Source organism: Gorilla gorilla, chromosome 3 (genome assembly GCF_029281585.2).
Source record: "Gorilla gorilla gorilla isolate KB3781 chromosome 3, NHGRI_mGorGor1-v2.1_pri, whole genome shotgun sequence".
In the NCBI taxonomy this organism is placed as follows: domain Eukaryota; kingdom Metazoa; phylum Chordata; class Mammalia; order Primates; family Hominidae; genus Gorilla; species Gorilla gorilla.
Window position 1 is genome coordinate 93,269,105 of NC_073227.2, and position 288,358 is coordinate 93,557,462.

Below are 288,358 nucleotides of genomic sequence, written 5' to 3' on the forward strand. Positions count from 1 at the left end.
ATGATTCACTTTGAGAGCCTTCATCCTCCAAATTCAAATCCTTAAAAACAACAAACAAGCAAACAAACAAAAAAAATATGTAACTCCCATAACATCTCTAGTTCTCTAAGTGAATGGGACAGAGGCAGTGTTTGAGCAGAATTATTCCAAGGGTCTGTATTTGCTGAGATACTTGTGCCCCATATACCTCACAGGGGTACAGTACAATTGGGGATTGTCAAGAGAAAGTTTAAGATTTACCTCTTTGAGGTGCCCACTGCTTTAAAGTCTCTTCTCTTATTCTTCCAAAGACTTACCAAATATAATGAGATTGCCTGGATACACCATTATGTCCAAGGAATTTATATTTTCAGATATTCTCTCTATATCAACTGCTGGGGTAGCTGGGGTCCCGGAGACACAGCTTCCTTTAGACTTGGTGTTTTTCTTCCACCTAAAGTAGGGTTGACTAATTTTTTTTTCTAAGCTAGATCTTTTCTTTTCTTTGTTTGTTTTAATATTTTTATTGAAATAAAACTGCTATTGGCTGGTCTACAGGGTTTTTCTTCCATTTTACCCCCAAGTATATTCAGATATTACATGCTTACTTCCCTGAGTCTGAGGCAGGTGTCTTCAAATAGGTCTAAAATGGCATCAGCCTCCTGAGTAGCTAGGATTACAGGCATGTGCCACCATACCCAGCTAATTTTGTATTTTTAGTAGAGACGGGGTTTCTCCATGTTGGTCAGGCTGGTCTTGAACTCCCGACCTCAGGTGATCCACCTGCCTTGGCCTCCCAAAGTGCTGGGATTACAGGCATGAGCCACCACACCCGTCAGAGAGGTCAGATTACAAGTCAGCTACCATTAGCCATGTCTCTGCCTGCATCTACAACAATGATCCACTGGAGGGAAGTATTCTGTCTTGCTTTCTTTGGGGAAGAAATTGTAGACTCAGGGTGATATTTAGTCAATCAAAACTTTCTTTCCTCCTTCAGTATACTGAAGAGAACGTGTTTGTCTTTTTTTTTCTCTCTCTCTCCACTGTAGGCAATAACCACCCAGAGCTCTGTTAGCATAAATTTTATGCAAATTTTATTCAACAATGCTAACTTAGGGAAGAAGAACAAAATTTGTATAGTGGCTTAACAGGGTCAATTGAAGTTTACGTAGTTCGGAGAATTAGTCAAGGATTTTCTCCTACCAATAATTTGTGCAGATTAGCAGCCAGGATTTGGGAAATTTTGATTTTTTTCAACAGGAATGGAGAATAGCTGGGGTCTGAGGTCATGTATACAAGGGAGTAGAGAGGAATAGTTGCAAAAACCCAGTGGAAGATTCTCAGTCCTTCACAATCTCATGTTATTTTTAATATAATAAATATTTTAATATGCAAAATATATAAGATGTATATATATATTATTTACATATCTTTTTATATGTCATATTTATATATTATATATAAAAGACAAGCAAGCATATTTTACAGACAAAAAGAAGGCTATTTCAGAATGATTTTAGAAGCATTACATATTCTCTTTCCTTTAGCATTATGTACCCTTAGAAGGAACATAGAGATTCTTGCAATATATTGTTGAAGAACAAGAGATACTGTTCACAATCTACTAATTCATCTGATTCCATGAGAAGGAAGCATCGTTTTGTGGTAATATCTCCCATAAGAACAGGATGAATCCTCTGGAAAAATACCCACTTAAAATGTAAAATTAAAAACAAATTTAAATTTAAATTAAAAAAATTAAATTTAAAAAAGCCACCACCACCAATGCCACCACTACCATCATCACCAACACACCATTAGCACCACTAAGCACTGGCTCAGCAGGTAGAGCATTTTACATTTTTCTTTTTTTTTTTTTTTTTTTGAGACGGAGTTTCACTTTTTTTATCCAGGCTGGAGTGCAATGGCACGGTCTTGGCTCACAGCAACCTCCGCCTCCCAAGTTCAAGCGATTCTCCTGCCTCAGCCTCCTGAGTAGCTGGGATTACAGGCATGTGACACTATGCCCAGCTAATTTTGTATTTTTAGTAGAGACAGGGTTTCTCCATGTTGGTCAGGCTGGTCTTGAACTCCTGACCTCAGGCGATTTGCCCACCCTGGCCTCCCAAAGCACTGGGCTTACAGGCGTGAACCACCACACCCAGCCACATTTAAAATTTTCAATGTGAAAAACTGATCTATTTTTAACAAACTGTCTCATGCCATATTTCATATATATCTTAAGTTTGCTGGATTCCAAACTCTAAATGTTATGACATTAATACTTAGTTAATATGGTCAAGTGAGTAATTTTCCATAATAAAATGGTTTTTCTAGAATACTTCCTAGAAAGCAGAGAGCTTTGTATTGCAATGTTGTTTCTTTTTTTTTAACAGGGTATATTAAGCTGCCAGCTGATCCCAGTTGGACAAGCTGCCTTGTCTTTCTCTCCTTCCTTGCTTTAGGTGTTTTCCATCATTTCTGTGCTGAATTCCAGTGTTCTTTCTTAGATGGTCTACATGCTATTTTAGCACGTCTTTGTCTCATCAAACTTCTTTAATGTTATTATTTTGAATTCCTTTTCAGGCATTTTATATATTGTACTTTCTTTTTTTTTTTTTTTTTTTAGAGACAGAGTCTCTCACTCTGTCACCCAGGCTGGAGTGCAGTGGTTTGGTATTGGCTCACTGCAACCTCTGCCTCCTGGGTTCAAGCGATTCTCCTGCCTCAGCCTCCCGAGTAGCTGGGACTACAGGCACATGCCACCATGCCCAGGTAATTTTTTTTTTTTTGTATTTTTAGTAGAGATGGGGTTTCACCATGTTGGCCAGGATGGTCTCGATCTCCTGATTTCATGATCCGCCCGCCTCAGCCTCCCAAAGTGCTAGGATTACAGGAGTGAGCCATCACGCCCAGCCTGTAGATATATTTTTCATTGCAATCTGTTGCTGGAGAGTTTTTGTGTTCCTCTGGAGGCATCATATTTTTAATTTTGCTTGTGTCTTTATATTGATATCTGCACATCTGGTATAATAATCACTTCTTCCAATTTTATGAATTGGTTTTTGTAGGGAAATACTTTTTTTTCTGTAGATGTATCTATAGCATTGATTGGATGGGGTACTTTGGCTTTGATTCTAGATGGATGCCATAGTGTCGTCTCTGTATTATTTCTTCGGCTCTAATTAGTGGCAGTGGTGTTTGTGAGTTCCTCAGTGGCTTAGGCTATGGTATTCAGTGGAGGCTGTGGTGAAGCTTTGCTAGGGACAGGGACACCAGGAGGGCCTGGTCTTTGGGCCACATTGGTGGAAGTGGTGGGCTGAATGGGCCAATCCTTGGGTCCCTGGGTAGTGTATGCAAGCACCAGTAATATCAGGTCACAGCAGGTTGATCCTTGACCCTTCAGGTGCCTTGAACGGGTGCTAGCAGTGGCAGGACTATGCTCTATGAGTGGGTGGGTTCTTGGGCCCATTGGGAAGTGTTGTCCATGTACAAGTGAATAAATTCTTGTTGATCTTTCAGTCTAGTTGGGTTAGCAGGTATATCTGCAGGTGAGTTCAATCAATCTCATGTAACAGGATTATGTAAGAAAAACATCCTGGGTGAACTTGGCAAGGCCTCCTCCTCAGTTGTCAGGGATATGGACAGGAGTTTTCTCTTCCCAGAAAATATCCCCAAGTCATCTTGAAGCCATGGTAGCACCTCCTCAGGTTGCTCCTGAGGGAAACATTTAACACATTTTAAATCTCATTCGATGATGGAGAACAAATAAATTTCATCTTATATCTTGCTTTTCCACCACTTGATTTGATTACAAGACCTGTTTTGATTACAAAAAATACCAACTACCAGCTGGGCGTGGTGGCTCATGCCTGTAATCCCAGCACTTTGGGAGGCTGAGGAGGGTGGATTACCTGAAGTCAGGAGTTTGAGACCAGCCTGACCAACATGGTGAAACCCCATCTCTACTAAAAATACAAAAATTAGCTGGGTGTAGTGGTGGGCACCTGTAATCCCGCCTACTTCGGAGGACGAAACAGGAGAATCACTTGAACCCAGGAGGTGGAGGTTGCAGTGAGCCGATATCATGCCATTGCATTCCAGCCTGGACGACAAGAAAAAAACAATACAAACTACCAAATTCAAACTAGGTTAAGCAAAAAGGGAATAGATTTATTCACATAACCACAAAGTCTATGGGTAAGGTTGGTTTTAGGCATGGGCGAGCCTAGGAGACTACACAATATTCTTTGGACTAGGACAATTGTTTTCTTTGTGTTTTGTTTCTTTTTTTGAGACAGAGTTTTGCTCTTGTTGCCCAGGCGGCTGGAGTGCAATGGCACGACCTCGGCTCACTGCAATCTCCACCTCCCAGGTTCAAGTGATTCTCCTGCCTCAGCCTCCCAAGTAGCTGGGATTACATGCATGCGCCACCACACCTGGCTAATTTTGTATTTTTAGTAGAGATGAGGTTTCTCCATGTTGGTCAGGCTGGTCTTGAACTCCCAACCTCAGGTCGCCCACCTCAGCCTCCCAAAGCACTGTGATTACAGGCGTGAGCCACCACACCTGGCCTGGACTGTTTTTCTTTATTGTTCAACTTTGCTTTCTTTTGGATTGGTCTAATTCTTAAGTTCCAAGTACAAATAAGGCTACTAATAGATGTAGGCTCAGAATATCCCTTCAGTTAGTGCTTGCTTTACTTATAGCAAATGTTCCAGGGAAGAACATAATTGGCTTGTGTGATAGATGGAATAATGACTCCCCAAAGATGTCACATCCCATCCCAGAACCTGCGAGTCTGTTACCTTACATGACAAAAGAAACTTTGAAGACGTTAATTAAGTTAAGGTTCTTGAGATGAGATGCTCCTCATTGAGATAACCTCCCCTCTTGACATTATCCTGGGTTATCCAGGTGGGCCCCAAGTAATCATAGATGAAAGGCAGGAGGTCAGAGAAGAGAAGAGGTACTATACTGTTGGACTTGAGGATGGAAGAAGGGAGCCATGAGCCAAGGAATGCAGGTGGCCTAGAAGCTGTAAAAGGCAAAGAAACACATTCTCTCCTTGAGTCTGCAGAATGAACGTAGCTCCAAGGACCCATTTTAGACTGATCTCTAGTACTGTAAAATAATACACTTGTTGCTTTGTTTTAAGTCATTAAGTTTGTGGTAATTTGTTACCAAAGCAAGAGGAAAGTAATTCAACCTTTGATGATTGCCCCTCCCTGAGCCAACTGCTCTGATTATGGTGGTGAGTGAGAGGTAGTCCATTGGTATGGGTTATATACACCAATCCCTGAATCCGGGTTGGGCTAAGTCCAGTGAAACCAAATGAATGATGTGTTGGGGTGGAATGGATCTTCAACGATACGTGACTTCTCCACCCTACTCCTTATAGCTGCCTAGCAGCCCTTTATACACATGAAATGTAAGACGTAATGTGACTATTACTCAACAGCAGACAGCCCAAATTATCCTTTAGGTCCTGCATTCATTTTGAATCCAGAGCCTTCTTTTTTTTTTTTTTTTTGACAAGATCCATAATTTTTCATTCCATGAATCTACAATAAAGCTCCAAGATTATATATGTATGTAAAATTTTCAGATTATATCCTGCTCAGTTGTGTGTGCATGAAGATTAAAATCAAAAAGGTTGAAAAAGAAAGCAGATTGGTTTCTGTGGTGGGCTTTTTGGGAGAGGTTTTTCTTAGTTTATTTTGAAATATGTTTGATTTCCATTAATACTGTTATAGTGGTACTTGTTCAGTAAATGGTATTGAAAACTATGAAAAGTTCTCTGTTCTCTCTAATCTTTTTTGTTTTTCATATTTCCCCAGTTTTATTGTGGTATAATCTACTACATCTAGGATCTTTGAGTGATTTATATTCTTTTGAGTCAGGTCCATGAAATTCTACATGGCAAGAAATCTACATAAGAATCCAACAATAAATAGTGGAAGGAAGCAAAAAATTACAACAAAAGTTTGCATTCAGAAGAGGGAAGAAGGGGACAAGTCAATAGCACACACACATCCTGGGGGGTCCCTGACCTGGAAGTAAATTAGGTTTTATTATGTTGTGCTCATGGCCACATGTGAAATAGACACTGAGGAGGCTTCCACTTCTGGGGCTGTACCAAATTCCTCTTGGTACTGGTTCTCCTGCCGAGGAGGTACCTCAGGAATTAAGCTGTCCTGAGCCTTGGTAATCCAGGCATGGGATTCCCGTGGCAATGTATTTACCTTGAAAACTTAGCATCTGCTTCTTGATTCACTTTTTCACAATTCTATGCTCTGGCAAGCAAAGACAGAAAGTTGGCAGAGGTATGGTCTGTGGGTCCCGACTCCATTTCTGTCTCTTTAGCAACAGGCCTTAATACAGGTCTATTTCTTATAAACAATGGGCTCGGGTTGTTCTTCAGTGCAAATCTGCTCCTCATTGCTGTGCTGCATCGCAGTGGGAGGCTCTTTAGAATAGGGGTAATTATGATCATTACTTGTATAGGGAAGGCAAAGTTTTACCTCTCCTTTCTTAGGATCTTTGGCTGGGCCTGAGAGTTACATTGACATAAGATAGATGGGCAGAAGAAAATCATTTGGATTTTTACATGTACACAGCAACTCCCAAAGAGGTGGCAAAATCTAGGCCAGCCTAGGAAACATAGTAAAACCCTATCTCTACAGTGCTTACATATTAGGTTGAACAAAGAGAGGTAATTATGGAAAAGTAATTGCCAGACCAGGGCAATAAACTGAATATCACGATTAAGTCATATAAATGTTTTGGTTTCTCAATTTATATAAAAGTTATGTTTACACTATGTTGGAGTCTATTAAATGTGCAATTGCAGTATGTCTTAAAACTATGAACATACTTTAATTTAAAAATACTTTATTGTGGCTGGCAGTGGCTCATGCCTGTAAACCCAACACTTTGGGAGGTTGAGGTGGGCAGATCATGAGGTCAGGATATCGAGATCATCCTGTCCAACATGGTGAAAGCCCGTCTCTACTAAAAATACAAAAAATAGCTAGGGGTGGTGGTGCGTGCCTGTAGTCCCAGCTACTCGGGAGGCTGAGGCAGGAGAATCGCTTGAACCCAGGAGGCAGAGGTTGCAGTGAGCCGAGATCACGGCACTGCATTCCAGCCTGGCGACAGAGTGAGACTCTGTCTCAAAGCAAAAAACAAACAAACAAACAAACAACCCCAATTTATTGCTCAAAAATGCTAACAATCATCTGACTCTTTAGTGAGTTGTAATCTTTTTGCTGGTAGAGGGTCTTGCCCTGATGTTGATGGCTGCTGATTCCTCAGGGTGGCGGTTGCTGAAGGTTGGGGTGGCTGTGGCAATTTCTGCATCATTTTTGCAGTGACTTTCTCTACTTAAGTTTGAATCCCTTGAAGCCACCCATGAGGATTAGAATCAATTTCTTCCAAACTTCTGTTAATGTTTATATTTTGACTTCTTCCCATGAATCACAAATATTCTTTTTGGCATCAAGAATGGCGAATTCTTTTCAGAAGGGGTTAAATGTAGTTTTCCCTGATCCATCAGAGGAATGACTATCTATGGCAGCTTTAGCCTTACAAAATGTATCTCTTAAATATGACTTAAAGTTGAAATTACTCCTTGATATATGGGCTACAGAATGGATACTGTGTTAGCAGACATGAAAACATTAATGTCCTTGTACATCTCCATCAGAGCTCTTGGGTGACCAGGTACACTGTCAAAAGAGCAATAATATTTGAAAGGAATCTTTTTTTTTTGAGCACGAGGTCTCAACCATGGGCTTTAAATAGTAAACTCTGCTGTAAAGAGATGTGCTGTCATACCAGCTTCGTTGTTTCATTTACAGAGCACAGGCAGAATGGATTTAGCATCATTTTTAAGGGCTTAGGATTTTTCAGAATGGTACATCAGCGTTGGCTTCAACTGAAAGTCACCAGCTGCATTAGTCTGTAGTATGAGTCAGCCTGTCATTGGACGCTTTGAAGCCAGGCATTGACTTCTCCTCTCTAGCTATCAAAATCCTAGATGGCACGTTCTTCCACTAGAAGGCTGTTTTATCTACACTGAAAATCTTTTGTTCAGTGTAGTCACTTTCATCTGTCATCTTAGCTAGATACTCTGGATAACTTGCTGCAGTTTCTACATTAGCACTTGCTGCTGCACTTGCACTATTATGTTATGGAGACTTCTTTCCTTAAACCTCATGTACCTACCTCAGCTGGCTTCCAAGTTTTCTTCTGCAGCTTTCTCACCTCTCTCAGCCTTCACAGAATTGAAGAGAGTTGGGCCTTGCTCTAGATTAAGCTTTAGTTTAAGGGAATGTTGTGGCTGGTTTAAACTTCTATCCAGAGCATTAAAACTTTCTCCATGTCAGCAATCCAGCTGTTTTGCTTTCCTGTCATTTGTGCATTCACTGGAGTAGCACTTTTAATGTCCTTCAAGAACCTTTCCTTTGCATTCACAATGTGGCTGTTTGGCACAAGAGGTCTAGCTTTCAGTTCATCTTGGGTTTTGACATGCCTTCCGATTTAAAATGACATATGTCAGTCTTCCTTTCACTTAAACACTTAAGAGTCCACTGTAAGGTTATTAATTGGCCTAATTTAAATATTGTTATGTCTCAGTGAATAGTGAGGCCCAAGGAGAGGGAAAGGGATGGGGGAATGGCCGGTACTGGGGCAGTGAGAACACACACAACGTTTACGGATTAAGTTCACTAGTCTTATAGGGGTATGTTTCATGACACCACAAAACAATGATCATAGTAATATCAAAGATCACTGATAGAGCTAGACATGGTAGCCCACACCTGTATTCCCAGCACTTTAGGATGCTGAGGTGGCAGGATCACTTGAGGCCACAACTTGGAGACCAGTCCGGGTAATATAGGGAGACCCCATCGCTACAAAAAATATATATACATATATAGTTTATTTTAAAAAATTAAAAAATAAACACTAAGATCTCTGATCACAGATCACCATAACAGATATAATAATGAAAAAGTGTGAAATATTGCAAGAGTTGCCAAAACATGACACAGAGACACAAAGTGAGCACATGACACTGGAAAAATGGGGCTGATGGACTTGCTTGAAGCAGGGTTGGCACAATCCCTTAATGTGTAAAAAGCACAATATCTGTGAAACACACGAAAGCAAAGTGCAATATAAGGTATGCCTGTATATAAAATATACATACATAGATACTATACATATAAATGTGCATATATATATATATTAATGTCTTCAAATAGAAACACACGAAGAACAAAGCTATATATTCATTAACATGGAACTCACAGCCAACAGCATTATAACTCACTCCTATAATATGTAAATAATGAGGATTGACTGCATTTTAAGTAAAATAACACATTATCACATAGATATAGAGTATAAGTTCCAATAATTCATCTGTAAGTCTTTCTCTGTTGGGGAGGGGATTAGAAATAAAGATGAGGAAGAAGATATTTCATTTTAAGATTGTATTTTGTTGCGAGTTTAATTTTAAATGGGAACTTGTTTTTGTTTGGACCACAAAATAGAACATTTAACATCTGTACTCAAAAACAATATTTATAAGCACAACTGAAGCTTCTATAATAAACTTTACAAGAGGAGAATTTCTTACTTTTAGCAGCCCACGAAATAAGTTTTAAATAGCATAGAAGAAGCTGCAAATTCTCTCTATAGGTACAGATTTTATATTTTTAGTATGTCCACCCTCAGAGGCATCCATCATTCACTGAAAATCCAGGAAACTTGAGGTTTGTGGCAATAAAAGTGACTCTATCTTGGATGCTAATCTGCCATGTTGACTTCTAATTAACCCCAGTCCTAAAGACACCTCCTGAGTCCTATCTTATTTACTGTCCTTAGTGTAAGAACATGCCGGCCATTAGATCCAAACAACCTTGATGTTATCACAGAAATTATAGGCTATGACCACATAGCAGTCTTGCCTCTTCTGGAGGTTTGCCTTTAATTGTCTCTATACAGCATGTACACCCTTTCCTTATGGTATAAAAGCCCTGGGTCTGGGGAGTATTGATGCAGAGGCCTACCTGTCTTGCTGCTGCCCAAGACCATGTTTCCATCTCTAAGTTCCCCAATAAATCATCCTTTACTGCAAACTGGTTTTGTCTGCCTTGTTCTTTGGTTCCTTGGGTCCTTCTGCATTTGGGGGCTGCTTTGTGCACGTGGCCCTTTCACAGAAGCTTATAATTAGAAAAAAATTCTTCAAATTATTAATTGTGCAACAGTTGGAACATGCAGATATACAAAAACACAAATGCTATCAAATGAATATAGTAAGGTATATTTCATATTCCATTTTTATGTTGTCCTGCAGAGCTACAATTTTCCCAAAAGACAAAAATCAAAGCCAAATTAAAATACAATACTGCCTTCCCAATTCCCAGTTAAGACAAAACAAATGTATTAAGAATTGCTTCATCAGAGGTACAAAGAGAGAGAAGCATGCCTGTGAAATCTCAAAATGGAAAAGATAGAAATTGGTCATTTTCCAAAGTGGCCTCTTTCTAATGAAATTCTAGCAGAGATCTTCAAGGATAGAAATTTGGGCCAGGTGTTGGGGCCAGAACAGGAGTTCAAAACCAGCCTGGACAATGTAGCAAGACTCCATCTCTACAAAAAATTTTAGAAATTAGCTGGGAATGGTGGCATGCACCTGTAGTCTCAGGTACTCAGGAGGCTGAGACAGGAGGATTGCTTTAGCCCAGGAATTCAAAGTTGCAGTGAGCTAAAACTGCACCATAGCACTCCAGGCTGGGTGACCAAGTGAAAATCTGTGTTCCAAAAACAAACAAACAAACAAACAAACAAAAAAGGATAGAAATTTCTCTTTTGTTGCCTTAGAATAATTCAATAAGAATGGTTGCGGTTGCTTTCTTGAAGCACTGATTTTTATTTCAGGTCTTTCCATTGATGCGTTTGTTCTAAAACACAAAAAAAGTCCTTATTTTATAAAATAAAACCAGCAGTATAGGACTAGGCAATTGAAAGTAAGGCTACCTTGCAACACTTAACTAAACACCAGTCAATAAAGAAGGTAGTCAGTGCTAGAACACAAGGAAACATGGTCCCTCTGTTACTCTTTGGGTAAAGTTTTGTCTCCCTCATCCCTCATGTTCAAGTTACAGCCCTCCAAAAAGTTAGTGTTGTGAGAAGTAGGCAAGGCCTCTTAGGAAAGTGTTTCCTTAGTTTTAATATAGTTGATTAACAAAACTTGAAAATTTTGTAGCTGTTCCTTGCCTGCTATTTGTTTTTCCTTTTCTTGTGCTATCAGCCAGATCTTGCGGTTTTTTGTTTTTTTTTTTAAGACAGGGTCTCACTCCTGTTGTCCAGGCTGGAATGCAATGGAGTTGGAGTTACCTTGGTTCACTGCAATCTCTGCCTCCCAGGTTCAATTGATTTTCCTACATCAGCTTCCTGAGTAGCTGGAATTACAGGCATGTGCCACCACACCTGGCTTATTTTTGTATTTTTAGTAGAGATGGTGTTTCACCATTTTGGCCAGGCTGGTCTTGAACTCCTGACCTCAAGTGATCCACCCACCTCAGCCTCCCAAAGTGCTGGGATTACAGGCAGTGAGCCACTGCACCCTGCCAACCTTGTGGTTCCTATGGATGTACATCAACCAGGATCAAAATGCTTTTATATGTAGTGTTTTTTGTTTTTTTTTTTTTTTTTCTCTGAGACATTGTCTCACTCTTTTGCCCAGGCTGGAGTGCAGTGGCATGATTTTGGCTCAATGCAACCTCTGCCACCCGGGTTCAAGCAATTCCCCTACCTTAGCCTCCCAAGTAGCTGGGATTATATGCACGTGCCACCACGCCTGGCTGATTTTTGTATTTTTAGTAGAGACGAGGTTTCACCATGTTGGCCAGGATGGTCTCCATCTCTTGACCTCGTGATCCGCCCGCCTCGGCCTCCCAAAGTGCTGGGATTACAGGTGTAAACCACTGCACCCGGCCTTATATATAGTTCTTCATTGGGATTGTGGAGGGACTTAGTTGAAACAGATATGAAGGCTAGGCTTTCTGAGCATGGGGATAGAGAACTGTGGAGAAAGAGGATCCTCTTTTGGTGGAACTAATCCTTTTCCTTAGGGGCAATCTCTAAAGCCAGATTAAAAAATTAGTTTATCAAAATTTTGGCTTTGGGTTGATCCTAATTTCCACAATCTTAAAAGAAAATTTTGAAAAAGATGTAAAATATCTCCAACAGATTTCTTCAATATCTTTCTCTTGGTGGTAATAAGCAGTGCAAACTAATATACCTAATAAACATAATTTACTAAAAGTTTAAAAATGCATTATTAACAACAGCAATATAATTACTACATAAAGTTCAAAATTTCTAAGAATTCCTTTTGCTTTTGGATTGTATTCCACTAATGGTTTTCAGTCAAGGCAATTTGTTCACGAGTCACCCAATAGCTCCCTCTCTGTGGCTGTTAGTCCTTACCTGATGAACAGTTTAGTTCAGTTTCAGTTTGCTTTATTCGTTGGCATCCTAGCAGCTGTCAGTTCGAAGCTCTTAGAATATTATGGCTTTCAGGTGTGGAGAGAGGAGGGTCTACTCTATTTTGAGATGATAAAAAGCACTCAAATAGGCCCAGTGCAGTGGCTAACGCCTGTAATCCCAGCACTTTGGGGGGGTCAACGTGGGCAGATCACTTGAGGTCAGGAGTTTGAGACCAGCCTGGCCAAATGGCGGAACCCCGTCTCTACTAAAAATACAAAAATTAGCTGGGCATGGTGGTGCATGCCTGTGGTCTCAGCTACTCAGGAGGCTGAGGCAGGAGAATCGCTTGAACCTGGGAGGCAGAGGGTGCAGTGAGCCAAGACTGCGCCACTCAAAAACAAACCAACAAACAAAAAACCAAATGGCTGTCTTCAAAATTATGTACAATTTTATTTTGAAACTCTGTGATCCATCTAGAATGTTGAATACATAATTATAAACAGGATTCACATGCATGCTCTCTTGCTGATTAATTTTTCACCTATGATTTAATTTCTATTAAGATTAAAATATACTGTCATATACTCAGTAATTGTTCTTAAAATTTGCTAAATCCTTTAGCAAAGCTTTTCAAAGAGCAAGCTTTTTAAATTTATCTTGCTTTTTCTAAGCTATGAACTTTTAAATTTTATAAGGTTCTCAGATCAACTTAATCTTGTTTCGTTATACTAAGTGTTTTCTGTTGCTTTTAACAGAATATCTGAAACTGGATAATTTATAAAGGAAATGAATTTATTTCTTATAGTTATGGAGGCTGAGAAGCCCAAGATCAAGGGGGTACAACTAGTGAGAGCCTTCTTGCTAGTGGGGACTCTGAAGAGCCCTGAGGCAGTGCCTGGTACCACATGGTGAGGGGGATGTGCATGCTTAAGTGCTAGCTCAGGTCTCTCTTCCTCTCCTTGTAAAGACACCAGCTCTGCTCCCATTATAACCCATTAATCCATAAGCCAATTGATCCATTTATGAGAAGAGAGCCCTCATGATCCAATCACCATGTAATGGCCCCATGCCTCTCAACACTGCCACACTGGAGATCAAGTTCCAACATGAGTTTTGAAGAAGACATTCAAACTGTACCATCAAGGTTTACCCATCTAAAGGATTCTCCCACTTAGCATTAGCTGCATCACACTAGTAGTTTTTAATTATTATTATATATTTTTAGAGAGTCTCATTCTGTCACCCAGGCTGGAGTGCAGTGGCGTGATCTCGGCTCACTGCAACCTCCACCTCCTGGGTTCAACGATTCGCTTTTTACTTTCTTAAGAGTTATCAAGGAGATATCGAATCTTCATATTCCCTGTCACTAGCAGAAGAATACACATAAATTCAGGGTCTTCAGGGCTTTGCTTAAACTGTACATAGATCAAATTCTTACTTATATAGTTGTATTTTTATTTTTATATAAATTTATATTCCTATTTTAGTTGTATACACAGTACAGAACCACAGCGTTCCAGAAACTTTTGGGTAAATAAAATTATCTGACTTTAATGCTCTGGCTTTAGGAAATTCCAACTTCCCAAAACCAAATGATTTCATAAAATACAATCACAGTGTATGAAAAAAGAAAACAGATAACTAGAAAATATCCATTATTACAAGTTTAAGCAACACTAATAAGGTTCAAATGGAAAATCTATAAATTCATATAATTTCCGATTATCTGGGTTCTGCTTGAACCAGCTCGTAAGGCACAGTGTTTATAATGATAATGCATTGTTTTACACCATATTTACATGAAGCTTTATTTAGCTTTAATACAGAAATCTAAATTCTTGCATGGTTTCAGATGTTATGCCTGAAATTCCAAAGTCTGCATTCTGTAGTAGCTGCAGTTAACACCCAGAGGAAAAAACAAACTACATTCTTTAATTTTTTTTCTAGGGTCTGCATTCCTACTGCTTCTGGGACTTAAATCTGACATATAGGCAATTTTAAAGGTGACTCCTAAAAAAAAAAAAAAGGTGATTCCTGGGATTCTTAGAAGAATAAAATATGAAGGTATAAGTGTGATTTAAGAATAGGTGCAAAATATAAGCAGATTATGCGTCCAATAAAAAAAAATAGGAGCAAAACACAGAAGGTACCAAGGTTTTTTTGGGCACTCATTTTTTCACACAAACTACAATTTTCCCAATGTCATCTAGGAGGACCTCTGTACCTCCTCTGAGACGTGAACTGTGAGAAAACATTTTAAATGGTCCATTTTCAAGGCATGATAAATCTAAGCACTGGCAGCCAGCCTTGGTATGTAACAAACCGCACTGCTCATGCACCTAGAAGGTCACAATAAAAGAACAGAATATAGAGGAGGAGTCAGCCCATAAAAGGGAAGAAAGTTTCGTTATTGGGAAATCAAAACTTAAGGGGGGAAGGGAATGGGGTATATAACCTTACAAGGCGGATAATGAAACTTACGCGATGTCTGGGAAGACTGTAATCCCATAGTACTTAACCAATCAGAAACTGGGGGAGGGACTTGCGTGCTAGGAGATAAATTACCTGCTGTAACTGCCCCAGGTGTGCCTGCCCACCAGACACCCAATCTTGCAAGACTGCCATTAAAAGTCTTGCTTCCACTGTTCTTCAGGTCTCCAAGTCTTTTCTTTCGGTTTGGACGGGTAAATGTGTGGTTCTTAGATGAAGATATGGTCTTTAGCTCTTAAGTGCTGTTAAAGGTACCTGAAAAGTCTTCTCCCCAAGTTTGGCTTTTCCCTCGAGGTTCTTAATGAGGCTTTGCAACTTCTCCTGGGTTATCTGTGAGGGTGGCAATTAAGAATTTTGGTTTTCCTTTGTAAGCCTCATCTTCCCACTTAGGACATCTGACTAGGATGGGATTTGTTCAGTTTTCTCTTCTAACGGTCCCAGGGAAAAGTAATTTGGGATCATTTCAGATACGCCAATTCTATCTATTAATATACTTTTGAACTCAGGTATCCTAATGGTATAAATACTATAAATTGATCCAGGAGTGAGTCTCCCTTCCTGACTCTTGAAATGAGAAGCATTCATTAAGACAGTGAATCTGGCCTAGAGACAAAAATGAGACCCACAGGAAAAACAGATCTCCTGTAAGGACGAGAAGGGTGGGTAACACCCCTGTGGGGAAGGGTAACACAAACATTACAGTCCTCATCTAAGGAGACAAAAACCTTCCTGAACTCTGCAGGGCCCAGCGCAGAGCCTCAGCAACTGAGGGGATATAGGCAAGCCAGACAGCAAGACATCAAGGGGTCTTAAGAGCATGCATATTCCCTGTTCTGTAGCCCTGACTTCATTCAGGCTCTGGAACTGCTCCCGGCTATGACAAACTGTTAGAAATAAGACCACAGACTTGCAATTTTCTGAAATACAATACAGATTTTTTGCTCTTTACTAAAAAATATCTGCCTGAAGAAAAAAATCAAGAGTATTTACCATCCTGAAGTCAGGTAAGTTCAGGTAACTGATTCACTTCAGTTCATAATACACCAGTTTTCTTTATACATGGGTTTATCCCAAGATCCCAGCAACCCCCACTTGTGAGAAATTATTTTGGGATCTTGGAGGAAGGGCCTTGTATTCTCAAACTTCCTGTATATATTTGAAAAGAAATTTCAAGTTTGAAAGTTTGACAATGGGAGAGCAACAGGAAACTAAGCACAATATACATTTGTAAAAAGATACAAATATACATTTTGAAATCAAGGGGACTCACAGTAAACAAGGTAAATTATGCACATGAAAGAAGATTCATTTATTTGAAAAGGAAGTATCTGGAGATAGGAAAAACCAAAGATGTTTTTTCCTACTTTCTTTTTTGTACAGACAAGGTCTCACTATGTTGCCCAGGCTGATCTGGAACTCCTGGCCACAAGGATCTGCCCCATCCTGAAACTTTCTAGGGGCCCCCAGCCACCAGTCATCACACGAGCATACAAAAGACACTTAACTCTGCAGATTCCGCTGGATGTCAGGGATTGGGGATAAAGACCAAATACATATTTCACAAAATCATAGCACGTTATTTTTTGCGTCTCAGCAAAAGTAACAAACACAATGGGAAAAGGAGACTGATTTCCCTCATGCCATTATGAGAAAAATATCTGAGTGAGTACACAGTAACACACATGGCAAAGGCAAAGTTATTCCAGAGGTAATATGTAACTGGCAAAATTTTCCTCAAATTCTTTCCTCTTTACTATGACCTAAGCTGCACACACATTTCTGCCTCTGCATCCTTGATTGTACATGCTGCAAATATAGTCAATTTGCATTATTTGTGGTACTTATGTTCCATAAAGTCCACAAACACTGAAGTAGTGAATACCAAACCACTGCTCCTAGAAAACATACAGGATTAGGTTTTTGCAAGCTTTGTTTTTGTCAACAGATCAATGCAACATATTGTTGATTCAGTAACACTGAACTCTCTGCCAACAGCATTATAACTTGTGCATGAATGAAGCTTATCTAACACACTTATTTTCTCCTTAAGGCACATCACAGCCTTCCTGAGCTTAGGAACATCAGAAAGCACTCCAGCAGGGCATTTGGAGGCCATTTTAAACAGTAAAATCACCAACAAAAAGAACAGAAATTAGGAAGAGATGGGACTAAGTAGACTCAAAAAGGATACATGTTTACGGTATGAGAGCTGAAACTAAAAGGCAGAGTACCATTTGTTTGACTTCTGTTGGGAGGTGACTCACATTTTTGCCTACAAATGGCTCAAAAGCACTTGTGCAAATACTGGTTCTGGGGTTATGGATAGATTTGAGCAAGGAGGCAAATTTACAAATATAAAATCCACAAATAATGAGGATGTTTCAATTCCTTCAATGTGGTTGGAAAGCACAATTGCCCCAATAGGACAGTCAGAAACCAGGACTAGGAACTTGTATGAAAAAAGAACCTAGTCTTAATTGCCACCATCTATGTCTAAAATAAATTCTCAGGGAAGGAGAATTCTTACCTCTGTATGCTGTACATTTTTTCTATTAAAAAATGTCATAACTTCATTAAGCAGGTGAACTAAAATTTAAGAGACATCAATCAAAGAAATGACTAATGAATTTCACTTTAGTTTTTATTTTATTGTAAAACATTGAGATGGAATGATACGGTTTCCCAGAATCAGGTCCATATTTTAACTAAATGAAAATTATGATTTATAGCCTTCTCAAATACCTGCCATACTTGATATCTCAACCAGAGCTAATTTTACCTCTTTACAAATTAAATAAGCAAGTAACTGGATCCACAATTTATAATACCTGTCAATTTTTCCTGTATTAAACCTCTATCATAGTTTAAGCCTATTAGGGTACTTAATCCTTACAAATAAACAGGTTTAAAATCACCTCAATAGGCAACTGCCCTTCTGGTTTTCTTCTTTGACTAAACAAACTGAATGCTTAAGATTTTCCACTTTGGGTGCTAGCAGTACACAGTGTTACACTCTGTATTCCAAACTTCTTAAATTATAGAAAAAGGAATGTACACTTTTTGTATTCTTTCTGAGCAGGGCCAGGAGGCAACCTCATCTACCATGTTAGGGACTTGTATGCATGGACTACTTTACTGCATATATTTCAAGTTGCCCCCCACCTTTTCTTTTTCAACCACGCATTAACTCAAGATCAATGTATGTTCCATTAGAATAAGATTTATTAACTAGGAATTGCCAGAAAATCTTCCTGGTAACAAGGAAGTCCCCGTATTGTGAGTCTTAAGATTTTTCTGAAGAGAAAACCATACATATATAGCCTTTTTTCAGATGCTCAAAGAGGTCTCAAATCCTCTCCACCTCCAAAGTAATAAGAAACATCTCAGCCGGGCACAGTGGCTCACACCTGTAATCCCAGCACTTTGGGAGGCCAAGGTGGGCAGATCACTTGAGGCCAGGAGTTCAAGACCAGCCTAGCCAACATGGTGAAACCCCATCTCTACTAAAAATACAAAACTTAGCCGGGCATGGTGGTGCACCCCTGTAGTCCCAGCTACTCAGGAGGCTGAGGTAGGAGAATTGCTTGAACACGGGAGGCAGAGGTTGCAGTGAGCCGAGATCGTGCCACTGCACTCCAGCCTAGGTGACAGAGAGAGACTCTGTCTCATTAAAAAAATTAAAAAAAAAAAATGCTGGGTGAGGTGGCTCATGCCTGTAATCCCAGCACTATGGGAGGCCAAGGCGGGTGGATTAATTGAGGTCAGCAGTTCCAGACCAGCCTGCCCAACATGGTGAAACCCCATCTCTACTAAAAATACAAAAATTAGCTGGGCGTGGTGGTGTGCACCTGCAATCCCAGATACTTGGAGGCTGAGGCAGGAAAATCGCTGGAATCCGGGAGATGGAGGTTGCAGTGAGCTGAGATTGCGCCACTGCACTCCAGCCTGGGTGACACAGTGAGACTCCATCTCAAAAAAAAAAAAAAAACATGCATCATCTCACTGATCTTCTTATTTTACAAAACAGTAATATGCAGTATTGTTTAGTTTAATTTGCCATCATTCAGTAGCTAACCCTATTCTCCAAAGTTCTGGTAGCTCTAACAAATTGTAACTTTATAAACAGAGACAGGCACTTTGGTTCTATTCTAATACTTTCACAAACATACTGCATTTATAACATTTAAAAGATTTTAATTACTGTCAAATATATCTGGATTACATCTTTTTTTTTTCTTTGACAGAGTTTCACTCTTGTTGTCCAGGCTGGAGAGCAATGGGGTGATCTCAGCTCACTGAAACCTCTGTATTCCAGGTTCAAGCGATTCTCCTGCCTCAGCCTCCCAAGCAGCTGGGATTACAGGCACCTGCCACTAAGCCCAGCTAATTTTTTTGTTATTTTTAGTACAGACAGGGTTTCACCATGTTGGCCAGGCTGGTCTCGAACTCCAGACCTCAGGTGATCCACCCACCTCGACCTCCCAAAGTGCTGGGATTACAGGCATGAGCCACTGTGCCTGGTCTGGATTACATCTTAACCTACAATATTTCATGAAGTTAATGATTTTAAATAAAAGGAAATCAAGTAACATCTGAATTTCTAAGCCTAAATACATTAAGATGATAGTGACTCCTGCAACTGTTTCAAAATTATTGGAAAATATGTCATTTTCTTGAAATGAACTTGGTATTAAAGGCAGCAAATATGTCTTTATAAGGAGTTTCTGAATCTGACTTGGTCGATGGTATTCGGCAAAGTTGGCGAAATCCAGGAGAACGCAGCAGCAAATTCTGGGAAAGGCCCACGAAGCTGGAGCATAACCAGTAGAGAACAATTGACTATAAAGAGAAGACATAAATGTTAGCATCTGTAATTCTACAAGGACATCACAGTCCAGACAATAAAAAAGAAAATGACAATCTTTGTAAATAAAAGTATGCCAAGACTAAGCAAGACTTGCAGCAGCTACTAGATTCCTGCGATAGATTTAATAGACAGGGAAAAAAGGTTACAGACAGACCAAAAAGCAAAAATAAAGGAAAAAGAGAAGTAGTTAGGGTAGAAAGTAAAAAGAGAGAAGCTCCTAGGCAGAGGCTTAAGAGAGATCTTATCTCCCTTCTTCAACAATGGAACATAACTTTTTCCCCACCAAAAGTCCTGTCCAGCTGCTTACATACTGAAGGTAGAATGCTGGAAGTTTGGCATTTATGATGGCAAACTTAGCCTCCCTACACCTAATTTTCCCCATATAGTCATCTATCTTCCAAATGTTTCCCAACAGCCAGTTTCTCAGTGTAGTAAGGAATGCATTTTCTTTGCCTTCTTCTGAGACAAACAGCCTCAGCATTATCTCCAAATTTCTTTTGTATTGCCATCTTGAGCAGCGGTCCCCAACATTTTTGACACTAGGGGCCAATTTTTCCACGGACAGGAGGAAGATTTTGGGATGAAACTGTTCCATTCCTCGTATCATGAGGAATGAGATCCTCATAAGGAGTGTACACCCTAGATCCCTCACCTGTGCAGTTCACAATAGGGTTCGTGCTCCTATGAGAATCTAATGCTGCTAATCTGACAGGAGGTGGAGCTCAGGTGGTAAGGCTCACTTGCCCACCACTCACCTCCTGCTGTCAGCCGGCTCCTAATCGGTTATGGACCGGTACTGGTCTGTGGCCCCGGGTGACCATTTATTTAGGTCAATATGAAGTTCTACAACCTCTAGAAATACTCCTATACTTACACCTGTTCCAAACTTTTCTTTAGCATCAGAAGGTAATCAGGCCCCAGAAACAAAATCATGCAGTTGTTAAGTCTAGGTCCTGGAGGCAAACTGCCTGAATTTGAATCCTATTTGCCATCTATTTGACTTTGAGTAAGTTATTTTCCTTCTGTTCCAGTTTCCTCATCTATAAAGTGGGGACAGTAACTGCATCTACCTCAGAGGATTGCTGTGAGGAATAAATGAGATAATTCATGTAGAGTGGTATGCAAGTATGTGGTCCACATTCAGCACTTACATTTGTTATTTGTTCCAAAGTCAGTCTTTAGGGGCAGAAAGCAGCAAATCCTCAAAGGTAGATTAGCACAGTAGTTAAGAGGAGGAGCCAAACTGCTTAGATGTGTGTTAAGACTCTATCACTTATAGCTAAGTGACCTTGGATGAGTTACTTAACTTCTCTGTGCCTCAGTTTCCTCATCACCAAAGTGAAGATTATAATAGTACCTTTATCGTTGCGCTGTTGGGACAATTACATGGGGTAAAATATGTAAACCATTTAAAACAGTGCTTAGCACAAAGTCAGTGTTAAATAAATATTGGCTATCATCATCATCTGATTTATCCACCAAAAGAAAAAGAACCTGCGGCCAACTACAGCAGACTCTAAGTTGCCAGCTAAGTATCAATCTCCCCTCTTCCTTAGTAACAAAATCCTAATTTTTATTTGAGTAGGCTGTCATCTAAAAAAAAAAAGACTATATTTCTTTGCCTCTTCTGCAGTGAGGGGTGGCCATAAAACTAAGATGTTAACACAACTGTTTGGTGGAACATCTGGCAAGTCTCCTTAAAAGGGGCTGACTGCACTTGAGGCACCCTTTTCTATTCCTGCATGATAACAAGCTCTAACAGCCATGACTGTAGTGTAGCCTTGAAATCACAGGCTGTGGATAACAAAGCAGAAAGAGAGCAGCAGTCTGGGTCTCTCAACTTCATGGACTTGTCTCATCATCCCTAAGCTGCTTAATCAGATTTCCTATAATTGACAGGATAAATTTTGGGTATTTAAGGCATTGTGTTTCAGATCTCTTGTTACTCATTTTGAACTCAATCCCTCATTAAAACTTAACTGCTCGTATTTTATTTTATCTGAGATGTTCTTCAGCGTATAGCTGGTATGATTGCTCTGTGGAAATGTAGTGAATCTGTGCTGTTCTACTTTTACAGGGTATTTTACAACACTACTACTTTATGTAAAAAGTTCTCTAATAGGCACTCATTTCATTAATTCTCACAGGCATTATGATATCTATTTTAGAGATGAACAAACTTATTCTGCATAGGATTAATGACAGTATTATGTTCAGTAACAGCCTAAAAAATAGACTTTGATAGCAAAAACATACTGTTTTAGATTCCTATAAAAAATATTGTGGGCCAGGCGTGGTGGCTCACACCTGTAATCCCAGCACTTTGGGAGGCCGAGGCGGGTGGATCACCTGGGTCAGGAGTTCGAGACCAGCCTGGCCAACATGACGAAACCCCACCTCTACTAAAAATACAAAAATTAGCCAAGTGTGGTGGCGTGTGCCTGTAATCCCAGGTACTAGGGAGGCTGAGGGAGGAGAACCACTTGAACCCAGGAGAAGGAGGTTGCAGTGAGCTGAGATTGCGCCACTGCACTCCAGCCTGGGTGACAGAGCAAGACTCCATCTCAAAAAAAAAAAAAAAAAAATACTGTGAAGTAGTTTTATATATGCTACACCCTAACTACTAATAACAACTGAATTCGACTTTATGTGTTGGCTCTGAGTAAACATGGAAATATACCTAACACAGCTTTTGCCTCCTTAGAAACTTCTAAAGTATTTGTGGGAAACATGCAAAAGACTGAAACTAACTGCAAACATAACCATTTCTTTTTTTATTTCTATAAAGATTAATTAGGTATATACAGGGACAAGTTTACCTATTTCATAGAGTTGTTATGAGATTAAATAATACCATACACAAACCCAAATGGTCTTAGCATTTTGTTTTGTTTCTTTTTAAGTGCTAAATTCTTTGCTCCAGTCTACATAGGCAAAACTAATTCAATATACCGAGTAGTCAAATGGAAGAAATACCATATTCATGGTATTATGCAAAACACGTTGCAAAATTTAAAAAAAGGCAAGAAATAGAGACAGATTAGTTACCACAGAAACACTGATTTGGTAAGGGATCAAGTAGTCAGAGGAAGTTCAACAGAAGAAGCAGGATCCCAGCCAGACACGGTGGCTCACGCCTGTAATCCCAGCACTTTCGGAGGCCAAGGCGGGAGGATCACGAGGTCAGGAGATCGAGACCATCCTGGTTAATATGGTGAAACCCCGTCTCTACCAAAAATACAAAAAATTAGCCAGGCGTGGTGGCGGGCGCCTGTAGTCCCAGCTACTCAGGAGGCTGAGGCAGGAGAATGGTGCGAACCTGGGAGGCGGAGCTTGCAGTGAGCCGAGATCGCGCCACTGCACTCCAGCCTGGGCAACAGAGCGAGACTCCGTCTCAAAAAAAAAAAAAAAAAAAAAAGAAGAGGCAGGATCCTAGCCAGTCTAAGCTAAAGTCAGAGAGGATTTAGCACATGCTACACACAATATTGGTGCTTACTCACTGAGGGTACTGTTGCAGCAATTGGTATCATCAACACCGACATTGCACGGACAAAGTATGTAATATACGTCTGAAAACGAGACATTCCAATTTTTTGTAGAGCACAAATCTGAAGGGGTAGAACATATACATGCATAATGATTATTAAAACGCATATTAAATCAGACAAGCTTTAAAATATAAACTGATTTTTCACTGGCCTCCATCTACACTTTAATAAAAGTTATATATATACACACAAAACACTGATTAATTTATATGGCTGATCATCTTTTTATTTTTTGAGACCTGTCTTGCTATCAAACTGAGACCAGTTTAAGGGCTGGTCTCAAACTCCTGGGCTCAAGTGATCCTCCCGCCTCCTCCTCCCAAGTAGCTGGGATAATAGGCATGCACCAACCACTGCACTCAGCTTGATCATCCATCTTTTAAAAATCTTAATAACTGGCCTAGGTGGAAGGATCACTCTAGTCCAGAAGTTTGAGGCTACAGTGAGCTATAATCATGCCACTGCACTCCAGCCTGGGCAATAGAGCAAGATCCTGTCTCTTAAAAACAACAACAACAACAAAACACTAATTATGTCAAATTCTTAAATGGAGGTTTTTTGACACTTTGTACCAAAAAACAAGGGCAATGATTTATATGGTAGCTATTGTCACAGGATTCTTCAAGCTCCACTTAACAATGATTTATATGGTAGCTACTGTCACAGGATTCTTCAAGCTCCACTTAAGAATTCTGCGTAAGGCTGGGGGCCTGTAATCCCAGAACTGGGAGGCCCAGGCAGGCCGATTGTTTGAGCTCAGGAGTTTGAGACCAGCCTAGGCAATTAGGCAACATAGCGAAACCATCTCTACAGAAAATACAAAAATTAGCTGGGCGTGGTGGCATGTCTGCAGTCCCAGCTATTCAGGAGGGAGGCTGAGGTGGGAGGATCGCTTAAGCCTGGAAGGCACAGGTTGCAGTGAGCTGAGATCACGCCACTGCACTCCAGCCTGGGTGACAGAGTAAGACCGTCTCCAAAAAAAAGAAAAGGAGGAAAAAAAAAAAAAGGCTTCTCCATAATTATAACTCTAGAGCCAAACTACGTAGTTTTACATTTTTATGCCTCACTTTCTCTGCATTAAAAAAGGATAATATTTAGCTCACAGGGTTATTCCAAGAAGTAAATGAGTTGATTTATGTAAATTGCTTATAACAATGCCTATGGCCAGGCACAGTGGCTCACAGCACTTTGGGAGGCTGAGGCGGGCGGATCATTTGAGGTCAGGAGTTCCAGACCAGCCTGGCCAACATGGTAAAACCCAGTCTCTACTAAAAATACAAAAAATTAGCTGGGTGTGTTGGCGGGTGCCTGTAATCCCAGCTACTCGAGAGGCTGAGGCAAGAGAATCACCTGAACCTGGGAGGTGGAGGTTGCAGTGAGTGGAGATCACACCACTGCACTCCAGCCTAGGAAACAGAGTGAGACTCTGTCTCAAGAAAAAACAAACAAAGAAACAAAAAACACAATGCCTTGCACATAGTGTATGTTGAGTAAGAATAAGCTTTTAATAAGCTTTTATTTTTCTTTTAGAGGTGAGGTCTTTCTCTCTGTCGCCCAGGCTAGAGTACAGTGGTGGGATCACAACTCACTGCAGCCTCCATCTCTTGGGCTCAAACAATCCTCCTGACTCAGCTTCCAAGTAGCTGGAACTAGAGGCGCACGCCACCATGCCCCGCTATGAAAACACCTTTATTAGTCTTTAGATGACATAGAGGAAAAGACTAGGGGATTGACATTGATTCACTGTAACCTTGTGCTTATCACTTCCTTCTTTCTACCAAATATTCACTGAACACCAACCACAGGGGACTGTGCTAGTGCTCTTAGGGAAACATATTTGGACTACAGGTAGAGTCTTTCCTCAAGAAACTTTCACTTAAGACCTTATATTCTATCATCTCCATTTTCCTCATCTGAAAGAATAAGGGGTATATTAGATTTCACAAACAGGGATCAGAAGTCATGAGGTCTGGGAGATCTCTACTGAGGTAAATCATTTTTAAGATTTCTTCCAGTTCAGTCTGTTCTACTCAGAGTCTGAGAACAATTTATGAAATTATATGCACGCTTTCCCTAAACTGCTGAGTAAAGCAGCCTGTGATAAGGGTTAAGACATGACTGAGAGGGCTGGGCACAGTGGCTCATGCCTGTAATCCCAGCACTTTGGAAGGCCAAGGCGGGTGGATCACCTGAGGTCAGGAGTTCGAGACCAGCCTGGCAAATATGGTGAAACCCTGCCTCTACTAAAAATACAAAAATTAGCCGGGTGTGGTGGTGTGCGCCTATAATCCCAGCTACTCAGGAGGCAGAGGTTGCAGTGAGCCAAGACTGCGCCATTACACTCCGGCCTGGGCAACAAGAGCGAAACTCCATCTCAAAAAAAAAAAGAAAAAAAAAGACATGACTGAGAGGTCACATTTTCTATGTGTATGTTTTTCCCATTTCATCTTATAAAGACATTCAGTGACTTTTCTAAGGTCATAAAGCAAGAAAATAGCAGTCAGGGCCTGACTTGTGTTCTCCGCCTACAAATTCACATATTAAACACACACACGGAACATCACTCTATTTTAAGAATACAACCAGATTGACTGGGCATCTTTATTACTGTTTTTGCCAAAAGCAAGTCACAAAATTCTATGTATCAGAATCATATAATTTTGAAGCTGAAAGAGACTTGGAAGTATACTAGTGCTTTTACTTTAATTTCGAGAGTTCTGAGGCCCAGAGAGGTTAAGGGACAGGCCAAAGCCAATGCCTGACGTGGAACCAGGAACCAAGGGATCTCACTTCTAACTCAGAGCTATCTTCACCAACTCAAACAAAAACAGATTTGAAGTCAGAACAGCAGCAACAAAAATCCCAAAAAATGGCAAACAAATTTCATTTAAAACTACTGACCTCCACTATTAACAAATTGATGACGCCAACAGAGATAGGCAGAATCCAAGTGGAGTCCGGTGCAGTGAGGTCAGGAAACCACAGAATTCCACCAGTAGCTAACTGTTCCTGAACAGAAAAACCTGCTAAAATAGTTTTATAAATAAAACAATAGAAGTCCTAAAAATAGCAGAGAAAAATATATAAGACATAAATAAGTAGTCTGACAATTCCAATAAGGTGTCCCTCACAGGAAAGATCTGCACTGGATTTATTCCAGTTTTTCACTCACAATATATATATTTTTTCTCAATACAAAATGTTCACAACACAACCAATCTGTTTACACTTAAGACTTTAAATTCTATACCTTTATAAGGAAGATAGTAAACACATCCTAATTATGAAAAGTCTGCTTTGTTTTTTTTTTTTTTAGTACAAAGACAATGTTAGAGAACTTCTTTGGGAGAAGACATACAATAATTACCTTCTGAATGTGCTGCCCCCGTGCTTAAATTCCGGAGAGCAAAAGACATGAAGATCCACATTGGAAGCTGAATCCAAACCAACACAGTGGCTTTGAAAGGGTGGCAGTTATCTCGCACATATAGCTCTGAAATTAGCCTCCTCATATTCTTTAGATAAGTGAGCCTAGATTGAGGTTAGGGGGAAAAAGGGGGAAAGAGAAAATGTCATCTAAGAATCATGCTTTATTTCCACAGCACAAATAGCGCCTGCTGTAGTTATTAGCTAAAGGATTTGTATAAGGGTTTCAGCTGTCACAGGCATGTTAAGGAGTTGTCTAAACAACAGGCAAATAAAGCCTTTTATCAAAACTTCTACAGTATGGTACACAAGTTACATAACAATCTGAAATTGTCAGACTACAGGCTTTGTCTCTGGTGGTCTTTGGCTGATTAGGCTTTAAAAGTAAATTTCACTACTGACATGGTATAACTACAATTAATATTGGAAATATGGAAGCTAAAAGCAAACTTTAATCAAATCTCTCCACTCCCGCCAAACTTAACCACTTCATCCCTGAATATACCTTTTGGAGCTATGTGGTTTTATACTGTGTATGCTCTTGGCCTGTCAAAATAGTCTCCATTTTTCAATCAACTATCTCACAAAGATATTTTTAATCTGTTTCTCTGTTAACCATATTAGTTACTACTGTTTTTTTCCTGAAATTTTACTTTTTAGAATACAGTCTTCCTTCAGGTCCAAGAGAATAGGAGTTAAAAAACAAAAACTAAAGTATTCTTAGTTTAGGGGACAGTGTTCTATTTTATTCATCTTTAAATCTCCTGTATCATACATTTTGTACAGCGGAGGCATTCAATAGTTTTTCTGAATTTAGTCAAATTATAGTGTATAATAAGACAGTACACAAAGACATTCTAGGTCCTCCATAATTTCACATTTGCCTATTCTTCCAATTTTATCTCGTTACTCCTCTAGACACCTGCATATTCTGGTCTGAATGACTTTAGTTCATCCAACAAATCAGACTTCCGCATAGGCATGCCTTCGGAAGTACTGTATTATATCATCTGTGTGGAAAGCCCACTTTCCTGGCTGTCCATCTGACACACTGTCTTTCACCCTTCAAGACTCAATACTATTGAAAATGCAGGAAGCTGGCCAACACTGTGGCTTGCACTTGTAATTCCAGCTACTTGGGAGGCCAAAGTGGGAGGATTGCTTGAGGCCAGGAGTTTGAGATCAGCCTGAGCAACACAGGGAGATTCTGTCTTGTTCAAAAAAAAAAGAAAAGAAAAGAAAAGAAAAGAAAATGCCAGAAGCCCTCAGATGTTTCCTCCTACAAAGAAACATCTGTAAGGCTGTATCTGCACAACCATCCTGCCAGTACTGCTTAAGCAAGGTGCCACAAGTCTTATCTAGGCTGCGTTGATAACTCAGGCAAGCAGCTATTAATCTGGTTCTTTTGGCCTATGGCTGAAGCTTTCGACTTCTTTGATCAGTAAAATTTCAAACCTATAGGTCAACTTTTAATTTTTACCAAATAAAGACATTAAGCTATCACCACGATTTTTTAAAATGTCAGATCTTTTTAACACTAAATATAGGACACAATCTCATATTAAAGATAGTTGGGAAATGTACAACTATATAAAAATATATGGTTAATAATATACACATAACACTGATACCACAAAGCCCTTTTTCCATTGCTGTAAAAAGGAGAATAATTTTTCACAGTCTAATAAGGATTAGAGTTTGGGAAACTGATTGAGGAGTTGATTGAAGCAAGAGGACTTGTTAAGTTCCCAGTGAATGAATGCAGACATCCTTGGGCGCAATCAAGCACCCTTAGATTGGGACTTTCCAAGAACCCAGGCAGACAACTGCATAGAATAACCACAAAGGATAGACAGCATCTTAGCTATCAAAGTGTTTCTACTGTGGCACTTGTTTTCTACCTCCTCTTTCCTGTAGGCTATTACCTGCTGTATCTTTTCCAAAAGGTCAAGATTGTAAATAACCTGTGTCATTTGTTGACCAATATCACAAAAGAATGGCAAAGTACCTTCATCCTGTGAACCCTGCCCTGACTTTCCTTGATGATCTAGCTCCTTGTACATCATCTTTATATAATAGTTAGTTCACTGACATCATTATTTGATTACAGGTCTGTCTTTTTCAATAGGCTGGAATCCCTAAAGAATAGGAACATACTCTTCTTAACTTTATCTATTTATTTCTTTGCTTTCAGTCCAGCATATGAAACTATCATGCCATATTAATAACTTATGAAAATATAAAAGAGTAGGCTGGGCACGGTGGCTCACGCCTGTAATCCCAGCACTTTGGGAGGCCGAGGAGGGTGGATCACCTGAGGTCAGGATTCCAGACCAACCTAACCAACATGGAGAAACCCCATCTCTACTAAAAATACAAAATTAGCCAGGCATGGTGGTGCATACCTGTTAATCCCAGCTACCTGGGAGGCTGAGGGAGAAGAATCGCTTGAACCTGGGAGGCAGAGGTTGTGATGAGCCGAGATCACACCATTGCACTCCAGACTGGGCACCAAGAGCAAAACTCCGTCTCAAAAAAAAAAAAAAAAAAAAAAAATATATATATATATATATATATATATATATATATATATATATAAAGTGAAAGAAATACTTTACTGCCAAAACTACAGAATACTCAAACTTATAATTAACATCACAATTTATGTGTGTGTGTGTGTGTGTGTGTGTGTGTGTGTGTGCGCGTATGGTCTTATGTGGATATAATTAGCTTACCTGGCATCTCTTTTGGACCACCCCAACTGATTTGCACGAACTGCAACTTCTTGGTTAAGATGCCTGGCAATAGTTTTTATTTCTGGCTGCAAATTTTCCACCTAGCTAAAAAATAGGTTTTGTTATGAGCACATAAAGGATCTTTATTCATAATGACTCATAATCTTTCACATTATTCCCTCGAGTCATTTAAAAATGTAGTTTACTGATCATATCAAGAAATCTTAATTCTAAGCACAGATGTTAATTTGCTTAAAATGTCCTCAGTCACAACCAAATTCACAATGCATACTTATCCATGTGATCCTGTGCAAGTAACTTAACCTCTAAAATCATGTTCCCTCACATATAAAATATATAACAGCACCTACTTCACAGGGTTACAAATATTAGATAAGAACTGCACCCTGGGCTTTACTGTTCCATCTCTAGATTTCCTAGTAACGTAAGCGGAGAAAACAGCAGTTTGTTAAGAACCTTTAATACACTGTGATAGCCACAAATCAAAAGTAAAAATAGCATTTATTCCTGCCCTGTGCTCATTCTTCCTGTAAAATGGCTCACTGCCTTAATGTTGCTGCTGATTCCGTTCCTGTTTTGTTTCCGGGTTTTTTTTCCCCATGCTCACAACCTGAAAACAAGAAAGCCACTATTTTTGAAATATCCCATTTGAATAATCAAGCACTTTAACCCGTATTATCTGACTTGCTCTGATAACGCTGTGAAGTAGGCAAAGGAAGGTACTGCTAGCCTGATTCCTCAGAAAAAAGGATTCAGCATTAAGAGGTCAAGTAACTGCGACCAACCAGACACAGTCTTAGTCGGGTCTGGAGAGGGAACAAGTTCGCAAACTGTTAGTCTAGTAGTTTCTTCCTAATAAGAAAAACCAGCTGGAATACTTTGGGACGAAAGACACTGCAGACATACTGGCTATTAAAACTTTTAAGACATAAATTTTGTAGGTTTCGCCAACACAATTTCTTCTGCGACTGATTTCTTTGTCTCCGTTCCCCGAGACCAAGTATAGTAACCACTTGTGCTTGGAGCACAAATCCAGTAAGACAAAAGAAATGACAGGTACACGTGTCACAGAGTATCTTATTTAACATACCTAATGCTAGTTCAATTTTTTTTAACGCTAAAATGGTCACAATGAAATGGTCACGATGATTAAACACTAAGCACTGCAGAAGGCAACATCGTGGGATCGAAAACCCTGAGTAAATGTCGGCCTTCCTCCGCCGCAGGGGTTGCAGCGCAGGGTACGCGCACGGCTCGGCGCCCCTCACCTTGGCCAGGATGTAGTGCTGGTAGGCTGCCAAAGGCAGCGTGACAGCACCCCGTAAGGCCACGGTGGAGAGCAGAATGCTGCCCCACCAGGGCAGGCCCGTGGCGGCGTGCACGCCGAGCAGTACTTCCTCCGCAACCCGCACCGGCGAAGACGCGGCCAGGGCCTCGTACCAGCCGTTCGCATGTACTGCAGAGACTGGTGCCACTGCCCACACTGGGAGAGTGGGGCGCTTGGCGCCGCTCGTAGGAACCGGCGCAAGCGGCGGGTCCCTAGCCCAAAGCTGCAGGGCAGGGAGCGGCCGCAGCCACCGACCGCCGAGCCGGAACAGCATTTCTGCACCACCGCGGAGCCCAGATCCCGGGCCCCACAATCCAGCGGACATACGCCGGCCAGCCAAGACTGATACGCGCACGCGCCAGCAATAGCGGGCATAAAGCGCATGCGCGCCTTCCTGCAGCCGCGATTGACCTTCCTAGTCAAGCCGGTGGCGTCTTGCGTCGCAGTGGATGTGACGCAAGAGATAGGAAAGTCCCGCCTTTCCCACGAGGCACTGGACAGGCCTACTGCGCACACGCGAAAGTTTCCTGCTGCTGGGGTGTAGTTAGTCCGAGGCCGGACCGAAACTGCAGAGACATGGGTGGAGCCTGCTGCCCTCCGCCAGGCTGGGTGTTCTTTAGGGAGCTCTCGCCTTGTAAAGTTCATCTTCATCGTGTAACTTACCATTCTTTTTCACTAAAGCTAATAGTCATTTGTAGTGGAATTATCCTTGCTCGGTTTTTTGTGACCAGAAGCTGATCCCCAGCCTCTTTACGTGCACCTGATTGCTTCCGTTAGCGATTACGATAGATTATCATACTCAAGAGTCACACGTTGCTAAAGTACCTGCTTGTAGAGAGGCACATGTTTCTTGCTGACCCTGAGTGTTAAGCACGAGGGATAGTTCAGTCTTTTGTAGATTTAATTGGCCCATCTGTTCCAGTTAGTATTTTGACCACCATCTGCAAACTGAATTTCTTCGGTGTTTTGTCTTCCATGATAAATAGCAGCAAAAATCTTATAGTAAAAGTGTCATCTCTTTATTTAAGGGAAACTATCACTGGCAGTTCACTGGCAGTACGGTAAATTCCTTACTTGAGTTTACTTGTATCCTATATAAGCTTTAAAGAGCCTGAACAGCAGCACTGGCTGTCTTCTGGTTTAAAGGAATACGTTGAATCTACATGGACTATATAGTTTTTAACTTTTGTGTTCCTGGAAACAACAAAATGGAATGTTGTGGAGGAGTTTCCTCACCGAAGGGTCACCCCTAGACTACAGACTAAAATATGTTGTGAGGAGTAAACCTTGATTTTTATTTATTTATTTATTTACTTACTTAGGAAAAGAAGCCTCCAACAATGTTGGGTAATGTCAAACGCCAGCTATCGTTTGCCCTTCACTGTGCACCTAACCAAGGGTACCCTACGATAACTTTCTCAGGATTCTGGAATTCATCTGCTTTCCAAACTGACTGATAAATCTATACATGAATTTTTAAATGTGTTTAAACACACAGCACAACACATGCTATATATAAACTTTTTCTAAAAGAAAAACCTACCAATCTAGTTCTTTATCCATTTATTAAGCTAACAAAAAAGCCATCAGTTGCTACTGACTACTGTTCAGCTGTTCATAATCTGAACAGAATTTTAAAGTTATTTTTGCTAGACACAGTGGATCACGCATGTAATCCCAGCACTTTGGGAGGCCAAGATGGGAGGATACCTTAAGGGCAGAAGTTAGAGATCAGCCTTGGCAACATGGCAAGACCTCATCTCTACAACAAATACAAAAATCATCCAGATGTGGTGGCTTGCATCTGTGGTCTCAGCTACCAGGAGGCTAAGGTGGGAGAATTGCTTGAGCCCCCCGGAGTCCAAGGCTGCAGCGAGCAATGATCGAGCCAGTGCACTCCAGCCTGGGTAGCAACAAGATTCCCATCTCTTAAAAAAAAAAAAAAGCAAGAAAAGAAAAAAAAAAAGCTGTAAGCTGTTCTTCAATTCCTAAGATTTAATTTTGTGGAGTTCTATCAGGGGTCACAAATGAGATTTCAGTGTTGGAACATATTTTTTGCTATACATTGTGTTCATATATTACATTCTTATTTTAAAAAGTATTTCCTTAAGTTTGAATATTGATCTAAATAAAATTTATGAATATTTAGTTTCTGCTAATTTCATATATGTGTATAAACACATTTCTTAATCTATATAACAGGGATGACTAGAACTTGCTATCTACTTGGTAGAGGATGTTGGGGGAAGTAGTTGTCAATTTTAAAGCCCAATGCACAAGAAAGTGTTACTACTAATGTATAGGTACTGTTTATACAACATTGTGATTATTTTGTATCTTTTGTTTCAGAGTACAGTACAAAATGATCTACAACTATTGAGTGGACCAACTGAAATCATTTGTCAATCCTCTTTGCAAATGAACTTGTGCAATGTATTAAAACATTTTTAAAAGTTCAACATTTATAATTAGCTTATTCCAGTCTTTGATATTAGTCTTATGTCAGTTAATTTCTCAACTTTAAATTCCTTAAGAAGAGACTACGTATTACATTTTCTTTCTGCAGTCTCTGTAATTCTTAACCATCATGGTGCCAAACACAGGAATGGAGCTTGCTATGGACTGAATGTTTTTGTCCTCCCCAGATTCTTTTTTGAAACCCCAAGGTGATGGTATTTGGAGGTAGGGCCTTTGGGAGGTAATTCGTCTTAAGGGTAGAGCTCTTGAATTGGGTAAGTGCCCTCATAGGAAGAAACAAGGCTGGGCATGGTGGTTTACACCTGTAAATCCCTGTGCTTTGGGAAGCTGAGTGGGGAGGATCACATGAACCTAGGAGTTTGAGGTTGTAGTGAGCTACGATCATGCCACTGCACTCCAGCCTGGGTGACAGAGATCCTGTCTCTTAGAAAAAAAAAAAGGAAAAGACAAAAGCAAGATGACTTTTTTCTGCCCTACACGAAGAAACTGAAAAGGAAACAGCCATCTGCAAACCAGAGAAAAGGCCCTCAACAGAAACCATAAAGGCTGGCATGTTGACGTTAGACATTGTAGCTCTCAGAACTGTGAGAAACACATTCTGTTAATCTCCTCAGTCAACAGTATTTTTGTTGTAGTAGCCTGAATTAAGTGCTGAAAATTTGAATATGGGGTATAATTATCATGTAATCATTTAGTCTTCTCTTTTCCCAAATATGCCTTCTGAAATGTTTGTCAAACTAAATGACTGTAGCTTACTAGGGTATATATAAAACAACAACAAAACACCTTTAAGAAATAAACTATTTCCATGAGCAATTGTTAGTGATCCCTTAGAATCAGATTAAGATTTCAGTTTTTCTTTCTTACTTAAGGCATTACTTCTCAAAACCAAAGCTACCTAATTTAGAATTGGCTTTTTTCTCTTTATTGAAAGACATCCCCTTGCCATCTTTCTTATCATTGGTTTTCAAGCATTGAAAATGCAGTTGGCTTTTGTTTTTCAGAAGTGTGAATTCATTTAAAAGCAGAAGTATAATATGCAACCTCCTACACCACAGATATTAGGTTTGTACTTTGTTATGTTATAAAGGTATTCTGTCAAAGCCACAGTAGCACATTTTCTTTTACACTTATCCAAAATTCAAGTGATATTTTTGCAATCAAGGTGTGCAACACATTAAGACTTATTAAAGCACTGATAATGCTCCCATCTTAAATTCCAGTCACCTGAGTTAATCAAATGCTGTGACTTAAGCAAGCATTTATCAATAGTATATGTATTTCCAAAGACATTAAGGAACTTTCGGAATTTAGTGTCAAGGACAGCAAACATTAAAAGTGTAAGATATCTGCATAGATTCATTTACGTAAGTAAAATATACTGAGAATGGAATACTGAATTTCTGCTTATAGTGATTAAAAGCAGTGACTTGGTTGTTCTTTGCTATTTTAATCATTTTGAAATAATCCTGATTTTAAAATCTGTTATTAAAACAATGTTTTGGTACACTTTAAATGTTCTGTAATGCCAGATCTGTGGGAATAAGTGTTGTGTAAAACATCAACATGAAAATAGATTTAATAAACTAGAGGATCTGAAGAGATTTTATAACTTTGAGTTTTGCTGTTTAGTCTAACACTGTACTGTTTTAAAAATAAGTAATATAGGGTACAAAATTTTTACAAAAATGTGTATTTAGGTTATTTGAGTCAAAACACGGATGGACTATTATTTTTGTGAAGAACAAGACAGGATTAGTTAATAAGCTATTTACCTTTTCCAAAGGAGAAAAATGACTATACGTATAGTCATTTACAAAAAACTTAATTTTCATGTATCAATAAAAATGACTTGACTTTTCAGTAATGGGAAATAGGAGGGGAAATTTCTTTTTTATAAACACTGAAGTCAGTGTAAATATGTTGATTATGTTGAAATGTATGTTGAAAAGGCATGAAATGTGGAATTTTGTTGGGAATGGATGGTATAAACTGATTATACAATAATTGAGATATTAACTACTTGGGGATTTAAGGTGTGAACTAACCCAAGTGTAATGGCCAAGAGTTAAATCATTTCTTAAAACAATGATGTAGTCTGCATATACACATACCACATATTTTCAAAATTAAAAAATAAAAGACCTTCATGGTCTCAAAAAGTTATGTTTTTTTTATTGTTCAAATAAAAGTGCACTGCATTACATCTGAAATATAAAAAATGTATTTTAAAAATGCTCCTAGTACAGACTTCTAAAACCATGGTATTGTACTAAACAAGCCTGATCCCCAAGACTAAATACGGAGCATTTCAATCTATATCCCCTGGCCCCACAGGTTTGAAGTCAAGAAAATATAGGAGTTTTCCCCCTCCTTTTTAAATAAAATACCTCACCTAAGAAATTCAGTATTGTGAAACAACACAACTCATGTGTTGTAATAAATATTGGATAGCATCTGTTCTCCAGCAGGATTACCTTAAATAGAAAATAACCCTAGTTAACACAGGAAAGAATTAAGAAAAAAAATTTTATGTATAGAATAGTGGCAAGTCATATATAAAATACTTCGTTAAATAACATTATTACATCCCTTTTTTAGTAAAGTGCTATAATTTTATTTCATAGCTATATTTATTTGTAGGCTGTCTTTTAGCTCTCCCTTTAAATTTGGGCATATTAAACATAGGTGGAAAAACAAATTTATATATTTTAAGACCACTTCTTAAAGATATGAGTGTACTGTTTACAAATTTCTGGATATGTTTGAGAAGTCATCTTTTTACTCTTTACTTAGGCTTTACTCTTTACTCAGACTGAAGAAATCATTTGATTTACTTGACAACCAAGGAACCATGTTAATATCATCAACTCTGGGTGATTTATATGAATTTTAGTTAGTTTTTATGTTTTACCAGTGTGAAATTTTATGTCTAATTAAAAAAAAAAAGAAGACAAATTGATATATACATTACTCGATTTTTATGCTTACTTTCTTTTACATTTCAACCATATAATTACTTTTTCCATGAGACAGGGTAGGACACATAATCTTCTTGGATACATTACTGTTTATTGTTTCAAGTGGATGGAATATATAAATCCCACTGAGTAGTTTAGTGTGGCCCTGTATCTTTTATAAACAGGTTAAATGGAGACTTTATACTGTAATCTGTGTATTTATCTGTCTACCATAAATTGTCTTTGTGACAAATGCAAAATTTCTTTTATTACTTGGCTCAAATTAACTGTTGATCCTTTTCACTGATAATATACAAGGGTAAAAAAGCAGGAAGCCTTTAAAATTGAAAAAAGAAATAAGATATTTTCCACTAAATTACTGAAAATTGAAATTTTTATGTTGACTGTTGATGACTGAAAAGCCAATGTTAAGAATCAATATCATCCAATATAAAATAGTACATTGAATTATTTAATAAACAGAATATTAAGAGCTTGTATATGCTGACTGGGAACAGTGGTGGCTTTTTAAATTCTCAGAAAGTTTAAACATTTTATAATTAGAAGAAACCACTGGTGATGATGAAGATGGTCCATCTCTCTGTAGCAGCCATTACAGTGAAAATCTTGACAGAACCTTTTCACTATCAGAAAGATAATTTTACTGGTATTAGTGGTAAAGGTAAGGAGAGAAAAAGGAGTGAGGAGATAAGTGTGTATTAGTTTTAAAAGTGAGAAAAGGTAATAAAACAACATGGAAAAGCCAGAAATTTCTTCTTCTATATGTGCCTTGCTACAAATAAACCAAAAAGAAAGCAAGATGGGTATTTTAAAAGCCAATGTGGGGAAACATCCAATGATAATGCCCATTATTTTACTTTATACTTAAATTACACCAGTAGAAAAGTTATGCTTATTAATAGTTTAATGTATGAAGGAAACATCCAGATTTCTGAATATGAAGGTACATATCTCACATTAATTTAAGTCTACATAAAGTAGAGCCTCTATACTGACATATTGAAATTTACTTTCTGCTTAGCCTTTTCTGTTATGTAAACAATTGTACATTTATTTGCCATTCTAAAACTTCAGGATCAAGTTTACATAATTTTGCTAAATTTCCGTGTTTGCTCAGAAGCAGTTTACAGTACTAAAACCAACCAGCCAAAGAACAGCTTCAACAGAAAGTTATGTCCAAAGGGGAAGAGGGAAAGAAAAAAAGAAAAATGATAAGAAAAATGCTAACTAAGGTAAAACGGATGATGATGGGGAATGGGCAGTCACAAATGTTCACAGAAAATAGGTCAGTTAGTAAGATCTTCTGCAAAAAGCCTACACACTTCAGTCAAGCACATCAGTAGAATGATTTGGGAGCATAATTTTTTTTTTTTCGGCCACTTGTGATTTCCTCCAAATGAAAAGGAATCTGCAGGCTAACAAGCTGATCCTCATCAGCCAAGCTGGTTCATATGCACACTGTTCATGTGAGGTGCCCAGGGTCCAGTCCACACCTATGAATATAGAGCATGCATTTTACAAAATATATATCTAGCATATATTTTATTAAAATAAAACTTTTAAAAAACTAAGGAGGTACTCTTCAATTTGCAATATACTAGGAATTAATGGAAAAAAATGATAAAACCTTTTTTCTATTATTTTCCTACCTCTTATCCCTCAAACAGAATCTGATTTACAACCTTTAAAAAAAAAATCATTACCTGAGCATTTATAGATTCACGGTTGTGGAAGAAAAATAAATCAAAGATATTAAACATACACTAAGCTAAAATATACAACCATTTATGTGAATTCTCAGTTATTTATAGTACCTTTAATAAATAACCTTTAGATGGTCTTTTCACACCACTAGTAAACTTTAATGTATAAAATCATATGACAGTCACTTTGCAACTTAAAATCTTTCATTTATTATCTGCTACCCAGTAGAATATACAATACCTTTCATAATTTTAGCCCCAAACCTGCCTTTGGTACCACTGCCCACAGCCTTCTGCTATACTGCAGCTATATTAAATTTCCTCAACTGCCCATATTCACCAAACTCTCTTGCTATCATGAGTTACCTGAATCCTATTTGTCTTTGCATTTCTTAAACACAAAATAAATGTTTATTCACTGAATGATCAGCCTTACCGTTTGAGGGCCATTATTTTCCGTGGAGCTGGAAACCATCTTTATCAGTGAGTTCCAAGAAGGGTCTGCAGCATGAGGGCCATTAAATATGGGTCCTCCAGCACCATCAGGGATAGGTGCTACTGGAGGAATCATTGCATTCCCATACACAGAAAAAGGCATACCCTTAAAAAAGGAAAACACACACATTAACATCCAAGTCGTCCATTTTTCCCAATATAATCAATAGCCTTAAAATTGATATTTGAAAGTTCACCTCATCCTGGGAATGTGTAACTTATCTAAGAAATCTAAAAATTATTACCCATTATATAACTTATTTTAACATTAGATTATACATATGCCTACTATATTCAAAACATTTTCTCAGAAAATCCTCCCTTAAATAACTAGTACAAAATCAGGACTTTACCCCAACTTTAGGAAAGTCCATGTAGCCTGCAGGAACATGCTGATGGAATGTACCAGAAGGAGTTACAATTCCTGTACTATCTCGCTCCATTGCTTGATGTTGTGAAAATACTCCTGGGTCAGACATCGGTCTGTGGATCATAGGATTTCCCATCCCAGGGTTACACCAGTCTACTTTGTCTGAGGGCAAACAAAGAGGCAAAACAAAAATAGGTAATATTTAAAATCAAAATCAAATATTTTGTTTTTCTAATATTTTCCACATGGAACCGTAAATTATTTCAATATAATGACTTACTTTTATATATTTACAGCAGTATTTCCATGGTTTGTAAGTAGTGACATAATAGCTTAATGAAATAATCTAGAAACTTGGTGTTATAAAACAAAAGAAAAAAACCTAAGTACAACCTAAAGGGACTGAAACGAAATATTAGTATGTCCTTAATATGATGAAAGGAAGAAAAGAACATGCTTGCATTAGATATTTTTAGAAAGCAGTAATAAATACATGTAATGAGAAAGGTCACATGGGGACAGAGCTCATAAAGAAGTGATTAAATATTCACATAACAAAAAAAATAGGAATACAGATCTTTTGGAAATGACTACGAGGCTGGGCGCGGTGGCTCATGCCTGTAATGCCAGCACTTTGGGAGGCTGAGGTGGGTGAGTCACTTGAAGTCAGGAGTTTGATACCAGCCTGATCAACATGGTGAAACCCTGTCTCTACTAAAAATACAGGCGGGGCACAGTGGCTCACGCCTGTAATCCCAGCACTTTGGGAGACCGAGGCGGGCGGATCACAAGGTCAGGAGATCGTGATCATCTTGGCTAACACGGTGAAACCCCGTCTCTACTAAAAATACAAAAATTAGCCGGGCGTGGTGGCGGGCGCCTGTAGTCCCAGCTACTCGGGAGGGTGAGGCAGGAGAATGGCATGAACCCGGGAGGCGGAGCTTGCAGTGAGCAGAGATTGTGCCGCTGCAGTCGAGCCTGGGCTACAGAGCGAGACTCCGTCTCAAAAAAAAAAAATTAGCCGGGCATGGTGGCGCATGCCTGTAATCCCAGCTACTTGGGAGGCTGAGGCAGGAGAATCGCTTGAACCAGGGAGGTGGAGGTTGCAGTGAGCCAAGATCACCCCATTGCACTCCAGCCTGAGCAACAAGTGAAACTCCATCTCAGAAAAAGAAAAAAAAAAAGGAAATGACTATTAAAGTTAAATACTGTTTACATTATAGTTAAATGCATTAAGTTAACTTCTAGAGAGCAGGACAGAATATCCTACCTTGATTGCCACCAATCCCTTCAAAGGACCAGATGCCACTATGCCCTACTGATGTAGACAAATTGCTCCCAATAACAGATGGAGCTGACGTTCCAGTTTGCCTGATACGTGCAGAACGTTCAGTCCCAATAGGGACTGGAACTTTCCTGTCCTGAGACACATTGCTGGGCTTTTCTGACCCTAACGGTACTGATGATGGGGCAGGAGATGGTGCACGAACTCCCGAGGATACTGACTGTGCAGAAGAATCTAGAGAAGAGATATTTTGAAATAAAATACAGGTCATCTATAGAACATGTAATTTTATAAAACCAAATCTTAAAACCAGGAGATGTTTTAAATATATATTCTCAGAAAAACAAAATGTAAAAATAATACTTAAAAATTATGCATATTAAAATTTGGCTAAAGTTCCATGACTTCAAGGTAGAATATGATGTCAATGCTGCAAAATGTTCAACTACAAAGGTAATAAACGATTAAATTAAATAATATTCAAATGAATTAACCCTTGACATTAAGTAAAATGTAGCAAGCAATAAGACATTTAAATTAAAAAACAAACCAACAACAACAGAATGGAGATGGGTAAGAATCACTGCCTGTGATTCTTACAGTTTGGCAATCTCCAAACTGTATTCCTTGGGAATACTTGCTCTTTGTGTTATGATGAAAAAGAGATTCAGCTATCTAATAAATTTGGAAAACCTAGCCTAAGAAAAAGAAATACGTTTCTTTGCTATTCATTATTTATTTATTTATTTATTTTTGGAGACAGAGTCTTGCTCCATTGTCCAGGCTAGAGTGCAGAGGCTTGATCATAACTCACTGCAGCCTCAAACTCTTGGGCTCAAGCGATCCTCCCACCCCAACCTCCTGAACAGCTGGGACTACTGGGATGAGCCACCAGGTCCAGTTTAAAAAAAAAAGTTTCTTCAAATTAGAACTGAACTTTATAGAACATTATATATGCTGATAAAATACCAATAAGAGGATCATTGCCTAAGTCTGTTTTATTTTATCTTGTGAGTACTTCACAGAACACGCTTTTGGTAATGAGAATCTTTTTTACTTATGCAAACAAGGTGGATTTCTTAATTTGAGACTATTCATTAGTGATTCAATCTCTATACATTATTGAGAAAAAACAAAAATAACCAAAATTATATTTTATGTGAAAAGCTTAAATATTGGCCGGGCGCGGTGGCACACACCTGTAATCACAGCACTTTGGGAGGCCAAGGCGGGCGGATCATGGGATCAGGAGTTCGAGGGGCCAATATGGTAATACCCTGTCTCTACTAAAAATACAAAAATTAGCCAGGCGTGGTGGCACGCGCCTGTAGTCCCAGCTACTCAGGAGGCTGAGGCAGACGAATCACTTGAACCCGGGAGGCGGAGGATGCAGTGAGCCGAGATCGTGTCACTGCACTCCAGCCTGGGTGACAGAGCAAGATGACTCCGTCCCCCCTCCCCCCCAAAAAAAGCTTAAATATTAAAGCACATTTAAATTAAAATGGTATAAATAATAAAGGAGTCTGAAGCTTAAAAATCAAAACTGTTACCTGCAGATTCAACAGAACTGCAGTTGAATTCCAAATAAGCCTATTATATAAGATAAAAGAGAAAGACCTATAGCATTCCTGTTGACAATAAAAGCACTCCAGAAAAAAAGCTATAACCTAAAATTCAAAAATGAACGAAAAGAAAATGATATGAAGGAACAGCATAATTCAGAATTAGTAAAACGGAAACAATATGACAAAACTCAGGAAAGTGTTAGAAGTAAAAGAATATTTTAGCTAAAGACCAAATAAAACCAAATTCTGCAATTATACATGCAGTAGAAAACAGACAAAAACTACAAGGAATACACAGACATGTAAATGTAAACACAAAGATAAATAACAAAAGCTTGTTTTTTAAAAACCTACATATTGAAAGGCCACACCTAAACCTCTAGGAAAAATTAACCCAGAACAACTAACATCAAGACATAGTCAGGGCAGGCAGGCAGGAAGGAAAGAAGAATAAACAAATGAATCCTGCTTTCCCCTAGGTTCATCCCTGGGAGCCTACCTTAACCTCTGTGTTCACTCTGGTTTCCCTTTTATTTCCTGTATCCTTCTAGAACCAAAGTAGAGCAAAATAACAACCTTCCACATTGTTTTGTTTTTTATGAGACGGTCTCACTATGATGCCCACACTGAAGTACAGTGACTATTCACAGGCACAATCACAGTGCACTGCAGCCTCAAACTCCTGGCCTCAAGCCATCCTCCCACCTCAGCCTCCTACACATTCTATTTTAATAAACAGAATTACTAGGCTTGCCTGCTGAGCTGCGCCGTTTAAGAAGTTTACTCTCTGCACAGATTCTGCCACCCCTCTAGTCATAGTTTTTATCAGACGACCCTGTTTTCTGCTCCCTCTCTGTACAACTACTGGATTAAGGATAGGCACCCATCCAAGAATGATCCATTTTAGGCTAGTCAATAATCTGACTGAAATGGCCTGACTTGAACATATGAGCTGAGCCAATCACATTCCTCATCAAAGAATGGGGAATTAAAGGGTTAACTGGTTTAATTAATTATGAAGTTGAACCACTGATGTGCATATACAAGATAAGATTATGAAGAAGTTTAGGTGTAAAGAGAGCAGAATGCAAGAAACTGACAAGAAACAGACCATGAGTGAGAGACCACAAATCCTCTAAGAGAGAGAGAGAGAGAGAATAGCTATCCCTAAGTCCTGGACGGTTTGGAAAATGGTTCTGCATAGCCTTATATAAACATCATTTTCCATGAGAGTCCCTGGATGGGCCTATATTCCTTTTCATGAAAAGAACCTAACTAAAATAATTTTCACATCTCTAATTATTATAATTACTTCAATTAGAAAAAAAGCAAAATTTAATTCAGAGCCATGTTATTTAAAAACATCAGCTTATATATTAGAGAAACACGTTTCAGAGGATGGGGCAGATCTAGGTTTTGTGGGGCCTTAAACTTACAAAATTTTGGGAACCTTTTTTAGAAGAATGAAAAATTACAAATAAAAAAATCATGTACAGCACTTGGAAGTACCCCATAAAATGAAGTGGCCTAAGGATTTAAGTTTCACTGATACCACGGTAACCTCACCACAGTTTAGAAATGATAAGAGTCCTGAGTTAAAATTGAAAGAGCAATGTGATTTACAAATTCAAAAAGTGGGGCCACTGGGTGTGGTGGCTCACACCTGCAATCCCAACACTTTGGGAGGCCCAGGTGGGCAGATCACTTGAGGCCAGGAGTTTGAGATCAGGCTAGGCAATGTGGTAAAACCCCATCTCCACAAAAAAAATTTAACAAATTAGCCAAGCGTGGTGGTGCACACCTGTAGTCCCAGCTACTTGAGATGCTGAGGCAGGAAGATTGCTTGAGCCCAGAAGGTGGAGGTTACAGTGAGCCAAGATTGTGCCACTGCATTCCAGCCTGGGCAACAGAGAGATACATTATCTTTTTACTTAAAAAAAAAAAAAAAAAAGGTGGGCCAAGCGTGGTGGCTCACATCTGTAATCTCAGCATCTCTGCATTTTGGGAGGCCAAAGTGGGAGGATCTCTGGAGATCAGGAGTTCAAGACCAGTCTGGGCAACATGGTAAGACCTCATCTTACAAAAAATAAATACATAAAAATAAAATAAAAACATTAGCTGGGTGCTACGGCAAGTGCCTGTAGTCCCAGCTACTTGGGAGGCTGAGGCAAGAGGACTGCTTGAGCCTAGGAGTTTGATTGAGGCTGCAGTAAGCTATGGTCACACACTGCTGCATTCCAGCCTGGGTGACAGAGACAGAACTCGTGAGAAGAAAAGGAGAGGAGAGAGGAGAAAACAAAAAGTGCTTCTAAAGTAAAATTACATGAAAAGAAAGGAGAAGAACAAAAAGTGCTCCTACAGTAAAATTACACTGCACATTTCTCACAGTTTAGTTCAGTGTTTATTAAACATACCCTGAATTTAATCAGGAAGAAATAGTAGGAAATAAAAATAAAAGGCATTCTAGCAAACAACTGGCTTGTAGTCTTCATAAAATGAATCTTTCTTTGAAAGTTAAAGAAAGACTCAGAGAACAGTTCTAGATTATTTGAGACTAAAGAGATATGGGAATTAAGTGTAACTTGCAGTCCTAATTAGAATCTTGGATGAGAGAAAATAATAAAGTTATTGAGATAACTGATGAAATGTAAATATGCACCATATATTAGATAATAATATAAAATGTAAAGTTTGCTGAATTTAAACACTGCATCATAGTTGTTGAAGGGAACATTCTTATATTTAGGAAACTAAGTTATTTAGGGGCAAAAGGGCTTGATGTCTACAACTAACTCTAAAATAGTTCAGGAATAAAATAATTTTACACACACACAGAGGAATATATGATGAGGAAAGGAAGTAATGCAGTTTAATTGGTGAATCTGGGAAACATATACAAGGGATCCTTGTGGTATTCTTGAAAGTTTAAAATTATTAATTACAAAATCTGAGAGACATAATCAAATGCAATATGTGAGCCTTGAGTGGTGGTTCCTGGTTCAAGAAAGAAACATCTATAAAAAATGTTTTGGAATAATTGAAGATATCTGAATATGGACTGATTAATTCTTACTGAATTCATGTTAACCTATTAGGTATTTGATAATGGTATCATGGTTGCATAAGAAAATATCCTTATTCTTAAGTGATGCATGTTTTTAGGTCTGAAGTGTCATATCTGCACCTTATTTACAAATGGTTCAGCAAAACAGTAGAGAGAGAAAATAAATATAACAAAATAATTAGGAAATTTAGGTGAAGGAAATATGGATATTCCTTGAACTATTCTTTAACTTTTCTATGGGTCTGAAATTTTTTGTAACAAAATAGTTACTGGAATGTGGCAACAATAAAAGCAATTGTAATGCCCTCAATGATACTCTGTATTTACAATATAGCACTATATTCAAAAGCATGTATTAAAAAACCTAACCTGGGTGGTGTGGTGGTACACGCCTGTAATTCCAGCACTTTGGGAGCTGTGCAAGGATAATTAATATTCTATATGACTGCCACTATTTGACAAACACAAGAAAAACTATGAATATATAAATTCACTGGAGGCTACAATTTACCTCATGCTTTAACTGGCAATGTACTTTGACATGTATCTCTAAAATAATTATAACTTTTTACTCTTTCATTAAGTTAATTAGGTTAACTGTTATTTATTCCAGTATTGCTAGTTAGAAGAAATTTGATAGTTAAAAAAAAAACAAAAAAAAACCCGAAGTCTTACTATAACTTCCTTAAGGGATAAGCAATTTCACATCTTTACCTGGAAAACAAACATATCCAACCTTACTACAGAATTCTCTTAATTTGAGTTGAATTCTCTATTGCTGACTGATCTTCATTAGTTTGAAAATCTAGGCCTGGTGGCTCACACCTGTAATCCCAGCAGTTTGGGAAGCCGAGGTGGGCGGATCATGAGATCAGGAGTTTGAGACTAGCCTGGCCAACGTAGTGAAACTCCGTCTCTACTAAAAATACAAAAATTAACCAGGTGTGGTAGCACATGCCTGTAGTCCCATTTATTCAGGAGGCTGAGGCGGGAGAATCGCTTGAGCCATTGCACTCCAGCCTGGGTGACAGAGTGAGACTCCATTTCAAATAAAAAAAAAGAAAGAAAGAAAATCTAATCACTGCTTCAAAAGTCTGCCTGTAGTTAAAAAACACATGTGATAATGTGAAATCTGTTGTGTTGTTAATGCAGATGAGATTTTTTTTTTTTTTTTTGAGGTGGAGTCTTGCTCTGTTGCCCAGGCTGGAGTGCAGTGGTGTGATCTCGGCTCACTGCAACCTCCGCCTCCTGGGTTCAAGCAATTCTCCTGCCTCAGCCTCCCAAGTAGCTGGGATCACAGATGCACACCACAATGCCTGGCTAATTTTTGTATTTTTAGTAGAGGCAGGGTTTTGCCATGTTGGCCAAGCTGGTCTTGAACTCCTGACCTCAGGTGATCCACCCGCCTTGGCCTACCAAAGTGCTAGGATTACAGGTGTATGCCACTGTGCCCAGCCTAGATGAGATTTAAAGGTGGACTAAAAGGATGTAATTTTCACTCAAGGGTAGAAATCTTTCTCCTTGGTACCTGTATTCTCAAAACTAAAAGTAAACATAAATTAATAACAGGTACAAGGATTAATTTTTTTCCCCCAAAAAATGATCCCTCAGGACAGGCGTGGTGGCTCACACCTGTAATCCCAGCTCTTTGGAAGGCAGGAGGACTGCTTCAGCCCAGGAGTTTGACGAAACCAGCCAGGACAACACAGTGAGAGCCTGTCTCTAATAAAAATAAAAAATAATAAAAATCCCTCTTAGAAAAACTTCAATATTTTAGGTTTGATAGAACCTAGGTTGATTCTAATCATTTAAATACCTAGAAATTTTTTTGAAATTCCAGACTTCTAAGAGTACAAATTACATTTTTATGGTATTAAAATTATGATGAGGTTTGAAACCTGCTGTTTTTAAGAAAACATATGCAGATTCTTATGGAATTACGGTGTATAAAACTCACCATTTGATGCTGATGAACACGGAGTCAACAAACTAAGCGGGGAAAAATGTTGTCTGTTAAAGTTAGCAGCTGCGGGTGCTCCTCCAAGGGGTGCCCCAGGTCCATACATCTGACCTCCTGAAATGTTTGAAGCAAAGTTTCCCAAATGTGTTGAAGAAGGTGTTACAGAACCATATGGCGAGTCCATATTGACAATACCTATAATGTAGAAGGTCATCATAATTTATAATAGTTACTCCTGCAAGAAATAGAGACACCTTAAAATTCTAAAAGGCCCTAAATATATTCAAAACTATTTTAGGTAATTAAAAAAATCCCGGCTGGGAGTGGTGGCCCACATCTGTAATCCCAGCACTTTGGGAGGCCAAGGTGGGAGGACTGCTTATGGCCAGGCATTCAAGACTGGTTTGGGCAACACATCGAGACCCCACCTCAAAAAAAAAAAAAAAAAGTTCCTGGCTGGGTGTGGTGGTTCATGCCTATAATCCCAGGCATGAATCTCACTTTGCGGGGCCAAAGTGAGAGGACTGCTTGAACCCAGAGTTCAAGACCAGGATGGGCAACATCGTGAGACTGCCTCTACAAAAAATTAAAAAAAAAAAAAAAAATTAGCCAAGTTTGGTGGTGCGTGTTTGTAGTTCCAGTTACTTGGGAGGCTGAGGTGGGAGGATTGCTTGAGCCCAGGAGGTTAAGGCTGCAATGAGCTGTGATGGCACCACTGCATGCCAGCCTGAGTGACAGAGTGAGACCCTGTCTCACACACACAAAAAACTAAACTATGGAGATAATTATAAAAGAAACAATTATCACATTATACTCTTAAATTCAAATTATAACTTACTGGGAACAAATTTAATTCTTGATTTTAGTACTTTCAGCACTAGTGGGCATTAATATTTTAGTTAAAAAGGATCATTAGTTTTCCTTTACATGGGCTTTCTGTCAAAGTGGACTTTTGTTGCCTTTATTGATCATAAAATTAATGCAAACTTATTTAAGAAATCCAAAACCAAAAACCATATATAAAACAGAAAGTGAAACTTCCAGATGTTCCTATTTCAAAAACGAATGTATGTGTATTTGTGAGAGAGAAAAAGAAGAGGAAGAATAAACGTTTACCTTTAGGGATTTTTAGATAACATTTTTTTTTAAATGTTTATTTTCAGGGATAAAGATAAAACATTTACTCTTCCTCTTCTTTTTCTCTCTTACAGGTACACATTTGTTTTCGAAATATGTTCATTAAAAAAGTATTACAAATGTTTACACACTAAACTATTACACAAGTAACCTACCTGATTTTAGTCTAACGGGTTAAAACTACAGAAAAAAAAGAAAGAAAATAATTGTCAACGATTTTTTTTTTTAATTTAGGAGACAGCTTTCTCTGTTGCTCAGGGTGGAATGCAGTGGTGTGATCATAGCTCACGGTAGCCACAAACTCTTGGGCTCAAGCAACCCTCTTGCCTCAGCCTCCTGAGTATCTGGGGCTACAGGTGTGCACCATTATACCTAGCTATATTTTTGTTTTACCTTTTATTAGCTTTTATAGAATACATGTCAATATTGGATTTTATGCTTGAACCTGGGAGGCGGAGGTTGCAGTGAGCCTAGATTGTGCCACTGCACTCCAGCCTGGGTGTCAGAGTGAGACTCCATCTCAAACAAACAAACAAACAAACAAACAAAAAAAAACATATATATATATATCTGTAGGATTTTAAATAGGTTTAAGGACCAAAGAGTTGTATAAAACTACAGGGCAAAAAAGGGCTGTAGATACAATTCTACAATGAAGAGATCTGATAATTACATACTAACCACATGGCCATGCTTTCCACAGCCAATACTGGAACAATTTATCATTTTTTCTTTTTTTTTAAGGAGACAGGAGATTGCTCTGTTGCCCATAGCTCACCCCAGCCTCCATCTACTGGGCTCAAGTGATCCTCCTGCCTCAGCCTCCCAAGTAGGTGGGATTACAGGTACATGCCACCACACCCAGCTTTTTTATTTATTTTTGTAGAGGCAAGGTCTCACAATGTTGCCCAGGCAGGTCTTAAACTTCTGGCCTCAAATGAGCCTCTTGTCTCAGTCTCCCAAAGTGTTGGGATTACAAGTGTGTGCCACCACATCCAGCCAATCTGTCATTGATAAAATGCAGTGTGAGGTTCAAAACATCACCTATATGATGCTCCTTCCTGAAATATTTGATCTGAATCTAATCATGGATTGACATAATCACTGAATTAAACTTGCCCACAGAGTCAATGTCAAGAATTACAGAGGAAGGCAGTAGAATACTTTAGACGGAGGGAGACCAAAGACACATAACAACCAAAAGTAATGTGTGAATCTTGATTGAGTCTTGGATCAAATGGCAAGGAAAAGAGACACACATAGGCAGAAAGAATATATTTGGGAAAATTGCATTTTATGTTGGGTGTTATTATCAAATTCATCCTCATTTTATTGGGTGCAGTAATAGTGGCATAGCTGTGAAGGCAAACATTGTGAAGATACATATCAAAGTATTTAGGGGTAAAGTACCATGTTTGAAAGTTATCTTCTCATGATTTGACAAAAGATGGGGAAGAAAAGAAAATAGAGATAGGATAGAAAGGGGGAAAAGGAGGAAAGAAGGATGAAGAAGGGGAGAGACAGGTAAGACAAGACGAGAGGGGGAAGAAAAGGAAGCAGCAAAAGAGAGGAAAAAAAAGGAGGGAAGAAGGAAAAGGGGAGAGAGGAAGGGAGGGGAGTGAGGGAGAGAGTTTGAAAAGATGTTAACAAGCAGAGAATATATTAATAAATGTGGAAATACCAAGTATTTACTATGCTGCTTATTCTGTCCTTACATCTTTATGTGACGTAAAAAACTTTTCAAAATACAAACTATAAAAACAGATCTGAGTCTAAAATACAAATGATCAAATTATTTACATAAGAAAAGTTAAACAAAGGAAGAAAAATATGGAACACAAAATGAATTAGGAAGAAGTAGAGAGAAGTGAAAATTAGGATCTGAGAGAGGTTTAGGAGAAAATAAAAGGACATACTTCCTATGTAATAAAAGGAGTATCTTTAACTCAAAATGACCTGAATTAGGTAATTGACTTGTAAGTTAAACTTCAATGCTAATTTTGGCTCTAATCAACCATACACTCCCTAAAAACCTCACCTTTCTTACAGAGGTCTTTCTTCTATACCTTTTCAAAAAACAGGAATTTATTTTTTTGTTCTCTAAATCTTAATTTTAGCCTTTCTGAATCCCACACCTAGATTATCACATTTTTGGAAAGGTAAAGTATTAAATTCCAACTACTATAAAAATCAAACTTGAAGCATTTCCTATGCACGGGCACATAATGATCTAAAATCTAATTATATTGATTCTATTGTTTTAATGTAAAATAGATTATTTTTCATAGTACACATAAATATTTCAGTTGACTTTTAGCAAAGAATATTTACTGACCACCTTCATTAAATTTTATTTACATGTTACAGAAATAGGTAAAAATAACATTGAGTTCCCATTAAACTTGGAAATTTTTGTCCCGGAATGTCATATTTCCAATAACACAGATAACGAGTTGGCAACCAAGAGCCAAATACAAAATATTTTAGGCTTTGCAGGTCACATGGTCTCTGTCCCAGCTACTCAATTCTGTCATTGTAGCATAAAAGTAGCCTTATACAATATGCAAATGAATGGGCATTGCTGTGTTTCAGTAAAGCTTTCTCTACAAACACTGAAATTACAATTTCATATTTTGTGTTGCATGTTTATTCTTTTTAATTTTTTTTTTTTTTTTTTTTTTTTTTTTTTGAGACAGGGTCTCCACCCAGGCTGGAGTGCAGAGGTGTGATCTCAGCTCACTGTAATGTCTGCCTCTAGGGCTCAAGTCATCCTTCCACCTCAGCCCCCCAAGTAGCTGGGACTACAGGTATGCACCACCATGCCCAGCTAATTTTTATATTTTTGTAGAGATGGGGTCTCCCCTTAAGCCCAGGCTGGTCTGGAACTCCTGGGCTTAAGCAATCGACCCACCTCAGCCTCCCAAAGTGCTGGGATTACGGGCACAAGCCACCGTGCCAAGCCTATTCTTAAAAAAAAAAAAAAAATTTTTAAAACATTTAAGAAATGTAAAAACAGGCAGCAGGCCAAATTTGGCCCATAGACCATAGTGTGTCCATCTCTTACGTGGACTATCTTTAATTACTTGAAATGCTTATATTAAAACCCAACAGCTTTAAATGGAAACTGGCATCCTGGATTAGATCCTACAATAGAAAAAGGATATTACTCGAAAAACTTGTGAAATCTGCCTAAAATCTGTAGTCTAGTTAGTAGTACTACACCAATATTAATTTTTTTAGTTTTGAAATGTATCATGGTTATGTAAGATGGTCACATGAAGGGAAGCTGAGGAATTATAGAATTCTTCTATAAATCTAAAAATATTTTAAAGTAAAAAGTTTTTTTAAAAAAAGCAATAGCTTACAATCAGGAGATCTTTGTATCTTCTACATATATCAGTGTTGTCCCAGTAGAATTTTGGATAATAGAAATGTTCTAGATCTTTGCTGTCCAATATGGTAGCTACCAGCCACAAGTGTTTTTTAAGCGCTTAAATATGGGTAGCCTAAGAAGCTAATTTTTTTATTTTTAAAATTTTCATTAAATTTAAAAAGTACACATGGTTATTGGCTACCATATCAGACTGTGTAGCTCTATTTTTAAAATTATTTTAGAAATAAAAAAGATAATGTGAAATAAAACCCAATTTTTAAAATCTGTTATTTTGTATTTGTAATAAATGTAAACTTTTGGTGACAGTACCTTATTAAATTAAAACATGAAAGACTTCTGAGAGAGAAAAACACGCCTAGGCCAGGAGCTGTGGCTCACGCCTGTAATCCTAGCACTTTGGGAGGCCAAGGTGGGTGAATCACCTGAGGTTGAGAGTTCGAGACCAGCTTGGTCAACATGGTGAAACCCCGTCTCTACTAAAAATACAAAAATTAGCCAGGCGTGGTGGTGCACGTCTGTAATCCCAGCTACTCGGGAAGCTGAGGCAGGAGAATCACTTGAACCTGGGAGGCAGAGGTTGCGGTGAGCTGAGATCATGCCACTGCACTCCAGCCTGGGTGACAGAGCGAGACTCTGTCTCAAAAAGCAAACAAACAAAAAACCCCGCCTGATCAGAAGACTTATTTATGGAAAATTAAATAAAAATCTATGGTAGCTTTTAAAAAGATTTTTAAAAATAACACCATACTAAACACAAACAACAGCATCTGAGTTAACTAAATCCAACAATCTTTGTCTATATCGTCCAGTCAGAGAGTAAAAATATTAGAAAATGACCAAGAATTTTCACATCACTTGTGCAAATGAACAGCTGCAGAATGTCAGAAAATATAAACTCACCTGAGGGACTTGGAGCAGGTCTCTGTAATGGTGGTCTAAAACCTGGAGCTTTGGAAGTATCAGACTGATGTAAAGGATCTGAATTTGGCAAATATGAGGATTTTCCTGATAGCATAGATTCTGGTGTTGACTGAGATGAAACAACAGATCCTCCCCAGAAGGCATGAGCAGAAGTAGGGCTGTTTTCAAACAATGTGCTAAAGGGCCCAAATGGTAAGGGGGCACTGAAATTGGGAGCAATAGGCTTATTTGCTGGATGTACTGAATTCTGACAAGCACTTTGTGTACTTAAGGTCGAAGGTAGCTGGACAGAAGAGGGAACACTGTGAGGTCTTTTAATGTGATTGACACTGAGGACTGCAACAGATGAATTTTGCACTGAAGCTGAATTCTTGTGAGGGGCAGTTGTGCCATGAGGGGGTGGTCTAATAGCAGGGGTTTCCATTTTAGGAGTAGGCTGGGGGCATCCCATTGGTGTCTGAGGCATAGGGTAAGTCACTGGGGCAGTAGAAGGCACCGCCACTGGAGCAGAACTTGTTGCTAAAGGAGGAACAGTCATTCTAACTTCCGGGGGAGGAACCTGAGACTGCTGAAGAGGTGGTCTTGGTTCCTGAGAAACAGATCCCGGAGGTTGTTGCTGATTAGAATGAGCTGATGAACTCCCAGAAGAACTGCTGCTGTTTGGAGGTCTAGTGTTTGTTGTTTCTACTACTGGTGGACTACCTGCTTCCTGTTCGGAGGAAGATGCCACTTTATTTGGAGATGCTGATCCACAATCCAAAGGGCTGTTTCTAGAAACCCCTCCTGGCTGGGCTGGTGGTGATGGGGAAGATGGGGATGATACTGGATAGTGTTCTTTGGCAGTAGGCATAGGATATGTGGCATTTGTGGGTGCAGTGTTGTTGTTGCTTGCCGTGGTTGTGACTGTTGTTGTGGTGGCATTGGATGTCTTCACAACTGTGACAAAAAGCTGCCTTCGGACAGAAGGTGAACTTGGACTGCCATTTGTAGATGTACCAGGCACCGTTGAAGCTGATGAACTGGTTGTAGTTGTTGGGCTTGAAGTTAAAGAACCTGCTGAATTCACCTGAGAACCACTGCTATTCTGATTGCTATGGCGAGGCACCATGTGAGGCTTAGGCGAGTTAGTAGCTCTGGCAGGGCTCAAAGGCCTGACAGGAAAAGGACCCCAAGTGGATTGAGCTGGTGGAAAAGTACCTCCAAAGTGGGTCATGGGCAACCTTGGTGGACGGATCTGCTGGAAAGTCTGAGCAGCAAGCAAAGCATGTGCAAACTGTGGAGGAGGATATGCTAATGGAAGAGAAACTGGAAAACCAGGCCTCACATTATTCACTGGGTTCTTAATGGTTTTGTGAGTGGATGCAGAAGAAATTGCAGGCACAGTGAGTGCTGTGGCAGTTTGAGATGTTGATGACAGAGCTACAGTTGTCATTTTAATTCCCATTAAGGAAGTGTTAGCAGCAGTGGTGGTAGGTGCTGATGACCCTATTTTGGAATTTGCTGAGGAGCTTTTCAAACGATTCTTTGGAATAAGTTCATCAATTTCTTTGTCTGGATCCTTGATCAAAGCATTAATCAATTGAGTTGCTTGTCTTGTTGATTCAGTGCCACCCCTATAAATTGAGAAAAAAAAATTAGGTAGAATTTTCCCTACTTTTGAGTATGTGTTTTTAATATGTATGTATGTACACAAACACACACACAGTTTTGTGTGTATATACATACACACATACAAACAAAGGACAGATAACAAAAGCTGGGCAGCAATTTTCTTACCATTCCTGAGGTATTCTACAAACAAAGCAATAAACTGTCCTGAATTACTACTTTTATTTTTCAGAGGAATAGTAAATGACTTATTTTTCAAAAATACATTTCACTATTGTTTCCTTAGACTAAGAAACCATTTTCCTACTGTAAAATACACTACAGTTAGAAAAACCACTGCACATAAAAGCCTATGTAATCCACAATGTTACTGAAACATTTAATCCTAAAAATACTGAAACAGTTAATCAACACTAAAAATAATAGAAGTAAACAAGGAAAATAATACAACTGAGTAAGAAAACAGTATTTTATTTTAAATCTTGGTATCTGGGATGACTCCGTCTACTAAAAATTCATTAGTAGTTTGTCTATTAATAGGATAATTATTGTAACTCCTCTGGGAAGATGTCTTAAAATGATGCAGGAATCCTGATAGTGCCAACAATAGCCATATAAAACCTTAGTGCTGGATCTTCAGGAAAATATTTGATATTTATGGAAACCCAAGGGAGCAATTACCAATAAAGGGTATCTGGTTCCCTCTTTTCTAGATAAGATAGGCTGTGACTACCCAAATACCCAGGGGAAAACCAGTCAGAAGGAGAGGACGATGAATAAAATAGAGATGGCTACTTGCTTTCTTATTTTTGAGGTATGATGTAACTATTAGCCCTCCTATATAATGCAAAGGGGCATCTGCCTCATACAAACTTATATCTGCCATGTAAAAAATATAAAACTCTTTTTCAATGGAACATGAATTTACTTTAAAGTAATTAAATATAGCTTCCTACATTCTTATGATTTCTTAGAACATCACTTTCATTTTAAGAATATTCAGGCATAGACATATTCGACGAGTTATTCAAGATAAGTTATATCTTCACTTCAGATTCAAATCTGAACTCAAATTCGTTTTTTTTTTGAGGGAGTTTCGCTCTTGTTGCCCAGGCTGGGGTCCAATGGCTCGATCTCGGCTCACCGCAACCTCTGCCTCCCAGGTTCAAGCAATTCTCCTGCCTCAGCCTCCCGAGTAGCTGAGATTACAGGCATGCACCACTATGCCCGGCTAATTTTGTATTTTTAGTAGAGACGGGGTTTCCCCATGTTGAGGCTGGTCTCGAACTCCTGACCTCAGGTGATCCGCCCACCTCAGCCTCCCAAAGTGCTGGGACTACAGGCGTGAGCCACCGCGCCCGGCCCAGGAACTCAAATTCTAAAGACACAATCTCAGAATAACAAATCTCAAAGGTTATTTGAGAAAGACAAAAACCCACTGCTTAAAATGTTAGAAATGCGCTCCCTAAAAGTCTCAGAACAAATTTTTAAGAATGTCATATAAACAGTTTATGTACAGAAATTATTTATTTAAACCTTTGCTACACATGCATACAAATTCCTATAAAAGTCTCTAAAACACTTCACAAAAGTGTATTAACTAGGAAAAAAGAAAACTATAAAATTTATTGTCTCAAACACTAATAAAATTCCCATTTTAAAAAGTATACTGTGTAACACAAAGTTCCACTGAAAACTCATATGGCTATATTTCATTAAGCTATAGTGCAATAAAATAAAGGAAGAAAATGTAAGAGACAAAGTTTTGCCTTATAGTGATTATCCGGTCTCCAGTCTTGTCTTTCTGTTTATCGATATCTATGTGTGCACCAGTAAACTCCCGAATAGCATTGATATTACAGCCTCCTCTTCCAATCACTCTGGATATCACAGTTGATGGAACAGATACTTTCTTTGACCTGTTTAAAAGTTGTATATATAAATTAAGATTAGTCATTAACAATAGTTTTTGTAATTTTTAAAAGAGGAAAGAGTATTACTAAAATGTTTTTCTATAAATACAGAATATTGTTGAATAAGCCTCTTCTATTTACTCTTACTCTAGATGAACAGAGAAAAGGCAATCAGGAGCAACAGACAGATAAGCTTTATTATAGCTTCTCATCTCACTATCAAAGATTGTTTGCTTTGTTGATTATCATTCTTCACTTGTATCGGTAAAGCACATACTATGTAGACACGTGCTGTGCTAATGCAAATACTAATGGTAAATAAGACAGACATGGGTTTCTGCCCACATATATTGACTATCTACACGCCAATTATGAAAACACCACCACGTCATGAGTGTTGCAATAGTATGTGTGTACACACACACACACACGTATTATATATACATATATGTATATATATAGACATATATATGTATATACGTATAATATATACATGTATATGTGTGTATATATATATATTATGTGTGTGTGTGTGTATATATGCTGGTTGGGCATCTAATCTAGCCTCAAGAGTCAAGAAAGACTTCTTGTGGGCCCCTTTTGGTGCTTTACTCATATGCTTCTTTTTATTCTCTAATATATATAACTCAAAGAGTGATGTTAAAAATTCATGACCGGGAGTGGTGGCTCATGCCTGTAATCCCAGCACTTTGGGAGGCCGAGGCAGGCAGATCACTTTATGTCAGGAGTTTGAGACCAGCCTGGCCAACATAGTGAAATCCTGTCTCTACTGAAAAAAATACAAAAATTAGCCAGGCATGGTGGTGTGCACCTGTAATCCCAGCTACTCAGGAGGCTGAGGCAGGAGAATCACTTGAATCCGGGAGATGGAGGTTGCTGTGGACTGAGATTGCACCACTGCACTCCAGCCTGGGTGAGAGAGTGAGACTCCTTCTCAGGAAAAAAGAAAAAATATTCATTACTTCCCTGTATTCTTATAGCAGCATTAAAATGACCATCCACAAATATGAAAACTTTCTAAAAATCTTTAATAATGTCCAGAAAAAGAAAATCCTACTAGAATTTAAAAAGCAAAATCTGAGGCCGGGCACGGTGGCTCACGCCTGTAATCCCAGCACTTTGGGAAGCCAAGGTGGGTGGTTCACCTGAGGTCAGGAGTTCAAGACCAGCCTGGCCAACATGGTGAAATCTCATCTCTACTAAAAATACAAAAAAATTACCCGGGCATGGTGGCATGCACCTGTAATCCCAGCTACTCGGGAGGCGGAGGCAGGAGAATCACTTCAACCTGGGAGGCAGAGGTTGCAGCAAGCAAAGGTTGCAGCAAGCAAAGGTTGCAGCAAGCCGAGATCACGCCATTGCATTCTAGCCTGGGCAACAAGAGTAAAACTCCATCTCAAAAAAAAAAAAAAAAAAGAAAAAAGCAATATCCATCTAATACTTGCAAAATTACATTTTAATTTTAAACATTCAGATATAGATTATAGACTTCCTTTATTATTATTATTTTTTTTTGACAGAGTCTCTTTCTGTACCCAGGCTGGAATGCAGTGGTGTGATCATAGCTCACTGCAGCCTCAAACTCCTGGGCATAAGCAATCCTCCCACCTTTCCCAAGTAGCTGAGATTACAAGCACAAACCACATGCCCAGCTAATTTTTTAATTTTGTTTTTAGCAGAGATGGGGTCTTGCTATGTTCCCCAGGCTGGTCTTGAACTCATGGTCTCAAGTGATCCTCTTGTCTTGGCCTCCCAAAATGCTGGGATTACAGGCATGAGCCACAGGTGTCAGGCCTGAATTCCTGATAAGCTGATTAAACAATATTTCTAAAAGAAATACAGTATAAAGTTATCAATAAAGAGAAGCAGTCAAGTATAGTTCAATAAACAAGCAAATTATTTATTGAGAATGGTTAAGTATTAAAAATTGTCATATTTTCTAAAAGGAAGGGCATGATCCCTGTTCTCTATATACACAACTAAGTTACCTGACAACTCTTTTTTCCCTAAAGGGCATGATAATCAGCCAGTGATCATCATTTCCAAACTGTATAACACAGTATTAAAGGCATATACAAAAACCAAATTATCTTATTATTGTATAGAGAATATTCTGATGATGTGATTTCAATTAATCCAATAGAGTGTGTATGTGAAGGAGTGAAAGAAATAATGTGTGTATAGTGTGTGAAAATAAAGACAGAAATAAACATAGGTATGACGGGGACAAGATTTGGTCTAAAATACGGAGGAAATAAGCCAAAAACCTGTATACTGCACTTAGGGATTAACAGTAGTTACTAAGTTTGGTTCACTATAGCTTTTGTTTCAGATAACCAAAAGTTTAAATTTTTATGAAATTTCTGGAAAGTTCTTTAAAATAAGTTATCAAAGAGTGACAATGGATCACATTCTTTCTGGATTTCAGGTGTCTTACCTCCTTTTAAGTTTCTGAGATATTGTATTTTTACTCTTGGATACATATTATTTTTAAAATCCCACGCAAAACATTTTTATCCTGAAACCCTTAAAATAAAGTTATCTTATGATTTAAAGACAACAGTTACTATGATTAGATCAACAGTTTAACATCAATACCTACTAATTCATCAAATGTTTACAAGTAGCTTTTATAATACTTCTTTGTATTATATAAGGCTTTGAGATAACGAAGCTGAGAAAGACACAATCTAAAATAGTTCTCAAAGCAAACTCCAATACTTTTGAGGGGCCAAATTAACATGTAATTTTTTTCATCTAAAATATGGCACAGGCTCTCTCTGTTGGTCAAATTTAGCCTTGAACCATCAGTTTGTTTGCAACCTTTAGAAGAGTAGGAGGAATTTAATTATAAGGTAAATAACACTTGACTGTGATATATAGCACATAAAAAGAATGACAAAAACAATTACTCACCTTCTTACAACTTCTTTCCATCCTTCTTCCCTCTTTTGCCCACGCTTAGGACTTGCTACTGTTAACTTCCCATTTGGAGAGGAAAGGGGAGATGGACCAGATTTTGTACAAGTAGACAGAGAATTACTGGTCCCTTCACTGATAGTTTCTGACAATCTTTAACAAAGAGAGGGAAAGTACATTAAATATGGAACAGATGTAGAATTTTTAAATGATAAAGGTAGTCCACTACCCAATTTTTTAAAATTTATTTTTAAATAACAAATGACGACCTTATTTTTCACTTCTCCTCATATTTAGCATATAATATAGAGAGCCTTTTTTTTTTTTCTTTTTGAGACAGGTCTTGCTCTGTTACCCAGGCTGGAGTGCAACAGTGCAATCACAGCTCACTGCAGCCTTGAGCTCTCGGGTTCAGGTGATCCTTCTGCCTCAGCCTCCCGAGTAGCTGGGACCACAGGTGCATGCCATCACATCGGCTAATTAAAAAAAAAAATTATCTGTAGAGACAGGGTCTCCCTATGTTGTCCAGGCTGGTGTTGAACTCCTGGGCCCAAACAATCCTCCCACTTTGGCCTCCCAAAGAGCTATTATTATAAGCATGAGCCATTGCGCCCAGCCTAAAGAGCCAACTTTAAGAAGATACTATCTAGGGTACACATTTAGCAGAGTTGAATCACAGTAATAATCCCTTGGAAACCACAATCCATATTTTTCATGTGCTAAGTTTAACAACCAAAAAAAAAAAAAAGAAATTACATAGTAAAAATAATTTGATGTCTCATTATACAAAATCTAACAAAAGCTTATTCAATTCAATTGAAACAGTACCTTCTTTAGCACAAAGAAAAATCCTATTTTGCAAGTTGCGAATTTACTTTCTTTACCAACAAATTCAGTAATAAGCTATTTCATGATGACACCATAAACACTGAAAATAAAAATTGGAACTAACTTTATTGAAGCCTTGCCAGAAACAGATTTTCTCTCTTCCTTTGGAAATGTAACAAGAACTGATGGCTGCTTTTTGCTGCTCACAGTGGTAGTGACCACAGCTGGTGAATGATTGTCACTCTTACGACTGCTGTTGCTGTTACTACTTTCATCGCTGCAGCTGGAAATCCTCATGTTATCACTGTCCCCACTCTCACTGGTACTGCTGCTCTTGGACTCTCCATTCACCTTCTCTGGCTGACTGTATGAAATTGGTAGTGGATCATCAAATATAATTTGAACGTTCTCTGGAGTAATTTTATTTTTCCTGTTTTTCCTCTTTGAACTGGTTGTAGTTATGGTATTATTTCTTTTACCATGAGAACCTGCCAAAGTTGTCCAGGTTGCAGATATACCTATGGTAGTAGTGGTTGTGGCACTTGGAGGTTCTGTCAAGACTTCAGGCTCATCTGTAAAAGTAGCAATACTGAATTAGCAAGTTCTAAGTGTTCCCAGAATGTATTTAGCTGTAAGCATTTGAAGAAAAGAAAAACCCAGGAGAGATACTCTACTACTATTAGCCATGTAAGTTATTCTCACATTCATCGGTAATGAGCTGGATAGGACTGATATACTCTGTGTACCCACATTCTGTTCAAAGAATAGCAGGTAGCTATAAAAAATATTTTGGGGGGCATTTCTGGTGCTGGCGTGGCTCCAAGAAGGCCATTCCAGCCACCAATCTTCCACCTGCTCCTTAGAGAAGGGAAGATGAGCGAGTCGAGCTTGAAGTCCAGCCAGCCCTTGGCCTCCAAGCAGGAAATGGACAGCACTGAGAAGCGGGGCCGGGGCAGGCCCCGCAAGCAGCCTCCGGCGAGTTCCGGGACAGCACTGGTAGGGAGTCAGAAGCCCAGTGAAGTGCCAACATCTAAGAGACCTTGGGGCCAACCAAAGGGAAGCAAAAACAAGGGAGCTGCCAAGACCCGGAAAACCACCACAACTCCAGGAAGGAAACCAAGGGGCAGACCCAAAAAACTGGAGAAGGAGGAAGAGGAGGGCATCTGGCAGGAGTCCTCAGAGGAGGAGCAGTGACCGTGTGTGCTGCCTGTGCCTCACTGAAGGAGCAGCTTCCTTCTGGGACTGGACAGCTTTTGCTCAGCTCCCACCGCCCCCGCCCCTTTCCCAGGCTCACCATCACCACTGCCTCCGGCTGCCACCCCCATCCTTCCACCTGCACCCTCACCACCACACTACACAGCACACCAGCCACTGCAGGGCCCCCATGGGCTGAGTGGGAAGCAGTTTTCCCCTGGCCTCAGTTCCCAGCTCCCCCCAACCACCCACACATACACACATACCCTCCTGGACAATGCTAACATCCCACTTAGCCACACCCTGCACATGCTGCATCCCCACTCCCTTAGTAGTAGCAACGCTGCTCTCTGGTGATGGGGGCACCCTCTCTGCTCCTCCACTGTTCCCTCTGGCTTCCCATAGTGTGGTCTGGGAGGATTCCCCTGGCCTTAAAAGGGGCCCAAGCCCCATCTCATCCTGGCATGCCCTACTCCACTGCCCTGGCAGCAGGTGTGGCCAATGGAGGGGGTGCTGGCGCCAGGATTCCCCCAGCCAAACTGTGTTTGTCACTACATGGGGTTCACACTTTTCATCCTTTCCCACCTCCCCTAGTCCCTGCACTAGGTTGGACAGTCCCCTTTGGCTACAGGAAGGCAGGAGGGGTGTGAGCCTCTTACTTCCTCTTCACTGTGGCCCCAGCCCCGTTGCCCTCCGCCTGGGATCTGAGTACACATTGCGGTGACGGAGATGCAGTCATTTATTGTCCAGGTGAGGCCCACAAGCCCTGTGGCCACCTGAGATGGGCTGGGGCCGCTCCCCCATACTTACTTTGCTTCTGCCACTCGGCCATTTCCCCCTCCTCAGAAGGGGCACCAATAACAAGGAGCTCACCCTGCCTGCTCCCAACCCTCCTGCTCCTCCCTGCCCCCCAAGGTTCTGGTTCCAGTTCCATTTTTCCTCTGTTCACAAACTACCTCTGGACAGTGGTGGTGTTTTTTGTTCAGTGTTCCATTCTTCGACATCCGTCATTGCTGCCACTACCAGCACCAAATGTTCATCCTCATTGCCTCCTGTTCTGCCCACAATCCCCTCCCCTAAGATACTCTTTGTGGGGAAGAGGGGCTGGCACATGGCAGGCTGGGTGACCGACCACCCCAGTCCCAAGGAAGGTGGGGCCCTGCCCCTAGGATGCTGCAGCAGAGTGAGCAAGGGGGCCTGAATCGACCATAAAGGGTGTAGGGACCACCCCCTCCCCCTGTTCTGTTGGGGAGGGGTAGCCATGATTTGTTCCAGCCTGGGGCTCTCCCTCTGGTTTCCTATTTGCAGTTACTTGAATAAAAATATATATATATATATATCCTTTTCTCAGAGAAAAAAAAATTGGGGGAACAGTTTGGAAAATATAAGTATGTACTGTATATTACGTATTATTATATAATTATTAAATTTCTTAATGTTGTTGCAGTTATGTAAAATAATGTCCTCTTTCTGGGAAATACATAATCAAGTATCTGGGGGTGATTTCACATGATATGTATAGCTTACATCAAACTACTCAAAAAAAGAGAAGACACATCCCATGTGTGCCAAAATGTTTTAAAAATGTAGGTGACATAGAGGTATTCACCATATTAATCCTTAAAATTTTCTGCAGTTTGAAAATTTTCAAAATAAAATGCTGGAGAAGGGAAATTAAAAACAAAACAAAACAAAACACACACACACATACACACATTGCATGCACATATTTTTGGTGGTTTCATGGCAATGGTTCCTTCCCACAATACAGTCAGTCCTCTTTATCCATAGATTTAACCAACACTAGATTGAAAGTATTCAAAAAACAAAACAAAAAACAAATACAAATTTAAAAAATACAGTATAACAACTATTTACATAGCATTTGCGTTATATTAGGTATTAGAGGTAATGTAGAGATGATTTAAAGTATATGGGAGAATGAGCATAATTTTTATGCAAATATTACACCATGTTATATAAAGACTTGAGTATCTGAATTTTGGTATCCGTGAGGGTCCTGGAAACCATCCCCTGTGGATATGAAGGGACAGGATTACTATACTTCCATCCCAAATAACCTTTTGATTATAACCTAGTTAAAAATAATTCCTTCATTTGAAGAAATCGATGATCTGGATTGTAGATGATATTATGAAATTACCATTTATAATACCTAAAATGGTATTATGATGATGTAAGCAAATGTCATTCTTGGGATGTGGGCTTAATTATTTATAGGTGGCCGGTGCAGTGGCTCATGCCTGTAATCCCAGTACTTTGGGTGGCTGAGGCAGGGGGGATCACTTGAGATCAGGAGTTAGAGGCTAGCCTGGCCAACATGGCAAAACCCCATCTCTACTAAAAATACAAAAATTAGGTGGACATGGTGGCACGTCCCTGTAGTCCCAGCTACTTGGGAGGCTAAGGTGGGAGAATAGCTTGAACCCGGGAAACGGAGGTTGCAGTGAACCGAGAGCATAATACTGCACTCCAGTCTGGGCAACAGAGCAAGACTCGGTCTCAAAAAAAAAAAAAAAAAAAGGATTTATAGGCGCAATGTCAGGATGTCTGCAATTCTGCAATTTACTTTTAGATGGCTCAGAAAAAAATATGTACAAGTACTTAAAGAGAAAAATAAAGCAAATATGGTAAAATTTTAACAATTTTGTCAATCTAGGTGGAATGTATTCAGGTATTCATTTTATCATCTGTCAACTTGTCTGTAGTTTTGAAACTTTTCATAATAAAGTTAGGGAGGAATTCAGTCAACAAAAAAAAAGCATATATCTTTTCTTTTCTCTTTTTTTTGATACAAGGTCTTGCTCTGTCACCCAGGCTGGAGTGCAGTGGTGCCAGATCATGGCTCACGACAGTCTCAACCTCCCAGGCTGAAGTGATCCTCCCATCTTACCTCCCCATCCCCCCCATCCCCAGTAGCTAGCTGGGACTACAGGAGTATGCTACTGTGTCCAGATAATTAAAAAAATTTTTTTTTCCTTTTTTTGTATAGAAAGTCTCATTTTGTTGCCCAGGCTGGTCTTGAACTCTTAGACTCAAGTGACTTGCTCACGTTGACCTGCCACAAAATGCTGGGATTACGGGCGTGAGCCACTGTGCCTGGCCTATGTTAAGGGGTTAATAACTTAAAAGCATATTTTCAAGAGTGACTGATAATCAAGTAAATATAATTTTAACTAGAATATAAAACAAATGGGATGGTTGTTAAGAGAAAATACCTTCAACTTTAAGCTTTTCTTTTTCTTGAGCAGCTTGGAGTTCAAAGTTCTCTTTATTTTTGGCTTCAATTTCTTCTAGTTTCCTTCTTTGTTCTTCCTTTTTCTTCCTTCTCTTCTCTTTTCTTTTTTCTCTTTTCGCAGCCAAAGCCAGCCTCCGACTTTCTTCCCTTAACTGTTAAAGATCAATAAAGCAGAAATATAACGTTGAAATTTACCCTGGAGAAGAAGTTGTCACATAATCATTTAATCATAAGGAAACCATGATATCATAAAATTCAAAGTCATCTAGTTCAATTCATTGTTTTATCAAGATCATATTCAAACCACTCTAAAGAGACAATATTTTTACAATGTCAAGATCAAATTAACAATATAAGACTAATTTTAAAATGGGTAAATAATAAACAGATACATAGCTTTTAATCATTAAGGACATGTAAGTTGAACTGACAAAATACCATTTTTTGATCATTAATTTGGCGAAATTTAAAAAGGCATCAGATATCAGCACAAGTTTGAGAAACTGAATTCTCTCCTGTACTGCTGTGGGCATGAATATTTACATTTTAGAAAAAGTAATTTGAAAGCTTCCTAACAAAAATTACTAACTGCTTATCCCAACAACTTATTCTATAAAATGTCTATCTCTAGTGAAAAAACAAGGGTTCACCAATTTTCTTTGCAAATTGATTATAATGGCAATACATGGAAACAAGGTAAATCTATCAATGGGAAGGAATAAATTAACAGTATATATTCACCGTAAGTATTATAAATATGTACTTGGGAAAATGCTCCCAGTTTACATTTGTTAGGAGAAAAAAAGGCACACTGAAGACTAATAATCACTTTTACGAGAGGAGAGAACCCTCTTTGTGCATTGATTTGTATAAATACAGAAAAAAAACATAAAAGTTATAAATAAAAGGGTAACAGAGACTACCTCTGGAGGGTGGAACAGGAGGAGGGATAGCAGAAAGATGGTGACTTTCAATTTTACTTTATGTAACTATACAGTGTTTCTATTTGTTAAAATGAGTACATTATTACTTTCATAGTCAAAAAACTAACTGTAGGTTTAAAAGTCCAAAAATATATCTTAATAAACTATTTTAACTGTTAAATTTTCCTTCTTGGCTCATAAAGGTATGAAAATCATCTTCAAACTCTGTCTGCATGTCATCTAAAAGATGTTTTTTAAAAACTATTCTCCACCCATAATCTAGCATTCTGAATTATTTTATGTGTATTTTAAATATGTGTCAAAACAATGTCAGTTAAGGCATGGAGCCTACAACATGTAAAACCAGTCCTCACAAATTCATAAGCCAAACAATATTTAGTTTTCATTCAAAAAAGTCTGACTTCATCTTTTAAGCGCTGTGCTTTTGCTAGATACTCTCTGTACTGCCTTTCAAATTAACCCTCTCCAGTTTTTTTTTTTTTTTTAAGCCAAATTTAGCAGCTGGGGGTTGTATACCAACTTTAGTGACACTAACGTTAATAAGTTCTGATAACCCACGACAGTCAAACCAGCTCTCTGCTAGGTTCTTGAAAAGTTTGGCCCACCACCAGGTTTTTACACCCTGCGGTAATGCAACATACTTACCTTAGGCTAGGTGAGAGATAAGTCTTGTTCCTGAAAAGGGCAACAGTGAAGGAAAACCTGTAGGTAGAATACCCATACTTCCTCCAGCAGATCGATTTTAGGAAAGAATGCATCTAAAAGCTAAAGATACAGAAACTGCCTGCATCGTAACCCTGGAAATTTCTGCTGGACTCCCAGAAAGCTCCAGTCTGAAGATCAGTAGAGGAGGAGCTTTTACCCCTGCTGAAGTATTAGGAACAAAACAGTAACTGGTGACCTTTATTCCCTGGATCACCACAAGGGAGGAGTAATATCTGATTGGTGAGTTTGAAAGAAGAAACTGAGCATGTGTGACTCAGCTCATTTGAGCCTTGCTTATGTGTTTTCTCCACGTGGACCCCAGTGAAGGAGGGAGAAGTGTGGTTGTTCTGTCTAGCTTTGACTTTGTGGAACAGGTAAGTAAGTATAAGAGGGAGAGGAGGAGTGAAAGCAAAGGTGAAACGTGCACCAGAAAAACGTATTATCAAAGCAGCTATGGCTACAAGTGTGTATTAAGTCTCTCTACTTCAGGATTAGGAATAACAAAATCAATATTTTATCTGTATCATATCTGTATAGACAGAAAAATCCTGGGAAAGGAATGGTTTGGGGGAGAATCAAAACAGCAAATGAAGTTTTAGAATTTTGGCTCATCCATGATGGGTTGTTCATTTTGCTGGAATTTTGTACTTACCTGGTAGCAGGAGCTAATTATGACTGCTATTTAAGCGGGAGGTGGGGGGGATTTGGGGGTGCAAAATTTTTTTTAAAAGAATAAGAGTTTTAATTCAGAAAGCATCATTTCATTTAAGCCCATATGTCCTAGATGTTGATGGGGGTGGTAGGTTTGGGTAGGTCATAGGGTGTGGCTGGGTCTTAGATATGTAAATTTCTCAGGGCTGGCAGAGTCAGTCGGGGGTAGCCCTTTGGCAAGAGTAACATGAGTTTGGATTATCGAACTTCAGAGTTTAACCCTAAGAGGTAAGATTTACTCGTTTCTAAATTTTGAAGTTTTAAAGCCGGAGTTTTGATAATCTGATATATTTTACTAACCCTCTGAATTCACTGAGAGTAGGTAGGGCACTAATTCAGAGGTCCTAGGGAAACCTTCTGGGGGGAGATACCAAGTTATGGCTACAAAATGACCCAACTTCACATGGCACAGAGCTCTAAAAGTAAGCAGAATTAGCAAGTGTGGATCAACAGATACAGGATTTAAGAGGCATCATAAGTTTGCAGGCGGTAGCTGAAAACTAACAAATGAGGTAACCAGAGGAAAAAGGTATAACTGTGTGTGTGTGTACACATACACACATATACCTACTATTTTACTATATATAACAAAATATATAGATATTATACATATATAAAGAGAGTTTATGTATATGTGTGTGTGACAGAGAGAATATCTAAGGGGTAAAGGAAGAACAAATGAGGCTTCTGAAAGGCATAATCAGAGGAAGACAAACAGGAGAAAGCAACTCCAACGGGAGAAGGAAGGCCAGATCAACACTGGTAAACCTCACAAAAGTGGTGGGCATCAATAAGAACTGAAAAGAGGTAAATGGATTTGGCGTGCTTTGTGAACTGAAAAGAAACAAAAAATAAAATTTAAAAAAAAGAAGGATTTGTCAGTTAAGATGCCATTGGTTACCTCCACCACAGTTAGTTTATTGGAGAAGCAGGTCACATGGTTCAGAGCTAAGATTTAATTTAAAATAGTTTATAAGACATAGAGATTATTATAAGCATTAAAAGAAAGGCAAAATACTAAATTTGAGAAAAAGTTCCATTAGGATAGAGCTACCCTGATTGTACCTCTACCTTGACTGAAGCTGTAGGTAGTGGGTAGGAGTTAGTAAAACAGTAGAAATTGAAGATAAAGGCATAGGGAGAGGTGCTAATAACTGATAGAAAATCCCAGACAGCATATGGAAAGAGTAACTAAACCATGAAGATTCAAATACGTCCAGAGGCATAAGAAAATACAACTAAAAATTCAGTCTCACTTTCTATATTTTCTCTCACTTTCTCTCATAAGCCTAAATCTCATTTTACTTCTTGGAGAACTGCTGTCATGTTTGTTAGTGTATGTGGGGGAGGTTAGAGGCTCTGAGAAAAAGGGTCAAGTTAGGCAGGAGAATGGCGTGAACCTGGGAGACGGAGCTTGCAGTGAGCCGAGATCGCGCCACTGCACTCCAGCCTGGGCGACAGAGCAAGACTCCGTCTCAAAAATAAAAAATAAATAAAAATAACTTCACTGTGGAATGGGAAAGGGCACTAACCCAACTGATGATTTCTAATTGAAGGCTCAGGAAACAAAGTGACACTTGGGACTTAGACTTTATAAGATGAGAATTTAAGGACTTGGGGAAAGCCAGTCCAGACTAAACAAATACTGCAGATTTAGATATATGAAAGTGAATGGGATATGTGAGGAGTAGCGAACCATAGTGAAAGATGAGCCTGGAGAAATAAGAGAGAAGACCTGAATGTTTAGAATTTCCCATGCAATCAACGAAGAGGCACTGAGGCTTTCTGAGGAGAAAGTAAGGCATCCCACCTGTGTATTAAAAAAATACGTGGGCTGGGCACAGTGGCTCACGCCTGTAATCCCAGCACTTTGGGAGGCCAAGGTGGGCAGATCACGATGTCAAGAGATCGAGACCATTCTGGCCAACATGGTGAAACCCCATCTCTACTAAAAATACAAAAATGAGCTGGGTGTGGTGGTGCGCACCTGTACTCCCAGCTACTCGGAAGGCTGAGGCAGGAGAATCGCTTGAACCCAGGAGGCGGAGGTTGCAGTGAGCCGAGATTGCGCCACGGCCCTCCAGCCTGGCAATGGAGTGAGACTCCATCTTTAAAAGAAAAAAAAAAAAAGTGAAACTGTAAAAGTTACACCGGAGCAGAAAAGGAATACTGAAGACAAAAGATAAGAGAGAGACACAGATACATATACAGGGAGACTTTTAAGAAGCCAAATGCAAAATTTTGGGTGAGAAGTGATCACTCAGAGAGGAAGTGGATGGAACAGAAGGCAGACACAGAGACTGCCAAAGCTAAATAAAAGGTGATGGTAGTGATGATGATAATAATCATGATGACAATGCTGATACAGCTAATATATAGAGGGTCTAATATGTGCCAGATACTGGTCTAAGTTAACTCACCAAGTTAATTCATTTACTGGATGTAAAGAATGGGAGGCAAAAATAATTGAGAACCTAAAAGTAGCATCAAGATTTCATTTCTCAATAAAGAGTAGTAATACCAACAGCAGAAAGAGATCAAGAAGTTTCAAAGGAAGGTAGGGGAAAGATCCAACAAAAATTTTCTGGTAACTTGCTATGTGCTACGCACGGTTCTAGTTTCATCAGTAAACCGGATAAAACATCCCTGTCTTCAAGTTTACATTTAGCTGGTTAGGGGAGGGTGGATACAGATAAATAGAATGCATACATTATAGTTTGTTAAAAGGTGATAAGTGCAATGTAAAAAAGGGGAAAAGAGCAGCGAGATGAAAAATGTGTGTATGGAGACAAATGGGGGGTTTTGATTTTTAAATAGGGTAATCAGTGTACCCCTCATGAGATGAAGTTAAGTGAACACCTGAAGGACATAAAATATTTCAGCCAAAGAGAAGAGCCAGTACAAAAGCTCTAAGTTAGAACTGGACCCAGTATATTCAAGTAAGCTAGCGTGGCTAAGAACAGTAGCAAATGAGTTTCAGGGAACAGTTTCAGGAGGCTTGATCACCTAAGGCCTTGCAGAACATTTTAAAGACTGTCTTTTACTGAGAGGGAAATGGAAAGTCATTGTCGGGCTCTGAACAGAAGTGTGATATGATTTGATTTATATAATTGAAGAGGATCAGGGTGCTACATAAACTACAAGCAATGATGGAATCAGGGAGACCAGTTAAATGACTAATGCAGGTATGAGATTAAATTAATTGTTTGAACCATGGTGAGAAGTGATTAAGATTATGTATCTATATTTTGAGAGAAGGTCTCACACTGTTGCCTAAGCTGGAGTACAGTAGCACAATCACAGCTCACCGCAGTGACCTCCCCAGGCTCAGGTGATCCTCCCACCTCCGCCTCCTGAGTAGCTAATTTTCAGGCAAAGGTAATGAGATTTTTCAACGCGATGGAGTATAGAGAGAAATTAAGGATGACTTCAAGGTTTCTGGCCTGAGCAATAAGAGTTGTGGGTTTGGGGTGGGCAAGGATCAGGAGTTCATATTTGGACACATCAAGTGTGAGATGTCTAATTAGGTATTCAAATGGACATGTTGAATAGCTAGCAGAATACACGAGACTGAAGTTTAGCAAAGAAGTCTGGGCTAGAGATACACATTTGGAATCAACTGGTGTACATTTAAAGTTAGGGGGCAGGATAAGACCACCAGTGGATAAAGAAGACCATGTAACAAGTCAAAAGGCTTTTCGCTAAAAGGTAGGGGAGAAGAGGAGGAACCAGCAAGAGGACACAGGAACATCCAGACAGGTAGGAGGAAAAAAAAAGCCTGTAGTGGCATGAAAGCCAAGTGAAGAGAGTATATCAAATGTTATTAGTTCAGTAAGATAAAGATGGAGAGGAGAAGTAACCATTGGATTTAGCTACATGAAAGTCACTGGAAACCACAAAAGCATAATTTTAGTGAGTTGTGGGAGTTGAGAGCCAGCCTGTCAGGAACAGATTCAGGATAATGGAAGAAAAAATGGAGGTGACTGAAAGCGGCGGTTCAGGGATCTTTACCTCAAAGGAAAGCAGAGAAATGGGTCTGTAGCTAAAAGGTTGAGGCAAGAGGGTTGAAGTCAAAAGGTTTTCTGTGTTTAAGATTGGAGAAATAAGTGTGTATGCTGATGAGAATGATTCAAGAGAGGGAAAAAAATAGGAGAAAGAAAAGGAATTGCTACGGACAGTGCTGTTGAGAAGGAGAAACCATATAGGATCTGGTACACAATGAAGGGACTGGTTACCAAAAGTTTATCTAGGCTGGGCACGGTGGCTCACGCCTGTTATTCCCAGCACTTTGGGAGGCCAAGGCGGGCAGATTGCCTGAGGTCAGGAGTTCGAGACCAGCCTGGCTAACATGGTGAAACCCTGTCTCTACCAAAAATACAAAAATTAGTAGGGCATGGTGGCCCATACCTGTAATCCCAGCTACTTGGGAGGGTGAAGCAGAAGGATCACTTCAGCCTGTGAGGTGGAGGTTACAGTGAGCTGAGATCACGCCACTGCTCTGCAGCATGGGTGACAGAGTGAGGCGCTGTCTCAAAAAAAAAAAAAAAAAAAACTTTAGTCACTGGTAGGAAGTATATGGGTGTAGATGTTGGTGGGTGGATAGACAGGGTAGGCAAAGTCTTTGGAAGTTTTCTTCTGATGCTTCCATTTTCTCATTAAAGGTAAAGAAGAGTAGGTGCAGGTATTGGTGGGCAGATAGATGGTGTAGGTAAAGTCTTTGCAAGTTTTCTTCTGATGGTTCAATTTTCTCAGGATGCAAGGTCACCTACTGAAGGTGAAAGAGAGGTGGTGCTGGAGTTCCTAGGATAAGGGAGAAAGTAAGAAACAGTGGTCTAGATGAATGGAAGACTAAATTAAACTAAGGAAATGCAGCATTTTAACTACTGGTCAGCATTAAAGGGCTAGGGAAATCTAGTAAAGCTACTGGTCAGCATAAAAGGGTTCGTTGTCAAACATTTCAAGTAAAATTAGTCATAAAGATTGTTTTTTCTCGACATGTTTAGTTACTGAGGTTCATGTGAGAATAAGAAGAAAGGAGTAAGGAACAATGAAAGGGTAGTATGACATAAATGGTTCTTACCATTTATTGGTCGGTGGTGTTGGCAGGATTATTAAAAGTAGAATTCTAGAGGGAGTAAAGTTGAAAAGATAGAAAGCAATAATCAGAGAATGAAATGTGTGAAACCAAGAATGGGATAGGTTGTGTCTGAAAAATATACTATTACCTAGCTCCCTAAAAGTTTACCAAAAAAAAAAAAAAAAGGTAGAGGAAAAAAACTAAAATGAAGTGAAGGGGGTGAAATAATTATACCAAAAATGTAAGTTTAAAATATCTGCTAGGGATTCTAACAGCCAAGAACGTAACTTAGTTGTTAATGTTCTGAGAGCAAGCAATTAACTGTTAAGAAGATTCCATAACTTGACCAGATGGAACTACTCCAGAGCAGGGACTCTTCCACTTAGTAAATGCTCAATAAATAAATGTTAACTTAATAAGTATTAAAAAAATCTGGTGGCCTTAATATAATGGCCACTGATCTCTTTTTCTTTTGTAGAGACTGGGTCTCACTACATTGGCCAGGCCGGATTTGAATTCCTGGGCTCAGCCTCCCGAGTAGCTGGGACTACTTTTCCCAAATTTTCCAAATTAGAAAGACTGACCAAAGAAGCACTTTTATACAAGGAATAACTTACATATGGAGAATCTCAACTTGGACCAGTCAAGACCAACTCCAGCGATGAAGCCAGAATGTAATATATCTCAAAAGGCTAAAGAAGTACATTTTCCCAGATGTAAATTATAATTAAAAAATAGTGAGCCAAACTCTAATATCCCAATCTGATAATCTTTCAAATAAAAATATGGGCTGTAGTTCAGGAAAAAAGTGGCTTCTCTATAATTTAAAATTTTACGTATGTTCCACGTTCACTCAAAACTATACATAAAAGTATATAATGCATGTGCAGGAATCAATTTAGATAGAATTGATTAATGATTAAGAATTCTTCATTAGCTTTTGGTTTTAATATTATGGAAAAATATACAATGGTATTTAAAAGAAGCTTCTCTTGACTTCTCTTAAAACTAAGGCTCTTGAAAGTATAAACATTAAGGTTAAATAACGCTGGCAAGAATACAAGGAAATGACATTGGTGTATTGCTAATGGTACTAGGAAAGTATTCTGCAAGTATCTACTAAATTAAAAATACAGTAGTGCCCCCTTATCCATGATGAATAAGTACATTCCAAGATCCCTGGTAGATGCCTGAAACCTTGGATAGTACTGGACCCTGTATATACATGTTTTTTCACAGAAACCCATGATAAAATTTAATTTATAAATTAGGCACAATGAAAGATAAGCAACAATAACAATAAAATAGAACAATTATAACAATATGCCAGTAACACTACTCTTGCACTTTGGGGCCATTATTAAGTAAAATTAGGGTTTCTTGAACACAAGCACTGTGATACCTCAACAGTCAATCTGATAACTGAGGGCTACTAAGTGGATACACCAGACAAAAGGAGGATTCATGTCCCAGGTGGGACAGAAAAGGACGGCGCAAAATTTCATCACACTACTCAGAACGGCATGCAACATGAAACTTATGAATTGTTTATTTCTGGAATTTTCCATTTAATATTTTCAGACCATAGGGAAAGCAAACCACAAATAAAGGGACTACTATATGTTGACCCACATGAAGGAACTTATTTCATAAAAATAAAAGGAGCAAAATATTTAAAAAATATGTATAAGGGTGTTTATTACAATATTATTTGTCGTGACAAAAACCTGGAAACAAACTTATTATGGACTATTCTGCAGTTATTTAAAATCACTATCAAATGACAATATCCATCAGTTACTAAGAGAGGGGAAAGCAAGGATTAGAGTAATATGTTTGCATGATTCTGTTTTTTAAAAAAAGTACACCATCACAATCAGTGTGAACATTTATTCATTCAACAAATATTTATTGAGTGCCTACTATATGCCAGACACTATTTTATGTTCTAGTGGTAGAGAGAGACAAACAAGATAATTAAGTATTTTGAATGAATACAATATTTAGAAGGTTGAAAAGTGAAAAATAAAGCAGAGAAGAGCAGAAAAGTGCTTGTGAAGAGGAAACTAAAACATGAGGACATCTAAGGGACATTCATGGAAGATGCTGCTGACAGCACAAACAAAAAGAGGATGGTCAGTATGGATAGAGCAAGGTGACTAAGAGAAAGAGTAATAAAAAACAAGGCCAGAGAGGTGTAAGAAGTGGTGTGGGTAGCAGATCATTACAGGATCTTAAAAGGCCTTATAGGTAATTGCAGAGGTAAAGATTTTAAAACAACCATTATCACATTTCTAACTTCAGTTATCTTAAAATGATGGCAGCTGTTCTTGTCTTTGTCTGTTTCACAGTTTAAACTGAGCACACTGTTATAATAAAAAACCAAAAATTTAAAGAATCAAATATATATTCTATCACACAACCTGGCTCAATTATAATGCCTTGTATTTAGCAGGCATTAAATGTTAGGCAGTGAATATAAAAACAGGTCAAGTAATAGTTATAGTGGTCATTATATCTCTTAATGCACTCATATTCTTTTAACATTTTTAAATGGCCAAAACAGCTACTTTTAATTTGCTCAGAATATAAACCACAAATTTTTAAAAATGAAGAGCTTCCAAAATAAAATACATTTTTTCAGAAAATAGTATTTTCAAATTTAAATTAGAATAAAGTACTTCAAATGATTCATATTAATGTAGGATAAAATGTAGAGCTTAATAAAGAAAGCAAGTATAGTAAAAAAGAATGTAGCTAACAAGTCAAAAAACGCATATGCATAATTATCACTGCATCTCCTTTATAAATTTAAATAGTAGATGTTAAATTTTATAGCATTTTGACCTTTTTAAAAAAATTTTATTTATTTTTTGAGACGGAGTCTCACTCTGTTGCCCAGGCTGGAGTGCAGTGGCGTGATCTTGGCTCACTGCAACCTCCGCCTCCCAGGTTCAAGTGATTCTCCTGCCTCAGCCTCCAGAGTAGATGGGATTACAGGCATGTACCACCACGTCCAGCTAATTTTCGTATTTTTGGTAGAGACGGTGTTTTGCCATGTTGGCCAGGCTGGTCTCAAGCTCCTGACCTCAGGTGATGTGCCCGCCTTGGCCTCCCAAAGTGCTGGGAATACAGGCGTGAGCTACTGCACCCAGCCACTGACCTTTTTATAAAAGATGAGATATGGCAGTTCCATAATATTCAATGCCAAACCAATTATTTTCCTATGATTACTATTCAATTAAGTTCTAGAGTACAGAATTATAGGGGAAAATGTGGCAGAAAAGGGAAGTGAAGAAGCTATAAGACTGTCCAAACTATATGCTGTTTTGGTGTATTTTACTCCCCATGGGAATAGATGGGAATGATGTTGTAGTCTGCCTGAAAGAGAAAAGTACAAGAGAAGTCACCCATTTAAAAAGTGTACTCATTTGACATTCCAAGATTTGTATTTCACTAGTTGGTTATGCCTTGGTAGTGCATTTGGTACTTGTGATAAACCTGTTGGCAATAAATTACAAGGTCTAAAACAATAAATTATAAGATCAAAAAACAACAGATGTGGTTGAGGATCAAGAGATCATTAGCTGAGATAAGACTAAAATCCAGAACTAGAAGCTAAGTTTTCTGACTTCCAGATCAATGTAATTCCTATAACAAAATTTTGTTAGTTACAAAGAAGCTTTCAATGATGTTCAATGCACTCATAATTCTCTCCACGATTTGAGCCAAATGTAGAAAGAAATCATGTACATAATTTAAAGCAAACAAAACAAAACAAAAAAACGGATTACAAATCAAAAGAAGAGAAAACAAGATGGAAAAAAGTGGGTAGTTTTCATGTGTAAAGATTATTATTACCTTTTCCAAGTCTAACTCCTCTAACAAAATGCTGGCGTTTTTGTTTGCTTCAGCAGCCTGTCTATCTTTGGCTTGTACTATTGACTCCATACAAAGATGACACTTCTTCAGCATCTCCTATAATGAAAAATTAAGATTTTTCCAGGCTCACAGAACAATTCTCACTTAGAGAAATTCCTAAAAACATGAAGATCTTTAGTAAGGTACTCAAACCTAAGCAATAAAGATCCATGAAAGGGGGGAAAAAAGGTGTGCAAATAAAAACATAATTGACATGGTATATTTAGGAATATATACAAATAAAGAATCAAAGAGTAGCTTTTGCTATTCTTCAAAATAATATCCATTTAGCAGGCACTTTAGAAACTAAAGTTATTTATCCTCTAATTTAAATATAAGAAATTGTACAGCAAACAGAACTACAATAATTTATGTTGGCTGGTTAACAGGCTAAAGGAAACAGTCAATGTCAACAAAGAAAACAGATGTGAAAATTTTTCAAGAAATGTCCTCAAATATTTAAGCTTTGTTGCTCCAATTTTGTGTACAATAATCATTTACAAAGGAATCAGATACATGTACTTACATAATTTTCTCAGTGATTTCATTCTCAAGTCACACTTTAGGACAGCAAAACACTACTTCCTTACTTTTATAAAATTTTTATTTATTTAATTTTAGAGATAGGGACTTGCCATGTTGCCCAGGCTTAAATGCAGTAGCTATTAACAGGCATAATCATAGTACACTGTATCCTTTAACTCCTGGGCTCAAGCAATCCTCTCACCTCAGCCTCCCAAGTACATGAGACTAATGTTCACCTGAGACTACAGCTGTGTGCCACTGAACCAGTCTTATTCTTAGTATTATTAAAAATAATTTATTTTTAGTCTCCCCCTCTGCCCCTAAAAACCTGTGATATATAGGAATGTTAATTGTCATGGACAAGTCTAGAGCTAGGAAAGACAGTGACCTAGCTAGTTTAAATTAAAACTTATAGGGAAAAGCTGTTCACTATCATGTAATAGCAACTGTGTAAATGTCATAAGAAGACATTTCTAAGATTTGTTGTCCTCTTTGGTTTTCAGAGGCATGTGTTAGGATCTTATTCAAGTGTTAGTGTAAACTCCAAATCAAAATGTATGTCTCCAGGAGAAGGTCTCAATTCGGATCTCTAATAGGATTCAATTTTATCTTCCATAAAATTTCCTGCAAAATTTGCATTTCCTGCAAAATTCCTAGCCAATTTATTCTAAAACTTAGTTAAAACTAAAAGTTAGTTACCCTAACTTTTACATCACGCTCAAGACTTCTTGCTCATGATTAAAAGTAGTATGTTCATTTTACTAGGAAATAAAAATCTATTGGACTCATTACTTTCTCAATATAGGTATCAGTCTGGATAAACACACATATACAGAGGACAGCCCTAATGAATAATAACATGTTGCTTTGAATTACTTAGTGTTCACATAAAAATTAAATTAGCTCAAGAATTTTTTTATTGTTATTTTATTTTTTGAGACAAGAGTCTTGCTTTGATGCCCAGGCTGGAGTACAATGGCACACTCTTGGCTCACCGCAACCTCCACCTTCCGGGTTCAAGCGATTTTCGTGCCTCAGCCTTCCAAGTAGCTGGGATTATAGGTACATGCCAACATGCCAGGCTAATTTTTGTATTTTTGTAGAGATGGGGTCTCCCCATGTTGCCCAAGCTGGTCTTGAACTCCTGGGCTCATGCAATCCACCTGCCTCGGCCTCCCAAACTGCTGGGATTACAAGGGTGAGCCACTGCACCTGGCCTCAAGTATTATTTTTAAAGATAAGGTAATCCTATAGCAGAGGATGTTTTATTGATTCATTAAGTAAGTAAATAATCTGCAAGAATCTCTTAAATCGCATACTTCATTCCCAAATACTAGATAAATGAAAATGGCTACATATTACACTTTATTACTCAAACTAGGAATTCTTCTTAGAATGGAAGATATATTAACCGAATAGAGTCCCTTGCTCATATAGTGAACAACATATTACCTTATCAGTGATGGTTGCTATGTATCTCATACATTCAGAATCTGATGGAAACTGATTGACTTCTTTGACTAAGTAGCGCACCACCTTCACATGACCCTAAAAAATAGATATCAATGTCAGATTGAAAACAGACTCTAACAGTTCAGTAAATCTATGCCTGAACTAACTTTAACAGTTAAGATTAGGGCCACAAAGTAAAGACTAAATTGCATATTTACACTATAAATGAAAAAGAGACAGGCTTTGGTTCCAGTGAGTTAAATCCACATTGATCATTCTCATCCTACCCTCCAAAAAAAGTACATAATAATATGAGCTAAAATTCTAAACAACTCTGAATAAAAAAAAACAATAATCCCAAAATCAATACAAAGAGTAGGGGATATGTCTGAAGGGTGGTGGTGGGGGAATTCTTATTTTTTTCTTTGCTAACTCCCTAAATATGAGAGTCTAGTTTCAATTCTAAGGATTAAAAGAGCAAAAATAATAATTTTGTTTTTTCATTCCTTCAGATAAAAAACAAATGTATAATACTGTCTTAGGTAGTGTGAAAGAATATATACTTTCATGAAGAATAAGCTATGATTATTCACTGCAACACAAGTCAGTATCTAAGTTCAAAATCTTTAGACTTGCCCTTTCCTACTTCTTAAAAGCCATTCCCACTTTGTCTAGCCCATACTGTTGCTTTCTGACACAACATCTGAAGTTAGCCAGTCGGGATAAACAGCTGTTAATCTTTAGTATATTTTTTCTATTGCCTCTATCTCTTCCTTTTAGACTGCATGTTTCTAAACTTTTCTCTAAATGAATAGCTCAAATGCCACTTGCATCATTCCCTAAGGATCTCTCTAATACTTCTACAGTGTTTAAACTATTTACATGGGACAACTCAGTTACCTAACTTTGGGTATGGATCTTACCTTTCCATATTGCACCCTATATAACATAGTATATGTTATATATACATATACAGACAATATGTATATACATATATAGACAATGTATATAGACATATATACACAACATATACTATGTTGCACCCTATATAATATAGTACTCTAGCCCACAGTTGCACATGTTAGGTACTCAAGAAATAATGGAACGAATACATAAGAGTATAAAAGATAAGCACTGCTCATCTGAAGTCAATAAGTCTATCTGGAAAGATATATGCATGTTAGATACTAGAGTAATAACTAATAAAAATAATAACTCTAATAATTAGAGTAATAACATATAAAAATATGTATTTCTCCAAATGAATGATAAAGACTGTCAAACTTGTATGACCTCTAGAGATTAGAGATCTCGATGTGAACTCAAACAGGATGAAGAGTTTGGTAGGAGAGACTTCAACTATAACTAAAGAATGAGTAACTTTGGAAAAATGAAGAAAGACATGGGCATTCTATGAGATGAGAATAAAGGTGATGTGAGAGATAGGAACAAGGAAAAGACCAAGCAAGAAGATAATTCTCCACATTAAGGATTCCAATGGGAGACAAGATCTACAAGCACTAAATTGTGGTGGCTGTCAATACCAAACTAAGATTGGATTTCAAATGATTTCAGAAACTGGGGAGACACAGAAAGGTTCTTGAAGAGGTTCTCTAATATAGTAGAGTGGTTAGAAAGATTAACTTGATAATGATATGCTAGCTTGCTTGGAGAAGAGGCAGCTAGCCAGTGAGAAGGAATAAGTTGGATTGCTGAGAAACAAAAATATAGAGAGTCAAAAATACAGAGTCACTGGTAGTCCAGATTATCTAGGGAAGAGGTAGAATAAAGAACAGCAGTCAGAGACAATAATAAGAGAAAAAGGAAGAGATAGCTTATTGCGATTTATTTATTAAAAATTTTCAACATTTTGGCATCTACAGGGAATTTTATCTACATATCTCCAAATGACAAAACTCAAAATTATAATCCCTGTAACAGTAATCTGATATTCCCAATAACAAACTAAAGCTGGAGTTAAGAGATCAATGGATTATCAAACAAACCATTAAATCAAATTACTTACACACAGCTCTGTGCTATGTACAGAAAGAGAAAGTTTGTTTCACTTTCACGGAATTTGTATTTTTACCTTTAAATGTAATATACTTGAAACTTAGTAGTTTAAAATGCTGGTAGTGGCATTTTCATTATTTAATTCATTTTTTTTTCCTAGTAAAGTCAATAATTGAAATGAAAACAAATTTTTTTTGAGACGGGGTCGTACTCTGTCACCCGGGCTGGAGTGTGGTGGTGCAATCTCAGCTCACTGCAACCTTTGCCTCTCAGGCTCAAGCCATCCTCCTATCTCAGCCTCCTGAGTAGCTGGGACTATTAGCACATGTCACCACGCTCGGCTAATTTTTATAATTTTTGTAGAGGCAGGGCTTCGCTACATCTGCCTGCCTTGGCCTCCCAAAGTGCTGAGATTACATGCATGAGCCACCATGCGTGGCACAAACCCCGCCCCCCCCCCCCCAAAATAACCAGTTTAAGTGATATTTTTCTCTGTAGTGGTAATACAAGAAAACACTCACTAAGAGTAACTAACTGGAGGTACTTACTTAAGTATCTTAACTGGATTTACACTTTGTGAAGATTAAGACTGCAACTAGATTTTGAAAACATTACTTAGAACAGCGTTTTAAAAGTTTACTTAGCTCTGATGTCCAATAAGGTTAAAATTAATGGCTTTTCTGCAAAACCTGTATATATCTACATTTAATGTTGCCATAAGAGTAATTATTTGCATATTATTGCTTTCATCACAGCTGCAAAAGCACAAAATGAGTATTTAGTGATCACTAAGCCATGTACTTCCTAGTGTAAGTAAAAAAACATCCAGGTAAATGAGGATGAAAGACTTATACCTTTCTAAATGCTGCCATAAGAGGAGTTATCTTGCGGTTATCTGCTGCATCCACATCTGCACCTGCTTGCACCAGTAACTGAACCACATCGAGGTGTCCACCATTTGCTGCTAGCCACAATGGAGTGTTCCCCTTCTTGTTACGTACATCAATATGAGCTCCCCTAAAAACCAATGACACAGATAGCATTGTGGTTTTTTTTTTTTTTTTTTTTTGATACAGGGTCTTGCTCTGTCACACAGGCTGGAGTGCAGTGGTGAGATCATGGCTCACTGCAGCCTCCACCTCCAGGGGTCATATGATTCTCCTACCTCAGCCTCCAGAGTAGCTGGGACTACAGGCCCATGCCACCACGCTCAGCTAATTTTTAAATTTCTTGTGGAGATGGAGTCTTCCTATGTTACCCAGGCTGGTCTCGAACTCCTGGGCTCAAGTAATCCTCCTGCCTCAACCTCTCAAAGTGCTGGAATTATAGGCATTGTCACCACACCTAGCCTAGCATTGTCTTAAATAGAATGAAATGACACAGTAACAAAAATCAACTATCAACATGTGAAAATATTCTGTAAAGATAAAAATTGTTTTCAATATTCAAAGATGTAAATATGTCTTGCTCTCAGAATTATACTACACAAACAATATCCTATGAGGCAACTGTAACCGTTTCAGATTATTTGTATTCATATACAATTTGACCATCCCTAATCTGAAATCCAGTATCTGAAGTCTGAAATGCTCCAATGAGCATTTCCTTTGAGTGTCATAACAGGGCTCAAAAAGTTCCATACTTTGGAGCTTTTCCAATTAGGGATACTCAATCTGTTTTTGTAGTTATGTTAAAGATAACATGCAGGTTTAGCATTCATTCAGTGGGCATAATGTAGATGGGAAGACCCATGGTTAGTAAGAGTTAACAGCAGTTACTGCCAAATACTACTGCTTAGAATACCATGCAAAGGTCTTTGAGAGTGCACGAAAACAAGTTAAACAGACAAGCATCTTTGGAAAACTAGCAGGCAACTTCTACATGACTGAAAGTAGAAAGTACCTTGGATCCTGTCTGTTTATCTTAAATAGTCCCATAACCACACCTAAAAGCCTTAATTACTGTGAAGAACAAGAAAATGGACAATGAAGCCTTAGATCACTGCCAGACTTTTAAGACTTGTGTGTGGGGGATGTAAGTATGTCTGATAACAGATGTATGTTCAAATAGCTTGTTATTATAGACGTTAAAAGTAATATAGACAAGAATGAAAGAAAGACATTTTTAGGTTACACAGAAACAAATCAGACAATGTAGCATAGCTCTGGAGGGTTGGAAAACAATGGGTAGGTTTGGGGAAAAAAGCACTTGTTTATAAAAGAAGAAATAATCACATTTGATTTTTTAAATAGTTTAATTGCCCAGAGAGAATGATAATCACTAGTAACACTTGTGTTCATATATGAAGGGTATGGTAACAACATACCTGCCAATAAGAAGCTCACAGAATTTGTAATGCCCTTTATCTGCTGCTATGGTTAAAGCTGTATCTCTTGAGGAGGGAACTGGAGGGGCATTAACATCAGCACCTTTATCCAAAAGAACTCGGCCCACCTCCGCATATCCACCAGAGGCAGCTTCCATTAGTGGTGTGAGACCAGTCTAAGTTTAGTGTAAAATTAAAAGTAATGACACGTAAGAGACTGGAAAGATCTAAAATTGTAAAGAATAACAACTTGAAGAAGGAATATGATACAGCTGTTACCAAGATTCACAACTAAATTTAATCACTGACCCTTATTAGCTCCTTTGAGTTAGAGTCTGATCTATTAAAAGAAAATAATTCTACCTAATCTCAACGGTATTGCAAAAAAAAAAAAAAGAAAAAAAAAAAGAAAAAAAAATCTGTTTAAGATGTTAAGCACTTGGCATATAACTGGTAACTGGTACTCAATAAATGTTCCATTCCCTTCCTTTTCAAAATAGTCTCTCTTTTTCAGCTGATAACCCTACTGTCATTGTTGCCTATAAAAATTTATCACTCAGGTATTTTCAAGAGTTAATGTTTGACTGAGTTATACAGAATGATTTCTAATTAAATATATACATAGGAGATAAATGTTACTAGAAAGCACTAAAATTATAATCAACATGTTGCTACTATACATCTTAAATATCAAAGCAATAAATTCATGTGTAAATCTCAGACTTTTTCTTACCTTAGCTCTGTGTTCAACATTTGCTTTTCTATCAAGCAGAAGACTAACCACTTCAGTTCTTCCTTGGAAGCAGGCTAAAGTAAGGGCAGTGTTCCGATTGGTTTCTATCTGAGCATTTATGTCAGAGCCCATGTCTAACAGGAGCTTAACAGCAGCTGTATGCCCATTCATAGCTGCTAACATCAGAGGAGAGATGCCCAATTTGCTACCAGTTCTAGGGGTGCAGGTATGGGGAAAACAAATGGAAAATATATATTTTAAATGACATAGAAAAATTGGAGATGATATATAATTCTAATCTAAGATTATTTTGAAGGATTGTTTAAAATATCCATTTTTCTCAACCTTAGTAAGTCTCTGATACTACCAAGACTCCATCAGAAATGTTTTATTAGAATATTTTTTGTATTTCATTCAACATAATGACTTGGGCTGGAAGGTGATTAATAAGTTATTAGGATAAACTTTCAATCTTAAAGCATGTATTAGCTTGCTTAATAAAAGCTTCTAAGATGTTTACATTTAGTATCATAAGAAACAGTACTCAATATTTTTCAAGCTCTATATCAAGTTTTAATTACTTAAATAAAGTTCATCTCAAAAATCTCTAACACTTTGAATGCCAAATTTGTAATAAAGGGATTTACTAAATTTGGCACTAAAAAATAGGTGTTCTACAAATATCTATAACAGTCTTACTAAATAAGGGGCTTACAGAAAGGGAATACAACTTGCCTAGAGTTAATCTCAGCTCCTGCATTTAGTAATATTTTGATGATGTTCACATAGCCACCAGAAGCAGCCAGACTTAGAGGTGTGTAATCAGAAACATTCCTGTGCTCTTTATTTGCCCCTCGAGCTAACAATAGCTCCACCACCTGAAAATAAAATAGAAAAAAATATGTTTTCTTATGGAGAGACAAATTACCAAAGTGTGTATTTTTAAATTTCTTTTTCTGGTATACTGTACAATAAAAGAAGGCGAAAGTTCTTCCTCCATGCTCTGCATAAAATCAGCCTCTAATGATAGCAGGAGGTCTTAGAAGCCAACAAAGAGATACCTTCTCAAGTAAAACCCATGTAGAAATCCACTAAAATAGTATAATGTGTTCATGAAAGGTCTGGACTGAAAATTTTGTGACATGCTTTGGAAATTAATATTTGTTATTCCACCATAAAGCGGTAAAATAGAGTAATATGGGACAAGATTTTTTCGTATTATACATGTGAATGTATTTAACATATTTTTAAACCTTTTAATGAGTGAGTATTTTAAAAGCATGGTATAAAAGGTCCTATATTTTCACAAGATTATGAAAATTTTCTAAGATAACATTAAAAAACCTTATATACATTCACTACCTAGATTTTAGGTCCCACCTACTGGCAGACTTTCTGGGTGTATGGTTTTGTAAGAAATTGCCAGGCTATTCTTAAAGTGGTTGTACTATGTACACTCCCTTCAATAATGCATGAGTTCTAGTAGCATGAGTCTTGGCAACATCTGTTATTGCCAGTCGTCAATTTTAGCCATTCTAGTGGATGTGTAGTTGTATCCCACTGGATCTTAATTGCATTTCCTAAAACCTAAAAATATTTAGCATTTATTTAAGTACTGATGGGCCATTCACAGATCATTGTCCACTATGCCATTTAATGCCTAAACAATCCTTTGACGCAATATTCATTCTCATTTTATAAATAAGATATACAGAAGTCAAGACTGGCTCAAGATCATAGCTCTTACCCCTGCTCTTACTATTAATAATATAGAGAAGTCAAGACTGGCTCAAGATCATAGCTCTTACCCCTGCTCTTACTATTAATAATATATCCTAAAATACTAACTGGCAAATAATAAATGTTAATGAATAGTGGTTTATCTTGCATCTCAGCAAAGCTATGTCCAATTTTAGATATCACAATCTTTCCATCACTTTTTGCTTTCAGAGCGAGTGACAAGGTTATAAAAACAAGAAAAAATGTGGCGTTAGGCTATTTTATAAACAGTATAGTAGAAAACTCTAATCAAATTTCTCAAGTTTTCTCAATGCCATTATATTTCTCAATTCTTTCAGAGAACTCTTCTGCTCCCAAAACATCCAATATACAACAAAAATGTATGATTTTATAGTAAAATGACTTTCCAACATTTTATTAATCACTTCAAAATACTTACCTCTTCTATTGACACCAAATTAAAGTAACAAAGTGTTTATAGGCAAAATTGTTACCCTAACATACTTCAACAATTGTTATAACCTAATCTGTTATATTTTAACAAAAATACATAATTCATAAAAATTACAGTGCCCTATTGGCTTTAATATTACTTTTAAATAAAGAAAATCAACTAATATCTTCTTGACTCAATATTGAAAATATCTGTTCTTATATAAAGCAAGTATTTTTTCAAGCTAAATAATGATTGAAAGGCAATATGATTGAAAGGCAAAATTTTGCTTTCCGGGATTTATGGGGATTTTTACTTTTTCTGGAATAGTAGAAATAATTTATCAAATTAAGTGGTTCATTTTTCACTATCTTAATATTTTGCTTATAATACTTTTAACCTATCTATTGCCCCTACTATGAATTATAGAAGAAAAAAGTGACACAAGTAGAAGAAACAAAACAGTAGGGACAGGACAGGCTCCTTGTCTCTTGTGTGGAGTATTCTAGTAATAAGTGTATCTAACTATCCATTCATATAATATCTATTCCAAATATAAGGGAACAAAAATTACGGAAAAAAATGCCTATATTATCACTGTTAATAGATTTCAGTTCGTTTTAATTTACAAAATGAAGGATGACCAAGCCCTACCCTTACTGCACTTACGTAATTTTATTAGATTTCCCATTCTTTTGTATAGGAATTATTATATCTATTAAAATTGTTTATTTATTAGTTTATTTTAAAAATCTAGTGGGTTTAACTAACTAGAGTTCAATATAACCTTATGTGCTATGACTGGGGGGAAGTGGGGGAAAAAGCTAGTTTAAGATGCTCAAATGGGAGGTAACAGTTCCCCAGTTCGCTCGTCAGAATACCTTCACATATAATATTTCAAGAAGGATACTGACATAAAGGGTGAAATAGTCATGATGATGAAGGGATTGGAAAAGGTATTCTTAGGCTAACAACCGAAACAAGACTTGTTTCACACAAAGAATAGGTGACTTCAGGAAAAAAAAAATCTGAAGTTAGAAAAGGTTAAACCTCTTTCTATTTGTTTAAAGAACAAAACTAAGAACTGTGGGGAAACAAAAAAGGCATACTTCAGGCCTGATAAATAGGAAAACCTTATAAAAGAATAAGAGAAAAAAGATTTTAAAGCTAAGACACTGATCTGAATGACCTAAGGTGCTTTCCAAATCTAAGATTCAATAATTCCTTGATAGAGAAGGGAATCTATGGAGACAACACATCTGGTTTATATCCCCTGTACAAAGGACTGAATTTGGAAAAAAAAAAAAAAAAAAGGGTTATCTAGCTGATTATAAAATGCCACAAGATACATAAGTGAGTGTAAAGCTATATTTTCTTGAGCCTAGCTAATCTCTATCAGTTGTTCTAGTTTCCTTAAAAAAACAAAAGGTCATATAATCTTACCATCTTATCTGAGAACCTTTCCTCCAGAGTTGAGAAAAGGTGGGGAAAAATCAAAGCAAGACAAGAGTTCTCAGAACACATAAAAATTGAATATTCTTAATTCCCTACTAATCTTACAGACAGCAACAGAGACTGTGATTAAGTACCTTCTATGCCATGTAATATAGGGCAGGCAAACATGAGTGAATATAGGCCCTGTACATTAGGAACTTACTGATTTGACTTGGAATAGTCTTTCTCCTACCGTAAACGCATGGCATTCCTACTTTTAGATGAGCAGGATTCTAAACAATGTGTGATTTTTCTGGCAAGTTAGCTTATGCTAACAATGATACTCATCTTTTTGTTAGTAGATAATAGTTTCAGTTATTGTGAGAAATCTAAACGTCAAAGCATTGTTCTGATAGAAAAAAAATATAAGTGAAAGTACACATTTGCTAAACAGAGAAAGGAAAACAATTACACTAAGGGGAAACATTACCTCCTGTCTTCCCCCAGAACAAGCCAAGGAGAGTGGTGTGTCCTTGGTTCTTTCAGACTGAGCTTCAATGTCTGCACCATTGTCCAGCAATATTTCCACAACACCAACATGACCAGCTGTGGCAGCCAAGATGAGTGGAGTAAAACCTGGAGAAAAATAACGATCTTCTCACTACATGCTAAGGCAAAAGAACAAAATATCTGACCTTCAAAATAGGACTAAAAAATAATGTTCCTAAATAAATTTTTTGATCAGTATTCCAAAAAATAAAACAAAAGTAGGCCCTACCTTTCTTGTCTCGGTGCTCTATACTAGCTCCTCTCTCTAGCAGTGTTTGTACCAGTTCCTCGTGGCCACCAGCACAGGCAAGTGTTAGCGCCGTGTCATGATTACTCTCAGTCTATAAGAAATTATTTTTTGGTTAGTTTATTAAATAACTTAAGATGTTAATATCAAATACATAATATGCAAACATATCAAATACACACAAATACATATGTACCACTCTACAATATCAAGCATTTGAAAAGCAAGGTTTACGGACGGGCGTGGTGGCTCACGCCTGTAATCCCAGCACTTTGAGAGGCCGAGGCGGGCAGATCATGAGGTCAAGAGATTGAGACCATCCTGGCCAACATGGTGAAACCCCATCTTGACTGAAAATATAAAAATTAGCCGGGTGTGGCGGTGCGTGCCTGTAGTCCCAGCTTCTTCGGAGGCTGAGGCAGAAGAATCGCTTGAACCTGGGAGGCAGAGGTTACAGTGAACCAAGATCACGCCACTGCACTCCAGCCTGGGTGACAAAGCGAGACTCCGTCTCAAAAAAGAAAAAAAAAGAAAAGAAAAGAAAAGCAAGGTTTACTTGTTTCCATATTAGCAGCCAACTTGTGAGTTTTTTAAAAAGGCTACAAGCATCAAGAAAAATAAAGTATGACTCTCAATCACGTGATTGAAAGAAATACTGTAGATTAACTTTTGCTTTCGGCCATTAATGGAGAAACAGATCAGATTTATTTTCCTATCGCAAATAACTAAAAAAGAAAAAAAAAACCTCTTTGAAATGATGGTGTTTAGACAGGCAGTGCAGAAGAGTGATCTCTGAAGACAGAAATGATTAGCCCAACTTACTGCCTGGAGAGTTTCCAGGCTATAGTGCAAGGAGCAAGTATCCAAACAGCCTGGCAGTCTCCCCAACTTGAGAAGACAGAATTTGGAGAGATCAAGGTGGCTAGAATTCATGGAGCAGATTATTGAAGAGGAGAGTACTGCAGAAAGGGTACTCTGGAGATGTGCAGAGGATTCCCCTAAAATCTTCAGCTGAGTTTTGATCAGTCCATGTGCATGAGGAAATTATCCCAGGCCAGGAAAGGACCACCAGAGAGAGTCAGGCTGAATAATACCCAGGGCTCACACGGGGCCAGGAATAGTTTGGTTCCCACCAGCCAGAGTAGAAAGACCTCAAAACACACAGGATGTCAAGTAGAATCCTCAGTAGTAGGGCCAAATTAGCAGTTGTGGACCCACCTAACAAACTGAGAAGTAGGCCTTGAAATTAAAAAAAAAAAATTGTTTCCAAGTAACTTAGCTGTATTTGAGAACAAAGCCCCAAAATACTTAAAGGAACCAAATATCCAAAATATACTGTGTATTTTGAAAAACAAAGACTATTATAATGAGACATGACACTATCTACATATGGTTTGCTTCTGCCTTCTGCTAATGATAATGACCAACATATTAGATTTACCAGTGTTATAACTCTGTTATAGTTTCAATGCTAACCTAGCGAACTATCTAATTTCTCATACTTTTATTATTTATTTTATTTTTTATTTTTGAGATGGAGTCTCGCTGTCACCCAGGCTGGAGTGCAGTGGCGCGATCTTGGCTGTCCGCAATCTCTGCCTCCTGGGTTCATGCAACTCTCCCTGCCTCAGCTTCCTGAGTAGCTGGGTTTACAGGCGTCTGCCACCACGCCCAGCTAGATACCTTTTAGTACTCTACAAGCAACATGTGACTATTAGCATTTGAAATATGGTTAGTGTAACAGAGGAACTGAATTTTAAATTGTATTTAATTTAAATCTAATAACTGATATTCAATTTGGTTATTGGAAAACTTAGGATGTCTCAAACAATTTGAGTAAATGAATCTACTTTTCGACTGCACATTTAATTAAATCTAGATACAAATTGAGTATTTCCAATGAAATCCAAATTCAGATATACTTTAAGTAGGGTGACAAATCTGGGACTGAGGGGGTTTCTGGGATGAGGGGCTTCTGGTGCTAAAACAGGAAAGTCCCAGGAAAACCAAAATGATTTGATCACTCCAGCTGTAAGTCTAACATGCCCACCAAGTTTTGAAGACTTTTAGTATGAAATAAAAATGTAAATTATCTCAGCAATTGTGGTGTATTGATTACATGACATGTTAAAACAATATTTGGATATATTAAATTAAATTAAATATATTTTAAAATTCATCCCATTTGTTTCTTTTCACATTTTTTAATGCGACTACTAGAGAATTTAAAATTACAATCTCATCTTATTTTTCAACTGAACAGTGTTGCTCTAAGCATTTCCCTCACTTTCACATATGTATCTCTATTATAGTACTTATCACCAATCTGCCTTATATGTTTATCACCCACAGAGACTATAAATTCCTGGGAGGTAAGGAACATGTCTTATAAATGTTTGTATTTTCTACCTGTAAGTGATAAATTACTTAGGAAATAATAAATGATAGTTAAGTAAAATGAATGGCAATAGCTGCAAAAGGTCATAGATTCAAAAACTGTTACTAATAAACATAATAAGCAAGGGACTATATATGTAGCATTGATTACATTTACACATTGTATTTGTAGAATGTACATAATAATTATAAAAAGGAAAAGCATATTCTCCCAGAATGTAAATAACTCTAAAGACCAAATTCCATTATAAGAAATGAAAAACAAAAGACAAAAGGCAAAATCAGTAAGAGTTAAGAAAAAAGAAAAAGCCTACTAGTCAGTGATGAAGAGGGAGACGGCAAAAGCTGCTCTGCAGAAGAGGCTGGCAGAGAGCAGAGCTACTGACTGCAGAGATCAGGGATGGCCACAAGGGAGAGATGCACCAACTACAACAATGGAGAAGGACATGAAACTTAAATGAGTGACAGCTCTGACTGTGTTATAGTATTTGATCTTCATTTCAGGTTTATAGGAAGAAATTATATCTGATTTCAGAGAAAAGGAGATAAAGGCTCTGATAAATAACTTTCCGATGGCCACATAAGCTAACAACCGGTAGATATGTGCTTTAAAAAACCCAAGAAGATCTTGATAACAAAATCCTGCTCTCCCCACTATATCACAGAGGGGCCCTAAGGCAAAGCAGATTGTGCTGAATATAATGTTAAGTGTATGTGTCTTATGTCCACTCTATGTTGGTGCATATGCAATCAGCAGAAGAATCAATTTTATGATGAAGTTTATAAGGTTTCTAAAATTCTTCCAGGGTTTAAAGAGTAATTTAGGAAAGCTCAAATAGAAAATGAAGAGATGTACATAAAATTTGCAAAAGATAAGCACGGAAAATTTTAGTGGATCAGTAAAATGTTTTTTCCAATATTATAAAACATAAATTCAACTGACATTTATTAAGCACCTTTTATATTCAAAGCACTCTACTGAGTGCTCTAGGGTTGACAAAGATAATACAGGACTCAAAGAAGCTTACTGATTACTACACAGGGCATATACAGGTTCAAACTAGGAGACAAGCATAATAATATATTATGAGATTTCAAGAAACAAACATTTAAAGCTAAGAAAACAGCTTTAAATTCCTTGTGGAAATGAAGTTAAAAGTGGGCAACTCCATTGTATTTCTGCATTAAGAGAAACTAAACCAACTAACATGACAGAAATATCACTCTGTTTCTCAATACACCAATAAACAAATGAACTGAAATAGAAATTTGGGTTAATATTAATAATGACAAAGTAAAGAAAAAAACAGGTGTTTCAAATACTGCTAATCATGGAAATAATTATAATACAGCTGACTATTTTGTAGAAGGCAAAGTACCAATTAAAGGAAGAATCCTTAGATTCAAATTATATTGCACAAAGTTACATTAGTCAAGAAGTTATATTCCTTGTCACAGATCTAAGAGAAAGTCCCGAACCTGAAAAAGGAGATAGATGTCCAGAGCTTTAAGAGCTCATTCAGGTTTATATTCTAAAGAAAATTTCAGTTAGCCCATGATGCCATAATATATACACCATTCTATACCATTAATAGAGGTTGTTATGATGAATTCTGGCTTATAAAAAATGATAAAAAATATATTTGATGCAAAAATATTCTGTAAGTTATCAACATGACTATCAATTTTATAATGGTGGTACAGAATGAAAAACAAGAAATAGCAACACAGATGGCAATACTGAAGGAAAGACAACTTTTAATGAGCTGAAATTCAGGTGAAAAAGCACTGAACTGTGTGAAGTGTCTTTAAAAAAGGAAATACGCTGGGTACAATGCCTCACGCCTGTAATCCCAACACTTTGGGAGGCTGAGGCAGGAGGATCACTTGAGGCCAGAAGTTTGAGAACAGCTGGGCAACACGGCAAGACCCCATCTCTACAAAAAATTAGCCAGAAGTGGTGTGCAATGCCTGTACTCATAGCTACTCATGAGTTTGGGGCAGGAGGATCATTTGAGCCCAGGAGTTCATGGCTGCAGCAAGCTGTGATGGTGCCACTGCACTCCAACCTGGCTGATAGAGTGAGACCCTGTCTCAACAACAACAACAACAACAACAACAAAGTACATCTATTAATTACTTTTTTTTTTTTTTTTTTTTGAGAGAGAGAGTCTTGCTCTGTCGCCAAGGCTAGAGTGCAGTGGGTCACTCAGCTCACTGCAAGCTCCGTCTCCCAGGTTCGCGCCATTCTCCTGCCTCAGCCTCCCGAGTAGTTGGGACTACAGGCACCTGACACCACGCCTGGCTAATTTTTTTTTATATTTTTAGTAGAGACAAGGTTTCACGGTGTTAGCCAGGATGGTCTCGAACTGCTGACCTCATGATCCTCCCACCTTGGCCTCCCAAACTGCTGGGATTACAGGTGTGAGCCACTGCACCCTACCTATTAATTACTCTTAACATAATTAAATTACCTTGAAAACTACTAGGACTTAAAGAGCTGAACTTTTTTTACACTTCCACAACCTTCAAAATCCTTAATATCTCATTCTCTAACCCACTCAGGTTATATGTAAGCTTAAAAAGTGGGATAGCACTTCAAGGTATTCAATAAATGAGAATAATCAGTAAAATAAATAACCTATTAAAAGCAGTTCATATGAACAAGTAGAATGCACGTATTTTAAAGGAGAATGCTTTAATGGTAGCATATTATATATATATCACCGTTAATTAATTTTTGTTGGCCTCTTTAATTTCTCATGTTAAATCACTGTGATTAAACTGTTCTTTATATTGCAAAACCAATAAGAATAGAGAAAAATATTCATATAATACTTATACCATTAAAGGTAAAATATAATTTTACATACTTAACAATTTCAGTCTTGACACGTCACAAGTGAAATTTGATGTCTACCCTTCTTTAAAATAATGAATATATGTTAATTATTAAAAAGTGAAAGAAAGCAAAATTCTATAAAGATCTATTTTTTTTTTTTTCAGTTTTGAGATGTACTAGAATAAGGTACTCCAAGTTCAAGAAAAGACTTCAGCGGCCTCAGAATAAAAACAACAAGCAGTTTAGGAATATAGGGAGTACATGTGCCAAAAAAGAGGCTGGAACGAGTTTTTATAGCCCAAGAACAAAACAACTGGTTCTTTCTCATTGGTAGTGGCTCCTAGAATCGATCATATTTTACACTATAAAATACAAAAAATATTTAATTAACTTGTGGTATTCAGTTCTAACCTTCAAGTCAGAATTATTGTTCCACATAAAGCCTGTGGTTTTAAAAAATCTCTACATAATTCCTAATTTCTGTATGTACAGAACCCACAAATAAGTTTGGTTATACCAAACTTAAGCAAAATAAACTCAACTTAAACTCAAGCAAAATAAACACAAAGGTCAGAGCAATGCTATCAAAAGGTGTAATAAAAATAGTCCCAAATAATTCCTTCAAACTATTATTTATTGGTTTCCTAAAACAGATTTTGATAGCAGCAAAGTATGTGGTATTCATCTTAAAAGTTTTGAAAATACCTAGACAAATTTGATTCAGTAAAACTGGAGAGTTGGAAAGTCTGTGGCACACCCTTGGCAAGTGAGTTCTAGCTGTGTAGCAGAGAGTTGAAGCCCCTTATGAAGAATGCAAACTCTTCAGCATTTGTCAAGGATCAGAAATAAAACATATGATTCCTGCTAATCCTTGTTAAAAACATTAGCTCCTGTCTAAAATGTTCAACTAAAGCAGTTAAAGGTCTGACCATTTTCCAGAATCATTAGCATTTTAAAAGCAGTTATACTTTGAGGCTTTAAAAGATTAACATTTCCTTTGTTCTTCCTTATATTTTGATGTTAAGTATGCAAAGATGAAAGACAAATGATCTCTTACCGTCTAGGCTGTGGACACGTTTCTGTGATCCCACTTACCAGGCTAATACAACATAATTCAAATTCAAGGTTAACACACTTAAGTTAAAAATAAAAAAACAATGTAACATAGTGCAGTGGTTAATAAAAGAAAAGAGTCTAGAGCCAGAGTGTCTGAGTTCAAAAGTAGGCTCCACCACTAATTAGCTGTTGGGCAAGGTAGTTAATATCTTTATGTCTTATATTCCTCAAATGGAAAATGTAATAATAATAGTACCCACTTCATGGGACTGTTACAAAGATTAAGTTAAAGAAGTTAATATCTGCAAGGCATTAAGCCTGTATGTTAGGGTTTGTTACATAAACAGATGAAAGATCTAAGTATTAAAGAATGTTTAGTCTTTCAGAATAGCAATCTTGGTATTAATTTCTTCATTATATTATTTGTCACAGCACAGTATTATCACACATAATCAAAGTACCCACTATGTAAGAGCCCACAAAATTTTTATTTTCTTATCAAAACAAAAACTTTGAGCTTTTGTTTGATTGAGTATAAAAGGATCTTCATTTTTAATCACATAAATTACCTGCTTGATATAAAAACTAGTTGTTTTTTTTTTTTTTTTTTGAGACAGAGTTTCACTCTGTCGCCCAGGCTGGAGTGCAGTGGTATGATCTTGGCTCACTGCAACCTCTGCCTTCTGGGTTCAAGTGCTTCTCCTGCCTCAGCCTCCCAAATAGGTGGGATTACAGGTGTGTGTCACCATGCCTGGCTAATTTTTGTATTTTTAGTAGAGACAGGTTTTCATCATGTTGGCCAGGCTGGTCTTGAACTCCTAACCTCAGGTGATCCATCCACCTTGGCCTCCCAGAGCGCTGGCATTACAGGCGTGAGCCACCACACCTGGTCAAAAACTAGTAAATTTTAAAAACAAACATCAAAAATTAAAGGAGAAAAATGGTGAACAATTATTTTTGAACAGTATTTTTTTCCAAGGTAGGAACTTTTTAATCTCTAACTAAACACATATGGTAAAACTCCACAGAGAGTAGTTTAACTCAGGTCTGGCTAACCCAACAAATGACAAATCTTGATGTGAGATCAGATAAAAGGAGTAAATTTTTAAGGAGTCATAGTCAAGTTTTTCTATAAAAGCATGTCTACTATGTTTAAAATGTAAGTTTAAAAATAATTTTAATTAAAAAATTACATGTAACTTCTCAGAACTAATTTATAACATAGTGATAGTTGGTGAGTGGTACAGCCCAGAAAAATCATTTCACCATCACTACAGTAATTTCATATTCAGTAAAATCAATGACTGGACAAACTTTTCTGTGCCTGTTTAAAAACATTTTTATAAAGAAGTCTTTTTACATTTTGGTAAAGTACTTATTTTTGCTAATGGATCAATTCTTGGGCCCACAAAAATCAGAAAACTACCTCTTGCTAAACATAATAGCCTCAGCTGTGTGCGGTGGCACACGCCTGTAATCCCAACACTTTGGGTGGCTAATGCAGGCAGATCACCTGAGGTCAAGGAGTTTGAAACCAGCCTGGCCAACATGGTGAAACCCCATCTCTACTAAAAATACAAAAAAATTGGCCAGGCGTGATGGTGGGCGCCTGTAATCCCAGCTACTCAGGAGGCTGAGGCAGGAGAATTGCTTGAACCTGGGAGGCGGAGGCTACAGTTAGCCAAGATTGCCACTGCACTCCAGCCTGGGTGACAGAGCGAGACTCCGTCTCAAAATAAAAAAAAATAAAAAGGCTCAAAGCAAAAAAGACTGGGGAAAAATAATGCAAATTCAATGCCAAGTTCAAACCAATTCTACAACGCTATCAATATTAAATGTAAACAACTATGGCTCATCAAATGAATGTCTCGTATTTTTTTTTTTTTTTGAGACAGAGTTTCGCTCTTGTTGCCCAGGCTGGAGTGCAGTGGCATGATCTCGGCTCACTGCAACCTCCATCTCCTGGATTCAAGCGATTCTCCTGCCTCAGCCTCCCGAGTAGCTGGGATTACAGGCATGCGCCACAATGCCCAGCTAATTTTTTTTGTATTTTTAGTAGAGATGGGGTTTCACCATGTTGGCCAGGCTGGTCTCAAACTCCTGACCTCAGGTGATCCGCCCGCCTCAGCCTCCCAAAGTGCTGGGATTACAGGCGTGAGCCACCACGCCCGGCCGTCTCATTTTTTTTTTTTTAAATGCTATGTAGATGGTAGTTAAGAGTGTCTTTGGGGGGTGGTGGCACACCTGTAATTCCAGCTACTCAGGAGGCTGAGACAGGAGTTTGAGACCAGCTTGGGCAGCATGGCAAGAACCCGTTACAAAAGAAAAAAAGAATGGTGTCTTTGAAGTCATGCTGAATGATTCCCAGCCCTGCCGCTTCTTAGCCTAAATGAAGTGACTAAACAAAATGCTTAACCTCTCTCTTAGCTACAGTGTCTTCTTCAGGGAGATGGGTATTAAGAGTAGCTACATCATGTATGTGGTCTGAGGATTAGATGAGACAATTCCTTAAAACAGTCCCTGGCAATTTTAAGTACTCAACAACAACAAAAGTCAGTACATAAAAAACAACAGACATTTGGCCAACAAGTAAGAACAGAAATAAAATTCCTTTTTCATAGTGTTACTGAGGATCATTTTAATAAAAAGGCAACTTTATTTTTAATAGGTTAAGAGTACATGCCCTTAATGGTCCATCCAACACAAACACACATACACTCACTCCTCTCTCTCTCTTTTTCCCCACGTTACCCCTGCTAAAATTCAGGCTTTATTATAAAGAAATAATCATATATAAAATTAAAAGTTTTATAATGTACACACCCCAGGTACCACCAAAATACAAAAACTAAGTAAACTGCAAACATTTCTTAGTCCTGATGGCCATGTACTCTTGACCTTATTCAGCAGTCTTCTAAACTAGACCTCTTAACTTTTCTTCAGGATAAAACACGCACTATTCTCTCCAATCTCACCTTGCCCTGAGATTTCATGGTCAACTACTTTTTAATAAAAAATTATACTTAATAGCTCTCAAACTTTCTAAAGCTTAACTTAAACAGTGTCTTCCCCCCACTCCATGTTATTTCTTCAAAAAGTGCCTGGAATCCCGTACAGCTAAATTTTACAAATACAGACACAGACTCACCACATATTTCAATCAGTAAGATGAGAATTTTCAAAGATGATATATTATATCAATCATGTGTATGACATACAAAAATATAATTTTATGTTAGAACCTTTTTTCTTTTACATGCAATCCATTATATATTTCAAACCATATCTTCTATTAATTTATTATTAGAAGAAGATATGCACTAATCTTAAATAAATTATTTTTCTTTTATATCCTCTTGTAAACTAAAGTTAAAAAAAAGGTTACCTGATGACCTTGGAAACCAGACCATCACATAATTATGATTAATAATCTATATTTAGCATTTTATTTTTTAAATGTGAACTTTAATTAATTTAAAACTGGCTCAAGACTTTGCCTAGAGACAAAGCAGTCTTTCATGGTTTAAATCTCTGAAAGTTAATGTTTTTAATTATGGCATAATTCCAATGAAAAAACCATCTCTCTTAAGTTTGGGACTTACCTGTGCATCAATATCAATGGCAGGGTAGATAGGAAGCATGGCTGAAGGAGAGATGATAGGACTTGGAGTTGGAGTCTGAGGTTGGGAAATGGATGCAGCAATACTGTGGGTAGGAGTGTTTGACATTGCAGATGCTCTTCCACTGACTGCTGTTGAACAAAATAACTGCACTTAATAAGGATGAAACATTGTTAAGTAATACTAAGACATATTCACTCAAAAATATTTAAAGACTTCTTAAAACAATATGTCTACAGGAAGACTACTATAGCACTAATAACTAATTTTCCTGCTTATTATTCACTGATGACAGTGTAAAATTGTAATGTATACTGAGTAACTCATTTTCTAAATAATAGTCCAACTGAAAAACAAATTCCCCTGTTATAAGCAGTCGTAAAACCTTAATTCAAAATAACCCTGAAAACAAAAATGTTTATGTATTAAATATAAATGCAAATGGAAACTTGTCCATTATATCTTAATTAGAAAAGGGATCAAAGGTAAAATAGCCAAGATCAGAAGGGGGAATATGTGGTTTTTACTTGCCAATTTCACACCTTATATTCTAGAACTAGTAAAATTAATATCACTGTTGGGGAGGGAGAAATCTCACTATGCAATCATTTAAAACACCGCCATACTGTTTTACTAACTGCAGACTGGGATATAGTAATATTCTGCATTGTAGCCCTCTGGATGACAGGATATTCAAATATAAAAATTTATCCTCACACAGAAGTGTAGTTGCTCATGTGAAAAATTATTCTGAGGGAGCTAAAATGCTCACCAGTGAATCCAGCAATCACACTGACTTAAGGACAAAATTAAAAGATTAGGGTAGAAATAAATGTATGCATACAAACATTCTTCAAATATGGATTACTATTATTCTAAGTATGATGTTGCTGTGATATTATTTTCACCAAAATATGCAACTTAAGAAAAGGCTATTCTGATCAGTACTTGAAGTGGGAGGACTCCAAATATGCTGGCATAGGATATACTGTAGATTCAGCTGAGGGTACTTTATTCTCTCATTGCCTTATTTCTGGAGTTGATAGGTGAACATCATCTCCCCCAACCCCATTAAAAATGTTATAGTATTAAAGTATGGGCATTTATCTTTGACTGGTCAACGGTACTGTGGATGTGTATTACCAAAGTAGTTATCAACTACATCAGACAGAAAACAATCATGATTCACAACTGGATCTGAAACCAGGCAAAAGAGATTATGATCCTGTCAAGAATAAAACTGAAATTGATCTTATTATAACAATTATAAACATAATTATGAATTAAGAAATCTATTTTACATGAAATCCTTAGTTCAGGCACAAACATACACTATACATTATAGCAACACACATTCTATAATTATACATTTTTAAGTCCACTTAAAAGCCAAAGGAAAAACAAAGGAGAAAACCAAACAAAACAAAACAAAACACTGTTTGAATCCTTAGGGATCCAGACCAATAGAAAAGGGCATATACTAATATATTAAATTGATAATCTAGTGATCTGGATATTGTTACTCCATATTGATAGTTTTGTATGTTACGAAAAGATCAAGATAATTTAAATGTACATATTGTTGATATAAATTTCAAAATCATATAAAATCTAGAGCTCTTAAAATTGATTCCATATCTCCTTTGATTGGATTTTCACAATAAAAATGCTAAATACAAAAAGTAGCTTAAACAGGATGAACACCAGTCTGTCCGAATCACTAAATTTTATTTCATAATACTAAACAGGTTAAAAAAAATCTAAGTTTTATTGTTAAATGACTAAATTATAATTTACATTTCAACTGGAATATTTTCTTTTAAAGAATCTACCAAAATTACAGAGTTTTTTTTTTTTTCTTTTAAGTCAAATTGGTTGTTCTTATCACCTCATCTAAAAGGAGACAGGAAAAATCAATTATCTCATCATTTCCTTCGGGGTACCTATAAAATTGGTTTACTAAAATTAAGTAACTGTCAATCACACATCCATTCTCTACAACTAAAAGAAACAAATGTAAAATATGTAGGTACCTGAAGGAACCCTGGTAAAAATCTTTACATGTGGGGCTTCATTTTAGTGTTAGATTTAGAGAGGGAGAACCACACATCAGAAAAGTTTTAATGTCAGCATAGAAAAAAGGGAACTTGAGATGATAGCAAAGGCAAGGTGTTGAGACAGGTTAAACAGGGAGCTGATTCTGGTTTGGCAAGTGTGAAGAACAGGAAAGACAGACGATTTTGGTCAGCAAATTTTATGGTAGAAGTCTAATAAATGAAGGCTAAGAAATAAAGAGCAGGGGCTGTGCTAGAGGGAGGAAAAGAAGACGATGAGACTAATGAGGCTGTAATATACTTTAAACCCCTAAGAAAGAAGTGGAAATCATCATTAAGCAACTGAAAGGATACATCCTACCACAGAAATTTAAGATTGAGGCTGCAAAAGTCAGTGCATGAGTATATGTGCATGTGTGTGAATGTGCACATGCCTGTTGTCAGGGATGAGTTGCAGGTAAGTAGCCAAATGTTTTCAATCCTACTCTTCCTCCTTCTGGCTATGTTTCTCTCCCCATAGAAATGAGCATAATAAAAAAGTAAAATATTTTTGTATTATGACAAGCATCTGTCATATTTCCTAAAAAGTTATATGCACTTAAAAATTTTTTATACAGAACACTGAGAATACACAGAATTGTTGTTTCATGTATGAATCAAAAGAAAAGATACTTTACAAACTTCTGATAATTCTGATCAGCATACAAAACTGTACAACTAGCAAATCATTGTTGACAACTATGCATGCCCAAGCACATCAGGTAAACTCTGATATTATATAAAAAAATTTTTTTTAAACAACCATTACTATGTAATGCCTATTCTTCATTAAAGTGGATACGTAATATTTAACTCTATACATTCTTTAGTAGTTTCACATGATAGAGCACTATTACGATCTGAATTCATATGGACATAGTATCAAATTTAGGGTTAATGGTTACTGTGCTCCAACTTTCACAGGATATTTAATAATTTTAAAAGTTTACTCTCAATTATTATAATCAGCTAGTCGTGATTAGTAGTGACTTTCAACTCTATAGAAAAATTTTGCACTCATCAATAAGAGTCGTACATTTCTTACTAGTAATTATTACTAGCATTTTTCCAATGTGGTTATTTAACCCTTAAGACTAGCAGAAATTTTCATTCCACATGTTATAACTACTGAGGTGCTATTAAAGGCGGACTAGCAAACTTCACAGATATTTTTAAGTATAAAATCTATCTCAGCTGGATTCTTAGTGTCTGAATGTTACCTAAATATCTAAACACTATACAGTTTAGTTTTCTATTATCCATTTAAAAGATGAAACTTAAAAAAAAAAAGCTCATCATATTTAATGCTACTGAAACAGTTTTTAAATTAGAAAAAGTCAATCATCCTCTAAGTACAGATGAATGAATAAAAAAGGGGAAGAGCTCAGATGGAAGTCACCAAAATTCCACTGTTTATTCCTTTCATTTTTCTGTTTTCCTTCCTTTTCAAATTTTCTTTTTTTAATGAAGCAAATTATCCTTCTCAGTACAGCATTCTTATGGTTCACAACCCTATAAAACCTCATCCCATTACTTTGTTACAAAACACAAAAAATAAGTACCAAAAACTAGAAGCATTAAAACAATCTTCTAAAGTATATCTTCTTGTCAATGAAACTAGTTATAGTGGAATAAAATTTATCTGGCTACACATCTAAAAATATATCATTTATGATACTTTCAGGGGGGCCACACCTTCTCATGATACAGTTAGAAAGAGACTACACATTAACATTCACAGGGGACAAAATCACTTACATACAGTATAATTAAACCCTATTTGGTTTTGAACTTTATTAATTTTGTAAAAGTGTTTTTTTTTTTAAATATCCATCAGGTTTGAAGTCTGATCCATTAGGATATAAAGTATTTCTGTTCATAAATAAGCTTCCTGATGTGTCCTACTAGTTTTGCACTTCAACTTCTATCAATTTCCCAGTTTATTGGTGTGAATACAGAAGCAAAATGCCAAAATTCAATCTCAGTATTCTGAACTTAAAGGAAAAAAATGAAAACAAAAACAAAAATCAAACATCAACCCCACTACTGAAAAACCTAGATTCTCAAGCTACCAAGCTAAGCCAGAAAGCTTCAGTCATTTGTACTGAATGAGCTAATCTTTAATTTGACCTGTATCCATCTGAGAACTTCTGAGATTGAACTAATACTTCTAAAGCTAGACATGAGTCAGTCCAAAAATAGTTCTCAAGTTGGGTAACGGCAAAAAATTTGGGTACATTCTTACTCGCCTTAAGCAAATCATATTTGATACCTGCTCATAACAATATAAACCCACCTGCCATGATGTCATCCAGCGTGTCATTGAGGGTCTGAGCAGGGCTGGCTACCATTAACCCTTGTTGTGTTTCTGTCAGAATTCCTTGCCCCAGCCCTGCCAACTGTGCTTGGCCCAGTACTGGCTGTCCAACTATCACTCCTTGCAGTTCTGTAAGATTTGCGATGGACCCTGGAGGCAAGGGACCTGCCGCCAGAGGCAAAGCTTGAGGCATCGCCAGAGGCTGGATTGGTGCAAAACCCATCTGAGCAGCAGTCTGCTGGGGTTCATCTTTAAGTAAAACAGGATCCACTTGCTGTAACCGTGCATAGTCTCCCTCAGAAAGCTGCTCTCCAACTCCAACAGGAGTTAGTAATCCCAGGTGTTGGCAAGACTGTTGCTGCTGTTGCTGAAGTTGAATTCTTTGAGCTTTAACCTCTAGATACTGCTTTTTTAGCTGCTGCTGAGTTTTCAGTTGTAACTCTCGTTCTACTTTCTGTAGTTCCTCCAAAATCTTTTGTTTCTTCTGAATTTGTTCCTCCCTTGTTTTGTTGAGCTCCTCGATCTTCTCCTTGGTAAGTTGGTCAGCATGAGCCAGTTCCAAGGACTGCAGCTGTGCATTCTTTTCTATGGCTTCTTTTATCCTCTGTTCCAGTTCTGTTAACTTTCCCTGAGCCTCTTCTACAATGCTCTCTGGAGACTGATTGGTGATGTAACCCTGTACATCCTGGCTGTTTGCTGGCAAATGGCTGCTGGACTTTTGTTTAGAAGCAGCTGTGTGAAAAAGAAACCCCCTCAGAAGTGCACATGAATGGCATCCTCATTACAGAGTTACTGTTGGGAGGTTTAGTGCCAACAGTTATGCACTAAATAATCATATCCATAAAAGGTGAAAATGCACTGTTAAAAAATTAAAAACAAATCCACCTTCTTTTTCACAAATATAAAATGTATGTATTTTATGTGCAAAATCTTTGTAAATTAATTTCAGAATCTTAAAAATATCACATGGCTTAAATTAGACAATAGAGGAATGCAGGTTTGTGATATCTAAGTGTGCAATTAAAGTAACATCTAAGGCTATGTGTAGATATTTTATATGGTCATAAAGATGTTAAAACTCATCATAAGAACAGAACAATAATGCTAAATTATTAGGGTGAAGAGAAAACAGACCTCTAAGTCAGGTTTTTTCACATTTCATAGTCTGTGCCTTTTAAACACACAACACATACACACAAAAAGTACCCAAACCACTAAGAAGTAACAAGAAATTAAAATCTGAGTAAAATATATGTCTTTGTTGGGGCCTACCATCTTCAAGACTAATAGAGGCAAGATATAAATTCACATATTCACACAGCTATCTGGCCAGTAGAGAATTGGGATTCAGTTTCCCTGGAAGAAAAGATGCTGGACTATGCCATCCACTGTATCTTCTGACAGCCAGGTGAATAGACAGATCTGGCTATAGGTATAGCAATCAATTGTTTGCTATACCAACTGAAAAAGGTGCCAAGGCTCTAGGTTGATAGTAGTGACTGAAAAGAGCTGGTGAAAATACTTAGCATTCTTGTTCATAAAAGAGTATACGTAGCCAAAAACCAAAAAATAAAAACTGCACTGTTTCTTCAGGTAAAACTTTTAAAAAGAAAAACTGATTCAAACCGGTAGGTATAAAATGTTTGGGGACATTACTTAAGAACACACATGGTGTAACATACACAAGTCAAATATGGACCTCAGAATTCTAGAGAAATAAACAAGCATATCTCAAGTAACTGAATTATTGGTTGAGAAAAGGTATCCCAGATCAGATATAAAATCTATATTAAGCCAGTCATTCTAAAATAAATTTCTAATATTTGATACATCTTGTTAATTTATGCCTTTATAACTGCAGAGATTTAAGTAAGTAATTTATAAAAATATTGCTCAACTATACCCAGCTTAACATTTTACATGAATAAAAATTACTATTAAAGGAAATCATGGATAATCAGAACTGCATCAAAGATGAGCATCTGAATTTCTCATGCTAAAACTTCTAATTGTAGCACAAATTAGTGCTATTAACTATTTTTTTCTCCCAATAACATGCTTTTATCATGGGTTAAAAAAATTTAATAATGCCAACTTAGTAAACTTCTTTGTTTGTAGAAATAGCTATTTTTTGGTAATCTTATTTTTACCTGGACACCAAGTAAGAAACAGTCTTTAGAAGTATAACTGACCTTTATTCCTGATGGGAAGAGTGGTGGCAACATTGGCAGGTGGTTTGTCAGGCTCCTGAGGTGGAACAACCATGGGCAGTGCTTGAACTGGTACACGAGGAGCCTAAGACAAAGGACACTAAGTGACTATTAGTGTCCTACACAATCCATTAAGTAATATGCTCTAAATAAAGAATAAATTAGAGATTTTTTGAAAATATTTTTAATATGTCATCTTAGACAATGACATATTTACTTAAAATATGTTGGCACCAAATTGTTTACCATGACATTTTTTAGTAGGCTTTGAATTCAAGTTGTGACCTTTAAAAGCTAAAGCATAATCATTTCATCTAGGATCTGAATATTGTACCAGATGTTCATTAACTGTATCAAGTACATATTTACAAACAGAACTACATATTAGAACAAAAAAAAAACCCTAATTTAAACAGAAACTATAAGCGAAAGAATTAGGATAAAGAAGACATACCATAAAATGCTTTAATTTTTAAAATCTTACCCTATTTAAATCGTGGGATGGGGGAGTTAACTGAGTGACATCTGGTGGAGGGGCTGAAAGCAAGTTATTAGGATAATCCAAGAGATAGCAAACAACACTTGTATGGCCACCTTTTGCTGCTTCTATCAACATAGTTGAGCCATCCTAAAAGAGTGAATATGGAAGGGGAAAAAAAGTGAAGAAAAATAAGTTAGTTTACAGAATCACTTAGGAAGATAAAGCCAACAGGTCCCAGACGCATTAAAATCATAGGTTTGGTAAAGACCACTTCAAGTGAAAAAGGAGAAAATTTACACTTAGAATGCCATTATGAATGGAACTTGTACATGATATGTTGTAACAATGACCAAGAGAGAAATACTAATTCACAATTCTGCACAAACATTTGAGTTACATACTTTCAAACGGTGAGTAGGATCTGCCCCATGAGCCAAAAGTAGTTCCACCACTGCCAGATGACCCCCTGCACAAGCCAGGGACAGTACAGTATGGTCATTATTAGCTGTGGTTCTATTCACATTCGCTCCTAAAACAGAAAAGGCATGGAAAATCATATTAGTAGAATGGTTTTTCTTAAAATTATGGTAAATTTAAAAATCATGAAGAGTAGAGAAAATAGTATTATGAGGCTCCACATACCCATTACCGAGCTTTAATGATTATAAACACAAGGCCAATCTCATTTCACAAATATCCTACATTAATTCTCCTCTCCCATCTTGGATTATTCTAAAGTAAATAAATCCCAGACAAACACGATATAATTTGAAAAGGTTTCAGTATGCACCAGTAAAAGATACCAAAGTACCCATTACTCCTAATAACTGTATTAAAAGTAAAACATGAAGTTTTATTTGTATTTTAAGTTCTTCAGTAGAAAATATGACTGAATAAAAATAAACTATACTGCCCTCTATGGGCTTTATGTAGAGAATAAACGCTAAATAGAAAGAATAGTACCATTTTTTTTCCCATTAGTAAATTCCTGACAAGGAAAATAGATAATTCACCCCTATTCCCAAATAGGAATGTGTCCCTAATTTATTCGTTTGTTGTTTTCGTAGAAATGGGGTCTTGCCATGCATGTTACCTAGGCTAGTCTCAAACTCCTAGGCTCAAGTGATCCTCCCGCCTTGGCCTCCCAAAATGCTGAAATTACAGGCATGAGCCATTGCACCTGACCTCTATCCCTAATTTAGATTACTGTGCTAGGTAATGTGGGAAATGGAAATAAAACAGCAGAAAGAAAGTGAAATCAAACTCATTAAAATTAACCAATGAGAGGGGACAGCGATTATGTACATAATGCTATATATTCATAACAGTATTCTAAAGCTTATCACCAGTGCATGTGAAAATGCTGAAAGTAATTTCACCAGTAAGTTATTTCAAATTTTCTTTACCTATAAACAATTATAAACTTGAGATTTCGTTACTATTATCATAATGTGAAGAAAATGGTATATTATTGCCTTTTAAAATTGTATATGGCCTACATCTTTTTTTTGTTTTGAGACAGGTTCTCACTCTGTCACCCTGGCTGGAGTGCAGTGGCACAATCATAGCTCACTATAATCTTGAACTCCTGAGCCCGAGTGCTTCTCCTACCTCAGCCTCCTAACTAGCTGGCACTACAGGTGCAAGCCACCATGCCCAGCTAATTTTTTAATTTTTTGTAGAGACAGAATCTCACTGTGTTGTCCAAGCTAGTCTTGAACTACAAGACTGAAAGGACCCTCCTGACTCGAGGTCCCAAAGAGCTGAGATTACAAGGGTGAGCCACCACATCTGGCTTCCTCTTTCTTTTATCAATGCAGAATCAAAAGTAAAATCTGTAATCTCTTATACTTAAGAATATGATGAACTCTGAATTGAAAACTGTCTCAACTAGAACTTTCCTAGTAAGCACATAAGAAACAATTTAAAGAAAGTAATAATATACTCCCTTTTATTTTATTTGGCCATTAAGGTCTTTGGTATTCAAACTAAAATTTCTGATCATGAATGAAAATCCTCATGCAATTTGCTATATTTGTCACATTTCTATTGTGAACATTTTTTGTACTATATTTATAACCAGCTCCCTGTATTTTATAAAAAAGGAAACACAGAAGCAGGGAAATAGTAGAAATGTTACTTGCCACAAACTTTTTTAGTGGCAGAAACATCATAAAATTCCAGGTTTCAAGAAAATGCTATAGTACATGAACACAGCAGAGTTTGTTACCTAAATCCTCAGTTTTTACACAGAGAAATTTCCCTTTCCTTTACATGTTTCACAACAAGTGTGCTACTTGGTATGACAATTATTTCTAGTTTGAAGCTGGTCTGTGCATGGCAGGATGTTTATCAACTATCCACTCAATCATTAAATGTCAGTAGCATCCCTCCTCATATGATACCCTCTTGCCTTCAAAAGACCTTTACCCTTAAATCTCTAAATGAAGGCAGGGGTAGATACCTTTCAAAAAAAAGACAACTGTTTTATACAAACCTACCTTTACTAATTAAGAACTGAACAGTACAAACATGACCAGCTCTTGCAGCTTTCATTAAAGGAGTTCTTCCACCTTCAGATTCATGTTCCTGTTTAAAAAAAAAAAAAAAGACTTGACATTTAATTGCCAGTGAACAAGTATTCTTTTTCATGGAAATCAAAAGGAAAATAATTGGACTGATTTCTGAATCTAAATATTTAAATATAATGCTTTGAAGCAAATTAAGAAATATACTTTTAAATTTAAAAATCTCAAATCATAAACATGTTCTATGGAAATAATTTTAGTATATGTGCTGCCAAAGTGAGCACTGGAAATAATTTTAAATTTGAAGTTATAGTCACGTGATCATGATGCCCTCATCTAAACACATCTGAGTAATTTGTCCTTCTCTCTACACAATGAATTGCGGTACCTGAATATGCATGTATGGTACTCTAGCATGGCCTTCTCCGAACAATCAGTATAATGAGCATTATCCTCATCCACTCCAAGTTATTTTCCTCTTATGAGTGTATCCCATCTCTATGAATTTCAGTAAGTACATCATTACCATCTCTTTACAGACTTCCTATTATCTCTAGTTTCCCTTATACAAAAATGATAACAAACTTTTCTAAAACCATCAACTCTAAGATGTTACAAGAGCTTTTTGGGTCCCAAAAGGATGGAGACTCTACTGCATACTTATGATTACTAAGTAATCAAGAACACTACTGGTGAAATTTTCAATCTTAAAAAAATAAAGATTTGAGAAAAAGTATCTTTTGTATGGCATTTTTTATTTCTTTTTTTAAAAAGCCTTCACGATGAACAATTTCTGATTTTTCTCTTAAGCCATATCCTAGGTTTTTCTAATTGCCATCAACTAACCAAGTACTAAAGATTTCACTGCTGTATGTTTCAGAGCCATTGTGGCAAACACTAGGAATACAGTTCTTACACTGAAGAAGCTCTAAGTCTAACAAGCTCGAAGCACTTATTATATACGTTCTATTCTAGTTAGTTGTGTGCTTATGTCTCCCTTGTTAGACTTAGTGCTAACACTAAGTGGCCCCAGCAATAATCTAATTCAACATTCTCTTCTCATAAATGACAAAAGAAAGATTAAATTATAAGTTATTAAGTTTATAAAATTAATTACTGAAGGGGGGGCTTGTTGCTGCCTGCACATGAATTTGTCATAAACTGTGAAGGAAAGAGCACAGTTGCTTATTAATCTTAGAATCTCGGGGCCATAAACATATGGGTGCTTACATTTTAACTAAAATTGGCCTTTGGATGTCTTATTCCTTTTACCCTGCAGGCTAGACTGGAAGACCACCTATTCTACCCACACACAGTTGCTTCATGCTTTCTTACCCCTCAGGCTTCACTCATAACATTTTTTCCAATTGAAATATCTCTTTAGCCACAACACTGCCATATCTATCTTTCTAAACTTTAGCCATCCCCAAAATAATACATCAGATGACTGCTTTACCTTCTGATCTTCTTTACTCTGCATTTTCACTACAACATCTCTTATAATAACCTCAGTATTTGTCACCTATTATTTTTTCTGAAATTATAAAGTACTTGAGGGAAAAGTTTATTATTTATGTTTTAAACTCTTTTATTATTTAATAATGTTCTGAATATTGTAGGCATAATTTATTTCCTAAGCAATACTGAAATTCCTCTAAGCCACATTTGCCTTTTTATATCAAATCAGAAAAGCTTCTAAAAATAGTTAATACCTAAGGGAAAACCAGTCTGCATTAATATTTGTAACACAAAAATTTCCTTTTTCTATGGAAAATGAGGGATAATGCAGTGAATAACCCTATTAAGGATGGACACTAAACAGTGTGGAAAAAAATGTGACTAAGTGAGAGAAAGAATGGCAAAAAAATAAAAATTAAAAAACCCAGTAAAACTGAAGGTAAAGAAATACCTTTTGTCTAGACTCTCCATAATTTAAAATTAATTTCTTATTGTTAAATATTAAGATTTAAAAAGTAACATAGCTTACCAGATCTGCGCCTGCCTGAAGTAAGACATCTGCTACATCAGTATGACCATTTTCACAGGCATATGTTAGTGCTGTATCCCCTGTTGCTGTTGTTGCATGAACGTTAGCTCCTGTAGTAGTGTCAACAAATAATACATAGACTTAATAAAGGAGCCATAAGACATATATGACGAAAATAAAAACTTCTAGATAAGTCATACCTCCTCAAGTTAAACAAATTCAAACTTTACTCATTTCTAGAAACAGAGAATATTGTAGGCATTAAAAAAATTACAAACAAAACTGGTTGAAATTAAAGCTGCAGATACTTCAAACAGCAGTAAGGTAAACTGTTCAGAATACATACAAAGGTATATCACACTTTTTTTAAACTCACACATTCAGTGTATCATAGCATCGTAAAAATATTTGCATTATGACATTTTTACTTAAATCATGTAAAAAACTTCTCCCAAATGCAAAAATGCCTACCTGCAGCTAATAAGTATTTAACTAACTCCAAATGACCCTCTTGAGCAGCTTCCATTAAAGGGGTAGAACACCCTAGTTCTATATCGGCTCCTGCCTTAATTAGAAAGTCTGCCACTTCCAGAAAGCCTCCACAGCAAGCCAGAGTCAAGGCAGTTTCTTGAGTTTCTTCTGTCTGTGCATTGATATTTGCTCCTAAAATAAAGATTCTAATTATTTAAAGAAAGTCATTAATTTATTCCAAAGATATGAAAAACATGATTGTTTCTTAATAAACTGAATCTTTAAAATGAACATTTATATTACTATAATAAATAAGAAAGTGCCTCTCTCCTAACTCCTAAGGCAGTTAAAAATAAAAGTAAATAAAACTATTAAAATCACATCCAGATTTGATGTACCACAGCTGGAGTAATATTTACTCAGCCAGAAGGTACAAGTCAGGTGATAAAAGAACTCAAAAAAATAAGCTACATCCTCTCATTATAGTGATTCAAAAATGATAAAGATACTGGTGATAATGATGATGATGATGATAATAAAAATCTTAACATTCAATAAGCTCTATTTCCCAGGCAATATCAAAGCATTTTACAACTTATTTAGGTATTATTATTATTATTATTATTAGTTCCATTTTACAGCTAAGGAAACTGAGGTTATTTAACTTATACAAGGTCACAACATTATTGTCATCAATACTACCACCATCACTATAGCTAGCACTTAACAGGCACTACATGACAAGCACTGTTCTATTAGCTTTATACACACGTATTAACTGTCACAACAACCCTACACGAGAAAACTGAGGCACAGAAGGTTAGAAACTTGCCTAAAGTTACAAAATTGGCAAGCAGTGGAGTTATGATTCAACCTAAGAAGTCTGCTCCAAAACCTATGCTTTAAAAATCATAGTCAACATTACTTCTAAATAAAAACGAAAGTTTTTTTAAAAGTGTCATTCCTCTTAAATTTGCCCAGACAAAAACTTTACTACTGAAAGAAAAATAAAATCACACTACAGAGATGGGAGATTACTTCTAAACTGAAGATATCTTAACATATTGAAGTAATTGTTTCACTTTTCCCAAAAAAGAAGTTTATGTGCTGAGCCCCTTGGCAGCTTCTAATATGTGTGCATTCTTGCACTCTCATCAAGTTAGTCTTTACTGCGTGGTTTCCCATACTGTTTTTTAAAACATCAGATCTATTAAATATTTATTAGTAGGTATTCTGCCCCCAAAGGAATACATTCTCTTGATTTATTACCTTTAGAAATGTTGGCTCTTATATTCCCCTATTTAACTCACAAGCCTTGCCAACACCAGTTCTGTTTTTCGTTCACATATAGCACATGATGTCTCTGAAAGCTCTATATGAAAGAAGTTTCTTTGATTTTGTTTTAACACAGTATGGGAGCCATTTTCACAATAAATACTTTATCACTGGTTTGTGTAATAGCTCATTGCAACTCTACTAGAAAGGTGAAATACTAAAATCCAATTTTATAAAATTATACTCTTAGGTTTTACACATTTATACTTTAGTGTCTTGATAGATATGGTTACCTTGACCAAGAAGTAATGCCACCATTTCTTCATGTCCTTCTCGAGCTGCTTCCATCAATGGTGTATAACCTTCATCATTGACCTCTTCCAGGCTAGCTCCTCTTTCAATAAGTAAAGCCGCAAGTTCCACATGCCCACCACATGCAGCCAAAGTTAATGGTGACTCAAATGAATCAGCAGGCATGTTCACTTGGGCACCGCTGTCAAGAAGTAACCTAGCTACTTCAACATGGCCATCCTAATGATAATACAATTTAAAAAATTAAATCAGCACCATTAAAAAAATCTTGAAAAATGTGGACTTCTCAATTACTATACAATGAAGTTTATCTATCTCCACTCAAAAAGGAATAGAGCTACATTTAACAGTTGAGTAAATCAGTATTTATTATGCACTGCCTATATTCTGTTAACATAGAAGAGGGAAATAGAGATTGAAAATATAAAATAAGTAGAAACATGATACCTTCAATCAAGAAGCTTATTAACCATTAGAAAAAAAAAACAGTAAGTATGTGAAATAAGAGACTATAGTGAGACCAGATAACATCAACACTACATGGTACAAACTTAAATGCTAAAAGGATAAAGTTTAGAGAGGAAAAGAAGAATTTTCATAAGAATCTTTAAGGATAAGCAAACTTTTGATTAGTTAGAAAAAAATGGAACCCTTTTTGGAGAAGTCGGGGAAGGATACATGCTGTGTTAGGGGAACACAATGCGTACATGGTACTTTCTATATTGTTCATCGCCCAAGTACCAGTGAAATTAAGAAAAGGGCCAGGTGTGGTGGCTCACGCCTGTAATCTCAGGACTTTGGGTGGCTGAGGAGAGAGGATTGCTTGAGCCCAGGAGTTTGAGCCAGGCCTGGGCAAAATGGTGAGATCCCATTTCTACAAAAAATACAAAAATTAGCCAGGCGTGGTGGTGTGCACTTCGTCCCAGCTACTCGAGAGGCTGAGGAGGGAGGATCATTTGAGCTCAGGAAGTTGAGGCTGTAGTGAGCCATGATCATGCCACTGCACTCCAGCCTGGGAACAGAGTGAGACCCTGTCTCAAAAATGAATAAAAAAAGAAAAGAAAATTCTATAGTCTGTCTTCTGGTCAATTTTTCCCACTGCTTTCCTAATTACTGGCAACTTCAAGGCCCTCTTTTCCCTTCTTTTTGTCCTTCAATAATTTTTCTCCATCTATATGTTATCTCCTAGACATAGTCTTTCAAACATGCCATGCCTATTTTTGCCTCTATGCTTGTCACATTACACAATTTTAATGTCTTACTACTTTTTTTTCTTTTTCAATTTGTAGAGAAGACTCTAATGTCTTATTAGTTTGATTACTTTGCTATTTCTTCAGTGCCGAATCTTCTTCCTCGATAGTGAACTCCCACATTTCCTTTAAATCCTAGTTTAAAAACTCAGTATTATAGCAAGTCTTTCAAATGTCTGGCCCCTACTAGTATCTTTCACTTATAATATTTATTTCCAGTGCATGTTGGCTAGACCTACAGATTATTCCATTTTAATTTCTTAATCTACACACAGGCCATTTCCTCAGTAGGGGGTGGCAAGAATGTTTAAATTTCCTTATCATGGGGAACTTTTAAAACTGTTACTGTTAATACTATTAATGTGTTTTATGCCCATTATCTCATTTAATCCTCACAACTCCGGAGAAAGATATTTTCCTCATTTTACAGATGAAGAACTCAAAAGCTTAGAAAAACTTTTATTTGTTAAAAAAAAATAATTTGCTAAAGCAAACACTAAGATGGCAATAAGGAAAACAACAGATAACTCAAGTCTTAAATGGCTACCTCATATTTTAAAAAATAGTAAATAAAATTTAACATCCTTTCAATAATTACTCTCTGAAGGGAAGATGAGACAAGAAACTTCAGATTCTTTGGGGGCCCTTTCTACCGCTGGCATGTTCTCCTCATAAATTTTTCTATGATATTTTGGCCCATTTCTGTGTCATAAATAAACAAAGATACAAAGGTTTAAGAGTACTGTTATGAGCCATTCCCGAATACAAACTCTAAAATTCAGCTCTTCAAAAGACAATCTAGGGCTCAGAAAAGACCTCGAGAGAGGGGAAATTACGTAACATAAATTAGGCTCTACTTTTAAATTTTTGTTTAGTCAATTTATTGGTTTGAGGTATGTTATGCTTATTAATAATGTACATACTCTGAATTATATTTCCTTTTTTCTTTTTTTAACATTTTTTTAAATAGAGAGGGGGTCTTGGTATGTTGGCCAGGCTGGTCTTGAACTGCTGGCATCCATTTTAATTTGTTAATCCAATCCTCCCACCTTGGTCTCCCAAAATGCTGAGATTACAGTCATAAGCCACCATGCCTGGCCGTATTTTCCTATTTCATATCCTCAACCAATCTTTACAAGAGTGACTTTGGTATAGTTATATGAGACTAAGAAAATGCAGGTAGCATTGTAAAGCTTCAGAAAGTAACTTTAATAGAAGTTAATGTTGTACAACTGATTCAATAAGGTTCTTTCTGACAAACAGAATCATAGCACCCATTGGAAAGGCATTCATTGTATACTACTCTGTCTCTCCCTGGTTAATATATAAACATATTTGACATATTTCACCAATCTTACCATGCAAGCCTCCATCAGAGCAGTGTGCATTTCATCTGTTTTATGCTCTTGATCCGCGCCTGCTTCCAAAAGAAATCGCACCATCTCTAAGTGTCCTAAACCAAAAGTGTACAAGATTACTTGAAAATATTTTATTATTCCAAAATATTTTTTAAAATTATAACATTTTGAAAAGTTATATTTAACTTACAGCATTAAATTTATAAGCATAATAAAGTCAACTAGAAGCCACCCTCAACTGTAGAACACAAATTATACAAGTGATCTTGCTGTTCTACCCCTTACCCTACTGCCCTATAAACTGCTGCTTCTAGAGTCCCTGCTAGAGGTGAACAAAGATGCCATTAAAATCCAACACCCAAAATGTTCCCTCTACAACCTTTTAAGAGCCCAGGCATGTTATATAGTTATGTTATATATGCTACGGAATAAATCAGTGTTCATGAACTAGTAGCCTGAGATAATGATCAGTCAAGTTATTTCTGTGAGAAAATGTATTTAAAGTTCCAATACCTAACTCAGAAACATTTTAGGAAAAACCTGCTTATAAACTGGGAACTGTATGTATAAAAATATTCTTCAAACCACACCATTTAATTTATATTTATATATTTAATTATAATATAAACATGTACACACATTGATGCAGTTTCAAACAAACCATATGCTTCAGTTCATTTAAAGATACAAGTGGTTAAAAAGCAGATGATAAATTATAATTTAAAAAAGACTTCAGATCCTATGCAAAAAACAATAGAAAAATTATTTAATTTTTTCCAGCTTTATTTGGAATGAGCTACAATCAATTCTTATTCAACTGGGAGGCGGGAGAAGGACAGATAGTGGAGTCACAGGTAAACAATTAAACAAAATTTACTTCGGTAAGTAAGTGTAGTATCTGCCGCGTCTTATATTTGTCAACTACCTACCATCCCTTTTCCTCTCTGTCATTCTCCCCTCCCCAAAATCCACATTAGTGCTCAGTCTCAGCCTGACTTCTCTCTCTTCCCTAACTCCTCCTTGTCAGTCTATATCCTACGAAACCTCACCAGAAAGAGAGGAAGGGAAGGGGCTCCATGGATATCTGGAAGTAGCAGAGATGTTCTCCACCAGCTCAGTTTGCTATCCAGCTTCTAATTAAAGCCTGCAAGCCCCAACCTCAGATCCCCGTTTTGGATAGCAGGGTGGGGCTACAAGCAAAGGCGAGAGGGCAGAGTAGTTACATGCAGCCCCATCTCAAAGCTCTCTGGCCAGCAGGGACTCAGTAGTGAAATGCAGCCAGTACTGGGTTCAAAAGTATTTGTGAGAACGGGAGAGAGCCACCCAATCAACCCACCCCAAGGCTTACCTCCTCTCCTCCCAGTGAAGATCAGCCTCTGCCTAATTATAAACAGGATTGGGGAAGGGAACTAAGGGACCTCAGCTGTGCTCCCTATCTGAAAATCTATTAACATCAGATAATCAAAAGCACTTTATAAATAAACCATATTTTTCAAATTTAAGTTAAATTTTAGTCTGTTAATCCAAATATATAAGGATTATTTTCATGTTTATAAATGAAATTATTCCAAAAGGCATCACACAACCTTGGCTACTCTTATATAGAACAAAACAACACCAGGGCCAGAACTAGGGTGAGGAAATCAAAGTGCAGGGTGCAAAATTTAAGGAGCCACTCACATGTAAGCTTGTGCAAGTGAAAGGTTAGTCACTGAGAATGAGTGCCTCCTTAAATTTTTTACTAGGTTTTGCAAAAGCTTTTTCTTGATGCCTAGGGGTCAAGAATTTATGACGTAAATAATATGGGACAACTATATAGACAGATGACATAAAACACAGAAATGAGTGGCTAAACACAAAATTGTATGACTTTTTTTTAATAAAAAACTTCCTTAATAAAAAATTTTCTTAATTTACTTTCTTAAAAAGTAAAACACCTTACTTTACAGCCATTTATCTGTCATACATGTGGAGTCTAAAAAATGTTCAGCTCTGTGGCTGTGTTTTAACAATCTAGAATATAGAACATTAATTATCTACAGACCAAACATCTTTCCAGGCAATTGTCCGGTCTGCCAAAGGAGGGCATTTTCTGTACTATCAATATTTTCAGGTTCATTGACATCATTTAAAATACCATGTACCCCTTCATACCAAGCAAAATCTTCCCAACATGCAAAGCTATTATACAGTTCATATTAAAAGAATTGTTTCTGATAAAACAATTAGATCAATTAATACTCATTTTTCAGTGACAATATTTATAGTTAAATCTATATTTTAAAAATTTAAATAGTAAACAAACTGCAACACTGCAAACACTTATTTAACCTTTAATTACATACTATATACTATCGTTTTATTTTTTAACTTAGAAACAAGATTACATAAAATAATTATAATTTCACATATTTAAAAACTTTGTTTTAAGAAAGGTTTATACTGTACCTTTGTAACAAGCTAAGGTAAGGGCACTCTCTTTAAATTCATTAGAATGCGTATTAATGCCAGCCCCATTTTCTAGCAGCAATCTGGCTACTTCCACGTGTCCAGCACTTCCAGCTTCCATAAGAGGGGTATGACCATTTTCATTATGGTCCTCAATACTAGCACCAGATTCCAAGAGCACCTTTACAACATCTACATAGCCTCCAGCACAAGCATATGTAAGTGCTGTATTGCCTATTTTAATTAGGAAAAATAAAAAGACATTAACATAAAACACCAAAATAAATTAAAGTGCTAATTTACATTAAGAAAATGGAAACAGAAGACAACCATAATAAATATTAAATTACATATACATATATGTAAATATATATCTATATATAAAATTCCTTTCCTACTGCATTTTATCTTTCTGAAATCAACTCCCTATTCTCCTTTTCCATTTAAAATCAAAGTCAAATACATGTGGAAAATCATATACACTTATCCAGACTGGGGAGTTGTAAAAGAACTGGGCAACTCTGCCCCAGAGCTAAGTTTTACCTTAAGATGAGAAAAAAGTTGTTTTAATGTTTATCAGAGAAATGCTTCACAAGCTTTTTTTTTGATTTTAATGTTTCTAACCTAAAATTACTCATCATATACATACTTTATACTCTACCTTTTAATCATATATGTTTTCATTACAACTTCAAATACTAGTTAACTGATCAAATTCAAATTTCTAAATGTGAATTTGAATTCAATAATTTCTAAAACATTCTTTTCTGCTGATAAAAATTTCCCATGTTACAAGAAAAATCAACCTTCTGGGTAAAATAAGAATTTCTAAAAATCCCTTCAAATCAGAACATGACCTTAAAAAACATTTAATAAATTTGAAAAATCTGCATGAAGGAAATGCACAAAATATTTCCATGAAATTTTAGAATTTTTACACAAATCTATCTAGGCCCAAATTTGAAAAAAATACATATTTTAGACTAAAGTTATGCTCTTCTTCAGGACACAATGTTTTCACAATATTTTTTCTGTGGGCCACAATTTAGTAACAGTAGGAAACAATGAACTATCCTTTTGTTCCACAATCGTTTGGTCTCCCTATCTTCCCATTCCTCTCCTAAAAAACTGGAAACACAGATTTGAGCACTACGGCCCACACGTCTCAATTTCCAAGACAGTGGTCCGTCTAACTGGGTCAGTGCTTTACTTTTATCTTAAAGAACCTTAAAAGGCCAATTGCCCTCATAAACAAAACAGGAAGAATATCATTCGAAATATATTCTATATACTTCAAAACTCATACACAGATGTGTGAGAATATGTAGCACTTCTAAGAAATAAGAGAACTGAAAAATTGGCACTAAACATCACTTTCATGCAAAATCATTATTAGCAAATGATGTTACTATGTAGTAAAACTGAAAAAAAAATGCATGACCTGTTGAAGACTGTGCATTAACATCTGCTTTATGAGCTAGCAGCAACTTCACAATTTTGACATGTCCTCCATTAGCAGCAGCCATTAAAGGTGTAATGTCACCTTTGATTCCCCTATCTTCCACATTTGCATGCATTGCCAACAAAACCTTATGAGAGAAAAATAGTTTAAAAAGATATTAGGAAATTATCGTCAAAAAATTTTGAACACATGTATTTATATAACGTCTACCTAGTCATAGTAAAAGAGCTATAAGCACACAAAATTTATCTAACAAAACTATTTATTTGTTGAAATAATCCTAATGGTTGGAAGGATTTATTTTATTATTTCCTTAGTAAGCAAGCCAGTTTTTAAAAAAACAACAAATAAGCTTTATTTTGATAATACGAACCTGTGCAAGCTCATAGTATCCAGCAGAACAAGCTAAACAAAGGAGGCTCTCCCCTTCCTCTGTGTGTTCATTTACACTTCGCCCTTCAATGAGTAACTTTCGCACAGCATTTACATCTCCTTCTGAACAGGCTTCTGCCAAACTGCGGCTATTACGGAAAGAATATCACAATACCAGAATATAAGAATATTAAAAAACTGCACAGCATAAATATTGTTTTTGATTGTTTTGTTTTTTGTTGTTTAGAAACGGAGTCTTGCTCTGTCACCCAGGAGGGGGTACAGTGATGCAATCAGCTCACTGCAGCCTTAAACTCCTGGCCTCAAGCAATCCTCCTGCTTCAGACTCTCAAAGCACTAGGATTACAGATGTGAACAACCACACCCAGCCAGAGTATTGGATTTTTATGTCAAATCTTGACAGTTAATATGGTTTGGCTCTGTGTCCCCACCCAAATCTCATGTTTAATTGTAATCACCGGTGTTGGGGGAGGGACCTGGTGGGAGATGATTAGATCATGGGGGCGGATTTCCCCCTTGCTGTTCTCATGATAATGAGTGAGTTCTCATGATATCTGTTTGTTTAAAAGTGTGTAGCACTACCCACTTTGCTCTCTCTCTCTCTCTCCTGCTGCGCCATGGTAAGACATGCTTGCTTCCCCTCTCTCTCCTGCTGTGCCATGGTAAGACATGCTTGCTTCCCCTTTGCCTTCCACCATGATTGTAAGTTTTCTGAGACCTCCTCGCTATGCTTCCTGTACAGCCTGTGGAACTGTGAGTCAATTAAACCTCTTTTCTTCATAAATTATCCAGTCTCAGGTAGTTCTTTATAGCAGAGTGAGAACAGACTAATGCTAACATTAGTGCTCAACAAGGATGATTATTTCAATATGACTCATAACAAAAAGGCAAAAATGATTGAATTCATTGAGTTTTTTACAATCTACATATTAATGGCACTGAATTAAAATTATCAATATTCCAAAATGTTTTCAGTTATGCAACTGAAGGATAAAGTCTAATTTACTGGTAAGTGGAGAAAGAACATAAAATTTTAAAACATAAAAGTTTATAGAAATCACATACAAATAACAGGTCATAATTCTACTTCTTTGGTCAGTAGAAAATTTTTTATAAAATTTAATTAAAAAGTATAAAATGCGCAAAACTTCTACTAATTATAAAGATCTATGTGAGTCCTTCCACCAAGTAGAGGGAAATCAGACGGAAAAGATGGGAGAATGTAATATTAATAAATGAATAACTGATGAGCCTTTTTTGGTTTTGGTTTTGAAAGTATTTACTTATACAATCAAATTTGGGGGGAAGTTTCAAATCCAGGCAAAGAAAAAGCTGAACTCAAGCAAAATGAGAGTGGAAAAAGTGGAGTAACAAAAAATTAAACTGAGAGAAAAGTGTATGCCCCATAAACTTCCCAAAACAATTCCAATTGTAGACATTTCTAAAGATTCTCACTTTCGTATAAAATAATCCTAAAACTAAATCCAGGGCTATTAATATTCTTTTTATTTCAAATATAACTCAATTATTTTATTATCCTCTTAAAATATGGCCCTTTCATTTCAGATACTAAAGGCACCTACAGATAATCACTTTTCTATAGCCCTGTTATTACCATCACCCAGATTTAAGACCAACATCTTTGCCTCAGATATGGCAAAGCCTCCTAACCAGTCTCCTTGCCTTCACACTACTTGCTCTCCTTCAGGCTCTTTTCAACAAGGCAACGAGAGAGATCTTTTTTAAAGAAAAGTAGAACATGTCGGCCGGGCACAGTGGCTCACGCCTGTAATCCCAGCACTTTGGGAGGCCGAGGCGGGCGGATCACGAGGTCAGGAGATCGAGACCATCCTAGCTAACACGGTGAAACCCTGTCTCTACTAAAAATACAAAAAAAATTAGCCGGGCATGGCAGCGTGGCCTATAGTCCCAGCTACTCGGGAGGCTGAGGCAGGAGAATCACTTGAACCCAGGAGGTGGAGGTTGCAGTGAGCCGGGATCACACCACTGCACTCCAGCCTGGGTGACAGAGTGAGACTCCATCTCGAAAGAAAGAAAGGAAGGAAAGAAGGAAAGAAAGAAAGAAGGAGAAAGAAAGAAAGGAAGAAAAAGAAAGAAAGGGAGAAAAAGAAAGAAAAAGAAAGAAAGAAAGAAAGAGAGAGAGAGAGAAAGAGAGAGAGAGAAAGAAAGAAAGAAAAGTAGAACATGTCATTCCTCTACTCAGAACCCTCCACTGGCCTATAATCTCACTCACAGTAAAAGCTGAAATCCTTACAAGATCTGCCTAGTGGCAGGATACCATATTCCTCTTCCCTTTTACTTCTCTGGCTTTATCTCCTACCCTCTCACCCTTATTCCTTCCACTTTGGCCACATTGGTCTTCTTGCTGTTCATCAAATATGCTAAATAAGCTCCAACCTCCAAATATTTGCATTTGCTGTTCCTGTGCCAAGACAGCTCCTCTCTCAGACATGGCTCACTCCCTTCCCTATTTCAGGTCTTTCCTAGAAAGCCATCATTTTAAGTGAGGACTTCTCTGACCATGCTATTAAAAAATGTAATATGACCTCTGCTATGGTTTGCATATTTGTCCTCTCCAAAACTCATGTGAAATTTAACCCCAAATGTGGCAATACTGATAGGTAAGGCCTTTAAGAGGTGACTGAGTCATGGGGGCTTTGTCTTCATGAATCGGTTAATCCATTCATGAATTAATGGATTAATGGGTAAATGAATTATTACTTATCATGGAGTGAGACTGGGTAGGCTTTATAAAAGGAAGAGAAACCTGAACTAGCACACTTAGCCTACTTGCCATGTGATGGCCTGTGCTGCCTCAGGACTCTGCACAGAGTCCCTGCCAGCAAGAAGGCTCTCACCAGATGCAGCCCCTTGACCATGGACTTCTCAGCTTCCATAATTGTAAGAAATAAATTCCTTTTCTTGCCCAGTTTCAGGAATCCTGTTACACGCAACAGAAAATGAACCAAGATGACCTCCAACCCAAACACTGTCTTAGCACTTCCCTTTCAATTTTTCCCATAGTTATTATATTATTATGTGCCATACTATATATTTTATTTACATGTTAATTGTATTGTCCCCTTACCAAAAGTGAAAGTCTCAACCAGTACTAAATAAATTTGTCTTTTAAACATCTCTTCTGATTTCCCATTTCACAGGACACTGACAGTCCCTAGACTCAATGCTATCATTTTTAAGCATGTTTAGAACAAATCCTTCCCATAAGACATTTCCTGTATAAGAGCATACCTTTTCTCTCTTTCAAAGTAGTCTCTCTCTGTCTCTTTCACTTCTTTATGCATATACCCTAATCTACATTATCATTTGAATTTTTCATTCAATTTCCATGTGTGTATACCAGCTTTAAAACAACCTTACAGGATCTACTCTAGCAACAGCTGAACTTAAGAACTTGTGGGCGAAGGGCATATTAAGCCTGGCACATGGCACTGTCCTTAACTAATATAAAAATGTGGCACATAGTACTCACTGCACTTAAGTCCACCATCTTTCTCAAACTTTGTTGAATAAATATAATTCTCACAAATATGTTCTATTTTTTTTTGCTGTTAAATTCCAGTATTTTCAATGCAAAATCACCTGTGATTTTTTATTTTTCTATTCTATTTCCTGCTTGAACTGGTTTTAGTATACCCTTCAAGGTGTTTTAATTCTTTCTCTTGCCAATCTTAGTAGGCACCATATTAAAAAATATTTGGAGATTACCAATGATATTTTAGGCTAGTAAAACTGAACATTTACTATGGAATAGAAAACGAGGTTAACTAAAGAAGGGAGTCAACCTATGAGAAGAATGGTAAAGCAAGTTAATACAAACACAAAAATCTAGATGAATGAACACTAATAAAGAGCCAAGAGAAACAGCAAATTTATGACCTTGTTAATACTATCTAACCTCTCTTTTATGCTCTTAAAAATGTTGTATGAAAACACCATTAGACAACAAAGAATTCTTAAATGCTATAATTTACTCTCTAAACCCAAATAGAATATTCAGATGTTCTCAATTGTTTTAAGGCAATTGCTAAAATAAATAAAATGGCTTCATTTTATTAGAGGAGGCAAAAAGAAGCCACCAAGGGCTGAAAATGGTAACATGTATTAATGATTCTTTTCTAGTTGCTTCCTTGAAGTATCTATCCATTTTTTCTTATCACTTTTTTTTTTTTTTTTTTTTGAGATGGAGTTTCGCTCTTGTTGCCCAGGCTAAAGTGCAATGGCGCAATCTCGGCTCACTGCAACCTCTGCCTCCCAGGTTCAAGCGATTCTCCCGCCTCAGCCTCCGGAGTAGCGGGGATTGCAGGCATGTGCCACCACACCCGGCTAATTTTTGTGTTCTTAGTAGAGACAGGGTTTCTCCATGTTGCTCAGGCTGGTCTCGAACTCCTGACCTCAGGTGATCCGCCCGCCTCAGCCTCCAAAGTGCTGAGATTACAGGCGTGAGCCACCGTGCCTGGCTTCTTTTCAATATACATCCATAATTGTGCTTATATATGAGATGGTGTCATTTTTATTGGATAACATCATCAGAACAGCTTAAAATGCCATGTCACAAAACATTTACCGAGTCCTTACTAACTGTAAAGTGCTATCTATATACAAGGAATTATAGGATATAAAACAATAAAGTCCCTGGACTCACATTCAAGTTATAGGAACTAGATCTATAACTTCTTTTAAGACTTCAGAAAGCAAATAAATAAATAAAAAGCCTTACTCTTTAAAATGGTCAGAACTATGCAAATGAACTGTAAAATGGCCTAATTGTAAAACATTTACTTCTTTGTCACCAATACATTCTTAAAAAAAATCTAAACAAGCAAAAAGTCTTTTATAACATATTGACTAGGCCATCAGCCTTGCAGTCGGAAAGACACTGGTGCTCTGCCACTTATTATCTACTTGATCTTGATTAAGTTACTCACCTCTCTTTAACTTTTCATCTGTAAAATGGGAGTAAAAACAAAATCTATACCTTATAAAGTTTTTGTGAATCTAAATAAGATATCACATGTTAAGTGGTTAGCACAGTGCCAGCCAGGCACAAAATAAATGCTCAGTAAATGTTAGCTATTTGTTATTATTTTTAAGAAAATGATTTCATACTGATGGCAGCAAAAATGTACTTACTTGTCCGACTGCCCTGCATTTGCTGTGCTTTCAGCTCTCATACGGGTAAGTGCAGCAGCAGCTTCATCCAACGCACAACTAACAGACGATGTCAACCTCCGAAGTACTTCAGGATCTGCAAAGGCTTTACCATCAGCCGTGGACAATTTTCCTATTCCTATTATATTATTTTCACACCAATATGGACACACCCAAAAGAAGAAACAAAGCAAAATTCAAGTTACTTAAAGCTATACTGTGTATGTTAACAAATAACCTCCAAATGGTAGAGTAGACATATATATTGGCTGCCCAGCATCTTTTGAGAAATCACTCTTCTCCAGTTTTCTAATAATCTTATTCATTCCATGTGGTTCATAGGTACTTGATCCTGTGACCCTCTGGTGCCAGAAACGGGTCTTTGGCCTATGATGGGACAATTAGACTCTGTCATATCTCTGAAAGAACGTATATTCAAAGGTTGCTAAATTGGTAAGATGTGAGTCATAAGCTATTTAGCCACTTTTGTCACCACATACAGAAAAAGACTGCCCAAAATAAAGTCAACATACAGGAGAACAGAGACACAGAAAGAGAAGGGGACAGAGTCCTGATAAAATTATTTTTGACTCATTGACGCCAGTAGTGCCAGAAGCTAGCACCATCTCTATGATTTGGGAAATGTCTACATTTTATTTTTTTTAATTTATATATATTTTTTTCGAGACAGGGTCTTATTCTGTCACCCAAGCTGGAGTACAGTGGCATGATCATAGCTCACTGCAGTCTTGAACTCTTGGGCTCAAGTGATCCGCCCAACTCAGCCTCCCAGTAGCTGGAATTATAGGCTCACACCACCACACTAGGCTGATTTTTTTTTTTTTTTTTTTTTTTTTTTTTAGACAGGGTCTTGCTCTGTTACCCAGGCTGGGTGCATGCCACGATTACAGTTTACTGCAGCCTCAGCGTCCTGGGTTCAAAATCTTCCTGCCTCAGGCTCCCAAGTAGCTGGGACTACAGGTGTGCACTACCATGCTTGGCTAATTATTTTACTTTTTGGAGGAATCGGGGTCCCACTACATTGCCCAGGCTGGTCTCGAACTCCTGGGCATAAGGAATCCTCCGGCCTCAGCAAGCCAAAGTACTGGAATTATAGGTGTGAGCCACTGCAGCAGGACACCCAGCTAATTTTTAAACTTTCTTGTAGAGGTAGGGTCTCATTTATGTTATGTAGGGTAGTTTAGATCTCCTAGTCTCAAGTGATCCTCCCACTTCAGCCTCCCAAAGTGCTCCCAATTACAGGTGTAAACTACTTCATCGGGCCAATGTCTATTTTTGCTTAAGAATGTTTACTGGGCTATCACCTGTGAACAAAATATGGCCTAAAAAGGCATTCTAGACTATATATAAAAGATAAGCTATAAATGAGTTATGTCTACAACTTATCACATATACTTAAAATCATGTGAAAGTACTAATCTGAAAACCATTCAGAACTGCAAAATTAAAAAAAAAATTCAAAAGCAGAGATGGTTAGTAACCATCTATATGAAACCTAACTGTTGCTCTTTCAGATATCCCTATAAAGCATGCAGCATTCTTACCCCTAACCTTTATTATTTTAATTCAGTGGTGCTTAATCCAAGCTGCCCATCAGCATCACTTGTGGTGCTTCTTTTTTTGTTTTGTTTTGTTTTGTTTTTTTTTAAGATAGGATCTCACCCGGTTGCCCAAGCTGAAGTACAGTGGCATGATCATGGTTCACTGCAGCCTCGACCTCCCGGGCTCAAGTGATCCCCCACTTTGGCCTCTTAAGCACCTGTGACCACAGGCGCACGTCACCATGCCTGGCTAATTGCTTTTTTTTTTTTGGTAGAGACAGGGTCTCACTATGTTGCCCAAGCTGGTCTTGAACTCCTAGTTTAAGTGATCCACATGCCTCGGCCTCCCAAAGGGCTAGGTTTACACGTGTGATCCAGCCCCCTGTAGTGGTTTTCAAATATATAGATGCTGAGCTTTTCTACATCTGGGGATCCAATTCAGTAAGTAGAAAGCAGGGCCTGGCACCTACATATTTTAAAGGCTCTAAGGCAATTCTGATAAACAGCTAGGATTAAAAACCTTTACCTCTAATGTTATGATGGATATTACAGAACCCTGCTATCCAACATGTGGTCCACTGAATAGAAGCACTGCTATCGCTTGGGAGCTTGTCAGAAATGCAGAATCTCAGGCCCTACGATGTACTGATCCAAAACCTGCATTTTAAAAAAGATCCCCATATGATTCCAATGCACATTAAAGAAAGGCTATTATCGGTTTTACAACAAACTAGTTAACTAAGAAACAAAAAGGACCACTCACTTGGTAATAAACATATCTGCACAGATAAGTATGTAACAGTGAAAGGTGTTCAATAATATCACATAAGTTTCATGTTTAAAGTTTTGAAAGTGTATACTTTTACAGTGCACTTTATAATAAAATAGGCAGCCTAGATTAAGCACCGAGTTAGAATAAAAAGGTTAGGGGTAAGCATGCTTTAGAGCGATATCTGCAAAAGCAACAATTAGGTTTCATACAGGTGGTTATTAACCATCTCTGCCTTTAAAATATTTTTTTCTGTTGCCGTCCTGAATGATTTTTAGATTAGTACTTTTAGATATATTTTTATGCTTTTATTTAATAAAAAAACTAACATAGCAAATGTTATATCTCACAAAACCAAAAATAAATCTGCCAAGAAGCTTTATGATTATAGCCATAAAAAAATGTTCATAGTAGTCAAATTTCATATCTGCTACAGTTAAGATGTATAAAGAATAAAAACTGTCTTGGTCTGATAAGACTGATACCTACTGCATAATTTATGTCACTAATATTAAAAGTCATACTATATTCTGAATCTACTACAATATTTAATAGATTATCTTTTGGTTAAATATATGAAGGCACTATTGAGATCAACATCACAGAAGAATTTCCACATGAAAAAAATTAGCTCCAATTTTTCAGCCATCTGAGATCACTATATAACAAATATTTGTCAGTGATAGCAACAGCAACTAGGCAAGAGGACAGATCTGGCTCAGTAAAAACTAACCACTGTTTTAAAAAGAAAAAAAAAAATCTCACTTTAAATCTTTATGAACTTCTTGTATCTTCATAAGTAAAGATAACTATTTTAATAAATGTAACTAGGAAGAAACCAAAGACATAGATGGTAACCTTTCAAATTAATTAACAGTAATCAAAAATTAATTTATTCTAGCTACCCTGAATTATGGTGATTCTTTTTTTTCTGGTCTTATCCAGCTATTGAATGTTAAAGTGAAGATCGAAAAACAGAAAAGAGCTGGGTGTGGTGGCTTACGCCTGTAATCCTACTACTTGGCGGGTGGATTTCCTGAGCTCAGGAGTTGGAGATCAGCCTGGGCAACATGGCGAAACCCCGTCTCTACTAAAAATACACAAAATTAGCTGGACATGGTGGCATGCGCCTATAGTCCCAGCTACTTGGGAGGCTGAGGCAGGAGAATCGCTTGAACCCGGGAGGTGAAGGTTGCAGTGAGCCAAGATTGTGCCACTGCACTCCAGCCTGGGCGACAAAATGAGACTCTCTCCAAAGGAAAAAAAAAAAAAAAAGAACAAAATGACCAGATTATTATTTCCAAATTCTCTCATTTAATCAATTGAACAACAAAACCATAGAAATTCAGATAGAGGGCACATTAAAATATTATTTATATTATTATTTTATAATAAAATTATTAATATTACTAACACTATTAAACTTATTAAATATTATCTGATTTTAAGATAATTGAATGCGTAATTATGTTCCTCTCAGAACTTACTCAGAGGGCTAAAATGCAAGAGAAATTCCATCTACGGTAAAACTAGGAAAAATCTGTATATAAGCTAAATATATAAGCTAAAATGTATAAAGACAAAGTAAACCAGAGATCTAACTAACTTATAGAACAGAATAAACTGAAACACCACTATCAAAAGAGAAACAGACCATTAGCCCAACAGGAGTCAGGTATGAGATGTACCAGATACAGGGGTGAGGCTTTGGTTAGAAAAAAGGGAGACAAGCTGAACACTTGTGAGGAGTAATCAGACACAAGTTTTCATTGCCAAACTAAACAGCCAGGTGATTATTCTCTAAAGAAACCAAACTAGAAAGGCCCTGGACTAGGAGACATCAGGTATACAGGAGGATGACATGAAGTACTACATAAAAGCATTAAGTGAAAGTTTACATGGTAAGTAGTGAAATCCTCAGCCCCATTCCCACTGTCAGCTCCCACTGTCGGAATTACGGTAGCTGGGTTAATTATTCAGAAGACAAACACTGGCAGGTGTGTGTCTAATAAAATGATCCCAAGGTTACCCGTCCCTGATGTACACATCCTACAACCTTGGGACTGTGAATTTGACAGATTTTACTCCCAAAATTAAGTTACGTTATATAGCATTGTTGACCTAAAGACAGCGAGGTTATCCTGGTGGGCCTGACCCAATCAAATGAGCTTGTGAAAGGCAGAGATTTCTTTGGCTGGTTGGAGATAAGGAAGTCAGAGATTAAAAGCACAAGAAGGATTCTACTTAACACTGCTGACTTAAAGACGGAGGGTGCCACATGTCAAAGAATGTGGGCAACCTTATGGAGATGACAGCCCATAAAAAAATCAGGATCTTGGTTCTACAATTGCAACGAACTAAATTCTGCTACCAATAACAACAAATTTGGAAGTAAATGTTCACCCACAGCCTACAGATAAGGAACATAGGATAGCTGATATCAGCCTTGAGACCATAAGCAAGAGAATCCAGCCACACTGTCCCCAGATGTCTGGCTCACAGAAATTTAAGAGATAATAAGTGGGCGTTGTTTCACACCACTATATTTATAGTAAATTGTTATGCTGCAACAGAAAACTAATCCATGCTGTATAGTGAAATGAACCAACAAAACATGCATCCAGACTTTCCAATTTAGCTTTTTATGGCATTGCTATAGACTAAAAAACAGAACCCAAGGATCACCAGACATCTGAAGAAAATCTTAAATATGAAAAGCCAACCAAAGTATTGAAAATGAGACTGAAATTTTATAATGCCAAAATTATAAAGCTTTGGGGAAAGAGAATAGGGACAAGTGGTACAGAGACAGGGTAAGTCATAAATAAGTTTGGCAACACCAGAAGTTTAGTAACTTTAAAGGTCTGAGAGTGGTTTTTTAAACTGGAACTCTATACCTAGCTAAGCTATCAAGTATGAGGATAGTAAGAAAGGCATTTTCAGACAGTCTAAAAAATTTTACCTGTCAAGCATCCTTTCTCAAGAAACATATTGGATACCTAAACCTTGTTCAATCTCAACATCACAAAAAGAGAAGCAAACAGACAGTGCCTATGTGATACATAAGGAAATACACAGCATTATGAATGACTATTCTTGCCAAAATCAGAATAAATCTGAATCTGATCAAGTATCTGGATCTAAAATAGGAAATACAACACACAGAAGCACAACTGGCAAAATCCATAAAGTGAGAGAAATGACTATTTCTTCAACAAATAAATAGAAAAAAAAAGAGGAACTGTTATGATTAAACTTAAAACAATTTTTTTTAATTTTTAATTTCATGGGTACATAGTATGTGTATATATTTAAGAAAAATAATTAACATTAAAACTATGTAAACCTTGTTTGGATCCTGATTTAAACCAACTGTAAAAAGACAGAAAATAATTGAAGAAATCTCAACATTGACAGGATACTGGCAATATTAAGGAATTACTTTTTTTTTCCTTTAAATCTGAAATAGTATTATGGCTATATTTCTTTTTAAACACTCTTAATTTACAGATACATACTAAAATATTTATATATATGAAATGGTATGGTGCTTAGATTTGCTTTAAATTAACATAGGTGGCAATGTCAGCAAGGTGCTAATAGGCAGATATGAAAAAAGACTGCCTGTACAGTGAAGGCTGCTGAAGCTGGATGGATAAACATACACAGGTTTCATTACGCTATTCTCTTAGATTTGTATGTGAAAATTTCCATTTAAAAAGGGAAGGAAATAAAGGAGTGAGGGAGAGGAAAAGTGAAAGAGAGGTGGAGAAAGAAAGGAAGGGAAGTAGGGGAAGGCTAGCTTGTTAGCTACCATAAAGAAAATATAAAAAATAGAAATAATTACACAACTTAGAAAAATGAAGCAACTATTTGCATCGTATGAAAAGGTACCTTATCTCCAAAAATCAGCTTTTATGTAAAATCTACTTCCGTGTAACATCTTTGAATCTTGTTGTGCCTCTTGGAGCCACAGAAAACAAATCTATATGACAGTCTCTTAAGCATTTGAAGAACACTTTATTCAACCTGAGTCTTCTCGTCTTCAGGAGAAACATTCCCTGCTCCTCTGAGGTATATTTTTAAATAATTTCATAATCTGCATTTCTCTCTCATAAACTTCTAGAGCAATGTCAAATGGCCGGAAAATGCTAAATTAGGTCTCTACTCTTCTGTACAAAGAGTTTTCTTTACTCCAAGACAGGACCGTGCACATGCCCTGATTATGTTTCCAAGTCTATTTGGTTAAGATCCTTTTAATAATCCATTCTAGAATTTTACCTTGGATGGAAATCAAGTTTAACCATGAATCCTTCAAATATTTAAATACCGGTTGGGCACAGTGGCTCAAGTCTGTAATCCCAGCACTTTGGGAGGCTGAGGCGGGTGGATCACGAGGTCAGGAGATCGACACCATCCTGGCTAACGCAGCGAAACCCCGTCTGCACTAAAAGTACAAAAAATTAGCCAGGCATGGTGGCAGACGCCTGTAGTCCCAGCTACAGCAGGAGGCTGAAGCAGGAGAATGCCATGAACCTGGGAGGCGGAGCTTGCAGTGAGCCAAGATCGCACCACTGCACTCCAGCCTGGGGGACAGAGTGAGACTCCGTCTCAAAAAAAAAAAAAAAAAATTTACTGTATTACAAGATGTTTACTGAAAGCATTATTGAACAGTATTAGGTCAGTTTTATGCTATAATAAAGTAGCAGTTTACATGCATTGCATGTATAATAGGTAGTGCACTGGGGTTCTTAAACCATGAACAATTAGTGTTCATAGTGTATTTATGTCTACTTTACAAAACCTAAGAAAACATCATGTCTTTAAAATGATTATAGAGATTTCATTATCACTGCCTTATATTTAAGATATGATATATAGTGCTAAATATTTGATTGTGTGTATATATATATATACACTCCTCAATTAAAACATTGTTCCTATGGGGATAATATAATGATCCACTTCACAAAAATACCACGATGATTCACATGAGGTTTCAGCCTACAGTCTCTAACAAACAAGTGGGGAAAATTATATATTGTCAATTCTCATTATTCAGTTATTCACAGTAGTTATGTTAAGTCGCTAGAAACACGGAATTAGCAAATACTACACTCAACCACTGCTCCTGGGAGAAATACAGCATCAGCCAGCCCCTGGCCACAGCATTGTCATTAATGCACATAACCCTGTTTTATGTGTGTTTCTGTTTAAATGTACCTTTTTTGTGTGTGTCCTTCCAACTTTTATTTTAGGTACAGCGGGTATACATGCAAGTTGGTTATGTGGGTAAATTGCATGTTGTGGGGGTTCAGGGTACAGATTATTTCATCACCGAGGTAATGAGCATAGTATCTGATAAGTAACTTTTCAATCCTCACCTTCCTCCCATTCTCAAGTAGGCCCTGGTGCCTATTGTTCCCTTCTTAGTGTCCATGTGTACTCAATGTTCAGCTCCCACTTATAAGTAATAACGTGGCATTTGTTTTTTTGTTCCTGCGTTAATTCACTTAGGATAATGGGCTCCAGCTGCATCCATGTTGCTGCAAAGGACATGATTTTATTCTTTTTTATGGCTGCATGGTATTCCATAATGTAAAATATAACTTATTTAATATATGTTGTTGATTCATTAACATTGAACTCATAGCCAATAGCAGTAAAACTCATGCCTGAACCTAAAACATGTTTTTCCCAAAAGGCACATCACAGCATTCTCATACTTAGGAACACTAGACAGCACTATGCTTGGGCGCCATTTTAAACAGTGAGTGGGAAGGACTGTACATCATGGTTTGAGTGCCAGCTAAGACACAGTACAACAGAATATCAGACAGATTTCTAAGGTTTTTGACCTCAGTCCCCGGCTCCCAGATGGCATCTCTAGACCAACTCAGGGCCTAGGGGAACTAGCCACCCTGAAGGGAAAAAAAAAAGTCTGGCTGGCTTCGCCACTGAGATAGATGGAGTAAGATGGCTGAATAGGGGGCTCTAGTGATCTCCCCACCCCTCCCCAAGTTTGGCAACTATCTACACAAAGTGAGCAACTTCATAAGAACCCAAAATCAGGTGAGCACACACAGTGCCTGGTTTTGACTTCGCATTGCTGAAATAGGCATTAAAGAGGGTAGAAAAGACAGTTTTGAATTGCCAATGACACCCCTCCCTAATCCCCTAGCAGCTCCCCACATGGTGCAAAGAACTGTGCAACTGTAAGACGGAGAGCATAGCAACTGTGAGCCTTTGCATTGAACTCAGTGCTGCCCGGTCACAGCGGAGAGCAGAAACAGGCTGAACTCAGCTGATGCCTGCTCGTGGAGGGAGCTTTTGGACCAGCCCTAGCCACAAGGAAATTGTCCATCCCAGCAGTCCAAATTTGACTTCCAGCAAGCCCTGTCAACACGGGCTGCAGTGTTCTGGGGCCCTAAGTGAAGCTGAGGGGCGGTCTAAGTCACAGGACCGCAATTCCTAGGCAAGTCCTAGTGCCAAGATGGACTTGGAGTCACTGGACTGGGGATGGGGAGCGGGCAACTTCCTGAGCCACCACTTGGGTGGCTAAGGGAGTGCTTGAGTCACCCCTCTCCCAACCTCAGGCAGCACAGCTTAAGGCTCCAAAAGAGACCCCTTCCTTCTGCTTGAGAGAAAAGAGCAGAGACAACTTGGTCTTGCATCTTGGATACAAGCTTAGCCACAGTAGGATAGGGCACCAGTCAGATTCGTGAGACCCCCCCATTCTAGACCCTAGCTCCTGGACAATCTTTCTACACACACCCTGTGCCAGAAGGGAACCTGCTCCCTTGAAGAAAAGAACCCACTCCTGGAAGGATCCATCACCTACTGACTAAAGAGCCCTTGGGCCCTGAAGAACCAGCAGTGACACCCAAGTAGTATGCCACCTGCCTCGGTTGAGACTCTGAGATGTGCTGGCTTCATGTGAGAACCAGCACATTCCCAGCTATGGTGGTAACAGTGACAGCACAGTTGGGGTTGGGGGGTGCTGTTAAGTAGAAAGTGGACTCTCGGGGTCTCCTATTCCAAGGCTTGGCACTTAGATGACATTTCTGGAGCTGTCCTGGGAGAGAGGGGGCCCACTGTTCTGAAGGGTGAGTCTCAGGCCTGGCAGCTTTCATCACAAGCTGACTGAAGAGCCCTTGGGCTTTAACTGCACATTGGCGGTAGCCTGGCAGTACTCCCTGTGGGCCTCTGGTGGTGACGGCCACGGGCTGAGACTCCCTACCAGTGGAAAGAGGAAGAGTGGGAAGGACTGTATATCGTGGTTTGAGTGCCAGCAAAGATACAGTACAATAGACCCTCATTAGATAGATTTCTAAGGTTTTTGACCTCAGTTCCTGGCTCCCAGATGGCATCTATGAATCAGCTCAGGGCCTAGGGGAACCTGCCATCCTGAAGGGGAAAAAAACAAGTCTGGCTGGCTTTGCCACCTGCTGACTATAGAGCCCTAGGGCCTTCAGCAAACATAGGTGGTAGCCAGGTAGCAGTCACAACGGGCATTGAGTGAGACCCAGTGCTCTGCTGGCTTCAAGTCTCACCTAGTACAGTCCCAGTGGTGGTGACCACAGGGGTACTTGTGTCACCCCAACCCCAGCTCCACGTGGCTCAGAGGAGAGAGAGAGAGAGAGAGAGAGAGAGAGAGAGAGAGAGAGAGAGAGAGAGAGACTGAGACTCCATTTGTTTGGGAGAAAGAAAAGAGAAGAAGAGTCTCTACTTGGTAATCCAGATAATTCTTCTAGATCTTAAATAAAACCACCAAGGTGGTACCTCTATGAATCCGTAAAAAATCATAGCGATACTGGGATTGGGGTGCACCCCAATGCAGACATGGCTTAGATCACAATACCCAAGTCCCTTCGAATACTTAGAAAGCCTTCCAAAGAAGGACAGGTACAAACAAGCGCAGACTGTGAAGACTATAATAAATACCTAATTCTTCAATGCCCAGACACCAACAAACATCTGCAAGGATCACGACCATCAGAAAACACGACCTCACCAAATGAACTATATAAGGTACCAGGGACCAATTCTGGAGAAACACAGATATGTGACCTTTCAGAAAGAAAAATCAAAACAGTATTGAGGACACTCAAAGAAATTAAAGATAACACAGAGAAGGAATTCAGAATTCTATCAGATAAATTTAACAAAGAGATTGAAATAACTGAAAAGAATCAAGCAGCAATATTGGAGCTGAAAAACGCAACAGACACAGTGAAGAATGCATCAGAGTCTCTTAATAGCAGAATTAATCAAGCAGAAGAAAGAATTAGTGAGCTTGCAGACAGGCTATTTGAAAATACACAGTCGAAGGAGACAAAGAAAAGAATAAAAAAGAATGAAGCATGCCTACAAGATCCAGAAAACAGCCTCAAAATGGCAAAGCTAAAAGTTATTGGCCTTAAAGAGGACGTAAAGAAAGTGATAGGGGTAGAAAGTTTATAAGGTAAAGGTATAGTAACAGAGAACTTCCCAAACCTAGAGAAAGATACTAATATTTAAGTACAAGAAGGTTACAGAACACCAAGCAGATTTAACCCAAAGAAGACTACCCCAAGGCACTTAATAATCAAACTTCCAAAGGTCAAGGAGGTAAGGATCCTAAAAGCAGCAAGAGAAAAAGACACAAATAAAATACAATGGGGCTCCAATACATCTAGCAGCAGACTTTTCAGTGGAAACCTTACAGCCCAGGAGAGAGTGGCATGACATAAAGTACTGAAGGCAAAAAAATTTTATCCTATAATAGTACATCTGGCAAATATATCCCTTAAACATGAAGGAGAAAGAGGGACTTTCCCAGACAAAAGCTGAGAGATTTCATCATCGCCACTTCTGTCCTACAAGAAACACTAAAGAGATTTCTTCAATCAGAAAGAAAAGAATGTTAATGAGCAAAAAGAAATCACCTGAAGGTACCAAACTGACTGATAATATTAACTACAGAGAATATTATAACACTGTATCTGTGGTGTGTTAACTCTTACCTTAAGTAGAAGCACTAAAAGATTAACCAATCAAAAATAATAACTACAACAACTTTTCAAGACATATGCAGCACAGTAAGATATAAATAGAAATGACAAAAAGTTAAAAAGCAGGGGACAAACTTAAGGTGTCGAGTCATTGGTTTTCTTTTACCTTGTTAAATTTGTTTATGGAAGTGGTGTTAGGCTGTTATCAGCTTAAAATAATGGGTTATAAGATAGTATTTGCAAGCCTCATGGTAACCTCAAATCAAAAAACATACAATAGATACAAAAAATAAAAAGCAAGAAATTAAAACATATCACCAGAGAAAATCACTTTCACTAAAAGGCAGGAAGGAAATAAGGAAGATAACAATACAAAACAACTGGAAAACAAATAACCAAATGACAGGAGTAAGTCTTCACTTATCAATAACAACACTGAATGTAAATGGACTTAAAGGACTACAACCAAAACACATGCAGAGGCTGAATGGATAAAAAACAAGACCCAATGACCTGCTGCCTACAAGAAACACACTTTACCTATAAAGATACACACAGAGTGAAAATAAAGGGATTGAAAAAGATATTCCAGGCCACTGGAAACCAAAAAAGAGCAAGAGTAGCTATACTTACATTGCATAAAATAGATTTCAACACAAAAATATGAGACAAGATCATTATATAATGATAAAGGGGTCAATTAAGCAAGAGGATATAACAATTTTAAATACATATGCACCTAACACTGGAGCACAAAGCTACATAAATACTAGAGCTAAAAAGGTAAAGATAGAACCCCAATATAAAAATAGCTGTAGACTTTAACATTCCACCTTCAGCATTGGACAGATCTTCCACAGAGAAAATCAACAAAGAAACATTGGACTTAGAAAGAAAGATGGCAGAGAGGAGAGGAGACAGGGCTAATGTGCAGCTCCCACTTGGATGGGCAGAATAGCATGTGGAGACTCACACCACAAACTCCAGCTCTAAGAACCACTGCAGGAACATTACCAGGAAAACCAAAAGAATTCACAGATTCTCTGAAAGAAGTGACACATCGCTGCAAATTCTGCAAGACAGTCAAATAACTGTGAATTCCCAAAGTACGAGAGCAGGAAAACCTGTCTCCAAACACACATGTCCACTGGGGAATCTGAAAATCCAGAACACAGGAGAAGGATTTAACCTCACCTATAACAAAAATGAATATAGGGAGCCACATGAAATATAAAGGTAGAAGCAGCAGTGGGAAGAGCCTTGTAAGCACACCCAGTCTCCAGCTTGAGCCCAGGGAAGCCATCCCTGACTGCATCTGATAGGGCCCTCAGGGAAGGCAGCCAGCAGAATTAGGGAGGGGTCACAGGGTGAAAAAAGCTTCCAATTGAATTTCATAATAATTTCAGCTGGGCATAAACTTTCTTCAGCAGGACCCACAGGGTAAATGCGAATCCTCCCTAAATCATTCTATGAAGCCAGTATCACCCTAATACCAAAACCAAGAAAGGAGAGGAGGGGAGGGGAGGGGAAGGGAGAAGGAAGGCGAGGGAAGGGAGGGGAGAAGGAAGGAAGGAAGGTAGGAAGGAAGGAAGGAAGGAAGGAAGGAAGGAAGGAAGGAAGGAAGGAAGAAAACTACAGATCCCTGATGAACATAGATGCAAAAATCCTCAACAAAATACTAGCTAACAGAATCCAACAGCATAGCAAAAAGATAATATACCTTGATCAAATGGGTTTCACACCAGGAATGCAGAGATGGTTTAACACATGCAAGTCAATAAATGTGATACATCACATAAAAGGAATTAAAAACAAAAATTGCATGATCATCTCAATGATGCAGAAAAAGCATTTGATGAAATCCAGCCATCCCTTTATGATTAAAACCTTTAGCAAAACTGGCATAGAAGGGACATATCTCAAGGTAATAAAAGCCATCTATGACAAACCAACAGCCAACATTACACTAAATGGGAAAATGTTGAAAGCATCCCCCCGAGAACTGGAACAAGATCTGGATGCCCACTTTCACTATTTCTATTCAATACAGCACTGCAAGTCCTAGCCAGAGCAATCAGACAAGAGAAACAGACAACCAAACTGATAAGGAAGAAGTCAAATTATCCTTGCTTGCAGATAATATAATCTTATATTTGGAAAAACCTAAAGACTTCAGCAAAAAACTATTAAAACTGATAAATTCAGCAAAGTTGCAGGAAACAAATCAACATATAAAACTCAGTACCATGTCTATATGCCAAGAACCAACAATCTGAAAAACAAATCAAGAAACTAATGCCATTTACAATAGCTACAAATAAAATAAAATACCTAGGAAGGAACTTAATTAAAGAAGTGAAAGATCTCTACAAGGGAAGCTATAAAACACTGATGCAAAAAATTGAAGAGGGCACAAGAAAAATGGGAAAATATTCCATGTTCATGGGTTGGAAGAATCAATACTGTTAAAATGTACATACTACCCCAAGCAACTTAGAGTCAATGCAATTCCTATCAAAATACTAATGACATTATTTACAGAAGTAGAAAAAGCAATCTATATTGGTCTGTTTTCACATTGCTATAAATACCCGAGACAGGGTAATTCATCAAGAAAAGAGGTTTAATTGACTCACAGTTCCACATGGCTGGGAGGCCTAAGGAAACTTACAATCATGGCAGAAGGTGAAGAGGAATCAAGGACCTTCTTCACATGGCAGCAGGAGAGAGAAGTGTGAGGAGCGGAAGGGGAAGAGCCCCTTATAAAACCATTAGATCTTGTGAGAACTCATTCACTATTACAAGAACAGCATGGGGGAAACTGTCCCCATGATCCAATCACCTCCCACTGGGCTCCTCCCTTGACACATGGGGATCATGGGGATTACAATTCAAGGTAAGATTTGGGTGGGGACACAGAGCCAAACCATATCACAATCCTAAAATTTACAAGGAACCTCCAAAGATCCAGAATAGCCAAAGGTATCCTGAGCAAAAAGAACAAGACTAGAAAGAATCACATTACCTGATTTCAAATTATACTACAGACTTATAGTAACCAAAATGGCATGATTGTCACATAAAAGTACACATATAGACCACTAGAATACAATAGAAAACCCAGGAATAAATCCATACATCTACAGCCAACTCATTTTTGACAAAGTTGCCGAGAACATCCAGTGGGGAAAGAACAGTCTCTTCAATAAATGGTGCTGGGAAAGCTGGATATCCATATGCAGAAGAATGAAACTAGACCCCGATCTCTCACCATATACAAAAATAGAATCAAAATGGATTCAAGACTTAAACATAAGACCTCTACTATGAAACTACTAAAAGGAAACATTGGGGAAACTCTCCAGGACATTAGAGTGGGCAAAGATTTCTTGAGTAATACCATAAAAGCATGGGTTCCTAAAGCAAATAAGGACAAATGGGATCACATCAAGTTAAAAAGCTTCTACACAGGAAAAAAAAAAAAAAAAAATCAACAAACTGAAGTGACAACCACAGAATGGGAGAAAATATTTGCAAACTACCCAGCTGACAATGAATTGATAACCAGAATATATAAGGAGCTCAAACAATAGGAAAAAAAATCTAATAATCTGATCCAAAAATGGGCCAAAGATTTGAACAGCAGTTCTCAAAAGAAGACATATAAACGGCAAATACACATATGAAAAGGTATCAACATCACTGATCATCAGAAAAACGCAAATCAAAACTATAATGAGATATCATTTCACACCAGTTAAAATGACTTATCCAAAAGACAGGCAACGACAAATGCTGGAGAGGATGTGGAGATAAGGGAATCCTCATATACTATTGGTGAGAATGTAAATTAATACAACCATATGGAGAACAGTTTGGAAGTCCCTCCCAAAAGTAAAAATAGAGCTACCACATGACCCAGCAATCCCACTCCTAGGTGTACACCCAAAAGAAAGGAAATCAGTATATTGAAGAGGTATCTGCATTCCCATGTTAATCGGAGCACTATTCACAATAGCCAAGACAGAGTAGAAGGATGAATACCAGAGGCTGGGGAGGGTAGTTGGGGCAGCGGGGATGGTTAATGAGTATCAAAAAAAAAAAAAAAGTTAGAAAAAATGAATAAGACCTAGTATGTGCTAGCACAACAGAGTGGCTATGGTCAAAAATAATTTAATTGTACACTTAAAAATAACTTAAAAAGTATAACTGGGTTGTTTGTAACACAAGGGATAAATGCTTGAGGTGATGGATAGCCCATTTACCCTGATGTGATTATTATGCATTGCATGCCTGTATCAAAATATCTCATGTATCCCATAAATACTTACACCTACTGTGTACCCACAAAAATTAAAAATTAAAAAATTAACACCAACAAAAATCACAAAAATGTGTAAAACCTGGCATTAAATAGGCCACAAAAGGACACTTATTTATAGCAGGAGAGCTGAAACAAGAATGTAGAGCATCACTTTGTTCGACTCCTACTGGGAGCATGCATGTAGGGTGATTCAAATGTTCCACCACTTTATACATGCCTATGAAAGACCGCTAGTACTGATTTTGAAGTTAAAATGCATTTTTGCAGGTAGGCAAATTCACAAATACATAATTCACGAATAATCAAACTCAACTGAAAAATCTCTCTTTGTAAGGTCAACCGTAGCACGTGGACTTTACTCTGGTAATGAAAATTACAATATGCTTTAGTAAAATGCTCCATGTAATTCAGCAGAAAGTAATCAATTAACCTTTATTAATAGTATCATTCTAAATACCCAATATCATTCATTTTTAACAAGAGCTTTTATTAGATTGATGTGCAACTTTACATAACAAGGTAGACTTATTACTACGTAGAGTACATACCTGCAGCTTCTAGTAAAGCTTCCAGTCTAGCCTGTGTTTCTGGATCTACTGTCCTGAGGTCTGCACCATCAGCAGTACCTGATAAGAGCAACTTGGAAGCTGTTTCCAGCATTGGATTTTCCAAATCATCCTGATCCAAAATGAAAGACTCCACCTATAAAACAAATGCAAAAAGAGGGAGGAAGGGAGAAATGAACAGCGAAAGGAAAAGAGGGGAGAGAAATAAAAAGAAAGCAGGGGAGGGAAAAAATATGTTAACATAATTAACAATGGTAAACACACTGCAACCCTAAAAAGTTCAACGTGACATCTAAGCCTGTTGATTAACAAAAGAAGAACATTTTTTTGTGGAAGAATTCAAAACTTTATTTCTCATATGCAGCCTAATTTTTTTTACTAATATTCTTTTCTACTTTAATTTGGTTATTAGGTATACGTAGGGTTGAGTGTGATGCTTAGGTTGTGAAAACTTTAACTGTGAATAGAAGACCTAACTAAATCAGCAGTTTTTAAATGTTTTGCTTTCAGGACTCAATGAAGTACTGAACTCCCAAGGACTTTATATAAACCCTGTATTTCTTGATATTTACCATACTGGAAATTAAGTAACAAATATCACTATCAAAAAATCACATTCATTAATATCACCATTGATTTCATCCAAAAAGTCTTTAAGTACTGGAAAGCTGTCAAGCCTAGGCAAACAAGTTCCAAAATTCTAATTTTTGCTTCAAAGCTTAACTTTATCATTGGCAACAAGTATTGTTGTTTTCCTTAAAGTGACAGACTCACTTCAAACATTTTTAGAGGAGCATTTGCCAAATATCCAAGTTTGATAACTGTAGTTTTTCGTTTGTACTTTACCATAAAAATGACATTTCATGGGGGAAAAAAGGCTAATTCACCTCACATCTAAAAAAATTGCAGTTATTTTTCCTCCAGACAAACACTATACTTTTTGTATGCAGCAAAAGTGCTTTATGGGTACTTCCCATTTTGTTACACACACTAATATTGAAAGAACATGCATTCAAAAGGGGAGTTTTCATGAAATTAATAATTTTATCGCTTCATCAAGAATATTCTTAAACTAGCATTTAATTTTTTTTTAACTTCAAGCGCGTGGTAGTGAAGAATACAATCATATCAGTACAGTTTGTTTCCATGGCCTTCAGGTCCATAAGTTTTACCCACCACTGTTTTTGCACCATCATCGTAAATGTCAACATAGTAAAAAAGTCAAGTAACATCTCAATATCATGATAAAAATAGTTTTGACCTCATGGACACCTTGAAATGGTCTCTGGGCCCTGAGGGGTCTATTTACTGTGTTAAGAAACACTGATATAAGTCTAGCCGATTCAAGTAAAAGAAATTTAAAGAATTAGAAAATAACAAACTCCTAAGACGGGTAAAGTTTTGTTTTGATATTCCCTATCACAGTGCTACTTACAAATAGGTACTAAAACATATTCTTTTCTGCTTAATGATAAAAATTGGTAATTATTATATAAAATATCACTAAAATGATCAGTTTATTTCACAAATCTAAGGTACTACTAACATTGCAATAACTAAAATAGATGTAAAAATAACTAATAAGCTAGAATACAATCATGCTCATGCCTAGTATCCAGAAGGTCAATAATAAAAAAGACAACTTAAGGAATAAATCCTTAACCATCATAACCTCAGAAACGATACTGTTCCATCTTGAAAAGTCAACTATCAAGTAACCAGGAATACTGCTATAATTAATCAAAACATTTAATACTAAATTTTAAATCTGGGAAGAAATAATATGTTTCTCTACAAAGTTCCATTAAACTAAAGCAGTTTAACATGGAATAACATTTGAGATTTCAAATATTTTATACACAAACACAACATTCTAAAAATATTCTGTAAATATTTTTTAAATTTCATAAAATTTTGTTCTACATTAACTTCAATTAATCTATAACTCCTTATGGCAAGGAGATAAAAAATACAAAAACAATTTTTTAAAATTATATATATTTTAAATTATATATATGTGTGTGCATATGTGTGTGTATATATGTATCTGTATATATATCTGTGTATATATGTATATATATATCTGTATATATATCTGTGTATATATGTATATATGTGTGTGTATATATGTGTGTGTATACATACATATATATACACACACATATATATATATATATATATTTTTTTTTTAAAGAGACATGGATAGTCTCGCTGTGTTGCCCAAGCTGGCCTCAAACTCCTGGGATCAAGTAATCCTCCTGCCTTGGCCTCCCAAGTAGCTGGGATTACAGGCACACACCACGCCTGGCTGATTTTTTATTTTTGTAGCAACAGGATGTGGAATTCCTGGGCTCAAGTGATCCTCCCACTTTGGCCTCCCAAAGGACGGGATTATAGGCATGCACTACCAGGCCTGGCTAATTTTAAGTTATCTTTAAAGGTAGTAGTAAAAGTATGAGAAAGGAAGAATTTTAAAGGCTGACTAAAGTATTATACTTTAGGAAGCAAATTTTTGGGCACAGCAAAGAGTGATTCAAAATTATAGCAGTAAAAAAATTTTTTTTATTGTCAAAGGTCCAGAAGATGAGTCTTTCTAAAGAAAAAGCTGTTTCCTAATGAAATTTTCTAATACCTGAAATTTATTAACATATTTACAATTATTTCAATTTAATAAGAAAAGATAAAAGCAAATAAACAAATGTATGAAATTGAACAGGTAAAATGAATAGATGAAATACCATAATACAATATTTTAAATGAACATTTCAGAAAGTAGAAGACATCAAAAAGCAGTATATAGTTAACTGATTAATCAAAGGTAGAGATCAGAGGTGCTAAAGATGTTCAAAGGAGACACTGCATGCATAAAGAATCATATAAAAGGATTTTGACCAAAAAAATTAATTTGTATAAGAGAAGAGAAAGAAGGAACATGGACTGGCAAGTAAAAAATTTCTATGTGATAGAACACAGGGTTTTACTGTAGGTTTGAAAAGATAGGTTAGAAGTTAGATCACAGAAGATATCAAATTTCAATCAGAAGCGACTGTCTTACACAAAGTCCCCTATGCCACAGATATCCTAACTAGCCTGGTGAAAACTTACTAGGAAAATTGCATTTCCATCTCTTGATGAGATATAATAAATACAGAAACATTTACTTTCTACTGACTTTAAGCTTCTCCACAAAAGTTCTTATGTTATTCTTAGGCCCACTATTCTCACTATATGCAAAACTTGGTAACTTAAAAAACTATAAATTCAAATGGCTATGAAATTCTTATAGACAGCTTTAGAAAAGGGAGGGGCTATCAAAATGACAGAAAAGAACAGGAATGAATATTTATTATTTCCTCCCTATCCCTCATTTATGATTAATGAAGGAGCTACTTTCAAGGACACTGCTAAAATATGAAGGCCTAAGTATGAGAATTGCTTTAGCTGCTACCTGTGTGAACTAACCAAGTCTCTCTCTCAGCCATCTATAACTTTAGACCCCCAATTCTGCTTAATTTTTTCACAGATTTATCACACATGAATATTATACATACAGTCTTTCTAAGCTCTGTAAAAACAAACACTTTTTTTGGTTTAGTCACGTACACCCAGCAATTAGAAATGTGTCTAACTCACTATCAGGATTCAAGCGACTATTGAATAAGTCAGAATCTGTAAAGAAGGTGAAATTTACCAGATGATTTTGGTATTCTTCCCTTTCAGATTCTAAAAGGCTCTAGTGTATTTGGAGAACAAAGGGGTAATCACAATAAATACATCTAAAGGTATATTTTATAGATCTTAGAGGAGATACAGAATCTTACATTAGGTAGTAGGTGGTGCAAAATGCTATCTTCATTGATTTATTACACACACATTTATTGCAAACATTCTATGTGTAAAAAATACTGTTTAATACTATGGGAGATAAAGAAATGCATGACACCAGCCTTGCTATGTAGGACCCTACTTCTTTAATGAGTGTGTGTAAAAATGAACCATAATACAGGATAGAAAGTGCATAAGGTAACGAGAAAGAAAAAGAGGTGTAAAAGTTCAGCGAGGAAAAAGAGAACTTCCTCCTTTAATTCCAGTTCCTCTTTTTCCAACTAGAAAGAGCTCGCATTACATTACAAAACAAGTGAAGAGAGACTGGCATAAAGAGATGCAATCTTATAAACATACAAAAATAAGTATTCCTTTATTAAATTATGGGCATACACCTCTCTGCCATACCACATCCCCAGCTGAGACAGTTCAGATTAAAAACTAAAATGAATTTTCCCTCTGAAACCTATCGCATTTTTATTATATTATTCTACAGAAAAAAAATCATTTTGAATCACAACCAACTTCTGGAACATAACAAACATTAAAAATGGTCCAAATAAGAAATTCAAATAAGTATTTGAGCTGGGCACGGTGGCTCACGCCTGTAACCCCAGCACTTTGGGAGGCTGAGGCGGGTGGATTGCCTGAGGCTGGGAGTTCGAGACCAGCCTGGCCAACATGGTGAAACCCTGTCTCTACTAAAAATACAAAAATTAGCCAGGCATGGTGGTGCACTCCTATAATCCCAGCTACTTGGAAGGCTGAGGCAGGAGAATCACTTAAACCCGGGAGGTGGAGGTTGCAGTGAGCCGAGATCGAGCCACTGCACTCCAGCCTGGGCGACAGAGCAAGACTCCGTCCCCCACAAAAAAAAAAAAAAAAAAATTAAAAGAAAGTATTTGAAAATATTTTATTTGAATGAAATATATAAATAACTTCCATGAAGAGAGAAGACAAAGGAAAGAAATGTCCTTACTAAATGTATTCTCTAAGGGGGGAAAAAAGTTATCAAATTTACAACTGGCCTTTTTTAAAAGTTGTATTTAAAGTGGTTTGAATGTGTTGTTTCGACCAGCTGGATATTTTATGAAATGATATTTAGGCATAAAGAACCATCAAAATGCAAGAGGCTTAGAAATCACCAGGTTCAATTCAGTGTTACACATGAAAAAACCAGACACAAGGACCTTCATTTAAATAGGAGATTTCTAAATACCTAGCACCAAGAGACCAGTTATCCAATTAACTAGCTCAGTATACTTTCCACCAGCAAATACAATGCTGGAATAATAAGGGGTTGAACTTTCACACTGCTCTGGGAAAGGTGACTTTAAATCTTACATTTAGGGATCAGGCTGTTAACTACCTGAACCCATTGTTTAATTACTAAAAGTGGGACAAACAAACCTAACATGCCCCCGATTTATGCAACACAAAATACACAGCACCTCCTATAAAGAATTCTTGTCCCCCCAATAAACAATAATCTACTAGAACTTTTAGACGTGTAAATAACTTCCAGTACATGAAAATTAGTAAAGCAAATACAGGAATAAGATAAATCAATGTTTCTCAATGTAAAAGCACTATTAACATTTTGGACCAGATAATTCTTTGTTGTTTGGGGCTGTCTTGTGTAATTTAGGATGTTTAACAGCAACCCTGGCCTATACTCACTAAATGCCAGTTAGCAACACTCCTTCAGGTTGTAACAACCAAAAATGTCTCCAGACATTGCTAAATGTTCCCTTACAAGAGAAAATTAAAAACAACAACAACAAAAATCATGAAGGAGAAAGAGGTTGAGAATCACTGGGTTAAATATAAGCCAAAAAGGAAAGTCTAAAATGTGGAACATTTTACAGCAAAACTGACCATTTCCTTCAAGTAAGTAGAATGGGAGCAAAAAATCTTTTTTGAATAGAGTAAGAACTGTTCTGAATTACAGAGACTCGAGAGATATAACCAGCAAAATAATAGGTCTTACTTAAATCCTATTCAAACAGGACAACTGTAAAAACAGTATTTTTGAGACAAGAAATCTGAATGTGAACTGCGTATTAGATAATATAAAGGAATTACTTCGGTTATGTAAGAAAATATCCTTGTTTTTCAGACATGCATACTGAAGTATGAAGGAATAGTGTCGGAAATTTGTCATCAAATACTTAAAGAAAACAAAGCTTCATGGCAAATTCTTGAAAATGTTGCATCTGAGAAATAGATATATAGAGGGTTTTTTTGTTTTGTTTTGTTTTTTTGAGACAGGGTCTCACTCTGTCACGCAGGCTGGAGTGCAGTGGCAGAATCTCGGTTCACTGCAGCCTCTGGCCTCCTGGGTTCAAGCGATTCTCCCACCTCAGCCTCCTTCTCTCCCTTCAGCCTCCGGAGTAGCTGGAAATACAGGCGCATGATACCACGCCCACCTAGATTTTTCTGTATTTTGGTAGAGATGAGTTTTCACCAAAACACAAGTTTTGTGTATTTTGGTAGAGATGAGTTTTGGCCTCTCAAAAGTGCTGGGATTACAGGCGTGAGCCACTTTTACCCGGTCTATTGAGTATTTTTTATACGAGTCTCTGTACTTTTGTTCATGCTAAGTCCTTTTAATTTTGAAAGACTAAAGGTGATGACATTTCACTGTAGAAGTTGCTTTTATTTAAACAGAAAAACTATTATTTAACAGTAATATTACTTAGATTTCTAAGATAATTAGAATTCTTTTTCACTTTCTCCCCAAATTAAGTCTGACTTAATACAAAATATTTAATAATGAAAACCAAGGTCTTTTAACAACGGTCAGAGCTGAATGAATTTGTTTGTCATTAACGGTAATTCAAATCCTTCTACACTCAAAACACAAAGTCACATGGAAATTTGGTAATGCGGGGTCATTTGGACCAACTGTCATCGTTAGCATTACATTTCAAACTACTCCTCAAGTTAGAAATATTACTGCCATACTAGAGAAGAATGGTTCGTTCTGTAGTTTAATAAACTCGTATTTATTCCAAAGGATAAGAAAATTAGTATATTTTGGCCAGGTGCGGTGGCTCACGCCTAATCCCAGCATTTTGGGAGGCCAAGGCGGGCGGATCACCTGAGGTCAGGAGTTCGAGACCAGCCTGGCCAACATGGTGAAACCCTGTTGCTATTTAAAATACAAAAATTAGCCAGGAGTTGTGGCAGGTGCCTGTAATCCCAGCTACTCAGGAGGCTGAGACAGGAGAATCACTTGAATCTGGGAGGCAGAGGTTGCAGTGAGCCAAGATAGTGCCATTGCACCCAGCCTGAGTGACAAGAGCTAGACTTCCTTTCAAAAAAAAAAAAAAAAAAAAGAAAAGAAAACTAGTATATTTTAATTAACTGATACCATACATACAAACTCCATTCAACTTAACAAATAACTACAAATTACATACTAAGTGCAAAGCAGTAGGCTACTCATTGGATTATACAAACACAAAAATAATTTTGTTATAATCAATACCTTCCATAAATACACAATAAAGAAAGGCAACTCTATGTGCAAATAACTATCAAACAAGTTTGAAAGAAGTACTAAACAGATACTAATACAGTGATTGTGCAGACAAATGAGAAAACAATTATGAATGAGAGTGCTAAAAGCAATGATGCTTCAGGAAGATGGCGCCTTTCAATACTGTGCTGCGTTCGGAATTTATATTAAGTTACTGAAGGATTTAAGCATTAAGGCAAATAACTGGCAAAATAAAGATAATTAGAGAGCATGTTAAAGATCGTTTTAGATAGCTGTGACACCAGAGACAAAACAACCAATTACGAACTTAAGTAAAACAAATGCATTATGTGAGGTGAAGATGGACAAAAGGGCCAGTCTCTAAGGATAAACATACTTTATAAAAGTAAAATGCTGGCAACCCCAAAATTTAGACTTCTTTACATTCAACACTAACCCCATCCCCCATCTGATGTTTTCCAGAAGAAAAAATAATAATAAATAAAAAATATTTAAAAAATAAATAAAAAATATTTATTATTGTTTTTGTTGTTCTGGAAAATACCCTATTTATCAATGAATCTCAAAAGCTGGTAATAAATAAAAATATTTATTATTGTTTTTGCTGTTCTGGAAAATACTCTATTTATCACTGAATCTCAAAAGCTGGTAATCTGAATTTTAAACCAGTAATCTACATTTCAAAAAAGGTGTTCCAAATTTTGACTATATTATAAAAGCATTTTAAAACAAATAATCCCCATACTTATTCCAGGAGAAGTTATCTTCAGTCCAAAATTTACCATACTTAAAATTTTAAGATCTCTTAATAAATCCAGTCAATGCAGAAAAATCCCTCCAAAAAGATTTTATATTTTTTCTAAATTTTTCTTTTAGTAAGTGTCAATGATTGATTTTCAGGACCAATTTAGACATTTCAGTAACATAAAATGGGTTTACAGACATAAATCCATAACTAACACCACTTTGGCTACAAAAAATAGAAGTTCATTAGAAATGACTTACGGCTATCATTATGGGATGAATTATATAACTCACACATATAAAACGTATTCACTGATATTCAAAGCACAGGCTATGTGAACATAATTGAAGGCAACAACAGTCTTAATTTTGGTTTTATCAATATGAAATACATTTTACATATGAAAACATTTTAAAAACTGAATATTAAAAAGTGAATAGAAAAATTAAGAAACTTGAGTTTATGATCATTTTATGACAGTGACTGAATAAATTCTTAATTTATTAAGAAATTATAATAACTTCTGGCTCTCAAGTAAGCCTGGAAAAATATGGCTATCTGCTCTTATAGTTCTTTGAATACTGATAAGCAGATTTATTACACATAAAATAAGAAATAAGTATTCATAATTGTAAAGTCATCACAATTTAGTCTCTTCTGCACATGACCCAGAAATAATTCCTTTTGTCTGTATTTTTTATAGTCTTAAATAAGGGTAAACTTTGATAAAATACCACAATTCTTAATGGTGTAAATTATTCCAAAATTAATACAATTGAAATATTTTTTCTATACATACAAAGACAAAATCTTCAGTAATGTCACAGAACACTAATCCAAGTATAAGATTGAAATTTAAAAAGTTGAAAGAAAATAAAAACCCACTTAAAGAAATAAAATCTTTCTTGTAAAAAGAATGGTCAATGATTCATTATGGTATTCTGAGATTATAGTAAATAAAACTAAAGTGAACCTCATTAAAGATAATTTACCTTTCAAAAAGTCTATTTACAGAATAAACCACTGATCTATTCTTATATTTTTTCATTCATACTTGTCTATCAATTTGACAAATATTAAGCAGCTACTATAATCTAGGAATCAGTGATATAATAGTTAACACAGCTTTGTTCTATAGCATTTTCATAAAACGTGACTTCTTATGCTTCAAACTGCTATTTGCCTGCAACAACTGAGTATGACATTACTAACAATTCAATATAAAATTTTTAACATAAACTTCACAAAGTGGACAAATTATGAATATTTCAAATAAGACAAAGTTCTATGGAATTCTCAAATCTAGAGTTTCTAAGTGGTTTTTCTGTAACAGAATTAAAGTTATATGGTTTGTCAAAAATTCTCCCAAAACTACTTATCAATAGTAGGATGCAATTCAATTATGAATTTAGCCTGCTCCAGGAATTATCATTTATCAATTATCGTAAAAGCAGCTGCAGAATATAAATATCCTTATAAGATGGCTTTACAACACACACAGATACACACACACATATATACACACCACAAAACCTGTAGTCATAAGCCTGGTGACATTTCAAACTTCTAAGGATATGAAGTCTAGAAAACTTCCAGGATGGTAGCAGTGGGGACCTGTTAGGGGTCAGACTGACATCAGACTTCCTAAATACAGCACCAGATGCTAGAAGATATCTGTGCAATTAAAAGTTCTGATGAACAATTATTTTGAAAGTAAAATTCCAAACTGTAGAATGAAATTTTTTTAGGTATGTAAACACTATGAAATTTAAAAGCCACAAACATTTTCTGAATTTAGAGAAAATATTACTTCAAGAAGAAAAATCCGTCCAAGAAAGGGGCAGCCTTGGAATTGCAAGACTAAGTGGCTGGAAAAGAAACCAGTATAATACAACATATTTTTAATATCTCAGGTAATTCTTAATATATGATTCACTAAAGTTATAAAAGTGGAAGTGAGACAGGAAAATGGGGTCTGTTGGCAGGGAACATAAGGCCGAGTCACATTTCGGCTGTAACAGGAAATATCCTTTCCATAGAGTATATGCCATAAATGACTTTGTAACTTTACTTCATCTCCTCCATTTACATAGGACATACTGAAGTAACCAATGGAATCATCTAGAGGGGACTTAAACTCTCAAAAATTCTGTAAGGAGGCCTTTGAGCACCAATGCTTGGGCCTGCTCCCACACTGTTGAGTGTACTTCCATTTTCAATAAATCCCGTCATTCCTTCCTTGCTTTGTTTGTGTGTTTTGTCCAATTCTTTGTTCCAGATGCCAAGAACCTGGACATCCTCCACTGTTAACAGAAGTATATAACATAAATACATCACAAAGATTTCTGATTATTTTGAAAATATGAAAGCCAGGATTCAAATGAAATAATGCCAAAAGCCTATGTTCTAGGGCAGTGCTCCCCAACCTTTTTGACACCAGAGACCAGTTTCATGAAAGACCATTTTTCCATGGGCAGGATAAAGAGGATTTAGAAATAGAAGTAACTAACTGTAATACTTATATTTCATAGTGAACTAGAACTTAGTACATCACAAAGAGAGAAAAGTCTTTAAAAACAAAAACCTGATCATATCTTAAGCAAAACAGAAAATCTCAACACATTTCAAAATGAAGAAATTATACAAGGGCACATTCTTGGTCCATAAAGTTGAAAGAAACTAAAATTTGGCTATAAAATGACGATGCTACTTTAAAATTTAAAAAGAAAAGGAAAAAAAAAAGCCTACTATTAACTCTCAGAATATAGAGTAAATGAAAAATAAAATTATGAGCATATTATTTCATATGGGATTTAGCCATAGCTATCTTTAAAGAAAAATTTAGGCCAGGTATGGTGGCTCACGCCTGTAATCCCAGCATTTTGGGAGGCCAAGGTAGGCGGATCATGAGGTCAGGAGTTCGAGACCAGCCTGGCCAATATGGTGACTCCCCATCTCTACTAAAAATATAAAAATTAGCCGGGCGTGGTGGTATGCGCCTGTAGTCCCAGCTACTCAGGAGGCTGAGGCAGAAGAATTGCTTGAACCCGGGAGGCAGAGGCTGCAGTGAGCCGAGATTGTGCCACTGCACTCCAGCCTGGGCGACAGAGTGAGACTCCGTCTAAAAAAAACAAAAAAGAAATGAAAAATTTAGAGCTTGAAATGTATTAAATTCATTAGAACCTGAGATTTAAAATAAATAAATGAAAAGCTTCAAAATAGAATACAAATCAAAATGCATCAACATAATTTATAATGAAAAAACAAAAATGAGAAAATTGAGAAGAGATAAAAGTTTCATTAATAAAACCAAACACAGTTTCTTGGGTAAAGTCTAGAAAGAGGAGATAAGCCTTTGGCAAGAATGATTATGAAAAATGAGAGACAGAGAAAAATATAAGGAGTTATTAAAGTTAGAAAGTTGAGCACATCTATGAATCAATAAATCTAAAAGTCTTAAACAAAATGGATGGTTTTCTAGAAAGAAAGATAATCAAAATTAACTCAAGAAATGGTAGAAAACCTAAGTAGAATATGTCCACTGAAGCAATGTCAATGATAGATAAATCTAACCCTTCAAAACGGCACCAAAACCCAAATGAATTTAGAGGCAACTTCTATCAAAATTACATAGCATTATTATAACATTTAAGGAATAGAGCACTACTTTTTTATTTAAAAGGCCCAGAAAACAGATGGAAAAACTCTCTAGTTCATTATAGATAGCCAATTAACAAACCTAAACGAGATAACAACAACAAAAACCCAATAGCAAATTAAATTTAGCAGTAGTATAAAAGACAACTACAAGAAAGGGGATAATAGAGAACACTAAGAAATATAATCCTTTCTTTTTTCTGTTTCTCTGTCACAAATCTCACACACACACAAATAAAATTAATCATACATATACAGTGATACTCCTCTGCCTGGAATGCTTTTTTTTTTTTTTTTTTTTTTTTGAAACGGAGTCCCACTCTGTTGGAGTGCAGTGGCACCATCTTGGTTCACTGCAACCTCCACTTCCTGGGTTCAAGCTATTTTCCCACCTCAGCCTCCTGAGCAGCTGGGACTACAGGCGGTCACCACCATGCCTGGCTACCATTCCACCCCCTCAGCCACCCAAAGTGCTGGCATTACAGGCGTGAGCCATCGCACTCAGCTGTCTGGAATGCTTTTCCCAACCCTTTCATTCTTCAGGTCTTAGCTTATGTTTTACTTTCTCAGATGATATATCAACGGAGTTTCTCTCCTTATCTTTCTACCACACCATCCTCTTTATTTCCTCCATAATACTACCACAGCCTGAAATTATCTTGTTCTTGGATACTTGCTTATTATTTCTTCTCCATAAAAAAAATGAACCTTTCAGACTTAGTGCTAACACCAGTGTGTGACATAGTTCCTGACACAATGCAATAACCAAACAGGTATCTGCTGAATAAATATTAAAAATAGAACACATTATGACTAACATTAATGCAATCACCACATTGAGGTATTACAGGTAAAAAAGAATATGTATCATCTCAACAAAAGTACGTGATTAAAGACAATATCCATTTTCATTAAAATACTTATTAAGCCAAAAAGAAAACTTTTATTCTTTATAAAGTATTCTGGAGCTGGACGCGGTGGCTCACACCTGTAATCCCAGCATGTTGGGAGGCTGAGGCTGGCAGATCACCTGAGGTCAGGAGTTCGAGACCAGCCTGGCTAACATGGCGAAATCTTGTCTCTACTAAGAGTACAAAAATCAGACAGGTGTGGTGGCATGTGCCTGTAATCCCAGCTACTTGGGAGGCTGAGGCAGGAGAATCACTTGAACCCGGGAGGCAGAGGCTGCAGTGAGCTGAGATTGTGCCACTGCACCCCAGCCTGGGTGACGGGATGAGATTCCGTCTCAATAAATAAATAAATAAATATTCTACTAGAAATCTAAGATATATATTATTGTAGAAGTTTAAAACTTAGAAGCATCCCATTTAAATCGGGGACAAGATACCCAAATCAAAACTAGTAATGAACTATTCTGGAAACCTAACCAATACAATAAGACCAGAAAAACAAAACAAATGTCCTCCAAAAAAAAAAAAAAAAAAAAAAAAAAAAACCTGTAAGGGTGTAAACACATACAGAAAAAGGAAAAGGAAATGACAAAATGCTATCATTTGCAGAAAATACAGCCATCCTTCTAGAAACTTCAAGAGAAGCAACTGAAAACTAAGTAAATGGTAAGATCAACATAAAAATCAATAGCCTTCCTACATACCAGCAATAACCCATGAGAAAATAAAATGTAAAATGGAAGAAAAAAATGTAATTCACAACAACAAAAACAAAAAAAATCCAGGAATACACCTAACAAGAAAAGTGTAAGACCTACATGAAAAAAACTGTAAAACTTTACTAAACGACAAAAAAAAAAAAAAAAAAAAACCTGAAGAAATGGAGAGGCATACCATGTTCCTGGATGGGAAGATTCAATAGTGTAAAGATGTCAATTTTCCCCAAATTAATCTGTAAATTCAATGCACTTCCAATCAAAATCCCAAAGGGATTTTTAATGGAACTTGACATATTGATTCTAAAGTTTATCTGGAAGAGAAAATACACAAGAATTGCCAAAAAAATTTGTTGAAAAAGACAATGGGGAGGGATGCCCTACCAGATGTCAAATATAATATAAAATGACAATAACCAAAACAGTGGAGTATTGAATCCAGAACATATATATTTGGGACTTATAAAGTGTGATAAAGGTAAGATTTCAAGTCAGTAGGAAAAAGACATACTGCTCAACAAACTATTTTGGGAGAACAGCTTTGAAGCTGGAAAAAATAGGCCCCTACCAAAAAATATATATATATATGTGTGTGTGTGTATCTCCAGATGTAAAGTAAAATCTACTAGAAACATAAATAAAACTAAATAAGTAGTAGAAGAAAATATAAGAGATTATGTTGCTATAATTTTGTAGACAAGAAAGCTTTTCTGGAAAGACACAAAACCTAGAAACTAGGAAACAAAAGACTAATAAATGTGGACAGTATGAGAATAAAAATTCAAAGATGCCATAAAATAAAAAAACTGACAGGCTAGGAGAAAATATTACAAATATAATGTACATATTAAAAAGAGGATTATAAAGAAATTTTTAAATTTTAGTAAGAAAAAGACAAACACCACAATGGGCAAAATATTACAGAGTAGGCAATTCGTAGGATAAATACAAATGCCCAGTTTCACTGGGAATCAGGCAATATAAATTAAAATAAAATATTTTTCATCCATTGACAGATAATATCTAATGTTTTCAAGGATAATTTTTCAGAATCTAAAATCAACATTTAAAAATACAATTTTCTTTCTAGAAATTTAGGATAAAAATACTTGCACATGTAAGCAACGAACTACGTATATGGAAGTTCTTTTGATTTTAACAGGAAAGACTATAAATAACCCATATATTCATCAATACAATGGTTAAATAAATTATATATGGAACAACAGCTACCTTAAGAATAATGCAGATTTACACATAAAGGCCTAAACCACAACTATCTGTGCTGCTCATTTTGTCCCATCACCTCTCATCTCTTTTGCCTACATTATTTATCTTCATGAACTTATTAATAGTGACATTTCCCCCCAATTTATTGTCTTCCTCTCACTTGAATATAAGTTCACTTGGACAAAGAACCTATTTTGTTCCTTGCTCTATCCCCTGTATCTAGAATAGTGCCTTAAACATTAACTACTTAAAAAATATTTACCAAATGGATACATTAATATTGATGCAGAATGATCTTCACATTAAGTTAGGTGGAAAAAAGCAGCCTGAAGCAAAAAAAACAAAAACAAAAACATGGTATGTACCCATTTAAGTTGACTTAAAAAAGCAAAATAAAACATATACACATGTGCAAGAATGTATACAAAAAATTTCAAGATGGGTAAACCCAAGTTATTAACAGTGGTAATCAAAGAATGAAATCAAAGAGAGAATTGTACCTTTTTACTTACTCCATACCCTTCTATATTGCTTACCTTAAAAAAAAATGCAGTTTTCTACTGTGATTTTTAGCAAACAATTAATGAGAAAAAACAACTTCTTTAGGCTTTCAAACAAAAATATAAAGAATCACCCAACCATTTCCATATTTCTAGAATAAATTCTGAAAGAGCTATCATTAACAATTTGTATTGTCTTGAGATATATAGGATTAACTTGCTGGTACATGTAACTCATCTGAAAGTATGCATATGCAACCTCATTCTTTTTAAATGAAAGAAAAAGTTTTGGCAACAAAATAAAATATTGTAAGAATTAGTTAAAGCAACTGCTCGTTTTCTCAAGATAAGTAAAATCAGGAATATATTATGTTCTCTTCTTTTAATTCTTTTTCTTTTAATTCTTTTTCCTTCCTTTTGAAAATCAGGTTTATTGAAGTATACTTTAGAGTAAAATTCACCCTTTTTTCATGGTACAAATCTATGAATTTTGAAAAATATATAATCTACAATTAAGATACACAGTATTTTAACACTCAAAAATTTGTCTTGTCCATTTGTAGGCAATCATGTACCACTACCTTTTGCCTCTAACAATCATGACTTTTCTGTTACTTTCATTTTTTCCTTTCCAGAATGAATGGAATCACAGGTTTCTGAATGTAGCTTCTTTCTCAAACACATAATGCTTGTGAGATTCATAAATGTTGTAGCATGCATCAGTTCATTTCTTTTTAATGGTGAACAGCAGTACTTCATCATATGGATGTATCACAATTTGTTTGGTTATTCACCAGCTAATGAACATTTAAATACACTACTTTATGCAGGCATGGTTTCATTTCTCTTAAATATGTACATAAGAGGAGGACAGGTCATATGAGAAGTGTATGTTTAAATTTATAAAATACTGCCAGACTTTTACATGACACCACTTTACATTCCTACCTGCAATATATGAAAGTTCCAGATGCTACATATTCTCACTAGCTTTTGGTATCTTCTGGCTTTTCCCCCCTTTGTAGTTTTACTCTGCTTTTCCCTAATGGCTAATTAACGGTGTTGAACACCTTTATCTTGTGTTTATTTGCCATCAGCAAATCTTCAATAAAGTATCTGTTAAAACCTTTTCCTGGCTGGGTCCCTGAGGCTCACACCTGCAATTGGAGCACTTTGGGAGGTCAAGGTGGGCTGATTGCTTGAGCCCAGGAGTTCTGCAACAGCCCTGGTCAACGTGGCAAAATCCCATCTCCACAAAAAATACAACAACTAGCCAGGCGTGGTGGTGCACACCTGTGGTCCCAAGTACTCAGGGGGCTGGGGCAGGAGGATCCTTTGAGCCCAGGAGGTTGAGGCTGCAGTGACCCATGATTGCGACACTGCACTGTAGCCTGGGTGACAGAGTGAAACCTTGTCTCAAAAACAACAATAAAAAAATCATCTTTTTATTGGGTTTTCTCAATACTGATTTGTGAGAATTCTTAATATATACCAGACAAGTCCTTTATCAAACACGTGGCTTGCAAATATTTTCCGCAAGCTGGTAGTTTGTCTTTTTATTTTCTTTTTAGTATCTTCTGAAGAACAAAAGTTTTTAATTTCAATGAAATCCAAATTATCGGGGGTTATTTTATGTTTGTGGTTTTTTGCCATATATAAAATACTTCTATCTAACCCAAAGTCACAGATTTTCTATGTTCTCTTCTAGAAGTTGCACTGTTTGCGCTTTTACATTGAGGCATATGATTAATGTCAGGATAATTTTTGCACATAGTGCCAAGGAATAGGTTGAAGTTCCAAAACATAGGTTGACAGTCAAACGTTTCAGCATCATTTGTTGAGAAGACTACATTTTCTCTATTGAATTGCCTTGGCATCTCTGTCAAGTATTATGTATCTTCCCTAGACTATTCTGATCTATTAATATATGTGCCACACTGTTTTGATTAGCTTTATAATAAATCTTTAAATTCTCCAACTTAGTTCTTGCTTTTCAAAACCGTTTTGGTTATTATAGGGCCTTTTCTATATAGATACTAAAAACTTGTAAATTAAAAAAAAGGAGAGGATCTGGTGGGATTTTGATTGGGATTGCATTGATACTCTTGTTTTCGGGGGAATTGACATTTAACACTATTGACTTTTAAAAATACATGGAAATATATATACTATACATTGTAGTATATATATATATCATATACTGTAATACAGCTGAAACATCTGGCTATCAACCTATTGCTTGGGACTTTAACCTACTCCTTCCACCATAGGCAAAAATTAACCTGAAATAAATCACAAGCCTAGATACTACATATTTTTTCATGTATTTAGGTCATTTTTGATTTCTCTCATGAACGGTTTTTTTTAGTTTTTAGCACAAAAACTACATACATACTTTATTAGATATATGCCTAAGTGTTTCATGTTTTTTGGTGCGATTAGAATTGGTGCGTTTTTAAAATTTCATTTTCCAAATGTTCATTTCTAATATATACGAATAGAAAACATTGCTAAACTCACTGATTAATTATTGTAACTCTCTTATATTCCTAGTTTGCTAAGAATTTTTTGTTATCAGTGGATGATGAATTTTGTCAAGTTCCTTTTCTGTATCTACTGTGATTATAATTTTTTTTCTTGAGTGTGCTGATAGTGAATTACATTGATGGATCAGTAAACGTTAAACAATTTAAACCAACTTTATATTCCTAGGATACACACCATTTGGTGATGAGCTATCTTGTTTACATATTGTTGGACTGTTTGCTAATATTCTATTAGGATTTTTTTATCTATGTTCATGATATATATTGGTTTTAATTTTCTTTTCTTATAATATCTTTGCTTGGTCTTGGTATCAGGGTAATGCTGGTCTCATAATGTGAGTGGAAATGTAATCCCTCATCATATATTTTCTGTAAAAGTTTGTGAAGAATTAGTATTATTTTTACCTTTAACATATCATGTAATATGTGCACGAAGTCATGTAGACTTAAGAGTTTTCTTTGCTGAAGATTTTTTTTTTCTTTGAGACGGAGTCTCACTCTGTCACCAGGCTGGAGTGCAGTGGTACAATCTCGGCTCACTGCAACCTCTGCCTCCCGGGTTCAAGCTATTCTCCTGCTTCAGCCTCCCGAGTAGCTGAGACTACAGGCGCATACCACCACACCCAGCTAATTTTTGCATTTTTAGTAGACAGGGGGTTTCACCATGTTGGCCACGATGGTCTCAATCCTCTGATCTCGTGATCTGCCCACCTTGGCCTCCCAAAGTGCTGGGATTACAGGCATGAGCCACCGTGCCCAGCCTGCTGAAGAATTTTTAATGTGAAATACAATTTCGCTAACAGATATTAGTCCCTGTTAGCCTTTTAGTGTATATGGGTGGGATGGGAAGCAACATTACATTTTCCACTGCCAGTGTTAATAATTTGTATGTTCTCTCCCTCTGTTAGTATGATTAGAGCTTTAGCAGATTTAATGATTCTTTCGAAGAACCATGTTTCTCTCTTTTTTTTTTTTATTGAGATGGAGTCTCACTCTGTAGCCCAGGCTAGAGTGCAGTGGCAATCTCAGCTCACTACAGCCTCTGCCTCCCAGAGTGATTCTTCTGCCTCAGTCTCCCGAGTAGCTGGGATTACTGGTGACTGCCACCATGCCCAGCTTATTTTTGTATTTTTAGTAGAGATGGTTTTGCCATGTTGGTTAGGCTGGTCTCAAACTCCTGACCTCACGTGACCTGCCCACCTTGGCCTCCCGAAGTGTTGGGATTACAGGCATGAGCCACTGCACCTGGCCTTAGTTTCTGTTGCTTTTAATTTCATTGATTTTCTTATCTTATTCTTTCTTTCATTCTGCCTGCTTTGGTTCAGTTTGCTCTTCTAGTTTCTTAAGTTGGAAATTATTATATCGCTGATTTGAAAACTTTCTTCTTTTCTGACCTAAGCTTTAATCGTATACCACAAATTCTGATATATTTCATTTAATTCAAATATGTACCATATATACATGTATGTGTATGTTTATATACACGTTATGTGTATGTTGATATACACATATATACGTTTATATTTACACACACACACACACACTTATGTCTGATTTTAAGTGAGCAAGGATCTAGTGTTCTAATGTTACTTCTGTTTACCATTGTTTGTCAAGCTAAGAGTATTCTTTTCTGTTGGATCTCATCCAAATAGTGAAAGTTATCCATTCAGCAACTATTTTATTGTGAACCTACAGTGTTCTTGGACGCTGAGTTACATAAGTAACTCATAAGTAAATAGATAATAATGTTGGCTATCTTAGCGTACTGTAAAAATTAGCTTTTGATTTAAGTGAAATGGGAGCCAATGGACAGTTTTGAACAAAAGAATTATAAAATCTGATTTACATTTTAAAGGGAATTGGAATACTTAAGAAATCTGATTTTATTATTTGACCTTTATTAAGTTTTAGGGAATATATACACATGTATGTGTATGTGTATGTGTGTGTATATGTATATGTATATAATTAAGACAAAATCCCATAATTTATTTGGTTAATGATAGTCTGCTAGTCATTCAGAACCCAGGACACATTCTGATTAGGACCTCTGAGCCACCAACTCCCTACCAATCACTCTAAAATGAGCAGCTCTGAAACAGCTGTCAGATCTTGTGGGTGCACTCCCCAGCTACAAGAAGGGCTCTTGTAGTAGAAGGTGAAAAAGGAGTTACTATGCAAACACCACTGAAGTCTTATATTCCTACAGCCATATAGAGAATACTGTCTGCATTATGAAAATCAAGGCTTATGTGATGTTTACAGCAATACAGATAACTGTGCTATCATGCAATAAATGCAATGTGATAAACCTCCCAATCTGTAAAACACCACATTAAAATAATATAGTTTAGGGAGAAAACAGAACTGGGGACATTCTACTCAATACTTACGCAACTCTGTAGTCAGAACTGAGAGAAAGAAACAGCAGTTGTAATACAAATACTAGCACACTTAAGACATATTAAATTCCAAGTCTTCACTTTTAAAAGAAGAGAATCCTGTAAAAAGCACTTTCAAGGCCAGGTGCCATGGCTCATGTCTGTAATCCCTGCACTTTGGGAAGCTGAGGTGGAAGGATAAACTTGAGGCCAGAAGTTTGAGACTAGCTTGAGCAACATAGTAAGACCCATCTCTATTAAAAAAAAATTTTTTTTAACCAGCCGGGCATACGAGCATGCTCCTATAGTCCCAGCTACTCAGGGGGCTGTGCCCAGGAGTTTGAGGCTGCAATGAGCTGTGATCAACCACTGCACTCGAGGTTGGGCAACAGAGCAAGAGCCTATCTCAAAAAAACAAAACAAAAACGTACTTTCAAGAGAGAACATTGAGCTAAACTGAAGAAATTCAGGTAAATGAACATTGTATTAAATATATGTTTTCGGCTTGTATTCAACTATGTTAGTATACTTTATATTCAGCTGATTTCATTTGGTGCTACGAAACTTATAAATATTCAGGAAAACTATGTATAAACAATTGTAACTTCAGATTTAAACCACCATCATTCCTCTAACTTTAGAGTCTCCATACATACAATCTAAAAACTTTTTAAAAAAATTATGCCAGGAAAATAGGTATATACTAGAATTGTCCCAAGCAAATTAAAACATGTGGCTACTCCATCTACCTGCTAATTGTCTACAAGTATTCACATTATAGAAGCATTAAATACAGAATAGTTTTACTAAAATATCACTGACTTTGACCCATTACCTAGTGATAAAATAATCATCATTTAATTGGCAATATAAATATTTAAGACTATATAATGAGACTTTTAAATTATCCAAACAAATTTAGTTTCTCAACGAAAATGAAAAATTTGGTATACTGCAAAGTATACTTAACAAATTTGTATACCCAATGGCTCTGTGTTTCACTTGATAAAGAATTAGGTTATATAAGGATAGGTCTACTTGACACTCAAAAATCTCCAAGAAATTTGGGTAAGTTGTCTATATGGTATGCTGGCAAAATGAATGAAATATGTATATGCAAAATTTCATCCAAAACCCATAATTTTGTAAAAGGAAAAAGAAAAATTAAATGTTAATAGTCATGACTCAACATTACTATTTCAAGAATTCTTAGTATAAACAGTCTAGTATGAGAACAAAAAGAAAAAAATTAAAAGATAACTTACTCTTACTATACTACAGCTTTGCCCAAAGTCACAAAGGAGATTAAATCAAAATTATAAATATTCCTTTCATTGGACATCTGGCCCCACCACAGATCCCAATAAAATCAAAGCTATCCTTTCCCTTAATGATACTCAAAGACATTCTCCATGAATTGTATGATAAATTAGATAAGCCCAAACAAAATAAACTACAAATGTCAGGAATTGTGAAGGTTAAATATTCTGGGTAAGGAAGGTGACGTAAAACTTTTAACACATAAAAAGATATTCAAGAGTTTGAAGAGTATACCATCAAAAACTTTAACTACTCTTTAGGAACAAATTCAAGAGAAAACTTCTATAGTATGCTAAAATTCTAAATTTTCCCACTCTTTCCAATACATTTCATTCTAGTCATGGGCTCAAATTATGCCTCAAGATTATGAAGACAAGACATCAGCAATCATGTTACTGTTATAAAAGTCATCTCCATGCGTGCCCTGAGCCTTTCTTCATGGCTAATCAGAACTGCTACCCTAACAGGCTGCGAAAACATACAGTTTGGCTGTGTGTGTGTGTGTGTGTGTGTGTGTGTGTGTGTGTGTGTGTGTGTGTGTGTGTGTGTGTGTGTGTGTGTGTGTGTTGGGAGGAGGGAAGGGGAAAACAAGGAAAGTAAAAGAACAAAAAAGGAAGGAAAAAAAAGCCAGCCAGAAAGACAAAGAGAAAGTCGAGATGCCAAGCACCTTTCATTCATCAACCTCCCAGCAAGAATTTAGCTGAGAAAAACATTGTCTCAATTTCCCATTACTTTATATAGAGTACCCCTATTAATTTCATCTTCTCTCAATTGCCTTCAAAACATCAACTGTAGAGGCATACCTCAGAAATTTAACAATTACAGTTCCTTCTACCTGGAATTCATGAAGATCTTCAAATGGCTAGCTGCTTCTCAACATTCAGGTCTTTGCTTAAATGTGTCACTCCTAAGTCCTTATGAATACCTCCTCCCCTCAGTCACGGTCTGCCCCATCATCCTGGCTTTATTATTTAGTAGTACTAATGACTATATAAAACTGTAGTATTTATTTTCTTGTCCAAGTATTGTAGTTGTCAATCTTTCCAACTACAACGAAAGCTCAATATGAGTAATAACTTCATCTGTCTTTTTGTTGTAGTTTGAACCAAGAACAGTGCAGGACACCTAGAGGGCAGTCAATAAACATTTGTTAAATGAATATTACATTAGTATATGTCCTTTCTGAAACTAGAAAGACATTAAATGCTAAAAGTGCTCTTATTCTAACAGAGATTTTCTTATATATTTTATCCAGCTCAAATTTCATGTGAATTCTGTTTTACAGATACAAGCAAAAAAGGAAACACAGAAGAGCTTTTGTCTCTATAAACACTGATTATGGAACAAAATGGATTTAGATTACAAAATAAAATTATACAGGAGGAAACATTTTGTCTAAATTTCTTAAATATTGAAAAAGTCTACCATGACAGACCATAAATCTCCCCATCTATAATTTTTTATAAAGTACCAGGCAATTCAAATGTCTGCTTCCATTCAGTATTTAGTAAATAAATCTTTACTCTCTTGGAGAGTTTTCAGGCACGTTACTTTAAATCCTCTTTGTCTCAGAACAGTGGTTCTCTACTTTAGCTGCACACTAGAATTATCAATAAATAAATAAAAATTGTCATCGGGGTACATACTTACAGTCCCAGGTACTTGGGAGGTTAAGGCAGGAGGATCATTTAAGCCCAAAAGTGTAAGACGAGCCTGAGTAACATAGTAAGATCCCGTCTCTTTAAAACAACAACAACAAAACTAAGCCTGGGCCATGTTCTCAGATACTATGATTTAATAGTTTTGGGGAGTGGCTTGAGCATAGGGATTTTTTATAGCTCCCCAGGTGATACTAATACCAGGTGAAGGTTAAACCACTGCTTAAAAGATTAAAATTAATAACTCCATTATGAAAGTAGTTTATTATATAAAGATTAAAATAACCTATCTTGACTGAAAGGCATTTAGTCATTCTAAATGCCATTAGTTTTTGTTGATATTCAAAAACTGCCAATTTATAAGTCACATAAAAAATCAGAATTCTTCTTTCCCATCCTTTCTGTCAGTTATTAAACAAATGCTTATCAAAAAACCTGTAATTTCTCAATACTGTGCTAGGCACTGAAGAACCAGATCCCTGTACTCTTGTAATCCAGTCATTTCCCTCCACCTTTCAGATGCCTCCACCTCAATCACCACTATGTTCACTCTCTCCTTTCCAACAAAGGCTGAACTTAGATACCCAGAATAAAAAAGGTATAGCTTTATGAATTAATCACCTGCTTAAACAGTATGGGGGGGGAGATTCTTAATCTCATCACAATACTGCATGTATTACAATATAAATTTTAAACTAAATTCTAGCAAGACTAAATAAAATGCCATATAGAGTAATATTACCTGAATTACAGGAGAACAAAAGACATAAAAAAGTCACAAAGAATAAGAAAAGACACATTTATTTAAAATGTATGCAAAAAATATCCCAAACCAAAAAATGTAAATAACAAGTCAGGAAAAAAAATGTTTATCACACTTGACAAAGATTCACATCAATATACAAAAATTCTCTAGAAAAATAAAGTCACATCTCATTAGCAAAATGGCTAAAGGGTATCTATAAACCTTTTTTTACTATAGGGAAATTGGAAATAACCCAGTTATGCAACAACACAAATGCACAGTAAGTTATATTCCCAAGCTAGAATATTATACAATCACCAAAATAATGATTTTCAGAAAAATTAATAAAATAGAAAAAAAACTACAGGAAAATGTAAACAGTGCGTGAGGAAAAAAAACAAGAAACAAATATTTTTAAATAATACAGTCCCAATATATTAAAAAAGTGTATATATCTGTATTTGCACAGAGAATGAACTGAAAGGAAATGTATCAAAATATAACACCATTAATTTTTCTAACACAGGCTTATAATTCTCTTTGAACCTTTTTATGTTTTCCAAGTTTTCTATGAGATTTTGTAATTAAGTTTTCCATGTCATTCCTAAAGAGCTAATAATATAGTAATTGCCATTAGGAATAACCTGAAACAGTTTATTTTAAATTGCTTTAAAATGTATTCACTTTTCTAAACATAAGCTGCTTGGAGCAATTTTCAGGCTTCCTCACTAAAAATGTTTAGGTTTCCTTAAGACATACTGTGAAACATAAACATATTAGATGCTGCTATACAAACATGGACACTATCTGGCAGTCATCTGTGGCAAAAGCATCTACAATGGCACTGCACTGACACTATTTCTATTGAGTACATATTACACAAAATGAAACAACTTCACAACTAAACAGAAAGGGCTACAAAGACTAAGATGTGGCACTTTATTAGCCATGAAAGATTTTTCACTGCAAATTTGCCACAGCACAGTAGGTCTACTTTAGCATAATTCTCTCCACCAATCAGTAGTTCAAATACAGTACGATGTGGCTTATAGGCACAATAGAGCAATTGGGACTTGGAAAGACTTCCCACCTCTTTTCAGACAATGAACAACAGGCATAAAAGAGTATGACCACTGAAAAGCAACAATGAAGTCAGTCCTACTCCTTCCCATCTTTCTGTCAAACCTAGCAGTATTTACCAAACCCAAGGCAGGAACAGGATTAAAAAAAAAAAAAAAAGGCACAGAACTGAAGTCTTACTTAGTTCAGGAGAAAAAGATCAGAGTTTAGAGAAATTAATGCAGCTAAAACGTGGGGGCAGAAAACTAGAGAGGGAGAATTGGGAAAAGAACTATTGAGGAGCTGTAAACTAAACAATTATAGAACCTCCAAAAGATTGGTGGAGAAATATCAAAATCTAACCAGCCAGAGGAGAGAGATTTCATTGAACACATAGGTATTTAGCAGAAAATCCAGAAAGGCTACACATACCAGTAGGGCTATTCTAACTTTAGAGTACAGACTACTAGAAAGATGATCTAACGATGCTTCAAAACAAGCCTTAAAAGGATAAAGCTGATTTTCAAGTAACCTTACAGCCAAATATAAATACTCTTTAAAAGAGGACAATACAATCCAGACATTCAACAATATAATATCACAACGTCCAGCATCTAATAAAAATCAGTAGACTTGCAAAGGAGCAAGAAAATGTGTCTCATAATTAGGAGGGAAAAAGGTAAACAGAAACAGATGTAGAATTGGCAAACAATAACTTTAAGACAGTCCTTTTGCATGTGCTCAATGATTTAAAGAAAATGTGAAACAATGAGAGAAATGAAGTCTATAAAACTGAAAGATCAAATAGAATTTCTAGAGCTGAAAAATACAATATTTGAAATAAAAATTCACTGGATGATCTGTCATGGTTAATTTAGACATTGCACAAAAAAAGATCAGTGAACATAAAGATAGCAGTAGAATTTATAATAGCAAATATAAATAGCAAAACTATAGGCTTATTTCCTCTGGTTGGTTAGATCTTGATGTTTCTCAACCAACCCTGTGGGAGTTTCTATGTTTGTTTAGTTTACAGCTCCCCAACACTTCTTTTCCCAGTTTTCCCTTTCCCAGTTTTCTGCCCCTACTTTTTAGTAGAAAATGCCTCAGTTTCTCCAAACCCTCATCTTTGTGTCTTGAACTAAATTATAATAACAAATGGCAAAACTAAACAATAAAGAGAAAAACAGCTGAAAAAAAGATGTACAGAGGCAATGTTATTTTTAGGACAATATCAAAATATCTAAAAACGTGTAACTGGAATTCCAGAAAGAGAGAAGGAGGGTAGAAAAAACATTTAAAGAAATAATGTGGGCTGGGCGCGATGGCTCACACCTGTAATCCCAGCACTTTGGGAGGCCCAGGCGGGCGGATCACGAGGTCAGGAAATCGAGACCATCCTGGCTAACATGGTGAAACCCCGTCTCTACTAAAAATACAAATAAATTAGCCGGGCTTGGTGGCTGATGCCTGTAGTCCCAGCTACTCGGGAGGCTGAGGCAGGGAGAATGGTGTGAACCCAGGAGGCGGAGCTTGCAGTGAGTCGAGATCACGCCACTGCACTCCAGCCTGGGCGACAGAGCGAGACTCCGTCTCAAAAAAAAAAAAAAGACAAAAAAAAAAAAAAAGAAAGAAAAAGAAATAATGTCTGAAAATTCTCAAAATTGGATAGAAAAATATAACCTTACAAATCCAATACGTTCCACAATCTTCAAGAAAAACACGAAGAAAAGTGCACCAAGGCACATCACAATGAAACTACTAAAAATCAACAACAATGAAAAAACTCTTAAAAACAGCCATGGGGGGGAAAAACCCATCATGTGCACAGAAAGGAAGATAAGAATGACTGCTGACTTCTTATTCAAAAGAAGGAAAACCAGGAATCACATGAAAAAGACCTTTAAAGTGCTAAAACATAAACAATCTTGTCCGGGCGCGGTGGCTCACTCCTGTAATACCAGCACTTTGGGAGGCAAAGGCGGGCGATCACGAGGTCAGGTCACTGAGACCATCCTGGTAACACAGTGAAACCCCGTCTCTACTAAAAATACAAAAACAAAATTAGCCAGGCGTGGTGGCGGGCTCCTGTAGTCCCAGCTACTCAAGAGGCTGAGGCGGGAGAATGGCGTGAACCCGAGAGGCGGAGCTTGCAGTGAGCCGAGATCACGTCACTGCAGTCCAGCCTGGGCGACAAAGTGAGACCCCGTCAAAAAAAAAAAAGAAGAAAAGAAAAGAAAAACAATCTTTCTTTCAACAAAGTTTTCAATATGCAGTAAAAATATGCTTCAAAAATAAGGGAAAATAGATATTCTCAAACAAAATCTGAAGGAATTTGTTGCCAGCAGACAAGCACTATAAAAAAATTTTTTAAAGTAAATTCTTCAAGTGGATAGAAAATGATACCTAATAAAACTGGATCTACCCAAAGTAATAAAGAGCACTAGAAATGGCATAAAATGGATATCTTCTTTTTCCTCATTTAAGAAAATATCTTTAAATAATAAGAATCTATTCTGGCGATTCACAACATAGGTAGAAATAAGATACATGACAATATTCAGACCACAGACATAAGAGAAGGAATGAAATATACTGTTGTAAGGTTCTTAATATTTTGGGGAAGTGGTATTATATGTGACAACAATTATTAGCTAACACATATATATTACAAGCACTAGAACAATCACAAATAAAATAATAAAAACAGGTAATACACCAATAAAAGGGACAAAAAGGAATACTAAAAATACTCACAAAATACTTTTTTTGTGAGTAAAAATACTCACAAAAGAATGGCCAAACCAATCTTCAGCAAAAAGTACAAAGCTGAATGCATCACACTACCTGATTTCAAAATATACTACAAAGCAGCCCGGGCAGAGTGGCTCATGCTTGTAATCCCAGCACTTTGGGAGGTCAAGGTGGGAGGATAGCTGGAAGCTAGGAGTTCAAGACCAGCATGGGCAAGAAAGCAAGACACCACCTCTACAAGAAAAAAATTTAAACAATTAAAATTTAGCCAAGTGTGGTGGCACACAGCCTATAGTTGCAGCTACTCAGAAGGCTGAGGTGAGAGGATCGCTTGTACCCAGGCTACAGTGAGCCATGGTCATGCCACTGCACTCTCCAGCCTGGGTGACAGAGTAAAACCGTTTCTAAAAAGAATTTTTTAGCAAAATAAAAAATTTAAAAAACAAAGCAGTAATAACCAAAACTGCATGACACTAGCAAAAAAACACAGACCAATGGAACAGAATAAAGAACCCAGAAATCAATCTACCCATTTTATGGTCAATTGATTTTTGACAAAGATGCCAAGAACACAATGTGAAAAGAACAGTAATTTCAATAAGTAGTGCTGGGAGAACTAGACTGACATGCAAAAAAATGCAATTACATCCTATCTCACAACAAATACAAAACTCAACTCACAATGGATTCAAGACATAAACATAAGCACTGAAACTGCAAAACTACTAGAAGAAAATACAGGGGAAAAGCTCCATGACACTGGTTGGGCAATGAATTTTTGGATATGACTCCAAAAGCCCAAATAACAAAAGTAAAAATAGATGAATGGGATTACACCAAGCTAACAAGCTTTTATACAGCCAAGGAAACAATCAACAGAGTGAGGAGATAAATCTATGAAATGGGAGAAAATATTTTTAAACATATATCTGATTAGCGGTTAATGCCAAAAACACATAAAAATCTTAGTGGCAAGAAAACAACCTGATTTTTTTTAAAAAATGGGCTAAGGACCTGAATAGACATTTCTCCAAAGAAAACATACACATGGCCAATGGATGTGGAAAAAATGCTCAACATCACTAATAATCAGGGAAATGCAAATTAAAACCACGGTGAGACACTACCATTCAGGGGTTTGAACAGCTATGAAGAAAAAGACAAAAGATAGCAAGGATTGGTAAGGATGTGGAGAAAAGGAAACACCTGTACACTATTAGTAGGAAGGTAAATTAATATAGCCATTATGGAAAACAGTACAGAGGTTCCTCAAAAAATTGAAAATAGAACTACCATATGATCCAGCAATCCCACTTCTGGACACATATTCAAAGAAAATGAAATCAGTCATACTGAAGGAATATCTGCACTCCCACCCATGTTCACTGCACCATTGTTCACAACCACCAAGATACGGAATAAACCGGAGTATCCATCAATGGATGAATGGATAAGAAAAATGTGGCCTATATACACAATAGAACAGAAAGAAAGAGAGAGAGAGAGAGAAAGCGAGAGAGAGAGAGAGAGAGATAAAGAGAAAGGGAGGCAGGCAGGGAGGGAGGGAAAGATAGAAAGAAATCTTGTCTCTTGCAACAACATGGAGGAACCTGGAGAACACTGTGCTCAATGAAATGCAAGCACTGCATGATGTCACTTGTATGTAGAATCTAAAAAAGCTGAATTCATAGAAGTAGTGAGTAAAATGGTGGTTACCAGGGATTGAGAGGGAAGGTGAGGGGTCAGGAGGGTGGACCAGAAAGATGTTGGTCAAAGGACAGAAATTTTCAGTTAAGAAGAAGAAGTTCAAGAGATCTATTTACAGCATGGTAACTAGAGTTAATAACAATGTACTGTACACTTGAAAATTGCTAAAAGAATAGATATTTTTTTCCCCCAAGACAGAGTTTCACTCTTACCCCCAGGCTGGAGTGAAGCGGCGTGATCTCGGCTGACTGCAACCTCCACCCCGCGGGGTTCAAGTGATTCTCCAGCCTCAGCCTCCCGAATAGCTGGGACTACAGGAGCCTGCCACCACGCCTGGCTAATTTTTGTATTTTTAATAGAGACAGGGTTTTGCCATGTTGGCCAGGCTCATTTTGAACTCCTGACCTCAGGCGATCCACCCACCTCAGCCTCCCAAAGTGCTAGGATTACAGGCATGAGCCACCGTGCCCGGCCAAGAGAGTAGATTTTTAAGTGATCTCACCACAAATAAACATAAGTATATGAGGTAATACATATGTTAATTAGCTCAATGTAGCCATTTCACAACGTATACATATTTCAAATATCATGTTGTACACCAAAAATATATACAATATTTGTCAATTTAAATAAAAGTCAGATTAAAGACATATGAAAAACATATAAAAAACAACCTAATAAAAGGCATGAACAAAGGGAAAAAAGAAGCCATAACAAATGGGAGAAGTGGGAAACAATTAGCAAGATGGTGGAATGAAATATAAAATATTGCTAATTATACTAAGTGAAAATGGATTAAATATACTAATTAAAGGGCAGATATTGACAGTTTGTATAAAAAGGCAAGAGCTATCGACATGCTGTCTACAAGAAACATACTTTAAATATAAAGACAGAGATAGGTTAAAAGAATGGAGAAAGATATACCATGCAAACATTAATCATGGAAATGCTGGTAGAGCTATTATTAATTTCACATACTGTACACTTCAGCAAAACAACAAATATTAACAAAGCCAAAGAGAAATATTTTGAAACAATAAAAGGATTAATTCAGCAAGAAGACATAGTAACTCTAAATGTGTATGTACCTCATGAGGAAGCTCCAAAATACATAAAGCAAAAACTGACAAATCGGAAAGGAAGAATGGGACTCTCTACAATTATATTTTGGAGATTTCAACATTCCTCTCTCAGATTTGGCAAAACAAGTAGACAGAAAAATCAGTAAGGATATTAAAAAAACTTGAGGCCGGGCACAGTGGCTCACGCCTGTAATTCCAGCACTTTGGGAGGCCAAGGCAGGTGGATCATGAGGTCAGGAGATCGAGACCATCCTGGCTAACACGGTGAAACCCCGTTTCCACTAAAAATACAAAAAAAAATTCTCCGGCTGTGGTGGTGGGCGCCTGTAGTCCCAGCTACTCCGGAGGCTGAGGCAGGAGAATGGCGTGAGCCCAGGAGGCGGAGCTTGCAGTGAGCAGAGATCGGACCACTGCACTCCAGCCTGGGCGACAGAGCAAGACTCCGTCTCAAAAAAAAAAAAAACTTGAACATTATTAACTTATTGGTCATTTATGGAACATTCAACACAACAACTTCAGAGAACATATTCTTTTCTAATGCCCATAAAAAACTCATTCAACAAAATAAACCATATTTTGGGGCATAAAACAAGCTTCAATACATTTTTAAAAACTAAAATTAAGAGTACAGTACATTCTCTGACCACACATAATTAAATGGGAAGCCTATAATATGCCAACATATTTAGAAATGAAATAACCAACTTTTAAATAACCCACATAGCCTTTCCCCAAAAGGGTTCCTTATATGAACCATGGATGGCCAAAAATAATTTGAGTGACTACTTTCTCAGTTCTCCCAAAAATGTTATATAAATAGTACCATAATACAACACAAGCACAGGAGAGAATAGAGTGACTAACAGCCTTAGGCATTAGAGATCAATCCTCCAAGGAAACCCCAGTTAAGACAGGCAGAATGAGTCAAAGAAATCCAGGGGAAATTAGAAAACATTTAGAACTAAATGCTAATAAAAATACAAGATATCAACATTTGTAGTATACAGCTAATGCAGTGCATAGAGGGAAATTTATAGTGTTTAATATTAGTAGTAGAAAAGAAGAAAGATTACAAATAATAACCTAAGCTTCCACATAAAACTAGAAAGAGGGACAAACTGAATTCAAAAAAGGGAAAAAAATAAGAGCAGAAATCAATTAAACAAAAAATGAACAAAATAGGCTGGGCGCGGTGGCTCATGCCTGCAATCCCAGCACTTCCAGGGGTGGGCAGATCACCTAAGGTCAGGAGTTCGAGACCAGCATGGTCAACATGGCGAAACCCCCCTCTACTAAAAAATACAAAAATTAGCTGGGCATGGTGGTGCGTGCCTATAATCCCAGCTACTCAGGAGGCTGAGGCAGGAGAATTATTTGAACCCAGAAGGTGGAGGTTGTAGTGAGCCAAGATCGTGCCACTGCACTCCAGTCTGGGTGACAGAACGAGACTCTGGGTCAAAAACAAAACAAAACAAAACAAAACAAAGAAAAACAAAATAGAAAATAATCAGTGACACAAAATGAAAATCAACTGAAAATTTATTGAAAAGAGAAAATGTGAATTGCCAGTGAAAGAGGAAACACTATCACAAATCCTGTCATTATTTAAACAGTATAGGACTATTACGAACAACTCTGTCAATTCAACACCACAGACTGAAATTGACAAAGTCCTTGCAAATCACAATTTATCAAATCTGACAGAAAAAAATCTAAACAGCCCTATATCTACTAAAGAAATTCAATGTTTAATTGAAAACATTCCCAAAAACAAAACCCTAGGTGCAGATAGCTTCACTGGTCAATGCAATCGACCCAAACTTTCGGAAAACAGAAAAGAAGGATATACTCCCAATTTTTTTTATGAGGCTTGCATTTCCCTTACGCAAAAAAGATCAAATATATTACAAGAAAAATAAAGACCACTATGCCTTAAAATCCTTAACAAGATATTAGTAAGTCAAATGCTGCCATATACAAAAGGAGTCACACATTGTGACCAAGTGGAGTTTATCCCAAGAATACAAAGTTGGTTTAAAATGCAAAAGTCAATTAATATAATTCATACAATAACAGAACAGTGGAAAATCACAGGATCACCTAAAAAGATGCAGATTAAAGCACCTGACAAAATTCAATACCCTTTGATGATAAAAATCCTTGGCAAACTAGGAATAAAAGGGAACATCCTCAACCAGATAAAGGAATCAAGAAAAAACTACAGGTAACAGAATACTTAATGGTGAAAGACTGAATACTTATCTCCCTAAGATCAGAAACAAGGCAAAGAAGCCCATAGTCACCAGTTCTATTTAACATTTTATGGAGGCCCTACTTAAGGCAATAAAGTAGAATATTGAAAATAAGAGAATTAAAAGGCATAACCATGGGAGATGAAGGTAGAAACTGACTTTATTTGTACATATGATCCAAGTAGATAGAAAATCCTAAGATCTACCAAAAAAACAAACAAATAAAAAAAACCCTAGTAGAACTAAGTGAATTTAACTAAGCCCACAAATATCCACTGTATTCCTACATATGAACAACAAACAATTGCAAAATAAAAAGAATTAGCAGTTACAATAATATCAAAAACCTAAAACACTTAGGAACAAATTTCATGAAACATCTGTAAGACCTGAACAGTGAAAACTATACAACAGTGCTGAGAGAAATTAAAGAAAATATAAATAAATGAGTGTGTGTGTATATGTGTCATGCTCACTGTGTGGGCCAATGTTATATGAACTACACAAAACACAGCTCTAAGTCTGATATGGCCAAGAAGCCACAAGTTTGGAACCTTTGCCCTAGATGTTCTAAATTTTATTGTTGAAACAAACAAGACCATCAGAAAACCTAGTACTTACACTACATTATTGTTTTCAACCAAATTGCATTTTATTAGCAAATCTTTAGTTTATACTCTGTATAAACAATGTGGAGGGTATATTTTAGAAATGCTGAAAAAGTTATCTACTACCTGGAGTATCTCCATTATGAGGGCCCAAAAGAAATTTTTTCTCAGATCTCAATTTCAGAAAATATGAGTCCTCCAAATCATCTAGTATACCTATGAAGCTATGGACTATGCAAATCTCAAAATTCATCAAGTTTCCAAATTTGGCTCTGGTTGCTAGTTAACTGAATCTAAGTTTAATAACTGTATATTACAAACATTTTTCTGTATAATCCATTTTCGTTTGGTCTTAATTTACTAATTTTACCTTTGTATTTTTATTTTTTTAGAGTATATACTCTAAACTACTTCAAATCATTTTGGGGGATGAAGTGTCTTTTACCTAAATACATAGATGACTTTTTTTTAACTTAAAGAGTCAGGGTCGCTAAAAATTAACCATATAGTCAAGCACATAATACAGACCATAAAATATTTTAAATGTATATGGTCTCACATTACTTTTACAGAGCAGAAAATAGTAGGAGCTAAAGAATGTGAAAAGAAGACTAGGGTGGGAAAACCCTAGAGAAGAGGTAGGATCTAGGTGGAGCTCTGAATAATGAAGATAAAGAGGGTAGCAGGTAGACAACATGGGCAATAACAGGGTATTAGGATACAATGTAAAGGCAAACGGTTGAGATTAAGTGTTGTAAAGATAAAGTTGAGTGGACAGAATGAAGTCATATAATATATAGTTCAAAGCCAAACTGAGCTTTAGTTTGATTCTTAAATGTAAAATAACATAGTAAAACAGGTTACAAAGGCTTTGACATATATAGGAGATACACACTATCATCTCAAACTTTTTGTTTAGTAGTTATTGGAGCCACTACCTTAAGAAATCTAATTGTAGGCTGGGTGTGGTAGCTCATGCCTGTAATCTCAGCACTTTGGGAGGCCGAGGCAGGTGGATCACCTGAGGTCAGGAGTTCGAGACTAGTCTGGCCAACATGGTGAAACCACATCTCTACTAAAAATACAAAAATTAGCTGGGCGTGGTGGCAGGTGCCTGTAATCCCAGCTACTTGGGAGGCTGAGGCAGGAGAATCACTTGAACCCGGGAGGCAGAGGTTGCAGTGAGCCGAGATGGTGCCATTGTACTCCAACCTAGGCAACAAGAGCAAAACTCTGTCTCAAAAAAAAAAAATCTAACTGTAAACTTTCATAAGCAGAAGGGGTCTTAAGAGAAACTATATGGTACAACTAAATTTTAGAGATTAAAAAACACAGGAATAAAGAAAAACGTATAGTATTTCAAATGATGTACAAAGCTTATCATCCTTAAAATCCCAACCTACTGATCACCTGGGTTGATTTGAGTTAATATGAATTACTTTTAGTTCTTCTTTATACAATATATACACCTAACCAAAGCCAAGGAGAGTCTAAACACACTCCCAAGGTGTGGGTTGGGCAGAGGGAAAGAGGGTGGCGATTCTTTCACTGTACAAGAATAACTCAAAATGAAAAACCAGCATTTACTATGTTCTAAGTACAATGTTGAGTCATTGAAGATACCAACAACAAAGCTATTCACAGAAAATCAGATATAACACTAAAAGCTCAAGACAATGAAAAAGGAAACCCATTAAATGTCTAGAAATACTTAAATCACTGTCAACATAATTCAGCATTTCCATTTACCTAACACTTTATAAAAGATATATTCTTCCATAATTCATAAAACATTTACGAAACGATCCACCTGCCAAGATTATTTTTTAAATGATATATGTAGGGCTTAATCTTAACATTCTGGTTGCCTAATGAAAGTTTTCAGAAGAGAGCATATTTCTATCTAGAGCTATCTCCCTTGACTTTATTTCATGGAGAAAACTAAAAAATAATAGAACAGAGAAACTGAGAAAGATATTAAAAAAAAAAAAAGTACTTGTGCAGATGTGATACAAAATCTTAAAAACGAAAACTTTCTGATATGTGTGAACATTTAAACCCAGCACATGTTTTTGGAAAATCTTAACTAGTTATTTCTTTGTGAAATATAAGAATTTAGGCCAGCACAGTGGCTCATGCCTGTAATACCGGCACTTTGGGAGGCCGAGGCACGGGGATCACCTAAGGTCAGGAGTTCGAGACCAGCCTGGCCAACATTGTGAAACCCCGTCTCTACTAAAAAAATACAAAAAAAAAAAAAAAAATTAGCGCAGAGTGGTGGTGTGTGCCTGTAATTCCAGCTACTCGGGAAGCGGAGACAGGAGAATTGCTTGAACCTGGGAGGCGGAGGTTGCAGTGAGCCAAGATCGCACCACTGCACTCCAGCTTGGGAGACAAAGCAAGACTCCGTTTCAGGGAAAAAAAAAAAAAAAGAAATATAAGAATTTAGAAGCTGAGTGGATAGAATCAAGTCAAATAATATATAATTCAAAGCCAAATTGAGGTTTAGTTTCTCAAACTTAAGCATGTCACACAAATATATGTTGGTCTTATGATGACAGTGCATAAATTACAAATGCTGAACATATGACAAGGACTAGGCAAGTGGCAACAGGACAGATTCAAGGTTAGAACCAGGTAAGGATAAACACTAGTTAGATGAATAAGGTCAAGAAGTGAGAAGGTCTGTGTGAAATCAAAGAGTTAGGCTGGCAGCAATATTCAAACACTGAGTTCAGGATAAATATCTGGACAACCTGCAGCAAGAAAAAGAAATCATGATTAAGTAGGCAGTATTACCAAAATCGAGAGAAAGAGGTTAAATGACAAAAGCTCAGGACAGCAAAGAATCCAGACAGCACAGAACACCAAAAACACTTTTAACACTGAACCTAACACTGTATTTCTCACCTCAAACAGTTCCTCAAAATTTTATGGTGGTGGGAAGATATGGAATTTGAGAATGAGAAAGACAGAGATGTACAGATGCTACTGACCTTTCTCTTTCCCATTGAAAACATTATTTGTTCCAAAGCTAATAACAAAAATAAATTGTTGTAAAAATATGGTATATATAAACATTGATATTTATATAAACAAAAGAAGGTGAGAAGTAAATCTTAAATGACTCAATTTTACCTCTATATGAAGAAATTTGAAAAACCTTAGTTTTTAAATAAAGGAAGATCTACATTATCTGAGTTTTATTTTTCATTTTCATAGACTATATATAAAATAAGAGAAAGAACTTCTCTTGACCAGATGAAAACCAAAGTGATACCTGTGAAAGAAGGGAAGGATAGGAAAGACACTTTATAGCCTTCAAAAAAAATATTCAAATTTGACAAATATTTCATATATCTGTTTCACTTAACACTTAATATTACTCCACAAGCAAAATATTTTTCTACTTATTTCTATTAATAGCTTCTCTTTGCACTCACTACTTCCTTCAGGAATCCTCAAACTCCTGACTTTCTGAAATTCTGAATAACTAATCTTGGACTGATAATTTTAAAGCAATATTCAAATTCCCACACAGATTTCCACACAAGGTTTTTCTCCGGCTCTTTAAAATTGCTATATTGTAGTTAAAGGATAGAGTGACCTACAGGGTGTGTCAAAGAGACTGGAGAAGTTGGTACTATGTGATTAATTAATAAATTTTATAAAATAGTAAAGAATACATTTGAATCAAGCAGACTTGTCTAAATCTTACTTTTACTCCCTTAATGAGTGTAAACTTGTAAACTGGGAAATATACTGTAAAATAGCAGTTGTGCAAGTGTGGTCCATGGGATCTATGAGAATCTCCAAGACTCTTAGAGGGTCTGTGAGGTCAAAATTATTTTTAAACAACTAAGACGGTTATTTGCCTGTTGCACTGTGTTGACACTTGCACTGATGACACAAAAGCAATGGTGGGTAAACCTGCTAGTTTCTTAACATCGATCAAGGCCATGATACCAATCTGTACTAGTTAGTAGTTATCATATTCTTCTCTGCATGCACTCACAATTTTGTATTAAAAAAAAAGAGAGAAAAAGAAAAACCCAGTTTCCTTCATGAAGCAGTAGAAAATATCATTCTTAAACATTTTCAATCTTAGGCCAGGTGCAGTCGCTCACGCCTGTAATGCTAGCGCTTTAGGAGGCTGAGACTCCTAAAACAGGACTGCTTGAAGCCAGGAGTTCAAGACCCACCTGGCCAACAGAGTGAGACTTCGTCTCTATTAAAAAAAAAAAAAAAAAAAAAGAAAGAAAAGAAAAAGAAAGAAATGTTTTCAGTCTTGAATATATTACTTTAATATTCTGTGTGACAAAACAGAAAGCACTTCTATTACATACCCAAAGTACGGTAGCTGTCTCAAGAAAAACACTTGTGCAAACTGCAAATGGTAGCCAACTTTTTTTCATAGAACACCATCTTTTCTTAAGACATACTATAATTATTCACTAATTTGGCAGACATTTTCTCAAGAACGAATGATATGATCTTGTCATTTCAAGAAAAACAATTCAAATTATTTGTCATCAATAATAAAATTCAAACTTTCAAGCAAAATTCGAATTTTGGAGATCTTATATCTCACACGTGACAGCTTCCCAGTTTTTGACTTTTCTGAGAACACTGATGCTGTTAGAAAATGTGATTTCTTTTTTTTTTTTTTTTTTGAGATGGAGTCTTGCTCTGTCGCCAGGCTTGAGTTCAGTGGTGCTATCTCGGCTCACTGCAACCTCCGCCTCGCGGGTTCAAGTGATTCTCCTGCCTCAGCCTGCCGAGTAGCTGGGACTACAGGCGCATGCCACTACACCCAACTAATTTTTGTATTTTTAGTAGAGACAGGGTTTCACTATGTTGGCCAGGATGGTTTTGATCTCTTGACCTTGTGATCCACCCATCTCAGCCTCCCAAAGTGCTGGGATTATAGGTGTGGGCCATTGCGCCTGGCTGAAAATGTGATTTTTAAAAATATTGTAGAATAAAAGAAACCAGTATTTTACTATGACCAATATTATAAAAATCATACACGGTTTTGATAAATTCAAAGTGCACAATAAGCCAGTGAGTTTTAATCTAACAAAATTCAGAAAGTTCACCGGTAATTGTTTCAGATTCCACACTGCAACTAACCCTTAAGAAACTACCACTTGTGGAGTTTAGGAATGGTTTTAAAGAAGATTATCCACAATTATCTGAAAGGGCTATGAAAATACTTTTTGTTTTTTTATCCTCCTATCAATGTGACACTAAATTTCTTTAGAGACTTCGACCAAATAATGTATCACAATAGAATGAATATGACAGCAGATATGATGGGCATGGTGGCTGGCACCTGTAGTCTCAGCTACTCAGGAGGCTGAGGCAGAATGACTGCTCAGCCCAGGAGTTCAAGGCTAAAGTGCATTATGATTGTACCTGTGAACAGCCACTGCACTCCAGCCTGGGCAACGTAATGAGACCTCAACTCTAAAATAAAAGTTAAATTAAATTAATAAAGAAGATATGAGAGTCTAGTTATCTTCCATTAAGTCAGATGTTAAAGATATTTATAAAAATGTAAAACAATGCAACTCTCACAAGTTTTTTCTTTTGGAAAATAATTATTTTTATAAAAGCATGTTAACATGCAATGGTTTATCATTTTTAAAAGGAATAAATATGTAAATGTTTTTAAATTTTTCTTTCAACTTTAATTTTAATTTTCTTTAAACTATAATTTCTAATATAGTAAATAGTGATAGATATAACTCTCAGAAACAAAAAACTTTTGAGTTCTCAATAATTTTTAATAGTGAAAAAGAGACCTAAGACCAAAAGAATTTAAAACTATTGCTCTAATAATCCCTGACGCTCAAATTTTCCTGTCAAATGGGGGGGGGGGGGGGTGGGGGTGGTGACAGCATAAGGATAGAAGATGAGGGTTAAAAAAGGGTTAACAGTTAAGGGTTAACTATGTAACTAAATGCTGGGCTAAATGTTTATGCAGATTACTTCATTTATTCCTTATAAGCTGCTTATGAAGTGGGTACCTACCTCCTCACAGAATCATTCAGAGGATTAAATAAAACAATGCTTGTGTAGTACCTGGCACACTCCCTCTCTATATATAATTTAAATACTCAATAAAGGGTAGCTAATGTGCCAATTACTGTTGCCACCATAAAACTATGTGCTATCCTACTTACAACACATATCCAACTAGTTAGAGGTCTGATTCCATCCAAGACTAAATTATTAATGGCCAGTATTAATCCAACCACACATGAAAGTTATCACCTCATAGGCATTTAACAATTTTGAACACCTTGTGAAAAGCCATTGGTTTGGCAAATTTGGAAGATATATACTAAACCAAACCAATGGTTAACAAGACTGTGCAGCTCACCAACTTTGTAGTGATCAAGTGACTTCACATCAGAATGAGCTGTTATCAAGTATCAAAACAAAGGCCTCTCACAATTCAGAACCAGTAAAGGGCCAATGTTGTTGCCTCTATAAATGGATAATATATGATGTAGACCTTTTCTAATTAATGCTCCATAACATGCACTAATTACCAGACTATGATGGATCAGTGGGAAACTAGTGGTTCATTGGACAACCGTGCCTTTACTTTCATATAAGAGTAATACATTGATTCACATACTTCTAGTTATACTACCTTTCCACAAGCTATTTGGAGCCTCCATATTCCACTAAAATATCATTCTTCTTTACAGGGATTAACTAACATTAAGTGTATCTTATACTACTTCCCCATTAATTCTCCCAAAATTGGCATATGAAAGCAATGTTATAACATCAACCCCACCCTTACATGAAAAATTGGACTTTCAAATAAGAGTATCCTCACTGCAAAACATACAGGTTGATCATCCCTAATCTGAAAATTCAAAATCTGAAATGCTCCAAAATCCAAAACTTTTTTTTTTTTTAATTTTTACTTTTTTGTAGACATAGGGTCTCACTATGTTGCTTAGGCTGGTCTTGAACTCCTGGGCTCAAGCGATCCTCTTGCTTCAGCCTCCCAAATTGCTGTGATTACAGGCACAAGACACTCACTGCACCTAGCCAAAGATCAGCAATTTTTTGAGCACTGACATAATGCCACAAGTGAAAACTTCTGCATTTGACCTCGTGTGACAGATCAGTCAAAACTTTGTTTTCATGCACGAAACTACTAAAAAAAATTGCATAAAACTACATTCGGACTATGTGTATAAGGTATATATAAAACATAAGTAAATCTCATGTGGGTCCCATCCTCAAGTTATCTTTACGTATACGCAAATGTTCCAAAACCTGAAAAAATCCAAAATCCAAACACTTTTGGTCCCAAACATTTTAGATAAGAAATATTCCACCTATCGCAGAACATGAGTGTATGAGTATGTGTGTGTATGTTTGTGTGTGTGTGGAGTATATGTAAGTATAAATGTGAACATATGTATTGTAGGTATGTGTATACACACGCATATGCTGGTTTATAGGTAAAAATGAGAACCAGTGGATGTTCTTGTCAGCACCACATTCATAAATACATATAACAAAAAGATTTGCATAAAAGTGACAACCTAAAGGTGTCCAGATAAAGAAAAATATCTGCTTACTGGAAAATTCAGAATGCATAAGGGATATCTGCTTTTTAAGTCCACTGCTGAAAACATGAGTTTCAAACTATTCGAATGGAATCAATGAAGTAAAATACTAGTATTAAAAAATGTATCTATGCATCCTAAATTCAAGACTGTTTAAGATACCAATGGCAGAGGCCAGCTGCAGTGGCTCAAGCCATTACTGAGCACTTTGGGAGGCCGAGGCAGGCGGATCACCTGAGATCAGGAGTTAGTGACCAGCCTGGCCAACATGGAGAAACCCTATCTCTACTAAAAACACAAAAAATTGCCAGGCATGGTGGCGCATGCCTGTAATCCCAGCTACTCCAGAGGCTGAGACAAGAGAATCGCTTCAACCCCTGAGGGGGAGGTTGCAGTGAGCCAAGGTCATGCCACTGCACTCTAGCCTGGGTGACAGAGTGAGACTCTGTCTCAAAAAAAAGATAACAATGGCAGACATTTCTTCTTCATCTTCTTCTACTTCTGCACTTCTACCTCTGTGAGACAAAATTAGCTGGACTAACCTCATTGAATTTCAAGTGCCTCACACTGAAGGTACTCAATAAATGCAGTGGCTCACGCCTGTAATCCCACACTTTGAGAGGCTGAGGCATACGGATCACGAGGTCAAGAGATTGAGACCATCCTGGCCAACATAGTGAAACCCCGTCTCTACTAACAATACAAAAATTAGCTGGGTGTGGTGGCATGCACCTGTAATCCCAGCTACTTGGGAGGCTGAGGCAGGAGAATCACTTGAACCCAGGAGGCGGAGGTTGCAGTGAGCCGAGATAGAGCCACTGCACTCCAGCCTGGCAACACAGCAAGATTCCGTCTCAAACAAACAAACCAAACCCATATGTGTCCAACATTTCTCAACTTGATTCCAAAACTTCTTGATGAATGGAAAATATTTTTATCAACTCTTAATGATTTACATATTTATCTAAACTTTTCAGTCACTAGACCAATTTAGGTTCTAAGAGTTACTACAACTTTTCCTAGTGAAAAATGTCACCATGGTTACTTTAGAAATCTATGAAAGACTTACTGGTATAGTATAGAAATGATGTGCATTACATATGACAATGTGTTTTACAGAATAAAAAGAAATATAACATGTATCTGTCAAAAAAGTCTACCACATGGAGATTTGATATCATTACCAAAAATAATTTTTATGGTAAATAGCAAGTGGATTTCCCTTGTTTGACCTAGAATTCACTATTTACCATTAGTCCACAATCTTGGCAATCAAAAGGAAATGATGCCTTCCTTGAGACTCTTTCAATTTTATTTAAAAAACAAAAACAGCTAAGATAAATACAGAGCAAGAAAAGGTTCCATAATAAACCTACTTACTTTGCTTAAATCTGAACCTTAATTCAGTTCCAACCTAAAGGGTTCAGTCAAATCCTCAACCCACTGTCCACAGACAGAACCATAGAGAGTTGGCACTTTTATTTTATATACCACAACCTATAACATCAAGTACAGATGAAGCTGGACATCCTGGCTTTAGATGACAAAAGAATAAGAACGGGTATGAGAGTTATTATTACACTTAACAATATAAACATTTTTATTTTCATAAAAATTCCTACTTTCTTAAAGCAAAAATATATCAAATACTATACCCAGAACAAAGTAATCTGAACTTAATCAAAATTAAAGAATGGAAATATCTGTGAAGATTTCTTATTACTAAGACTCCTAAAACTGGCTCAATTATAAATAATAACACTAAATATACAGTAACCAAGTTTCTGAAATGATCTCTCAGTTGTTTCATGTTTTCATATAAAAAAGCCAACATATAAATCACAGGTTTATATACACAGCCCTTGGCCATGTAAATTTGGGGTATAAAATTGGAAGACATTTTTCCTCTTATTGATCATTCTAAGTAGTACAATCTATTGTTACACATAATTTTACAGGAAAGTCATCAAAATTCTAAAATTATAATCATGTCTCAGGAAAACATAAACAGAACAAGAAAAGAGGTATTTATATGAGCTGTCAGCCCTTTTTCTGCCATCTGTATATGGCTACTTTCCTGAGTATTCGTTCCTTTTACAGAAGGTAGGCAGAAGGAACGGAAATACTTTGATGCCTTTGGTTTGGAGAAGAAAATTACTGCCTGGATTATTTGAATAAATGAAACAGCCAAGACATTCTATTTAATCCCTTACCTTGGACTGTTGAAAAGCAATGATGTAAGTTGAAATCCACCTTTTCTAATTTTATTATACATTTTAGAGAGTATTTTACTTAAGATTTTAAAGGTCTAAATAGTCAACTTAAATATATGTGGGCATATATAATCAGTAATCACAGTTTAAAAGGTAAACCATAGTATTATGAGAAATCATTTGTGTTATGTTCACTAATGATATTGACTTTTTTTAACTAATATTCAATAAGAGTACCTTTAAAAAGTTTATGATTCAAAAGATCAAGTTACAAAGACAGGAAAAAAAGAGTCTAATATTTATTCAATGTAAATAAGCACAATCTACATAAAATTCTGTATGTTCAATAAATAAAATCACAAAGGTGGAAATTATGGTAATGAACTTCAAGTAGCTCAATATTAAGTACAATAATAAAACTGTCACTGTGGTATACAGATGAACTTCATTATCCATTACTGGACATTTATTCAAGGAGTTATCCCTGTGGGGGGTGGAGGGCTAGGGAAAATATTTTTCTGGAAAGCTCATTATGTAATAAAATATCTGTTTACTTGCAATATGAGGTGCTTTAGAAAATGGTACATTTATCTGCAAAGTTAGCAAATTTATTCTTTGCACTCTGTATTTTTAGCACTGTATCATTATGAGTACTTATAACTTTGGATAAGGCTCTTTTATTACTACTTAGAAAATGTTACCAAGATTGACAAATATTTAAGTCAGATAATATTTTAAATAAAGAGAAAAAACTACTTATTTAGTATGATAGGATGCAACAGGTACATAGAAACTAAATTAAGATAAATTGAAAATTAGGAAAACTAAAATTGCAGAGGTTGTTTTAATAACTAGCAACATTGAATGAATAAATAAGGTAACATGAAATCTTAACATGGTATTAAACAATTAATAGAGATAATAAAAAGCCAGTTGTTCAGGTAGCATTAAAAAAATCTATGCATAAAGCACAAAACAGTGCTCAAGTAGGATTTCCTCAGAACATAAATAAGACTTCTAAAATCTGTTATATGCTGAAGTTTTAAATGGCTAAGAAAAATTGTCAAATAGATTTATCAAAATCTCCAAAGCACACTTCTTTAAAATCCAAACCAAAAAATTTTAAAAGCAAATTAAAATGTAACACTAGAACTCTGTAATCTAATTAGGCTTATTTAAACTGAACCACTAAAAAGTCATGTGGCCACTTGTAATTACTAAACTCCTTTGATGAAAGTTTATACTACTATTTCTAAGTAGATAATTTTACCACACATTTTTAAGGAAACTCACTAATATAAACAAAGTAAAAAATAAAAGAGAAAAGAATAAAAATTAACCACAATTCAACTTAGACAACAGCTTTTAGGAAAGGGGAAAAGAGCACATTGGCAGGTGTCTGCAAGGAGGTAGGTAATACAATGGAATCAGTTTTCATTCTGCAGAACAACCATGAGACTTGCTGCAATGTCAGCTCCAAGCACACACTGAGGGACTCCAGAAAATACTCATTGATCATGCAGCACTTTATAATGCGCATAGGCTTTTTTCTCCTGCTAACCCCGCCTAGCTTCCCTTTGCAGCTTCTTCTCCCAAGCCCTCTCCCCACAGTAAAATAATCTTCCTGAAGATGTGAAATAGTTAATAAATTATCTCAACAGTCTAAGTATTAGGAATACCACTCACCACCATAAAGCCTCTTTATCTGAATTACCCAGGTTTTATTTAATGAGGAAAAAAAAGAAAAACCCTACACAATCCCACAGATAAGAATATGAGATTTAAATACCTATACCTATAAATACAAATTTCTGATAGTATACTACATTCAATGCCAAAAGCAATTATAGTTTCACTTTGACCTGTATTTCCTTGGACTGATTTATACTCAAATAGGATCTTATAAAATTTTTACAACCAGAAAAGAGAAAATATAATTTAAAATGTTCATGATTCAAATTATAGTAATTTTTTATTGATGGCTCTCTAGCATCAGTGCCCTAAATTTCAGGGTTTTAATATTTTTAATTTAATAATTTGTTTTATAATAATCAAAGTCACATGAAAAATCTAGGACCAGAGTATACCAGCTAAATTAAGCAATCAGATTGATATAAACATGCTTAGTTTAAAGATAAAATAACCAACTGTTTTTAATAGTTAACTGCAGCAAAGCTTTAGGCTTAGATATGTAAATGAATTCTAAGACATATGATACTAAACCTTACTCAAAGCTGCTTTGCAGACCCCACCTTCTAATGAGTTAATCTAAAGGTCACCACCAACACAAGGCTTTTTATTAAGTCTGAGTCTCCCCTTTTTCCCTAACAAACATATATCTACAATTTATGAAACATGAAGTTTAAACAAAATAATTATAGACGTCTATAGTAATCATGTGAACCAGTCTGAAACATTCTCACACGGAATAGGTCTGACCGTGTCTTGCTTTTATGCTCTGCTTCTCTTCGCTCTCTCCTCTAATCTATTCATCTGTAAAATAATTCCGGCAGATAAGATTTCTTTGTTCAGATTTCAACTTTCATTTCACTTACAAACCTAGCCCTACCTCAAGAATGTCTTCTAGAACATATGCTTCCATTTCAGCCGCTGTCTCCACCATGTTTTATCAAACTGCCATGTTTCTTACTGCACTATGATTAGATCATTGCCAGCAGGAACACTCCTCTGTGTCAGCAAGGGAACAGGAAATGGAATGTTCTATTACATGCCTAAAGCAGCTTAGCTGTTCACTAGCCAGGCATCTACCAAAAGAGCAGGGGGTGACTCACTGTGTATTTTTTAAAGATACAGAAGCTCTATTCCAAAGCAAACTTCTGTCAAGTAATTTTAACAGACAAAATAAAGTCTCTTATTTTACCACTTCAATTTTTAAAATCCTAAAATTTCAAAAAAGAAATAACATATTTTTAAAAAAGCTATTTAACACGTCTGGCTTCCTGGTTGAACAAAAGAGGTTGAAGTGGGTTACGCAGCAATTTATCCTTAGTAGCCTTGTAGTGAGATTAATGGCTGTATTAAAGACGCAAAGAAGGAGGCATGATAATGCCAAGTTAGAAATTTGCTACATCAGGCAAATGTATTATATAACATACATATTACAGTTGACTTCAGGGTTTCAAAAATAATTATCCTAATGTAGATTTTTTTAATAGTAAATTGGTTTTTATAAACTAATCTGTTTGTAAATACCTATGAGAACCAGGTTAACATTCAACTAATTTACAGTTACTGAAGCAAGCTATAATATTTGATATATGCATTTTCTAGTAGTGCCTTTAACTTCATTTACTAACCAAAGAAATGGCCTGCTTTTTCTCTTACAATAAATACTCTAAGAGACTAAAATATCCTAGATAAATGAAATTTAGAGACACCAAATCTGGATCATCAAACAGCAAACAAAGTGAATGAGTGACAGTGGAGCCAATATATATTATATTCATTCCTGTAATTGATCTTCCATTTAGTAAAACTTGTTAGATTGTCAAATTTCTTCCTTATACAACCTTGAAAATGAAAAAATGCACTGAAAAAGGAACAATGGGCCGGGCGCAGTGGCTCACACCTGTAATCCCAGCACTCGGGGAGGCTGAGGCGAGCAGATCATTTGAGGCCAGGAGTTCGATCAAGACCAGCCTGGCCAACATGGTGAAACCCCGCCTCTACTAAAAATACAAAAATTAGCTGGGCGTGGTAGTGCATGCCTGTAATCCCAGCTACTCAGGTGGCTACATGAGAATCACGTGAACCCGGGAGGTGGATGTTGCAGTTGTGCCACTGGCACCCTAGCCTGGGCAACAGAGCGAGACTGTCTCCAAAAACAAAAAGGAACAATGTTTTATGCTCTAAACTGAGAAAAGTGATGTGATGATGTGCGTGACATTGCTGGTACTATCTCCTCAAAGTGATGTTATGTTTTAGTGGAGATTCTGGAGTACTCTTGGGCCTCAATTTCTTAACCATGAAATGGGATAATATTCATTCAACTTGAAATATCAGAAACTGCTCTAGGTGCAGTCAACTAGACAGATTATGGTTTCTTAACAGTTTATATGAAGATTAAATGATATAAAGTACCTACCACACGGTTTCTGGTATTTAAGAAATACCCATAGTGTGTCAAGCAATATATGATTTCTTTTTTTAAAAAAATAAACATATTATTTATCCTCATAACAACCCAGCTATGTCATATTTTTAAACTATATTTTGCTTACTATATGCCATTTTAAATGCTTTTTATATATTAACTCATTTAATTTTCACAGTAATCCTAAAACATATTATTATTATCCCCATTTTACGTATGTGGAAATGGGACAAAAAGAGGTTAAGCAACTTGCCCAATTATTTCAAGCTAAGCTAATTAAGTTGAAGAGTTGAGATCTGAATTCAGGCAGTTTGCACCAGACTGGAGTCCATATCCAGAATCATCAACTATACTTCTTCCCTGTGATAATCTCATTTTACGGATAAGGGAACCAAGTATCAGACAGGGCACACAGTTATATGCAGAGTCAAATCCAGATGCAAATCCAGAACTGATTGCAAAGGCTATGTGGAATTAATGGCAAACAAATGACACTATGTTTTACCTCATACCATACCTAGTGTTTACATTTAGGTATGGGTATGCCTGGCATTTAAAGGCTGTTCAAAGTAATTTACATTGTTGAGACCTGGCTTAAACAGAAACTACAAACTGGCTTTTGTTATTTCCTGCCTCCCAGGTCAATTCTTTCTATGCTTCAAATAAACTGCTCCATCTTTAGACTTAAGACAAGTCGTCAACAAAGTTTCCCTTTCTCAAATTTTCCTCTAATGTTATCAAGCAATGATAGGTTTGAGTTCAAGGAACGTATGCTGGAACACTCTCCTTTTCCATAAGCCAAGAATAGGCCTTCCAAATCCTTTATCTGACAAGAAATGGGGGCCCCTAAGACTCAAGTTAATAAAACCTTTCACTCTCCTCTTCTCTTCCATTCTAGGATTATGGGGTGCTTCTGTTTTCTGACATTTACTGTTGTTTTTAACAATACATATGTGATTATGGCTCTCACAGAATTATGGCTATCATTTATTATCTGTCTCCCTTAAAGACTAGAAAAAAGCAGGCAACACTGTTGAAAGCAGGCAATACTTTGGCCAGGCGCGGTGGTTCATGCCTGTCCTGTAATCCTAGCACTCTGGGAGGCCCAGGCGGGCAGATCACCTGAGGTCAGGAGTTCGAGACCAGTCTGACTAACATGGTGAAACCCTGTCTCTACTAAAAATACAAAAACAATAAGTTGGCTGTAGTGGTGGGCGCCTGTAATCCCAGCTACTTGGGAGGCTGAGGCAGGAGAATCGCTTGAACCCGGGAGGCGGAGGTTGCAGTGAGCCGAGATCACGCCACTGCACTCCAGCTTGGGCAACAGGGCAAGACTCTGTCTCAAAAAAAAAAAAGAAAAAAGAAATTAGGCAACACTTTATTCACCAATGCATACCTAGAGCCAGCACTCTGGCATAGAGCAGGCTCTTAAGCTTTTTTTTTTTTTTGAGGCGGGGTCTCGCTCTGTTGCCCAGGTTGGAGTGCAGTGGCACAATCTCGGCTCACAGCAACCTCCGTCTCCCAGGTTCAAGCAATTCTCCTGCCTCAGCATCCCGAGTAGCTGGGACTACAGGCGCGTGCCACCACGCCCAGCTAACTTTTAGTATTTTTAGTAGAAACGGGGTTTCACCGTGTTAGCCAGGATGGTCTCCATCTCCTCACCTAGTGGTCTGCCTGCCTCAGCCACCCAAAGTGCTGGGATTACAGGCGTGAGCCACCGCGCTCGCCAGCATTTTTTGATTAAATGAACAAATTCACGAATAAGAGAATTGTCTGATATCCACTACAGTATCCTAATACCTTCTAAATTATTGCTACTAATAGTAATAATTTCTTTTTTTCTGTTTTTGTTTTTTTTTTTTTTTTGAGACGGAGTCTCGCACTGTCGCCTGGGGTGGAGTGCAGTGGTGCGATCCCGGCTCACTGCAACCTCCGCCTCTGGATTCAAGCAATTCTCCTGCCTCAGCCACCAGAGCAGCTGGGATTACAGGCGCCTGCCACCACGCCCAACTAATTTCTTGTATTTTTAGTAGAGACGGGGTTTCACCATGTTGACCAGGCTGGTCTTGAATTCCTGACCTCGTAATTCACCCGCCTCAGACTCCCAAAGTGCTGGGATTACAGGCGTGAGCCACCGCACCTGGCCCAATAGTAGTAATTTCTTTATTCTTTCTTTTTCTTTTTTGAGGTGGAGTCTCGCTCTGTCGCCCAGGCTGGAATGCAGTGGCGCAATCTCGGCTAACTTGCAACCTCCACCTCCTGGGCTCAAGTGATTCTCCTGCCTCAGCCTCCCCAGTAGCTGGGACTACAGGCATGTGCCACAATTTCTAACAAAAGCATTTGTTCTTTTACTCTATCTTTAGGTCACTGGATCACTGAAATAAGATATTAGAAGTATTGAATATAAACAGAACCTAAATTTCAGATTTTCTGTAATTATTTGTTACATAGCAAAATAATGTATCCCCTTTAATTCTGTTTTCCAGTCCTTTTCATCAATATGATTACCTATGTCACTGCAGGATACCATGGGCAAAAGGATATAAAGAGAAATTTATACATATTTGTCTAAAACCTGTCATCCTAAAAACAAGCCACCTTCCAGTTCAACCTAATTTTATTTTTGAGACGGAGTCTTGCTTTGCACTCCAGGTTGGAGTGCAGTGGCGCAGTTTCAGCTCACTGCAACCTCCGCCTCCCGGGTTCAAGTGATTCTCCTGCCTCAGCCTCCCGAGTAGCTGGGATTACAGGCACCCACCACCACGCCTGGCTCATTTTTGCATTTTTAGTAGAGACGGGGTTTCATCATGTTGACCAGGTTGCTCTCGAACTCCTGACCTCAAGTGACCGCCTGCCTCGGCCTCCCAAAGTGCTGGGATTACAGGTGTGAGCCACCACACCCAGCCTCAACCTAATTTTATAGGCAAGAAAATTGTCTTCCCATTTATCTAAAATGGATTTCAATGGCACAAGACTTTTCATTATTTTGCCAACAGAAGTATTAAAGTGTAAATAGCAATTAACATATTAAGCTATGCAAACAAATGTAAACATATAAAAATAATTTAAAATAATAAAAGAAAATATTGACTGAAAATGAGGTTCAAATATCCAAAATGAAGAGTGAAACCTCTCATAAAAAGAAGGTAAAGGACAAAAAAGCTCAGAAATACCTAGATTGAATGAAAGAATCTTCCAAAATTGACAATTTTATTTAGGACCAGCATTGGTTTCCTTGAAGAAGGAAAAAGAAAATCAAAACAAAAAAAATGTAGAAATGTGCTGACAAGCCAGCAACTCTGTTTTGCACGACTTAACACTTTGTTGTTTGTTCCCTTCAGGTAAAACTTTAATAGAAAACTCCTTGTAAAGGAGTTTCATTCCTATCAATTTTTTAACTTAGGGAATGGTGAGGCTTCAAAATCTACATATTCAAACAAAACAAGGACTGACAACTGGTGGTAGGAAAAATTTAATGATTTTGCCCACTCACATAAACTACTAGAAAAAAAACTAAAACAATTCTACCTCTTAAAATTATTAAATTTAATCATTACTTTATAGTATCTCTCTTTTTCTCTTTTCTACTGTATAAATTGTAGTAAAGCATAAGTATGAAACCCAAGTGTGAAAGAGCCTAAACCAAGTATAAGTGAAAGATATTAAAACAGAATTTAAATTAAAAGGCTAATACGATTTGGTAAGATTTCTGAAAGTCCATACATTATTAAAACAACACATTCTCATGATTTTACCTTTCATTTCTCCTAAACTACTCATGCTATAAAATGACTGAGGAATCTAGATATATGTCTAATGTAGCACAAAATAAAGAATAAAAAGTAATATTCTTTTTATTACCACTATAGTTTATTTTCTTCTTTATTAACTATGATTTTTATGTAAAAGTAATACATGTACATGGAAAGCATTCACGGTTTAAGAGAAAAGCAAACCTACCTCTTACCAAGCCATCCTAAGAGACACAACCAGTTATTGTATCCTTCCAGAAATAACCTACATATTTCAAGCACATCTTAGGGTAACATTATTTTTTATACAGATGGATACTATTATGCATACTTTCTGTATCCCCATTTTAATATTTAATACTCCATAATTGTTTCAGATTAGTACATAAATATTTATCTTTGATTTTTGACAGCTGCTCAAATTTTCATTGCAGAACTGCATAATGTATTTAACCAGTCCAGAAGGCATTTATCTTTTTTCTAACGTTCATACCCAAAGGATTATAAATCATGCTGCTATAAAGGCACATGCACACGTACATTTACTGCAGCACTATTCACAACAGCAAAGACTTGGAACCAACCCAAATGTCCAACAATGATAGACTGGATTAAGAAAATGTGGCACGTATACACCATGGAATACTATGCAGCCATAAAAAAGGATGAGTTCATGTCCTTTGTAGGGACATGCATGAAGCTGGAAACCATCATTCTCAGCAAACTACCGCAAGAACAAAAAACCGAACACTGCATGTTCTCACTCACAGGTGGGAACTGAACAATGAGAACACTTGGACACAGGAAGGGGAACATCACACACCGGGGCCTGTTGTGGGGTAGGGGGAGGGAGGAGGGAAAGCATTAGGAGATATACCTAATGTAAATGACGAGTTAATGGGTGCAGCACACCAACATGGCACATGTATACATATGTAACAAACCTGCACATTGTGCACATGTACCCTAGAACTTAAAGTATAATAAAATAAAATTTAGATGTTACCCAATTAACTGCCTTCTAAAAAAGTTGAACTAATTTATACTGACAGTGAGTGAGACTGCCTGCTTCCCTACAAATATAAAGTGTTACTGACACAAGTCTACTAAAAATCCAGATCTGAAATCAATATTAGTTTTAAATCATGTATCCAGATTTATTCTTAGTTCATCATTTCTACTTTTCAAGAATCACAAATCAAAGTTACACCTCCTCTCATCTAACTTCAAAAAAAATTAAAAAAATCCTTATCAAAAAAAACACATAAATTCTCCAACAAATTAAGAACTTCAACTGATTATTTAAAAAAAAAAAACCCAACCACAATGCAGAGTCTATATATATATACAGCTGATATACAGGTGGAGAAGAGAGAAGAATGGGGAGTCCAATGATCTACCCTTTAAAAAAAAATCTCCTTCTGATAAAATACAAATTCCCCCCAATATTTAATGGGTTTTTTAACCTGGTAGTAAGTTGTGAAAAGATGCCTCTGCCAGAATTTAGTATTTTAAAGACCCAGAATTGTTTGGGAAATATTTGGGTATATTCTCACTAAATAAAATACTGCTGGATACATTTATTTCTTTGCCTTCTACATTTATGTTCAAATTACTCTTTTTAAAGCATGAAATTCTAAAGTAATCCATCATATTAAAAAAATCTAATGTACAAGAATACAGGGCCACACATAAACAATTTTTATGAACACAAAAAGCACTAAACAGTTTCTATCTCAGTTTCTTGGCATAGATTCCAGGTCTAATTTTGATGATTACATTTAAAAATAAGAATGATTAAGCCTTCACCAGAACTGCCAAAATAAGACAGTTGAACATGCTTCGAGAAATGTGGAAGAATATCTAAAGGATATATGTAAGAAAGGACTAAGTTAAAGATACATAAAATTGTAACATTATAAATAAAATAATGCAACATAGTATCCAGTAGTATATTCTAAATATAAGGAATGGTAGGGAGGGTATGTACTACTTTGTAATATTCAAATAATTAAAGATTTTTTTTTGCTTAAACATTTTTCTCAAGGCTCATACTATAAAAAGCCCCAGTACAATTGTTTTGTAAGATCATCATTAGCATTTTGATCATTCATTTATACAAACATTTACTGAGTACTTACTAGGTGGCAGGGTTTATACTATATACACTGGAGACAGAATGGCAAATAAAATTAGTCCACCTCCAAGAGGCTATAATCTGGAACACAATCCTGATTCTTGACAATGTTTAATACTAAAAACTTCAATGATTTTTTTCTCTAATTGGTCCCCTTCCCATTCTTCTCTAATCCAACTAATAAATGAAATCTGAAATTCAACCTAGAAAAGTACAGAAGAGAATTATATTTAGATACAAAACGCTTCATCCAGATGTGTCCTATGTACAGAATGAAATACAAGCATAGTCTTGTCCCAACGTAAGTAATGTACTAAACAAAGTAAGAAACAAAGCAATGCTGCCTCTTTTCACATCCCCAGTAATAGTTGTGTCTGTTGGACACTTGCATTTGTTGTCTCTACCCATGGTGGGTCACACCATGAATTCATTCTTTTTTCAGCATTTCACAATAGGTTCTATGTACACAAAACTGATAAAATATTTATTGTTTACAATCAACCCTCCCATTTGTCTGAATTGTACATTTTCAAATAAAAATAAAAACAAGTGCATCCATAACAGAAATTACTTATTTCAATGTTTTTTATTTTAAATAGGTTAAATCTATTGATGATACAGCACTTTCAACCTCGTCAGCAACACATTTGTCCTCCAATCGAAAGCAAATATCTACCAACAGAAAGAAATACACACCACACACACACAAACACAAAATGGAGGTCTAGGGGACCTGGGGATAAAAATTTAAATTACAAGAAAAAGCTTAAATCTAAAGACAATTTTCTTGAGTCACCGGTTTCTACCACTCTGGGGGAATGAAGAAACAGTTCCAAGTAACTCAAGATAGCATCAAGGGCATGGAAAATAATCAGGAAGTAAAAACTACCCAAGTAACCATGGAATCTCATTGCTATCACTGGCTCTCCTCTGGTTCCTTAATGGTCTGGGGTCCCTGACAAGCTCCAATCAGTCTGGTCTCAAGATATCTGTTACCACTCTGCGCTCTGCTATTTCCAGCCTAATCTATTCATAACAAACCTTGAATGGTTTGCCTGCAAGCAATTATTTAAAGATGTAACTCTTGCAAGCAATTATTTAAAGTACCAAAAGACTGCCTGTGATATCATGAAATATACATTTGGTCTCTGGTCTTAGACCAGTTTCCTGGCATACACTCCTATAATCCTTAGAATCTGCAAAGTGGTTATGTGGCTTCCTATATGCTAAGATTTGACTGAAGACTGACAGGCCCTAGGTAGCTTCAGAATAAGGGTTGGTTTTAGCAGAAAGACCAGGGGAAGATTAAATGGTTGGGATTTTCAGCCCCAACTCCCATCCTCCAAAAAGGGGAGAATAAAAGTGAAATCGATCCCCAACGGCTGATAGTTTACTCAATCATGCCTATGTAATAAAGTCTCCATAAACGCCTATAACGACAGGGCGTGAAGGGCTTTTGGAGAACAGAACACAGTGGAAGTTACTGGAGAGTGGCACGCCCAGAGAGGGCAGAATTTCCATGTCCCTTGTCCCATACCTTACCCTATGCATCTCTTCAGCTGTATCCTTTGTAATATCTTTTACAATAAAATGTATTAAACCTAAGTGTTTCCCTGAGTTCTGTGAGCTGCTCAGTAAATTAATCAAACTCAAGAAGGGGATCATGAGAACCCTGATTTGTAGGCCGTGGGACACACAATGGGTCCTCAGCAAAGATGAGAGGGCTAAGTATATAAGATCAGCCACGTCTTTAGAAGGAAGGGGGAGAAAAAGGCAATTTCTATTTCCACCTTCCTTCTTCTAGCTCTTCCAGGAGACATACCTTGCCTCCAGTAGTTGTAGCTCTCCTTGATCACATGACTTCCACCTTAAGGACAAACTAGTTTCTATACTTGGTCCTTAGTCCATCAGATAAAATGTCATCTTATTTAGAGGCACTGGAAGGAAGTAGGCCTCAGAATTTTACAATTTTTTGTACTTCCGAATTTTTCACAATAAACATTTGTTTTTTAAAAAGAATTTCCTGTCAAATTTCATGGAAAGGGATCAGAAATTAACACTCAAAATCGAGCATGTAAGCCAGTCAAGAAAGAATTAGGCATCTTACATAAAAAGAGTCACATTTGTATTCTACACAACTTTCTAATTTCCTAGAATTAATCCCTGTGTCTTCTATTTGTACCTCAGACAATTTCCAAAAATCACTTGGCCCGAGAACATATTTACTTCATAAAGCAGTATTAAACAACTAGGTAGAGGCCACCACATGTCTGCAATACCTCCCCTTTTTATTTTTTGAGACAGAGCCTCACTCTGTTGCCCAGGCTACAGTGCAGTGATATGATCTCAACTCCCTGAAACCTCCGCCTCCCAGGTTCAAGCAATTCTCCTGCCTCGGCCTCCCAAGTAGCTGGGATTACAGGCGCAGCTACCACGCCCAGCTAATTTTTGTATTTTTAGTAGAGACAGGATTTCACCATGTTGGCCAGGCTGGTCTCAAACTCCTAACCTCAAGTGATCCACCCGCCTTGGCCCCCCAAAGTGCTGGGATTATAAGCATGAGCCTCTGTGCCCAGCCTTGCAATCTTTTTAACATTATAAATGTGATGCATCCACTTAGGGTTTTTAAGAAATTCAAAGGCTACAAAGGCACAAGATGAACCATAAGTCTTGTTACCCTCCTGCATCAAAACGGCAAAATACATGTTACATCATTAATAGACTACTAGCACAGTTACCAGTTTAACTTTAATGCCATTTTGCTTTCATATCTTGATTCACCAAATTTTATATGCTTGTTTTATCTACTGACTGTCCACTGAAAAAACGAGCACTGACCCCTTCGTTTGTTGCCCTCCATCTCCTAAATTTATAGATATTATAAAGGTTTATAAGGCATTCTACTCCATAACTATAATTAAGCCCATTTTATACATTTTCTAGGTTGATCCTAAAACAGAAAATCAATAAAGTGTACTTACAATGTGATTATATAAATACTAGTCACTAAAGGAAATTTAATTTTATGTTGTTTAGACATTACTACTTGAAGAAATGTTCATGTATTCCAGACTAATAGAACTTGAATTTCCTTCTAGCTTTCTTCAGTTCTTTTTGAAGGCCTAAGATTGCCACAGCAGCTATTTCTTCCCACTCACCCTCCCATCCCCCCACTACCACCATATCCTCTATCTTGGGATTATTTTTTTCTCTGTGCTACTGTATCTCAAATATGTTCATACAAAGTACATCGTTTTTTCCCAGTATAGAAAATGCAATTGTCCTCACATGATAAAATAGAGGGGCTGGGTAGAGAAAACATAGGTCAAAATCTACTGTCTCTCAAACAGTGAAGTCACTGTTCCACTGCCTTCAAGCATTCAACACGGCTGCTAAGAACTTAGTTATTTGATTTTCTGTATTTTTTCCCTCTCTCTGGCAATAATTTTGGGATCTTCTTGTCCTTAAGAGTTCTAAAATTGTGGATCTTTTTCCATTCATTTTGGTTACTAGATGGGCTCTTTCAATCTGAAAATTCATTACGTTTCTACAGCTCAGGAAATTTTCTTCAATTATTTCTTTCATTATTCTCTCCTTCCCATGGTTCCTAAATCTCTTGCTTTTAGAACTCATACTTATGGATGTGAAAAACTGTGATATATTTTCCATGCTTCTTTAATTTTCCCTCAAGTTTTTCCAGATTACTTTCTCTTTTGATTTACATATGCAGACAGTTCCTCCTCTTAATTCCAAAATCAACAATTGAATCTTGATTCATGCTAAAATTTTATCTCTTCAATTAAAATTTTTATAATTTTCAAAACCTTTTCTAGTTCTATGCCCCCTTTTAAATGCAACTATGATTAAACATTACGTATTCTTAAATTTTAAATAAAATACTAATTACACTTTTCTTTGAAGTATTCTTCTGAATTATAGCTGAGGTTGGTTGTTCTTTTATTCATTTTAATCTTCTTTCATCCTCTTGATTCTCCTCAATTGTCTGATTATCCCTGTCTGTTTATATTTGCAAATGAAAGATTACTTTAGAGTATATAGAGTGTAAGAGCTTTCCCTGAGGTTATTTGGGTTTGTTTTCCTAAGTGGCTTCTCCTTTAAATGGAAGAACAGTACAATTTAAGCAGGTAGGGCACGTGTATACGCAGGTACCCCAAAAAGGTACCTGGATAGGAAGTCAAGTTGGCTGGGAACAGACAAAACTGTTTTTCTCCTGGGGTAGCACAGTGCCTCCACTTCTCTCTCAGGTTCTAACACCTAAGTAGATGCCCATACTAAACTGCTGACCTACTTTCTTAAGAGAACAATTCTGAAACTTCAGGCCTAAGAGTGGGCATCATAGTTGTTTAGGCTGGAGAAAGGGTAGGAGGGAAGCCCAACTGACCTAGCACTGTGGAAAAGAAGTCTTAAGAAAATTCTTGAGTATTACCCAACTGCCCACTACTACTGATTTGTGTTTGTTGACTCCAAGTTTGGAGCCATTCCAAGGTTTCCCTGGGAAAACCTGAGCTTACCTCTGTTATCTTGGGTTCCAGTTTCCTCTGGGATTTTGCTGTCAATCCGATTCCATGAACTTTCTATCTTCTTCAAAATTTCTTGGTCCTCTGATGGTACCTGTAGTGGACTGTGAACTGTAATTTTACTGTTCAACATGTTTTCTCCCTGACCCCTTTTGCTAATAACATCATCCCTCTTTTTTATGGGGAATGTATTCATGTGCTTTGGGTAGAGGTGAGCCTTCCCAGTCACCACAGGAGTGGCCAATATACCTAGGTCTGGCTAGAATATCCCATTCCCATCTCCTTTGAGTGACAGTCATCTTTGGCTGAAAATAAAGCTGATACAGAAGGAAACGCAGACCAAAAATGTTGAGACAGTAACAGGGTTGCAGCCATACTACTAACACTATTCAAGTTTAGATCCATCTATGCACCTAAGTTGTAGTTTCTTACCTCTCTCCCCACATACACCCAAGTACACATTAAAGTTATAGAGCTAATGAGGTCCTTTTGTGCCTCTTAAGGGTAGTTTGACTAATATAATAACATCTGTTCCCGCTTTTCAGAATTATGACTTAATTCAATCTTTAAACAATATCAGTGGGACATTGAAAAGAAATTAAAGGAATGTACTAAATCCACCATTTTTTAAAAATTTCAGTCAATAACTAAAATAAGCCTGAATAAATAGAGTTATACCTTTAAAACTTGTTAAACATACAATAAGGAAATAGCTATAAACTTTATTTAGTACATCTTATCTTTCCACCCTCAGGGGGAAAAAAGGCAGATATAAAAACCAATTATCTCTTTACTAGTTTTCTTCTAAGTCAGGATTCCAATAGTTTCAGAAAGAAAAAGAAGGAAGAAGGGAAGGTTAGTAATGATTTAAAATTTTTTCTTTTTTTTTTTTTTTTAATAGAGACAGGGTCTCACTATGTTTCCCAGGCTGGTTTCGAACTCCTGAGCTCATGCAATCCTCTTGCCTCAGCCTCCCAAAGTACTGGGATTACAGGCGTGAGCCATCACGCCCAACCATAATTTAAAATTTTCTAGCAAATTATTATTTTTTAAAACTCTCTTATATGACAGAAACCTTTCAAAGAAAAATTCTGTAGCTACTGTTGTGATTACTGGGGACAGAGTAGGGGAAAAGGCTGGTCAATAACTCCTCAATGGATAAAAAACAAAATCCAGTACTCCTTTTTCAGACAGGGTTTCACTCCATCACCTAGACTGGAGTGCAGTGGTTCCATCATTGCCACTGTAACCTTAAATTCCTGGGCTTAAGCAATCCTACTGCCTCAGCCTCCCAAATAGCTAGGACTACCAGTACATGCCACCACACCCACCTAATTTTTAAATTTTTCTAGAGATGGTTATTGCTATGTTGACCAGGAGAGTCTCAAACTCCCAGCCTCAAGCAATCCTCCTGGCCTCCCAAAGGGCTGTCATTACAGGTGTGAGTCACTGCAACCAGCCTGAAATCCAGTCCTCTTGAGCTAAGGTTCATATTGTATGGTTCACACCTCAAATACCTATGCCTCAAAAACTCTATATCCCAGAAACAACTGGCAAAATGTTGTATGATGTATTTAAGTAAATGTTGGAGGAGAATAGGTCTACATTTTTCATTATAATCTAACTAAAGTCCATGACCTAAAAAAGGTAAAGAAAATTGATCCTGACTGGGAAAAAAAAAATGACAACTTCATTCCAAAATAGTATATAAGAATTAAATCCAGTAAAATGTCAAAATAAGTAATAAATTACCTCCAACACAGAAGGTAGTATAGTGTGCTAAATAATGTAGATTACCTCCATTCTTTAGAAAAACTCTGTTAAAAATAAATCATTAGCCCTAAGGTAGATGAAGACAACAAGGTTAAGTAGTAACTGTCCCCAAATCACACAGTGTTAGTGTTAAAGCAGGATTCAAAAGCAAGTGGCTCAACTTGATTTCAAACTCTTTCCATATCATGCTTTTTCCTGGAGAAATAGTGTAAGAAAAGAAATACAAAGGCATTGGGTTATTTCAGAATTAAATGTAATTTTTGTCAAGCACAGAAACTGTGAAGTATTCATATGCCTGTGGTTTAATGAAACTGGAATCTGGCCCTTCTTCCTACTTGCTCTCTGATAAAAGTTTTCAGAAAAACTTCTGCTTATGGTAGTGAGGTCAGGAAGACCTTCGTATTTGATTAAGATATATGAATCTTAACATTCTAGGTTGCCTAAGCCAATGAATGGGTACCCTGGCCAAGCAAAGCTGTTCTTCTGGGATCCCTGGGATACAAAACAAAACTGCTCATGCATAGAAGACAAAAAGCTGTAATACCAAGCCTGTGTTTTTTATGTGTTAGCATAAAAGACAAAAGGATCTGGTGATTAAGCTAAAGTAGGTTAAGAACTCCCTCATATGAAAAGACATCTCACATACTAAGGCACATTCACAACTTAAATCATATTATAGTCCTTCGATCTGGCCAAGAGAAGCCAGGTATTGAAGTTTAGGTGGCAGCCAGAAAGCTGGACTGAGTGGTAGAGAGGATTTTGGACTGTGAGGTGGGGATCTGGATGCAGAGTAAGAAAAGGAAGAAAAGGTACAAGGGAAAGGAGTCCACAAAGTGAGTTAGAGATACATTCTAAAGGTCCTGAGATTTAGAAAACAGTATGATCAAATCTTTGCCTTCATACTTTTCATTTTATCTAGAACCCTAGTATTATCTGCTAAGCCTATAGCAGAGACGCCATAGGCATATGGTTTGCTTTCACATTCCCAGAAAAGGACTTAAGAGTCAGAAAAGGATGTGCATTTCCCATAACCCTTATCTCTCCCTCTTTATTAACAGTATGATAAAGTACTACAAATTTTTAAGTTCTCAAGGAATTTAAGAACATATTCTACATAAATTCTAAAAACTTAACAAATTCAGAATACAATCATTATTTGTGAACTGTTCATTACAGAATCCCAACCCCTTAACCTATCTACTATCAGCTCCACCTAAAACAATTAACCAAAATGCACAATTAGAACTGAAAATATTTACTAGCAATCTATAAATTCAATAAGATAACCAAATTTAATAGAATTAGAAATTTAAAATAAGGGATTCTCCTAAATTAAAAAAAAAAAAACAACCATCTCAGTAGTCAGAATTTTCATAAGACTCTCTATTTTTATTCATACTTCAGTTTTAACAATTAATTTATGAAAATCCTTATAGGTCACAAATATTTTCACAAACATTAGGTCACCTAACCTCCCTCAAAAGAAAGTATTACCAGGCCCCTTTCATGAGAGACTGAGATATTTAATTTTTACATGTCACACTTACTTAACAGCATGAATTAAGAGGTACAGGAGGGTCTAAAACAGCATTCTTCCCACTTCACATTTTGAGCACTTACTGTAAGAGGTAATCTACAAGGTATGTATTTTGATTTGATGTTTCAGAAATATTGAAGAGTTACATTCCCATTTATTCCACCTATGAAATCCATCCCAAGATTAATCCATGAATTTCCCCAAGACAGGAGTTAGGGAAACAAGATGAAATAAAACAGAGCAGTATTAGCTAGCTACATTCAGGTAAAGTGTTTTGGAGTAAGGAGGTCTTCCATAACCCTCCTTACTCCATCATTTCTCTCTGGTTATCCTACTTGGGGATAGGTCACTATACATAAATTTGAGTAAGATGGTATTCATGCAGATCTGTAAAGAGGACTTAGAAGCAAGATGAAATGGCTAGTGAACTCTACAATGCATACAAAACATATTTCTTGAGCAATTACTAGGGAGGCCATAAAAGGATGGTAAGAAGGCAGTACAATATGAGAGTTAAGAAAGCAGACTTTCATGTGAGACTACCCATGTTTATATTCCATTTCCATCACTTACTGTGACCTTGAACAAGTTACTTATTCTTAACCTTGATTTTTTCAACGACAAAATGTAGATACTATGTACCTCTTAGAACTGGGAAGATTAAATGATATACAGCAGTGTAACACACATAAACCAATTAGAATTGTGGCTGGCACACAATAAGCACTCACTAAACTATTACTGGGGTTAAAATTATTCAATGTGCTAGGTGTTATAAACACCTTCAGGAAAGAGGTGATATATGATCTGGCCCTTTTATGGATAAAGTAGTCAACAGAGAGGGATATCCAGAAAGAACAGAGATGAACAGGGCTTGAAAGCTGATGTTTGACCTATCAGATCCTATACCACTACAAAATCACTAGTTTTTAAAATACGGTGCTGACACACAATAAAATGTCAGTTACAGAAACAGATTCCCATACCTTTGGTCTAGCAGTTTTACCTCTGGAATATATCTTACCACAATACAGAAACAATATCAAAGAGTCCACTTCAGTATTGTTTGTAACAGCAGAACTTTGGATACAACCAAAATTTCCATAAACTGGAAAGCAATTAAGTCCTGATACCTGACAAGGGAATACTCACAGCCATTTAAAGGACTAAGATAACTATATGTGTATTAACGTGAAAATCTATGATGGAATATTAATTTAAAAAGAAAGTTTCAAACAATATTTTTATAATGATCTCATTTATGCAAAACAAAATTACATAGATATATCTGTATATGTGTGAAAATGCACAGAAAAAGGCATAGGATTACATACACTTACAATTTACACCTAGGGATATAAAAAATCTTCAACTCTTACTCTGTAGCTTCCTCTACTGTTTAAATTTTCAGTTCACATTTACTATATGATTTAATAAAAGTGGAAAAAGATACTGCAATTTTAAGATTCCTCCAATATAAAAAAATCAAATGGATAAATAAAAAGAAAACATTACTCACAGTTTAACATTTGGTGAAAACTTTAGACAAGTTTGGTTTAAAGGATATTACCCCCTCAACAGAATTAAATTTATCTACATTGTATCTTAAAAGGATATTACCCCCTCAATAGAATTAAATTTATCTACATTGTATCTTATACAAGCTCTTCTTTTTTGACATTTTCTGAACAGCAACTATGTAAGTTTTAAATTACTCCTAGTTCATTTGAAATATATAAAATAAACAGTGAAACAGTTCTTCAAAGAACATCGGAAAGATAGTGCAAGAGAACTACACAACAGTCATAGTTTATAGGTCCTGCAATAATAATGTATAGAGATTTTCAAGTTCAAAGACAACCTAAGAACATCATCAAATCAGTAAGAACACTACATAGATGCTGGCATTGCTTATATTTTCTTCATAAAAGTACTTCTGTACTAGAATCTGTAAGGGAGGGAAGGAGAAAAGAAAAAAAAATGTCAAGCCTGTTTAGAGGTTTAAGCAATAAAAGAAGAAAAATTGCTTCAAAAGATCACTGACTTGGCTGGGCACATGGGCTCATGCCTGGAATCCTAGCACTTTGAGAGGCCAAGGCAGGAGGATCACTTGAGCCCAGGAGTTCTAGAATAACTTGGGCAACATAGCAAGACTATCTCTACAAAAAAAAAAAAATTAGCTAGGCATGGTGGCACGCACCTGTAGTCCCAGATACTTGGGAGGCTGAGGTGGGAGGAACCCTTGAGCCCAGGATTTCGAGGCGGCAGTGAGCTATGATCATGCCACTGCCCTCCAGCCTATGCAACAGAGCAAGACCCTGTGCCTAGAAAAATTAGAATTTAAAAAAAACACATAACTGACTTGATTAAGTGGAAAACATCTAAAATTCCTTTAACCATAAAACCCCACACAGATGTTAGCTACTTAACAAACACAGGAAACTGCTTAGTACAAGTAACCAATTTTAGTATTCAGGCCTTCAGCTTATATAAATTCAGTACTTATTCTTTTTTTTTTTTTTTTGGAGATGAGTCTTGCTCTGCCACCCAGGTTGGCGTGCAGTGGCACAATCTCGGCTCACTGCAACCTCCGCCTCCCGGGTTCAAGCAATTCTCCTGCCTCAGCCTCCCGAGTAGCTGGGAATACAGGAGCATGCCACCACACCCAGCTAATTTTTTTTGTATTTTAATAGAGACGGGGTTTCACCATGTTCCCCAGGCTGGTCTTGAACTCCTGAGCTCAGGCAACCCGCCCACCTCGGCTTCCCAAAGTGCTAGGATTACAGATGTGAGCCACCGTGCCCGGCCCAAATTCAGTACTTATAAAGATGTATATACTGAGTAGATATTTGGTTTATTGTTGTATTGTGGAAATACATAAAATAAAGGCATTATTCAAATAATGAGGACAGACTATGAAACAGATAAGTCAACTGATTAACTATTTGGAAATACAAGATTAAGTTCCTATTCCCCTCAATGAACCCATATAAATTTGAAATAAATGAATAAAATGTAAAAGTTAAGAGGCACACTAGCCAAGAGATGGAAGCAACCCAAACGGTCCATTAACTAATGAATGGATGAATAAAATGTGATATATACATACAATGGAATATTTAAAAGGAAATCCAGTCACATGCTACAACATAAATGAACCTTGAGAATAGTATATTAACTAATAAGTTATTATTTTTAAAAAGAGGTATGTACTAAATTACTTAAGCCACTTTTAAAAAAATTACTAAACTATAAAAAGATCAAATAAACCACTTACTCTAACTTCTTTCTAACATTTCAGTGGCCAATAAGGTTAAAAACACAACATATAAGACTAAAAGGAAAAAGGATGCACATAAACTGCATCTGTAAAACGTGTATCTTTACAAAACTGATGTAAGGAAAAAAATATTTACAGTTTCTTCAAACAAATTTGAAAAACTAACATGAATAATCTTCATAGAAAATATAAATTAAAATATTAATGAAACTAAACCAACAGTGCATTAAAATAATTCATCATACCAAGTATTCAAAACACAATTAAAATTAGGAAAGCTTTTATTACAATTCACTATATGGACATACTGAAGGGGCAGAAAAAGAACTGACCATTTCAAAAGATGCCAAAAATGCATTTGATAAAATTTAGTACATTATTTCTAATAAAACTTAAGTAATTTAAGAAAAAGTGATGTACCCTAAATTGATAAAAGATATCTGCATTATACTTAGTAGTAAAACAACAGCACTTCCATTAAAAATAAGAGAAAGACAAGTATAACCTCTGTTACCACTGACATTCAACATTTTGGGGGTGGTTCAAAACTCACGCAATAAGAGAACAAAAACAAACACAAGGGACAAATACTGGAAATGAGAGAAAAAATAATTTACTGGAATCAATATGACATTTGAGTCAGAAAATTCAACAGAATAAACTGAATACAAGAATTCAGTTTAGTGGCCATATATAAGATTAAAATATGCCAATCAATAGCTTCCTATATTCCAACAATAACTAATAAAGAAAGTATAATGGAATAAAATATACCATTCATGATAGCAGGAAGAACTATAAAATAATCTGAAATAAATTCCACAAGAAATGTGTAAAATCTATACAAAAACTAAAATTTTATTAAAGACAGATGAAGGGCCTGAAAATACATAAGTATGCCATGTTTCTGAATGGGAATATTCAGTACTATACATATATTTCTCTCCCAAATTAACATAAATTTCAATGTATAATCTGAGAATATTTTATGGTCACGTACAAAAGATGATTCTAAAGCATGTCTGACATGTTAAATGAACAATATCCAAAACTCTTGAGAAAGAAGCTCAATGAGTGAGAACTGCCTTCTAAGATACCAAACCATGCTAACATGCTAGGCTGAATCATATGAAACCAGATATTCAATGACTTGTGGCTTATAAAAATAATTTCGCCAAGGTTCAACTGTGAAATTCACTCAAAGTCTCCCACCCCACTTCCACCCACAAACTTCTTTCCACGTAGTAAGAAACAGACATAAGAGTTTACTAAATATTTAATACTAATAAAGTTTGGTGAAAAACCAACAGGGCTCTTTCCTATGTTTCACTACAGTGCAACTTACTCAGTTAAGGCAAAAAACTAAAAGGGAGGTAAAAGAAGAAGTGGTGTAAGGGGAGAAAGTTCCCTCTAACAATACTGGACGAAGAAGGATATCTAAGCTGAAAACTAAAGGATGAGAAAAAACAAAGAACCAGGGGAACACCACACTAGGAAGAAAGTAAAAAGACCCTAGCTAGAAAGTCTGCATGTTTCAAAACCAGGAGGGTCAGTGCTACTAGACGACAGTCAAGGAACTAGAAGGGCTGGAACAACAAGGAGCAGCCATACAAAGTTCTGTGGGGCAAGTTAGGAGTTTGGATTTTATTCTAAAAGCAATGAGAAGTCAAATAACAATGACATTTCAGAAAGATTAGCCTAATGCTACATGAAGAATGAATGAAGAATGGGGATTCAAGAGAAAAAGCCAGGAGATCAAATTAGGAGGCTACTATGAAGTTCAAGTAAGAAAATAGCCAGGGTTAAGGCGATGGTAGTGGAGAAGGAGAGAAGGAGAAAAATTCAAGACATATTTTGGAGGTAGAATGGACCTCTCCTAGTCTACCTCCTACATAGGGTGGAGAAACATGACCTAGTCCTAAACAAAGCATCTTTTTCCTTAGTGATAGTGGCTGGTTCAAGAATGGACACATGACCCAAGCTTGGCCCACAAGATTATTTCAGGAACCAGGAATGACTTTCATTCTTGTTTTGGTAGTCATAAGGACAATATAATCATAGAATTGTATCAATATAAAACATTAATTATCCTCCAATATCCACAGTCCCCTTCTTTTAGCAAAAGACTACTTCTCCACAAGTTTTACCTGGGTACATGGCCACTCAGCAAAAGCTAAGTCTTAGATATGGCCGCGTAAGAAATTTCTGGTCAATGGGATATAATGGAAAATGATGTTGGCAACTTGTTGGTCAATTCCTCAAAAGGAAGTTACCTATGCTGACCTTTCTGTTTCTTATTTCTCCAGTATTAGTTTACTAGCGCTACCATAACAAAATACCATAGACTGGGTAGTTTAAACAACAGATATTTATTTTCTCACAGTTCTGGAGACTGTAAGTCCAAGACCTGGGTGTCTGCAGATTTGTTTCTCCTGAGGCCTCTCTCCTTGGCTTGCAGATGACCACCTTCTTGCTGTATCCCCACATGGCCTTTTCTCTGTGGTCATGTATCTCCGGTGTCCTGTGTTCAAATGTCCTCTTTTTATAAGGACATCAGTCACATGGATTAAGACCCACTCATATGACCTGACTGAACCTTAATTACATTTTTAAAGGACTTATCTCCAAGTACAATCACATTCTGAAATACTTGGGGTTAGGGCTTCAAAATATTAATATTAATGTTGGGGACACACAATTCAGCCCATAACAGGCTGAAACATGGACATGATGCTAGTGAGCCACAGTAGATCTTGTAGATGAACACTCCAAAGCAGAGCTGTCCAATAAAACTTTCTGTGATGGAAATATTCTACATATGCACTCTCCAATATGGTAGCCACTAGCTACATGTAATATTTAAATTAAAAATTAAAAAAAATTTAACTCAAATCCTTAGATGCACTAGCCACATTTCAAGAGCTCAGCAGCAACCTGTGGCTAGTGGCTACAGTATTGGACAGCACTGATTAAGGGATGGTGTATCAAGTGCAAGACAGCAGATACTTAGATGTGTGAATAACCTGAAGGTCTACCTCTGGAGTAGCACATAAAAGAATAACAAACTTCTATCTTGCCTGATGTGTTTTGGAGTCTCTTTGTTCAAATGATCCATCTTATACCTTAACTAATACAGTTAATTGGAAATGACACGCTGCTCTAACAAACTCCTAAAATCTCTGGTAAGGCTTAGAGAACAGGTAGCAAGGAAACATCTCAGGCTGGAGATCTAATGATCTGTGCTATACAGTTGCAGAACATTTAGTAAAACTCTTGCCTGCAATAATTGGAAGGGCACATCATATGCCTACTAAGTCTGTAGTTCTAAGAAAAGCAGTTAGAAAAACTCGAAATATGGTGTGTTGGCTATTTAAAGATCAACAAGAAAGATCAATTCACCTATAAAGCAGTTTGCAAGCAGAGACAGACATGAAAACAGTGCTAATAAAAAGAAGCTTTCTCAGTGGCAAACTCCGACCTACAAGAGTCCAGTAATTTGGGGCCTCCCAGGGTGGAAAAGGCAGCTGCTTCTGTGCTCTAAATACCAGGAAATAACTTTGTGAGTTCAAGGGTTCTCTGTCAGGTAGTAGCAAAGATCAATTTAAGAGTGTTGCTTTTCCACCTGTAATGGTTTCTTCTTAGAAAGAAGACAGGACAGCAGACATTTTGTAGCACAAATACCTTCTCTCAATTATTCAGTCAAATGCTAATCTAGGTACTGCTGTGAGGGGATTTTGCAGATGTAATTTAAGTTCCTAATCAACTGACTTTAAGCCAGGGTGATCATCCTCAGTGAGCCTGACCTAGTCAGGTGAGCTCTTAAAAGAGATCAGGTTCTTCCGAGCAAATGAGACTCCAAACAGCAGCTGAGTCTACAATTGTTCTCTCTTCGCTGTATCTTCCCTTCCTGACTGCCTATGGAGAACAGCTTCAGCCTAAGCCCATGGATTCCACCTTGCCCACAATCTTCTCCCACTAACTGCATGCCGTACAGATTTCACACTTGCTTAGCCAGCCCTCACAATCATGTAAGCCAATTCCTTGTAATAAATCTCTTAATACATAACAATCATATATAAATCTACTTGCTCTGCTTCTCTGGTTAAACCCTTACTGATACATCATCCAAGACTATTATTTCAGATCCTCTCGAGGTAGCCAGGAAACCTAAGGGAGAGAGGAGCTAGCCTAGCACAGAGACCAGTAAATAAGAGAATCAGCTGGTTTCCAAAACTTAGGACTAAGAGACATTTTGCTATAGTTATTGTTACATAGTCCCGATCTAAGAAAAACAGAAAAGAAATCTATTATGTTTTTGAAAGAGTTTTACCAACAAACTACATTACTGGCCTAAAAATCTTACACTTGAACTTTAAGTAACCCTACCGGCCCTGCATCTATACCAACAGGTAGGGGGCTACAAAAGTTGTACTCTTTCTAGGGATGTCACACCCTCCAATGCCTACTACTTCAAATGTGGCTAAGGAAGATAACAAACAAGAAAGAATCATCTAAAGAACTAAGCAAAGGAAACAGACAGCAGTGAAAAGAGCATTCCTCTCATAGAGGAAAATCAGTATAACCAAGAAAATTACTCAGTAGCCAAGGCAAAGTTGTCACAACTCCTCCCCCGAAGGATTTCATTATTAATATGTACCAATGACTGCTGTGTACTTCCTATTCTTCCCTTCTCTAGAAGAGTTTTCATTATGATTATCCTATTCCTACTCCCTACTACACAATGGGTTGGGTGAAAAGAGGGAGAGATAGTTGTTTATTGCTTTATAGATCACTAGAATTCTCTGAATTAGGAGGCAAAGCATTTTGTATATATCTTTCACTTGGAGCTGTATGTAGTAACTGGATGGGACTTTGAATTGATTCTCTTGAGGAAAGAAACAATTAGGTGTTGGAAGAAAGGTTTGCACAAATGGTAGGTGGCCAGAAGGGTGAGCCCAATTCTCAAAAAAAACAAAGGTTTAGGTTGGAGCTGTAAACCTGATAGTCACTGGTATATAGATATGTAACGACACAATAGTTAAAATCATCTAAATGAGACCAGACACAAAACAGAAAAGGGTCCGATGAGGTAAATAATCAAAGTATGTTTGCTGTGCAGGGTAGAAGGAAGCAAGATGACCAACAAAAAACAGTGAGGTAGAAACAGGAGAAGGTGGTATTACATGAGCAAGAGAGGATTACATTTTAAGAAGCAAGAATCAGTCAACTGCTATAAAAAGGAGTAAATAAGAAACAGACACAAGAATTAAATACTATATCCAAAAAGAGATCCATGTATCTTTGAAAAACAAAGTACAAAGAAAAATTTCTAAGAATTGTTAAATACTGGAGTGAGGAAGTTCTCCAGAAGTCATAAAAGAATAATACATTTTACTAAACAATAAATTTTTCCATGTTGTGAAAACAATGTCAAGGGAGAATCCTGTAACACATAACACTATGAAAAATTAATACTATAAATACCATCAACAAATCAATAAGAAAACAACAAGACAATCCTAATAGAAAAATAGGTAAAGGATAAACCAGGAAATTTTCAAGACATCCAAATGAAAAACAAAGATTAAAAAACTTATACTCAATGTTGACAGTAATCAGAAAAATGAAAACAAAACACCATTTTTTGTTTAACAGATTTTTAAAACTAAGTAAATTAACCACATCTAGGAACATTCTCATACACTGCTGATGCAAGCAAAACTTGAGAGTATTTATCAAATTTAACATGTGCATACTCTAGCCCAACAATTCCATTTCCAGGAATCCATCCCAAAGAAATAGTTTCATACTCAAAAATAACTGTACAAGGATGTTCACTTCACTAATAGCAATGTAGTGAAAACAATCTAAATGTCTACCAAAATAAAAGATCAAATAAATTATGAACATTTATATTATAGAACATTCATAAGTAAACGAGAATAATGTGGCAAATATTAATGTACTCTAACACACACACACACAGTCTCAAGAAAGAAACAAACATTTGATATACACCAACTGTTAGCACCATTTACTCTAAGAATGGAATAAAAAGCCCTATATATTAGAAGACATTTTTGTAAGTATAAATACCCTCATTAGTTTTTATTTTTAAATATATAAAAATCATAATCTGAAGACTCATCTCTTCAATTGATATATTTGAAGAAAGCTCATCAATAAAAATTTCAGCAAGCAAAATTTCTAAGTGGTACCTCTGCTCTTTGTGATAATTTCACTACTACATAACAAGGAAAAAGAATGAAAAGACGTATTTCAGGTAATGATTAATTCTGAAGACAGAATAATAGGTGATTTTTCTATTCTTTAGATCTTTTTGAGTTTGTCAAGTTTTCTTCAAATATGTGTTTCTACAAATAGGTATAAATTAATGAATAACATTTAATTATATGTAACGCTATATTTAAAATCTTAAGAATTTTCATCCTACACTGTCTTGTAATTCAATCTTCATATTTTAACATATCTCCACCTGCATCAATCACAAGTATATTAATATAGATACTCTCCTTTCTTACTACAAAGCCTTCAAGGTAAAATTAGAATGGATGACTCTTTAGTATAATCTAGTTGTCAAGGACACTCTAGAGAAATCATACATACAGACCTCATCTTAAGAACAAACAAAATATCAAAAATCACTGAGTATTCCAGGAGACACTCATAAAAGATATGAAGTCTACCCTACTAGTATTCAAAAACCAAAACAAAATGATCTCTATGATCATAAGGCACACAGTTACACCAAAAATGAACATAGATGCCCAAAAAAAGTACAGGATTTATACGGGGCTAAAATCATCTTCACAGTTTTAAATTATTACTAGTTTTATCTCAACAAAACTTAAATTTTATGAATCTAGAAATAATGTCCCCATTTCTTCAAAACCCTTATAATACCTAGGTAATTTTGCTAGATGTTAATAATGCTTCTTAAATAAATTTAGTTCAAAGAGTATACTAATAGTGATAAAACTATTAGCTAATAATCATAGCTAATAAGATTAGATAATAGCTAATAATCACGTGGAAAACTGAATTCTATCATTGTGCTAAGTTTCCATGTATGTAAGTTTTACTAACTACAATATGTACAAATTCATTTAACTTATTCATATTTAACATATACAGCTATAATTTTAAATATAATTTTTTTTCATATTCACTGGGAAGGAAATAGTTGAGATTAGACAATGAAAACAGCCACACATAGGAGATAATAAATGTTTGTCAGGTAAAAGAACTCCTGTAGGAGTTAATTCTAGTATGTGCTATACTAGAGGCTTTGAAACAAGACTGTTTTCATTATTAATGCCATTAAAAAAATAAACACGGCATAGAGAAAGAAAGAGACAACAATGGGGTCAAAGGCATTTCTAACACTAATTGTAACACAAACAGGTGGGCTTCCTTTTCTTGTCAATCTTCACATTTAGGTTGACAGGAAAAGAGGGAAAGGAAAATAGATCTCTATGGTAACATATATTTACTCTAAATTCCAAACTAATGGAACCAACCTTTCCATAGATACTTTCAAAATAAGTTTCAATCAAATGTTTTTAAGCTAATTAAGAGATGATCCATAAAGAAACTCAGACCAAGAAATAACTTTAGAGCAGGTTCTTATTTCTTCACTTTCATATTTTTCTTTTCTATTCCTTTCTTTTGTGGGGGAAGATGGGGATAAAAAAAGTGAAAGGTTAAATTAGGCAAGCTAATAGTATTTTTGGGAAAAGGAAAGGGGGAGGCAAAATTCCCTGCAAGAGAGGCACAGCCATAAAGTAGTTCCATAAATGTGCCATTTCTACAATGTACTTTCAAATAATCTCAAGAAATAAAAAATGAATTTATTTTCTAAACTGAAATAGCACTATCTGGTACACATTATGATTTTCTCTACCTTATAAGTCAGTTTGAGTATGAAGTAATAAGCAATAAGAATATACTTAAGTAAAATCGGCTGGGTGCTGTGGCTCACGCCTATAATCCCAGCACTTTGGAAGGCCGAGGGGGGGCGGATCCAAGGTCAGGAGTTCGAGACCAGCCTGACTAACATGGTGAAACTTCGTCTCTACTAAAAATACAAAAATTAGCCGGGCGTGGTGGCGCCCGCGCCTGTAGCCCCAGCCACCTGGGAGGCTGAGGCAGAAGAATCACTTGCATCTGGAATGCGGAGGTTGCAGTGAGACGGCACTGCGCCACTGCACTCCAGCCTGGAAGACAGAGCGAGACTTCGTCTCAAAAAAAATAAAATGAAATAAAAATAAATTAAAAATAAAGAAAGAATATATTTAAGTAAAATCTACAGCCCTCCTCAATCATGGATTCCATCTCTAGCCCTACCATCATTTTTAAACTATCCCTCTCTAGACCTCGGTTTTAGTCATCATTTTCATGGTAAAGCAGCCAAAAATATACATAATCTATTTTGTGCAGATGTAGCATAGCATTATTTAAAATGAGAATTATGATTCTGGTTATCGCCAACGCCTTAACTTCACCCTACATTATACTAAGCTTTTACCAAAAAAGCATGCTGTATCAGATCATTTACTCAAAACACATTTTTTTACCCTTGACGCATAAAAACCCATTTAATATTTTTCAATTTATTCTCAATAATCTTGTTTCCCATTCTTATCAGCATAATTCACTATGATCAGCAAGCTTTGAGAGATTTCACCATATATCAAAATTGTTTATAAAGGCTGCGCACAGTAGCTCACACCCGCAAGCCCAGCACTTTGGGGGCCGAGGCGGGCGGATCACTTGCAGCCGGGAGTTTGCGACCAGCCGGGCAAACATGGTGAAACCCTAACTCTAATAAAAACACAAAACAATTAGCCAGGCGCAGTGGCTCACGCTGCAACTCCAGATACTCAGGAAGGTGAGATGAGAATTGCTTGAACCCGGGAGGTGGAGGTTGCAGTGAGCCGAGAGCACGCCACTGCACTCCAGCGTAGATGACCTTGTCTCAAAAAAAAGAAAAAGAAAAAAAGAGTTGTTTTTAAAGACACTAATAATGGCTCCAATAGGAATTCCTCAAGTACTGTAACGGTTTTTGTTGTTGTTGTTGCTTGAGACAGAGTCTCACTCTGTCGCCCAGACTGGAGTGCAATGGCGCGATCTCTGCTCACTGCAACCTCTGCCTCCCAGGTTAAAGCAATTCTCCTGCCTCAGCCTCCCAAGTAGCTGGGACTTACTGGCGGGAGCCACTACGCCCGACTAATTTTTCTATTTTTAGCACTCTGATGTTTCAAATGTAAAATCTTTACATTTTCTTCTCCCCACTCTCTTTTATCTCTAGTCTCACTCAGAAGTAAACTTAAAAATTAACCCCAGGCTGGATGCAGTAGCTCACGCCTATAATCCCACAGCATTTTGGGAGCCTGCGGCAGGACGATCACTTGAAGCCAGGAGTTCAAGACCAGCCTGGGCAACAAAGTGAGACGCCATCTCTACACACACACAAAAAGTTGACTCCTTTAAAAGATCATGTAATGTTTATGAGTTTCACAGGACAGAAGGCAGTCTAAGTTATGCTTTCAATAATTAGAGCTATATTATTTGAAGTTTCATAGCATGCTTGGGGAAAATAACAGTTAACATTTCCCTTTTCAATAACTGAAACCCCAAATTATAAATCATTATAAAAATGATACCTATATTGTCCCACAACTCTACATCCCTTCATGAATGAATAATAATAATTTCTAAAGACAAAAAAATGTTAAGAAGTGAAGCACTGTTAAGTCAGAAAGGGTATTTTGCTTCTGGATAAGAAGTGGATGGACATAACTGTACCAGATAGGTAAGATTCAAGGGACTAGAAGGGTATTCATATTTACCCACCACCTTCAATTCCCTAATGACTTTTTTTTTTTTGAAAAGATGAAAGCTGAAAAAAGTTAGGTTTGGTGTAGGTTACACCATGGATGTTGGTGCCTCCTACTGGTCCTAACAAAAATATAAGTGGTACCAGCAGGCACTACTTCGCATACCAATGTGAAGTAAAAATTCCCTTTCATCTGTGGTCAAATATGGAAAAATTATGAAGGTCCTCATTAAATCCACATTTTTTAACCCATTAAATTATCCCTATAAAAATTCAGATAAACTACTGTCATAAATGCAACTGCACTGCCTCAAGGACCTAAAAACTGTTTTCCTAATCAACTAGATGGCATAATCAGGTAACAGCAGAAACAGCCTATAGTCTAGTGAATTTCTGAGAGTCAAAATATGCTACTTTGATGCTTATTAAACACTGAAAACTTTCACAATACTAACTCCAGTTAAGTTGGTGAGGTTAAAAATGACTAAACTAAAAATAATGGTTCAATTAAAACATCCCACAGGGATCTACTGTAAATAATAGCTGCAACCAAGTTCTGTTACCTCAAGACTTGAAGTCCCAAAGATTTCCCACAGTAGGTGGCTAATAAAGAAATATTTATGAGTTATTCTTACTACAGAGATGGGACTTCATGAGAACCTAGCAGAGATACAAAGACTTACATAAGACACATGGTACTGTATAGCAGGAGATATACAGATGAGTAAGACAAGGCTTTTGCTTTCAGATATGACAGTCCGCAGCACACAATGTAAACTGCTTCATTAATTAAAGGGCAAAACATGAAGATATAAGAGAAAAGAGAGTAGGCATAAGGCTGGTTTACCAGAAAGATGTGATCAATCTTGGACCCACTACTTCACAAATAAGCCTTCTTTGTTACCACATCATCTGCTTAGTTAGAAGCGTTTCCAAACTCTTAATAATCCAAATAAATGACCAAATTCCCCACTAAATCTGTAGTGAGAATGTTTCAAAGTAACAAGGTAGGAGGGAGAGGGTGGGGGTCACAGAACTCTTTGAGGATCTAATGAAAATCCTGCACATATGGGGCTAGAGCAGAAAGGAAGAAAAATAAAGCCTTATAAGCACCTTCAACAAAATCTTTTGTTTAATATCAGAGGATTCACAGCCTAGCCAGACCCCAAGTTAACAATCTATATTTAAAAGAAACATTTTTTTTTCAAATTAATAAGGAGACATTACCTTGAAAAGTAAATATTTTGAAAGGCAAGGAATAAGTGGTAAATCACCTCTAGAAAGGGTGGTTTTTCAGTATGAAGTTTTCATCTTGTTAACAACTTCATTCTAGGTGGTGGGAATATGGATTATTTTTCTACACTTTTCTGTATTTCTTGCTTTCTTTTTCTTTAGTGAGTTTTTCAGAAGAACTGGAAAGAAAACTTGGGGTGACCAACTTGTCTTCAATGGCCATCCAACTGCCAAAAAGCGTCTTCCCTTATACAAGCTGAATGTGCCAATATCTGAAATATGGTACTCAACACCATACAGCATAACAGAGCATGTGAATGAGTGAGAGAATAAATGAATGAATGAGGAGGCGTAGAATCTAACAGTCCCAGCTTCAATCCCATTCTGACATTTATTAGCTATGTGACCCTGATGAGGTTGCCTAAAATCCTTCTATGCCAGTATGTTTACCTGTAAAATGAATGCCCCCTGCCAACATTTGTATACTTTGAAACTCACACATTATTCAAGATGTACATTTAACCACTTAAGCTCACTCTTACACCTCCCCAAACTTATAATATTTATTCATTGGTGTATTTTTAAATCAAGGTGCCTTACAAGTTTTGTTCACTATTGCTCACCCAGTATAGCACAATACCTAGTGCATAGTAGGAACTCCAACATTTATTGAATAATGAAAGAAATATAGCAGCACCTACTTCACAGGGTTATGGCAAGAATAAAATGAGAACACGAGAAAATTGTATTAACTCATTTAACTCTCATAACAATGTTATAAAGTAGAATCTACTATCATTACCATTTATACCATTTACATGAGGAAATTGCAGTAGAGATTTAAAAACTCGGCCAAGGTCACAATGCTAGTAAATGATGGATCAAGGATTTAAATCCAAGCTCCAAAATCCATACTTTTAACCTTTACCTAGCCTTCACAAACAGTAGGTACTGAATAAATATTCATTTTTATTTACTCTTTAAAAATTTTAGGAGGCTTAAGGTACTTACCAGGCATTCATCAATTCCTATTAGTTTAACTGGCTCTCCCCTTAATACTTAGAGAAGATCATCATCACTACGAAAAGGAATTAAGAAATTGGAAAATGTTGAAATCTGAACTTCAGCTATTCAGAAGCCCTGGATCCAAGAAGGGAAGAATTTCCATTCCTTCTCTTCTTTTCCTAAATGAATGCTGAATCCTCCCTAAGTACTAGTTATTCACTAAAAATGTTTTGTTTTTTTCTAGTACTGTGCTTAAGCAGGAGAGAAGACAAGATAAATTATAATTAAGACAGACTACTGCTTCAAAGATCTTAAAATCTAGTTTACAAATACTGCTACATCAATTAAGAGATGAAACAAGCAAGCTCCTCTGGGCTAATCTAGGATTCTAAGCATTACAAAAAAGGAATTTAGATAGCACTTTTCCAATAAAAAACAAACAAGAATATTTCCAAATGAAGCTGAACACAGCCTAATTCTGAAATATTTTTTCTTTCTCCCTCATTTTCAACTCTCTTTTTCTGTCTGTAAACAGATCCTCCCTGGCCTTGCAAATCCTCTCAATACTAAGTCAGTACTAATTTATTTACAGGCTCCCTTTGTCTAAAATTTCTTCACTAGGTTTATCTCTTGATTTAGTCACAGGTTACTTACAAAAACAGATGAAATTCTGATCAACTCCTATTGTATTTATACTTTAAGCATCTTCAACAAAAATGTTTCTCCCCCTTTGAATTCTGCCTTAGAAAATACTAAGATTGCAGTGCGCAGTGTGGCTCAGACCTGTAATCTCAGCACTCTGGGAGGCTGAGGCCAGTGGATCACCTGAGGTCAGGAGTTCAAGACTACCCTGGCCAACATGGTGAAACCCTGTCTCTAATAAAAATACAAAAATTAGCCAGGCCTGGTGGCGGATGCCTGTAATTCCAGCTACTCGGGAAGCTGAGGCAGGAGAATCATTTGAACCCGGGAGGTGGAAGTTGCAGTGAGCCGAGATCAGACTGTTGCACTCCAGCCTGGGCAAGAAGAGCGAAACTCCGTCTCCACAAAAAAAAGAAAGAAAAAATACTAAGATCATTCAGTCATATTCAAAAATGCATTCAATAGAATGCAATGTTATTTCTGAAATAAAGTATCAACTCTTGAAATTATAAGATTTTTTTCTTGTAATAGTCAAAAGCAATTTAATTAATTTTGTCCACTAATTTGAAAGAGCATCATGGCTTTTATGTTAGAAAATATATTTGTATTTTCCATATTGGTGAGTCACTCACTGAAAACCAAGAAAATTATGCATTTTCAATTTTAAATGTAAGATTTTATGTCAAATAGAGGGGGAGAGGGAGGCAAGTAGCTCTTGGTCTTGTTTCCAAGTATACCCGAAGTTATGCAAATTATCTAAGACGTGATTATCCTATTCTGAAATACTTTAAAGTAAAATCCTATTCTCAATAACCTATTCCAATGTCTAGAAATTATATTCTTATTGTTCAACAATTAAATGAAGCTCTTATTTGAATTGATTCTCGTTTCCTTCCATTTTTCCTCTTTTGGCAGATACAGAGATTATTCAGATAGCATTTCTTTATAGCAAAGCTATATATTTTTGTTAAATTAAAGTTATCCTTTCAGGTTAAATACCACAAAACCATAACCTTTCACATTCCTTTTTAATCTTTTGATGATTTTTACTGGAAGGATAATTTTAAAGATCATTTTATCTACTTTTTTTATTGTGTAGCCTATAACAGAATGAATTAGAGAAAAGACAATACTGTGATTTTAGCCACAAGACTTCCTAGCTCCAGAAAGTTAGGCTTCTGCTGACATGTCAGTAAAATGGTAATTAAGAGAAAAACATTACACAACTCACCCATTTAGCTTACAGTTTTATTTGTCTTTACTTTGATCAAAAGATGAAGATGGGGCAGAGACAATCTGTACTCCTTTTTGTCTGCTCATCCCTCATCTGTATAGATTTTTTTAATGGGTACACTTTTTTTTTTTTGAGACAGAGTCTCGTTCTTGTTGCCCAGGCTGGACTGCAATGGTGCAATCTCAGCTCACTGCAACCTCCACCTCCTGGGTTCAAGCAATTCTCCTGCCTCAGCCTCCCAAGCAGCTGAGATTACAGGCATCTGCCACCACACTCGGCTAATTTTTTTGTATTTTTAGTAGAGATGGGGTTTCACCATGTTGGCCAGGCTGGTCTCAAACTCCTGACCTCAGGTGATCCGCCCGCCTCGGTCTCCCAAAGTGCTGAGATTACAGGCGTGAGCTACCACGCCCAGCCAATGGGCACACTTTCTTACACGTATTTCTCCTGACTCATCTTCATAACAAATGACAAACCCATTGTTTAACACCATGTAAAAGACAGGATAAGGTATGTTAAAAACATAGAAATACTACCATAGTTGGTGAAAGTCAACATAACCATTCCTATATTACAAAAGGAAAACAAACCTGACCCACAAAATAAACATACCTACAAACTTACAGCCATTCTTCACGATTTAAGGAATTACTAAAAGTTCTGCTTATTAGGCCGCATTCCAATGGACAAAACTACCTAGGTATGTTAAGTTTGCAGCAGAATATCCCAGTAAGTACTGCATTCAACTATCATAACCTTGCTCTAAACCAGAGCTTAATAGTTTCACGAGAATTTAAAATTTTAAGTAATGGTATTTTGCCTATAGCTGCATGATTGTGTTACCTTGCTATTCAGTAACTATTTTTCTGAATGATATCAGGAGGGTGATAAAAGGAAATAAATTATTATTAAAAAGTGTACAGGTCTGAGACATTAGAAAACTTTGATTTGTACTTTTGCTACTACCCACCACAACCACTTTCCTCTAAACCTTGTTTTCCTCCTTTTTAAAATAAAGGGCTGAATTATCTGTAAAATGTTTCTCACCTTTGAGAAGAATCATACAATTGAATGATTCTAAGTACCATAACAAATTTTATTAGGGATAAGGACCCCATCACATCTTTCTCTTCCTTGTTTCAAATGCCGCCAGAGCAACACACTATCCTAAACATCCAAGTAGGCCAATATAAGTCTATCAATACAAACCTATTCTCAGAATCCAACAGGCTAAAAGGGAATAAAAACAAGGACTGGCATATTTTTGTCATACATACTTCAACACTTAATATCTCTACCTATACAACTTCATCCAGTCTGAGATAAAAGAGAATCTGGTCTTCTACAAATAGACATGTGTCAAATCCTTTAAAAGGTACTTCTCTATTTCAACAGAGACCAGGATTCAATAATTCCAATTTTCAGAACACCAGACTTGCATCAAAATAAGTTCCATGTTTGTGGAAGAGAATAAATAGTAAGTGGTACTTTTAGATGAATCACTTAGTCTCCTCTTAGAAATAAGTTTAAAATCAGCCTTTAAAGCTGTTTTCCCTCTGCTGATAAAGATTTCCCTCTCCAAATAAAGATTTTTCAAGATTCTATTTCAGGAAGGAGACAAGAGAGTGGTAAAAGAGCTAATAACTAGTAAAGCTAACTCTCAGCTGGTTGTCAGTATGGTATGTTTTACTGAGCCTTTGGGTTGTAAGGGCTTCTGTGAGGAATAAGGTCCTGCAACGCCGCCTGTCTGTGGACCCAGGAAAAATTATAAAGTTATTATGAAACCAGATCACTAGGACAAACCGAGAGGCCTTCCTATTCCAACTCACCACAACCAGGCCTGGCTCCAAAGCCTACTCTTTGGCTGTCCCATATTACGGGACAACAGGTCCTAGCTTAATTCTAACTCACTAAGGAAACATTCGAAGGCATGTATGTATGTACGTGTAAGGATCAAATATATTTTTCATCCACTTACAAATGTATATGGTCATTTGTAATTATTTAAAGTTACTGATAAATTTATACAAATACAGCATCAGTTCATCGAAAATCCCTGGGAGATCGAGGAAATGAAGTTACTTCAGCAGCCAGGATAGTTACGAAAAACCCTGCAGAACAGTATGGAAAAGTACAGCTTCTCACGTGTCCCTCACATACACAAACACTCAGCTCTGAGTCCATTACAACCTTACGTCCCCCCTCAAACTGCTCCCCTCCACCTCACAACTGGGAGAAGTTGATCAACCTCCTAGTTGGTCCCCAAGAGACTCATTTACCCATTATTTTACTCCTCCCGCTTTGATCCCGATCCCGCCTCAGACTAAGGTGGCCCTACTGGCCCCAGGCAGACCACCCCCCTACCCCCCGGCGTGCAAACAGGGAATCTAACCAATTCCCTCCATCCTTAACCAAGTGAGCCATCCCATGATAACAGGCTGTTCACCAACTCTGTGAACTCCGTGGTCCTCCCACCCCCACGTGTCAGCTACCCTCCCCCACATTCCCACACCTCACGATTTAGGCCGAGGGAAGAAAGGGGGCAGTCGAAAGCCTGGCCCCTAAGAGATCAACCCACTGGAATCTGTCCCACTCCAAGTCCCCTCCCACCTTCGGCCCCTATCCCTTACAGTCCCTTCCTCCCTCCTTCCTTTGAAACCAGGCCCTTGCCTCAGAAACCTCCTCTTCCTCGTCGTCGTCGTCCTCTTCTTCCTCGCTGTTGTTACTGCTGGTGCCGCCGCCGCCACCTCCGCCTCCACCGCCGCCTCCACCGCCGCCGCTGTTGTCGCTGTCGCTGCTGCTTTCGCTGCTGCTGGGGGGTCGGCAAGTCCGGTTACGCTTGGCCTTGTGGTGCTGCTGCTGCGGCGGCTTCTTCTTCAGGAGCAGGTCGCAGACTCGCACCATCCCACGAGGAGACGAGGCCGAGCGAGCTCCGCTGCTGCCGCCAACGCCGCCGCCGACCTCCGCCGCCGCGGGGGGGCCCGCCACAGCCGCCACCGCCGGGGGGCTCCCTTCTCCTTCTGCAGCCGTCGCCGCCGCCACCGGAACCGTCGCCTTCTCCATCCCCAGGGAAAGAGGGAGGGCGCGGACGGGGGAGGGGCGTGGGGCTACGCTCTACCGCGACTTCGGCCGCACTGGGGCCGACACAGCAATCGGTGCCGCCTCCGCCGCCACCGCCTCGGTCACCTCTACTGCCGCCGCCGCCGCCGCTCCGCCAGCTCTCACCTCGTCTCGCGATACTAAGGGCGGGGAGCCTGACGATGGGAGGGAGGGAGGGAGAGGGAGGGAGCAAGGGAAGGAGGGTGAGGCGTAAGAGGGAGACCGGGTGTCGGGAGAACCAGAGGAGAGGAGACTGGAAAGAAGCCGGGGAAGTGTGCCTGGGGCAGCTTCCGAAGGGGAACGGCGGGGACAGATGAGGGGGGCGCGATTGCAACCAGAGCGCCCGCGAGCTCCCGGATTTCTTCTCTTTCCTCGCTATTTCCCGCACACACAGCCCTGCAGCTCTCCCTTCTTCCTTCCTGGCTTGTGATTAGAACGCAGCCGCAGGCGGAAGTGCAGTGACGCCATCAGCCGTCGCCTGAGCCGTGGCGCGCGGGTGGCCGAAAGGCGAAAGTGAGATTTCAAGGGCCGGGTCTGGGGCCCCGCGGGCGCGCAGTGCTTCTTCGTGTGGGGAGTACGGGGAGGCTGGAGAGAAGCCGGCCCCGGGCAGTGTGAGGTGCGGAAGCGCGGTCCAGACACTTTGCTGACGGGAGGCCGGTCCGCCAGATCCGGGAGGTGGGGCCTCGTTCTGGACTGCTGTACGTAGTTTTATTCCTGGTCATTTTTTTCCACCGCCAAATCGAGAGATAGAGCTTTGGATCATGAGAGATGGCGTCGTGTTGGGAAAAGAGCCTTCTTTACCTGAGTTTAAGCTCGGCTCATAGACATCCTCTACCTGAGTTTACACGTGTGTAATATGAAGGCAGCCGATTAGGAGATGTCTAAGATCATTACTTACACCTCAAGTTTCCAAGGGGAGGAAGACACGGGAAGGATGCGTGGGTCTGTGCAGACTTTGTAGACGATTCACTGAATGACCCTGATTTAGCTCTTCCGGCCCTCTTCGATTCAGCTTGGAAGCAAGCATAAATAATGATTGTTGTCTGTATACTTCTCTCGGAAGGAATGCTGTGATGGGGGTTGTGGGTTCATTTTTAGGTGTCTGAAGAAGTTTCAGGACTTTTGAAATGATAGTGGAGCCCATTGAACTCAGAATTATCCCTTTCTGGTCTAGTAGGAGTATAGTGGCATACGGAAAATGAAGCAAACATCAAAGACAGATGTACTGGCACAAGATTAAAAGTATGTCTCAGCTGACATAGTTGCCATTTTAAGACTGCTAAGTTTAGCTGAATATGCCTGGATTTTTTTTTTTTTAGCATTTTTTTTCTTTTTAGCATTGGCATAGCATATGAAATGTGGGCAGTTGCCAGTACTCTACAGAGTACCATGGCAGAATTGGCAATGACTAAATCAATTCATTCAAACAAAAATTCATCATGTGCCTACTGTGTGCATAATTTGTGGAATCAAAGTCTCTTGTTTCCAGGGGCTTTACAGTGTAATAAGTGCTATAGTAAATATATATACGGAGTGGTAACCATCTGCCTATTCCTCTCCTACAGTCGTTGCTGAGTTCCAGTGCAGAACAGAGCACTGCATTGTGTATCTCACCACTACTGATTTAGATTTTATAATTTCAGCTGCATCCCTCCCTCCTACTTTGTATATTCTTCAGCATCTTTTTCTCCCTTTCCACTTGAATACTTTTCGCAATCTTTAAATCCCAGCCCATTTCATTATATGACTTTTAACTTAGAAAATTTACCAAATGCTAGAAATTTCCTGAGATTGCCTTTTCTCCAGTATCAACGAATGAGAGACTCCCTGTTCATATGTGAGATTAACTCTTCATACATATTCTAGTTCCAATACCCCTCTTTCTCATGCATTTATTATCTTTTCTGTTGTCAACCTTCTACAAATTCTGGTTCCTTAGCTAATTCTTCTGTAGCTTTCAATTATTTCCTTCACAAGCAAACTTTCTTTCTTTAGAAAGTATTCTATACTCAGGAGGCTGAAGCAGGAGAATCGCTTGAACCTGGGAGGCGGAGTTTGCAGTGAGCTGAGATCCTGCTACTGCACTCTAGCTTGGGCGACAGAGCGAGACTCCATCTCAAAAAAAAAAAAGTGTCTACATTCAGTGTCTTTTTTGTTTTCTGAAATTGACTTGTCAGCCCTCTGCAGTCTAGTCTCTGTGTCCATCGTGCTACCAAAAATGCTCTCTTTAAAGTAATCTCATTGTTTGGAAGAAAATGAGTTTTTTGCTCTTTAATAGTGAAATGATGATCCTATTTCACTAGTAGGATAAGGTTCAAAACTATTAAAATGGACAAGGCCTGTAAAGTCACTTTCTTTTATTTTTATCTAACTTTTTTTTCCCCCCCCGTTAGAACCTCTGGCAGGGACTGACTAGCCCATGAAACTTATTTCTTCTTCCTGGACACACAGCTAAACTAAATTTCACGGCTTTCCTTGTAGTTGGTTATAGTCATGTGATGAACTTCTTTTTTTGAGACAGAGTTTAGCTCTTGTTGCTCAGGCTGGAATGCAATGGCACAATCTCAGCTCACCGCAACCTCCGCCTCCCGTGTTCAAGCGATTCTCCTGCCTCAGCCTCCCAAGTAGCTGGGATTACAGGCATGTGCCATCACACGTGGCTAATTTTGTATTTTTAGTGGAGACACGGTTTCTCCATGTTGGTCAGGCTGGTCTCGAACTCCCGACCTCAGGTGATTCCCCCACCTCGGCTTCCAAAGTGCTGGGATTACAGGCGTGAGCCCCCGAGCCTGGCCGTGATTAACTTCTAGCCAATTAAATATGAATGGAAATGATGTGCTCATTTTTAGGGTTAATGAAGTCCTCCTATTCTCCCTTACTCTTTCTTCGTCAACTTGATGCCTTTGAGCATGGTGACCTTCAAAACTATGTATTGGAGATGCCAAAGCCAGAAAAGAGAAGAAGAATGAGTGGCTGAAACAGTACTTGGAAGAGAGCCACCCCAATTAGAAACACCCCTTTTTGCACTTATTGTAAGAGAAAAAATTGAGATTTGAGAATTTATATGTATAGGAGCTAGAATGACCATAGCTAGTCCAGAAATTGGTACAAGAAGTGGAGTACTGCTAAGACAATAACCTAAAATATGTTACATCAGCTTATTTATGATGCAGCAGGTGGTAGAGAATGTGATTTGGAGGCTAGAAAAAGGAGGCCCATGTTTGCAGTGGCAAAGTAATTAGTAAAACTGTTACCTGAAATAATTCAAAATCAGATCACATATCTGTTTAGATTAGCTCCAGAGGAAATGATTGAAAAGAGCAAAAGTAATACTGTGTTGAATTTTATATTTTACTTTTAGTAAGGTTTTACTAAAGAGAGAAACTCAGGAAATACTTCACAGAAGTGAGAGTGTACAGGAATATTTCTCAGGAAGGGTTGGAAAAGTTGACTTTTATAAGACTTCTAATAAAAAAAAAAAAACTAGAAGAGGTCTTGAGTATAGTTACCCTTGAGATTAAGTCCTGCAACAAAGATCAGGAAAAGGGTTTGGTCTTTCCATTCAAAGTCATTATTTTAGATGGCTTCAAGATAGCTACGATAAAGGTCTAAAGGAACTGGCATAGGAGCAAAGCAGCAAAGCAGTAAATTAGGCTTGATAATTATGTAAGAAAGAACTTTGGGTGTAGTTACCAGAAGCAAATCAATCAGAAGACTACATTTTTAGAGGAATTTTATTAATCATACTAAATCTGGCTCAAATATCATTGTTCGGGTGTTAAAACAGAGGGTAACTGTCCAACCCCAAGCTTGCATAAGTAGAAAAATAGAGCATAAAACCTTAACAGCTCCCGAGTACCCACATAGGATGTGGCCGTGGAGAATGATGGACAAAAAAAGAACATTTCAGAAGCTCGTATAAGGAGCTGTACTAAAGACTGGACAGGGAGTTTCTCCTGAAGACTAGAATTGGAGTTTCATCAGAACTTTCTTCAGTTTCAAGGAGATGGGCCGCAAAATGTTTATGCAGTATTTCATCATTATTATACATGAATAGTATTGCTCAGTATCACATTTTTTTCTGAATGAGAGAATGTATTATAGTTATCTGTCCCTGAGTTACCACTGTATATTGGGTTTGCAGGGATGGGGGTGACAATAAAGATAATTTGTCTTTTTAGTTCTTAGGTCACATCTGTACCTAATGAAGAGAACTGCACATTTTCTGAAAATCCTAGACTTTGAGCCTGTTCCAGTAACTGGTTAAAACTTTAGATTGTCTCCTTTGGGACGGGGTATGTTCTGTGTGTGGAAAGACAGGTAAAATACATGTTTAGTGATCAGAATAGTAGATTCTTGCAAATGCTAAATGCTTCTTCTGGCCACACAGCTATATTTCCATGCCTCTCTTGCAATTAGGTATATGGGTTAGGTGTGCTGATTAGGTTCTAACCAGTGGAATGTGAGAAGTGATGCACTCCTATTCCAGCTCTGGCCTATGGAAACATCACATGAGCAATCCAATATATCCCACTCCCCATCAACTTGAGGCAGATGAGCAAATTTGCACTGGAAACTATGTGTTAAAGATGGCAAAGCGACAAGATAGGACTCCTGGTTTCCTGAATCTTCACTTGGAGGATACTTGCTTCCCAATTAGAGACACTTGTGCTAGAGTTTCCTGACTCTTCACTTGGAGGATACTTGCTTGCCAATTAGGGACACTTGTGCTACAGCTCATAACGCATTCTTTTGTGTTAGGCCACTGAGATTTCAGAGCGTGCCCTAATAAAGACCTGTCCCTCTTTCTCCAGATGCAATCGTTCATTACCTAATTCTAATTTTTATACCACAGGAGTAGGCCCACAAATCAGGCTAGCCAAAGTATCCTATCATTCAGCCATAGTGATTAGTTCAGGAATGGGCAGATTAACAAAACTGAAGTTAATCAGAGATAGTCTTATCATTTGGGCTAGCACTATCAAGAAAAAGACACCTGCTTCTGGAATAAGCAAAAAAAAAACCACAAGCTACATCTGGCCTTTGGTCATCATGTCAAGTGAACCTGCCTAAGAATGAAATCATTACAGGGAAACAGAGGCAGTCTCAATGATACTGCAGAAGGGGAAGATATCCCATGAATTGAGAAATATTTCCTGGGTTTCTACTCGATTGAAATTCCAAGAGGTAAGGGATAGATACTGCCAGGAAGACTTGGGAATTCAAAAAAAGGGAGCTCTCTAAGACTAGAGTCACATCCTGACACGGCTCTTCTCCAATGTGCTGGAGTCCTCAGCATCTGCTGGTCTTTATTCACTGATGGGGGCAACCAGTGTCCCCTTAAGTGTCCGGGCAGAAACATACTGTACCTTGGTTTTAGAAAGTAGGTTGGCAGGCATCTTTCCTCATTCCAATCAAGGAGCTGGTACCTGCCACAGTGTAAGTTATTTTCTCTGTTCTTCTAGAGCTACTACAAAGTGCTAGGGAAGGAAAATCTCCTAAAGCAGTCTGTCATCATGAAGGCCAAATTATGTAGCAGAAGAGCTTGGAAAAAGATTAAGACGGTGGTGGGGAGGACCTTTGTCCTGGTGGCTTGAAGCCATAGGGAAAGAGGTTCACTAAATGCCAACAAATGCTAAAAAATAAAAAAAATAGACAAAACAGCGAGCCAGTGGCTTGTGCTCTGCTTTCCACCTGAAAGTTTGCCCAACATAAGCAATTATAATCAAGTAGAAATTGAAGCATATGTTTAAGCGGAGAGGACCAGGTAACATTGATAACCACTGTCCTCCCAGCCACTGCCTTAATTAGGCTTTCATGAGTTTTCACCCACATTATTGCAATAGTCAATCTCCCTGCCTCTGATCCTATTATACTCTATTTTATCCTCCACATTGACACCTGAGTTACTTCTCTACCTTGTAAAAACAATTTATTTCTGAGTACAAAACCACTACATGTTCATTGTAAAATACTAAGAAAATACAAAAAAGCACACATACCAGAACATGTAATTCTATCATCTAGAGATATCCACTGTTGACATTTTAGTACAAACCTTTACACAGTTGTTTTCTCTGTGTATTTTTAAATGAGAATGCCACTGTTGTATTTAGCATGCTTTTTAAAATTTTTTATTTATTTTTATTTTTCAATCCACCAGTAAGATATCCCGGAGCATGCTTTTTTTTTTTTTAAACTTAGTATATGTGAGCATTTTCTCATGGAATTAAATGCCCTCTACAATATTATATATAATTAATATATCAATTTACTTAAGACAGGTGTTGCAAACTGGCAGCCTATATCCAAATGTGATATATGAACATGCTATATACTTTGTCATCACAGCATTTCAAAGTTGTTTGACTTTTGAATGCCTTTATACAATGCATGCTGTCTTCAATTCTCTACAGTTTCCATAAATTCCTATTATGCCCAGTCCTTATTCACTCATGTCACCTATCTTTTTTTGTTGTTGCTACTGTTTCTGTGTGGGCTTTTAAGAAATTTTTGACATTTGAGTTGAAAACAGCAATTTAGCCAGAATAAGCATGGATGTTCATTCACTTAGTATTTGTTGCCTACCTGCTACATACCAGGCACTGGGTTACGTGAGAAAATGGTTAGCAAAACAAACACGGTTCTTTCTATCTTGAAGCTTATGGTCTAGCATGAGAGACACACAAATGAAATAACTGCTGCAAGGGAAACCTGAGCTAGAAACTTTTGTTTTGTTTTGGGGCTTCCCTGAGGAAGTAATATGTGAACAGAGATCTATAGTAGGAAATAGGCCAAAAAGCAGAGAAGAATCTTCCTAGCCAAAGGAATGTATATGCAAAAGGCCTAAAAAAGGAGGTATCAAACTGTGCCAAAAGAGCTGAAACACCGAAAGTGAGAATGTTTGCAAGATGAGTCTGGAGAAGTAAGTGGAAGACAGATGATTCAGGGCCTGTGGACCATGCTAAGGGTTTTGAGATAAATGTTGATAAAGAATCTACCCTAGTCTTCTTTTCCTTAGGGAAACATCCTTCTCTTTTTAATCACTCCTTATATGACATGATTTCGAAATCCCCTTCACCCTCTTACTACCCTTCTCTAGCATTAATAATTTTCTTAGTCCACTGCTCTGGAACCAGAGCCCAGTAAAAAATAGTTAAGCTGAAGGCTGGGGATGGCAGTCTAGCACAAATAGTAATTAACTACTGGGCACATTAGTAGAACAGAGCTGCTACCTAAATAAATCCATTTAAAGTCAACTAAATGTTATTTGGGTAATATGTCCCTCATGTTAAATTTGCCCAAATATATATCTCACCTCTTAAAATTCGTTTAGTTTGAAATTAAAATTAGTATTGTTTTTCTGCATGTACTCCTAGGTTGGGTAAAGAAGGGAACAAGGGAATGGGGAAACCTAGAGATTCCTGGATAACAGAGAAAGACAGCCTGAAAATAAAAGTATGCAAAAGATAATCTACAACAAAATAATGCACTTAACTCTTGTTACTAAACAAATAAGCTACCCGCATTTTAGTTTCCTGTTTTGTTTTATGTTTGTCAGTTTAGCAATTTTTGTCACTGTTTGGAAGACTTAGAGTGGTTATTGCATAGAACACTCCTTACACAGAGATTTGCAAGTTTCTGAATTTTGTACTTTCAAATTGAAAATCAGGAGAAACATTTTCAAGGTTCATATTCAGACCAAGTTAGTATATTAACAACTAATAACAATGTTAAAAGTTAGAACAATTCCTTTCCTCTATCTTTCTCAGGACAAATCGAGTTTATTAGAAAACTAGGGAGTGATCTGGTGAAACTGGAAAGAATCCAAGGAGTTCCAGGGAAATCTTTCATTCATTCATTTATAGATTATTCCACAAATGTTTATTAAATATCTACGGTATTTATACAGCACCTACAGTACTATTTAGGGCACTGGGTATAGCTTACAAACTGCTTAACTCTGAATATCTTTTGTGCAAGGAATAAGTAGTATAATAGTCCTTTGAAATACAGGAATTCACCTAGAGATCTTCTCAGATCCTCAGATGTGCACGTTTTATATCATGTAACTTAATCCAGAAAATAAAGCATAAGCAAACTGATATTTTTACACAGCAATGAATTTTGAAAGCAGGCAGAGCTTCTAGTCTCATATAAGGGGCTTAGAACTTGCCACTGCATCCTAATAACAAGTAAAAAGCCGAACAAACAAAAATCAACAACTCTTCTTAAATTAATCAGAAATGAGGACACAGGGAAAACTGCTGCCCTCAAAATTGGAGAGACAGATAGGAAGATACAGGAAATCATAACCAGAGCAGAAACCTCTGGGAACCAGTGCTGGGGTAGGAAAACCTGAACTGTAATTGATGAAATGCTGAAGGCTCACTGTGGGCAAGCCTGAGAGTCAAAAACTCCACGGAAACCCAGTCATAGAGGAGCCCTCATACCTTTGTGAACTATACTTCCAGTAGGACTAGTATAGCATACTCATAAAGTGAACTAACAGTGACTATGAGAAAAATCCCCTCATGCTTCTGGCTGGGGGATGGGAAAGCAACCATTTTGAAATACAGCAGAGCATTCTGTTCTTAACAAACTCTGGCTGCAGCAGAAACTTTTTTTCTTTTTTTTTGGTTGGGCAAGGAGAAACTTTTTTACTAGAGCCTAACCCAGTGGGATTTTATCAAAGCCTAACTGACTTGGGAGAAGGAAAATATCCAGCTCCAGTTGGCTCTAGCCTTCCATGTGGGGAAGGGAAATATACCACTGTAGTCCCCTTTAGCAATTCTGTCCATCATAAGAGAGAGAAACAACTGAAAAAAAACTGCTGAAGTTTACCGTGCAGGGTTATAGGCTTACCAAAAGACTGAGACCTAATCATAGGACTACAGAATGCTTCCACTCCCTGACACCTTACCACCACATTACTTAAGGCTTATTTACTGTAGTTCCTTTTACTCAACACATTGTAGTCACCTTTCAACAAAAAAATTACAAGACATATTTGTAAAGGCGAAAAAAAAGTGATTTTCAGTTTGAAGAGAATAAGCATCATAACCAGAGTCAAATATGGTAAGAATATTGTGATTATTAAACCAGGAATTAAAAATAAACAGAACTATTTTTATATGATAAAGGCTTTACAGAAAAGTAGACAACATGCAGGAACAAATGGATAATGTAAGCAGAGAGATGGAAATTCTAAAAAAAAAAATTAAATGCTAGATATCAAAAACCTTGTAACATAAATGAAGAATGCTTTTTGATGGGCTTACTAGTACACTTGGACTTGGTTGAGGAAAGAATCTCTGAGCTTAAGGATATGACAATAGAAACTTCCCAAACAGAAAAGCATGAAGAAGCCAGGTGCGGTGGCTCACGCCTATAATCCCAGCACTTTGGGAGGCCGAGGCCGGCAGATCACCTGAGGTCAGGAGTTCGAGAGAGCCTGGCCAACATGGTGAAACCCCGTCTCTATGAAAAATACAAAAATTAGCTGGGCATGATTGCATACTCCTATAATCCCAGCTACTTAGGAGTGAGGCTGAGGCAGGAGAATTGCTTGAACCCGGGAGGCGAAGGTTGCAGTGAACCAAGATTGGGCCATTGCACTCCAGCCTGGGCAACAGAGTGGAGACTCCGTCTCCAAAAAAAAAAAGAAAAGAAAAGCTTGGAGAAAAAAGACCAGAGGGTGTGGCTCGGGGGGAAGAGAAGGCAGAACAGAATATTTAAGAACTGTGGGACAACTACAAAAGGTGTAGATGCACATAGTAGGGATATCAGAAGGAGAAGAAATCCTTGATGGAACAGAAGAAATATTTGAGGCAATAATGACAGAATTTCCCCCAAATTAATGTCAGACACCAAACCACAGATGCAAAAAGCTCAGAGAACAGCAAGCAGGATAAATGCCAAAAAATACATATATACACACCTATGGAAATATTCAAATTTCAGAAAATCAAAAATAAAAATATATAAGCAGAATATATATGGAAACAAATAAAAAGATACAAAAAGAAAAGAAAAATATTCTGATAAAAAGCCAGAGGAAAAATCACCTTATCTGTAAAGGAGCAAAGATAAGAATTACATCTGACATCTCCTCAGAAACCATGAAAGTAAGAGACGAGTGAAATATTCAAAGTGTTGAGAGAAAAAAACACCAGCCAATAGTTCTTTACTTTGCAGAGTTATCCTCCAAAGGTCAAGGAGAAACAAAGACTTTGAGAATGACAAAAATTGAGGGACATTGTTGCCAACAGACCTGCCTTGCAAAAAATGTTGAGAGAAATTCTTCAGAAAGAAGGAAAATAGTACAGGTCAAAAACTCATCTATATAAGGAAAGGAAGCACATCAGAGAAGGAGTGAGTAAAGGGAAAACAAAACTTTTATTTTTCTTATTCTTAATTTAATAAGTAACATTTTACTCAGAATGATAATAGAAACAACGTATTTGATTATGTAGAGTAGTCCCCTCCTCATCCACAGGAGATGTATTCCAAGACCCCCAGGGGATGCCTGAAACAGAAGATAGTACTGACCCCTATATATACTATGTTTTTCTCTTTCCCTACACATACATACCTATGATAAAGTTTATTTTATTAATTAGGCACAGTAAGAAATTAACAATAACTAATAATAAAATAGAAAAATGGTAACAATATGCCAGCATCACTACTCTTGTGCCTTGAAGCCATTATTAAGTAAAATAAGGGTTACTTGAACATAAACACTACAATACTGCCATAGTCGATCTGGGGCGAGTAGCTTAGACAGTGTGGAGGGGCTGGCAAAGAGATGATTCATGTTCCAGGCAGGATATAGTGGGACAGTAGTTTTTTATCTCACTATTGGGAATGATGTGCAATTTAAAACTTACAAATTATTTATTTCTGGAATTTTCCATTTAATATTTTCAGACCACAGTTGACTTTGGGTAACTGAAACCAGGAAAAGCAAAAGTGCAGATAAGGGGGGACTACTGTATGTTTATATATATATGTATATATAGTTATGTATATATATGCTTATGATATATGCTTATGTAAATGCAAAATTAATGGCAGCAATACCATTAATACAAGGGACAGGAGGGAGGAATTAGAAATATTTTGTTATTGTAAGGTACCTCCACTGCTCATGAAGCATTATAGTGTTCTTCGAAAGTAGACTTGGATTAGTTGTAGATACAAATTGCAAACTCTAGGGCAACCACTAAAAAAAGTTTTAAAAAGTATAACTGATAATGCTAAGAAAAGGGTGGCCCTGAAATATATGCAGAAAGGAAGTCTTTCCAAGGAGAAAAACTTGATCACTATATCTCATTTTCCAATTTTCATATAAGAACAAAGCCCTGTAACTCTTTGTGGGCAGTTAATGGTTTGGCTATGGCTAGATAAACAAGAACTTGGGAAGAACAAGTCTGAAATATTGGAGGATAAGTAAATTTGGGGAAGTGATATGTAAGTGGACCTCCTGAAATAATAGAGTGTGAAGATGCTTGTATCTCATGTAAGCGCTATGAGAAAAAAAAAGAAGGCTACCTCTGCAAAGGAGGCTTATCATTAATAAGGTAGACAATATGACCTCTTATGCAACTACCAGTTAGCCGCTTTCTCCAGCTAGCCAGTGCTTAGTCGATGGTTTCCTGGACAGAATACCATGATGGTAGAGATGAAAGTTATATATGATCTCAGAACAACGTAGGCTTTATCTTCTGCAAGGTTGATCTGTCTACTGCTATAGCTGAAAGTCCAGTCATCCAGCGGCAGAAACCGATGCTGAACATTTGATGCAACATCAAACACCAAGGGGACTAGTCAGCCACCTGGTGGCAGGCAGATTACATTAGACTTCTTCCATCACAAAGATGGCACTAGTTTGTTCTCATAGAATGGATCATTATTGTGGAGCTATATTTTTCTTTCTTTCCTGCCATACTTCCTGTAGCAATATAATTATAAATTGATGGAATGCCTTATTTAGCAGCAGGCACAAAACATTACATCTTACCAAAGAACTAACTCAGTTTACTGTAAGTGAACTAAGGCAAAAGGCTAACAACCATGTGATCACCAGTTTTAAATAATTTGTAAACTCATGATTACTAAACTGTAAAGCAATGGCTTTATATGATGGTGGAATGGTCTATTAAAGAACTCAGTTACGATGCCAGTTGCAGGTTGGGAAGTACTGGCCTACAGGAATCAGAGTCCATTTCTCCTAGTAAACAGAATACATAGGTCCAAGAACAATGTAGGTGCAGTGTATGTACCTATTACTATTAGACCTAATGCCCAGGGTGACTATATAATTGACTACATGATTTATTGTCCAAATGGAGATACCTTTAAGAATAAAATGAAGAATCAAACAATCAAATATACATAATGTTTAATAATATGTATGAGTTGACAAATTGGTTTTATTATATTGGTGAATCTATAAGATAGTTCTGTTTAAAAAATATTTTCAAGGGTGGGCACAGCAGCACATGCCTGTAATCCCAGCAATTTGGGAGGCCAATGCGGGTGGATCACTTGAGGCCAGAAGTTGAGACCGGCCTGGCTAACATGGTGGAACCCAATCTCTACCAAAAATACAAAAATTAGCCGGGTGTCATGGTGCACACCTGTATTCCCAGCTGCTTGGGAGGCTGAGGCAGGAAAATCACTTGAACCTGGGAGGCGGAGGTTGCAGTGAGCCTAGATCACACCACTGCATTCCAGCCTGGATGACAGAACAAGACTCTGTCTCAAAAATTAATTAATTAATTAAAATATTTTCAAAAATAAATCTGGGTACACTAGAGAAAATTGAAAACAAACTGCTTAATACTGATTATCAATACATTAAAAAGTTACAACCATAATAATTCTGTACATATTCATGTATTTTAATCATTGTCTTAACGGTATCTGTCTCGTGTCATGTTACAGGTATATTTTACTTCTGAAGAATATATTTTATATGATTATAATTTTTAATAAAAGTATCTCTGAACTTCCACATTTCATTTTACAGCTAATGAATTTAAAATTGCTGATGCCCTCAATTGACTCTTCTCAGTTACCTCAGTGTTTTAATTTTGGAACATACTCTCTCTACAGGTTAATATAGGTATCTGGTAAACTCAGAGCAAATTATACCAAATGGAGTATATTCCCAATTCTGATTTTATCTTATTAAATATTTAAATATTTCAGCTCAAATGTTTTCAGTTATTGTCTTTTTTGCCTCCACTTAGAGTATCTTTGACAAATATTTTTATAAGACAAAGCTCATTAAGTTATCTCTGTTTTATGATTCCTTAAATGTTATATCAAATGTATGTGTGTATATATGTATGTATTTGAGACAGAGTCTTGCTGTGTCACCCAGGCTGGAGTGCAGTGGCACGGTCTCAGCTCACTGCAACCTCCCCCTCCCAGGCTGAAGCGATTCTTGTGCCTCAGCCTCCTGAGTAGCTGGCATTACAGGCGTGCACTACCACATCCAGTAAATTTTTATATTTTTAGTAGAGATGGGTTTTCACCACGTTGGCCAAGCTGGTCTCAAACTCCTGGCCTCAAGTGATCCGCCTGCCTTGGCCTCCCAAAATGCTGAGATTACAAGTGTGAGCTACCACGCCTGGCCTTTTATGAAATTTATATAAATTTGATAATGAATAATAATAGGCTTTTTTTTACATTCTGGTACTGAATATAAATTTATCCAAGTAAAAATAGAAGCTCCACAAAAGAATCTTCTCAGAAGTCAACAGTATTTATTTCCTGTTGCTGTTGCAATAAATTGCATGATAGTGGCTTGAAACAACACAAATTTATAATCTTACAGTTCTGGAGGTCAGAAGTCTGAAATGGATTCCACTGGCTTAAATCAAGGTGTTGACAGGATTGCACTCCTTATCTAGACTCCAGGGCTGATTCTTTTTACTTTTTCTGGATCCTAGATGTTACCAGCATTCCTTGGCTGATGGCATCTGCCTCCATCTTACAGGGCATCACTGCAATCTCTGCTTCCATCATAACTTTGTCTCTGACTCTTCCGCCTTCCTCTTCCATCTTTTAAAGCCCCTTGTGATGACATTGGGTCTGCCTGCATAATGCAGCATAACTTTCCCATCTCAAGAGTCTTGTCTTAATCATATCTGCAAAGTCTCTTTGCCATGTATGGTCACATATTCATCCCGAGATTAGATTGTGACCAGGCATGCAGCCGGGCGACGTGGCTCACGCCTGTAATCCCAGCACTTTGGGAGGCCGAGGCGGGCGGATCGCGAGGTCAGGAGATCGAGACCACGGTGAAACCCCGTCCGTACTGAAAATACAAAAAAAAAATTAGCCGGGCGCGGTGGCGGGCGCCTGTAGTCTCAGCTACTCGAGAGGCTGAGGCAGGAGAATGGCGTGAACCCAGGAGGCAGATCTTGCAGTGAGCCGAGATCGCGCCACTGCACTCCAGCCTGGGCGACAGAGCGAGATTCTGTCTCAAAAAAAAAAAAAAAAAGATTGCGACCAGGCATGCTTTCATATGATTGCTGGGTCACGTGATAGATACATGTTTACCTTTTTAAAAGTGGGCAAAATATTTGAATAGACAATTTGCTAAGTAAGCTATATGGCTGGAAAATAAACATATGAAATGATCCTCTACTATATACAGAAATATAATTAATTTTATATATCGATCTGGTATCTTGGAACCTTACTAAACTCCTGTATTAGTTCTAGTAACTTATTTATGCACTCCATAGGATTTTCTTCACAGAAATCATGCCGTCTGTGAATGAAGGGAGTTATACTTCTTATTTTCCAAATGGAGATTTTATTTTTCTTGCATGACTTCACTGGCTAGAACCACTAGTACAATGCTGATTAGAAGTGGTAAGATCAATATCCTTTCCTTGTTCCTGATCATAAGTGTGATGTTAACTGTAGATTTTTCACATATACTGTTTATCAATATAAGGAAGTTCTCTTCTGTTCTCTGTTTTCTGACAGTTTTTGTCAGGCATGTATTTTGTATTTTCAAATACTGTTTCTGTATTTGTTGAGATAATCATAGGATTTTTCTTTCTTGTTATTACAATGAGTTACACTGATTAACTTTTGAATATCAAACCAACCTTGTATTTTTGAGATAAACCCCACTTGGTCATGATGTATTATCCTTTTTGTACATTATTGTATTAGCTCTGCTAAAATTTTGCTGACAATTTTTTTTTTTTTTTTATCCAGGGTCTGGCTCTGTCCCAGGCTGTGGAGTGCAGTGGCGCGATCTCGGCACACTGCAAGCTCCGCCTCCCAGGTTCACGCCGTTCTCCTGCCTCAGCCTCCCGAGTAGCTGGGACTACAGGCGCCTGCCACCACGCTGGGCTAATCTTTTTGTATTTTTAGTAGAGACGGGGTTTCACCGTGTTCACCAGGATGGTCTCAATCTCCTGACCTCGTGATCTGCCCGCCTCGGCCTCCCAAAGTTTGCTAAGAATTTTTACATGTATTTTTATGACACATACTGGTCTGTAGTTGTCTTTTCTTGTAATGTCATTGTCTGGTTTTGGTATCAAGTAATGCTGCCCTCACAGAATGAATTAGAAAATATTCCCTTATCAATTTTCTGGAAGAGTTTTTGTAGAATTGGTGTTATTTTCTGCTTAAATGTTTGATAGAATTTACCAATGAAGCCATATGGACCCAGTGTTTTCTTTGTGGGAAGGTTTGTAAGTACAAATTCAATTTCTTTAATAGATGTAGAGTTATTTATGTTATCTATTTGTTCTTGAATGAGTTTTGGTAGTTTGTATCTTTCAAATAATTTGTCCATTTTATGTTCCTTATCTCTGGTAATATTATTTGCTCTGAAATCTATTTTGTCTGCTTTCTTTTGATTAGTATTAGGATGGTATATTTTTTTTCTTCCCTTAATTTTTAAGCTGTATGTTAAGCATGGTTGAATCTTGCATTCTTATCCAATCTTAATAATCTCTGGTTTTTAAATGAGAGAGTTTAGACTATTTACATCTAATTTAATTATTGATAATTTTGGTTCTATTTGTATTGTTTGTTCCATCTTTTCTTCTTCCCCCTTCCCTTTTTTGCCTTCTTTTAGAAAAACTGTGTAATATTTATTCCATTTTATCACCCTTGTTGGCTTACTAGTTATAATTCTTTTTAATTCACAATAACGATATATAAAGTTTTATTAGCTATAATTCTTTATAATTCACAGTAATAGGACATAACGTTTAAGTTATTGATTTAGGGTTTATATTATACATATTTGTTATGTTCTACCTTCAAGTGGTATTACATTACTTAACATATACTGCAAGAACCTTAAAATAGTACAATTCTATTTTCCCCTCCTGACCTTTGTACTATTTTGCCTTACATTTTACTTCTATATATTTTATAAACCACATAGTACAGTGGCCCCCAACCTTTTTGGCATCAGGGACCAGTTTTGTGGAAGGCAGTTTTTCCACAGACCATTGTGGGGTGGATGGTTTTGAGATGAAACTGTTCCATCTCAGATCATCAAGCATTAGATTCTCATAAGGAGTGCACAACCTGGATCCCTTGCATGTGCAATTCACAATACCATTTGTGCTCCTATGAGAATCTGATGCCTGCCGCTCCTGATCTGACAGGAGGCAGAGTTCAGGCAGTAATGCTCGATCGCCCACCACTCACCTCCAGTACTGATCTGCAGCCTGGGTGTTGGGGACCCCTGCCATAGTACATTATCATTATATTTGTTGTTTCTTTCAAGAGTCAGTTATCTTTTAAAGACATTTAAATAATAAAAAATGTATTTATATTTGTCCATGTTGTTACCATTTCTGATGCTCTCCATTCTTTTATTTAGGTTTTCATTTGGTATTATTTTCCTTTTGCTTGAAGGAAAAGCAAAAGAAAAAAATACCAAATTTTCCTTTACTATTTCTTACAGTGCTGGTCTGCTTGTGATGAATTATTTCAGCTTCTTTTAATATCTGAAAATATCCTTATTTCATCTTTGTTTCTGAAAGATATTTCCACTGGGTAAAAAATTCTAGATTGATAAGTTTTTTTTTTTCTTTCAGTACTTTCAGGATATTGCTTTACTGTCTTCTAGTTTGCATTGCTTCTGATAACAAATCTCTCATCTTTACCTTTGGCCCTCTTTATATCATGTATCTTTTTCCTTTGGTTGATTTAATCACTGTTTCTTTATCACTGGTTCTAGGAAATTTTGCTTTTAAGCTGCGCTAGAAAAGACCAAAAAGCATTTAGTCTAGGATTAAATCTTTTTTTTTTTTTTTTTTTGAGACAGAGTCTTGCTCTGTCTTGCCCAGGCTGAAGAGCAGTGGCATGATCTCAGCTCACTGCAGCCTTCACCTCCTGGGTTCTAGTGATCCTCCTGTGTCCGCCTCCTGAGTAGCTGGGACTACAAGTGTGTGCCATCACACCTAGCTAATTTTGTGTTTTTAGTAGAGACGGAGTTTCACCGTGTTGGCCAGGGTGGTCTTGAACTCCTGACTTCAGGTGAGCCACCCACCTTGGCCTCACAAAGTGCTGGGATTACAGGCGTGAACCACCGTGCCCAACCTCTAGGATTAAATCTTACCCACCACTGAGGGAAGATTCTTCTTAGAATCCTAAAAAAAAAAAAGTCTGATGTCTTCTAAATTATGAAGTTTTCCAATCTGGCTGTTGGGAACAGGCACTATCCCAGTCCATATATGAGCTACAAATACTCTTTCCTCTAATCCTTGTGTGTGATTCTTTCCCCAGTTCTGGGTAGTTTCTTCACATGCATGTTCTGATCAATACTCAACTGAACATCCAAGGACACTCCCTTCAGATCTCTAGAGTTCTCATCTGTATAGTTCCCCCTTTCCAGAATCTGCCCTGCCAACTCTAGCCTCTTCAACTTCCTCAGACTGCCAGCTCAGGGTTTCGACTCAGGGTTTCCCCTCCTTACATTGCATCCAGGAAACTTCTTCCAGTAAGTTGGGGCTATGGTATAACTTACCTCATTTGTTCCCATATGACAGGATGACTGTTTTTCATTGCCTGATAACCAATGTCTTGAAAGCCATTGCTTTATAAATTTTGTCTAGTTTTCTAGTTGTTTCAGATGGAAGGATAAATTCAGTTCCAGTTTTTCATTATGACCAGAAACAAATGTCCAAAGGGACTTAAAAAAAATACACAAATCTTTTCATATTATGCTCCTCTCAAAACCTGTCAATGGCTTCTCACTGTTCTCAGGATAAAGTCCATAATCCTTACCAAGGGCTTCAGAACTCGTCACCCCTTGCTCCTCTTGTGCCATGCTCTCCCTTATTAATTCTGTTTCAGCAACACAAACTTTTCAGTTGCTCAAACTCAGCAGACACTTCTACCTGTCCCTCCTCTCAAGAATTTACCTCATACTTTGTGCTCCCCCGACTTTTTTTCTTTTTGAGAACTTAGATCCTATTAAGAAAGATAGATAATTCGACATATTGTTTTTTGTTGTTGTTGTTGTTGTTGTTGTTGTTGTTGTTGTTTTTGAGACGGAGTCTCACCCTGTCACCCAGGCGGGAGTGCAGTGGTGCGATCTCGGCTCACTGCAAGCTCCGCCTCCCGGGTTCACGCCATTCTCCTGCCTCAGCCTCTGGAGTAGTTGGGACTACAGGCGCCCATCACCACACCCAGCTAATTTTTTTGTATTTTTAGTAAAGACGGGGTTTCACCGTGTTAGCCAAGATGGTCTTGATCTCCTGACCTCGTGATTCGCCCGCCTCGGCCTCCCAAAGTGCTGAGATTACAGGCGTGAGGCACCGCACCTGGCCATGTGCTCCCCTATTCACAGAGGTGTCCTATACCTGTTCTTCAGAGTTTATCTTGAATGTCATTTTCTCAGGGAAACCGTCCTTGGCTTCCTCAATAAGTCATGTTTGTTATGATTGTCCCCATAGGCTTGAAAATCAACACTAATTTTAAGGAGATACTCTGTAATATAACAGGGTGTTATGTTAAATAATTCGAGGGTCTTTCTGTCCCATTGTAAATTTCTATGATATAGTACGTACTCTTCAAAAAACATCATTTTGTAAAATATCTTATTAAGACTATTGTATTTTAATAAATTACATTATAAATGTATTGAATGGGATCTAGTAGCATTTAAATTCTCAGAAAGACTTCTTTAAATAAAGTATTGCCATACACACAGTACCTCACCTACAATTATTTTCAAATTCAGTATATTGATTAGGTAGTCCGTAGTATAAAGACTAGAGAAGTAATACAGAGTCAATCCATTCCTCAAGAAACATAAGATTTATTTAGTGAGATAAAACTTGCATACAGAAAACAAGATATTGGCCATTTTTTAAAAGATAACAGAATGCATTTTAAAGTGTATATTCCTTAAGTCGTGCACTTGCAATTCTGAGAGTAGGAAGGATTAGGAAAGGTTGGGTAGGTACACCAGCCACTCAAGTTTAAGTTAGAGAAGGGACCTCAGAGATAGAGGTATCTAATTAGGTAGGTTAGTTTATTATCTAAAGCAGCTAGAAGTAAAAGGAAGGAAAGGATAAGTACAAAGAATTGCCCACAGGACAAAAAAGAAAAAAAGGATGAAACTTAATCTGTTGTCAGATGTAAGGAATGAATGTTACGTAAAAAGCCAGAGGACAAATCAGAAGTCATGAGTTGTGTCAACACAAGAATGCAGTGGGAGAAAGAAGCAAGATGGGCAATAAGGCTGGAGAATGTAGCACTCTAGATATGAGGAGGGGTGAATTACCTGAAGCTCGCTGTTATTGTCTGTGAGTCACATGGTGAATATGTGAGGGGGCTCAAGTTAAAGGGTAACTGGTTAGGGAAGATTTTCCCTCTGGCCCCACACAATTACTCAGGCTTCCTCTGGAAGCTATCACTTCTCTTTGGTAGGAGGTTCTCTTCCAGCTCTGTGCCTTAAATTAACCGAACATGGCCATGGTTCCAGAAATTTGCCTGCCCTGATCTGTTCACTATGATGATTATGTACATGATTCCCTGGTTCCAGATCTGCACTCACTCCATAGTCCATCTGGCTTCTGACTCTGGCTCCATTCCCATTTTATAGTTCTGCTTCTGTCCTTCGTACTAGACTTTGGTATTTGGTTTCCTATTTCTGACTATTGGCCTGCTGCCACAAAAAAAAAAAAAAATACTGTACTAATTATCATTTCTACTTCAAACTACTTCACTTTCATTATTCTGTAGGCACCCAAGCCCCATTTTTGGTCATGGACCAGTGCCTTAATAAAAAACACTGGACTTTACACAGGCATTCACATCAGTGGTTGTTGATATGGTTTTCTTCTACAAATACTGTCCCCACCAGCTGAAGTGCCAAGGCTAGCTACAATAATGGCAAAGTCCAGATCATTCCCTGTTGTGTATTTTGGCTTCTTGTCTCTCGCAGTTGGAGTGAGTTGCAAAGATATTGGGTTACAAGTGTAGTTCTAAGGCCATGTGCACAGGGACCAGTTAAAATGAATTTGGGATGCATGAATGGTAAACCTGGAATTGGAAGGCCTCCACCCCTACTTTATGGGTCAGGAGACTTGTTTATATATAGGTGAGAAAGTAGTGATGAGTGGGACATATCTATTGTGAGAAAAGCTACAGAGTCTGCTCTCTGTATTGTCTCTCTTAGTAATTAAGACTGTCAGCTTAAACTTTCATTTATTTAACACTTATTGAGCACTTACCATGTATGCATTAGGTGCTAGGCTAGAACTTTGGGATATAATGATGAGCAAAAACAGGCATGGCCTCCACTGTTACTGAGCTTACAAGCTAAGTGGGGCAAAGATGTTATACATTAATCTAAAAATTATTTAATGAAAATTATTGCTAAATACAATATAACAATATAACTGGTTATATAACCAAGTCTAAATATAATAACATAACTATAATTAATAGAAAATTATAACTATGTTAGTGCTATAAGGAAGAAGTGCATAGTACTATTAAACAGTGTAATAGTGCTTTCCTGGGATATTATGGTCAAACTGAGATCTTAAGAGAGAGTAGGAGTTAAGTAGCTGAAGAAAGGATGAAGTATAGCTATGCAAGTACCTGAGGTTAAAGAAAAATCGTGGTTTCAGAGTTGAAAGAAGTCTATTGTTTCCACTGTGTTAGAGAGTTATGAAAGGCATGTTGCCAGATGAGTTTAAGAAGTAGAAGTGGGTAAAGACTAATCATAGAGGGTCATTAGAAGAAGAATTTCTGGTTTGTTTGTTTTTTTTTTTGAGGAGTCTCACTCTGTCGCCCAGCCTGGAGTGCAGTGGCACGATCTCGGCTCACTGCAAGCTCTGCCTCCCGGGTTCATGCCATTCTCCTGCCTCAGCCTCCTGAGTAGCTGGGACTAGAGGCGTGCGCCACTACACCCAGCTAATTTTTGTATTTTTTTAATTTTTTATTTTATTTTATTTTTTTTGAGACGGAATCTTGCTCTGTCAGGCTCGAGTGCAGCCCAGCCTGGAGTGCCCTGGCGTGATCTCGACTCACTGCGAACTCCACCTCCCGGGTTCATGCCATTCTCCTGCCTCAGCCTCCGGAGTAGCTGGGACTACAGGTGCCTGCCACCATGCCCGACTAATTTTTTGTGTTTTTAGTAGAGACGGGGTTTCACCGTGTTAGCCAGGATGGTCTCGATCTCCTGACCTCATGATCTGCCCGTCTCGGCCTCCCAAAGTGCTGGGATTACAGGCGTGAGCCACTGCGCCCGGCCAATTTTTGTGTTTTTAGTAGCGATGAGGTTTCACCATGTTGGTTGGCCAGGATGGTCTCAATCTCTTGACCCTGTGATCCGCCCTCCTCGGCCTCCTGAAGTGCTGGGATTACAGGCATGAGCCACCTCAGTGCCCGGCCGAATTTCTGTCCTTTTAAATCTTTTTATTTCAACTTTTATTTTAGGTTCAATGGGTACATATGCAGCCTTGTCACATGGGCATACTGTGTGATGCTGAGGTTTGAAGTATGATTAATCCGTCACCCAGGTAGTGAGCATAATGCCCAATAGGTAGTGTCTCAACCCTTGTCCCTCTCCCTGCCTCCCATCTCTAGTAATCTCCAGTGTCTATTGTTGCCATCTTTATGTCCATGTGTACTCGATGTTTAGCTCCCACGTATAAGTGAGAACATGAGATGTTTGGTTTTCTGTTTCTGCATTAATTTACTTAGGACAACAGCCTCCAGCTGCATCTGTGTTGCTGCAAGGGACATGATTTTCTTCTTTTCCAGGCTGCATGGTATTCCATGTTGTATATGTACCACATTTTCTTTATTCAATCCACCATTGATGGATACCTAGCTTGATACCATGCCTTTGCTATTGTCAATAGTGCTGTGACTAACATATGCATGCATGTGTCTTTTTGGTAGAATGATTTATTTTCCTTTGAGTATATACTCAATGATAGGACTGCAGGGTCCAAAGGTAGTTCTATTTTTAGTTCTTTGAGAAATCTCCAAACTGCTTTCCACAGTGGCTGAACTAATTTACATTCCCACCAACAGTTGTATGTGTTTCCTTTACTCCTCAGCCTCTCCAGCATCTGTTATTGTTTGACTTTTTAATAATAGGCATTCTGACTGGTGTGAGATGGTATCTCACTGTGTTTTTTAATATTGTTATTATTATTATTTGAGACAGGGTCTCACTCTGTCACCCAGGCTGGAATGCAGTGGTGCAATCTTGGCTCACTGCAATGTCCACCTCCCAGGTTCAAGTGATTCTCATGCCTCAGCCTCCGAGTAGTAGCTGGGATTACAGGCGTGTGCCACCATGCTTGGCTAATTTTTGTATTTTAGGTAGAGACAGGGTTTTGCCATGTTGGCCGGGCTGATCTTGAACTCCTGGCCTTAAGAGATCTACCTGCCTTGGCCTCCCAAAGTGCTGCGATTACAGGCGTGAGCCACTGCGCCTGTCCTCATTGTGGCTTTGATTTGCATTTCTCTAATGATTAATGATGCTGAGTATTTTTTCGTATGTCTGTTGGCCTCTTGTATGCCTTCTTTTGAGAAGTGTCTGTTCATATCTGTTGCCCACTTTTTAATGGGGATATTTGTTTTTTTTGCTTGTTGAATTCTTTAAGTTTCTTCTAGATTCTGCACATTAGACTCTGTCCGATGTATAGTTTGTGAATATTTTCTCCCATTCTGAAGGTTGTCTGTTTACTCTGTTGATAGTTTCTTCCCCTGTGCAGAAGCTCTAGAGTTTAAGTAGGTCCCATGTGTGAATTTTTGTTTTTGTTGCAATTACTTTTGAGGACTTAGTCAGAAATTCTTTGCCAAAGCTGATGTCCAGAAAAATATTTCCTAAGTTTTTGTCTAGGATTTTTATAGTTTTAGGTCTTACATTGAAGTATTTAATCCATCTCGAGTTAATTTTTGTATATGGTGATAAGTACGAGTTCAGTTTCATTCTTCTTCCTATGGATAGCCAGTTACCCAGCATCATTTATTGAATAGAGGGTCCTTTCCTCATTGCTTATTTTTGTCAACTTTAACAAAGATCAGTTGATTGTAGGTGTGCAGCTTTATTTATTTCTGGGTTCTCTATTCTGTTCCCTTGGTCTATGTGTCTTTTATTGTACCAGTACCATGCTGTTTTGGTTATTATACCCTTGTAGTATAGTTTGAAGTCAGATAATATGATACATCTGGCTTTGTTCTTGCTTTGAATAGTTTTGGCTATTCAGGGTCTTTTTGGTTCCATATGAATTTTAGAATAGTTTTTTATAATTATGTGAAAAAATGACATTGGTAGTTTGATAGGAATAATGTTAAATGTGTAGATTGCTTTGGCCAGTATAGCCCTTTTAATGATATTGATCTTCCAGTCCATGATAAGAGAATGTTTCTCCATTTGCTTGTGTCATCTACGGTTTCTTTCAGCAGTGTTTTGTGGTACTCCTTGTAGAGGTCTTTCACCTCCTTGGTTAGATGTATTTCTAGGTATTTTATTTTTTGGGTGGTTATTGTAAATGGGATTGCATTCTTTATTTGGCTGTCAGCATTAATGCTATTGCTGTATAGAAATGCCACTGATTTTGTACACTGATTTTGTTTCCTGAAATGTTACTGATGTTGCTTATCAGTTCAAAGAGACTTTTGGTATCATATTTAGGGTTTTGTAGATATAGAATCATATTGTGAGTGAAGAGAGATAATTTGACTTCTTCTTTTCCTGTTTGGATGCCTTTTATTTCTTTCTCTTGCCTGATTGCTCTGGCTAGGACTTCCACTACTCTGTTGAACAGGAGTGGTGAGACTTGGCATTCTTGTCTTGCTGTAGTTCTTAAGGAGAATCCTTCCAGCTTTTACTGGTTCAACATGATATTGGCTGTGGGTTTGTCATAGATAGGTCTTATTATTTTGAGATATTGTCCTTCTATTCCAAATTTGCTGAGGGTTTTTTTCATGCAGGGATGTTGGATTTTTATCAAAGGCTTTTTCTATGTCTATTGAGATGATCATATAGTTTTAATTTTTAATTGTGTTTATATGATCAATCACATTTATTGATTTGTGTATGTTGAACCAGCTTTGCATCCCAGGAATGAAACCTACTTGATCATGGTGAATTAACTTTTGATGTGCTGCTGGATTTGGTTTGCTAGTCTTTTGTTGAGGATTTTTGCTTCTGTGTATATGAGGAATATTGGCCTGTAACTTTCTTTTTTCATTCTTTCTTTGCCAAATTTTGGTATTAGAATGATGCTAGCTTCATAGAATGAGTTAGGGAGGAGTTCCTCCTCCTCAGTGTTTTGGATTATTTTCTGTAGAATTGATACCAGCTCTTCTTTGTATATCTAGTAGAATTTGGCTGTGAATCCATTTGATCCAAGGCAGTTTTTGGTTGGTAGTTTTTGTTATTACTGATTCAATTTTGGAACTTGTTATTGGTCTATTCAGGTTATTTCAGTTTCTTCCTGATTCAATCTTGGTAGGGTGTGTGTTTTTCTAGGAATTTATCCATTTCCTCTAGATTTTCTAGTTTCTGTGAATAGAGGTGTTCATTGTAGTCTCTAAGGATCTTTTTTTTTTTTAACTTTTTTCTTTTTATTTTTGAGACAGAGTCTCACTGTGTCACCCAGGCTGGAGTGCGGTGGCATGATCTCAGCTCACTGCAACCTCCACCTTCTGGGTTCAAGAAGTTCTTCTGTCTCAGTCTCCTGTGTAGCTGGGATTACAGGCATGGGCCACCACACCCGACTAATTGTTGTATTTTTAGTAAAGACAGGGTTTCGCCATGTTGGCCATGCTGGTCTCGATCTCCTGGCTTCAGGTGATCTGCCCACCTCAGTCTCCCAAAGTGCTGGGATTACAGGTGTGAGACACCGCACCTGGGCTCTGAGGCTCTTTTGTATTTGTTTGGGATCAGTTGTAATTTCACCTTTGTCATTTCTGATTGTGCTTCTTTAGATTTTCTCTCTTTTGTAGTTTGTTAATCTAGCTAGTGATCCACTGATCTTGTTTATCATTTCAAAGAAACAAATTTGGCTTCATATATTGTTTGTATGGATTTTGGGGTCTCAATTTCATTCATTTCTGGTCCAATTTTAGTATTTCTTTTCTTCTGCTAGTTTTGGGGTGAGTTTATTGTTCTTCTACTTCCTCTAGGTTCAATTTGAGATCTTTCTAACTTCTTGAGGTAGGCATTTAGCACTATAAACTTTGTTTTTAACACTGCTTTTGCTGCATCCCAGAGATTCTGGCATAGTGTGTTTCTGTTTTCATTTATTTCGAAGAATTTTTTGATTTCTGCCTTAATTTCATTGTTTACCTAAAAGTCATTGAGGAGCAAGTTGTTTAGTTTCCATGTAATTGCGTGGTTTTCATAGATATTCCTGGTATTGATTTCCATTTTTATTCCACTGTGGTCCAGGAGTATGGTTGGTATGATTTTGATTTTTTTAAATTTATTGAGACTTGCTTTATGGCCAAGCATGTGGTTGATCTTAGAGTATGTTTCATGTGCTGATGAGAATGTATATTCTGTGTTTCATAAAGGGAGCATTCTGTAGACATCCAATTGGTCAAGTGTCAAATTTAAGTCCAAAATTTCTTTGTTAGTTTTCTGCCTCAGGGATCTGTCTAATGCTGTCAGTGGGGTATTGAAGTTTACCAGTATTATTGTGTGGCTAAGTCTTTTTGTAGGTTGAGAAGTACTTGTTAAGTCACCAGGAGACCTGCAATTCCCAGGGGACCTGCTGGTCCTCTGAGCTGGGCAAAATCGGAGTGAATTGTGGCATATGTCTGGTGATGCAGTGGATCAAAGGCAGAGGATTCTGGAGCAGGGCTGTGGTACTACAAGTATGCAGTTGGTATACCTCCATGGACCAGGGTTTTTAGCCCAGCAGGTGACTGTTGAGTCTGCCCAGCTGACACTTTCCCAACTGGGTCTTCCTCCAATTTCTGCCCCAGGAGCTGGCCAAACCAGCTAGTTTTGTTCCAAGCCTTCTGTGCCCAGATTGCTTGGCTGTTCCAGCTATTCTGCCCCATGGGAATCCCTCAGGCCGAAGGTGAGCTGGCCAACAGGCAACACCTTTCCCAGACTGGTCTTGCAGAGGGAAAGACACCTACTTCCCACATCAGCACATGAACCCATGCCCCACTTTCTCTTTGTCCTGGTAGTGGGGGCTTCTCCTCTGCTCAAGCTCTGGCTACAGATCTCAGCTCAATACCCCTGGACAGTGTGCTCGAACCCTGGAAATTGGGAACTGGGCTCACGACTTTGTACTCTGGCTCCTTCACCGGCTGTGCTGGGGTACTGAACTGGTCACAGTCTGCCAGCAAAACACTCAGATGAGGCACTCAGGAGGCTGTGCTGTGTGTACCCACTTTCAGGAGCAGTCTGGCAGATGGCCTTGGGAGGGGTCAGAGTCAAGGGGGCATATGGTTCAGATGCACTGCAATCCTTTGGAAAAGAGTTCTCCTCTCTCTGGCCTGACAGTTAGCGGTGGCTGCTGTCATGCAGAGCAAGATGGAAAAGCCTGGGGCATGGGTGCCTGTGGTCACATTTTGCTGCGGCTGCCCCATAGGCTGTGAAACCTTCTGGGCTCTGTGCAGGTTTGAACTCTGCCTCTGCCTAATCTCCGGGGAGTTCCCCTTGCCAATTCAAATGTCTAGAGGGGAATCGGATCTCTTGTAGCTAGGATCCCAGAGTCCTGTGGTGGCAGTGTGGTGCCCCAGAGTTCCTTCACACACCCTTTCCTGAGCACCTGTTCAGGACCAGAAGCTGGTCCTGGTGCTCGATGACTCCATACAGTTGTCCCAGCTTCCTCTCTCTTCAACCTCAATGTCTACGTCATCTCTCTATTGACTTTCAGTGTTTTCTCTCAAAAGAGCTGTTCAGAGGGTGATGGCTTACTCTATATTTTGATTTCCCTAGGTGGGAGAGGTGTTTCCTGGCTACATTTAGTTGGCCATCTTATCCCTTCCTTTGGATTTCTGTCTTTATCTAAAGAAAGATGGGATGCCATTAAAGTGAGGTAAGCTGGATAGTGCTATGATTTATGTGTTGAAAAGATCATCCTTGTTGCTTACGTGGAGTAGGCCAAAAGGATACAAGAAGACAAATCAGAAGGCTGGTTTGGTAGATCCAGGAAAGACATAATGCTGGCTCAGACCACTGTGGTAGTGGTGGAGATAGCTAGAAATGGTTGGATTTAAGATAAATTTTGAAATAAAAGTAAATGGAACTTGCTGATTAATTGGAAATGAAAGATAACATTTTCCTCAAATCTCTGACCTCTCACCTCCTGGATCACTTTTAGAAGATGATCTCATCTCCTATTTTACTAAGAAAATAGAAGCCATCTGACAAGAACTCCCTAATCTACCTGCCAGTAAACATGAACTTAAGAGGGGCTTAGAGAAAGTGATGTCTTCAGGGAACAGTCAGATTTCAGTTAAAGCAAGGGAGTAGAGTGAGAGCTCAGAGAAGTTTTTAAGGATATAAGGGAGTCTTCTGGACAAGTATTGGCTCTTTTATTGGGCCCTTCACTGAGGTTTGGAAGGCAAGGAAGGGGAGGGGACTGACTTGAAACAAAGCAAATGAAAAGAGTTACATTGATGATAGTGAGGTAAACCTCAACTTGTCACACAACGGAAGCATGGGTAAAAGGCATGGTCAATTTCTTTGAGGGAGGCAGACAATGGGAGGTGGCAAGATAATTTGACCAGGGTGGTTATAGACACAGATGTTGACAACCTGCATATGAGAAGGTTTGGACAATGCTGGATATAGAAACCGAAGACTCACATGCTTCAGGGCCTGGTGGATAAGAAAACCACAGAAGACTGGTATCAGGCAATGTCCATAGTTCCTTTGGATTGTTTTGGATCTCCTCCAGAAACTGACCTGTAGCAAAGGTAATGTTGTACTAGGCATGAAGGAAAGCAGAAGGACCGGAATCCATGTTTGTCATATAAGGGATATAGAAAAATGCTTATAGTCAAACTTCTCTGTTGTGAGATGGATGACCTAGTCATATTGTTTATTTGATATGTGGTCATGGTAATCTTCTTTCTGTATTTGGTTGATCATTCTTTTTAACCACCATTTGTGGACAGTGAATAGGAGAGTGGGTCAATTCAGATCTGGAAGGCTTTGAGGGCTGCACTCTAGAAACACAAGTCTAATTGTAATACATGGTCTCACTTTAAGTTTTCAGGTAGTTATAGAGATGAAACACCTCCCTAATCAGCAAGAGAGCAGAATATGATCCAATGTAAAGGGTGTACTATCTTGGTGAAAATATTGAGAATTGTGTTAAATACTTACAAAGGAGAAGGGCTAGGGCAAATCATGTAACAGTTAAGTTTCTTAATTTACTCTGAGGGATCAGGGTATAATTTTTTCTGGAGCATCCTGACCCTGCTTTGGTTAAAGATGCAAATACTTCAAGCAGTAGCATACATCAGAAAGTTTTGTCAGACAAAAAGATTACCAGCACCTTGGGAGGTCGAGGCAGGTGGATCACCTGAGGCCAGGAGTTCAAGACCAGCCTGGCCAACATGGTGAAACCCTGTCTCTATTTTAAAAATACAAAAATTAGCCAGACATGATGGCAGGCACTTGTAATTCCAGCTACTCAGGAGGCTGAGGCAGGATAATCACTTGAACTGGGGAGGTAGAGGTTGCAGTGAGCTGAGATCACGCCACTGCACTCCAGCCTGGGCGACATAGCAAGACTCTGTCTCAAAAAATTAAATAAATACATGAAAGATTGCCAGACAGCCTAGTGGGTCATATTCAGGGTCTTGAGTAGACCTTAGTATCCAGCCAAGTCAATGTTCTAATAGGAGCTTAACACACTTGTTTGGGATTCACTTTAAGTAAAGCAACATCTTGATTTTTCAGAATTGCTTCCAATAATTCTGAAACTCCCTCAGATACTGTTTGTCCCAAGTGTCTGCCTATTGTTGCCCCATGATGAAACCTTTTACTTCCAGCAGTAGTTATAGGGCCATGTCAGTCTTTAAGCAAAGACCCTCAGGCATGAACGAACTTGCCCATAAATAAATTCATAGATTCCTCATACCTCCTGTATACATGATGTGAATTTGACTCTACATAAGAATATGACAGATTACATCTGAACTGTGCCTAGCTCTCTTGTCATTCTGCTGTTCTTTGTTAAGAACATCAGGTCATGGGAAAGTTCTAAGGCCTCTCAAGTTAGTATATCCAGGCTTTAAAGGCAGTGTTTACAGTGAACAGTCACATATGTTGTTCAATTAATTATTGCCATAGACAACTTTCTCTGGAGACAACTTGCCCATAAATAAATTCATAGATTCCTCGTACCTCCTGTATACATGATGTGAACTTGACTCTACATAAGAATATGACAGATTACATCTGAACTGTGCCTAGCTCTCTTGTCATTCTGCTGTTCTTTGTTAAGAACATCAGGTCATGGGAAAGTTCTAAGGCCTCTCAAGTTAGTATATCCAGGTTTTAAAGGCAGTATTTACAGTGAACAGTCTCATATGTTGTTCAATTAATTATTGCCATAGACAACTTTCTCTGGAAATAAGTGGACAGGCAGAGTTCATCTTGACCTGAAACCCTATGGCAGGAATTCCTTCACAGAGGCCTCTCTGTGAAGAAGGGAGGAGATGAATGGAGTGGTAATGATTGAGGTTGAGATGAAGAAGGTAATTCTCGAAAGGTAATGACCATTTGTAAACCAATTATGTCATATCTGGTTTCTCTAACTTACTTGTCTAGAAAGAATATCATTCAGGATTCTATCAGGACAATAGAGCCACTATAAAAATTATCAGAATATGTGACTTATTAACTCTGAATGGAACTGTAGAAATAAAGGTCTGGAAGAAGGGAGTTAGAGATTCAGAAAAATCATCATGAACCAATACTCTCCACCTGTCTCACAGGCAAATCTTGCAGGGAAAAGCAAAAAACCAAGTACTTCAGACTGTTGAAGTGCAACAGCAAAGACGGGATTTGTGGCAAGGTCTATGGGAAGTTGCCTTCATGAAGCTACTGCCTCTATCAGTCCACAGTCAAGCATTTGGTTGAGGATCTGGGGTCATTGTTGGTCAGCAGGGCCAGCAGCTAGGAAGATAAGTTGAATGCAGAGGAGAGGGAGGATGATGAGAATTGGAGTTTCTTATTCTTCTCTTAAGAAGTAACAGGGCCCTAGCAAAGAAGGAGAGAAGGTTGAAGGATTGCCACAGATATTTCATCCATATAATTTCAAAGGCATAATCTAAGAGCAAAGTACATTTCTGTTTTTCATTTGTTTGGATTTGAGCCACAGATGCAAAATAGATCATGCAGTCATCTGTTTATTCACAGTTAATATTTGCTTCCTTTTTCAAGAACACCATTTAATAGGCAAAATATAACTTATAGGAGCCTCAAGAATGGGAACATCTAGTAAAGTAGTTACCCTATGGCCCAAGAGAATTCTGGGCTCAGGTGAGGTGCAGTGTCTTAAATGCTCCTGGAGTTCACAGCATTGTGTGTCTCTAGTTAGTTGATATAATAGCTCTTGAACAGTAGGTTCCTATCTAACATATATGCCTGGACATGTTCTCCCAAAATGTTCTAGTTCAGTTCAGAGTTCAGCACAAATTCAGTTGCTGTTGCTGCTGCTGCTTCTCTTCCACTGTCCTTTCTACCTGTCAGTCTACACTGAAAATTCATCCGTCCTTTTACTGAGAAGGAGGCCATAGCTACTAGGAGGTATGAGTATGTGACTGTGTATGAAGTCTGATGAAGCTTTCGATGAACTTGGTTAGGTTTCTTGGGTGAGCAGTTCAAGCTAGCTCATCCCAGGGTAGTAGAAAACACTGTGATGTGCATGGGAAGTCTCACATCCAACCCACACCCAATAACTATGTGGGGTATAAAGGCCTTGCCATGTGAAAGGTTATTCTAGCTCCAGGGCTTCCAATGGGGTTGGCTGAGGCTGTTGTTTGACTCCTCACTCTTCCGACTCCTGCCTCCTTTCTCTCCCTTCCACAGATACTGATCCCATGGATATTCCTTAGTTCCATGATGCACTAAACTCAAAGTCTGCTTCCTGGAAATCCCACCTACAACACCTTTATAGCTTGTAAAAATCTTTGTTAGAGCTATGCTTGGAAAGACAGATGGCTAATCTTCCATTTTGCCTTCCTCTCCTCAGGTACTAGCCCTGTGGTGAGGTTATGGATTAAAGATACATTGTCAGAGTAAAGACAATATGTATGATTAGAGTTTAGAAGGAAGAAAGTGATCAATAAGAGCTTCCCGGTTCCAAAATGGTAGTATTTCTGGCTTCACTCCTCTACACAGAAAACCAAACAAATACATACTGCCAAGATTATCACCAACAATATCTCAGAACTCAAATATTATGATAAGACAGTTTGTGGGGCCACAGAGAAGTAAAAAAATCACCAAGAAGACAGTAAGAGAATCAAACTTCCATATTCATGATATCCTTTTCCCCAGTGTGCCTGACACCAAGTGTGTGGAAAATTTCCCCCCAACTCACAGTTTCTACAGTGGAAAAAGTGAGACTGAGGTGAACAACCAGCTTCTCCACAATCTTGAGTTTTCTGGTGAGAAATCTTTCCCTGCCTCAACGCACAAGAAGCGTTGAGAGTACCAGAAGGGAGAAATATCCCTGAGGAAAGCCAGAGACAAAGTGGTGAGGTAGAAATACCATCCTTATCTCTGGAAACTCTGCTCTATATCTTGGCCAAAGGAGACGCCAAATCAGAGTGGCTGTTTAGCAGCACCACACAGTAAGAGTTTCATCTCACAGGTCCCCTGGGTAAAAACCCCTGGCTGGCCTTCCCACCCTACTGGGATATCCTCTTTGGGACCTCTCCCATTCAGGATGGGTGGCACTCTGATCATTTACTAAAACCAATGCTAACCTGGGCTTAAGGCACCAACCATCTAGTACTGAAAAGGAGGCAGTGACCTAGAGAAAAAAAAATAAAAGAAATAGTCGGTAAATTACAAAGAATTTCTGAACAAACATAGCTAATAAAAACCAAAACTAGCCAGACGGAGAAGACTGGAATAAATAGCTGATCCCTCAATGAAAAGTCATACATGTTCATCCATAAGAAACAACAGCAAGCCAGGCGCAGTGGCTCATGCCTGTAATACCAGCATTTTGGGAGGCCAAGGTGGGCGGATCACAAGGTCAGGAGTTCGAAACCAGCCTGGCCAACGTGGTGAAACCCCGTCTCTACTAAAAATACAAAAATTAGCTGGGTGTGGTGGCAGGGGCCTGTAATCCCAGCTACTCAGGAGGCTGAAGCAGGAGAATTCCTTGAACCCAGGAGGCGGAGGTTGCAGTGAGCCAAGAGCACGCCACTGTACTCCAGCCTGGGTGACAGAGCAAGACTCCATTTCGAAAAAAAAAAGAAAAAGAAACAACAAAAGACAGGGAACCATAATCTCCTCAAACAGACAAAGTAAGGGCCCTAACAACCAACCTTAACAAGATGGTGATTTATGAACTCTTTGACCAAGAATTCAAAAATAGCAGTTTTAAGGGAACTCAGTGATATCCAAGAGAATACAGAAAAGCAATTCAGAAGTTTATCAGATAAATTTAACTAAGAGATTGAAATAATAACTTAAAAAATCAAACATAAATCTTTGTACCGAGAAATAAATTTGCCAAACTGAAAAATTCATTAGAGGCTCTCAATAGCAGAATAAATCAAGCAGAGGAAAGAATTAGTGAACACAAAGACAGGCTATTTGAAAATACATAGAACAGAAAAAAGCAGTTTTAAGGGAATACATAGAACAGAAAATACACAGAACAGAAAAAAGAAAAAAAGAATGAAAAGGAACGAAGATTTCTATATATTTTTTTAAGATAGAGAAAATTACCTGAAAGCTTAAGAATTAGTGGTGTTCAAGAGAGAGTTAACAAGATCAAGGAGTATAAAGCTTATTCAAAGAAATAATGGCAGAAAACTTTCCAAACTCAAGAAAGAGATAAATATCCAGGTACAGAAAGGTCTGAGAGCACCAAAAAGATTTGACCAAAATAAGATTACCCCAACGCATATAATAATCAAACTCTCAAGGGTCAAGGACAAAGAGAGGATCTTAAAAGCAGCTAGAGAAAAGAAACAAATAGCATATAAAGGAGCCCCAACTTGTCTGGCAACCCAACATACAGGCCAGGAGGGAATGGGTGGACATTTTCAAAGTGCTGAAAGAGAGAGAGGAAAACAAAAAAACCGTCATCCAAAAAAACTGTATCCAGCAAAGCTGTCCTTTAAGTATGGAGATATTCAGTCTTTCCCAGAAAAACAAAAGCTGAAATAATTCACCATCAACAGATCTTACAAGAAATGCTAAAGGGAGTTCTTCAATAGAAAAGCCACTAATGTGCAAAGTGAGTAAAAAGCCACTAATGTGCAAAAAGAAAACAGTGGAAATTATAAAACCCACTGGTAAAATTAAGTACGTGGTCAAATCCAGAATCATCTAATACTGTAATTGTGCTGTGTAATTCACTCATAACGCTAATATGAAGCCCCAAAACAAATCTATCCAAGACAATATTGCCTACAACAACCTGTTAAGAGATAGGCAATATAAAAATATGTAAAATGAGACAATATAAAGTCAAAATGTGGGATGGATGTGGTTAAAGTGTAGAGGGTTTAAAAATTTTTTTCTTTGTTACTTTGTTTCTATTCTTTGTGACCTGAGGTAAGTTGTCATCTTTTGAAAATAATTTGTTATATTTGTAAGATATTTTTTGTAAGCCTTATGGTAACCACTATGCAAATCCTATAATAGAGTCACTAAAAATAAAAAGTGACAAATTAAAATGTACTACCCATATCACTCTCATAAAGGAAGTAAAAGGAAGGTTGTAAGGAAGAAAAGAGAAATTACAAAAAGCAACCTGAAAAGAAGCAAGAAAATAACTGTAATAAGTTCTCTTTATTATTATTATTATTATTATTATTATTATTATTATTATTATACTTTAAGTTCTGGGGTACATGTGCAGAATGTGCAGTTTTGTTACACAGGTATACATATGCCATGGTGGTTTGCTACACCCATCAACCCTACATTAGGTACTTCTAATGTTATCCCTCCCCTAGTCCCCCAGCCCCCGACAGGCCCCCATGTGTAATGTTCCCCTCCCTACATCCATATGTTCTCATTGTTCAACTACCACTTATAAGTGAGAACATGCGGTGTTTGGCTTTCTGTTGTTGTGATAGTTTGCTGAGAATGATGGTTTCCAGCTTCATCCATGTCCCTGCAAAGGACATGAACTCATCTTTTTTTATGGCTGCATGGCATTCCATGGTGGATACGTGCCACATTTTCTTTATCCAGTCTATTATTGATGGACATTTGGGTTGGTTCCAAGTCTTTGCTATTGTGAGTAGTGCCACAATAAACATATGTGTGCATGTGTCTTTGTAATAGAATGATTTATAATCCTTTGGGTATATACCCAGTAATGGGATGGCTGGGTCAAATGGTATTTCTAGTTCTAGATCCTTAAGGAATTGCCACCAGTCTTCCACAATGGCTGAACTAATTTACACTCCCACCAACAGTGTAAAAGTGTCCCTATTTCTCCACATCCTTTCCAGCATCTGTTGTTTCCTGACTTTTTAATGGTTGCCATTCTAACTGGAGTGAGATAGCATCTCATTGTGATTTTAATTTGCATTTCTCTAATGACCAGTGATGATGTCTCTATCTCCTTCAGTTCTGCTCTGATCTTAGTTATTTATTGCCTTCTGCTAGCTTTTGAATGTGTTTGCTATTGCTTCTCTAGTTCCTTTAATTGTGATGTTAGGGTGTCAATTTTAGATCTTTCCTGCTTTCTCTTGTGGGCATTTAGTGCTATAAATTTCCCTCTACACACTGCTTTAAATGTGTCCCAGAGATTCTGGTATGTTGTGTCTTTGTTCTCATTGGTTTCAAAGAACATCTTTATTTCTGCCTCCATTTCGTTATGTACCCAGTAGTCATTCAGGAGCAGGTTGTTCAATTTCCATGTAGTTGAGCAGTTTTGAGTGAGTTTCTTAATCCTGAGTTCTAGTTTGATTGCACTGTGGTCTGAGAGACAGGTTGTTATAATTTCTGTTCTTTCACATTTGCTGAGGAGTGCTTTACTTCCAACTATGTGGTCAGTTTTGGAACAAGTACGATGTGGTGCTGAGAAGAAGGTATATTCTATTGATTTGGGGTGGAGAGTTCTATAGATGTCTATTAGGTCTGCTTGGTGTAGAGCTGAGTTCAATTCCTGGATATCCTTGTTAACTTTCTGTCTCATTGATCTGTCTAATATTGACAGTGGGGTGTTAAAATCTCCCATTATTATTCTGTGGGAGTCTAATTCTCTTTGTAGGTCTCTAAGGACTTGCTTTATGAATCCAGTTGCTCCTATATTGTGTGCATATTTATTTAGGATAGTTAGCTTTTCCTGTTGAATTGATCCCTTTACCATTATGTAATGGCCTTCTTTGTCTCTTTTGATCTTTGTTGGTTTAAAGTCTGTTTTATCCAAGACTAGGACTGCAACCCCTGCCTTTTTTTGTTTTCCATTTGCTTGGTAGATCTTCCTCCATCCCTTTGTTTTGAGCCTATGTGTGTCTCTGCATGTGAGATGGGTTTCCTGAATACAGCACACTGATGGGTCTTGACTCTTTATCCTGTTTGCCAGTCTGTGACTTTTAATTGGAGCATTTAGCCCATTTACATTTAAGGTTAATATTGTTATGTGTGAATTTGATCCTGTCATTATGATGTTAGCTGGTTATTTTGCTCATTAGTTGATGCAGTTTCTTCATAGTGTCAATAGTCTTTACAATTTAGCATGTTTTTGCAGTGACTAGTACTCGTTGTTCCTTTCCATGTTTAGTGCTTCCTTCCAGAGCTCTTGGAAGGCAGGCCTGGTGGTGACAAAGTAGCTCAGCATTTGCTTGTCTGTAAAGGATTTTATTTCTCCTTCACTTATGAAGCTTAATTTGGCTGGATATGAAATTCTGGGTTGAAAATTCTTTTTTTTAAGAATGTTGAATATTGGCCCCCACTCTCTTCTGGCTTATAGAGTTTCTGCCGAGAAATCAGCTGTTAGTCTGATGGACCCCCTTTGTGGGTAACCCAACCTTTCTCTCTGGCTGCCCTTAACATTTTTTCCTTCATTTCAACTTTGGTGAATCTGGCAATTATGCGTCTTGGAGTTGCTCTTCTTGAGGAGTATCTTTGTGGTGCTCTCTGTATTTCCTGAATTTAAATGCTGGCCTGCCTTGCTAGGTTGGGGACATTCTCCTGGATAATATCCTGAAGTGTGTTTTCCAACTTGGTTCCATTTTCCCCGTCACTTTCAGGTACACCAATCAGACGTAGATTTGGTCTTTTCACGTAGTCCCATATTTCTTGGAGGCTTTGTTCGTTTCTTTTTACTCTTTTTTCTCTAATCTTCTCTTCTCGCTTCATTTCATTCATTTGATCTTCAATCATTGATACCCTTTCTTCCACTTGATCAAATCGGCTACTGAAGCTTGTGCATGCATCACGTAGTTCTCGTGCCATGGTTTTCAGCTCCATCACATCATTTAAGGTTTTCTCTATGCTGTTTATTCTAGTTAGCCATTCATCTAATCTTTTTTCAAAGTTTTTAGCTTCTTTGCAATAGGTTCGAACATCCTCCTTTAGCTCAGAGAAGTTTCTTATTACCGATCGTCTGAAGCCTTCTTCTCTTAACTTGTCAAAGTCATTCTCCATCCAGCTTTGTTCCATTGCTGGCGAGGAGCTGTGTTCCTTTGGAGGAGGAGAGGAGCTCTGATTTTTAGAATTTTCAGCTTTTCTGCTCTGGTTTCTCCTCATCTTCGTGGTTTTATCTACCTTTGGTCTTTGATGATGGTGACGTACAGATGGGGTTTTGATGTGGATGTCCTTCTGTTTGTTAGTTTTCCTTCTAACAGTCAGGACCCTTAGCTGCAGGTCTGTTGGAGTTTGCTGGAGGTCCACTGCAGACCATGTTTGCCTGGGTATCACCAGTGGCAGCTGCAGAACAGCAAATATTGCAGAACAGCAAATGTTGCTGCCTGATCCTTCCTCTGGAAGCTTCGTCTCAGAGGGGCACCTGGCCATATGAGGTGTCAATTGGCCCCTACTGGCAGGTGCCTCCCAGTTAGGCTACTTGGGGGTCAGGGACCCACTTGAGGAGGCAGTCTATCCATTCTCAGATCTCAAACTCCACGCTGGGAGAACCACTACTCTCTTCAAAGCTGTCAGACAGGGACATGTAAGTCTGCAGAAGTTTCTGCTGCCTTTTGTTCAGCTATGCCCTGCCCCCAGAGGTGGAGTCTACAGAGGCAGGCAGGCCTCCTTGAGCTGTGGTGGGCTCCACCCAGTTCGAGCTTCCTGGCTGCTTTGTTTACCTACTCAAGCCTCAGCAATGGCAGATGCCCCTCCCGCAGCCTCACTCCCACCTCGCAGTTTGATCTCAGACTGCTGTGCTAGCAGTGAGCAAGGCCCCATGGGCGTGGGCCCTTCCGAGCCGTGCGCGGGATATAATCTCCTGCTGTGCCATTTGCTATGACCATTGGAAAAGCACTGTATTAGGGTGGGAGTGTCCCAATTTTCCAGGTACCGTCTGTTACGGCTTCCCTTGGCTAGGAAAGTGAATTCCCCAACCTCTTGTGCTTCCTGGGTGAGGTAATGCCCTGCCCTGCTTTGGCTCATGCTCCATGGGCCGCACCCACTGTCTGACAAGCCCCAGTGAGATGAACCCGGTACCTCAGTTGGAAATGCAGAAATCACCAACTTCTGCATTGCTCACACTGGGAGCTGTAGACTAGGGCTGTTCCTATTCAGCCATCTTGGAACCTCCCTCCAAACCAAATAACTATTAAAGCCAGAGGGAATAATGTAAAGAAATTGTTACATTTTGTAGATTGGTATCATCAGTTTCTTAAAATATCTATGTAGTGGATTGTAAAAATAACCACTTTAAGAACAGAATTCTTAATTTTAAATACTACAGAATGTAAGGGCTTATTTGGGTTGAGGCAGGAGCCACAGCTTACTGTTGAATAATCACTGATGAGTATATGTGATCCAAATGCACAGGAGGTTATTCCTGAGAGAACCATCAGCCTAGTGGACCAGATAAATGTCACTGTAAGGTCTGTTTGCCCTGAAAAGGGAATTCCCCAACTCTCCCTCTAAAATACCAAGTGGAGCACACCAGATGAAGCAGTTAATATGCTTCATATGTGAGCCATGTGGGACTGGCTTTATAATAACTGGGATATCCTCCAACCAAATATACCTATTATCCAGGTCATGGTAAATTTTGGGGTGAAAGGAGCCCCTTTTACATGGGTCTTTCAGAAGGCTTATCAAATTTTCTATCCCTCATGGGTATTACAGATGCAATTCCCTGCTGGGAACCCAAACCCTTTTCCAACAGAAAAGGTAAAATGGCCTGGGGAGAAGAAATAATTTCCTGTGACCAGAACATAAAAATAATGCACGTTAAAAATATTATGAAATTTAAGATGTTTAAACAGGCTTTATGTAAGGTAGTTGTAACCCCTTTACCTAAATGTCTTATGAAAATGGGTATTATATCTAACAGGGGGTTGTTTCCCCTATCTAGTACTATAAAACTGAAGAGAAATGTTAATCAGACATGCCAAATAGCACCTAGTAAGATCACCTGAGCCCACAAAGTATAGGGTAGAAGCTGGAGTATGAAGCTCCACTTCATACCCCTTTGTGGAGCATTTACTGGGGCTGAGGGCAAAAAACTATGAGTAGTACTTCCCAATGACAACGACTGGACTAGAAAATTTCCACTTGAGGGGCATTTACTGCACTGCTATAGAATGTTAACTGAAGCTACCCCTATGCTAATAGAAATAATGGTGCCCCAAGGAGTTCTATGATAAAATAAAAATGGTTTACATAGGATCTTGCTACCTAGAGATACAAGGAGGAGATACTCATAAGCAGGGAGCCTCTTTTCTTCCCTAGGAAAATTTCTGTGTGAGGAGCTACTAGATTCTACAGTGCCTGATAGACAGCTCCCATGAGCTGTTTGGCTTGTGAATGGCATTTCCAAGGTAAACAAACATCTTGCTTGAAAGCTGTTGTTCTGGTTAAAGAAGGGTCAAGAAAAATCTGTTTCCTTTGAATTGTTTGGGTGAAGTATGTTTTTGTAAGCAAATTTACCTTTCTCTCTGAGTTCTCCAAGATTCGATTGTGATTTTATGACAATATAGTTATTTGCATAACTTCAATAAGAGTCTTTTAAACAGAATAATTGGAGACACTGATTCCTTTACAAAGACTTTAACTAAAATAGTACATTTTTAGGTAAAGTTCCAGCAGAGCTAACTTAAAAGAAGCCTATATGGCCAATTAATTATTGCTGCATTTTATGCAAATAATCAGGCCAAGTATAATAAGCCTAAAACTTGTTGTGCACACAAATTGGTCTTACTATAATTTCTCTTTAATAGAAAAGGAAGGCTAGAGAAAGAGAAATTGTTTCAGAGGAAAAGTGTAACACTTGATAATAGATTCCAGCCCTAACTTTTGTTTTTTTGAGTGCAGATCAAATCATTATTTCTTGGCTACAATAATCCTCTAGAGAGTACCCCAGTTTATAATTTTTCTTCATATTTTTAGTTGGTACCCTACTGAAATAGGTTTCTTTTTCTGTTCTAACACACAATTACTCTTTTGATTGTCAAAATATAAATGTTATTTATCTAGTCTTGTTTTACTTCCAAGGAAACCAAAATTATGGTATTCTGAAGACGAGAGATGCTAATCTCACTCATTTGGCATCCCACTGGCCCAGATCTGTTTTTTGCTGTGAATGCTCTGCTCCTAAAACTATACAAGCACTCTCCCTCTAGGCCCAGGGACTGTCATGGAAGAGGTGGGCACATGAGAATCTAAGGGCCAGTTTTGAGGGACAGAATTAGGTCAAGGTAAGACCCTCCAAATCAAGAAGGCTGGTAAAACAAGCCTAAGCTATTATGTGTCCCTTTTGCATCTACCCCAACCGTAAAGAGTTTTCTGCTTCCTGTAAAATTAAATGAAAATATTTATTGATGGGATAAAGGTATCTTATAACAAAGCCTCCTGGGTATAATGCTCTCAGTTATGAGCTTGCTAAGATCTGTCTATCTATCTAAAATTTTTTTTTTTCAGAACAATGCTTATTTTGTTTGTTTTTTTTTTGTATTTTGTTTTGAGACAGAGTCTCACTCTGTCACCCAGGCTGGAGTGCAGTGGCTGATCTTGCCTCACTGCAACCTCTGCCTCTAGGGTTCAAGCAATTCTCATGCCTCAAGCCTCGCAAATAGCTGTGATTACAGGCATGTGCCACAATGCCTGGCTAATTTTTGTATGCTTATGTTTGGTATAGCAAATTACTATAAGTCTGTAACTAAAACAAGCTTACAGTAGCTCAATACGTAGAAGTTAAAAATAAATTAGTTTTGTAACTTTTCCTTTTGGTTTTTGTTTGTTGGCTTTTTACTTAAAATAATAATTTTAAGAGGTATTGTATGCCTGTCCACATCCATTCCTATCTGGCCTAGAACAATTAATTGGCTATAAGTCTTTGACTCTTAAGGCCCTTGGCCATAGGGAGTCCCACTGAGGGCCAAGATGGACCTGGGGCAGGCAGCCATGCCACTCTGGCGCCACTATGGGTCAAAATAAAGATTTGCTGGCCTTTGATGTTGCCTCTGGCAAATCTTGGCCAGGAGGGGGAAAATGTAAACCAAAAATTAAATTCTAAGGACCCTCAACCATCTGAATGGATTTTCTCCTTGGCAAGAGTACTCTTTTAAAAGTTAACCTGAGAGGCCAGGCGCGGTGGCTCACGCCTGTAATCCCAGCACTTTGGGAGGCCAAGGTGGGCGGATCACCTGAGCTTGGGAGTGAGACCAGCCTGACCAACATGGAGAAACACCGTTTCTACTAAAAATACAAAACTAGCCGGTCATGGTGGAGCATGCCTGTAATCCCAGCTACTCGGGAGGCTGAGACAGGAGAATTGCCTGAACCCGGGAGGCAGAGGTTGCGGTGAGCTGAGATCTCACCATTGCACTCCAACATGGGCAACAAGAATGAAACTCCGTCTCAAAAAAAAAAAAAATTTACCCTGAGAGACTGTTTCAGGCCATCATGGGAAGTGGGGGTCAGACATACCTCATTATACCTCTCCAGCATTAACATCAACACAGATCTTTAAGTCTGATAAGAATCATTTACAATCTATTCTCTCTGAAGCCTGCTACCTGGAGGCCTCATCTGCATAATTAAACTTCGGTCTCTACAACCCCTTATCTTAACCCAGACATTTCTTTCTATTGATCCCAGGTCTTTAGATAAACTCAACCAATTGTTAACCAGAAAATTTTTAAATCTGCCTATAAGCTGGAAGCCCCCACCCTTCGAGTGTTCCCACTTTTCTGAACCGAACCAGCGTATTTCTTAAATGTATTTGATTGAAGTCTCATGTCTCCTTAAAATGTATAAAACCAAGCTGTGCCCTGACCAGCTTGTGCACATGTTCTCAGGACCTCCTGAGGGCTGTGTCATGGCTATGATCACTCATATTTAGCTCTGCATAAATATCTTCAAATAAAAAAAAGAAAATCAACAAAAACATTAGAGTTAAACTACACACTAGACCCTAAACACCTAATTGACATTTACAGACTATTTTACCCAACTGCTACAAAATACACATTCTTTTCATGAGTAATGGAACATTCTCCAAAATAGATTATATCTTCATCCACAAAACAAATCTCAACAAACTTAAAAAAGTGGAAATCATATCAGGTATCTTTTCTGATCAGAATGAAATAAAACTTGAAATCGATAATAAGAGGACCCTTGGAAACTACACAAACACATGGAAATTAAACAACATGCTCCTGAATGACCACTGGACCAATGAAGAAATTAAGAAGCAGCTAAAAAATGTATTGTAACAAAATAGGATTATATTATACTAAAATCTATGGGATACAGCAAAAGTCGTACTAAGAGGGAAGTTTATGGCAATAAACACCTGTATCAAAAAGGTAGAAAGACTTCAAATAAACAACCAAACAACGCACTTCAAGGAACTAGAAAAGCAAGAGCAAACCAAACCCAAAATTAATAGAAGAAAAGAATAATGATCAGGCAGAAATAAATGAAAGTGAGACTAAAAAACAATACAGAAGATCAATGAATCAAAAGTTGTTTTTCTGAAAAGATAGATAAAATTGACAAGCCTTTAGTCAGACTGTGAAAAAAGAGAAGACACAAAATCAGAAATGAAAAAGGAGACATAACAACTGATATCACGGAAATACAAAGAATCATTAGAGACTATTATGAGCAACTAGGTGCCAACAAATTGGAAAACCTAGAATAAATGGATAAATTTCTGCACACAACCAACTTACTAAGATTGAGCTATGAAGAAATAGAAAACTTCAACAACCAATAACAAGTAATGAGATTGAAGCTATAATAAGTCCTCATCTGACTAGGTGTGGCAGCTCATGCCTGTAATCCCAACACTATAGGAGGTTGAGGCAGGAGGATTGCTTGAGGCCAGGAGTTCTAGAACAGCCTGGGAAATATAGCAAGATCCCATCACTACAAAAAATGAAATACAATAAAAATTAGCCAGGCACTATGGCATGTATCTATAGTCCCAGCTACTCATGAGGCTGAGGCAAGAGAATTGCTTGAGCCCAGGAGTTCAAGGCTGTAGTGAACTATGATCATGCCACTCCTTTCTAGCTTGGGCAACAGAGCAAGACCCTGTCTCAGAAAAATTAATAGTACTACAAAGCTATAGTAACCAAATCATCATGGCATTGGTATAAAAACAGACACATAGGCCAATGGAATGTAATAGACAACCCGGATATCAATCCATGAATTTACAGCCAATGCATTTTCCAAAGAGGTTGCAAGAACATATGACAGAGAACAGACAGTTACTTCAATAAATGGTGTTGGGAAAACTGGATAACCATATGCAGAAGAATGAAACTAGACACTCCAACATATACAAAAATCAAAATGAATTAAAGACTTAAATTCAAGACATGAGACTATGAACCTTCTATTCAAAAAACATTGAAGAAATGCTCCAGGAGATTGGTCTGGATAAAAAATTTTTTTGTGTAAGATATCAAAAGCATAGGCAACCAAAGCAAAAACACATGGGGTCACATTAAGCTAAAACACTTCTGCACAGGAAAGGAAACAGTCAACAAAGTAAAGAAACGACCCACAGAGTGGGAGAAAATATTTACAAACTATCCACCTGACAAGGGATTAATAACCAGAATGTATAAGGAGCTCAAACAACTCAACAGGAAAAAAAATCTGATTTAAAAATGGGCAAAAGTTTCTAAGAGATATTTCTCAAAAGAAGATATACTAATAGCCAACAGTATATAAAAAATGCTGAACATCACTAATCATCAGAGAAATGCAAATCAAAACCACAATGAGATATCTCATTCCAGTTAGAATGCCTTTTATCAAATGACAGGGAATAGCAGATGCTGGTGAGGATGTGGAAAAAGGGGAATCCTTGTACACTGTTGGTGGGAATGCAAATTAGTATAATCACTATGGAAATCTGTATAGAGGTTCCTCAAGAAACTAAAAATAGAACTACTATATGATCCAGCAAGTCCACTACTGGGTATGTATTTGATAGCAACAGGAGACAGGCAAAGTTCGTAGGCAGACAAGGATGGGTCCCTGGTGAAACCTGACCTTCAAGCCAATGACAACCTGGAGCCTGAAAACTGAGCTGCTAGGTCTGGGTAGAGTCCACCACCAGAGTGAAAACGTCCTCAATGCCTTTTGGCCAACTGGAATGGTGCTTTTTCCAGGCCTGCCCATGGATCAATCAGCATGCACTCCCCCATTCTGAACCCATAAAAACCCTGGACTCAGTCTCACAAATGGCTACCCGCTTTGGGCCCCTTCTCACACAGAGGGCTACCCACTTTGGGTCCTCTCGTGTTGAGAGCTTTTCTGTTGCTCAATAAAATTATTCTCTGCCTTGCTCACTCTCTGGTGTCCACCTACCTTATTCCTCTTGGTCTCAGGACAAGAACCTGGAACCCATCAAATGGTGGGTACAAAAAGAGTTGTAACACGCACGCCTGCTCATCGAACTAGGGGTGTGAAAAGACTGCTGGGCATCACACACCCTAGTTTGCCGAACTGCAGGCAGCAGAAACGAATGTGCTGTAACACGCCCCTGTCCTCCAAGCTGTGGGCAGCGGGGAGAGCTATAACTAGCCTCCATTCACCTAGCTGTGGGCTGCAGGGAGAGCTGTTACATGCCCCCATCCACCAAGCTGCGGGCAGTGGAGAGAGCTATAACATGCCCCTGTTTGAGTAGCTGCAGGCGTGAAGAAGCGAAGCAGTTAGGCGCCATTCCCTCCTGGCTGGCTCGCCGAACTATTAATACAAAACCTACAACATTTCTTGGGGGCTCAGACCTCAGGACTCCCCGGGCAAAAGCTGTAATGCCCCTTGGGGCTCCGTGGTTGCCAGCATCGCTGAGCTTTTGGACACCACCAGATTCCCCTCATCTAGACTCCGGCAACCAAAGTGAAAACCTTCCACGGCACTCCCGGTCCAGCTGTAGGCTGATTGCGGAGTTCCTGTTCAGGTGTGGGATGTGTGAGCCAAATGCAGCCTGCCGAGCTGAGGGGGCAGAGTGAGGCCTGCAGGCCCGAGCCAGTCCCTGGGCAGAGGTCACGGCAGCCGCAGAGATTTCTGGCTGGTGAAGCGCACAAAGGAATCCTGTAACATACTCAAAAGAAAGGAAATCAATATATCCAAGAGATACCTGCATTCCCATGTTTATTGCAGCACTGTTCACAATACCCAAATTATGGACTCAACCTGAGTGTTCTTCAGTGGATGAATGGATAAAGAAAATGGGGTGTGTGTGTGTGTATATATATATATATATATACACACACACACACACACACACACACACACACACACAATGGAATATTATTCAGCCATAAGAAAATGAAATCTTGTCATTTGCAGCAACATGAATAGACTGGAAATCATATTAAGTGAAACAAGCCAAGTACAGAAGGACAGATATCACATGTTCTGGCTCATATTTGGGAGCTAAAAAAGTTGATCTCATAAAGATAGAGAACAGATTGGTGGTTACTAGAAGCTAGGAAGGGTAGTGAGGAGAAGAGGAAGGAGAGAGGTTGATAATGGGTCGATTTGATAGGAGAAATAAGACCTAGTGTTTGATATATCCGTAGGGTGACAGTTTAAAATAATTTATTGTATATTTTAAAATAGCTAGAAGAGAACAATTTGAATGTTTCTAGCCTAAAGAAAAGACATATTTAAGATGATACATCTTCTAATTACACTGATTTGCTCTTTAAAAATTATATGAATGTGGCCGGGCGCGGTGGCTCACGCCTGTAATCCCAGCACTTTGGGAGGCCGAGGCGGGCGGATCACGAGGTCAGGAGATCGAGACCATCCTGGCTAACACGGTGAAACCCCGTCTCTACTAAAAATACAAAAAAAAATTAGCCGGGCGTGGTAGTGGGCGCCTGTAGTCCCAGCTACTCGGGAGGCTGAGGCAGGAGAATGGCGTGAACCCGGGAGGTGGAACTTGCAGTGAGCCGAGATCGCGCCACTGCACTCCAGGCTGGGCGACAAAGCAAGACTCCGTCTCAAAAAAAAAAAAAAAAAAAAAAAATTATATGAATGTATTAAATTTTCACATGCATCCTGAAAAAAGTATATATCTCCTATGCATCAATAGAAAATTAAACTAAAAGATTGGACAGTAAAGAACGGCTTGACAAAGACTATGGTATTTATCTGGCCTTTGAAGGCTGGTAGGGCATATCATGATGGTAGGACACAAGAAATGTTTCTATTCTCTCTCTCTTTTTTTTTTTTTTTTCTATAATCCAATCTCTTTTCTGCAGCCACATATTTTTCTTTTCTTTTTTTTTTTCTGTTCTTTTTCTTTTCTTTTTCTTCTTCTTCTTTTTTTTTTTTTTTTTTTTTTTTTTTTTTGAGACAGAGTCTCCTTCTGTTGCCCAGGCTGGAATGCAGTGGCACCATCTGGGATCATTGCACCTCCGCCTCCCAGGTTCAAGCAATCCTCCTGCCTCAGTCACCCAAGTAGGTGGGATTACAGGCACCTGCCACCATGCCTGCCTAATTTTTGTATTTTTAGTAGAGACAGGGTTTCACCATGTTGGCCAGGCTGCTCTTGAACTCTTGACCTCACGTGATCTGCCTGCCTTGGCCTCCCAAAGTGCTGGGATTACAGGCATGAACCACCACGTCCGGCCAACAGCCACGTATTTTCAAACCTGAGCAGAATCCAATTGCTTTTCTTCTTAAAATCCTCAAACTGCTTTTCATTTCTCCTGGTATGAGGTTGAAAATTCCTTAAAGAAGCCAGGCGCAGTGGCTCATGCCTGTGACCCCAATGCATTGGGAGGCTGAGGCCTCCTCAAGCGATCAGGAGGATCACATGAGGACAGGAGCTTAAGACCAGCCTGGGCAACATATAAGACCCTGTCTCTACAAAACTTTCTTAAAACATTAGCCAAGCAGGGTGGTGCACACCTGTAGTCCCAGCTATTCAAGGGTCTGAGGTGGGGGATCCCTTGAGCCCAGGAGTTTGAGGCTGCAGTGCGCTATGATCGAGGCACTGCATTCCAGCCTGGGGGGACAGAGACTCTGTCTCTAAAATAAACAAACAAAAAAATTTCTTAAAGAATCTTTTGACCTGGATCCTGCTCCTTTTCTCTGGCCTTATCTCTCATTCCTCAGCTATACTGAATTTCTCTGTTTCCCGTAATTATCATGCTAATGTATTCCTGGGCCTTTTCACACATAGCTCTTCTTCTGTAGACCGCTTCTTTCTCCTATCACCAAGCTGACTTCTACTTACATTTTAGGGTTTCTTCTTCTAGGAAACTGTTTCTGATAATGTAGTTGCCTCTTTTGTCCCTTTCATAACATCCTGAACTTCCCCTGGAATAGCACCCAATTTTGTTTTAATTTTTTGTTTTCCTGTTTCAGAGTAAGCTCCCTAATAGCAACATCTAACATTTGTGGAGGGCCATGTGCCAGAAACTGTTTTATGCACTTGACATGCATTCTTTCCTTTAATCTTTACAACAAACCTATGATGCTTTATTGTTCCTTTTCGACAGATAAGAAACAGAGGCAAATGCGGGTTGAGGAACCTCACAGTAAGGGATAAAACGCATATTTTAACCTGATCTGCCTGATTCTGGAGGCTGCACCATCATTCCATTGTCGTGCTTGCCACATAGTAAGGATTTAACAGACATTTATTGAATGAATGAATTTGGTAAACCTAACCAGGATAGAAGAGGAGCACTCAGGATTATTGGAAACAAAGTAGGAAAGTTAGGCCCAGATATGGAGACTCTAGGACCCTGAGAAGTAGTTTAGACTGGAGGTGGCTGGGAATAGGGATTCATCATTGATAACATTTTTTAAAGAAGATTAGATTGGCAACAGTTCGTATAACTTCTACACAGCTCTTTCTATCTCAACCTTCAACTTGAAATTAGAATATGTAGAAAAGGGCATAATGAAACATTTATGAAAAAAATATTATTTTAATGCATAAACTTTAAAGGCTGAAATTTTTTTAACTGAAGATCATATATTCATAAATAACAAAAAGTGTATATTTTTTCAGATAATTTTATGGCATGACCATTAAGATTTTATATTTTAAAAACAAGAATAGATGTTTAAAAAATGACTTACTTTCCACAGGATATTTAGGGGCAAATCATGTCTTATTGAGAATTTAAGTTACAGGTGCTTTATCAAAACTCTTTTAATATATTTTTTTGGCAGATTTCTCTTTTAAAAATCTTTTCTTCAATCAGGGTTTTAGGGATTGTGTAAAACCCAAAATAAGAAAATCAACTATGTCAATCAGTAACTTGTAATGCTTTCTGCTGGTTCCATGTTCATAAGGCAAATACAGTTATACATCTTAACAACAAGGAGACATTCTGAGAAATGTGATTTTTGTCATTGTACAAACATAATAGAGTGTACTTACACAAATTTAGGTGGTATAGCCTACTACACACCTAGGATATATGGTACAGCCTATAGCTTCAAGACTACAAACCTGTACAGCATGTTTCTGTACATGAATGTTGTAGGCAATTGTAACACAGTGGTAAGTATTTGTGTGTATCTAAACATATGTAAACATAGAACAGCTACAGTAAAAATACAGTATTATTATCTTATGGGACCACTATGATATATGAGGTTCATTGTTGACCAAAATGTTACAAGGGGCATGACTGCAGTACTTTTTGTTGCAAACAAAGCCATCTATTGGCCCAAACAACTTACTGAAAAACTATATTGTTTATCTCTAGGTGTGAAATTCCACCTTTAACTATGTTGAGGATGGTCCAGACTTAAAAATCATTGCACTCCAAGGTGATTTGGCTACACTGGGTAAATTCCAGGGATTATTTAAACAGTCACGGTTAGACTCAGTAATATTTTAGACATCATAATATTTCACTTCTTTTTCCACCTCCCAGGCTCAACCCCGTTTTTACTCCTATTACTCTAAAGAGTGATAAATTGCAGTAGTATCTCCCTTTTTAAATTCTCACCCCAAAGTGCCTTAATTATTTTAGAGTTTAGGGTCTCTTGTTATTCTATCGTGTATTTTTCTCACTTACCTTTTCTGCAGGCATGAACTATGCCACTTATGCACATTGTGACAACTTAGAGACAAGCATGAGTTTTAGTGACATAGAAGAAACCAGACTAACAGGAAAAGACTTGCCTGCATAGTTGAAAGACTCTCTTTGTTGCCCCGGGCAGCATATATCTAAATCTATACATTCCTGTTTTTAGAACATGGGAATACAAGGATCGGAAGATATACAAAATCATACCTTACACTGCAGAATGTCTAAGTTTGATCAGAACGTAGCACAGAGTTTTTTATCTGAAATGGTAGAGCGTCTTCTATCTTGGAAGTGAAAACAGTAGTCATTTACCTATAATACAAGAAATGCAATTTATGTTTTCATTTATATGCTATAAAAAGTTATATGACTGTTTTATTCTCATCATCTCTTGTTCCCTCTCTTCTTCTCTCCCTCCCCCGATTTTTCTATCTGTAGAGTTTGATAGGTGATACAAGTAATAGAAAGAATTTACCATCCTTTCAAGAATATTATCTTTAACATATTTCAATATGTCTAATTTTAGTTTGGGGATAATTATATATATATATATATATATATTTAACTTTTTTCGAGACAGAGTCACTCTGTTGCCCAGGCTGGAGTGCAATGGCATGGTCTTCGCTCACAGCAGCCTCCACCCGCTGTTCCCCGCTCCCTTCAAGTGATTTTCCTGCCTCAGCCTCCCGAGTAGCTGGGATTACAGGCATGCACCACCACACCCAGCTAATTTTTGTACTTTTAGTAGAAACTAAATTTCACCGTGTTGGCCAAGCTGGTCTTGAACTCCGGACCACAAGTGATCCACCCGCCTTGGCCTCTCAAAGTGCTGGGATTACAGCTGTGAGCCGTTGCACCAGGCCTAGTTTGGGGATAATACTGAGATGCAAAATAATTTAAGCAACCAAAATGTAATATATATTATGATATGATATGATATATATTCAGAAGAAGAAGCCTATAAAGATCCAGTCTACATAAATAACTTTGGAGAGTCCTGTGGAGAGCACTTCAAAGAGATAGCCAATAATTCCCTACAACAACTAAAATTGAGCTGTGCTACTTCAATAGGGATAGACAGACTATGCATATTAAAACCCAATGAACAGAGAAAACAGATAATAGTTTTGAATGTAAGCATCAATCAAAATTCATAAAAGGAGAAGTTTTGATTTTAAGCATTGGTTATAAATTGAGCTGCTTCTTTCAAGGACAACTCTATGTAGTATATAGTAGAATATGAGGTAATAGGGCTTGATTCATTATTCAGGATGGTTGAAAAATCTACTATGGAACACTGGAGAGGGAAGCTGACTATATGTAATACTTTATTTTAATATATTACAAATCTGGTATTTTAATGAGGAAGATATTTAAAAAATAAATATAAAAAAATTAAATGGTTTGTCCACAATTTGAAAAGTTTATGACATTAAAAATCTGAATATTTTAAATTAAAATAATTAATTGAAAAAATATTAGCCTCAGTATTGACAGAAACAATATCTATGTCATAAAAGAGTTCATACAGTGATTAGCTTAATACCATCTTAAAAATAACAGACTATTTGATTTATTTAACAAAAAGTTAATAATGAGATTAATAATGTTCAGTTTCAATAGTAATTAAAATATAGTTTAAAATAAGATACTTTTATTCCTATTAACATAGCAAATATTTCAGAAAAATAAAATGACTAATGATGAGGTTAATATGAAATTGTTATATTTACTGACGTCAGTACAGACTGCTCAAACCATCTGTGAAGTTATTAGGCAGTAAATATAAATAGTTACACAGGATCCTCTCCCTTTGATTTTCTAATATGGGAATTATATAAATTCTTGTGAAAAATATCAAAGAAGAAAAATTATATGCATTATTATTTCATAGGATGGGGAAGGAAAATTATAAATGGCCAATAATAGAGAATTGCTTAAATAAATTGTGATGCAGAAACTCAATGGAATATTATGCTGCCATTTGTAGGAAATATTTGGGATACGTGAAGCACAGTGGTGTTTGGCTGGGTATGATGGCTCATGCCTGTAATATTTGGATACATGAAGGACAACAGAGGTGTTTGGCTGGGTGTGGTGGCTCATGCCTGTAATCCTAGCACTTTGGAAGGCTGAAGATGGCAGAACACTTGAGGCCAGAAGTTCAGACCTCTCTCACCAACATGGCAAAACCTCAGCTTTACTAAAAATACAAAAATTAGCTGGTCGTGGTGGTGCTTGCATGTAGTCCCAGCTACTGGGGAAGCTGAGGCATGAGGGTTGCTTGAACCTGGGAGGAGGAGGTTGCTGCAGTGAGCCGAGATTGTGCCTCTGTACTCCAGCCTAGGTGACAAAGCAAGACTCTGTCTCCAAAAAAAGTGGGGTGTTTCTCAATAACTAAGTTTTAAGAAAAATTATATATATACTTTTTTTTTTTTTTTTTTTTTTTGCAAGAGGGAGGCAGTAAAATCAAAGCACACTGGTGGATTAAGGTAGAAGAGAGAGAATGGCTCCCAAGCACAAAGTATAAAACTGTAACCAGAATGAATTTACTGGCACATTCAGTGAAAGAATGTGTCAATTAAGGACAAGGTTGCCAAACAGTGGAAACAACAACAACAAAAAAGAAGAAGTCTTTAAGACAAAACAGGTGTGCCCATCCAGCACTGACTAGGACTTTATCTTGCTTTGAAGTGCTTGAAGATATTATGGGAATAGGCATTCAAATTATATTAGAGAATCCTTTTGTTTGGAGGCCAAATTGATCAGCCAACCTCCTTATTATTAGACATCCATGTGGCTTGCCTAGAGGGAGAAAATGTGATAGATCAAAGCAAACACAGGGAGGTAAGCTTGATGGGCATACTTCTCAATGTAAATTTATAAATTGCTGTTTTAGTTTCATCGCTTTTCGGTCACTTTGAGGCTTGCTAAAATTGATATCCATGAGTTCTATCAATTCTGGGACAGAGAACAAATTGTGTTCTGTAAGGATGGAGGGACAGCGAGGAATTTGCCAAGGTAAGTGGCACCTTGTGTATGGCACCTGGCCTTCCGCAGGTGATACACTTTCTCATTTATAGTCTCTGAATGTCTGTACATTGAGATGTTATTTATGCATCCATGCGGCAAGTAGAAAAGCATTTTTGGTATAATTTTAGTGAAAAAGCTAAAACATAACATTTTGTCTATTATGAAAGCAATAATTTCAACTACGCATGAATATGGGCACAATAATAAGGAAACAAGGGAAAAGAAATAGTGATTGAGTTAGTGATGGGCATGCCAATCATATTTCTTTTTCTTTACTGCCATTTTGTTTGTTTACTTCATAAAAATCAGAATAATAAAGGCAAATTCAGTGTTATATGGATATAAAATTTTATAATAATGATATTTAATAATATAAATTAATACAAATAATAGCATATTTGTAATAATAATTGATAAAATAGACATTAAGCAATAGTAATTTTGGAAGTATTTCATCTCTAATTGGCCCATGAATCAGTTATGGCTAGTACATGGTAGCTGAGAAAACTCATTTAAAATGAAGATGCAATAGCCACATAACTATATATCTCATTCCCAAAAGAGTATTTTCTGGACCCGTGGCTTTCCAATTCTTGGACAAGTGAAATCGTATTGAGCATTGAGTCATCTTCTAAACATATTGAAGACTTCAAATAATCTCTGTTAAGTTACTTTGTAATAAATCACCAAATACAATGGCCATCTATGTTTTCAATTTTCTTTCTAATAAGCAGACCAATCTATTGACTTACTGTTTTTCTGTTTCTTTTTACTAAACTATTAGAGTAACTTAAAAAACCTTTTTTCCCCTTGCATCTCCTAGCAACCAAATTCAAATTTATAAGAAATAAATTTCTTATGGAGGCGCTTATAATTAAGAGGCTTAACACATTATGATTTCCACCTAAACCCTTGGTGGTTAAAGGTTTTTATAGAGTATCATGATATATGATTTAAATGTAAAAAAGGAATTTTTTGTTGAGGACTACCAGTGTTGGACTTGTAGTACAAAAGAAAGTCAAATGTGAATATTACCCAAATAAAGATTCGAGATTTAAATTTTAACCTTAAGTATTTAAGTAATTTCACTCAAATAGTGATTTAATATAAGCAGAAGCGTTATCACTGCGATTCTCTGCTCTCCTTTGTGTGTTCCATCTTTTCTTCTAATCTCTCTTGTGTTTTCACCATACTGAGTCAGTTTAGTGCTAGTCTGCACCTCCCTCTAGAGTATGAAAATAGCAGTCACTTTTCACATTTTGAGGCAGAAATACTCTTCCTCAGAGGAACTTGATTAGTGCCTCCACAGTTCTGCTTTTCAGGGTTCAGCACCAGATTCTATTTTTGTCAGCAGTCCTCTTTGTCCTACCGGCTGGTGTGGAAGCTGAAGAAGCCACTGAATCTGAGTCAGGCCCTGCTTGACACATTTAGAACAATTTCTCTGAGATAACAGTAAACAACAGAGAATTGTGACCTATGAAGTTAAAATAAACTGAAGCAGCTCTCTAGAAAAGTGAGGAGACAGTAAATAAGGCATGAAATAAGGAATGAATGTTGCTAATTGTGTCTATGGGTACGTCATATCTCCAGTCAACCTTCAAAACGCTTTGAACTCAAATAAGCTGTAACAATTTGGTTGGTTTCTATGCTCCTCATTCATAACATGCAAAAATGTGAATTCAGAATTAGTGAAGATTGTCTGCTTTTTGCTTGTTTCTAGAAGCATTTTATTGTGCAGTGAGTTTTACCTCAAAGCTCTGGGATTTATTTGCAGGGATGTGTATATATATATACACATGTGTATAGCATAGGCCAACATAAATAGACAGAGATAGACCAAATCTCAAGAGATTAAAGAAGATATGTAGGACAAAACACTCTTAAATATACCAACCTCCCACCTCCTTTCTCAAATCATGCACGTCCTTGGTTGTCTTTCCTTTACCCCTACTTTTTTGAGAATACATATAAAGAAAACAAAAAGAAAGAAAAATATAAACCTGTTGTAAAATACAAATAGTTATCAAAGGAAGAGCTGAGTTTAAAAATACAGAGATTACTACCGATAAAATGCATAATTTTGGATACCAGTGGTTTCACCTACCAAGTTGATGGAAAAAAATGCATTTTGCAATAAGTTAAGGAAATACATTTGAGGAGCCTTATACAAAAACCGTTTCCACTGTCTCTAAACAGTTTTTAAATGATTCATGTTAAAATACTTCACATATGCTCTGACTCATATAGATAGTCTTGAGCTAACATTCTTTTATCAGCTGGATGTTAATGCAAAGTTAGATTATATTAACTTTTATTTTAAGCATCATATTATATTTTAGTTCTTTGTGAGCCTGGAATCCACTAAAATCTGCCAATCTTTGTCACATAATCGTTATCCTATAACTCTGAGATTGAATTTTTGAACCTAAGAATGGAACTTTTTATTAATGACTGCCAAGTTTTATCTCATTTACTTCACTTCTTTATTCTAGTCAGTTGAGGCAATCAGCAATCATTTTGAATCTTGGCTGTCATTGGTCATATTATTTACTGCAGGAGTTATAAAACTTTCTCTGTAAAAAGCTAGTAAATATGTTAGGCTTTGTGGGCTATGGATCTTTTTTATGTAGTATTGCTTTTCTTTTATTAAATAAAATACAAACAATTCTTTTAGTTGTAAAAACCATTCTTAGCTCAAGGGCCATACAATGACAAGCCTCAGACCAGATCTGGCCCACAGGTTGTAATTTGCCAACCTCTGGTGAACTGTATTAGTTATCTGTTGCTGTGTAACAAATAGCCCTACCATTTAGTGGCTTAAAATACAAAATATTTTATCTAACATGTGGGTCTGGAATCCACGGCATTGATTTGTCTGGGTACCTCTGCCTTGAGTTCTTTCCCAGGATATAATAAAGCAGTTGGCTTGGGCTGCAGTCTCATCAGAAGACTAGACTGAAATAGAATCTGCTTCTGAGTTTCTCATGTAGTTATTGGCAGGATACAGTCCCTAACGGACTGTTGGCCAGAGGTCCCCCTTGCTTCCTTGCCAGGTGGGCAGTTCACAACTTGGTAACTAGATTACATCACAGTTGTTCAGCAAGAGGAAGAAAAAAGAACTTGCAAGATGGAAACCACAGGCTTTTTGTAACCTAATTTCAGAAGTGACGCCCATCACTCGTGCTGCTTTATATTGATTAGAAGTGAGTTCGTAGGTGCAGTTCACACACAAGGGGAGGGGATTTCACAAAGGTGTGAATACTGGAATGGCAAGAAAGACTGGAGCCATCTTAAAGGCTGCCTACAAAACCTATCCACCCAAAATATTCTACAACTTAGAAGAAACAAGTTTTCAATTTATCCAAGTTTTTGATACAAACATCCAAGAAGAGGTGTTCATGACGGACTTTTGTGGCATGCTTTTTTTCCCCCAAGATTGATTCCAGTCCATTAATACTATGAATATTGCTGATTGCCTAACTGCAAATTCTCAATGGTGCTATCATAAACATTTTGTCATCATATCCTTGGAAATCTTAAGAGACATTTTTGTCAAATTCATTTTAACAATCATGCTGTTTCTGCTTCACTGGACAGGTGAAATTAAGTTAAACTGAGTCTCAAGGACTGTCTTGAAGAATAAAATAAGTCATAGCAGTACTATAGCTCAAATAATGTCATAAATAGAGAGAACCAGTTTTATCTGCCTTGTCTCCATGACAGGAAGTTTTAAGGCTGTTTGCATCCTATATGAGCCTCAATTTTTTTAACCAACCGGTAAAGCTGCCTTTTCCTCCACTTCCATATATGCTTTTATAGAAAGACGTATATTTTCTTAAGAGATCAAATCAGGGATGAATTGGGCTTTACAAATATTGTAACAGTAAATCGCAATCATAATTTGATTCAAGGATCTTTCAAAATTAGAGAATACCAGTTATTGATAGCTGCTATCTAGATAGCAACAATATACCATTACAATGTTTCTACTACTTCAAAAAAAAAGTATAATGCTCTAACCCAAACTGCCAACAAAAGTACTGTTATTTTAAATGCTGTATCACTCAAACTTCAATCTAACAACCTACATTTTGCAACTCTTTCCCCCTTAAGCAATATAATTATTACTACCCATTGGGTGTATAATATGAGTGACATGCTGCACTAAACAATTGTATTACAATCTTCTCGTTAATTCTTCTTAACAACTCTGGCAGGTAGGTACTATTATTATGTGCATTTTACAGAGATTAAGCAACTTGCCTGTGGTCATCCAGCTAGTAAATGATGAAGCAAAAGTTTGAAGCCTAGTAGCCTAAATTGAGTCCTTTCTTTTCAAGCAGAGACACAAATGTAATATTTGTTTATTTAAGAACTGCTAAGGAAACTTTTCCTAGGAAACATGGTTGAATGATTCACATAAAGTATAGTTAAGTTTTTTTCAGTTTGAAGCCACTAGATGGCAACATTTGCAAATTTTGTTTTTCTTTTTACTTAAGGTGGAAAAGTAACTCCACAGTATTCGTGACTGGTTTTCTGTGAAGAAATTATTTATCTTTGATTTGCCAAATATAACTGTTTTTTGTAGGAAGGTTTTTCAGTGACATGATGTAATGTGACCATAGCAGTTTGAAGTGGGACAAAAATTGGAGTGTTATCTGCTATTTCATTTAATTTTTGTTTTACTTTAGTTTGAGGTTGAAGGGAAGTTCCTAGAAACTTAAAATTTCTTCCTGGAGGTCCTCCCTCATGCTACAACACTGCCATCAAGTCCTGTTTGTTTAATATCAAACATGACAAACACTTACTTTTCAGAAAAATAGTGTGCTATAACAAGCTTTAGTGACTTTAAAAATATAATTTGTATTGCCTGGAATGTACCCCTCCTCTTTTACATCATACATTCCTGCATATCTTTTAAATCCTAACTTACATATGTATCTTTTTCCTCTGTGATGTCCCTTCCACAAGCACAGGAAGATTCTTCTAACAGTACCACCTCAGTCCCATACCATTTGAGGCTTTGATACATTTTACACGTCCTAATGATATACATTTGTGTTTATCCTCCCTCTCCTTTGGGAGCACTTCAAAGGCAGTCTTTTAAAAATTCATATATGGAGCCGGCCGCGGTGGCTCATGCCTGTAATCCTAGCACTTTGGGAGGCCGAGGCGGGCGGATCACGAGGTCAGGAGATCGAGACCATCCTAGCTAACACAGTGAAACCCCATCTCTACTAAAAATAAATTAAAAAAAAATTAGCCGGGTGTGGTGGAGGGCGCCTGTAGTCCCAGCTACTCGGGAGGCTGAGGCAGGGGGATGGCATGGACCCAGGAGGTGGAGCTTGCAGTGAGCTGAGATTGCACCACTGCACTCCAGCCTGGGCAACAGAGCGAGACTCTGTCTCAGAAAAAAAAAAAAAATCATATATAAAACTCTCAGTTTCTCAATACCTAAATAAAAAAAATCATATTAGCATATCACAACCTATTTATCTAATCCTCTACCGATGACATTTGATTTCTTTTCACATGTTTGCTTTTACATACAATGCTTCAAAAAAGTCTTTGTCTTGCACGTGTGTGAGAATTGCATTAGAAATTCTAGAGATCAAATTTATGCATAATAGGGTACATACGGTGCACACAATTTTAATCACACTTGACATTTGTCATTCATTTTGGCTGCTCATCAACTAATATGCCTATGTTTTGGGAACTTTCCATTTTATGAGTATGGTGGGAGGCCGACCCTGTTTTCCACTATAAACACTGAAAATGCCAAATACTTGCTTCGTGAGCTTCCTTTGCACCTAGGATGTGGGCACATGGTCTTGTTTCTCTGCTTGAAATTGAGAGCCAATGCATCAGAAGAGAGGACTCTGCACAGCTGTGTTGATTGTTGCAGCAGGACTAAACTTTGTATCAGTAATGGAAGCTATGCTATTGGTGGCATTTAGTACACAGAGCCAGTTCTGTGTGCAGTGCAGGTTGCAACAACTTTTGTTTGGTGAAGGCCACAGTGGGGTTCTCATTAGATCATTTCTATGGTGTGATTTTGAGCATAGTTTTTGGTGCAAAGCCCTGTCCCTAATTGTCTAGGATTCCTAATGATTCTATGAACTACCCCCAAATCCTTGTAATAATGTCCTATTCTGCTTCATCAGTTGAACTTGGTTATTTTTTGTTTCTAGCTAAAAATCCTGACTCTTATAAATTGGTATCAGGAATGGGCTAGAGGTGTTGTTTCTAAAGACGCTGAACAGCTAAATAAAAAAGGAATGACATTCTCAAAATTCTAATTTAGGGTATAGATTGAAAACCAGCTAAAAGGATATCTCCTTTCTTGCAGCCACAGGGTTGAGATAGTCAAAGACCAAATTCAAAGTTTAATTATATAGGTTTCCAAATTCCAAACTCAGCTGAATTCACAGTCTTGTGTAGTATGTGAAAGTAAGAGTTTGATAATGAAAGAGTAGTGTCCCCCCAAACTAAAATGGGATACATGAAAGGATTTAATTTTATTGACTCAGAAAATACTGATTCCTCTTCATAGAGACTCCCTTGCCTCCAGGAGTGCTTACCTTCATTTGACTCATGAGATTGTTCTTACCTTGCTTTACAACCCTGTCACAACTTTACGTAAGGAAGTCATACTGCAGGAGGAAGCCAGTCCTCTTCTTGCTCTACTCTTAACACTTATTATGTCTAGACCAATAATGAAAACCAGATCCTCAGCTTGAACTTGTATTAGGGGAGTGATATTATAGCATAACCCCCAGGATGATAAAGCTTGTACTTTAAAATAGCTTAAGAAAAATATTATTTTAGTTCAGTGATGAAAAGATTTGGTTAATGTATACATATAAATAAGGGAAGAATGTATTTTAAGACGTAACTGAAGTTACCAGTATGGGTAACCTTGTCAGAAATTAGTCTTTTAATATCCTAGCTTAAACATATGGGAGTAGTTTTAATTGTTTTCTTGTTTGGTTAACTGAAATCCAGACCATAGCTCATATGAACAGAAATGGACCTGCTCTAGAGAAGAAAAGATATTAATACAAGAATTAAAAGACTTGGGTAGAAATCTTAAGGTAGAAATAGTGGATTAATTTGTTGTTTGCATTCTGCTCTCCTCACTCCTAATAAAATCCCTCAAGAGGGTTCAAGAGATAACCTCTTCACCAAATCTGTTAGAAATAGATTAGACAGTAGTCTGGGTGCAGTGGCCCACTTCTGTAATCCCAGCACTTTGGGAGGCCAAAGCAGCAGGATCACTTGAGGCCAAGAGCTTGAGGTCAGTTTGGACAATATAGTAAAACCTTGTTTCTGTTTTAAAAAACAAACAAACAATTTGAGAGTCTTTCTGAGCTAACTGTGGCTCAGGTAGCTGCCCAATAAGCAACAACAAGAAATACATTACATGGGCATTGTGGCTCATACCTATAATCCCAGCACTTTGGGAGGCCGAAGCAGGAGGATTGCTTGAGGCCAGGAGTTTGAGACCAGCCTAGGCAACATAGCAAGTCCCCCATCTCTATGAAAAATATAAAATTAGCTGGGCATGGTGGCTTGTGCCTGTGGTCTCAGCTACTTGAGAAGCTGAGGCAGGAGGATCACTTGAGCCCAGGAGGTTGAGGTTGCAGTGAGCCAAGATTGTGACATTGCCTTCCAGCTTAGGCAACAGAACAAGACACTGTCTCAAAAAAAAGAAAAAAAGAAAGAAAAAAGAAAAAAAAAGAAAAAGTAGAAAACAAATGAATTAGGAATACCTCTTGAGGGCACCCTTAATTTCAGTGAGAATGTGAAGATCCTAGGTTGACAGAAATTAGAGTACTTAATTGCTAAGGCAAATTGGTGTGATTACCATAATTATAGACCATAAATTCCTGACCATTAGTCCAGATAACTACTTGATCTGAGCTGATCATGATGAACCACATGTTATCCATTAAAGTACCAAGTTAGTCATGCCCAGTAGCAGTCCACTATAAAAAGGAAGTAATATATGTGGAACTGAGCCGGAGAATATCTAGAGGCACAAGAAGGATACATGTGTATATGATTCATATTCTGAGTGTGCTACTTCTGCTGCATTGTCATTTTTCTCTCAACTTCATTTATGACCTCATGGCAAGTTACCTATGACCTAAATCTCTGACCTTGTTTAACAGATGAGTCAACATAATTTGCTGGCACTAGGTGAAAGTAGACTACCACCTCCCTACAAACCTAATCAGAGTTAGCTCTTAAGGACCATGAAAAATGAATTCCTCTTGATAGGTGGAATTTTGAGTATCCCAGGTAATTTTCCAGTTATCATGAAAACCATAGCCTGAATCAAGAATCTATGCTCATTTATGGTGACTGGCTAATGGAACTAGAAGGAGGAAGGTTAGAGTCTTAGAAACAAGGAGTTTGAAAAGTAAAATACAAGGATAGATGTCTTCCTATGGATCCAGAATATGAGAATATTGTCCCAAATGAAAGTGCATCAAAAAGTCTTTACCATGGAAGAAGCTCTTAATAATCAAAGAGGCTGGCAGTTAGCCTCTATCTATGACCACACCATTGCTTTCTTAATAGGCTCATTAAAAAATGCCAATCTTGCAGGGATGGAGGCCATGCATGGACTCAACAACATCAATTTTTACTCCTGAAGGCTTGCCAACAGCAGGAACTTATCCTCAATCTTTTATGTGACATCTCCATTCGTTTTCTATTGCTGCATAAAAATTATCACAAAATTAGCCATTGGTAACAAAACGCATTTATTATTTCACAGTTTCCACGTATCACAAGTCTGGACATGGCTTAGCTGACTTCTTTGCACAGGTTCTCGGAAGACTGTAATCAAGGTGCTGGCCATACTGGCATTCTTGTCTGGAGGCTTCATTAAGGGAGAGTCCAATTCTAAGTTAATTCATAGGTTTTGGCTATATGATTGAAGGCCCTGACTTTTTGCTAGCTTTTGTCTGGAGGCTGCCCACAGCCCCTTGACACATAGTCTTTTAGAACGTGGCCACTTACTTCATCAAACCTACAAGCCAAGCTGGCTTTATGGGCACACATCCTATGCTGTCACATATCCCTGTGCTTAGAAGGCCCCACACTTGGTTTAAGGCTCTTTTGTAGCTGTTTTGAAATTCTTAGTAATTTTTGAAAAAGGAGCCCCAGGTTTTGCTTTTGCAGTGGGCCCCACAAATTATGTAGCTAGTCCAATCTGCAAGGAGAGTTTCTAGCTCCAGTCTGCTAAGATGGAGACTTTGGTAACATAATCTAATCACAAGAATTACATCCATCATCTTTGCCATATAATGTAATCATAAGAGTGATATCACCTTTGCTACTGTCTACTGGTTAGAAGCACGTCATAGGTCCCTACCATACTCAAGGGAAGGGGACTATAGGAGGACGTAAATACGAGGAGGTGAGAATTGCAAGGGCCACTCGTAGGTCTTTCTGCCACAGTACCATAAACTGGACTAGGACAAGTAGAGAGCAGGTACCTAGAAAGGATTTCAGTTGGATTTCTCTGCCTGCCATGCTTTTGTTTGCAGCACTATTTCTTGGAATTTTTGAGCGTCTTATTCACAGTCATTGCATCCCACACAGCATTGTCTCCAAGGAATTGTTTTACAGTTTACAATTGATCCCTTACCACCTGCTTTATAGATTGTCGATATGTTGTACTGAAGACTAGCACCTATAGTGCCAGGCAGGAAAGCAATTTCTTGGGAGGTCAGGATGTTGTCTTGCATAATGTATTATATGCTCTGAACTGGTAATCAGTACATGGGTTGTTTTTCTCATAAACAGAATGTGTAGATTTGGGAAGCAATGACTATAAGTGGTGGCTCATAAAATTACACCAAATGCCTACTTATACATTTTTTTGCATCATGTCTTCAGAACATGAGTTTTTACTGGTTCAGAGATCTTAATGTCTAAGAGATATTACTTAATATCTAAAAGAGATTTCCTGTAACCACCAAGAGACACAGCAAAGTTCAACTGTATTGACAGTGGCCACTGCCAACTGGCTGTTTTGAATAATTGATGCCACTGGACAAACCAGACCAAAAGGGAATTCAGGTGTTGGCAGAGGTGATTGATTCTATTCATGAAGAGCAATAGGCTTATTGCTACACAGTGAGGGCAAAGAAAAATATGGATAAAATCCTTCATTATTTATAGTATTTATAATTCTTATTTTCCTTTTCAGATTTTATTGTCTGAGAGCACTAGTACATTACTGAAAAGCGGTGTCTATAATGGACATCTGTGTATTATGACTCTAAAGAGAGTATTTCTAGCATTTTATCATTACATAAGATGTTTGTGAGGTTTAAAAAGATGGCAGTTGAGTCCATTTTCTTCTTTTTCTTTCTTTTTTTTTTTCTTTTCTTTTTTTTTTATTATACTTTAAGTTTTAGGGTACATGTGCACATTGTGCAGGTTAGTTACATATGTATACATGTGCCATGCTGGTGCGCTGCACCCACTAACTCGTCATCTAGCATTAGGTATATCTCCCAATGCTATCCCTCCCCCCTCCCCCCACCCCACAACAGTCCCCAGAGTGTGATATTCCCCTTCCTGTGTCCATGTGATCTCATTGTTCAATTCCCACCTATGAGTGAGAATATGCGGTGTTTGGTTTTTTGTCCTTGCGATAGTTTACTGAGAATGATGATTTCCAATTTCATCCATGTCCCTACAAAGGACATGAACTCATCTTTTTTTATGGCTGCATAGTATTCCATGGTGTATATGTGCCACATTTTCTTAATCCAGTCTATCATTGTTGGACATTTGGGTTGGTTCCAAGTCTTTGCTGTTGTGAATAATGCCGCAATAAACATACGTGTGCATGTGTCTTTATAGCAGCATGATTTATAGTCGTTTGGGTATATACCCAGTAATGGGATGGCTGGGTCAAATGGTATTTCTAGTTCTAGATCCCTGAGGAATCGCCACACTGACTTCCACAATGGTTGAACTAGTTTACAGTCCCACCAACAGTGTAAAAGTGTTCCTATTTCTCCACATCCTCTCTGGCACCTGTTGTTTCCTGACTTTTTAATGATTGCCATTCTAACTGGTGTGAGATGATATCTCATAGTGGTTTTGATTTGCATTTCTCTGATGGCCAGTGATGATTTAAAAAGAAAAAACTTCAACTTTTGTCTCAGGATCTATAAGCCCATTTTCTTCTATTCTTGGTATGCTTTACAAAAAAAAAACTCATGAATGTATGTTGCATTTTTTTCTTATGCATTTTTCACTAACTAAACTAATTATGTTACTCATTTAATTTATAAATGTGGTGAATCACATCAATTGGTTTTCTGTGTTTCAGACATTTTGGAGTTTCTGAAATAAAACCCACTTGATCCCTTCTATGTTCATCTCCTGTGCTGGATTTGATTAATTAATATTTTATTTCAGTTTTTAAATCTGTATCTATAAATGACATTCACACACCATTTTTCATTCTTGTATTATCCTTTTATTATCCTTATCTTGTATTTTCCTTGGTTTCAATTTTAAGGTAAATTGGGTAGTATGTTAGTCAGGGTTCAGTTTAAGATAACAGATTCCATCCCGAAAAAAAAAGGATTTATCCTGCGAGGTGCTAAATGGATTACTTACAGACATGTTTTGAGAACTGAAGAAAGAGACTTATTTGCATTTCCAGGAACTATGACTAAATCCGTATAGCAGAACTGAGCCCCCAGGGAAGATACTGCCAGTGTTATAATCAAGAATTTGAAACATTATGAAGATGCCGTATCTTCCACGATCAGGAAGCCACTGAATCAGGAACTTATGCTGTCTCCAAATCAGGATACAGAAGCTGCTCTAGTTGGCAGCTCCAGAATCACATCACCTCTGCTAATCAGAAAGGTATCTGCAGTCAGGATGCCAATGCCCAGCTGTGTCACCAGCCCCCACAGCAAAATGGATGCCCTGCATCCTAAACCTCTTCCCATTTGATTCACTTCCAAATTAAAGTTTCAAATGGGTAAAGTTTGATAGCAGAGCTCAAATCACATTTGGTATCTAAGCAAAAGAGATTCTGGGAAATACAATGTTTTATATGGCTTCTGCCTGCTCTGTGGAGCTGGAATAGGTGTTGTATGAGCCAATTAGCATTGATGCCCATAGGGGTCTCCCTCATTTCTTTCTCTTTTTCTTTCTTTCTTTCTTTCTTTCTTTCTTTCTTTCTTTCTTTCTTTCTTTCTTTCTTTCTATCTTTCTTTCTTTCTCTCTCTCTCTTTCTTTCTTATTTCTTTCTGATAAAGGGTATTGCAAAGCTGATAAAGGATATTGCAAAGGATGTAGATAAAGAGACCTGTAGGGCGAGGTATGCAGGAAGGGATCTGGAGCTTCCATGCCTTCCCGGGGTGCACCACCCTACAGGAACTTCCACATGTTCAGCTATCTGGAAGCTCTCTGAACCCTGTCCTCTTGGGTGTTTATGGAGGAAGCTTCATGACATTAGCATTTTTTCCTGCAGGGTATAGGGTGGGACCCTCTCATGAGAGGAACATTAGAGTGAAAGGAGGGCAGGAGAAGGTCAGAGGCCTGCCCCTGAGGCCTAACATACTCCACATTATAACAAAAGACTGTAACAGGGCTATGTGAGTTATGAGCCAGGAACCATGGACAAAAATCAATATATATCATAACACCACAGCCACCCCTGGTGTTTTGACTAGAGAACCTTTATATCTATCTATCATCTATCTACCTACCTATCTATTATCATCTACACACACAATTAATAATTAATCCAGTCCATCATATTGTATGAATGTCACCCAAGATGATGCCACTCAGGTTTGCAGATTTCTTCTCAATCTTGTCAGGTTTCAAAAGCAGGAGTGACCTTCATAAAGATATAGCTTCGGGGCGGTTCCAAGATGGCCGAATAGGAACAGCTCCAGTCTACAGCTCCCAGTGTGAGCAACACAGAAGACAGTTGATTTCTGCATTTCCAACTGAGGTACTGGGTTCATCTCACTGGGGATTGTCGGACAGTGGGTGCAGGACAGTGGGTGCAGCCCACTGAGCATGAGCCGAAGCAGGGAAAGGCATCGTCTCACCCAGGAAGCACAAGGGGTCAGGGAATTCCCTTTCCTAGCCAAGGAAAGGGGTGACAGATGGCACCTGGAAAATCGGGTCACTCCCACCCTAATACTGCACTTCTCTGATGGTCTTAACAAACAGCACACCAGGAGATTATATCCCTCACGTGGCTTGGAGGGTTCTACGCCCACGGAGCCTCATTCATTTTGAGCACAGCAGTCTGAGATCAAACGGCAAGGCAGCAGTGGGGCTGGGGGCGGGGCGCCCGCCATTGCAGAGACTTGAGCAGCCGGAAAGCTCGAACTGGGTGGAGCCCACCACAGCTCAAGGAGGTCTGCCTGCCTCTGTAAACTCCACCTCTGGGGGCAGGGCATAGCCAAACAAAAGGCAGCAGAAACCTCTGCAGACTTACTGCAGACTTAAATGTTCCTGTCTGACAGCTTGGAAGACAGTAGTGGTTCTCTCAGCACACAGCTTGAGATCTGAGAACGGACAGACTGCCTCCTCAAGTGGGTCCCTGAACCCTGAGTAGCCTAACTCGTAGGCACCCCTCAGTAGGGGCAGACTGACACCTCACATGGCTGGGTACCCCTCTGAGACAAAACTTCCAGAGGAATGATCAGGCAGCAACATTTGCTGTTCAGCAATATTCGCTGTTCTGCAGCCTCTGCTGCTGATACCCAGGCAAACAGGGTCTGGAGTGGACCTCTGGCAAACTCCAACAGACCTGCAGCTGAGGGTCCTGACTGTTAGAAGGAAAACTAACAAACAGAAAGGACATCCACACCAAAACCCCATCTGTATGTCACCATCATCAAAGACCAAAGGTAGATAAAACCACGAAGATGGGGAGAAACCAGAGCAGAAAAGCTGAAAATTCTAAAAATCAGAGCAACTCTCATCCTCCAAAGGAATGCAGCTCCTCACCAGCAACACAACAAAGCTGGATGGAGAATGACTTTGATGAGTTGAGAGAACAAGGCTTCAGATGATCAAACTTCTCCGAGCTAAAGAAGGAAGTTTGAACCCATGGCAAAGAAGTTAAAAAATCTTGAAAAAAGATCAGATGAATGGCTAACTAGAATAACCAATGCAGGGAAGTCTTTAAAGGACCTGATGGAGCTGAAAACCATGGCATGAGAACTACATGATGAATGCACAAGCTTCAGTAGCTGATTTGATCAACTGAAAGAAAGGGTATCAGTGATGGAAGATCAAATGAATGAAATGAAGCAAGAAGAGAAGTTTAGAGAAAAAAGAATAAAAAGAGGCTGGGAGCGGTGGCTCATGCCTGTAATCCCAGGACTTTGGGAGGCTGAGGTGGGCAGATCACCTGACATCGGGAGTTCGAGACCAGCCTGACTAACATGGAGAAACCTCATCTCTACTAAAAAATACAAAATTAGCCAGGTGTGGTGGTGTGTGCCTGTAATCCCACCTTCTCAGGGGGCTGAGGCAGGAGAATCACTTCAACCCAGGAGGTGGAGGTTGTGGTGAGCTGAGATCGTGCTATTGCACTCCAGCTTGGGCAACAAGAGTGAAATTCCATCTCAAAAAAAAAAAAAAAAAAAAAAGAATAAAAAGAAATGAACGAAGCCTCCAAGAAACATGGGACTATGTGAAAAGACCAAATGTACGTGGGATTGGTGTGCCTGAAAGTGACGGGAGAATGGAACCAAGTTGGAAAATACTCTGCAAGATACTATCCAGGAGACCTTCCCCAATCTAGCAAGGCAGGCAAGCATTCAAATTTAGGAAATACAGAGAACGCCACAGAGATCCTCCTCAAGAAGAGCCACTCCAAGACACATAATTGTCAGATTCACCAAAGTTGAAATGAAGGAAAAAACGTGAAGGGCAGGCAGAGAGAAAGGTCGGGTTACCCGCAAAGGGAAGCCCATCAGACTAACAGCACATCTCTCAGCAGAAACTCTACAAGCCAGAAGAGAGTGAGGGCCAATATTCGACATTCTTAAAGAAAAGAATTTTCAACCCAGAATTTCATATCCAGCCAAACTAAGCTTCATAAGTGAAGGAGAAATAAAATCCTTTACAGACAAGCAAATGCTGAGCTACTTTGTCACCACCAGACCTGCCCAACAAGAGCTCCTGAAGGAAGCACTAAACATGGAAAGGAACAACTGGTGCCAGCCACTGCAAAAACATGCCAAATTGTGAAGACCATTGAGGCTAGGAAGAAACTGCATCAACTAATGAGCAAAATAACCAGCTAACATCATAATGACAGGATCAAGTTCACACATAACAATATTAACCTTAAATGTAAATGGGCTAAATGCTCCAATTAAAAGACACAGACTGAAAAATTGGATAAAGAGTCAAGACCCATCAGTGCGCTGTATTCAGGAAACCCATCTCATGTGCAGAGACACACATAGGCTCAAAATAAAGGGATGGAGGAAGATCTACCAAACAAATGGAAAACAAAAAAAGGCAGGGGTTGCAATCCTAGTCTCTGATATAACAGAGTTTAAACCAACAAAGATCAAAAAAGACAAAGAAGGCCATTACATAATGGTAAAGGGATCAATTCAACAGGAAGAGCTAACTGTCCTAAATATATATGCACCCAATACAGGAGCACTCAGATTCATAAAGCAAGTCCTTAGAGACCTACAAAGAGACTTAGACGCCGATGAAATAATAACGGGAGACTTTAACACCCCACTGTCAATATTAGACAGATCAATGAGACAGAAAGTTAACAAGGATATCCAGGAATTGAACTCAGCTCTGCACCAAGCAGACCTAGTAGACATCTGCAGAACTCTCCACCGCAAATCAGCAGAATATACATTCTTCTCAGCACCACACCGCACTTATTCCAAAATTGACCACATAGTTGGAAGTAAAACACTCCTCAACAAATGTAAAAATAATAAAGGGGATATCACCA

The 288,358-nt window shown here is 37.5% G+C and overlaps 3 protein-coding genes, 1 long non-coding RNA gene and 1 other non-coding gene across 13 annotated transcripts; 3 read left to right on the plus strand and 2 right to left on the minus strand.

The window, feature by feature from the left end:
- Window positions 1–16,261: 16,261 nt before the first annotated feature.
- COX18 (cytochrome c oxidase assembly factor COX18) lies at window positions 16,262–31,310 on the minus strand. 4 transcript variants are annotated; one of them, XM_019025403.3, is made up of 6 exons: window positions 30,842–31,287; window positions 29,553–29,653; window positions 26,759–26,922; window positions 26,293–26,414; window positions 23,344–23,451; window positions 16,262–19,815 (listed from the first exon to the last, which is right to left on the minus strand). In XM_019025403.3, exons 1-6 carry the CDS (start codon window positions 31,223–31,225, stop codon window positions 19,642–19,644), a joined length of 1,053 nt encoding a protein of 350 aa, XP_018880948.1. In that variant the 5' UTR covers window positions 31,226–31,287; the 3' UTR covers window positions 16,262–19,641. The 4 variants fall into 4 exon arrangements, with proteins under 4 accessions (XP_018880948.1, XP_018880947.1, XP_018880949.2 ...); XM_019025402.3 differs by having other exon boundaries at window positions 26,293–26,417; window positions 30,842–31,286; XM_019025404.3 differs by lacking the exon at window positions 29,553–29,653 and having other exon boundaries at window positions 30,842–31,310.
- Window positions 31,311–36,336: 5,026 nt separating this feature from the next.
- Window positions 36,337–224,109, minus strand: ANKRD17 (ankyrin repeat domain 17). 6 transcript variants are annotated; one of them, XM_031009950.3, is made up of 34 exons: window positions 219,508–224,109; window positions 138,698–138,851; window positions 122,484–122,640; window positions 117,289–117,436; window positions 116,895–117,042; window positions 115,454–115,687; window positions 113,006–113,100; window positions 110,379–110,616; window positions 108,811–109,002; window positions 108,340–108,449; window positions 106,326–106,413; window positions 104,226–104,353; window positions 103,828–103,971; window positions 103,326–103,428; window positions 101,113–101,865; window positions 96,706–96,851; window positions 86,791–86,902; window positions 86,503–86,648; window positions 83,141–83,283; window positions 82,406–82,619; window positions 81,673–81,848; window positions 80,201–80,363; window positions 77,331–77,426; window positions 75,294–75,410; window positions 63,976–64,147; window positions 59,667–60,114; window positions 58,712–58,867; window positions 55,631–55,780; window positions 52,233–53,866; window positions 46,799–46,996; window positions 40,198–40,446; window positions 38,911–39,089; window positions 38,499–38,663; window positions 36,337–37,852 (listed from the first exon to the last, which is right to left on the minus strand). In XM_031009950.3, exons 1-34 carry the CDS (start codon window positions 219,898–219,900, stop codon window positions 37,793–37,795), a joined length of 7,809 nt encoding a protein of 2,602 aa, XP_030865810.1. In that variant the 5' UTR covers window positions 219,901–224,109; the 3' UTR covers window positions 36,337–37,792. The 6 variants fall into 6 exon arrangements, with proteins under 6 accessions (XP_030865810.1, XP_055241061.1, XP_030865808.1 ...); XM_055385086.2 differs by having other exon boundaries at window positions 82,406–82,625; window positions 83,147–83,283; window positions 96,706–96,854; XM_031009948.3 differs by having other exon boundaries at window positions 96,706–96,854.
- On the plus strand, window positions 60,390–60,827 carry LOC101127844 (high mobility group protein HMG-I/HMG-Y-like). The gene has a single exon (XM_019025409.4). The coding sequence runs from the start codon at window positions 60,416–60,418 to the stop codon at window positions 60,734–60,736; it is 321 nt and encodes a 106-aa protein (XP_018880954.1). The 5' UTR covers window positions 60,390–60,415; the 3' UTR covers window positions 60,737–60,827.
- LOC134758328 (uncharacterized) lies at window positions 220,413–236,773 on the plus strand. The gene is made up of 2 exons (XR_010133391.1): window positions 220,413–220,634; window positions 235,186–236,773. It is a non-coding gene; the product is annotated as an uncharacterized lncRNA (long non-coding RNA).
- Window positions 225,176–225,300, plus strand: LOC115934466 (small nucleolar RNA SNORA3/SNORA45 family). The gene has a single exon (XR_004070259.1). It is a non-coding gene; the product is annotated as a small nucleolar RNA SNORA3/SNORA45 family (small nucleolar RNA).
- Window positions 236,774–288,358: the final 51,585 nt, after the last annotated feature.

Coding starts and splice junctions, on each gene's coding strand:
- COX18 (XM_019025402.3), bottom strand. CDS start 31,225: ATGTCCGCTGGATTGTGGGGCCCGGGATCTGGGCTCCGCGGTGGTGCA. Junction 29,654..30,841: donor AGCACTACATCCTGGCCAAG/GTGAGGGGCGCC, acceptor TTTTTTAGCTAG/GTGGAAAATTTGCAGCCAGA. Junction 26,923..29,552: donor TGGTCCAAAAGAGATGCCAG/GTAAGCTAATTA, acceptor ACCTCAATCTAG/GCTCACTTATCTAAAGAATA.
- LOC101127844 (XM_019025409.4), top strand. CDS start 60,416: ATGAGCGAGTCGAGCTTGAAGTCCAGCCAGCCCTTGGCCTCCAAGCAG.
- ANKRD17 (XM_055385086.2), bottom strand. CDS start 219,900: ATGGAGAAGGCGACGGTTCCGGTGGCGGCGGCGACGGCTGCAGAAGGA. Junction 55,781..58,711: donor TGGAAAGAAGTTGTAAGAAG/GTGAGTAATTGT, acceptor ACTTTTAAACAG/GTCAAAGAAAGTATCTGTTC. Junction 37,853..38,498: donor AAAATAATGGCCCTCAAACG/GTAAGGCTGATC, acceptor CTATATTCATAG/GTGTGGACTGGACCCTGGGC.